Source organism: Myotis nattereri (genome assembly GCF_964212035.1).
Source record: "Myotis nattereri genome assembly, chromosome: 3".
NCBI lineage: Eukaryota > Metazoa > Chordata > Mammalia > Chiroptera > Vespertilionidae > Myotis > Myotis nattereri.
Window position 1 is genome coordinate 48,047,525 of NC_138077.1, and position 288,358 is coordinate 48,335,882.

Below are 288,358 nucleotides of genomic sequence, written 5' to 3' on the forward strand. Positions count from 1 at the left end.
ACATTTGTTTTTCTCACCCATAGAATGGGAAATAAAATATTACTCCTCAAAAGCATAAAAAGTTTTACTGTCTTCATAAGCATGGTGCAATGATAATATGAGATTATGAACATAAAAACTTTATTAGTAGTCAAGATGTAGCCATTCATTCACTCATTCATTCATCTGCATTTTTGAATTGTTGTGTTAGATCCTGTGGTAGGCCCTCTATGAGGCCTGCTGGATAAGCATAACAGAGCCAGTTTCTCCACTAGTGCAGCTCACAGACCAGGGAGGAAAGCAGCTGAAAACCTGTTATCTGTGTAAAGTTGTGGTGGCTATAGAAATGTTCTAAGGGACAGCTAATGCAGCCCTTCAAATAGTTTCTGAAATCAGACTTGGAAAGCAAGTAGGACATGAGCCCAAAGGGCAGTAGGGAAAGTGGAAGGGTACTGCAAGCTGAAGAACTATATGTGGAAAGATCTGAAATTGAGGGAGACCAAGGCTCAGTCCAGAACAGAGCACTTTTTATTTCCAGTTGGGGTTAGAGATGGCTCATTTTGAAGATGCTAGCCTTCAACTGGATACTGGACCAAGTGACCATTAGGGAGTCTTCTAATCTCATGGGCATATAATCCTATGACCAACCTTGTCTCCCTCTTTGTACCCACTCAACTATGGCCTTGGTTATTTTCTTCTCCTTCAGTACCTGGATCAGAACCTAGAAGAAAGTTTCTCTCTTGGGAGAGACTTTTAGTTTGCTTGCATTTGCTTTTGCATAATCACCCAGCTTCTAACCTCAGGTTTTCACTACCAGACAGGAGGTGACAGGAGTCATGGAAGGGGTTCAAATCCTCTGAGGATGCTAGATGATGTCAACCGCATTACCAGAGTCAGCACTGTCTTCCTGGCAATGCCCCTCAGGTATCTGCCCCTGTGTGGAATTCTTTCATGTGATATTTGGCTGGCAGAAATTTTGCTTCTTCTTGCCTCTTTTATCCCCTGCTGAAAAAGGAAGCAGAATCAACAGTGGGGCAAAGTCCCAGTTCTGCTGAATAAACACTTAAAGGCTAGGACTGATCATCTACTATTGTGCACCAGGATGGTCATTAAATAATCCCAGACTATTTATACACAGCCATTTCCCTCATCTCAGCTCCTGGACCATCCCAACTCTTGCTGCCGTAGCCACCTCAATCCCTCCTCTAGGACCCCTGGGACATTCTCACAGTCTAGCAACTGATAGGGTAAAGCTTGCCATGAAGGGCCTCCCCTGGCCACTGGCCACCAAGTGCTTTATTTGTCCTGTTTGGTTAGAATAAACCAGTTGTTCTATATTGTAAATATCACCTCTCTGGTAGAAGGAGGACAATTTATGAACTTACTTTTCCTGAGCAAATCATTTCTTTATGGGCTTCTATTAGTCAACAAAAATTAAAATTATTATCATTGGTACATGGAGTTTTGGGACTTGTTGACTTCTCAGGTCTCTTTCACCTTTAACAGTCTATGACTCTGTACACTATGATAATATTCAGATTCCTGTATCTGAGGCCAGACTAGTTCCAGTACTCATCCAGAGGGAGGAGTAGATAGTCTGTATCTAATATGAGTAGGAACTTCTCAGAATCATAGATCCATAGCATTTTAGAGCTGAGAGCAACTTAGAGTTCACCCAGCAGGCTTTTAGAAATGTTTCACAGAGTTCCTGGGAATCCACAGAGGTAGATGAAGAAGGCCAAGTGGGCAGGGCTTCAAAATCCTGACTCTGCTTCTATCCAAACATCCCTGATATGTCCTGTTTTAGACAGTGCTATTATTCCTAAGAGTTTATTCAAGAATATTTCTGTGTTTGGGGAACAAATCTTAAAATCCTGACTTGGCAATCTGCTCTTACTAGTCCCTAATGAGATTACCAATTTGAGCCTCCGTGTCCATATCTGTAAAATGGAACCAATGAAACCAGCTCCCAAGGTGTTAGAGCACAACAAAAGCTTTCACCTGCCATGAACTAGGGGTGTGGTATCTACTGGCTGGCTCTAAATCCAATGCTTGGTTACTTCCTTGAGGTGGAACATAAGTTCCCAGAGCCTTTCTGTAAAGACTGAGGGGGATGAAATACACACACACACACACACACACACACACACACACACACACACACACACCTGGAACTGCCAAAAGGGTATTTCAACAGCAACAATTGCACTTGCAACACTTGCTATTGCTGTGTTACCAAACAAGGTGACAATAGCAAATTCCATTCAACCACAACAGCAGGGGAAGATCACCCTGATAATCACTGCAACACCAGGGATTTGGTTACTGCAAGTAACTCGCTGACCTTATTGGGCTCAAGTCTGTATCTACACAGTAGCTACACAGAAGTTGAATAACCGGTCTTGTTCCTGGCACTTAGGGTGTGGCAGCTATAGCGCTTCTAACGTCTTCTTTAAATTGACTAATTCAGCTTCTCCACCATCTCCCCACATACCCTCTCCAACATGGTGTCTTCTATCCCAGACAGCATGAAATGAACAAAAAGAGGTGTGCATCTTGAATTACTTTCCTTTTCTAAAGGGATGATACTTTTCTGAATGGAACAACCTAGAACTTCCTAGAATCTCGGCTCCAGGAAACCTCTGTTTTCATATGACTAATTAGAGAATCCACCTACTCTGGAGGCCATTAAGCGGGTGTGAGGAAAGATTCCAAGCAGTGTTCTAATCACAAATTGTATCAGTCACGGCTCTGTAATCAGATGGGGGTTGGCCCGCCCTTGGTGTCATTTTCCAGGCTGTTGGGGCAATGGATCCTTGGTTTGTGTTCAATCCCAGCCCTAAAATGAATTGTCGAGTCAGCTGGGCCAGTCATCTGCTTTCTTTGCATTTCCTCATAAATGGAAATTTTATGTTTCTTAAACATATTTTTTTCCTCAATTGGAACTTAAGCTATGTCTCTCTTTCCCTTATTAATGTTTTCTTGCTTCTGAGCCCTGTCTAATGACAAATTTAGATTCTGGTTCTTATCTGTCATTGACTGGCAAACTTTGAAAACACCACTGTTTGTGACTCCGAAAAGGTCACTGAGCCCAACGCTTCATTTTACAGTTGGAGAAAATAAGAAATAGAGGGGGGAAAGTTGTTTTATCAAAATCACCCAAATCCTGAGTGGCTGAGCTAAAACTTGTGACTCAGTCAACTGTCTCTTCTACTGTGTTTGTTCACTCATTTATTTAATCACTTAGACATGCATTCAATCTATTTATCTATATTTTTTTTCTTTCATTGATTTCAGAGAGAAAGGGAAAGGGAGAGAGAGATAGAAACATCAATGATGAGAGAATCATTGATCAGCTGCCTCCTGCATGCCCCCTACTGGGTAGTGAGCCTGCAACCCAGGCTTGTGCCCTGATCAGAATCCGACAGTGACCTCCAGATTCATAGGTCAATGCTCAAACACTGAGCCATACCAGCTGGGCAATAACTATTCTTAATTTCTATTCCATACCATGTACTATTCTAAACTCCAGAAATAAAGTGATGAATAAAATTCCTACCCTAGAAACTGTATTCTGAGTAGAAGGGGACAGACAATAGACTAAGTAAATTAGATGAACTGTACATAGGAAGTTAGATGGTGTTAAGTGTTATGAAAATAAATAAAGCAGAAATGGAGAGTGGGAATGTTAGGTAGAAGAGCTCAAGTATAAAGCAAGGTCTTAGAAGACCTCCCTAAGAAGGTAAGCTTGGATCTCGACTTGATGGGCTTGATAGATGAGCCATGTGGACACCTGAGGGAAGAATAGTTCAGGCATAAACAACAGTAAATGGAAGGCCCTGAGGCAGAAGCGTGGTGGGTGTGTTGTAGGAACAATGAGGAGGCCAGTGCCACTGGAGCTGACAGGAGCTTATAGGAGGTTAGAACTGAGAGGTAACTGGCTCAGATCTGTGGGCCACTGGAATGACTCGGCCAGTGAGATGGAAAACCAGGGGAGGATTTTGAGCGGAGGAGTCACATGATCTGGAGGTGGCACAAAGACAGTTACTGTGGATCGCAGGGAAGACAGACATAAAAACTCAGTAATGAGGAGAGTGAGAAGGGTCATGGAAGGGAATGAAGGGCGGAGCTGACTGCTCAGCAGAGACACGGAACTTAGCCTGGAGCTTTATCGCTGTATCAGGTCTGGAAGGCTTCCTAGAGGAAGAAGTTTGCAAGAAATAAACAGCCACCAGATGTAGGGTGACCACCTCTCCAGATCTGCTGGAGATAATCCTGGTTTGAACACTCCTCAGTCCCCGGAAAACCAAGACAGTTGGCCACTGTACTATGAGAGTTTCCTGGTAAAGTTGGAGAGGTGGTGGGAGGTATGAAGGGGTTCTAGAGTAGAGAGGACAGGTTGTAAACATCTGAGAGGCAGGAGACGGTGATGCTGGAGGTAGGAGTATGGGGAGGAGTAGACAGGGCCCCGATGTGCACAGTTCTGTGGGCCATAATAATAAACAAGCCATGGGATTCATTATCAGAGGAAAGGTTTTAAGCAAGGAATTGTAACACTAATAACCTGTCAGTTTTATTCCTCCCCTCAGTTTCCTTATTGTAATAGAGCCATAAACAACCCCCATCATTTGTAAGTTTCTGATGAAAACTGAAAAGCAAGAAATCAATAAACAGAGTGGGGAAATAAATTTGCATCAAAACATTCCATTTGAGTGTTCAGTTGCTACTGGAAAGTCCTCATGTCCAACAAGGTCACGTTCCCTAGAAAAATAGTGTATTTTTTAATTTCTGTTTGTATTAATGATGTTATTGTTTTACTAACCTCAAAATCTCAGACATGTGATTTTTATATTCTTTCCTTGCTGATTCTGTCAGTCACTAAATCCTTATTTCTTTTTTCTTCAAAATATCTCTCCTTAGTTCTTAACTTATGTCCCATCGCTGCGAACCTGGTCAGGCTGTCCTCACCTGTGCCTGGCAGTGGTGGGCTGGCTAAGGGTCTGTGTGTGGGGGCAGAGGGAGGGAGGAGTGGGATTAGATCTCCCTGGGTGCAGGCGATAAGGGGGTGTGCTGTCTGAAGGAAATTTAAAAACAACCAATTTAAAGTCAGTTTGCTTTGTATTATTTCTTTTTAAAAAATATATTTTTATTGATTTCAGAGAGGAAAGGAGAGGGAGAGAGGAAGAGAAATAGCAATGATGAGAGAGAATCATTGACTGGCTGCCTCCTGCACGTCCCCCCACACTGGGGATCAAGCCCGAAACCCAAGCATGTGCCCTGACCAGGAATTGAACCGTGACCCCCTGGTTCATAGGTCATAGCTCAACCACTGAGCCACGCCAGCGGGGCTGCTTTGCATTATTTCTATGAACTAGCCATTAGTGGCTAGGATAAAATCTCCCACCTCAACCTCTAATCCTGTTGTTTCCTTCATTGGTCTTCCTGAATCCTGTTCTTTTTCTCCCAATCCTCATATGCCAACTTCGCTATGCAACTATAGTGAATAACCACGCATCCTTAGCTGCCTGAAACCTCAGAAGTCTTCCTGAGGTTTACAAGATCAAGCCCCAATACCACAGTTTAGCTCTCAGTCAAGCCATCAGAAACCCAAAGCCAGCCCAACAGCTGAAGCTTATCCTGTTACTCTGCATCCCAGACCCTGTTTGCTATGAGACTCTGTGCCACAAAAGCCGTGGTTTCCTGCTGCATTTGCTGGGAGGAAACTAGTTTTCAACCCCAGCACACCAGATACCACTTCTGTGCCCTTAAGCAAGTCACTTTCCCTCTAAGAAACTCGATATTCTCATTAGCCAAATTAGGTGAATACATCTCTAGACTGAAGCCACAGGATTGCAGGAAGGGCCAAATGAGACCGTGGTTAGGAAATCATCTGCCACGTGAGCCAGGATGATGATTGTAAGTGGTGGAGATAATTATTGTCAGAGTAGCGGCTGTCACCGTTCTCGTGTTGTTCATGGCAATACATGACTGTTTTTGCTGTCCATTTTTCCTTTACTCCTCCCATCTTAGCCATTCCATACCCCACTCATCATCTAGAGTAGACCAACTTCCTCAAAAATCCTTCCCTTGCTATTCAATATTTAAGCCTACCCTGAACTCTGCTCTTTTCAAAAACTTGGCTTGCTCCCTGTGCTCGCTAGTTCTCTCTCCGTAGCCATGTGGCCCTAGCAGCCTTGTGGTGGACAGCCACAGGAACTCTAAAGGCAGGCTCCACGTGGGAGCCTGGATCCCACAGCACAGCAAGGGATTGCAGCCTGGAACACAAGCTAATCTTAAGCCAGGGATGGTGAAAAGGCTGAACTGGACTAAGCTTTCCTATGGCACAGGACCTCTGGACATTGACCCTGTTTCTGGCCCTGATTTTCCATGGGGGGACAGGACAGACAGAGATGGGACACTGGAAACCCAGGAGCTGCCTTCTATTTTCACCCAAATAAATCTTACCTCCTGACCTCATCCTCCCTTGTGGGCCCTCGAAAATGCTTTTTCTCACAACACCAAGGACCCTACTTCCACCGGCAACAGAGGCACCTATTTTTTACCCCTGAAAGCAGAATATGCTGATAGTGCCCTCTGCTGCTTAGTAATGATGCTCTTTTCTACACAGTGGAAAAGCAAGTGAGAGAATGCCTAGTAAAATAAATAGGTAGGAATTGTGTCTTTCCCCTAGCCAGCGTGGCTCAGTGGCTGAAGAGGTCACGGTTCAATTCCTAGTCAGGGCACATGCCCGGGTTGTGGGCTTGATCCCCAGGGTGGGGAATGCAGGAGGCAGCTGATCAATGATGCTCTCTCATCACTGATGTTTCTCTCTTCCTCTCGCAAATCAATAAAAAGATTTTTCTTTTTTAATTGTGTCTTTCAGTGTGCTGGGATAAAGAGGACTGGGAATAGCTGCTGAAAGGCCCCAGTACAGGTGAGGCCAAAGAGTCAGATGGCCAGAGATGGTGGGTGCAGGGAAGCCAGACATCTCTTTACACTGGTGATTGACAACCTGTTTGGAATCAAAACATCCTCTTGATTTTGTATAACAAGTTTCTCTTCTTCTGTGCCCTTACCCCAGAAAAACATGTTACTTATGACCAGAGATGCTTTTTAAATCCAATTGTATGAAAGTTAACTTTGAAGGTTTCAAGATGCTTCGTGGGAGAATGCATTTTTAAAAAAAATGTCATGAGAGCTGGAAAAGGATTGCTAGAGAAATCTCAGCCTTATTTATTTTCCTTCTTGTTAGATGCGCTGATATGTAGTAAAAATAACAATAGACTTTTAATAATTGCCTGTTGTGTGTTGGCATTTTTGTTCCATTATCTCAGTTAAATCTCATGATAACTCATCAGATAGGTATTCCTAGCCCTTTACAGATGAAGACATTGAAAATAAGGGCAAGAAATATGTCCATTATTCCTGAGTTAATAAGAGGCAGCAAGGGGGGCTAAGTGTAGGTGGCACAATCCTGCCTTCTTCCCTATTCTACCCTGACTCCTCTCATGATGGAGCTCTGGAATAGCAGCCAAGCTGCCTGGGTATAAATCCAGATTCTACCAATAACTTGTAGTAAAGTCCAGTAAATAAATTTCCTTTCTGGGCCTCAGTTCCCTCCACTCTAAATGAGAGGTGTTGGACCAAATCCTCTCTAAGGCCCCTTTCACCTCACAGTCTGTTACTGGTAGTGGCAGTCATTTACTGAACTCTAAATACAAAGCCTTGTGAAGATGATTGGTTCTTGAGGGTCCACCCCAGGCTTGATCTTCCCAGTTTAATCAGCTCTGAACAGTTCAATGTTGGTTTCAGATAAGCAATGACCAAAAGCACTCTATGTTGAGCTTTGCAGGCCATTTGAATAGTTTCCTATTTAATTTGTACATCATTTTGCACATAAATGATGCACACACACCCCCTCCCCCCTACAGAGTCCAAACCATGTTGCTGATTCTGAGGGCAGGGCAGGGTGAAATTTTCAGCATGCCAGCTTGTCCCATGTGACAATAACTAGGCATTAGTTGGTGAGTGCCCTGGTGGGCAGTGTGCCCCAAGTTGATGGGCCCATCTTGATAGGGCAGTGTCCCCAGGAAAAACCTCTCTGAGTGCTGCTGAGCCTTTGAAGTGGCTCACCAGTGCTTCAACGCCAAGTTCATGGTACAAGGAGCAACATCTGATGTACTTTTTTTTACCTTTAGAGACAAAATCATTACTCAGAAGCCAAACGTCTGGAAGGAAAAGCTGTGCCCTGTGCTCAGCCCTATGGCCTGGAAGTTCAGAGAAGGCTCCCTCCAAGTGCTCCCGCGAGGAAGCCCGAGCTGCCTGAGCAGAGCTGCAATCAGACCTGGCACATCTGAGCAGGCGCAGCAACCATCTTGCTGAAGACCGTAGCCTCGTTCTGAATCTTCATGGGGTGTGGAGGAGTGTTGAGGCTTGGGGTCATATAAGTCTATGATAATTCCTCCTGCCTCCTAGCTCTTCATAAAAAGTGGTCAGTACTGCAAAGTATCTTTAGAGAGTACAATCACTTGGGTTTTTTTGTTTTGTTTTGTTTGTTTGTTTAACTTAGGAAACACATCTACTGTGATTTTGACTGTGGTCAAATTATTCATCTAGTCTGGGTTTCTTTTTCCCTATGCGTGGCTAATGGTCCAGTCTTCCCGGCTGCTGTCAAATGCTTAGTGACCACAGTGGTGGCCAGTGAAGGGAAGGGGGACATTCCTCCAGGAATCTTGACTGTCTCTAGTCAATGCCTTCATGCCTGTTCTTCACTGGGAGCTAAGGAGCTAGCTGTGTAATGAATTGAAAATGAAGACTACTCAGTGCAATTCTGCTAAAAACACACTTCTTCCTTAGACCTGGAGGGGACAAAGCGACTAAACAATTTTTATTTAGTTATCAATATTAACTTCAAGGAAGCATAATTCAAATTCATATTATTTGTGAGAAAAGCATGTCCTGAAACTCTGAACTCCAAGTGCAATAGAGATACTGGGGTCTGTTCAGTAAACATTGCTACACACTGGAAATATCATGAGAGCCCAGAATATTACTCTGGTGACCGAAGCCTTGAAGTTGGCTTCTAAGCCTCGGGAACTCTATAATTTATTCTAAATGTATAGAATTTACAGTATGATTGCCTAAGTCTTGGGCCCTAAGACCTTCAAAGGCTTTTGCAAAGTTTAGCAAACCAAAAGCAGGTACAGAGAACACACATAGTAAGTGTGTTGGACACTTATTGCATGATGTCTCATCCAGTTCTCTGGTGTTAAATGAGGCAAATGGACCCCATTAATGCCTGTGGGGGGTGATTTGCATCTAAACATTCCCAAAGCTTCTGACACCTGTTCCATTTGACACCGGAAGTGATGTCCTTACTAAAGTATTACAGTGTTCTGGTTTTACTAAAAGCTTGACTGATTTTACCAGATGCTTTAGCTTTTCAGACAACACACCTGAGCATTGTCAGCTGGCAGGAATCTCTTAATTATTTCCATTTCTGGGATGAATGCGTAAGGATTTGAGTGAGCAGACTGGGCCCAGGGCACGTGAAGCTTCTCTGACTCGCGGGCAGAAGAAAATGCCCCTGGGAGAGCTCACAGACTTCAGTCTGAGTGATGGGGTTCTCTTCAGCTTGTTTGCTTTCTGTAAGAAGCACGGTCCAGGTGGCTACACCCCAGCCACTTACATATACCTGCTCACAAGGGAACACAATAAAACTGTATTTTAAACTGGTATTAATTTGGGTTTTCACAGGATTCACGAGAGGGCTCTTCCCAGGCCAATCTATAGAAAAGATCCCAATCCACCCACCTCCAAAGAACAGTTTAATATGAACTTTCCCAACTTTCTGAAAGCTTAATATTTTTGAACCCAAGAAATCATCCAGTTCAAATTCCACACTCTTTCAGTTGAGGACACTGTGGTGAAAGGAGAGGTCATCTGGCTCATCTGCTTTTGGGTGGTGGAACAGGCACTCGACACCCAGCTTAACTGTCACCTTCTCTGTAAGCCTTCCCTGTCCCCAGCTGCTCCTCTCTCTGAACTAACATGACCTTTTGTGTACTTGCCTCTGCCCCAACTTTTCTATCACAGCACGTGCCTCACTTTATAGTTTTCATTTGTTTACATCTATGTTTTTCCACTTTACTTTGAATTCCATAAAAAAGGGTTAAAGTCTTACTCATGCTTTGACTACCTCCCTAAAACCACTACTGAGTAGCCTTTCAAAACTGTCTGAAGAATTAATTCATGAATGACCAGACCTTTGCTTTACCACCTTCCCTGCAACGGTTCCTTTTCTCTGTGTACAAAATGAAGATTGCACTGATGTGTCTCGAGATAATTGTCCACTTACGTATGGCAAGTGTTTCAAGGCCCTAAAAGAGCTCTATAAATGCCAACCATGATTACAACCCTTTGAAACAATGGGATATATGATTTACAAGTGGAAAAAGATGAGACACAGCAGGTAATGTTTCTTGCCTGGTTCACATTTCTATCCCCACCCATCATCAGATAGTGATTCAGAGGTAAAAACATCAACTTGGGAAGAGTGAGGAGGGTGTAAATAGGGTCTAGGTAGAATTTCCAGGACCCATGCCATCACATCTGATGGGGCCAAGGGCAATGGCTCTCTGGTGGAACGATAATATTCAATTCCCTTCTGAAGTGGAGACGCAGATGATCAGCCCTACCACAGCAGAAGACAACTTGGGGCCAGGACCAGAAATTTGTCCAACCCTACGGTACCCTCGACCTTCTCTGTGGTGACCTCCCAAGAACAGGGAGGGCAAGGCTTGTCTTGTTCACCTTTTCTTCCCTCTCCCCAAAGGCGTATCACATCAAGTGGCCAGAAAAGGTGACTGTCTTTTGACTGAAGGGAGCATTCAGATTTCCTCCCTAATACTGTGTCAGGAAAAGAGGGGGCAGAAACGTCCCCCTCTTGTTTGGTTATTTTTCTGTGGGCCCTTAACAAGATCGCTGAAGGAAGAGGTGACTCACTGAGCCAACTTCTCATATGGCTGAGGTCATCATCCATTGTAGAGTGGAGCCAGAATCAATGATCAGATTGTTCCAGACGTGACATCGTCTGGCCTCAGAGGTCAGCAGCGGGCACAGAGAACACTGTGATTTCCCAGGGGGAGGAGGACTAGGGGAGGCTCTGACAGTGTGAATCCGCAGCTCAGCCCAGCAGTGAGCTCAGAAGCGGTTGATGTTACTTGTCTCTCTTTGTTTGAGGAAATCAACCAGGTCCAAAACAAAACGAGCCCTGATGTCTTCTGTTGGAAACATCGAATTACCTGGGACTTAGAGGATTTGTGGGTGGGCTGTGGGATTCTGTGGGAGGTCACTTCACAACACAGGCTTCTTGGCAGGAGCTGGAGAGGGAATCATAAACGTGGGCCCAGTCTAACTGACGCATTAGGGTTTTCTGCCACATGGCTCCTGTTTCCCCCGAATTCTGGATGTGGCAAGAGTTCAAATTGTTTTCCCACTTCTCAGCCGAACCATTGTCAGTCACCTCAGAATGGTAATCCTTCGGCATAAGGAACTGGTGAGGTGGCCCCCATTACCTCCTTCCTTGACGTCAGTGAGGGGTTGTTTGCTGTGGCTCTTCTGTGAAATATTCAGCATTTGGACTGCAATTAAAATTCATAGCTATGTATTATTAAATGGTACTGACTCATTCCATGACTTCTCCTCCACTGAATAAGTGCCAAAAAGTGCCATATCCACAGGCCGCATGAAACTAAAAGTTCCTTGTCAAACAATTTACATTCAGGGCTCTGAAGACAGCACGTTACACATCCAAGAATATCACTCAGTGTTTTCTCAAGGGGAAATTTCAGTTCTGGATTCTTTCTGCTAGAGGGAGAGGAAGATGGCTCCTGAGAAGAACCTTCTTCCCTTTTGTGAGTTTCACGAAAGCAGTGCCTGGCTCACAGAATTTACTCAAAAAATGGGCTGATCTGATGGAATTGAGTACCCCATATGCACTATATCTCAGAGGAGAAGGGCAAATGTGCCTTTACACATAATTCAGCAGGAAAATAAAGGAGAAAAAGTTTAGATTTTATAAAACCAGCAAATTTTTCTTTCCCGTCATGTATTATTTAGTATTGGATATGTTTGGAAGCATGGCCGAGAGAGCAAACCACCCTCGTCCTTTTCTCCCCTCCTGTTAAAAAACACAACACTGTACTTCTGCCTCAGACAAGGACACTCCAAGCTCACCAATCACAGGTTCGCATCTCACTGTACCCCACCTCCTCATCTGCAAAATGGGCACGTGAACAAGCTGTGTGTTACAAGCAATGAAATCACGTAGGTGAAAATAAAGCTTTGTAAAACTTCAGGCTTTTTATACACATGGTAATTCCCCAAGAGGTAGAGATTAAGAGTCCTTGACATGAAGTGATAAGTTGGGTTTTATAGCCTGGCCTGCCTCAAGCACATAGAATACTGTTGAGTGAAACTAGAGAAAGGCACCCCGTCTAGACAGGCCCAGGTCTGCGGGTCCACAGAGTGGGGAGCGAGCATCATTTTTGACAACTACAAAAGGCAGCCCTTCTTCTTGTGGATGTTGCCCTTTGCCAGGATTCCTGTGTCCATAAGCCTCCTGGGCCAGGCATTCTCCCATCACTCCAATTCTGTCACCAGGTCTTTCCGATCTCTGAGCCTCGGTTTCCTCCCAGGCATGGAATTGAACTGTGACTTCTAAGCCCTCCTTCACACCTTCACTTTGTAGTTCGAAAAACTACAAAAACTCAAATGGGCTCTTCTAGCACATGGATTGTCATTTTTGAGTTCAATTTTTTAAGGTCATCCGACGACACTCCCTAACTATTTGAATGAAATCATGTATGGTTTGATGTGGAGCAGATTAAAAATATAAATGCTTTCCAGTATATATGATGTCCCAGGTGTAAAACAATATCGGTAACCTACAAAACAAGAAAAACTCCTCCGTTGTCAGCAAAGGGTGGGAGATATGGATCTACCACAAAGTAGATTTATGGAGGCCTTCACCTACTTTCTGTGGGGCTGAATGTCAGAATCCCTGCTGAAGCCCCTTGCTTGCTCAGAGCACCCAGAGCACCCAGGAAATGGGACTGCAAGGAGCCAAGGGCTGTTTTCTTTGTTGATGCCTTGTTGCCAGAAAACAGAAATCAGATCCTTGCCCAGATCTTCCTATCAGCAGATCTGAGTGCCAGCAAACACTTCTCAGAGATAGCAAACAAATAGCAATCTACCTTTTCAGAGCTCAGAAACTTTTATGGCCTTAAAATTGGGTTTAAAGTTTTAAAATCATATCCTATATAATAAAGAGCTATTATGCTAATTAGACTGAACAGCAGAATGATGATCCAGGCAACTTTCTGGACGACCGTCCAGATGACCTTCTGGACGAAGCCAGGGCTGTGAGGGCCAAGCCCCTTGCATGAATTTCATGCATGGGGCCTCTAGTGTACATATAATGAACCTAGTCACACAAGTCTCAAAATGTTAGTAGAAATAAATGCGGTTGAATTTGTGAATATTTCCAAAACCAGTTCTTGTTGTTGTTTGTTTGTTTGTTTGTTTAGAGTCAGGCTTCTGGAAACAAGTACAGCCAATTATATCACTTATAGCGAAGAAAACTGGAGCCCAGAAAGGGAAGGAGAGTAGCTCCAGGTCACACAGCAGGGCATGTGTGATCGCGCTGCGATTATAATCTAATGTTCTTTCCACTCTCCCATGATGGAAATGCAACTAGAAGGTTGGGTGGAAACAGCACGTAAATCACAATGACTCATTTGTTCAGTCTCAAGGATGAATGTTCTTATCACTCACTCAGATCATAAATGGCGGAAAGTCAATGTGAGTTTTACAAAAAAAAAATTATTTGCTGCTTTTCTGAAAGGCTACAGCCTCTAGCACTGTCCATCAGAGAGGCAGATGACCTCCCACTGTCTAGGGCAGCAGGTTCCCCTTGGCTAGAACCACCCCAGCCCCATCCCAAATAATGTCTCAGAATTGGCACCAAGGACCAGACGTTGTCTGGATGAACACCCATTTCTGTTTCTTCAAAAGCAGTGCTCCCAGCTCTTGCAACCACAGAACATCTGCCAGCAAAACTAATCATTGCCCAACGTTGCCCCTGGGTCATCTCCAAAGCTCCTGTGGGACCACAAAACCATTACCTGAAGATAAACCAAATATTTAGGAGAAGAAAAACAAATGCCAGATATTAAAATAAGGCTCCCTTTATTAAACCAACCAGTCACAAGAACAAGCCCACATGCTGGACAGTAGCAAAGAGGAGGGACCACCAAGCTATGCAGATGAAGACTAGAATCAATTAGAAATATATTTTTCTCAAGATCAACATGCTCCTTCTCACCCGTGGACTCCACTCTCAGGCGACATGCTCAGAATCAGATGGGATTCAAGATTTTCTTCTAAAAGTCACTGGGGTAAAGATCCATTCTATTTCAAACCCCTAAGCAACCTCCAGAAGAGCATGACTCCCAGGGCGTCCTTTCTGGAGCATTGTGGAGGACGGATCGAAGCTTCCAGTGTAAGTTTGTCTTCGGTGGAAATACCACCAAGGCCTTGGAAAGGTTGGGCCCCTCCATCTCGCAGTACTTATCAGAGTGGTTCTTTCTCAGAGCCTGGGGACCCTCGGCCAGTGATAGGTGAGGCAGTGCAGATGCCGCCACCACCGGGCACCTCAGGCTCAAACTCATGGCCATCAGCACCATGAGAGGAGGTGGCTGAGAGGCTCAGAGCCAGAAAGGCCTTCTGAAATGGCAACACATGCTAGCTTTAGAACTACATCACACATAGTGTACCCCAAAAGGACTTACTCTTTCTGCTTTAGCTCTTGTATCTGCAGCCAATGAAGTGCATGTGTGTGTGTGGGGGGGGGGAGGGGTGAGGGGAGATGACTGGGCATTGAGAGATGAACTGATGAAAAAACCAAGACAGACAGACAGACTGAGTGAGGCAAAGCAAACATACTTAGGAACAGAAGGGAGATCTGATGACTCGTATTAACCTGTTAATTTATACCATGGCTTTGTACAAAAATAAAAAGGTTCTCATAAGATTATTAACAATTTAAATAAATATCTAATAGAACACTCTTTCTCATTTTTATAGCTCATCTTTTGGGTTGATGTTCAGTTCATGTTTCCCTTGTTGTTCTTGATCCAGGATTGCGATCACTTCGTCAGCTTTTATCCGCTCCTGCAAAAAAGACAATTTGCACATTTTCGTTACAAGCATCATAGTCAGTCCTGGTGGCAGATGCTTTCCTAACACTTTCAGGCATCCATCTGTCCATGGAATGGAAGCTAAATCCAGTTAAGGATTGAGCCTCATCTCATCCCTGCAATGGTGCCTTCTCCTGATCTCCCTGTGTCTTAGTCAATCTACTTTCCAAAATTTCTCTCTTGCCAAGAAGTCTACTATATTCAACTGCTGACTCCCTTTTCTATGTTGTGGTCCTATAGACATCTCCAGGTCAGCTCTACAGTTCAGTATTTCAAACTGAATTCACTGTTTTCTTCTGCACAGACCTACTCTATTCCTCCTCAGTGAGCCTGCTCCTGCTCACCCATGTGCCCTAAAAGCCTGACCATGGATCCTTGGATCTCATCTACCTCCTGTGCCCACCCCTTTCTTTTCAGTGCACATTACTGTTGCCTTAGCTTAGGCCAGGTTTCTCAACCTCAGCTCTACTGACATTTTGGAACAGATCATTTTTTCCTGTGAGGGCTTTCCCCTGTGTTGTGGGGTGTTTAGCAGCATCCCTGGCCAGTAGCAGCTCTCCTCAAGTCATGACAACCAAAATTGCTTCTGGACATTGTCAAATGTGCCTTAGGAGGCAAATCAGCTCCCGTTTATGCTTTCATGATCTCTCAACTCAATTGCTATAGCAACCTCCAAATTATCTGTTCCACACCCCACACCTACATGCTTCTAACAGAACCCATGCACTTGACTCATGACCATGTCATCTTCCTGTTCACTGCACACAGCCCTGGCATGGCCTCTCAGTGCCTAAAGTTCCAGGTCCAATCTCCCTGCTGTGCTTATAAGGAGTTGTTTGATTTACATCATTCTTTCTTTTCCAGCTCACCTGTCCTCTCTCACTTCACCTTACACTCCAACCTCCTAACTCACCTCAAGGTCTCTGAACCATCACTCTCAGAAGAATTCCCCAGTTCGAGTGTCAGCTAAATGCCCCGCTCCGCCCCCCACCCCCGGATGCTTCCATCATATCCTGTGCTTTTTCTTACCATCCACATCAATCAAATAGCCGACCCAGTTGGTCTATCTTCAAATGGCATCTCAAGCCTTCCACATTTTTTCACCTTCTCTCTAACTACCTTTGCCTACAACATGCTGGCTGGACAAGCGGAGCAGCAAATGGATGTTTCTCTCAAATCAATAAATAAAAATTAAAAAAAATAAAGCTATTCTGTAACCCTTTCATACCCTTTAATTCACCAGGACTAGGGGAGGTAGAGGAGGTAGGGCACATTGCTTCTCTCCCACACCCCCAGTTAGAATACAATTCATCTTCCTTAACCAGTTGTTGAGTCTGACCCCTGCCTCCCCTGTGGCCTCTTTTCACACCACTCTCCATCTTGCTCAGCACATTCCAGTCACTGGGTTTCTTGTTTCTTGACCACTTTAAGCTCCCTCTTGTCCCTGGGCCTTTGTAACCTGTTCTCTGCATAGAATTCTCTTCCCAAGGCCATTATCAGAGTTGACTTCCTGTCATGCAGGTGGGAACTCACCTCTCATCAGTCCCAGTGGCCCTCAGGGTGCCACCCCTTCCCCATCACTCTCAAATCAGTGATCTTGTTCTCTTTTCCACACATTTCTCACTATCTGAAAATCTCTCAATTATTTATTCTTTTACATATCTGTTGTCTTTGTCCACTAGAACGGAAGCTCCATGAAAGCAGGGAATCCTGTCATTTTGCTCACCGCTGTATTTCCAGTGACCAAAAAAGCTATTGTCACTTTGCAAGGCCTCCATCCTATCTGGTACATTAATGCAAAAGTCCCATAAAAATATCTCTTCCTAAAGAAACTGTGCTCATCCTCTGAGACTCATGTCAAATGTCATCTCCTCAATAAAGCCATTCCTGGTTTCTTGTTTATATCCCTTAATAACTATTATCGAACTGCTTCTTGTGTTTTAATTACTCAGGCACATGTATTCACTGTCCACTTTGACTTGAAGCTCCTTTAAAATAGGAGTTTTGTCTGTCTTACCTATTCCGTATCCCCTGTAGATAGTCCCTAGCACAATGCCTTATACTGTATGTCATGAAAGTAACTATTTTGCAACTTGAAAACAAAGCCCCATTCATTTAAGAACTTGTAATTGAAAATGACGTCGGATATAAAACTAAAAGGCCCAACTACACTAAATAACATAAATCTAAATTGCTGTCATGATGCCTAAGTAAAATGCCTGGATGCCACTTTGTGAACATGGGAAGGACAACCTGCTTCTTAACAACAGATGTACACACCAAACCCTCTCCCAGACTGCCCGGGAGACTGCTGCATCCTCTCTCTCCTGAAAGGAAAGAAGTTCCACAGCGGGGACGCTACACACAGGAACTGAAGCCTCTGATACTGGGCGTCTTTAAGAGTTTATGATGTGAGATACTCCGTAAGAACTAAGTACCTTTAAAATAACCTGTAAGGAGCATGGGAGTTGCCAGCTCCGGTCATTTATTCACAGACAGACTTCGTCTGCTCAGGGATTCAACCTGAGAAGAGGCGCCTAATTCAGGGACTTTCAAACTTTGCTGCACATTAGAATTACCTGAGCAGCTTTGAAAACTTCCGATACCCAGGTCACACCCCATGTCAATTAAATCAGAATTTCTGAGGAGGGCAGCCTGATGTCAGGAGTTCCTAAAGTTCCCCAGTTGATTCCAATGTAGAACATGGCTTGAGGCTCTGGTCATTTTTTTCTGTGGCCACTAGATGTCGCTATTGTCCAGCGACTGGAAACATTTCCCAGTACTTGCCCTTCAGAGGAGCACCGGTGCTACTGGTTAGGAAGGAGCAAAGGGAGCTATTTTCTGTAAAAACTTTTATTTTGATAGAAAATACCTTGGAAGAGAGAGCTGAGATGCTGAATAATAAAACAGATGAACTGTTTGCTGAATTGAACACTGAGAGGAAACAGTAAGGCAATTTCCAGCAAGCTATCTTCACTGTCGGCTCGCTTATCTAGGCTCCTAGTACAGAGTGCTGTGGCGCAGGCTGGCATTTGGAGGTGGAGAAGCACAGGAAAGAAAGGAATTAATCACAGATGAGGGAGATGGCGCAGTGTCCCTTGAAGTTTTCAGAACTCTCTGTGCTCCTTTCCCTCAGTTGGGACCATTTCTTTTTCTCTTTCTGAACTTTTAATATGCTTTTCTTTTTCTTTAAAAAATATTTTAAAAAATATTTTATTGAATTTTAGAGAGAGAGAGGGAGAAGGAGAGAGAGAAACATTGATATGAGAGAGGAACGTCAATAGGCGGCCTCCTGTACTTCCCCCTGGCCCCCACCAAGGGGCATTGAGCCTGCAACCTACCCAGGCATGTGCACTGACTGGAAATCAAATCAGCAACCCCTAGGTGCATGGGACAACATCCAACCAACTGCGCCACACCAGCTAAGGCTATCTATGCCTTTCTTGATTCCCATACAACTCATACTGCTGTCTTCTCACTTTCTACTTCCTTGTCGACCTCCCCAAGCTCCTCCTGGTCAGGTACTATGTTTTGTTCCCCTTTGTCTCCACTCCCTCACCCCTCCCCAGGGCCTACCTAGCAGAGTTTCTCAGGCACAGTAGTAGCTCTTCTGTAAACATTAGTTAAATATATGAATGAATGCTTAAAATATGGGTGAGTTAGGTTTGATGGCAAAAAAGTATATGAGAAACCCAGTTAATTTTAAACAGTTTCTGATTAAATTGGATTCAATTTAGGGATCTAAAGAGGAAAATTGGATGGAATGTCTATTTATTTATTAATTTTTAAATATAGTTTTGAATTCAGAGAGGAAGGGAGAGGGAAAGAGAGAAACATCAATGACAAGAACGAACCATTGATCAGCTATCTCCTGCATGCCCCCTACTGGGGGTCAAGCCGGAATCGAACCTGGGACCTTTCAGTCCACAGGCCGATGCTCTATTCACTGAGCCAAACCAACTAGGGCAGGTGGAATGTCATTTTAAAGAATAGAATTCATCTACAGTTGGGGCCAGAGAAGACTTGGAAGCTGTCCAGTTGAAATTTCCATTTCAATTTCAGCACTCCATGCCAAGCAGCTGCTAAGGCTTTGATTGGAGCCATCCTGTGATGAGGAACTCACTACTTCCAATGCAGACGATTTCAACAAACAGTGGTGACGATTTATAAGTTATTTCTAATATGTTGAATCCAATTTTTTTTCTAGGAAATTCGACCCATTGGTCTTCATTTATTCCTCTGCAACTTCACAGATAGACCCTATAACCTCTGCCCAAGGGCATCCACAGGATAAGATCATGGTCTCTTAACCAGGCTAAGTGTCCTCAGCTGCTTCCCATATAATAAGAACAATATTTTAATATTTAGGATTTAATTTAATCATAATAAATAACAATGAACTTCCAGGTTCCCTTACCTCTTCTACATGTGTCATAAACTAGTCAGTGCTCCTTGAATGATTTGTTGAGAAAATGAATCATTCTTCCCAGTAACCAGTAGAAAGAGGTTCCTCTCTTCTGATGCTACAGTTGTTGTTGTTGTTTTTTAAATAAAGCTTAAGGACAGCCAAATATCATTGATATATCAACTTCTGCAGACATTCACTTATTAGAACGCGTGTGATTAAAAATTGCCTTCATCGGCAATGAGGTATCACCTCACACCTGTCAGAATGGCTACCATCAACAAATCAACAAATGAAAGTACTGGTGAGGATTAGAGAAAAGGGAACCTTAGTACACTGCTGGGGGGAATGTAGACTGGTGCAGGCGCCATGGAAAACAGTATGGACTTTCCTCAACTGCCATTTGACTCAGTGATGCCACTTCTAGGAATATATACTAAGAAACATCAGAAGGAATATATGCCCCCATATGTTCATAGTAGCACAATTTATAATAGCTAAGATCTGGGAACAGCCCAAGTGCCTATCAGTAGATGAGTGGATAAAAAGCTGTGGTTCATTTATATCATGGAATACTACGCAGCTATAAAGAAAGGATCTCTTACCCTTTGAGACAGCATGGAGGGACCTGGAGAGTATTATGCTAAGTGAAAAAAGCTAGTCAGGGTGGGTAGGTAGGAAGAGATTAATCAAAGAATTTATATGCATATATGCATAACCCATGAACACAGACAATAGTGTGGTAAAAGCCTGGGGCAGGGGAGGACTAGAAGGGGCCAATGGGGAGGAAGATGGGCATCTGTAATACTTTCAACAATAATGATAATTTAAAAAAAAAAACAAAAAGAATTGCCTTCATCCTCTCTCTCCTTTCCCCCTCACCCACACCACAAATATTAGATGATCAGGAAAATTTGCTCTTGCATAAAAGATGGTCTGTGTTAGAAACACGAGAGAAAGGATTCTGTAACAGCTATAAAAAAGGTTTTTGTTTGTTTCCCATGTTCTCTAAGGTTTTTGAGGGGTTATTCAAGAACTTAAAGGACTTTTCAGATAAATCAGTTTATGAAGCAGGTCTACGAGGCATCTAACTGGCTTTCTGGGTGGGACACTCACCAATTCTCTATAAATTGGGTCCAAGGTAAACCACAGAGCCACAGCACACCTCTGGCCCTTGGTGACTGCCTTCACCCCATGCGGGTTCTCCCCTCCAGATGAGAAGCTGATCATCCGTCCACACTTTGGTTTGATAGAAGCCTGGGAAAAAAAGTGAAAGTCAGACTCTCAATTCCTGTGTCACAAACATCTCTACAACCTCTGTTCTTTATTCTTCTATGACAGTATTTGGGTCAAGTGTTAAATCAAAGAATAATGGGACCCTGAAGTTGAAGAAGACACAGAGTATTTCAATTGCCTCATCTGTAAAACAAAGGTAGGTCAAAATAATACTAATTCAGAAAATAAAATTATTCAGGTGAAGGCCTCAGGTGGGGGGCAGGGGTTGGGTAGAGGAGGACAAAGGGGGACATCCGTAATACTGTCAAAAATTTTTAAAAATGTCTGAGACCGAGGGGAGTGTGTGTGTGTGTGTGTGTGTGTTCAAGGAAAGAGCAGAGAAAAGGAGTCAGTTCCAGTCTTCTTTTTTTAAAAAATTTAAATATATTTTTATTGATTTCAGAGAGGAAGGGAGAGGGAGAGAGAGATAGAAGCATCAATGATGAGAGAGAATCATTGATCAGCTGCCTCCTGCACACCTCTCACCAGGGGTCAAGCCCACAACCTAGGTACTGGCCCTTGACCCCAATCAAACCCAGGACCCTGTGATCCACAGGCTGACGCTCTAGCCCAGTGATGGCGAACCTATGACACGCGCGTCAGAGGTGACACGTGAACTCATTTTTTTTGGTTGATTTTTCTTTGTTAAATGGCATTTAAATATATAAAATAAATACCAAAAATATAAGTCTTTGTTTTACTATGGTTGCAAATATCAAAAAATGTCTATACGTGACACGGCACCAGAGTTAAGTTAGGGTTTTTCAAAATGCTGACACGCCGAGCTCAAAAGGTTCGCCATCACTGCTCTCTCCACTGAGGCAAATCAGGTAGGGCCCAGTTATTCTTCTTAATAATGAGGGGTGATTTGTCTTTGCTAGGGAAAGTTGCTTATGTTAAATAGCTTTACCAAGATAACTTTTCTGATGGCAATCTAGAGAGTTTAGTAGTTACTGGTACCCCCAGTATCTATCTGATTTCATTTTTCTGAAGAAGGAATTTATTGTACATTTCCACATAAAACCAGCAAAATAAATACTACCCAATGCATATCGCATAGGATGGTGTGAAGACCTGGTTTCAAGTTTTCTGGCTGCTCATTCCCTGGCACTGGTCAGGACTCACTCAGCACACAAGGTTGCCGTCACTTCTGTGTGACCCCACCCCATAACAAAGAAACAGAATTTCAGGAGCATGAGGCCCAGAAATCAGGATTTTAAGAAGATTCCCAGGTGATTCTAATGTGCAGCCAAGGTTGAGAACCACTGGTTTAGGAAAAGAAGCTATCAACTGCCTGAAGCAGTTGGAATTGACTACAGGTGTGTGGACTCACAAAGTCTCTGGGACTAACGTTACCATACAGACAACCTCACATCTTACATATCAGGTTCTTGGAGGAATGGACAAGCCCGACTCTGCTTCTGTAGGAAAATACGTTCTGAAGCACAGATAAGTGACTGTAAACATGCTATGGAACACAGCTCCAGAGTGATTTTAATGTTTCATGAAGCAAATGAAACTCATTAAATTTCATCTTTTGGAAACTTGCGCAGAGAAACCCAAATCCCTAAATGCCCATGTTTCACAGATAAATGCTGCTCTTGAAATAACCATGTATCTTCCAAGTATAATAAAAGCAAGCGTCTTTTGCTTTTCACCTAACGGCTGACAACATGTCAGAGAAGCCTTTGACTGGAGTAAACATAAACCTTCAGCCATCATTCAGTTCATTATATTATTTTCAATTTTTTCAAAAATAAAGACATTAACCCCTTGTTGTAGTCCCAAACTGGGTTATTTCCCTACTTTGTCTGTCCCTCCAGGGGCAAAGAAGGGGAAGTTGAAAAGGAAAACTACCCATTTCTCTTTGTTATTGGGACCAGTTACCTAGGAATTTTGATTACCTACAAAATAAGAACTCTACCATATAAATTCATCTGAAGTAGAAATAATTTGGGAAATAAAACTCCCAACTTGGAGATTTTGAATAAAAACGTTGTTTAAATCAGGTTTTTCTTTTACTTTTGAGGGGAAAGAATGGTTATAGTCAGTAATTTTAAAAATAGCTAAGTTCTTAAAGGTATAGAACCATTAAAGTGGAGTATTATCTACTTTCACATAATTAAAAAACAGGACAACGATTAATTCACTTACCAAAATGAATTAACAAACAAAGCAGACTCATAGATACAAAGAACAGACTGACAGCAATCAGAGGGAAGAAGGTTGGGGGGTTGGGTATAAAAGATAAAGGGATAAAAAAAAAAAACCCAGCACCCTCCCCCATAGGCTCAGACAACAGTATGATGATTACTAGAGTGAAAAGGGGATGGGGGGAGGTAGAAGAGGGTAAAGGAGGGATAAATGGTGATGGAAGGGGATTTAACTTTGGGTGGTGAACACACAATACAATATACAGATGATGTATGGTATACCTGAAACCTATATAATTTTATTCACCAATGTCATCCCAATAAATCAAATTAAAATTAAAAGTATATATAAAATAAAAAATAAAATAAAAGCCCTGAATACAAAAAAAAATATATTCCAGTTAGTTTGCATTCAACAATGAATGAATTACTGATTTGGACACTTTCAAACACTGAGCATTTCCAAATCTGGCCACAAGGTGGAGTAGAAGCAAAGAAATCTTTTCAACCACCAGTCTGATTTTCTTACCACCTGGGCAAGATGCATTTTTCAGCCTCAGTTTCAGTGTTAGCAGAGCTCAACAATCAAATCCTTCTGCACAGAGGTTCTTCAAAATATGAGAATTTTGTATAGTGACTTTAAAATCCAACCCAGACGCCGAAACCGGTTTGGCTCAGTGGATAGAGCGTCGGCCTGCGGACTGAAAGGTCCCAGGTTCGATTCTGGTCAAGGGCATGTACCTGGGTTGCGGGCATATCCCCAGTAGGAGATGTGCAGGAGGCAGCTGATCGATGTTTTTCTTTCATCGATGTTTCTAACTCTCTATCTCTCTCCCTTCCTCTCTGTAAAAAATCAATTAAATATATTAAAAAAAAAAATCCAATCCAGACCACCCATCTTGAATTAATTTCCCAGATAATGAAGCATCACACTACTCCCATGTTAGTATTTAGCCTTTTTACCAAAAAGTGTAGGCACCATAGCCTTTTAAATATACATTATTATATTAAATTGTATTAAATATTATTTCTTAATAAAACAATGCTCCTTGGCAATTTTAACCAGATCCTTATATTTCCTCTTTTACAGTAATATACAGTTTTTGAATACCATCGAGTCTAGCAGTATGTCATTAATGATAAATGACTGTTTCACTATTTTTAAAAAATATGTTGTTATTGATTTTAGGGAGAGAGGAAGAGAGAAAGATAGAGAGAGGAACATCAATGTGAGAGAGAAACATCAATTGGTTGCCTCCTGCACACACCCTGACCAGGGACTGTACCCTCAACCTGGGCATGTGCCCTGACTAGGAATCAACCAGCAAGTTTTCAGTGGTGCTTGAGATGACACTCAACCGAATGAGTCACATTGGCCAATGCATGGCTGTTTCACTATTAAGAAAAATATGTAAAATTTGAGGAGAAAATCATAAAACTAAGAAAATGTTGCAGAAATAGCATATATAATGCAAAATCCTTGAAGTTTGTCACATGCATGCCTCAACTATTTATATTTTGTATAGAGAAAAGAGATCTCTCATGATCTATTTATAATTCAAGGCCCAGTGCACGAAATTTGTGTATGGGTAGGGTCCCTAGGTCTGGCCGGCGATCAGGGCTGACCGGGGCCTTCCAATTGCCAGCCAGGACCTCCCTTCCCTGACTGCCAGCTGCCAGCCAGGGCATCCCTTCATTCTGTGCTGCCTGCTGGTGGTCAGCGCATGTTATAGCAAGCGATTGGTGTCCCAGTCTAACTCCCATGGGGACAATTCGCATATTACGTTTTTATATATATAGATTATCTCCTCAATTGGAAAACCTGTTTTTCTACATAAGTATCCTCTTTGCTGAAAGACCAGAGCATACTGCCCGGTGGTCTGTAAGTGCTCTCCAGTCTGCTTTTCCAAAGGCATCAGTTGGCTTAGAAAGATGACAGTTAAATTTAACTTTTGATTTTCACCTATGAAGGTATGTTTGGAATCTCATCCAAAACATGTCATGTGACCACACACACAAATGTGTGCATATGTGAATGTATATATCAATGTTCAGGCATAGGTTTATTTGCAATCATAATCATACATACTCACACATTCACACCAATATACATACATACACACACATAAATGTGCACATGTATAATAGCTCTGATAACTTGGGTCTGATGGCCAATAATCAATCCAAGTATGTACAACACAGGATTACTTGAAAGTCACTCTGTGGTATCCTTTGACTTGCCCTAAGCTTGGGTGACTTGGGAATTAGTATATTTATGCTTCCACCAGATTATAATCGGAAGGCTGAGGTTCTACTTCCAAGTCTAACTTAACTTATATGAGGATCAGGAAATCCTTAATATTTCTATTCTTTAACTTACCTATCTTTAAAATGGACAGGAAGATTTCTATTTTGAAGGTTACATTTCTAACATTTTATGATGCATAAATCGATTGGGATTCTTTGCACCTCTTGAATTCTTGATCTCAGATATATTTAAAACCCAACTGTCTCAGTCCTTGTAAAATGGCAAAACTGACATAAAAATGCTGAATAAATATGCTAGAGAATAAGTTTACTTATCATGGACACAGATAATAGCATGGGGAAGGTTTGGGGAGGGGCAGGGGTTGGGTGGAGGGGGGGAGGCAGAAAAAGGGAGACATCTGTAATATTTAAACAACAACAAAAAATAAAGAATAGGTTTACTTACAGTCACAGTCTTGGCATCCATTTCAGTGAATATGAATTCTCCTCCTTCAAAGTCGTCATTCATGTATAACAGAGCACTATACGAAGAAAGGGGAATCATTTGTACTATTAATGCTTACAACATCATTACCACAGAATACTGAAGATTGCTGATGAATTGACCATTCTGATTGGTAAGTTTCCTTTGAACTAGACATTGAAATAATTGACCCTCCTAACATCAAGAGTAAAATCAAATGTAGTTTGGATCATACCCTTGAAGTATTTATTCCACTTAGTTAATTTTTAATTATAGTTTAAAGCTCATCTCACATTTCACTTCCTTCAGAGAAAACCTAACTGGATTTAATCTAGCCCTTTGAACCTACTCATACTACTTACAACTCTCTTCTTCCCTGTCATACTAGTAACTCTACAGAAGGTATTTTTTCCCTAACTGAAGAGCTCCAAGAAGTGTAGCTTAGCTTTGCCGATAGAGGGCGCTCAATAAATATTTCTGTATAGAGCACAGAGTAATAATAATTAACACACTATTACCTATATGGTGACTACAAATCCCGACTCTTCTCTTTACACACGAAAATATCTTTCAATAAGAGAAAACATTTTTCCCTCTTGAGTGTCTGGTTTCGTATTGATAAAATGCAGACATAGATAAGTGATGTGATAAGATCCCTCTGCATAAAGAATATGTTTCAGTGAATGCTAAGGGATCATATATATATACTTTATTTTTATATTAAAACAAAATGGACATTTTGTGGAATAGAATAAGAAAAATATGCATGCATTTTTAAGATTAAAATATGAGATGAAGTCACTTCTCAATTGTGACAGCTGCTTCAAAAGATTATTTGAGACACTCTGCTTCCTAGCGATGAATGTGATGACAAGCCAAAAAGATCAGCTTTCTAGTTTCCATGGGTTTTTGATAACTGTTGGACAAAAGCTTGGCTTTGCAGCAGGTGCTGGCTCTACCTATAATCCCGGAATGTGTAAGCAGGAGGCTCCTTCCAACATTCATTGGCCTCTGGATCCAACAGGCAGTTGTCAGCATGGATGGGATGACTGAGGTCATTTCTTCTATCCTGTTGACCTGCCAGAAGAGGGAACAGGGAAGAATGAAAGGAGGGTGTTGCCAAAACCGGTTTGGCTCAGTGGAAAGAGCGTCAGCCTGCGGACTGAGAGGTCCCGGGTTCGATTCCGGTCAAGGGCATGTACCTGGGTTGTGGGCACATCCCCGGTGGGGGATGTGCAAGAGGCAGCTGATCGATATTTCTCTCTCATCGATGTTTCTAACTCTCTCTATCTCTCTCCCTTCCTCTCTGTGAAAAATCAATAAAATATATTTAAAAAAAAAAAAAAAAAAAGAAAGGAGGGTGTTAACCTCCTACAGCAAAAGTGACCATCAGACTGCCTTCTCGCATTGCTGGTGCCTTGTAAATCTGAAGATACAGAAAGCTGAACACAACAGATGAAGGAGCACTGGGCAAGCAGTCAAGAGACTCTGCTTTGGCCCTGCTTTGATATGAGCCTGATGTGAAACTGTGAACAAGTCACACCTGCTGCTACAGCTATAGAAGCTATCTGCTATAAATAGACATTCCATGCATTTCACAGGTTGTACTTCATGGGGAGCAGTAATAGGAGGAGGATGAAATACAAATGTAAAAAAAAAAAAAAAAAAAAAAGATTTGATTCAATTGAACTGTCCCAAGTGTAAAAGTCTTGCCCTGTGACATTATCCATTCCCTCCTACTCTGAAGGGGTGTAAGGGAAAGTCTAGAGAAGAAATAAAGACAGCAGGTTGTGAGGGGGTCTCTGACTTTGTAAGAATATTTATTTCAACAATCCCTTCATCTTCTACATTACCACTCAATGCTTATGGATGTCATAGGAGACTAATTTCTAGGTTCCTAGTTCCCTGAAAAGTAAAAGCGAGAACAGAAACACATTTTTCTGTGCAAACAAGAAAGTAGGAGAAGTTGATTTAAATGGGGAAAAAGGTACAGTTATGGTCTGCTGGTACTTTATGGGATAAAAAAGGAGAAAAAGAGGGAAGGGAAAATAAGAGCTATCCAGTTTCTTTTGTTTTTGGAAATTTAGAACTCTTCTAAACCATTTGTAATGGATTTTTTTTTTTTTTTTGAGCATTGCTTTCTTTCTCAGCTCTCTGTGGGTAGAAGGAACAAGTTCAGACTCTGAAATCTCACCAGACAGGGCTGTGCGGCAGACCATGTGCGTATAGGAAAAATACAGGGTTGAGTTCAGCATGAAATAGGATTCTACAATCTTTCGAGCCTTCTCGCTGATGTCATAAAACAGGCGTGCACTCTTCAGTGGGACTCGGCCTTCATAACCAAACTGAGGAGAAAGGAGAACATTAGATACCATGGGGTTGATTGGAGAGCTGGAGAAAAACAGATGCTCGGTTTCAGTCAGCCAAGGTGCAATGGTCATCTCTGCACTGGTTAGTGGAAATACTGCTACACGCTCGTGGATTTGGGTTAGGAAAATGAACCACTGAAAGGAGCCTTCCTAATCACAGAGAGAACATGAAGAGCTAATCGCTCCCTTTTCTCTCCTAACACTCTCCTCATTCCTCTCTAACAACATTTCTTGAAATATGGAACAATTACTTATTTGGGTACGCTTTCACCATTAGACCATGAGCTCCTTGAGAAAGGGGTGGCAAGGGGGGATGGGAGCTGTATGTGATTAGTCAGATACAAATTTAGAAAAGATTAAGTTTGACAAATAGATGATAAATAGATAAATGAAGAAGGATTTAATGCGATGCAGGTGCCATTTCATACTTGCTCCCTTCAAATGTCCTGATGAAACTGTATTCTAGGCTCTTTTCTTTCCTGTGTCTGCCATTCACAGAAGGTCCTGGATTAACACTTAGGAACCCACACCCCAAACAAGTTAAGACTTTACTTTGAGAGCTTTCAGGACAGTTGCGCCTTCAAACTTTTCATTGGGTGTATGAGGTGAAGTTTTCCCTCTGTATCCATCGCCAACAATCATGATTCCCTAGAAGTACAATACAAGAAGATGTTTTCTTAATGATAACTCTGAACGCATCAGGTCTTCCTTTCCGCCTTGATTTCCAGGAAGCTAAGAACCAAAGTCATCCCCATTTTGTTCCAGGATCCTGGTATCATTCATTTTTCCAAGCAAAAGGGATATGCTAGTATTTATTTTAATTTTACACTCAATTTTTATTATAAAACACCACTTTTTGTAGAGATATGTAGACTAGAAATGATTAAATGTTGGTTATTATTGATTAAAATAAAGGGATTTCTCGGTGACTTTATAGGGTAGACAGGGCCCATGCTGGATGATGTCTGTCCTGGGAATTTAGCTGCTAACTATTCCAGATCCACTAGCCATATTCAGATCTGGACAAAACTAACATCATCTCAATCCAAAGGCTATGAAAGTGCCTCTACAATCAATGTCCTTCTCCCAGAGAAAGTGACATTGCAGGCCTGGTTCTCTGGCTCCAGGTGAGACCAGACCCAAAGCACTTGCAGGCTCACAGCAGGCCAGCATAGTCAGGTCCCACCCTCCCAGGGGTCCTCACACTGGCCACGCTGTGCAGCTCCCGGCACTGATCTTCCGACAGGACGTTATCCAGGAGGACCCGCTGAGTCCCGTTCAGCTGCTCTGAGTTGTAGACGAAGGTGATGTTCTCGTAGATCAGAGGGCCACCTGAAGGGACAGAGCACATTGTCTTCTCTGTTACCTCCGTCACCAAGGGGAAGCACAGAACACCCACCAGCTAGCAATGTGCAGCTGAGGAGAGACAGTATCCTCATGAATATTTAGGACTGCTATGACAAATGACAAATTCAGAATCTGATAAACACAATGTGGATTCAAAAAAAGGGCAGCTGTGTGACTACCAGGCTTTTCCAAAATGACAGGATGATATATTATATTTGCATAGTATCTTGTATTTGATAAAATATCTTTTTATTTGTTTCCAGTGACAATCCAGCAAAGCAGACTGGGCATCTCACAGGATTCTCCTCTAGGAAGACTTTCCAGGATTCTCTCCACAACTGGACCCACCCGGCTCCACAGCCTTTGGTTCCTACCATTGTTATAACATCAGATGCAATTACTCCATGACATGCCTCGTCCCCAGGCGTGACATAAACATCAGTTTCATGGCTATGTAGAGCAATGCCTTCACCAGGAAATCCAGGTAAGGATCCAGTAAATGCACCACCAGTAAGTACAGTCACACCCACGTCACCCGACTCCTTCCAAGTCTTCTTTCCACCACTACCTGACTCTATATCAGTGGTTCTCAACCTTCCTAATGCCGCGACCCTTTAATGCAGTTCCTCATGTGGTGACCTCCAATTTCATTGTTACAAACTGAACATAATTAAAGCATAGTGATTAATCACAAAAACAATATGGAATTATATATATATATGTGTGTTCCGATGATCTTAGGCGACCCCTGTGAAAGGGTTGTTTAACCCCAAAGGGGTCGCGACCCACAGGTTGAGAACCACTGCTCTATATGGTCTTGCTTTTGGAATATTTATTGTTCTCTGCTCTATGGACATATCGTTATATCACTGCCTTTGCATCGGATGGTTTCCTGCAGGCACCTCTCTCTCCCTGGATGGGGTCCACAACTTTATGAAATTAGCCCCACACAGGCTCTTCAGAGAATGACGCATTTGGGCCATGTTTAGGTGGTGAAATGATAAAATCTAGATCTGACAAGATCTTTTCCTCACAGAAAGTAGGATTAAAGGACAAAACCTCTGACGGTGAGGAAATCTTCAAATGTAACCGTGTGTAACCATCTGGATTCGCACCAGAAAAGTGAACAGAAAAGAAAAACACTGTTTTTCTACTCTTTACAGTACTCCTAAGGGACCTGACATGTACCTGTCAATAACAAGAACTCGCCCCAGAGGGAGTGGTGGGGAGGGCACAACTCCTCCCTTCCGCCCGAGGTGACCAAGCAATGGTCTTGAGCATGCAGGTCCAAAACATGTCAGTTGAGGGGAGAAGAGACAATTGATGTCCACTATATCACTTTAAAATAGAGTAGTCAAATTAGGGAGCAGCACTGAGTGTTCATTAATCTTCTTAGGATAAAATAATGACTATAGCCTACAATTAAAGGAATTGTCTGCCATTCACAGAAGATCCTGGATTGACACTTAGGAACCCAAGTAAACCCAAAACAAATCAAGACTTTACTTTGAAATAATGAGGTAGTATTTCTTAATCTTGAGTAGTATATGGTTATCTGCTAAAACAAAAAGTTCCCTAAGTAATATGGTGCTGACAAATTATTTATACTATAATTTCATTTCCATATTTGCAGTTATAAAATGATGAAAACAGTATTTATTTTCATGGTTTTATAATACAGAAAACCAATTTACAAGATTAAGTAAAAGCAAGACCATAAACCAAATATATTAAAATGAGCTATATTAATGAAATGATCAATGTTATTTTACAGAAACAAAAAAAGCTACATTCCTCATGAATATACTACTAACTGATCTGGTCAATGTTCTTTGAGGCAACGTTCTTCTAGTACTTTTGGTGTGTAATAACTCATTTATTCTACCACAACTTTTCTCTATTGAAATTATGACAAAATCTTAGTGAACCATGATAAATTTTGTTCTTCAATTGGTCCTCATACATTATTTATAAATTTGTACTATTTTATTTCTTATTAGTCTTCAATCATTGAATATTATTAACTGCTGCAAATGTGATGATAACTGCACCCATACCATGGAGGTGTGAAATCTCATGGGAGTACTTGGCTATAAGGTGGTTATTCAGATGCCCCACTAGTTGTCCCTCTTAATATTTTTAAATTGTCCTCAAACTTTATTATTATAGAATTTCTTGTATTTCAGGAATATATGTACAAGCTCCCAGTTTCAGTACAAATCTTTTGGGTGAATAGAAAAAAATAAAAATATATATTTTTCTACAGTTCAATGTTTCTCAAACTTTTTTCTACAGAAAAGCTTTGGATGAAAAAAATAGTTTCTTTTTTTGTTTGTTTGTTTTTAATATGAAATGCTTCACAAATTTGTGTGTCATCCTTGCGCAGGGACCACACTAATCTTCTCTGTATCATTTCAATTTTAATATATGTGTTGCCGAAGCGAGCACGAAAAGTAGTTTCTTGATCAAATGTGTTTGGGAAGTAGTGAGCTAAACCAAATTTAAGAGGACTTTGTAGAGCATGCATTATGAATATCCTAAGTATTAATACAATATGTAGTAGTGCTCACCCTTAATTGAGCACAATACCCTTCCTTCCTTCCTTCCTTCCTTCCTTCCTTCCTTCCTTCCTTCCTTCCTTCCTATGGCAGAGAGACTGCAAGATGAACCCTAATGATCACTGCCTCCTGGTGTTCATAGGCCTGTGTAATTTGTTTCCCTCAAGTGTGGGTAGGGCTTGGATCTTGCTTGTAACCAATAGAATATGGAAAAAAGTGATGGGATGTCATTTCTGTGATTGCCTTACATAAGATTACAACTTCTATCTTGCTAGCTGACTCAGTCTGTTACCTTCTCAGCTTGCAATCCGATGCAGCAAGTGACTGTATTGGACAGCCTCATATGGCAAAAAATTGATGGGTTCCTCTAGCCAAAAATCAACTAGGGCCCTAACTGGTTTGGCTGAGTGGATAGAGCGTTGGCCTGCAGACTGAAGGGTCCCAGGTTCGATTTTTGTCAAGGGCCTATGCCCGGGTTGTGGGCTCAATCCCCAGTGGGGGGCATGCAGGAGACAGCCAGTCAATGATTCTTTCTTATCATTGATGTTTCTATCTCCCTCTCCCTTGCTCTCTGAAATCAATAAAAATATATTTAAACAAAACAAAACAAACAAACACAACTAGGAACTGAGAACCACAGTCAAATAAGCTTTTAAGTTCCAAATTCTGTCATCTGAACTTGGGGGAAAATAGTTCCTCAGTCAAGCCTTAGAAAAGATGCCAGCTTATAAAGGTCTTCAAGCAATAGACCCTAGCTAAGTTATCCCCAGACTCCTGACCCCAAGAAACTGAGAAATAGTAAATGTATTTTATTGGAAGCTGCTATATTTGAGCTAATATTTTTCATAGCAATAAAAATCAACAACAGTAGACTTTGTCTCCCATCATGGAACCTCTTAAAATAAAACACAGTTTGCTTGGGGAAGGTTACTCTAATCTATATAGTTGAGTGAGATTCATAGCCAAATTGAGGCTATCCCACAAATATTTGGAAAAGTCAACTGCATATTCCACTCCCATTTAGAAATATAAAAGCATTTTCTTGCAACAAGAAAGACAAGATACTCATAGGTTCACTAACTGCGTTTTCTAATTAGGAATGGGAGACAGACCAAGAGTTGAGTGAATTAGGCTGGTTTGTACTTTGCCATGTTTATCTTGTTTTCTATATTGAGAGTGTATTACTTTAAATATAATTTGACTTATTTTAAAAGTATAACTTTAAAAGTTACTAAAACTAAATAAAACACTTAGAAAAATGCCTACTATTCTTAAGCTCCATATAAGTATTTACTATTACTATGATGATTATTACTGAATTAGTAATATATGACTAGTATATTGTATTAATTCTGACTGAGTCATCTTAATAAGCATAATGGAGTATATTTAAAAGAAAGCTACTGAGCCCTGGCTGGGTGGCTCAGTTGCTCGGTGCATCGTCCCATGCACCAAAAGGTTGTGGGTTCAATTCCTGGTCAGGACTCATACAGGAGGCAACTGGTAGATGTTTCTCTCTCACATAGATGTTTTTCTCTTTCTTCCTCTCTCTCTAAAAGCCAATAAAAACGTGTAAGGATTAATAAATAGATAGATAAAAGAAAGCTACTGAGATATTGACAATTCCCCCAACAATGCTACAAGTAACAATATAGATCAAGTGAAGGAGCAGAATGCAAATGGAGTCTTAAATGCCTCAAGTCCAGTGATGGCGAACCTTTTGAGCTCGGCGTGTCAGCATTTTGAAAAACCCTAACTTAACTCTGGTGCCATGTCACATATAGAAATGTTTGGATATTTACAACCATAGTAAAACAAAGATTTATATTTTTGATAATTATTTTATATATTTAAATGCCATTTATCAAAGAAAAATCAACCAAAAAAATGAGTTCGCATGTCACCTCTGATACACGTGTCATAGGTTCGCCATCACTGGTAAACCCTACAGGTTCAGACAGAATCTGTACTAGAAAACTGCCTTATATGCAGCTGACACTGTCACCACAATGCAGTTTTATTCAGAGGTTTCTCACATATACATTTAACCAAAAAACAACTAACTACCACTCACTAACCAAAAGGGAAAAAATAAAATAAAAAAAGAAATCCTGCCATTCAAAAATGCAAGCCGGCCAGCCTACAAATGACTAGTAGCACATCAGACAGAGGAAAACATTAAAATAAAATAAAAATGTAGTCCAGTAAGTTGTGGTTCCTGGGGCCTGATTTGATAGCTTCAGCCAACTCTTAACCACAGCCCAAAGGGATTTTAACAACTGAATTCTTCTCTCATTCATAAAGTATGTGCCTGGCTCCAACTCTCCATTTGCAATAAGGAGGGATCATCCAGGAAAACACCCCTCGTGCTCAATGTCTGTGGCTCATAGTAAGAAGAATCATTTTGCCGTAAATATCTCAATGTCATAAAGGCATGGCAGGGATATGCTGACTAACAAGCCCTTATATGAGCACAACCCTTTAAATTTTACAAAAAAACTTCACATTCATCCTCTCCAACAGTGGCTATCCTTGTTGTACAGATGAGGAGCATAGGGCCCTGGGAGATTGAGTCTCTAGTTATCCATCATTTAAGAGCACATAAGACTGAAGCAATCCAGGAAACCTGGTCTCCTGATTCCAAGTCCAAAGTTAGTCCTACTATACCCCACTGGCTCTGGGATTATTATCAAGCAGGACCTTTGCAAAACTGATGGCTGAAAGGAGAATAGATAAGTGACAGATGTTTTTTAGAAGTTGACATGTATGTTCCATAGACTAGAGTCACCCTGGGCCACTCCCATCTTAATACTTGGGATCTGTCCAATATGAATATGACTAACTACTGTTAGGTAACCAGAGTAGATGACAATGTCTTTGTGGAAAATGAGAAAAGCTGAAATACATTCTACTCTGTAAAGCACGCATCCTTTCTTGTCTCCCTGACACCTGCTTTCAGCCAGGCTATGATAGGAAAGTATTTTCTGGTTGGGAACTTTGCCTCTGTCTACCACTGTTCTTAATTTAGATACTATTTAGGTCTCTAGTGACTGCACCCAAAGCTTTCAGTGGATTCCCAGAGAACATTGTAAGGTCCGTTGGCCTAATTCAACTAAGAAAATTAAGCAGAAATGATAGAATTTGGTAATCCAGCCAATCATAATCTTTTTCCATCCTGTGTTGTCTTCTATTCAACTCTTCCCATTAATCCTCCTCATCAGTTGCTGGACATCAGATTCCTGGGTAGGCAGAAAAATAATGCTTTGAAATTTGGCAACTCTTCTGGAGTTTCCCAAACCTTTACAGCAAAGTTCTGGCTTATTGTCATGTACTTCCTGGGCGACTTCTTGGCTTAAATAGCAGCATGAACTCTGGCTGACCATGAAGCACTTATGAAATAGCTTGGGCTTTGTGGCTACAAATTAAGGTCCCGGTCAGATTAGATGATCATATTATCCTGTTTACTACCTCAGACTGACTTGGAAACTAAGGAAGGAAAGGGCTGGGAAATATGAGCTGAAGAGAGCCAGTAGTTTTCAAATCAGCTAGAACCGTGGTCAGCAAACTGCGGCTCGCGAGCCACATGCGGCTCTTTGGCCCCTTGAGTGTGGCTCTTCCTAAGCCTTAGGAGTACCCTAATTAATAACAATGTACCTACCTATATAGTTTAAGTTTAAAAAAATTTGGCTCTCAAAAGAAATTTCAATCGTTGTACTGTCGATACTTGGCTCTGTTGACTAATGAGTTTGCCAACTACTGACTGCTAGAAGAATGTGCTGACAAGCTTCTTTCTGGGAAAGTAGTACTGTACTTCCTCTCCATGAGAGATTCTGCAAAATTATTTAATTTGGATTATTTTTGATATCTAGACACTTCTGTGTTCCATCCTCAGGTAAAGAAGAGAGAATGGGGTTTTGATTCAAAAGCCTGGGCTTAAATGCCTGGAACCTATTCTGAGCTGTGAGACTTTGGAGAAATCACCAAATGTCTATGAGTCTGGTTTTTCTTGTCTATGAAATAGGGATACTTTTCTCACATGAGATGCTGCCATTATTAAAAGGAATTGTGGCCCTGACCGGTTTGGCTCACTGGATAGAGCATCGGCCTGCGGGCTGAAGGGTCCCAGGTTCGATTCCGGTCAAGGGCATGTACCTTGGTTGTGGGCACATCCCCAATAGGGGGTGTGCAGGAGGCAGCTGATCGATGTTTCTCTCTCATCGATGTTTTTAACTATCCCTCTCCTTCCCTCTCTGTAAAAAATCAATAAAACAGGGGGTTTTGGAAAATGGCGGAGGTATAAGCGGACGTGTCCTGTGCCTTGTCCTGGAGCAGATAAGGGTGAGCAGCTGAAACGGGTAACATTCAGCCCGAATAGGTAGAGGATTTTCAGCTGAGAGATTGTCTGCAGCTAGGAAAGACTGAGAACCCCCCAGGGAAAAAAAAGGACGGTTGGAGACTGCGGCTGAAGCCTCTCCTGGTGCGCCAGCTAAGCAGCGGAGACTGCGCCATCTTGGGTGGTTGTTGCCAGCATCCAGAGACCAGCTACTAACCTGGAAACAAGGGATCTCAAGCAGCCTGACTGCGTGAACTCAGACGAGCACTGCTTCTTCTCACGGAAAGGTTGGACATCCCCTAAAGGTGCGGTTTGCAGTTCGGGTTGGAGGAGGACCGAGCTCGCGCGCGCGGGGCGGAATCTGCGCCCCACAGAGTCCGCAGCCGCTGGGACCAGCGTGACCCGCGAGTGGGGAAGGGGCCCCACAGGGCTGCTGGCAGAAGGGAACGCGAAAAATGAGCCCATAGCTGGACTGGATGTAAAGGAGCAGCCTTGGACTTTGCCAATCTGCTGGCTGCTTGGTGCCAGGGGCGAGTGGGCGCATGGAGACTGCGCGCGGAGACTGTGCGCAGACCTGGAAGGTGGAGACTTGCGAATTCGCACAACTATCAGGCTCTTGTTACAGTTCCCCTTAGATCCGTGCATTTGATTATTAAACCCAGCGCATGGGATTCCCCAGTTGGGGTCATTCGCAGAGCCTGTAGGGGAAAGTTCTTTTTGGGGAGCCTGGGAAACAGCGGACAGTGGCAAGGAACCAGCTCTGGGCAGTGGTCTTTCCCGAATCAGTTCCAAATACCATAGAGGACAAAACCCTACTGATAGAGAGAACTTAGAGCCTCGGAGGTAAACCCAGACACACTGCCACCCAGAGGCAGAGCCACGAACTGTCTCTTTTGCGATCACAAATAAAGGCAGTCTGGTAAAAAAATACAACCTGCCTTAAAATCAGGTCTGTGGTTTACTGCACGGAGGGACAATGTATCGCAGGGAAGTTCAACACTCCCCTGAATGCCTGGCAGGACTGAGGCGTGCCAAAAAGAAGAGTGGAAGATCTGAAGCACCTTCACTTCCGAATATTTTTATATATATATATTTTTTAATTCTTTTTTCACCATTTCATTAAGAACCTATTTTATTTATTTTTTTATTTTTTATTTTTTTCATAACCTGATTTTACCTTTTTAATTACTACATTTTTTAACCAGTATTATTGCTATCCTTTTACCATTTTTTCAAGGGTCATTTTATTTTTTATTATTTTTTTTTAATTTTTCTTTATTTTATTTTGGGATTAGTGTTCTACACTCTATTTTCATCGTTCCTTTAGCATCATTTCTCTCTATCTCACATTTACCCTTAAGCCAAAACTCTCTTCCTCACTTTTCCCCTTTTGTTGTCCTGTTTCTCTTACCCTATTCCTGCTTTGGATTTTACCTATTCCTTCTTTCTACCCACTGTCTAAATTTCACCCTACTTATATATCTAATTTCCAATCCCTCGCTCTCCCCATACAAATAGCCTCTTCCCCACCTCTATTTCATTCTCTTAATTTTTTTTTGTTTTTGTTGTTGTTGTTGTTCTTTGTTTGTTTGTTTTTGGTCTTTTTGTGTGTTTTTTTTTCTCTCCCTTTTCCCAATCTCATTTCGGCACTCCTTTTTGTTTTTTATTTTTCTCTCTAATATTTTTCTCTTTTTTCTTCTTTATCCCCTAATTCTCTTCACTCGGGGGGGGGGGGGTCACCTTTATTTGGGGTTATTAATATCGTGAATGCATTTAGTTTGGTGCCTTGTACGTTGTGCCTTGTTGTGTTGTATTTTGTGCCTTTGAATCAGCGCAACAGAGAGAGATCTACATAACCAAACACCTTGAGAAGAGAAATCATGGTGAAACAAAGAACCAACCCAAATATGAAAGAAAAACAGGCATCATCAGAAAAGGAAGTAAACGAAATAGAGGCAATGGAGGCAAGCAACCTGTCAGAGAAAGAATTCAGAGTAATGGTCATAAGGTGGATGAAAAGAATGGAAGACCAATTCAACAATATGTGTAGGAACCAAGAGGAAATGAAGAAGAACCAAGAGGAAATGAAGAGAAACCAAGAAGAAATGAAAAACGACATCACTGCCATAAAGAACTCAATAGAAAACATCAACAGTAGACTAGAAGAAGCAGAGGACCGTATCAGCGAGCTAGAAGACAAGGTAGAAAAAAATACCCAAACAGAACAGCTTCTAGAAAAAAAAATTAAAAAGCAGGAAGAGAGCCTAAGAGAACTCTGGGACAATGCTAAACGAAACAACATCCGAATAATAGGGGTGCCAGAAGGAGAGGAAACTGAGCAAGGAATAGAAAACCTGTTTGAAAAAATAGTAACAGAAAATTTCCCTGATATAGGGAGGAAAAAACTCACACAAATCCAAGAAGCTCACAGAGTCCCAAACAAAATGAACCCAAAAAGACCGACACCAAGGCACATAATAATTAAATTGGCAAACACCAACGACAAAGCAAGAATCTTAAAAGCAGCCAGAGAGAGACAGAAAGTTACCTACAAAGGATCCCCCATCAGACTAGCGACCGATTTCTCAACAGAAACACATCAGGCAAGAAGGGAATGGAATGAAATATACAAAGTCATGCAAAGGAAGGGTCTGAATCCAAGAATACTATACCCAGAGAGGCTATCAATCAAAATTGAGGGTCAAATCAGGAGCTTCACAGACAAAAATGGTCTACGGGAGTTTATTACAACCAAACCAGCAATGCAAGAAATGCTAAAGGGTCTGCTGTAAATAGAAGAAAACAGGAAACAAAGAAGGAACGCAGCGGTAAAGAACAAAAATGGCGACTAACAAGTTTCTATCAATAATAACTTTAAATGTAAATGGATTAAATTCCCCAGTCAAAAGGCATAGGGTAAATGAGTGGATAAGAAAACATGACCCATATATCTGCTGTCTACAGGAAACCCACCTCAGAAAAAAAGACGCACACAGACTGATGGTGAAGGGATGGAAAAAGGTTTTTCAGGCCAATGGAAGTGAAAAAAAAGCCGGGGTAGCAATACTTATATCTGATAAATTAGATCTCAAAGTGAAGGACATAAAAAGAGATCAAGAAGGCCACTTCATAATACTAAAGGGAGCAGTCCAACAAGAAGAAATAACTCTGGTAAATATATATGCACCCAATATAGGAGCACCCAAATACGTAAGAAATCTTCTGGAGAAGATCAAGGGAGAGATTGACAGCAATACAATCATAGTAGGGGACCTTAACACCCCATTATCGCCACTGGACAAATCCTCTAAACAGAAACTCAGCAAAGAAACATCAATCCTAAATGACTCACTAGATCAGATGGAATTAATTGACATCTTCAGAACATTTCACCCCAAAGCCACAGAATATACATTCTCCTCAGGTGCACATTTGTCATCTTCAAAGATAGACCATATATTGGGTCACGGACAAAGTCTCTTCAAATTCAAGAAAATTGAAATCATATCAAGTATCTTCTCAGACCACAAAGGCATAAAACTGGAAATCAACTACAACAAAAACAATCCAAAAAAATCAAACACATGGAGACTAAATAGCATGCTATTAAACAACGACTGGGTCACCAGTGAGATCAAAGAAGAAATAAAAAACATCATGGCAACGAATGACAATGAAAACACAACAATCCAAAACCTATGGGACACAGCAAAAGCAGTCTTGAGAGGGAAGTTCATAGCTCTACAAGCCTACTGCAAGAAACAAGAAACAATGAGAATAAATGACCTAACTCTACAACTCGAAGAATTAGAAAGAGAGCAACAAAAAAAGCCCACTGTAAGCAGAAGGAAGGAAATAACAAAGATCAGAGCGGAGATAAATGACATAGAGACCAAAAAAACAATACAAAAGATCAACAAAACCAAGAGCTGGTTCTTTGAAAGGATAAACAAGATTGATACACCTCTAGCCAGGCTCACCAAGAAACAAAGAGAGAGGACTCAAATAAACAAAATCAGAAATGAAAGAGGAGAAATAACAACAGACCCCATAGAAATACAAAGGATTGTTAGAAAATACTATGAACAACTCTACTCCAACACACTAGACAACCTGGAGGAAATGGACATATTCCTAGATAAATACAACCTTCCAAAACTTAACCAGGAAGAATCTAAAAATCTCAATAGGCCAATAACTATGGAGGAAATCGAAGCAGTAATCAAAAAGCTTCCGGCAAACAAAAGCCCGGGGCCAGATGGCTTCACAGGGGAGTTTTACCAAACATTCAAGGAAGACCTAAAACCTATCCTCCTCAGACTATGTCGAAAGATCCAAGAGGAAGGAACACTTCCCAGCTCATTCTATGAAGCCAACATCACCCTAATACCAAAACCAGATAAAGACAATACAATGAAAGAGAATTATAGGCCAATATCCCTCATGAACATAGATGCCAAAATCCTCAACAAAATCCTAGCAAATCGGATCCAGCAGTACATCAAAAAGATCATACACCATGACCAAGTAGGATTTATCCCAGGGATGCAAGGATGGTACAATATCCGCAAATCAATAAACGTGATACATCACATAAACAAATTGAGAGAGAAAAACCACATAGTCATATCAATTGATGCGGAAAAAGCATTTGACAAAATCCAACACCCTTTCTTGATAAAAACTCTCAGCAAGATAGGAATTGAGGGATCATACCTCAACATAATAAAAGCCATATATGACAAACCCACAGCCAACATCATAATCAATGGGCAAAAACTAAAACCATTCCCCCTAAAAACAGGAACAAGACAGGGATGCCCCCTCTCACCACTCCTGTTCAACATAGTACTGGAAGTACTAGCCATTGCGATCAGACACGAAGAAGAAATAAAAGGCATCCAGATTGGAAAAGAAGAAGTAAAACTGTCCTTATTTGCAGATGACATGATACTGTACATACAGAACCCTAAAGACTCCATCAAAAAATTATTAGACTTAATAAATGAATTCGGCAATGTAGCAGGATACAAAATTAATGCTAAGAAATCCATGGCATTTCTTTACACCAATAGTGAGCTTACAGAAAGTGAAACTACAGAAGCAATCCCATTTACCATTGCACCAAAAAAATTAAAATACCTAGGAATAAACTTAACTAAGGGGGTAAAAGACTTATATGCTGAAAACTACAGGACACTGAAAAAAGAGATAGAGGAAGACATAAACAGATGGAAGAATATACCGTGTTCATGGATTGGTAGAATCAACATCATCAAAATGTCCATACTACCCAAAGCAATTTATAGATTCAATGCAATCCCCATTAAATTACCAACAGCATATTTCACAAATCTAGAACGAACGTTCCAAAAATTCATCTGGAATAAAAAAAGACCCCGAATAGCTGCAGCAATCCTGAGAAAACACAAAGTAGGTGGGATCTCAATACCAGATATCAAACTGTATTACAAAGCCACTGTTCTTAAAACAGCTTGGTACTGGCACAAGAACAGACATATAGATCAATGGAATAGAATAGAGACCCCAGAAATCGACCCAAACCACTATGCCCAATTAATATTCGACAAAAGAGGCAAGAGCATACAATGGAGTCAAGACAGTCTTTTCAATAAATGGTGTTGGGAAAATTGGACAGATACATGCAAAAGGATGAAACTAGATCACCAACTCACACCATACATAAAAATAAACTCAAAATGGATAAAAGACTTAAACGTAAGACGGGAAACCATAAAAATACTAGAGGAATCCACAGGCAGCGAAATCGCAAACATATGCCGAAGAAATTTCTTCTCTGATAATGCTCCTAGGGCAATGGAAACTAAAGAGAAAATAAACAAATGGGACTACATCAAAATAAAAAGCTTTTGCACAGCAAAGGAAACCATCAAAAAAACAACAAGAAGACCCACTACATGGGAGAACATATTTACCAATGATACCACCGATAAGGGTTTAATTTCCAACATATACAGGGATCTCATGAAACTTAACAAAAGGAAGATAAACAATCCAATAAAAAAATGGGCAACGGACCTAGATAGACACTTTTCGAAAGAGGACATACAGAAGGCAGAAAGACATATGAAAACCTGCTCAAAGTCACTAATTATACGAGAGATGCAAATTAAAACGACAATGCGTTATCATCTCACAGCTGTCAGAATGGCTATCATCAACAAATCAACAAACAACAAGTGTTGGAGAGGATGTGGAGAAAAAGGAACCCTTCTGCACTGCTGGTGGGAATGCAGACTGGTGCAGCCACTGTGGAGAACAGTATGGAGCTACCTCAGAAGACTAAAAATGGAACTCCCATTTGACCCTGTGATCCCACTCCTAGGAATATATCCCAAGAAACCAGAAACGCCAATTAGAAAGGATATATGCACCCCTATGTTCATAGCAGCACAATTCACCATAGCTAAGATTTGGAAACAGCCTAAGTGCCCATCAGCAGATGAGTGGATTAGAAAACTGTGGTACATATACACAATGGAATACTATGCTGCGGTAAAAAAAAAAGGAACTCTTGCCTTTTGCAACAGCATGGATGGAACTGGAGAGCATTATGCTAAGTGAAATAAGCCAGTCAGAGAAAGATAAATACCACATGATCTCACTCATTTGTGGATTATAGAGAACAACATAGACTGATGAAAAAGGACAGACCCAAAGACTGAGAAACAGCGATCAGGCAATCAATCCCCAGAAGGAAAGTAGGGGAGGGCGGGGGTAAGGGGAAGAGATCAACAGAAGGACTTGTATACATGTATATAAGCCAAACCAATGGACATGGACAACGAGGGGATGGGAGCATGAGTTTGTGTGTGGGGGGGAGGTTGGGGGTTAAAGGGGGGGATGAGGACACATTTGTAATACCTTAACTAATAATAAAAAAAATATATATAAAAAAAATCAATAAAACATATTTAAAAATAAAAATAAATAAATAAAAATAAATAAAAGGAATTGTGGGTATTATAGGGTGTGTGATTGTCTAACCACTATGCTGTATACCTGAAACTAATACAAAATAATGTCGCATATAAAAATTTTTAAATAAATACAATAAAATGCTTTGTGCATGAATTTTCTTGAGAAATTGTTGATCTTAAGTAAGCATATGATCCTCTGCTTTCTCCTTCTCTGTGCCTTTGTTCCATTTGTTTTATCCACTAGAATGGCTCTCTCGACATCTCTGTCAATTCAACCTAAATTCTACTTCTCTCACATAGCCTTGATCTCAGATATATGTGCCTCAAACATCTTAGATGAACTAATCTAACATCCCACGAAGCTGTCTCTTCAAGTTCTTCTGATAAGAACAGATACTACACTTGATCTTAGCCAAAAGGCCGAGAAGCGATTCAAGTTCTTCTGGTACATAGTCTATTCTATACTATCCAGCACTACTCACACACTGTATGCCAAAAGTGAGCCCTGTGACCTCTCTAAGCCTCAGGTACTGAACTGAGAATGGCAATGATCACACAGCCCCTACCTGTCTCACAAGATTCTTGTAGGAAACAGAAGTCCTTTTGCTGGAAACTAAAGGTAATGATATACAAAGCTGAAACGTTCTTGTTTTTAAGCCTTGCTTTCAGAATTTCATGAATTGTAGTAGCTTAGTTCTTTTCTTCATGTTCCAGAGGAAGCACGTTTTGCCTTGATCTGAATAACAACTGGTCAAGTCCCATTCTACCCCTACCCTCCTTCTAAGAGTAAAAGTGCACAGATACTTACCCTCTCTTAGGTCTCGGTCTATCTTGGGTGATGGTTTTTTCCCTGCTGACAATCCATGAACTTCTGCTCCTTCCACGTTCACTCCTGAAGGGACCCTGCTTATTTAAAAGTGGAAATGGCAATTTCTCATTGAATAAAGATGTTCAAAAGCAAAGATATTTTACCCAGGTACTCTATGACTCCATATTTTATATGCTCATTGTACAGAAGTCTACCTATCTTTCAAGAGAAAATAAAATGTCACTACCTTCATGCAGTTCTTTTTTTTTTAATATATTGATTATAGGAAGAAAGAGAGAGAGAGAGAGAGAGAGAGAGAGAGAGAGAGAGAGAGAGAGAGAGAGAGAAAATCCTGTGTATCTGGACAACACTCCAAACAACTGAGCTACTGGAAGTTCATTTCTATTCCTTCATGGGTGTGTTCTATTTCACTTTTCTAAATTTTCTTAGCAATCTTTACCACAGTTAATTGTATCCATAACTTAGCCCCCTTAATTTAAGACTGAATCACAACCAATCTAGAAAAAAATTATCATATGCATCTATATAATGCTCAGAGTGTCACATTATATGTCTTGAACATAGAGTGTTCATCACTGAACAATAATTGAACTAAAATAAATCACGTCCTAATGTAGTGGTTCTAAACTATTTCAAGAAGGAAGACACAAATTTGTGTCAAACTTTGCAAACACACAAATAATAGCATGATGGTCTTTCAATATGTGCACACATATTGAACACAACCAAATGTGAATATGCATTCTTGGATCTCTTGCAATAATTCCAGGGTAGCCTGAGGTTGAGTCTTTGACGTCTAGGGAAAGACCACAAGATTTTGAATAAGAAGATCTGGATGTGCTGTCCCTGGTGGTGTACGACTCTAAAGGAGTCCTTTGCCTTGTCAGGCCCTCAGCTTTAAAATTTGAAAATGAATAGGCTTGTCCATGTGATCTCAGACATATAACACCAACATTCTATGATCCCTTGAACTGTTCATGACAGGTAAATTGACTTTTGACTTCTATCATTTCAAAAAATGAGTTATCTTCCAATTGAGTTAGCAACACCTAGTATTTTAGCTTGCAGTAAAGCTTTCAAGCTTTATTATACTAATAAATTTTTAAAAATCCAATTTGCTCTGCTAGAGAATTACAGAATGTTTAACCCTCAGAGATCACCTGTTTCAATTCCTTAATTTGAATAAAAACATGAGGCCCAGAGAGGAAAATAAATTACTCCAGGTTACACAGAAGTGACAGGAACAGCTGGGACCAGTTCCCAGTTTGGAATTCTTTTAATTATATCTTTTTGCCTATTCATAGAACTCAATTTCTTATAATAGGTCTGACTCTATGTATTTCTTTTAATTAAAAGTAAACAGTTAACAAACAATAGTATAATAGTTTTAGTTGTACAACATAGTGATTAGACATTTATATAACTTACGATGTTATCCTCCCAGATAAGTCTAATACCCATCTGATACCATAAATAGTTACTACAATATTATTGACTATATCCCTAGGCTGTACTTTACATCCCTGTGACTGTTTTCATAACTAGCAATTTGTACATCTTAATCCCTTCTCCCTTTCACCCATTCCCCCAAACCTCATCCCATCTGGCAACCATAATTGAAATTTCTTTAAAAGGAAAAGAAATTCTATACCTTTGAAAAATATTTTAAAATTAAACAGTTGGTGTTCTGAATAGAGAACTCACCGATTCTCATCCTGTCGTCCTCCATATCGAATCCAATAGTTCTGTTTTAAATTAAAAATGGTTTTTAATTAGTTTTGTCACTAAAACATGACTTACAGAAATAGAATACCTGTAAAACACTCCAAAGGCCTAAAATGTTATGAAACATTCATGTTATATATGATACTTTATATTTTTATTTAAAAGTAATAGAAAGAAAGGCTAAGGTTAATACAATTTTGATAAAGATAAAATAATGCACAGATTTTTTTAAAAATATCATGGAATTTCCCTAGATGGCTTGGCTCAGTTGAGAGAACGTCGGCCTGCGGACTGAATGGTCCCAGGTTCGATTCTGGTCAAGGGCACATGCCTGGGTTGTGGGCTCAATCCCCAGTGTGGGGCATGTAGGAGGCAGCCGATCAATGATTCTCTCTCAGCATTGATGTTTTTATCTCTCTCTCCCTCTCCCTTCCTCTCTGTAAAAAAATTAATAAAATATATATATTTTTTAAATCATCCAGTCTAATTCTCTTATGTTTTATGAATAAAAGAAATACAAAGTCCAGCTCAATCATCTCTACAGGACTATAAAAGTGACCAAGTGGCGTTTTCTGGGGTCTCAGAATTATGCAGTTTGAAAAAAAAAATCCTTTGTAAGACTAGATAAAACTATTAGAAATGTTACATTAGAATTGGTAAATTAAAATTAACCTAATTTTTTAAATGTGCCAATAAAACATGATATAACTAAGACAGAAATGAAAAGAATATGTTACAAATAGGATATTTTCAAATAGTGTTTTTTATAAACATATAACATGCAAACTGTATAAAGAACATATATAACAGCTAACAGGTAAATGAACAAAAAGTATGTCCAGACAATTCAAATTAGAGGAAAAATAATAATTAATAATAATATGTGAAAAGTTTGTTTTTACTGACCATCAAAGGAATACAAATTAATGCAACAATGATGTACCATTTTGTATATAATATATGATTAATACACATTATTTTAAAATGTTATTTCTCAATGCTGAGATGTTTGTAGTAAACTGGCATTTTTATGCACCCCTAGGAGCATTAAAGGTCAGAAAACACTCTTAGAAAAGCAATTTCAAGAACTTTAAAACTTCTCATATCCCCGAATGGCAGAGTAATCCCACTCCAGGAAATTGATTCAAATGGTGTAGTTCTTAATGCATTAAGTATAAGAGAAAACAAATCAAATGTTCAGCATCATGAGAAGAGTTTATTTATTGGATGTCAACTGTATATATGTAGCTAAAATAATTTTAGAAACTGTAAAAATATAGAAATTGCTTATTGTTCCTGAAATAAAAATCAAAACTGAAACATATCTATATGCCACAGTACTAGTTCTGCCAAAGATAATGTCTTCATATGAAGAATGATTAAACAAGTGAAGAAAAGTCAGCATGCTGGGTACTATAATCATGAGTGATTTGTCCTTTTTGAAGTTTTTAAAATGTTTAAAATGTTTAAGAGAAAATACAAATGCATTCATAATTCAGGAAATAAAACAAAGCTGAGGCAAATGTATCATGTACAAAGTACTTCACTTCTATTCTAATACATTTGCTTTTGACTTGGGATCTCAGTGGTATGGAAATCTATAAAAATCGTTTAAAGTTTGTTTATTACTTATCCTATATAATAAAAGCATAGTATGCAAATTGTCCCCTCAACTGGGAGTTCGTCCGGGAGTTTGACCAGGGGTCGAGGCTGGCCAAGGGAAGGGAGGGAGGCCCCGGCCAGTGGTGGCAGGAAGCCAGGGGAAGAGAGGGAGTATCCAGCTGGCAGCTGGCAGCTGCTAGGGACTCTCCCATTACATGAATTTTGTGCACTGAGCCTCTAGTCTATCTTCTATATATATAAAAGGCTAATATGCTAAGTGTCCATCCAACTGGTAACTATGACACACACTGACCACCAGGGGGCAGACACTCAATGCAGGAGCTGCCGAGCTGCAGTGACTGGGCAGCTGCAGTTCTTGGGTGACGCATCCCGAAAGCAAAGAGGAGGGAGCCCGATTCCTCTTGGGGCCACATGATTCTACCGTCGGGCATGGGTTATGTTGTTGCTGGGGCACTGTCAGTCCTGAATCTGGTTTAATGCACACTTGTGTTTGCGTTCCACACCCTGTAAGACAGTAACTTACAGAGTGCCCTCTCACACTCCGGGACCCCTCAAGGGATGTCAGACTGCTGGTTTCAGCCCAATCTAAGGCCAGGCCAAGGGACCCCGCTCACTCCACAGATGCCCATCGAGCCACGGCGCCACCCCAGTTGTGGCTGGCCAGGGAGGGACCAGAGGGACTGCGGGAGGCTGGCTCCAGGGTGTGTCCAGCCTGTCTCGCCCAGTCCCACCCCGCCAGCCACCTTCTAATTAATTTCCTTTCAATGTGCATGAATCCATGCACTGGGTCACTAGTATATAATAAAATAAAAACATGCAAATGAATGTCCCTCCTCTACTCTCAAGCCACACCCACAAGCCACACCTACCAGCAAATCAGGAGCAAGTATGCAAATTAACCCAACTAAGGTGGTGGCAGCCACGGAGCTGGAGTGAGGAGGAGGCTTGTGTTGCCCCTGGCGATGGAGGAAGCCAAGCTTCCCGCCTGCCCTGGCTCAAGGTTACAAAGTTTCAATTATAGAAGATAAATAAATCCCAGGGGAAAAAAAAAAGAAAAGAAAAAAAGGAGAGGCTGGGAGCTTGGGTTGCCGGGGGGTGTGGCCAGACTGAAAACAGCCCTCAACCCCTCACCCAGGCTGGCTAAACCCTCATGGAGTGAGGGTCCCCGCTGGGGGGCTTGGCCAGCCTGAAAAGAGCCATGAGCCCCTCACCCAGGCTGGCCAGGCACCCCAGCGGGACCCCCACCCTGATCCGGGACACCCTTCAGGGCAAACCAGCCCCCAACCCGTGCAGCAGGTCTCTATCCTATATAATAAAGGGTAATATGCAAATTGACCCTAACAGCAGAACGACTGGGAATGACTGGTCACTATGACACACATTGACTACCAGGGGGCAGATATTCAATGCAGGAGCTGTCCCCTGGAGGTCAGTGCGCTCCCACAGGGGGAGCTCTGCTCAGCCACAAGCCATGCTGATGGCTGCCAGCACAGTGGTGGTGGCGGAAGTCTCTCCCGCCTTCTCAGCAGCACTAAGGATGTCCGACCGCAGCTTAGGCCTGCTCCCCACTGGCAAGTGGACATCCCTCAAGGGCTCCCGGGCTGCCAGAGGGATGTCTGACTGCCTGCTTAGGCCCAATTCCTCAGGGAGCAGGCCTAAGCCAGCAGGTGGACATCCCCCAAGGGGTTTCAGACTGGGAGAGGGCACAGGCCGGGCTGAGGGATTCCCCTTGAGTGCACAAATTTTTGTGCACCAGGCCTCTAATATATATATATATATATATATATATATATATATATATATGCCTAATATGCTAAGTGTCCAATCATTTGATCATTCAACCAGTTGCTATGATGTGCACTGACCACCAGGGGCCAGACACTCTGGTTGGTTAGCTTGCTGCTGGAGTCCGGCCAATTGGGACTAGATGAGACAGCCAGACACACCCTGGAACCCTCCAGCAGGCCCTCCCCAGCCCTGATAATGCACCAGTGGGGTCCCTCAGACTGACCTGTGCCTTCTCACAATCCAGGACCTCTTGGGGAATGTCAGAGAGCCAGTTTTGGCCTGATCCCCACAGGCCAGGTCAAGGGACCCCACTGGTGTACAAATCCGTGCACCGGGCCTCTAGTATTGAATCATTCACACATATCCTCTTTTTGTTCAGGCAGGGGATTAGAATCTTTGACAAACAAGACTGGGTAATAAAAGTATAAAGAAAATGCCCAGTGCACAGTTCTTTTAAAAAACACTCCCCTTTTCCTTTTTGCTCTTACCGGTTCAGTGTATGAAAACCCCAGGCCCTCTGCAGCCGATTTTATTAGTTCTGATTCCAGTTTATGACGCTTCACAAACATAGCTAAATCCTAGAGGAGAAAGATATAAAAGAAAAATTTAAATTTAAATAACAGTTAAGAGATATAATAAGCATTTAAGTGGAAATAGGTTTTATTAGACAGTGACAGTAAGCAAAAAAAAAAAAAAAAAGAAAGAAACAAAAACAGCTGCAAAAATGTCGCCATCTCAACAGGTTTTTTTCAAGCTAGTACATATGAAAAAACATGCTTCTGGAATTAACAAAGTTCAAAAGAACCAAGTTCTAGAACCGTTACTAAATTTTCAGGTATATTTAAGTGCAGTATTATATTTTTTACTAACTCTCCCTGGAGCACCTAGCGGAATGCAGAATTCCTTCTGAGAACATTGATCTCACCTCTCGGGCCTCGATGGATGCCAGGTCCATGCTGTCGTCCAGCAGGCTCTCATAGTAATCCACGTTGTCTAGGACATCCTGGTCATCCGGGTGGAGAAGAAGATAGGCCTTGGCACACGCTAGGGCTTTCACATATTCACCCACTGAAAGATCAAGGAGTTGACGCATTAGAGTCAGCTGAGGTCTGTCTAAAGGAGGTTGAAGGACACTTCAACACGTATGTGAAAAGTCAGCATTATATGTCAATAAGGGAAGATAGCAATCAGAAATAGTTACAGGTAGAAGAAACACAGTTTCAGGTATTCCAAATGTACTACTTTGGTCATCTTTGGTGCTAGTTGTTTTACATAAATTATCAAAAGTTTCCATCTGAAGGTGTATGCTGACAACTTATATTATTTAATAGAGATACACAGAATGGAATTTTAGTTGTTAATTCTGATTTTTGTACTGAGTTTGACAACACGGTACCTAAGACTAATTTCAGCAATCAAAATTATATTCAGTGCTCTTAAATATAAGAAAAGATGCTCAGTCTCTTTCTTAGATAAATGGAAATTAAACTATATTGAGATATTATTTTTCACCTAATAGATTGGGACAATTTGATATCTGACAATTTGATAATATATTCTGTTGATGAGCAATAAAAAATGTACTCAATGGAGAAAAAATTGGCAACATCTATTAAAATTACAAACAAATAAACCACTTAATCATAGAATTCCATCTTATAGGTATTATGTGCAAATGTAAAATAAGATATGTAAAATGTTATTCATTTTATCATTGATTATCATAAAAATTATAAACAATACAATACCCATCAGTAAAGAATCACATGAAATAAATTATATGATATGCAGATGTAAAAAAAAATTAATGAGGAAGGTCTGTATGTATTGATACAATTAGGTTGAGTCATATAAAATTAACCAAATTTGACCTTAAGCAAATATAGGCCAAACCTACTAAAAGAGTCTGATATGTAGTTTTAGGTAAAGAAATCAATGTAGAGAACAGTGTAAATAATATGCTATCTTCATTGTGTAAGATGCAGAAATAAGTCAGGGTGTATGTGTGTCTGTGTGTGTGTGTGTGTGTGTGTGTGTGTGTGTGTGGTGTTGTGTATGTGTGTATTGTTTCCATATAAACTTTTTAGAGGGATAAATAAGAAACTATGTTGCAGGACATAACATCAGGCTGTGAGGAAAAGGAAGGGGGGAGGGGGCTCTTATGATATTTGGTCTCTGAACCTGTGAATATATTACCTTTTATAATTAAATCGAAAAAAAAATTGAAAATCACATAAAATGTCAGTCTAGTATCATTTCCAGGACATTATCACAGCATTTCCCATTTACAGTTTCACCTCCTGCTCCTCTTGTCCTGAGCTATGGTGATGTGAGAGGAGAGAGCAATTCTGTAATGAGGAGCGCCACCCCTGGCCTGCAAAGGTCTTCACGGGTAACCCACGCTTTACCTCGATAGTAGGCAAATTGTAGGTAGTCATAATGCAGGGGAAGAAAGTTCTCAATCGGGGAGAGGCGGCCAGGGCGGGTGGCAAGTTCCCTCACGCACTCATGCTGACAAACAAGCACCTGCACGTAGTGATCTGGAAGACAAGAGCCCACAGTGGGTCCCCCCAGTCAGCTCAATGTCTAGACCTCAGTTAGAGCCACAGTAACAACAGGGCATTCCTCACCTCACCACACCTGGGAAGCATATCACTATTATCCTCACTCCATGACCAGAAATCCTTTTCACCAGGGGAGTTAAGTGACTTGCCAAGGCCTCCTAGCCAGTGATCACTATAGTAATTAACAGTAGAGTCAAGCTCTAGCCAGTTTGGCTCAGTGGATAGAGCGTCAGCCTGCGGACTGAAGAGTCCCGGGTTCGATTCCAGTCAAGAGCATAGGGCCTGCAGGAAGGGGTGTGCAAGAGGCAGCCAATCAATGATTCTCTCTCATCATTGATGTTTCTCTCCTTTTCTCTCTTAAATCAATAAAAATATATATTTTTTTAAAATAGTAGATTCCAAATCTTCTGTCTTCTGGTCTTGTGTCTGTACTGCCCTCTTCCCTTCCCTGTACCCTGTACATCTCCTAAAAGTGACATAGGCCATCTCACCCCACTCACACCCAGCTGAATAGCTAACTCTCCTATTATAACAACTTCAGAGCCTCTTTTTGGATATGTTAATAGGCTGAAATAGGCCAGAGTCAAAATATGAAGTTTGGGTCCCGGTTTTGTTAAGGACTAGTTGAGAGAAAGGAACTGTCCTGTAGGTGGGGAGTTCCCTGCAGAGAAGTAAAGGAGAATGCTCTTTCTGTATATTAACATCTTCAGGCAACTTCTCCTAAAGGGGAAATAAAATCAATATTCCTTCACAGCTATAGCGTAGGAACCCATTTGGCCCAATTACAAATTAGTCCAACAACTGGACAAAATTTAGCTATACCAAATCCTAATATTGTAGGGAATCGTAAAATAAGAGAAGGATGAAAGCTAGATAACTTAAATAAGCACTTTGCCTCTCTGTGTTCCCATTTTTTTGTTCCCATTCTCCTTGCCTGCAAACAGACCAAGATCCTGAAGTATAAGGGTTTTCATGCTTCCTTTAGATGTGGGCTCTGGCTTATCTAAGCATGAGCTGAGGAAACACAAGTGGCTAATGAACCAGAGGATAAAAAAACAACACACTTGCTATATTTTGCCCCGATTTTGATTTTTACAATGAAGACGAAGGTAGTCTTTGCCAGCAAGAGAATAAATAGTTCATTCATGCTCGTGCTGAGTGAGCGGGTTCTCTTGAGAATGATGACTGTACGATTTAATTTACCACAACTGCCTTCTTTCAAAAGCTACTCAGTTAGGCAGATCTCGATGACCTTGAAGAAGAACCCCAAACCACAACAGGAAGGAAAGGTACATTTTCTGGTACATTAAAAAAAAGAGTGTGCCATCCGGCCACGGTGGCTCAGTGGTTGAGTGTCGACCCATGAACCAGGAGGTCATGGTTCGATTCCTGGTCAGAGCACATGCCTGGGCATGCAGAAGGCAGTCTATCGATGATTCTCTCTCATCATTGATGTTTCTCTCTCTCTCCCTCTCCCTTCCTCTCTGAGATCAATAAAAAATAATTTTTTTTTAAAAAAGTGTGCTATTTTTTACATAAGTTGGCCAACTCAAGCCAATGTAGCATAGCTAACAGAATCCGTGCTGTCCATTGATTCTTATCTCCAGGTGGGGGAATGTGAGGGAAAGAATGAGTTCTGTTTATTTGATTAGAATATTAGAAACAAATAGCTAGCTATTTTATTTCTTAAGAAAATAACAACAAACAACCCTTAACTGTCTTCTCTTAGTTAGCTGGTCATTTACCTTAGCTGGTCACACTCCTAATTCCAAATGACAAGCAAAAGGAAAAGGTGGGAAACACATCCACCAAGAACTCAAAACTTGAATAAAAGTATTTTTCAAAGCAAGATGTAAATAGCAGCAAAGTAAGAGTGACACAATAATATCCTTTAGGGCTTCAACAAGCATCACTAGTAATAAATAACTGTATTCAGTAAGCATTTGTAGATTTCTCCAATTTTTAATGGTGTTCTAACTCTAAAAATTCAAATATTCTGGCTTTCTAAACACATTTATGTTTTAAAAGCCAGTTTTACTCCACATTTAGGACAGTTTTGAACCAAACAAGAATTTACATAGAGTTATAATGTCACTTTTTATTAGTTGTATTCCTTGCTTCTTTTACCAAATATTATTGTGCAATTAATATGTTTCTAATAAGTTTAGATCAAAGACACTTTGTGGTAATACTTTTTAAAATTTCTTTCTCATAAAAAATTGAATATGTTTCAAATTCCCAAGACTTACCATATTACTATAATCCTATTTAATAAAAGAGAAACATGGTAATTGGCGTACGACCACTACCCTTCCCATTGGCTAATCAGGGCAATATGCAAATTAACTGCCAGCCAAGATGGCGGCCAGCAGCCAGGCAGCTTGAAACTAACATGAGGCTTGCTTGCTTCAGTGACAGAGGAAACCAACATTCCCCGCCTGCCTTGCCAGCCTCTGAGCTTGCAGCTTGAAACATTGTTACAAATATAGAAGCTAAACAAAACCCCAGAAACCAGCTTTCAGCGAGCCTGGGATCTCAGAGCTGGAGTTGATACATTGTTTCGATTATAGAACCGAAACAAACTGGATACCTTCTTTCAGCAGCAGAAGCCTCAGAGCTGGAGCCAGAGCTAAAGCTGGCGCAGAATAAAAAAAAAAGAAAAAAAGGAGCAGTTGGGAGCTTCAGTCGGCCTGAAAACAACCCTCAGCCCCTCACCCAGACTGGCCAGGCACCCCAGTGGGGACCCCCACCCTGAAGGGTGTGTGACCAGCTGCAAACAGCCATCATCCCCTCACCCAGGCTGGCCAGGCACCCCAGTGGGGACCCCCACCCTGATCCAGGACACCCTTCAGGGCAAACCAGTCAGCCCCACCCATGCACCAGGCCTCTATCCTATATAGTAAAAGGGTAATATGCCTTCCAGCACTGGGATCAGCGGAGCTGAGAGGCGTCCCGGCACTGGGATCAGCATGACAGGGGGCAGCGCCCAAACCCCCTGATCGCCCTGCGGCTCTGTGTGTGTGACAGGGTGTGGCGCCCCAACACCCGCCCCCCCGCCCCCCACGGGCCCTGCTCTGTGTGTGACGGGGTAGAGCCATAACCTCCCCATTGGCCCTGCCTTGAGTGTGAGAGTGGCGGTGCCCCAACCACCTGATCGGCCCTGCTCTGTGGGTGATAGAGGGCGGCGCCCCAACTTCCCTATCGGCCCTACTCTTTGAGTGACAGGGGAGAGCTCCTCAACCACCTGATCGGCCCTGCTCTGTGCATGACAGGGGGGAGCTCCCCAACCCCTTGATCAGCCCTGCTCTGTGCATGACAGGGGGCAGCACCCCAACCCCCTGATTGGCCCTGCTCTGTGCATGACAGGGGGTGGCGCCGCAACCTCCCCATCGACCCTGCCTTGAGTGTGACGGGGTGGTGCCCCAACCCCCCAATCGGCCCTACCCTGAGCATGACTGGGGGTGGCATCGCAACCTCCTGATCCACCCTGCTCTGTGCATGACAGGGGGCGGCACCCCAACTCCCCAATCGGCCCTTCTCTGAGCCCGACCAGGGGCTGCACCTAGGGATTGGGACTGCCCTCTGCCACCCGGGAGCAGGCCTAAGCCAGCAGGTCGTTATCTCCCAAGGAGTCCCAGACTGCGAGAGGGCACAGGCCGGGCTGAGGGACCCCCCTTCCTCCCCGAGTGCATAAATTTTTGTGCACTGGGCCTCTCGTATATAATATTTGGCTTGAACTTAAAGGACTATGACTTTTTCTTAAATCAATTTTCTTTACTGGAAGTGGGCGTCATGGTGTTGGAAGTCATGTTAAGTGTTAAGAGCCTGAGTTAGGAGATCTCTCTTCTTTTCCAGATAATAGCATGCTGTGGTGACCTTGAGGAAATTACTAAATGTTAAGCTGTGGGGAGTTGTTAGTCAATTTTCCTAAACCAGATCTAGGACATTTGCCAAGGCTGTTTTGTAACCATTGGTAGAGGAAGGCACGTGAAGAGGCAAATGTGGAAGTGGAAGGAGAACACATATCATAAAAAGCCATAAGGTAGTAAACTATAATAAAGTATTTCTCTGTAGAGAAACAAACACACAGCACTTAAAATGTAAAACACATGCAACTGGCATTTAAATGAGCAGTGCTCACAAAAATGCAGGCAAATGGTTCTGGCAGAAGCCCCATGAAACACAACTCTGGGGAAAAATTTCTCAATAATTCAAATATTGGTATTGATTTTAAGTGAATTTAGTTGATTTAGGGTAACCAAGTGTGTGGCAAATTGGTCATTTGACAGATCGATTTTCAGTCTAACTTCCTTGTCTAATGTAAAAGATATTTCCCCACGTGCCCCACTAAAGGACCTCAACAATGTATGACCTATATTTTCACTGTATAAATACAGAGCATTATTAACCCTTTTAATCTTTGCAGTATAACTGATGAATATGTCCTCTCCTTTGGTTATTCAACCCATTCATGTAACACATATTTACTAAGAATCTACTATTTGCCAGACTCTGTACTTAGGTACTGAGAACTGGGCACTGAACAAGACCGGGCATTAGCCAGTGATAGAGGAAAAGGGTATTTGGAAGGTCTGTAAGTGGAAATGAGCTTGGCATATGCAAAGAATTAAAAGAACTACAGTAGGAATGTGTCACTAAGAGGGGAGGGGAGAAAGAGGATGAAAATGTAGACAAGTATGTCCTCCTTGTTAAAGGTTTTGGGTTTTATTCCAAGTGCAATGGAAGCCATGAGGGTTTTCAGCATGTCTGTGAGTACACTTTCCCTTTTTTGAGAAGACTGCTCTGTCGGCCTACACACAGTGGTTCTCAACCTTCCTAATGCCGCGACCCTTTAATACAGTTCCTCATGTTGTGGTGACCCCCAACCATAAAATTATTTTTGTTGCTATTTCATTACTATAATTTTGCTACTGTTATGAATCGTAATGTAAATATCTGATATGCAGGATGTATTTAAAGGGGTCGCGACCCACAGGTTGAGAACCACTGGGCCCTACAGAGTAAAACCTGAAGAGGACATAAGGACCAGCAAGGAGGCTATCACAGTGGCTTAGTGAAAATATACTGTTGATTTGAAGCTGGGTGGTAGTGAAAGAGGTGAAGAGAACCAGGGAATCTTAAGTACTATTAGAAGGGGACATCTACCAAGGTTTGATAACAAATTAGAGGGGTACAGGAATTGAGGGAAATTTTGGATTGAAAGATAACTTCTTGAGGTTTGTTTTAAGCTACTACGTAAGTGGCACTTTCTATGGAAAGAGAAAACACTGGAAGTTGGGGAGAGCATACTGACTTCATGAATTTATGTTTCTATGAGTATATGTGAAGTTGAACGCTATTTTTCATCTATAATAATAAAAGCGTAATATGCAAATTGACCAAACGACTGAACAGCAGAACTACCATCCAGACGACCACACTATGACACTCACTGGCATCGGGGCAGCCAAGGAAGGTGCGATGTGATTGATCAGGGGGCCCTAATATCACTCCACAATTGCCCTGCAGAGGGAGGCCCAGGCCAGCCAAGCAATCGCACCTCATGCCTGTGCCTGTGGCCTGCAGAGGGAGACAACTGGTGTGGGGGATGGGGGAGCTGCACTGCACAGATGGCAAGCAGTGGCAGCAGCAGGGGAAACGTCAGCTGCTGGCAGTAGGGGAAAGGAAAGCCCCAATAGGCCCTGATTGCCGTCCAGGCCTAGGGACCCTACCGGAGGGATCCCGGATTGCAAGACGGCACAGGCTGGGCTGAGGGACACTCCACTCCCCGTGCATGAATTTCGTGCACCAGGCCTCTACTATTTTTATAACTTGGAACATACTACACACTCAACAATTATTTGTTAAACATTTGTCATTGAGTAAATCACCTTTTGCTCATTTTTCAACTGTGTAAACCTTTAAAACATGGGGCCCCAGAGTGAGAAATGTCTAGTCTGGATTCCAAGTTTCACTTTAATCACATTACTTAGTCTTCCTGAGGTAAAAAATTCCTCATTTTTTAAAAAAGAAGAGAGTGAATAACAATAGTATCTACACAAGAAGTTGTTTAGAGAATTAAAAGAGAGATAAAGAAGTAAAGTGCTTTGTATATTGTAACTGCAAAGTGAGAGTTTGTTATTATTATTACTACTAGTAAGTAACAAATAAATTACTACTCATAATAATTTGCATGCTCCATTTAAATATTAAGTATACTAACACTTTGCCTATAAAGTTTTTTTTTTTCAGTTTTTCCCACTTGTCCTTTGTAAATCAGCTTGACTTACTGTATCTTTTGTGTTTGTCTTATTAAGGTCTACCTTTTTCTTCATATTTCTTGTTTTTGCCTGCAAATAAGAGCTTTTCCTCTCCTACTATTACACAAATGTTCTACTGCATTTTCTTCTAACAGTTTTATTTTTACACCTACATTATTAATATAAATAGAATACATTTTTGTGTATATTTTTATATACACCAGAAAACTCACTTCCCACCACAAATGGTTAAGTAGTTAACCTCCTTACTTAATGTAGAATGTATATTACCTACTATTTTAAACACTACTTTGTAACACATTAAATTCTCACATATAATAGAATACCCTTTTAAATCATTAAAGAATACTACATAAAAGTATTCACTACTACATTGTTTATAGGAATAATAAATTGCAACCTCCTTAATATTCATCAGTAAAAAACTGTTCGAATAAATTGTGCTGTCACCATATAATGGAACATTGTGCAACCATTAAATACAATAAGGTAGATCTCCATGTACTTACATGAGAAGAAGTCCACAGTACATTGTTAAGCATAAAATAAAACAAAAAAATATGCTGGTAATTAGTATTTATAGTACTGTCCTATTTTTATAAAAAATAGAATTATCTTACATAAATATTTAGATATGCATCTGAAAATGTTTGGGAGCACAGTCACCAAAATTGAAACTACATAAATGTATCTATAAGGAGATATGAGTGTTTAGATTATGAGAATTTTTCACTTCTTAATATATATATATATATATATATATATAGTGAGGCCTTGACTTACGACTGTCCCGACTAATGAGTTTTTCGAGATATGAGCTGTCTCTAGGCCGATTTTTTGCTTTGAGTTGCGAGCTAAAATTCGGGTTACGAGCCAGCTTCAGATACCCCACCGCTAGTTGGCACAGCGAACGTCACAGTGAACGCCACAACAACAGCCCAGCATTCAATTCATTGTAATGGTGAAAATTGATTTGACATATGAGTAATTTGAGTTACGAGCTCAGTCACGGAACAAATTAACTCGTAAGTCAAGGCCCCATTGTGTGTGTGTGTGTATATATATATATATATATATATATATATATACACTTCTATCACTTCTATGTTGTTGAAATATTTTTAGAGATTACATGTAGTATTTCTATAATCATAAAATAAATAAAAGAAAAAAAGTAAAATTTACCTGCAATAGCTTCATAGAGACCAGCTTTATACCTTAAATAATCATACTCTTCAAATCTCTGAGGCCCCTCACACAGGGCTCGACACTCTGTATCTTCATTGAAATATTCTCTCAAAGCTTGTTCAAAGTACTTGATAGCTTGGTCAAAGTCATCGGCCTCGTAATGTTTGACTCCTGCACTGTAACTCTCCTACAAAGACACAGAAAAACTTTTTTTTTCAAATAGCACCCACCCACAGGGCACTTGGATAGCAGGGTTCATGCAGACTCGGGACCACTCAGGCAGGTGGGATATTGGACTCCTGCGCTGTAACAGGGTAAAAAAGGATGGCACTGGGAGGTGAAGTATGACTTCCCCAGTTTCAACTAATTGTAGATAAGAAAGGACTTAACTGGGCAACTAGTGTGGTGTCGGTCAATTTCATTTTCTTCCTGAACACACTCAAGACTATACTGTCTGCACCTGAAACCTCTATAATTCTTACAAGGAGAAGCCAACAGTAGGATTGGCAGGAGAAGCACCGCGGGCTTACGAGAGGCAGTTAAATAGGTACAGGTGCTTGGTATCTATGATCTAGCCCAGTGATGGCGTACCTTTTGAGCTCGGCGTGTCAGCATTTTGAAAAACCCTAACTTAACTCTGGTGCCGTGTCACATATAGAAATATTTTGATATTTGCAACCACAGTAAAACAAAGATTCATATTTTTGATATTTATTTTATATATTTAAATGCCATTTAACAAAGAAAAATCAACCCAAAAAAATGAGTTTGCGTGTCACCTCTGACATGCGTGTCATAGGTTCGCCATCACTGATCTAGCCCTACCTGGGCAATTAAACATACATGTAACCCAGGAGGGGATGTCATGGGGGTCTCTGGCAGCCACAGGGGAGACTCCAAATCCCAAAAGGGTTTTGGTCCCAGGTATGGAAAGGGGCTGAAAATAGGACCTTGCTGGGGAGCGGAGAATAACCTGTTGTTGCCAGCACCCGGGTTAATACGCTAGAGCTAGTGTATTAACCGGGCCCTGGGAAACTCAAGCTGGTGCCTGCTGGTGCGCTCCCCCAGCCCCATGGGGGCAGGAGGGTCTTGCCCCGGGCTTGCTCTCATAACCTACCATAACTGATAAGTGGCCAACTACTATTCCATCTGGCAGATTTGTATTCCTCCTCTCACAACTAGTATTCTTGGCTGGAGGGGATGTCACTTGTTAAAAGGTATGGTATAGAAGACCAGAAAGACCACATGAACAAGCCACTATTTTTACACAGGATAGAGCGATGGCCTGTATACTACCCACTAGTGCTCATTTGCCTCTGTTGGTACCTACTTAACATTTGTCTTATTCTCCTTAGTTCAGTGCAGGCTCACAGCTTTGCAAGATGGGCTAATGAAGTGGCTCTCAGGTCCAATGTTTCAGACTGTTAGGTCTGTTAATAAAATGTCCCTCTTTACTACTGCTGGGCTGCCTTGGAGAACAAATCCGGTCAACCTGACAGAATGGTCCAATCTTAACATAATTTAAAAATGTTCTTGGGACTGACAATCAACTTTATGTACTTTGATACGAGTACATATAAATCTATTATATATCTTTATTATTCCTTTACTATATGCTATATGACTGCTGTAAAAAAACAAATGTAATGTCTCACCCATCCTCCTCCCTCTCCAGGATATATGTGGAAAATATATGGGCAGATTGTATGGGAATGGAAAGGAAAGCATCCATGTTGGGGTGGAATGTGTGGTAAATGGGAATATGGGTCCCATCTCATGCTTCAACTCCCCCTGGAAAATATAGTGACAACCTCTGTAGATGGACTGTTATACATTGGGATAGGCAGGACTCCACCTTCCGCTCTCCTTCGGCAGTAAGATGCTTTCCATAAGAAACTAATCTCATAGATATAAGACTTAAAAGTAATGGGGAATGACAGGGAAGGGGCACTAAATAGAAATAGAATCACAGTTGTTCGATAGCTACTCACTATAAAGAGATTTTCTTACAAATCCTGGGGAACTAAAGGACATGTTATAACAAGGAGAAGAGCTCTAGCTGGTTTGCCCAGTGGATATCAGCCAGCGGACTGAAGGTTCCCAGGTTTGATTCCAGCCAAGGGCACATGCCCAGGTTGTAGGCTCAATCCCCAGTGTGAGGCGTGCAGGAGGCAGCCGATCAATGATTCTCTCTCACCATTGATGTTTCCATATCTCTCTCCCTCTCCCTTCCTCTCTGAAATCAATAAAGTAATATTAAAAAAAGAAAAAAAGAGAAAGAAGGAGAACAGGCCCTGGAGATAAGGCAGTCCAGAGCCCAGATCAAGGACAGAAGCTAGCTGAAGGGAGATAGCGTTTGGGGCTAATCTTTGAAGCACTCGTGGCTAATCTTTACAAATACAATGAAAGAGACACACCCTGGGAACTCACTAACTTTAAAATTTTTTCCCAACCACTAACCCTATATAAGAGCTTGTTTAAAATGAACTGTTAGAGCCAAAACCGGTTTGGCTCAGTGGATAGAGCGTGGGCCTGCAGACTGAAAGGTCCCAGGTTCGATTCTGGTCAAGGGCATGTACCTGGGTTGCGGGCACATCCCCAGTAGGAGATGTGCTGGAGGCAGCTGATCAATGTTTCTCTCTCTTTGATGTTTCTAACTCTCTATCTCTCTCCCTTCCTCTCTATAAAAAATCAATAAAATATATTTTTTTAAAAAAATGAACTGTTAGAGCCATCTTTTCAGTGTGTTACACTTCTGCTCCTCCCTCAGATTGCTGGCTTTCTGATTAATAAATGCACCACAAAGATTCAACCTCATCTCTACTTATTTGTAGGTAGCAGCAGACAGCTCAAACCCTTTCATGTCCTGTTTCATACTGACTGATGGAACTGTGACATACGGGGCTGAAAGATAGATAGAGGAACTGCACAATTATGAGAAAATTATGAGATCTTGTAGTTATTAGCTAGAGACCTTAGTATGCCAGGTCATATATTGGCAGAGAAGGTTACCAAGCTCCTTTAATTTTATATTATCACAAATGTGCTGTAGTTATAATATGTATTGACATATTTCTCTTCATCTTACTTAAAGAGCAATGTGATTTTGTGCTGGCTACAGTACTACATCCTGGGCTTTTTCTGACTGCATGGGACCTAGTCCTCCCTCCACCCCCAAAAAAGACGATACTTTCTAGTCCTTTTGAATGTAGGTAGGGCCATGCAACAAAATGCAGGAAGATTGATGGGGGTGGACATGACAACCATTTCCTGGCCTGGCCCAGTTGAAAAAATAAGGGGGGAGGGGAGGCTTCCATTTAAAATCTTCCTCTCTTATCATTTTATTTAATCATCATGGAGTCCACATGTTGAGAATAGAAATGTCTCTAATTGTAAAAGAAGCCCTTCCAACAATATTATCACCTTAAGTAAACAAATAATTATATAGCTTGAAACCAAAACCCCAGAATTTGAAAGTACAGGTACAAGGGGAAAACCACGGGGACGTGGAGCTAGGAAACTACAGTGTGACCTGAGCAGTTCACATGGGCTCAGGTCCCAGGTGGAAAATAATGCTGGCGGGGGAGCTGAAGCTCAGAAAGGGTTACAGATATTTATATCATATTCTACTTTTCACCGTGTCAAACTGATTTTCTAAAATAATTTTCATTGTCTCTCAATTTTTTAACCATGATAATTATAACATCTTATGTAATAACTCTAAAAGTATAAAAATGTCACTGTTTTGGAAATCAGGAACCATTCTGAGATATCCATTCACAGGAATCTGCTTTGAGGCAAATGAAACTTAGGAGCATTTAGCTCCACATGGTTGGCAGGGGTCCCCAGAGCTCACCAGGTGTGGTCTGGCCTCTCGATCTACCAGTTGGGATTCCTCGACGCCGGCCATTGCTCTGTAATTCTCAATGTTCTGCTGCATTTCCATGTGTTCAGGATTGGCCATGAAAAATGTGTGCCCTGCTTCCACTGCTTTTTCCAACTGGTTAAGCTATGGAGAAGAAAAAAGAAAAAAAAAAGGATCAAATTAAGGTAAATATTTCTAAGCCAGGCTCAGTACTAGGCTTGAAAGTGACAGTTCACATTCACGATATTAAACCTCCATCCCAAAGGGCAGGAGGCGAATCAATAGCACTACTAAAATGACATGTGGATGATTTGGCTTTAGTGAGAATGGATACATGTACTTTGTTACAAGTTCATTCTCTTCCCCTCTTTTCTAAGTCATCTGTGTTTTCTGGAAATTGAATCTTCAATTTGTTTTATAATTAATCAAAATAAAAAGCTACCAGTGCTGTGCCACTTCTAATTCATATTTTCAACATCTTTGTCTTCTATTTTCTCTTCATTTCTTTTTGTCCCTTTTGCATTAGTCCTAACAACGGGAGTATAAACACACCTATGATTTTCCAAAACATGGGATTGGATATATCATCTACTACACCAAGCGTGTTGCCAGGCTTTAGAATATGAAGAATACAAAGTTGTAAGATTAAATTATTCTAATAAGAGATGTGAAATACAGCACATACAATGTTCTACCACACTCCTTTGATTGTGGTATTTGATTTCAAATTTACAAGTTTGATTCTCATTAATTCAAAAGGAAGAACTTTTAATAACCACTATACTATAAGACACTATAAATCTTCTCCTAACCCACTTAATATACTGCTTCCCATGTAACATACAGTGATAAATTTTTAACAAAATGGAATTAAATTTACTCAATTTAAGACATGTTTCCTTATGCTTTAGTCATGAAGAATGTCTGTAGTTAGATCCATTTGCCCCATATCAGAAAACTGAATATTAGTAGCCTTTTCCATGGTAAATCCAAATAATGTTTGATGTATTTTAAAGTATAAAGGATTAAAAACTAATTGTTCCTGAACAAGTAAATGTAAAATCATGGAATAGCATAGAAGATTCAACTTAGTATACTTTTAACAGTTGGGCCACTCAACTATGAGTAACATAAAGTCCCCAGTAATTGCATCTCATGATATATAAAGAATCTTAACACTTACCTCAGAAAAGATAAACTGGCTTATTTCAAGACCTGACATCCTTAAAGTTGTCTAATAATAGTAAAATGTTCCCCATTCCCCTTTAATTTTCATATTACTACCTACCGGCATTCCTTCCATTAAATCTCATCTGAAATCAACTTTCCCTACCACTTTAATTTTGTTCTCAATTGTATGCTCCCAGAATTATTTTGACTGTCAAAATCACTAATTTTGGACCTCGTGTCTTTCTCAATATCTCACACACTAAATTTCCTCAATATCTCACACACTAACTCAAATAAATATGAATTTTGTGGACATCTACATAGCAGCAAGTATATAGGTATAGAGGAAAAAGACCAGGTTGTAAATTGGGTGATGGTGTGAACCTGGAAAATGTCATCTAAGCATTTGTGCCTCAGTTCTCCTTTAAGAAAAATGCCCATAAAACACCCATACCACCATCTACTACATAGGATTTTGGAAGAAATTAATTGTGCAATATATATGAATGTGCTTCAGAAATCAATAAAACTCAAATAAAATAAACAACATAATACAACTTATACATGATCTATCAGTTGCAAGGATGTAAATATGCTCTCCTTAATGATGGATATCCTATATAATAAAGAGCTAATATGCTAATTAGACCAGATGGCAGAATGACCTTCCAGAATGACCTTCCGGGATTACCTTCTAGAACAACCAATGGGTGGGAGGTGGGGCCACGGGGCAGCTGGGGATGCTGGGAGGGTTGAGCCCCTTGGGCAAATTTTGTGCATGGGACCTCTAGTAGTGTATAATGCTCATGGATACATAATTTGTAAGTATTGTTAAGGTTCTTGTGATTGTGAAAACTTCCTCCAGTTAAGAGTCAAACTATAAGTCATGAACAAAACAGACTTGCACTGACATACTCAGGTTCTATAGCACCATTATAAGTGATAGAACATAAATCAAGATTTGTTTTACATTTTCCTACCTTCATGTTTTGCTCAGGTTGTTCCATTGACCTAGAGATCCTTTGTCCCTTGGTCTTTTCTGGATGAAATCTAACATATCCTATGAAGCCTAACTTCCACTCTGCTTTCTCTAATAGATCCTTTCCCCACTCTGTAGCTGTAGCCAAGCATTGCAATGCAATCCCCTTTCCTCTACTGTCACTTATATGCTGCCATACATTGTGTCTACCTAAGTATGTTTGTTTTTCTGACTAGAGCTCTGAGAAAAGGGACCATATGACGTATTTATCTTTTTGTTTCCCACCTACTTCATATACAGATGTCTATGAAATGTCTACGAAAAGAGAAAAGAAACTTCTGGCAAGTAAGTGTTTTACACACAAATCAGAAGGTATATTAGTATACTATATGGGAGTGTGCTTCATTAGCTACCGTGTACTGAAACGATATAAGTTTAATAACATCTCAGAAGTCATTATTCCCAGTGAGTGCTCCCAATACTGTTGACCACTGATGACTGTGATCCAGTAGCTCCTGAAAACTGTCAGACAATGTTGATACACTGGTTCCTTTTCTTAAATTTGACCACATTGGTTTTTTGCTTATTTGGTGCTTTCCCCATTTATAACCCAGTATTGAACATAATACCATCATCTCTAAGTATAAAAAGATTCTATGACTTAAACCATAAAACTTACTCATGAACTGGCCAAGGCTTTTAAATCATTGTGAACCAGTTCAGGAAACTAGAATTAGCTGCCAGAGTCTATAAAACAGGCCATTATTTTAACTGGAAGCTTAATATTTTTGTACTTTATTTTAGAAATTAGATACACATATCTGAAGTGGTAAGGAAAGTCCAGGTGAACACTTTTAGGTTGTAAATTGGGTGTATACTCCATATAATGCCATATTATTGGCTGGGGATTATTACAATGCCTTGTAGGCACAAGGTTTCAGCTAAGGAAGGATCTACCCACTATTCTATTAAAACAAACAGAAAACCAACTACATTAAGGGCTCCAAACTGGGTTTCCTTTAAGACTAAAATAAAACAAACCACAGGAGAGGATAGCTCTAATGTGAGGGAAACTCTATGCATCAGAAAAATAAATTGCAAATAAAGAACAACTGAGGAAAGGGAAATGATTTGACAGCAAGATGGTATCACTTTTAAGGAAGCCCACTGTTCCATTGAGATATGAGAGACGGGGGTCAGGCATGCCTTCAAGAAGCACTGGCTCATTTCCCCTAGGACTCTGAAGAACTAAGCAAAATTTTTTTCCTGCCAGCCCAGAAGCACACTGTACGTGGTTGTCATGCTACGTGGAAAAGAAATGAACACTGATTAAGTCAACACCCTGTTTGCATTCAGAAGTCCCTCTGTCCACTGCTGAGGGAATGAGGCTCTTCTGAGACACACCTGATTTTCCAGGGCTAATCATAAAGGAGCATTTCATACACACTGACTACTTCAAAACCTTTAGCACCTATCCAATGACCACAAAGAGATTCCAGAAACTATGTGCCATGACCTTCAAGAACCCCAATGATTTGGCCCTCACCCTATCTTTCTAGCATAACTTCTTCCTATCTGTCATTATGCAAACTTTCCCCAAAAATGTTCTAGAAGAACTTCTAGAAGTTTTCTAATTTACCACCCTCCTGTTCAAGAAAACACACACGGGCCCAATACTCCAGTCATACCAAAATTATTTATTTAATGCATTCACTTATTTAGCTAAAATTTATTTTGCACAGAGCCTGAGCTAGACATTGTGATAGTCAATGAGAATAGAATACCCACATGACCCAAGTGGACAAAGAACCTGCTCTTTCCAGGTGTTCAGAGTCTCATCCAGGGGGACAAGTCTCAGGTAAACAAATCATTAATGAAAATTATTTCAGTTTGTGCTAAGTGCCACAAAGAAACCAATGAACAAATAATACTGTAAGAGGCTGCTGTTGGAATGAAAACAGGACTTATTTAGGTAAATTAGTTAAGGAAGGTCTCTCTGCAAAGGAATTTTGAGGTGAGACCTAAATTTTTGGGAAGTCAGTCATGATCAAAATGGGAGGAAGAGTGTTCCAGGCAAAAGAATGTCAAGTGAAATAAATGGACCTGAAGTGGAAAAGTCTGGACATTTTTAAAAAGCAGAGCAGAGACTAGGGTGAGAGATTTGAGGAGTTGGAGGACAGATCACTTGTAGGCTACAATAAAGAGTTTGAATGTCATTCTAAGTGTAGGAGAAAACTATTAAAGAATTTGGAACATTATCCGACATGCATTTTAAAAGAATTAAGTCTGCTATGTGGAGAGTAGGTCTTTGGTAGCAGGCAGGAGAAGACCAGTAATCCAGGTCAGAGATAATATGTTTACTTTGCAGAATAAGAATATCACAGGATAACTCAGTCCCCACCCTTTTTTCCCTTCTAGCTTTCATTCCTTTCTCTTTCTTTCCATATTGTCCATCCTTGCTATAGCAGTGTTTCTCAATTCAGAAGACAAACACATAGCACAAAAGAGAAGAATTCTAAAATTTCCAAGCATATTTTAGGGAAAACATACAAGTTCGCTCTTTCTGAATTAGAAGAAATATGAAGCTCACATATTTTGAATAGGAAATTTAAAACAGCTTGTAAGACACGCGCAAGGAAGGAAAAAGACATTCTGAAGCACATAAAAACATGTGAAGAACAGTGTGTACTTGTGAAATAGAATATTTAGGATCACTTTCTATCTCCTGGAGCCTTTTTTATACAATCAGGGTAAAAGGTCAAATGTGAGGTAATTTCTGTTCTACTCAAACATCAACATTTTCAATAAAAAAGGGAATTCTTTCTCTACTTGTATACTTTCATCACCTTAACTTTTGGAATTCACCCAGCATCATGCATTACATTTTGATAAAGTGCCATCATTTTTGCCTCGGCTCTTTACTTAAATTTCACAATATAGCAATTTTAGAGAATTTTTAACCCTATCTGAGGTTTCTTACCAACTGACAAGACATTCTGTTTCTAAGTCACAGCAGAATCTTTAAGTTCTACTTAGCAGCGGAAACACACTGAAGAGAAAGAAAGTCACCAGATTACAGGATGTACATTATGCTAAACACTAAAAATTTATGGGCTAACAACTTTAGTCTTCCTTTTATGGATCAGTAAGAATTTTTTTCTTAGTAAGGATAACACCAGGCATTTTTGTAGATATTTTAACACATGCTAGTATCTCCAAATTTACTTTAAATTCTTGCCAGCCCAAAGTTAATTTCCTTCACAAAACCAAGTTTATTAATTAAATAAAATTGAATTAACATATCAAAAGAATACTCTAACAATGAAGACCCAGCAAATTTTGAAACAAAAATTTGAAGTAATTTGAACTACTAGATTAAACTAAGTTCTATAAGTCAGAGTGTTTCAAATGTAAACTTTGGGGCTGGTTAATCATATTGAATGACACCTGTAATTGAAAAAGAAAAAATTAGGCATATGGAAAACAACGTTGCATTCTTATTTCACAATTTCTGGTGATGGTACCATTCTTTGTGCTGTTAATGTAACTTGCAAAAACACCTATGTATTGGATTATTTTAATAATTCAGTTATGCAAAATAACTGTTTCTTTTGACAATTTGTAAAATAACATTGAGGCCTGCATAATATGTTGTGTTGTCCTTTTTGCCTTGACCACTAGAAAGCTCAGAACTCAGCTGTATTTTTTTGAAGCTCATATATTTCCCCTTTTTAAATTTGTTGATGTTTTTGTTTCCATTTCAAAAATCTAATTATGCAAATAATTGTTTTAGAAGGGTAACTCAAAGTCCTTTGGGACACAGAAAAGATACAACTTATTTAAAAAATAAACCCCTATAGTAAGGGACACTTCTAGTAATTAAATTCTTTCCTATATTTTAACGTTGAAAATTTAGAAATTTCTAGCTTTAAAGATTACACGTTAATTACATGTGACCTTTAGGTTTTCATGCTAAATGCAGAAAGTAAACTTATCTTTGCATTTATTGAATGTTAGTCTGAAATGTAGTCATGGTTATAAGTAAATATTTACAGTTTTCAAAGTATTATTTGGTAAGAATTAGATGGGAAGTGACATTTCTAAAGAGTAACATTTTCTCTGTGGAATAAGTTGGAAAGGAAGAATGTCTTTTAAAAGACACTTTCTTTTGCCAAACTGCTCATAGTCTTTCCTTCAATTCCTTATAGTCCTAAGCCTGATTAATATCTTCCTGCTCTTTCTAAATACTCTAGTGAAGCTTTAATCTGATGTTTACAACTTAATGTTAAACACTGATGGTGAATAGCCACTGTCAAATGAGGTTACCCTTATAAGCACAGTGGAACAACAGGTTCTATCAGCTATGTTAGAAGGTTTCTTATCAATGAAAACCATCTTTCAGGTTAAGGAAAAACTAAAGTGAAGACGCAGAACTTTTAGTCATTAAAGTCTAATTTGTGATTAATATGTGATCTCAGGTTAGAGACTATTTAAAATAAAAAGTCCCTGAAGTTATTTAAAGAAAAAATACCCTCAATGTATCTGCCAAAAAATAACTGTGTGCTTAATTGGACAAAATCCCTCAAGCCATCTGTGTATTGTCTAATTTCCTAACAAGAGAATAGCCAAGACTTGAATGCCTGCTGGATAAGGAGGAGAGAATACTATCTTTGGGATGGAATGTGGGCAAGTCATATCTGCAAGGGAGCAAATTAAATTAGTGTGTATGTTGTGTTGATATATTTCTATTGCTTTTGTTCTAAACATTGGGACAGAGTAATATGGAAGAACTGGGCTGGCATCTTAACCTCTGTGGTGTTGTCCAGAAGTCTCCCTTGAGGTGCCGGAGGATGACTAATGGTTACTGAAAAGGTTTGCGCCAAGACCTGTCTGACATTTGCTTCCTGCTACTGTTTTTGGAACCACAGCTTTAATCCTCTTTAAAATTTCTTTGGAAGGTAGATGCCACTCAATTCATACTCTAGTTTTGCCAACGTCCCATGACTACTGCAATAGTCATCACTTTAACGTGTAAAAAATCTTATTCGTGTCTGAGTTTAGTAAATAAATAAATAGAATTCCAGTGTCCCTCTTTGTGAGCTCAGAACTGTAGTCCTCTCCTTTGGGACCCTCATATTGGTGACAATGATCCCGTACATGAGGTTAATAAGAAGTTACCCTTGTATGTTGTTGTGTAGTTTTCAAAGAACTTTACAATACTGATAACAAAAAAATTGTCATTTATTGTCGACTCAACTCTATTGTAAAATTTTTCAAAAAGCTGAAAAATGAACTTCTGCATCACATTGAGCCCAGGTGATCATTATGTACAAGGGCATATGATGATACAAACAATAAGCAATAGCAGCATGTAGAAGCTAGTGCTGGGACAGACTGAGCTGCCCCTAGTGAACTCCATGGTTCAAAACCAATTTTGTTGTTCTAACCATTCACTCATGCTTTGCTGCTTCCGCCTGGTTTTCATTATGATAAATGGAGATGAATGTTGTCTTTCCCTAGTGACCCATTTAAAAACATCTATCTGGACATCACTTCTCTAGAGCCAACAGCCAGCTTCCTAATTGCTCACTACTGGAATTATGTCTCTGTAGCCATCAGCAGCCAGACCACATCCTCCCTCCCTCACCACCCCCCCCCCCACTCTACAAACTTGCAAATACTTGGATTTATTTGTCAAATATGATTGCAAAATTGCAATTAACTGTGGATTTGGGTTTTCTGATTCTAAGGTAGTCTTTAAAAATTGATAGCAAAATAGCTTAATATAGACCTAGCACTGATTTTTATGCTCTTGAGAAGATGAAAATTTCAAAACTTTTTGTGTGCCTGTAGCTTTGTTTTGTGAAATAAAGCTACAGGCCCAAAATGCTTATCATATACAAGAAGGAATAGGCAGCCAGACAATCGAGAATCAAAGCGTGGGTTTCTTTCCTGTTAATCTCATGGGCACCCATCTTTCCTGCATGGTTCGCAGGTGGAGGCATGTGGACCAAGGAAAACAAAAAATAAATTGGGCCTTGCCTTGTTAAAAATGGTAAGGCTAACACTGGAGACAGTCTGGCCAAACTGATGATTTGGGCGGGGGGCGGGGGGGGGGGGGCGGGGACTTCAGGGTCTAGTGAGCATATAGAAAAATGTCATTACTATTTCTAACATCTCCCATTTTGTGCTTATAAAGCAAATTTAACATTCCACCAAATCACTCCTCTGTGAGAAATATAAGAAAAGCAAACAAGCAAATCTAAAGCTTTTCCACTTGTACCTTTTTGATATAAATATGCCACATTCCCCTGTGAAATACAAACTCTCTCTTCCTCTTGTAAGGGTGGGGAGATTACATCATAAAGTATTTCCAAACATTCGCTGGAGCTCATGTAAAGGAAGGCACCATGGCTGGAAGCCAAGGGGAGTTTCACTCTAAAGACCCCTCATGCAGGGGTTTCAAGAAGGACTAAGGTCCCTTTAGGTATAACCCATCACACTGACTAATGGGTGCTCTTAACCTGACAGGTCACATGGTCTTATTAAAGAGGTAGTTTTGATGGCAACATTCTTTCAGTTTCATAAGTTCCTCTCTATCACATCTGCTCTTTATAAGCATTCATCCACAGCAATAACCTTCAGGCTGTATTATAAATTAAATATCCCTGCCTATACACAGGTTAAATATAAATCCAAACATTCTCCTGTACCTTAGCCAACAGACTGTATTGGAAAGAAGTTCCAGGCTAGGTGAATTTGTGAAGAGTTAAAGGTTGGACAAAATCCATTTATTGAACATATCAGGTAGCATTAATGCTTATGTTATTTTTGTAGTACTTGCATTGGTCTTATGAATACTAACTTTCATTAACCATAAGTGACCAGGGCTAGAAATTCTATTTAAATCATCTAGTGTCACTGCTTCATTTACAGGTGGAAGAAGGATTTGCTCAGAAAATTAGTGGCAAGACAATGGTTACAATCTGCATCTTTTATTAAAACTTTCATAAACATACATTTGGGACTTTAATTTACTATTTCTAAGTAGAGGTGAGTTTGTGCATATCTGGTCCATAAAAGAATGGTTTGCCATCTGAAGATAAAAACTATTTTCAACATGGTTCTTGACCTTTTATTAAATATAGTCCAGTAGGGCAAGGACATATTCACAAACTACTAATATCAAGAACTAAGGTTCTGTCTCTTCCTCTGCGCTGCCTACGGAGGTGGCAGCCATTTCCTACTTGGCACCATGGCTGACCTCAGACCCGTTGTGAAACCCAAGATTGTCAAAAAGAGGACCAAGAAGTTCATCCGGCACCAGTCAGACTGATATGTCAAAATTAAGCGGAACTGGCGGAAGCCCAGAGGCATTGACAATAGGATGCATAGAAGATTCAAGGGCCAGATCTTGATGCCCAACATTGGTTATCGGAACAAGAAGAAAACAACGCACATGATGCCCAGTGGCTTTCGGAAGTTCCTGGCCCATAAGGACAAGGAGCTTGAAGTGCTGCTGACGTGCAACAGATCTCACTGTGCTGAGATTGCTCACAACGTCTCCTCAAAGAACCACAAAGCCATTGTGGAAAGAGCAGCCCAGCCATCAGAGTCACCAATCCCAATGCCAGGCTGCTCAGCGAAGAAAATGAATAGACAGATTGTGTGCACATTGTATGTGTGTTAATAAAATCGTAAAATTCTGCCATCTGGCAAAAAAAAAAAATAACTAAAGTTCTGCAGAATGAGAGGGCAGCATGAGTGGTTAACAGGCAACACAGTGCTATAAAAACTGAGATAAATTTAAAATCACAGTAACCTGTGTAGAAAAAAGACATCTACTAAGAAGGTATCCTGGTGGCTAACTGGGCTCAAATTTAAATAGCAACAAAAGAAAACAAACAAACAAAAAAAAACAACAAACGAAGCCTAGCAGCCATTTCTACACAAGGGCCTCTCACTCTCATGCTCACTCCAACCACACTTCATGGAGAAGTATGCATTGAACACTGGCCTCTGTACTGAACTGCCTGCCTGCATTGTTTCTGCCATCTGAGCCAGCTCTTTTATTTATTTACTTTTATTTATGTTTTATTGATTTCAGAGAGGAAGACAGAGAGAGAGAGAAATCTCAATGAGAGAGAAACATTGATTGGCTGCCTCCCGCATGGCCCCACACTGGGGGTCAAGCCCTCAATCCAGGCATGTGCCCTGACTGGAAATTGAACCATGACCTTCTGTTTCATAGGTTGATGCTCAACCACTGAGCCACGCCAGCTGGGCTGAGTCAGCCCTTTTAAAGGAGTTCTTGGAATCCAATTTTAACCAACAGGATTGCTATATCCCCATGAACAACTTCACTAATCAGAGCAGCTCCATTCTAACCAATCAGGAGAGTTCATTTTAGATCAACCAGTCTGCAAGGATTTGGAATCCTCATTTGCATGAGGACAGGCCAATCAGAGAATAGGGCGGGGACTTGTCTATATGAGCCAGCTCCCTCTGGGAGCTCACTTTCCCTTTCCATTGAAGACCAAAAACTGTGTTTTCCTGGTTGAGTTGAAACACCAACTATGTCTCATTGGAGCAGAGTGGAGCAGACCAGTGCAGAGCGGACCAGCAAGGAGCAGAGCAGAGCTGAGCTGTCTAGTTGGAGAGGGGCCTGGCCCCAGGGCTGCCTCACAGCCGTGCTATATCACAATAGAGCTGTTCCACAGCTGTGTTATTTTCACAGATGTGCCTTGTCACAACTGAGCTGTTTCTGCACTGAATGAAGGTTTCTTCTTCACCACACGCCAAATTAAGGATTCCTGTTGGCATTGAATGGCACCAACAAACATTGGTTGACACCGGGAAGGTTCAGAGAAAGTGGGACTGAGGCTGGGTCTTAATAACAGAAAACATGTGGATATCTCTGATGCAGAATAGCGGGGAGAAGGGGAAAATAGGAATGACTCAGATGTTTTCACAGCATAGTAATTTGACTAACCTGGCTCAGTTGGAAGGTCTAGATTGCAGAGTAATGGAAAACAAGGTTGAACAGGGCTGGATCATGGAGATCTATGAACACTAAACTGAGGTGTTTTGATTTTTGTTCTTGGGAAAAGAGAAACAGATGTATCTACGTGTTCATGTAAGAGAGTGTGGTCATGAAAATCTCCACTGTCTCACTCCAAAAAGTATTCAAAAAATAAAACTAAAATATTTGATGTTGCTATGAAAAACCTTTTAAGACTTTTTTTTTTTTTTTTTTTTTTTTTTTAGCAACTTTAGGTTCCCAGCAAAATTGAAAGGAAAGAACAGAGATTCCCAATATGCCCACTATCCACAGGCATAAGATTCTCCCATTCTCAACATCCCCAACCAGAGTGGTACATTTGTTACAATTAAGGAACTACACTGCACATCATAATCACCCAAAGTCCATAGATTTCACTCTTGCTATTGTACATTCTTGGGTGTGTAGAAATTTATAATAACAGGTATATATCATTGTAGTGTCATATAGAGCTGTTTCATGCTCTAAAAATCCTGTTCTCCAATCATTTCATTCCTTCACACCTCAACCCCTGATCTTTTTACTCTCTCCATAAATTTGCCTTTCTCAGAATACCATATATTTGAATTTAAACAATATTGTGCCTTTTCGGGTTGTCTTCTTTCACTTTGTATATGCACTTAAGGTTCTTCCATGTCTTTTCATGGTTTGATAGCTCATTAATTTTTAACATTAAGTGATATTCCATTGTCTGGAATATACCACAGTTTATCCATTCAACTACTGAAGGACGCCTTCATTGCTTCCAAGTTTGGCAATTGCAAATAAAGCTTTTATAAACATTTGTGTGCAGGTTATTGTGTGAACATAAGTTTTCAACTCTTTTGGGTAAATCATTTTGTATTCCCACCAGCAATGAATGAGAATTCTTGTTGCTCCATGTCCTTGTCAGCATTTGATGCTGTCAGTATTCTGGATTTTGGCCATCCTAATAGTGTGTAGTGGTATCTCATTGCTTTAATTTGCATTCCTTGATGATATGTGATATGGAGAATTTTTATATGCTTATTTACCAACTGTATATCTCCTCGGTGAGGTATTTGTTAAGGTCTTTTATACACTTTTTAGTTGGGTTGTTACCTTATTTTTGAGGTTTAAAAACTCTTTGTATATTTTGGATAACAATTCCTTATCTCAAATGTGTCTTTTGCAAATACTTTTTCCTAGTCTGTTGTTTGTCATCTAATTCTCTTGACATTGTTGTCTACAGAAAGTTTTTTTTTCTTTTGTTTTAAATACCGTGTCCTCACTTCTTTTAGTACACACTAGAAAAGTTATTGGTTTTTCAGTCTGTTCAGCTTTTTACTGGTACCTGTTGTTAGGATGGAATGGCAACACCAAGCTTCTTATATGCAGAACCAGGAATCAGGAGTCTGAAATACTTCTCATTTCTCAGCAGGCAAAATGGTATGAGAATGAAGATGTATTATCGACTTGATAATTCTCTCTCATGGAAAGGTTAGCCTGGTTATTGTAGGATAAACTGGAAGCAAGCTCTCGGGTGTCTCTTCTTATGAGGCATTGGTCTTATCACGAGGCCCCACCCTCATGTACTCCTCTAAACCTAATTACCTCCTAAAGGCCCATGTGCAAATGCCATCACACTGAGAGTTACGAATTCAACGTATAAACTTGAGGGGGGAGAGGGACAATTCAGCCCATAGCATTAGCCAAAGGACATGTAAAAGTTAAAGATATCCTTAAAATTCCAAAACCAATCAATTAGGAATATGATAGAAACAGCAATGTAAATCAATACTTTTTTTAGGCAACTCCAAAATTTGGTTGTGGATTGGAGAAAATAATTATTTCATTTGAACCAGTTTATATTTGATATAATAAAAAGGCATACAAAGGAATACATCTTCTTACTAGTAAAGAATATTGATTTGAGAATTGACTGGTTAAGTGTTGGGCAAGGTTTTCACTTGATGTACATCTGGGATCTTTGGCTCAGAAAAAGTAAGAGAAGACTTTCCATAATGAGGGCATGATCATTTCTATATTAACCCTACCAGACCGCTGTATCGACTTTTCCGTAATTTCCACACAAAGGTGGAATATTGGTGCTAGATGAAAGGTAGATGAAAGGTAGACCTATTTTCTACAATGTCTCCAAGTTCCATCTTATTCTAACCACTTGTTTGCATGTAACTAACATTTTTCTATATCATGTTGGTTTTTTCTCTTTAATGCTCAGGAGCCCAGGTATAGGGGACAGTTAGGTTCAGGGCCTCAGGTCTGGTAGGATTAATACAAGCGGCTCAGCACAATCTAGAAGGACAGGAAAAAATGTCTTTGGGTTTGTAATTAGCTGTTATCTTGCTAAAATGTTTATTTCCCTGGGTGGTCATAAGACATATAAAAAAAGTTTTTACAGTTAAGTATAACATAAAGCATATTAAATGTTAAGCATATTTACAATAATATTTTAGAATCTTTAATATGTTACTCTGTAGCTAATTTCCATGAATGGGTTACTGTGTTCTACATTTTTCAATTTATTTATTTATTTTTACCAAAGAGTTATCCTTTCTGCTTCAGAGTGATTCAAAGACTAATTAGCTTTCTGAGACTCTACATTATTGGTATATATGTGGCAACCTGCACTTTGGGTAAACTTCATTAATTTTGATAAAATAATGGTTTTACTTGTTAATTCATCATCTAAGTGATCCAAAAGTGCAAAGACTGATATGGTCCTTAGACATCATTTGGTGTAAGACACCTCCTCTTACTATACTTAGATGGACAAGTAAGAAATTGTTCTCAGGGCCACATGGGTCCTAATAGAAAAGCTGAATCCTACATCCTGGTCTTCTAATTCCAAAGTTAATTATTTTTCTGGTAAACTGCAATGTGTCTAAGACTAAGTAACCAATCTTCTGTATTCAGCAGGAAAATGAAGAATAGACCATTTTGGACAAGTGCATATCAAACAGTTACACCCAAATATATCTCTCCAAAAGTCATAAAGGAATACTTTTCTCCATGCCACCCAGAATAAGCCAAATTAAAGTTGCAAAGTGGCTGCTAATGAGTACAGAAGAGAATTAGGATTGTGTTCAATTGAAGAGCCTTGTTTGAACTGAACCACAGCCTAGAAAAATCATATCAAATAGACTATAAAATTATATTTAGTGGTTATAAAACTCAGGGTTTCTGATTTTGACTTTGCACATACTGTGGTTTACATTGGCTTCCTTCTCCTTGAAATGTTATATTGTGGCAGAGTTTAGTAGCTGCATGTTTGGGTGGTTTGTACTAAGAAAAGATTGCCACTATGATCCTCCATGGAATCCAATATTCCCACCTCGTCTGCATATGGTACTATAAGCTTTGTCTTTCTAGGGTCCCTGAGGCTCAGGTTACTCTACTTTGTCTTTCAATTCAACATTTAATGAAGGTCTTGTGCCAAGTATTGGATGAGTAAGATAAGTCCTGTTTTTCAGTAGCTACTCTGGGAATGGGATGAGAAGTCAGACAAATACCTATAATTCAGGATTAAGTAAGGGACTATAAGAAAAGAAAAAAAGATTACTATAAGATTCAAAGTAGCAAAAATCACTTCTAACGAGGTGGATTTGGATCCCGAGAGTCATCCTGAAGATCTTATTATGAATATGGCATTTGTAATAAACACTGAAGGATGGATGGGATTTCAATAGGCAGAGGTGCCAGGGAGAGCATTTCATCATGGGTAAGACACTGGGGACATACTATGTGTGAGAATTAGTTTGTTGGGAGTACAAATATTGAGAGTGGGGTTTAGAGTAGCTGAAAATACTTAAGAAGTAGACTGGTGCCAAAGTATTGTGGATTTGAAGCTAAGCAAATATGGTGTCATATTTGGAAGGGCACTTGAAAATTTCAGAGTAATGGAGTGACTTGAATCTTTTGAAGCTCTCTTCCAGAAACATCTCCATCTCATTGGAAAGGAGTAAGTCTAAATTACTAGGTTATACTAGCAATGTAGAATGATCTATAGTGACACAGGCAGATTAGATGAATCCCACTGAGCTCCAGGTGCCAGTACACCCTAAACCTCCAATCAGTTCTCCACCTGGCCTTGAAGCCTGAGCACTATGGAACCAGGCCACACACTTACACTCCAAAAGTACAGTATGTCATGCAGGCCAATAAAGCGCTAAAATGCCACAGTTCCCATTTCTGGAAGACTCACCTTCTGTCAATCTAAAACCTTGTATATTTTAAAGACTCCATAGCAAGTCCAATTTCAACCAGAGAGAAATCCCAGCCAAGTCATTAAAATGAACATAGCCTTCCATCTGGAAGTCGCCACCTCTACTCTTTCTACCCAGAAGAACATGTGGTCTTATTACAAAATAATATAAGCAGTGTTCATGCTTTTCATTTGAAAACACTCCCATGGGGCACTGGAGGAATTCTCACCTGCCTCTACTTGGAGAGATTCTGTTACACTTTCATTAATTATTGCCTCATGCCCCATATGAGCAGAGTCTCTATGGGAAAGGCTTTATGAATTGGTAATTATTAACGTTTGCTTTCCTATGCAGGAAGTGAGAATTCTGAGACCTATAAGAATAAAAGGGAGATAAATGAGAGCCTAAATCCTACTCTTGGAAATGGCAGCTCTAATGGAAAAGAGGCTAAGGGCAAATGCCTGGATAAAATGTGCATATTCTCAAAGGGAAGGGAGTAAATATGTATGTACACATCTGAAATTAACAACAAACTCCTACTACTTATTTTATAAATAAATTTAACATATCTCAAATCATCATCATACGCAGGCTGGGTGGATATTAATTAATTAGTTAATTAATATCTAATTTTACACTGAGAAAAATGAAGCTCAGAGAGGCTAAATAATAATAGTTGCTACTATTATTGAGCGCATAATATGTCAGAGAACTGAAATAAATGTTTTAGTTATATTACCAAATGTTATGGGCTAAACTTTATCCCCTAAAATGCATATGCTGAGGCCCTAACTCCCAGTGACTCAGAATGTGACTCTATTTGGAGACAGGGACTTTTAGAGGTAATTAAGTTAAAATGAGGCCTTTAAGGTAGGCCCTAATCCCATCTGACTGGTGTCTTTATAAGAAAAGATTAGGACACAGAAAGACCAGGGACTCTTGGCACATAGAGGAAAAGACCAGATGAGGACACAGTGAGAAGGTGACCATCTGCAAGCCAAGAAGTTGACCTCAGAATATTATAGACCCTGTGATCTTGAACCTCAGGCCTCAAAAACTGTGAGAAAATAAATGTCTGTTGTTTAAGCCACCTGTCTGCAATACTATGTTATGGAAGCCGTAGCAAGCTAACATACCACATTTTAAAAAATAATAGTGAAGTAGGAATCAATAACTTCATTTACAATTAAGAAAATTAAAAACCATGAGTATTTGAATCTGACTTTGAACCCAATGATGTCTTACACCAGATCTCAGACCCTTAATCTCTCAGCTATATTCTCAAGTAATAAACTGATCAATGACAATGCTAGCAACCAAATGAGAAAATTCTAACTTTTATTCAATGTTCTTTGTACAAAAAGTATCATGAAATTACCTTGGTAGACCCATTTAACATTAAAACAGGATGGAAAACATGTATATGAAAAAACAGAGTTCCTAATGAAAATTTAAATACCTGGTTTCACTGGAGAGCATTATGTTAAGTGAAATAAGCCAGTCAAAGAAAGAAAAATACCACATGATCTCACTCATTTATGGATAATTAAGACCATTACAAACTGATGAGCAAAAATAGATACAGACACAGAGCAACATCGAACAGACTGTCAAACTACAGCAGGAAGGCTGGGGAGGGTTGGGGGGTTGGGTAAGAGATCAACCAAAGGACTTGTATGCATGCATATGAGCATAACCAATGGACACAAGACACTGGGGGGTATGGGAGGCTAGGGGAGGGTCAAGGGGAGAAAAAAAAAAGGAGACATATATAATACTCTTTTTAATACTTTAAGCAATAAAACAATTAAAAAATAAATAAATACATAAATAATAAATAAATAGAATATGTGGTTTCCTTTATAATATCTTAGGATCAGGCTAAAAAATTCAAGGCAAATGATTCTTCTCTTATAGGCATTCTGGAGCGGTAAGTCTGTTTTTACTTATGGTACATAAACCTCCCATTTTGATTTATTCTAAAAAAGGAGTTTGATCAAGAATATTCCGCTAAGCATCTCCTTTCATTTTATTGTAAGTAAAAGGTTTTCCTAATGTAGAAAACTCCCAATGGGATGATACTTTCCAGGTATTATTTTAATTAGTAGTAAAGTTCCCCCAAAATGCTGAAAACCCATAATACCACATAATCAGACAGAGAAGTCTGCCTGGGAAATGTCATCTTAATTTTGTGGAAGAAGAATTTCTGAAACTCACATGGACTCCGGTCTGATCAAATGAAAAGTCAATTTTCTAACAACAGGGATGGACTAAATTACAGTACAATCATATGGTAGAATATTTTGTGTCCACTGAGACTAATGAGGCATGCAGACATGCTTATGATATGCTCTTGAGAACAAAGCAGACTGTATATGTATAGTATGAATCCAGTTATGTAATATAAACTCATAAGAAAAGTTTTATATGCCAAATAATAATAGTAGCTGTGGCCAAGTGGAATCAGGGAACTTAATTTAGGACTTAATAATTATTATTTTTATCTTGTCTCCTCATTTTCATAAGTAAACATATGGCATATGTGTGTTATGAAGAAACACATGGAAGTAGAGTGAGAAGTTTAGTGTGGTAGGCTATAAGTAAATATCTGATTCAATCCTATTTTTTAAAAAAATAGAAAAAATTGTGTGCTATCTAACCTTGATTCCCAGAGGAAAAATACTCCTCTGGGAATCAAGGTTTATCATGATTTTCTGAAAAAAATTATTTTTCAGGTAAGGAAGAGCTTAATCTTTGAAAATGGTCTATTAATGCCACCAGTGAATTTGATTTATGTAATTTAAATAAGACAAGTGAAATTCTGAAAAGCTGTGTATATGTGATCATGTGTACATGTATGCACACACATGTGTATGAAGGGCATCATATTCAAGCACACATTCTTGTGAACTCTTGCTCCCCTTAATCTATTTACCACACAGAAACCAGAATAATCTTTCTAAAATGTATATCTGATCTTATCCCTCCCTGATTTAAACTTTCAAAGGCTCTCCCCTAATCTGAGGCTAAAGTTCAAATTCCTTGTGACTCAACTGCTCTTTGTTGCTTTCTAAACTGCTGTCCTGTAGAATTCTGTCTCAGTTCCATTCTCTCTCCCCTCTGAGAGTCCTTTCCCTGGAAAATTCTCCTTCCCACTCTTTGCCTCATTAGTTCTTATTCATCGTTAGTAGTTTGCTTAGACATCATTTCCTCTGCTGTGTCTGCCATGAACCACCAAATCCCACATGCCTGGTTAAACTCCTGAGCTACCCCGCATAGTGCCTCCTTCAGAGTATCACAACCATCCACAGACAGGTCCTCTGTGGGCAGAGTTCTAAAGATATCATTTACTAGTATACAGAAGAAGATTGAGATTTTGCAAGCTAAAAATAAATAATAACTCATTTGTAGAAAAACAAAACAGGACTATCTTATCTTTTTAAATTTGAAATTATACTCAGTTCATAAAAAGCTGTGTTTCTATGTCTCTCTGATTGGCTGTTGTATTACCCTCTTTGGTATAATTTGGGTCTCAATAAGAACTTGATGAAAGCCTGTTCATGTACTTGTCCACTCATCAAATACTCATTGAGAATCCTTGATGTTTCTGTGGGTTAGTCACTGATTATACATGATAGGCAGCCAGGGCATGAGTGTGTCTCTCAATACATATGGATATCCATATAATAAGAGATTATAGCATTATGAAGGCTACTGCAAGTAAACAGATAATAAATAGTGAGTTAAGTGCAAAAGGGAGTGGTGTGGGAACATGCAGAAAGAACACTTAACTCAAGACAGATGCCATTTATCGCCTCATCAAGTTTAAAAATTATGGTAGCTAATTAACAATTATAGCACTCTCTTGATAGCTACTTCTCAAAGGGAGTTTGGTTAAACTGGAACTATTAAGTCATTCTTAAGCATTTTAAAAAATTAAAATAAACTAATGATAATTTTAGCCAACTTTGATTAACTGAAACACATTTCACTTAAACAGGCAGAGACTTCACCAGCTACTGGATGGTGGATCCATCCATGGAAAGACAACTGGATCTCTCTTCTTGCCACGTGGGATGACGCAAGGGTGAGGCATGTAAGAAGAGAAAAATAGACAAATAAAATCTGTAAATTCCAAAGAGAAAACAGATTTTCCTTGTAAATATTTCCCCTTAGGATTTCTGACATCCTTTAGGGAAATGATGATTTTAACAACCCTAGCTTTGAATGCTGCAAGGTTTTCAAATATCTTTTCCAGAACCAGAGGGTAAATGGAATAGTCCTGGCTGCCAAATACTGATGACTTGAAAATCCCCTATGAGAGAGAAAAAGGGGGAAAAAGTCAATTAAATCATCACCTCATCATTTTTGCATACTGCGCAGAGACCAAAAATTTAGTGTGCTGGCTATCAGTAAATATCTGATTCAATCCTATTTAAAAAATAAAATTGGAAAAAAAAATTGTGCATTATCTTTCCTTGGTATTTTTCCCCCAAGAAAAATAGCACTGATCTAGGAGTCTGATATGCACTCCCTTTTTGTGTCTTGCTCATCCCTTTTGGACCAACCTTGAACTACTCCTCAAGATGAGAATGGGTCCAACATTTCTGATCTTTCCCAAGCTGCTATCATTAGGATCTGGTTTAGTTCAGAATCATTGTACTTGCCTCTGGGAATTTATTGTCTACTAGAGGGAAAAAAATGTTTGGTTGAAAAATACAGACAATAAATAACTGATTTATGGGAAGCATTTATTACTTACAGGTGAGGAATTAGGGAGAGATTTATGAAGAACATATTTATGCTGGCCTTTGAGGAAAAGATGTGACTTGGATACGAGAAGTAGGTGCTCAGCAAAAGTTTGTTAAACTAAAAGATTAAATGAATGAATGATTGATTGAATGAATGAATGTGTACCTACATAAGGTCTTCATGAAGTCAGAGAATTTCTTGTATTTTCTTGTCACTGAAATTATTTTCTCCAAATATTTTTTATTCTTTCTGAGAGAAAAGTAGACAGATGACCAACAGGTATGGCTATGTGAGAACGCATATTATTGGGAGAGAGAAGTAAGACTCCATAAAGGAGTGACACTTGGGATCAACCATGATACATGAACAGGGTTGAACAGCTGAAGATGGATAGAGAAAGGTATTCTGGGTGAAATAAGTGTAACTGACAAAAGTACAGTGCCTGGAAAGTATAGTTTATGTACTGAGAAAGGCATTCCAATTGTCTGAGGCTGATTGGCAAGAGTGGGAAATTAGGCTGGATGAGTAATTTACATTGTGAATGTATTCTACTCAAATGAATGTGGACACCAACCCTATGCCCACATCTGTGGCTTGAGTCAAAATGAGGAGTTCGCTGTCTTGTCTGCCATTCATGGGCCTGATGTCTTTTCCACTTGGGTAATGAGGAAATGTGAGATCAGGATGCAGAAGACATAGATTCTAGTTCTGGCTCTGCTGGCAACTTGGTGAGTAACTTAAGCAAGCCAATCAATATCTCTGAATCTACTACTTCATTTTTAAAGTGAAAGGATTAGGCCAGAGGATCTTTAAGATGACTTCAAACTTGTTATTTTTATGTATTTATATCACATACATTCCAAGAATGAAAGTCTTAAATAGTATATTCAGCTTAATCCATATAAAAACCTACAGTGTGAAAAGTTTGAAAGGGTGCTTCATAAATAACAAGCCTTACTCAGAGACCCTTTGGCTCTCCCTACCTGGCTTCACTCACTGAAGAATAAATCATTCCCATCCCAGGACCTTCATTTCTTGCCAATATGAGACTATTCTACAGAAGAAACAGCACTGATCTAGGAGTCTGACATGCAGCTTGCTCATCTTCTTTTGGCCAACCCTGAACTACTCCTCAAGAAGAAATATCTACTTGAGAATGGGTTCAGCATTTCTGATCTTTCCCAAGCGGCTATCATTAGTATCTGATTTAGTTCAGCATCATTGCACTCGCCCAGGGCTCATGTTACAGAATGCAGATGGGGCTCCTTAACACTTTAACCTTTTGGGTATTCCTGGAATGAACTAGGGTTCAGCCAGTACCTTTGGAGAACTGCTTTTAACAAGATCCTAAGTGTTACATTCTTGCCTGGCCTGAAACTTTTCCCAAAGGAAAGGGCTGGAGATAAATAGAGGTTGAAGAAGTTTGTGTGCAAGCATGTGTCCTGTCTGCATCTTGCTTCTTGACTGATATTTTCCCTTAGAACTAAGGAATGATGATATGTCTCTCAATTCTCTGCCTCAATCATCAGCAATATATCTATGGTTTGCTTATCCTGAAGGGAGAAGAAATCCACAATATAAATCATTGAGAGAATTTTCTATTCTTTTGTTGCTAAGAATATGTGATAAGTCTTAATTTATCTTAATTATTTCATGTATATAATGAGAATAATAATAATACTTAATTCTTATGTTATTTTTCACTTATAGTTTACATTCAATATTATCTTGTATTAGTTTTACTTGATTTTTCAATCTGGATGTGATTTGTGGGAAGAATGACAAATTTTTAAATTAAAAATTGAACAGAAGTTTACCATATTTCCACTACTTTATCCATTGAATCTCAGAGATAAAAAAAGACCTTGAGAATACAAGCTTGGCCAAACCTCCATCCTCTCTTTTGGTACTTGAATCTTCTGAAAAGTTCTATCAATGGTCATGTTACTTCTTGAAGTAACCCCCAGTGACAGGAAATTCACCATCTTCCAAAGCAGCCCATTATAGTTTTATACAGCTTTGGCCATTCGAACATCCTGTTTTATGATGACTAGAACCTGTGTTACATTTTCACCAGATGGTTTCTAATCCACTCATCACATAGGTCTAAAGTAGCCCTTCAAATGTAGGTACACTAAACTAATGAGTCCTTTCAGTAGAAAATGTTGTTCCTTTAAAAATATTTTTATCATGGGCTATCAATTATCTTAGATCTCAACTCTCTATCATGAAACCTACCCCATCTTCTCTCTCTGTGTTCCCTTGCATTTGTTCTTTAGTCCCTTTCCAGCTGTTCTGTCAGTCACATACCCTAAAGAATTTTGTTCAAGGAAGCAGTGTATCATATGGCAATGTCATTTCTTTTTCCTTCATAAATCAGGCAGCCATAACTCAAGCAGTGAAATTCTACTTAGTAGTTTAAATTTAAGCCACCTCAGCTGCTCTCTCAGGAAAAAAAAAAAAAAAAGCACACAACCAAAAAAACACAAAAAAACTATTTTACTGTTGGTTCTCCAGTTACAGAAGTTTGGGAATCATCCCAAAAAATATTTCAAAAAGAGGTATTATTTCCAGAGGCTAAATAGCACACACATGGGGTACAAAAGATTTGTTAACTGCATGGAGCCAGCAACAGCATGGTAAATATATCTGATTCCTGACAATAACCAAAACAAGTCCAAAGACAGCTTGGATAATGGGAAATGGATTTAAAAAGAAGTTCTCTTCTGGATTTCTCCTTACCACAGTCACTGCCAGCAGTACACAGTTATGTGTTTGCCATTGAGCCACACCTCTAAGCCACAATGCATTATGCATGTGGTAAGAGATGCTGTATGCCGCTGATGCTATGGCCCTTGTTAATCTTGGATCAGGAGGCAAGCTTTGTGTGTGGATCTGCAAGCAAACAGATGAACATTATATCTCTCTACAATCTATTTCCTGAAAAATTTCTCTAATTTCAATGATCTTGTCTTTGTAATTAAAGCCAAATTCCTTTGGACATTGGAATGGTAACCATTGGTCCCAAGAGAGTAGAAAAATGCTTTAATGCCAGAGAATACTTGCTAATGCCATAGACACATACATCCTGGATATACATATTAGCCTTAAGTATAACAGATTTGAACAAGTCGGTGAAAATAAACGTGCTTAACTTATCTTTCTCACAAATTGTCATGTGAGTGGACAATTCTATAGTCCTTTAGGAACCCATCCTCTCATAATGAAAGCTTTTACATGCTGCCACTCATGAAGTACATTAACCTTTATGAAGAAGTGCTGTATTACTTAGTAAGAATAATTTCTAAGAAGAGGATGCCTACTTTAAGTTATTTTCTCAGTCATTATGGTCTATTTGGTAAACTCATTATTCATATTTCCTCACCAATTAATCATCTTGCATACAGATGCACATTTATACAAATTAATATTAATAATAACAATAATAATAATAATAATAATAATAATAATAATGGTTAACACATATTGTACTATTGTGCAAAGCACTTTAAATTAATTACCATTAATTTAATCTTCTTAGTAACACTATAAGGTGGGTGCTAATAGTCTTTATTTTACTGGTGAGAAAACCGCAGCTTAACTAAGTTAAATATTTCAGGTCTTTCTAACTCCACTACTTCATGCTGTTCGTTTATTTTTATATGGGCATAGGAGGGAATGAACTAAAAGTGGTTGTAGATAAATTTCTGCATGTACCACTTGAGAATACTGTACTCCTCTCTTTAAATTGTTTACTATTTTAAGACAGAATAACTATTTCTATATTTCCCTCTAATACAGATGTCTGCAAACTCCTTACATGGTAATGTACTAACTATTATGGAAATACACGCAGAGACCTTAGTGCCACTGTGACTGATGTAAGAAAAAAACTATTGGATGGTATACCATTCAGTCTTGTCCAAAACACACATGGAAGACATGAAACACAGTCTGACCAAGGCCTCCCTTGAGAAAGCCAAGAAAATTGCTATTCATTTCAATAAATGAAGAGAAAAACCCAAAGGGGACTGGTCCGCCTAGTGTCTGTGAACACAGACTCCTCTCAGATAATTTTCATTAATGATACTGATGTTACATTTAAGCGTGTTTTCTCCTAGAATAAATGCCTATCTTACATCCAAATACAAGACATTTCTTTCTAATCCAGAAGCACAATGCGAGAGCTCCATGTTCAGAATATGGTACTGGACAGGGTGAGCTCAGTTTCCAGAGCTGAGAAATGTTATTGACTCAGTGACTTATTTATTTATTCTTACATGAAAATGTCCCTCTAGTCCTACATCCAGTCCTAAATCCGTACCTGTCAGAATGCTCACGGTTATTTCCACTACTGTTAACTGTACCTTGTAATAGTAAGCAGGCAGATGACCCTGGGTCTGTCTTCCATTTGTGGAACCTCAGTCAAGTCGCTGCACTGCCCTCCTAGTTTTAATAACCTCATGAATAAAATAGTAATGACAATCCTGTTTGGTTTGCCTCAAGTGGTTGCTGCTAGAAGCAAATGGAAAAATCTATGTGACATTGCTTAAAACATACACACACAAATACATACACCCACAAACCCACAATTAATGTTGGTGTGATTATTTCTGTTTAAGTATGTCTTCTTTTCATTGTGACAAGAACTTGTCACATTTCTTGCTGTCTTGAGACTTTAGGAAGGGTAAACTTTCAGTGGATGTTAATGATATTGATGAGAATGAATCTTAGCAAGCCTTGCCCAGTAGACACAATTCAGTCAGTAGCCATGATCAGTGTCAGCAGGAGGTGGCACAAGCCCAAGGGCTGTGATTAGAAAGGTTTACAGTTGGTTTACTTCTGTAATAAAGTAAGAAGCTATCAAATTAGCTTCAAAGTCTCTTCCATTAGCTGTGGTGGCTGCCACCTCCAGAAAGTCTAAGGCATTCAACACCAGGTGTTTGGTAAAAACAAAGGTAGTGATTCAAGAAATGAGCATCAGATATCATGAAATCAGGGATAACTTTTAGCACACAGATATTTTTCCTTAATAATGTAAAAGTCCAAGAGACTTAGGAAAAAGTAAAATCAATTAAAAGATGCTTTTGGGGGAAGAGTGGGAAAACTTTCCTAATAGCCAGGTTTGCCTCTTCTTTTCCATCTTAATCCAACACTTTTTCCTTCCTTTCTACTTAAGCAGTTTACTGGATCCCCAAATATAGCATCAGCAGTAACTTCAAAGAAGCCACGATGAGTCCTTCAAGGACTTTCCCTCATAAGCATCCTTTTTATGGCTGAACAGGCCTGACCTCCAGGTCTCATCTTAAAAGTCAGAACTTTCCCAGTTCATGAAAGCCTCCTATGTCTGATCAGTTCCAGATACATAGCAAAATTAAATAGGGTCACAGTTAAGTGTGGGCATTTAGTGTGAAGTCCATCCAGGGGTTGGGGGATTTCTCCTGTGCTTGGTCTGGCTGGGTGGCTGCCACAGACACATGTTGATTATTTTAATTCTGCTGAAGTGCCTGGAGCCTAATTTGGCCTAAAGCTTCGTATGGCGTCATTCTCCAAGGTGGAGAGGACTCTGTCAAAAATGTGAAACAAAAGGAAGCAATGTCTACAAAATCCCACTTAAAATGATGCTGGAGTAAGGGCTGGCAGTTATGGAGCTGCAGTGAGTTTTAGGCATACTTTAGTCCCATCTCTCAATTTTATGAAAGAGAGACGGAGATCCAGAATGGGTAAATGATGTTCCCAAATTCACTTGGGAAACCTCAGTCCCCAGGACCCAAGCTAACCATCTTTGCCTTACTCCAGGCTAGAGCCTTCCAGATGTAAAGAATGCCAAATTACAAACATCTGGAAACACCCAGCATGGGATGTTTCCAAATAATCAGAAATTTGGATTTAAAAGTGAATATACGACAGAAAACATTTGGGTGGTTTCAGAGATTTCACACCATTTATGTAAATGTTTTAATATGGTGGAGAAATAAACGCAATCAAGAAATACAAAAGTGATTCCCTTTCTTAAGCATCATTGTAGCTCATTAAAGTCATGATGCTTTGCCTCTGTGTTTATTTTTTTGGCATTCCTGAAGCCTGGAAAAGTAAAATTCAATTGGCTTGTTTCACTTTGTTTTTAAAGTCTTCCTTTTTTGATTTTTTAGTTTTATAGCGATTAGATTTTCAACACTGTTAGAATGCAGCAATCCAAACCAAACACATTTTTCTTTCATAATTTCCTTTTTCCAAAGAGTAACTTTTTCTTCTCTGAAAATATTTTATTCCTAGATTATGTAAAGTCTTTCTCATCCAGCTTTTTGAAAATTAAGTCCAGACTTAAAACTTACTTACATTAACCAAATCCGTAATATTCATACCACCAGATGCTTATCCACCAGGTCGCCCATTTGCCAATTCATCCACCCATCCATCCATCCATTGACTTTCTTTCTCCTAGCCTATTTACTTAAAAATGACATTCTTGAGAATTCATACATGCCTTCCTCATAGTATTGTAACAATTAAACTGAAATGAGGAGAGCTTTGTAAACTGAACATATCAAACAAATGATATTTGTTCCAATGTCTGGGTCTGATTTTTCAATGGAAATTTTCTGGAGTATAAAGCCAAAACATTTAAAAGTTTAGGCTAGGAGAGAATATCTAAATTTTATTTCCAACATCAGCATTTTTAACAAGCCAAAAACTGATATTAGATGAGCTACAAACTTTAACTCATTAAATCTACATAACAATCTTATAAAGTAGGTATTATTGTCATGCTCATTTACATATGGGGAAACTGAGGCACTAAGAAGTACCTGTAGAAGGAACTTGCCCAAGCCAATGGGGTTAGAAATAACAAAGAACATAATTCAAACCAGGCAGTTGGTTCTGAGGCATATGATTATAAGCTATGATGCCTAAGTCCCTACCACTTAGCTCTGGAGAGAGAAACTCCCAAACACATAACTTACTATGAAGTAGAAGTGATATAAACTTACCTCAGTGTTCTATCCATAAGGGCAATCAAACTAGGATATTACAGCAAGCTAATTCCCCACTATGTAAAATACAGTAAATCCATCCTTAACCGAGAAGAGAGAGAATGGTGGGGTACATGAGAAGACAGAATAAAAGAATTCACTCTGAGGAATCATGGCCTCATAAGGAAACATCAGATTACAGGGAAGGAGGTTATTAGTTAATCTATAAATCATTGTAAATATTAGTGATATCATCACTAATGTAAAATTAATATCTCAATGAAGTAGATATAAAATGCTGTTAATATTTAGTGAATTTTAAATGCACAATAGACTTATATATACTCTTAATTTCCATTCATCATTCCCTGCTCAGGATTTTACTTTGCTGTTCTCCCCTCTCACCTCCAGGTTGGTACCTGAGGTTTACACTCAGGAGGTCCTCTGTGTTGGTTCTGAGCATCTGCCCTCCTGTCTACCTTTACAGAATAGAGTTCGACTAGGCTCATATTGTTCCCTGAGGCCTCTGAACTCTACACTTTGCTCTTTCATTTGAGTGGCTTTTTCTATTCCTCACAAAAAATCTTCCTCTATTTCCTAATATTCCCCAAAGTAAAAACATGATTGGTATTCCCTTTGACTCTTTGACTGGCAGAGTGCAAAGTCAGGGTGAAAGGCCTAAAAAACCAAGTCAGGACTTGGGAGAACAGGAAAACTCATTTTTGAGAGCTATTCCAGCCAAGCTCTGGAGTCTAGAGCTCCTCTATTCCTCTTTCCAGTTGACACACTTGAAGGGAGATATTTCTGGGCTTAACCTTTATAGTAGCCCTTCATAAAGATTGATACTCAGTAAATGCTACTGGAATTAATTGAAACTCTTCATTCTAAATTCTTCTTCTATTTGATTTTATTGTTATTTTAATTTTGTTTGGTTTCTTAGTTTGTTTACAAGGTCTATTCTTTAAAAGTCCAAACAGATCTCCGCTAAATGTAAGAGAAGAAAATGATGATAGGTCTGGACTTAGGCTAAACAAGTCTAAAGAGAGGAGAGTGAGAAAAGCCAAGGGAGAAATTCCCAGAAGCCAAGATAAAGGTAGAAAGCCTGAATTACAACCAACTCACAAAATCATTCACAGGCCTTTTTGATTTCTTTAGGCTCTTGCCTACATTTCTTGAGTAAATATAAGATTATCTCTTAAAAGCTGGAGTAGGAATGGTTAATGTTTACTGAGTATCTATTGTGAATTTGACAGCTTGCTGACAGCTCATGGACATTATCTGATTTAATGGAACTTCCAGTATCTGCATAGAAGCTGGTAATCTCAGCAACTAAAACCACTGATTCCGCTTACCATGAAATTCCTTATATCAGAGGTAGACCTCTCATTTAATCTCTTGTGGATAATTACAAAGAAGATTTAGGAGGTCACAGGCATCCAGAAAATATTAAAAACTTCATACTGTTAACTGTATTAAATCTTAAATAGCCTCGACTTGACAATTTCATTTGGGGAGAACTACATATTTACATGTCAAGCTGTGGTCAGACTCTCACAACTGATAACTCTCTAGAAATGCCCATAAGCAAAAGAAAATTAGTGACTTTCCATATTTTTTTTTCTTTTCATTAAAGCGTCTGATCTGTGCCCTACATTCAACATAATTTCTGATTCAAAATCATACTTAATGAAAAAATATTAGAGAAATCCTTATACACAGTGTTTTTAACCCTGTTTTAGAAAGTCAAGCAATCTCAAACAAACTATGACAAAAAGTATTAGAAAAGGAAGAGATAAATTTATCATTTTTGAAGAACTCAAGAAAACATATTGAATTATTATACTTATTTAGAGCTCAATTAAGTAGCTTTACAAAAAGATAATTATATAAGAATATTTAGCTTTCCTGTATTTCTTTATTAAGCAATCTTATATAATAAAGAGGTAATATGCAAATTAACCCTCATGCCCTCACAAGATGGCTGCCTATGACAAGGCTGGCAGGGTGGTTAGTGAGGGATGACCAAATGACTGAACAGCAGGCTGTGTGGGGCAACCAGGCCAGTGGGGGGGCCATGAGGGGCGACCAGGCCAGCAGGGGGACAGTTGGGGGTGACCAGGCCAGTGGGGGGCAGTTGGGGGTGACCAGGCCGACAGGGAGGGCAGTTAGGGGTGACCAGGCCAGCAGGGGGGTGCAGTTGGGACCGGACTGACAACAGGGGGCAGTTAGGGGCGATCAGGTTGGCAGGGGGGGCAGTTAAGGGCAATCAAGCCAGCATGCAGAGGCAGTGAGGGGTGATCAGGCCAGCAGGCAGGGGGCAGTTAGGGGTGACCGGGCAGGCAGGCAGGTGAGCAATTAGGAGCCAGCAGTCCAGGATTGTGAGAGGGATGTCCGACTGCTGGTTTAAGCCCTATCCCCGGGATTATGCCTAAACCAGCAGTCAGACATCCCCCCGAAGGGTCCCAGATTGGAGAGGGTGCAGGCTGGGCTGAGGGGACACCCCCCCCCCCCGCACTAATTTTGTGCATTGGGCCTCTACTTTAAGTATATAATTTTAAAAGATACATCTACAGATTAAATAGACAAAACTTTAAAACAATGACTTGTGTAAGTTATGTGCATTTATAGCTACATGAAGGAAACTATAAAATTTCACTTAAAAGATCTAAATATTAGAAAAATAATGAGAATCTCTTAGAACTATACCAAATGATTCTGCTATTCACATGGAAAAATGAGAAGGCAAAGAGATAAAATTTTGAAAAATCAAAAGTAATGGGTTAAAATTTGTTAGAGTAAAGAAACAGTAATTAACATAGTCAATTAGTGAGAGAAAATTGGACATAAAATCAATTGAACAAACCAAATAGACCATAAACAGATCGTAGGATCCAAAGAAAGAGACAATACCACTATATATGAAATCAATAAATGTTAGAGAATATTGGTTAATTATTTAGGAGACATCACATAGATCTTAGCCTAATATCATATAAATAATAAACTGCAGGTAGATTAAAATGGTATATGCACTAATATGTTTCTTTAAATTATATACATTTTAAAAAGTAGAATAAAATACATGTGAATATTTCTGATACTACCTGCATAAGGATAATTTCTTATGCTTAGAAGTGCTAAAAGTAAATTATAAATCAATTAAATTGCCCTAAGAGGATCAAACTACAAAACAACTGGATTAAATATATGTGAATAGTTCTGATTACTAGGTAAGAGAGAAGCTCTTATGTTTAAAATGATAGAAGACTTCACAAGGAAAAAGTTTATCAATGTAAACACACATAAACTAAGAAAACAAAACAAAATAAACCACCACATACTTCAAATGGTGTACTCATGATGGAAAAATATTTTAAGCAAATGTAATTTATGTCAATATTTTAATATATAAGAAACTCTTGTAACTTTTAAGCAAAATCACTAAAACTCTAATAAACACAACACAATCCAATAAGCCACAAAGGAACAAAGACATACTGGTAATAAACATTTAAAATTTCAGCTAAGATTTGTGTCAAAAATATTTCAATTACCAGTACCCACTAAAGTGCCAAGGTCATGAAATACAAGTTTTGTTTTGTTTTTTTTTGTTTTGTTTTGGTTTTTTTTTTTTTGTTTTTTTTTTTTTATTTATTGCTTAAAGTATTACAAAGGGTATTACATATGTGTCCATTTTATCCCCCCGCCCTAGACAGTCCCCTAGCCTCCCCTATCCCCCAATGTCTTATGTCCACTGGTTATGCTTATATGCATGCATACAAGTCCTTTAGTTGATCTCTTACCCCCCTACCTCCTGCCCCCCAACCCTCCCCGGCCTTCCCGCTGCAGTTTGACAGAAAGACAAGTTTTTTTTTTTTTTTTTTTTTTTTTTTTTTTTTTTTTTTTTTTTTTTAATTTTTTTATTGCTTAAAGTATTACAAAGGGTATTACATATGTGTCCATTTTATCCCCCCGCCCTAGACAGTCCCCCAGCCTCCCCTATCCCCCAGTGTCTTATGTCCATTGGTTATGCTTATACGCATGCATACAAGTCCTTTAGTTGATCTCTTACCCCCCTACCTCCTGCCCCCCAACCCTCCCCGGCCTTCCCGCTGCAGTTTGACAGAAAGACAAGTTTTTTTTTTTTTTTTTTTTTTTTTTTTTTTTTTTTTTTTTAATTTTTTTATTGCTTAAAGTATTACAAAGGGTATTACATATGTGTCCATTTTATCCCCCCGCCCTAGACAGTCCCCCAGCCTCCCCTATCCCCCAGTGTCTTATGTCCATTGGTTATGCTTATACGCATGCATACAAGTCCTTTAGTTGATCTCTTACCCCCCTACCTCCTGCCCCCCAACCCTCCCCGGCCTTCCCACTGCAGTTTGACAATCTGTTTGAGGCAGCTCTGCCTCTGAATCTATTATTGTTCAAAAGTTTATAATGGTCTCTATTATCCATGAATGAGTGAGATCATGTGGTATTTTTCCTTCATTGACTGGCTTATTTCACTTAGCATAATGCTCTCCAGTTCCATCCATGACGTTGCAAATGGTAAGAGTTCCTTCCTTTTTAGAGCAGCATAGTATTCCATCGTGTAGATGTACCACAGTTTTCTAATCCATTCATCTACTGATGGGCACTTAGGCTGTTTCCAAATCTTAGCTATGGTGAATTGTGCTGCTATGAACATAGGGGTGCATATATCTTTTCTGATTGGTGTTTCTGGTTTCTTGGGATATATTCCTAGAAGTGGGATCACAGGGTCAAATGGGAGTTCCATTTTCATTTTTTTAAGGAAACTCCATACTGTCTTCCATAGTGGCTGCACCAGTCTGCATTCCCACCAGCAGTGCACAAGTGTTCCTTTTTCTCCACATCCTCTCCAGCACTTGTCGTTTGCTGATTTGTTGATGATAGCCAGTCTGACAGGTGTGAGATGGTACCTCATTGTTGTTTTGATTTGCATCTCTCGGATGATTAGTGACTTTGAGCATGTTTTCATATGTCTCTTGGCTTTCTGAATGTCCTCTTTTGAAAGGTGTCTATTTAGGTCCTTTGCCCATTTTTTGATTGGATTGTTTATCTTCCTTTTGTTAAGTTGTATGAGTTCCCTATAGATTTTGGAGATTAGGCCCTTATCAGATATGACATTGGCAAATATGTTTTCCCACACAGTGGGTTTTCTCGTTGTTTTGTTGATGGTTTCTTTTGCTGTGCAGAAGCTTTTTATTTTGATGTAGTCCCATTTGTTCATTTTCTCTTTAGTTTCAAGTGCCCTAGGAGCTGTATCAGTGAAGAAATTGCTTCGGCATATGTCTGAGATTTTGTTGCCTTTGGATTCTTCTAGAATTTTTATGGTTTCCTGTCGTACATTTAAGTCCTTTATCCATTTTGAGTTTATTTTTGTGTATGGTGTAAGTTGGTGGTCTAGTTTCATTTTCTTGCATATATCTGTCCAATTTTCCCAACACCATTTATTGAAGAGACTATCTTGGCTCCATTGTATGTTCTTGCCTCCTTTGTCAAATATTAATTGAGCATATTGGTTCGGGCCGATTTCTGGGCTCTCTATTCTATTCCATTGATCTATATGCCTATTCTTGTGCCAGTACCAGGCAGTTTTGAGAACAGTGGCTTTGTAATACAACTTGATATCTGGTATTGAGATCCCACCTACTTTGTTCTTTTTCAGGATTGCTGCAGCTATTCGGGGTCTTTTTTTATTCCAGATGAATTTTTGGAGAGTTCGTTCTAGATCTCTGAAGTATGCCGTTGGTATTTTAATGGGAAGTGCATTGAATTTATAGATTGCTTTGGGTAGTATGGACATTTTAATGATGTTGATTCTACCAATCCATGAACACGGTATGTTCTTCCATCTGTTTATGTCTTCCTCTATATCTTTTTTCAACGTCCTGTAGTAGAAAGACAAGTTTTGACCGAGAAACTATCACAGACTTGAGGAGACCAAGGGGACACAACAACTAAACGCAGTGTGAGATCCTGGACTGGATCTTGGAACAGAAAATGGTCAAGAATGGAAATATTGGTACAATTAAAATAAGGCCTGCAGTTTTGACCATTGTACCATGGATATATAAGTTGATATAAGGGAAACTGGGTAAAGGACATCTTATTTTTGTTATATTTGGGTAATTCTAATATTTTTTCAAAATAAAATTTAATTGTCTTGTGACTAAAGGGAGGAGGAAAGTATAACAAAATTGTTGCATATTATCAAAATATTTCTTGGAAGAAAAAAGCTAGTTCAGTTATATAAGAATCAAAGAATCACAAACTATACATGAATGCCTCCGAAGTAAAATAAAAGTAAATCTACCACAAAAGTGATAAATAAGGGTTATTTGTCTTCTCACTTTTTTAAAACAGAAAGCCAATATTATTTCCACAGTTAAGGAAAAAAGTGTAAATATATATTTTAAGAGGAGGAGGAAGAAATTGCAAAATATTGGGAGAAACATTTTGTAATTTTTCAAGGTATAAAGGACAGATGCTAATTTTCAAAGCCCAAGAAGTGCTAATGCAAGCTTATATGTTTCTAATACAATGTAGGAAACTTCTGTCAATAGTGTGCCTCATTGTTGTGGTCAAGGAGAGGACACTACTTAATTGAACAGAGGAAATGCATTTAATTGAAAGGTCAAATACTTAAATGAAAGGTGGCTGGTTATAGAAAAATTTAACAAAATATAAAAAATCTCTTTTCAGATAAGAAAGCTCAGGAATTCAGTGACTATATATTCAATCTCATGGAGTTAGTCTGATCCTATAGGAACTTAAGTATCTTATGTTGACAGACTGTTATACATCATCATATAAGTTTCCCTTTCCATCTCTTGTGCTTTTTCTTTGCTGTCTTTCTTCAGTTTGTTCAAAACACTTACTGGGTGCCTATTAAATGCCAAGCCTATTTCTACACCTGGGGATATAAGAATGGTTAGGACAAATCCCCTGTCCTTGAAGAAATAACAGTGTTTAATTGACATTAGCTGATGTCCCAGAAACCTATGTCTAATGATGGAGGGTGTACTTCTTTCCCACATTTTATTCTGAAGCAGATATTTATAAATTACTTATCTCTTCAATTCCAGAAATGTTTATGGTAGAACTCTCTGGTCCACATTACTCATTCTCAAAGATAAAATAATTCTTTCAAGTCACTATAATCCTGTAGTGTGGTATCAAAATGCTGGTTCATCTGCTCGTGCACTTAATTTAACACATGGATTGCCCTGGGATTCTGGTGAGATTCTAAATTCTTTGTCCTAAAGAAACATTTGGAGACTTCAGTTCCATAATTTCTGTGATTGGGCCTCAAGAAATTTAGAACAAAAATTCAATGTTAAGGTTTTAGTAACAACAAGGAGAGGAGGAAGAGAAGGGAGGAGGCAGGAAAGAAGGAAGGGGAGGAAGGATCAAACATACAAAAGTAAATGTTGGCCACTGACTCAGAAAGCATGAGAAAAGAGTAGCATAACATTAGCATTTACATGGTACATTTGGAGCTTTGGCTTTGCCAGATCAAAATTTGAGGCGTATTTCCTTCTAGAAACATTGCCTACAATTAGATGAATTGTCATTAGATTACAGAGGGCACCTAATCACCAAGGTGGGATATTAAATTTTGGCTTTCTTAGTACCTTTGCCTTAATTTACACTAAAAGACAGCAGGGTGGGGGTATTGCACTATTGATAACACAAAATTATTCTCATTTAAAGAAAAGGCAAATTGCCAAGCACCATCTGTTGAACTTTAGGGGACTGGGGACTTGAAACAAACCCAGATTGCATGTTAGAATGTTTCACTGGATTTTCCTAAACATATGCTGTTAATTAGCAGTGAGGTTTGGAGTGGGAGCAAGAACCACGAGGTACATCAGAAATGTGCCCAGTTGGTAAGTAGTTTAGTTTAAAGCATCCACAGTAAACTGTAGTGAAGAGTTCATGGGAAGTATCTATCAGCTGAATGAGTATTTCCTACTAATCATTTATTGTATTGCAATTACCATCAGTACTGTTCTAGTTCTGAATCATTTGGATTCCCATTTTCCACACTCAGAATAAAATTTGCTTCTGAAAGTCCTAGTTTCCACCACCAGTTCCTTCCTACCTCTCTTGTTCTCTAATATTAATTAAAGTGGTAGTTTCTGCCTTGTGTATCAGTGACTAATAACACTTAAAGTGGCATATCACTTTACAGTTGACAAGCTGCAGCCCACAGATATGATTATTTCAGGCTTAACAGAATCTTATGAGATCGTTCTTTTTTATCTCCCTTTTAAAAACAGTAACACAGCATCTCAGAAAGAATATGACTTAACGATTGCATGAAAATAAGGCAGGGAGTTCAACTCAGAATTGTCAAATCACATTCATTTCTCTTTGATTTCTTCCTCAGTCTCACTCACTCAACCTATCTTTGATCTTTATTGAAAGAAAAGAAAATTCCTTTTCCCCAGTTCCCTTTGTAGAATCTGACTCAGGCCAGGAACAACATGGGATCTACTGCAGCTTGTTGGGCACCCTGCCCTGCCTCCACTATGATGTTGACCAGGCACTGGCCATGGTATATTAAATACTTACACTGACTCGTTTAAAAACAAAGGCCTCAGAGGGAGGACAGGGGAGAGCAGGAGGGTGGGAAGAGATCAACCACTGACCTTATATTCATATAAGAATAACCCATGGACACAGACAATAGGATGGTGAAGGTCTGGGGTGGGGGGTGGAGGTGGGCTAGAAGGGGTCAATGGGGGAAACTGGGGGACATATGCAATACTTTAACAATAAGGATTTTTTTTAAATAAATAAAAGAATGAAGGCCTCCAAAGACATGGAAAGTCTATGAACTGAATAATCAATCTTTGAAAAACTAAACTGACAGCATTGGCAGGATAGAAAGGACATAGTTACTTGGTAATGGGATAAAATTTTCAACTAGCAAAGGAAAATATCTTGGATTGGCAGTTTCAGAAGCCCAAACAATTTAAGACAATAGTAATAATCCCTACGTGTGCATATCTTTTATTGTTTATGTTGACCTGTAACATAGCTCATGTCATTAGACTCTCAAGAGGAAAGGGAGCATGGATCATTGTAAAGTGAAAGATATTATAGTTGAATAACTTCTCTGAGGGTGCACAGGTAAAAGGAAAAAATTAAAGACTATAATTTATGCCTTTCCATCCCAATTTTAAGATATTAGCACCAAGCAGAGTGTCTTCCCTAAAAGTAGAAGCAAATTATACGTCAAAATCTGCATTAGTAATACTTAATATTACTGGATTATTATTTTAGAATAATAACCCAGTTTTAGATTTCTCCCCAGAAAGATACTCTTATATACACAATTTTATATGCTATTTTATAGACTTCACAGATCCCCAAGCCACAACAAAAATATGGACTTCAAGGGAGAATTAGTACTCTGGATAGAGTATGCAGAGATGATAAGATACAGTGATCTCAGATTTTATTTTTATTTTATTTTTTTATTTTCTTCATTGATTAAGGTATTACATATGTGTCCTTATCCCCTCCCCCATCCCTCCACTCATGCTCTCATCCCCCTGGTGCCTGTGTCCATTGGTTGGGCTTATATGCATGCATACAAGTGCTTGGGTTGATCTCTCTCCCTTACCCCAACCTTCCCCTACCTTCCCTCTGAGGTTTGACGGTCTGATCGATGCTTCTCTGTCTCTGAATCTGTTTTTGTTCATCAATTTATGTTGTTTATTATATCCTACAAATGAGTGAGATCATGTCATATTTATCTTTCTCCAACTGACTTATTTTGCTTAGCATAATGCTCTCCAGTTCCATCCATGCTGTTGTAAATGGTAAGAGTTCCTTCCTTTTTATAGCAATGTAATATTCCATTGTGTAGATGTACCACAGTTTTCTAATCCACTCATCTGCTGATGGGCACTTAGGCTATTTCCAAATCTTAGCTATGGTAAATTGTGCTGCTGTGAATACAGGAGTGCATATATCCTTTCTGATTGGTGTTTCTAGTTTCTTGGGATATATTCCTAAAAGTGGGATCACTGGGTCAAATGGGAGTTCCATTTTTAGTTTTTTGGGGAAAATCCATACTGTTCTCCATTGTGGCTGCACCAGTCTGCATTCCCACCAGCAGTGCACGAGGGTTCTTTGTCCCCCATCCTCTCCAGCACTTGTTTGTTGATTTGTTGGTGATAGCCATTCTGACAGGTTTGAGATGGCACCTGATTATAGTTTTGATTTGCATCTCTCGGATGGTGATCTCAGATTTTAACAAAACGGCTTTTTTACTCTCTAGCAATCCTCTTCCCTAGGTCTCAATACCTTGGTCTCCTAGGCCTATGTTTCCTATTTGTATGGTACTGCTTTCTTCATGTAATTCTAAATCAGCATGCTTTTCATGGTTATTTAAAATTACTAATGTACATTTATCATTGGAAATGCACGTTCTATGGTATGGCATTTTGATAAAATCAAATTATAAGCAATTTAATTATAGATACTGTTTCTAAATTTTTTGCATCTTCTTCAGTGTCATATATTGCACACTCAATATTTGGTCAATGAAATAATGATTTTTCATAATTAAAACAATAGATTATTTCCACAGCAAGGTAAACCTCAAAATGTGGGTTCAGATAATATTATCTATGTTATAATCAACATTTATTTTCAAAACAAAGTCATTTTCCAGGCTCTGCTAAAGTTATATTTCTTCACTGATCTCAAAGACCCCTAAAATGTAAGAACACACCTGACAATAGCTCACACTGATGATAGAAACTATCCTCTCAGGAAATAACAAGAAGAAAATTGAATTAGGGTTGGTACTGAGATATATTTAAATCTGGAAACAAATTAAAACAAACCTTTGTTGACACCAACTCTGTATTATGAATTTTAAAACTTCATATTTTTTGCTGTTTCAACATCCCCACAAAGAGGCTACGAAACCCCTGCCAGGTGGCCAGGTGCAGTTGTGTGATAAGGCTGTCCTTGACACAGTTCACCTTCTTGCCCTCCTCTAATTGTAATCTAGATAGTCAAACACACCAATGAAATCCTCTCATGGCTTTTGCTTATGTACTCTACCCTGACCCCCAATAAATTTACTTGCCCATGGGTCCTCACACTTTCTTGACTCCCCAATGCTTCTCTTTGGTTGAGCAGGTTCCCTTGGTACTCCCCTCACATGGCTCTCTCATTGCCTGCGTGTTGGGTCTGAGTTTTTCTGCCAGGGACTGGACCTCCTTGGATGCCAGGCATTAGAAGATGGAGAAGACATGAGAAGTCATCTATACTAATAAAAGCCTAGGTGGCCCTCGCGCCTCACATCATCACAAGATGGCCACCCCCATGTCATCACAAGATGGCCACCCCCATGTTGTCACAAGATGGCTGGCAGGGGAGGGCAGTTGGGAGCGACCAGGTCTGTAAGGAAGGGCAGTTAGGGGCAACCAGGCCGGCGGGGGGGCGGGGGGCAGTTGGGGGTGACCCAGCCTGCATGGGAGGGCAGTTGGGGGTGATCAGGCCAGCAGGGGAGTAGTTAGGTGTCAATTAGGCCAGCAGGGGAGCAGTTAGGGGGCATCAGGCTGGCAGGTAGAAGCAATTAGGGGCAACCAGGCAGGCAGGCAGGCAGGCAGGCAAGTGGTTAGGAGCCAGCAGTCCCACAGGGATCAGGCCTAAACTGGCAGTCAGACACCCCCAAAGGGTCCCAGATTGGAGAGAGTGCAGGCTGTGCTGAGGGACACCCCCCCCCCCAGTGCACAAATTTCATGCACTGGGCCTCTAGTGGGTATATAAAAGAGTCTTTATTATAGTCCAAGTAGCCATTGCTACCAAGTAGCTATAAGACAAAGCAGCAGTCCTTGCTGATACAGGAGCTGTCCTAGTAAAAACAGCCAGCACCAGGTGATTAGTACTACATCTTCCCTACAATGCAGCCCCCAACATAGGAGCCATATAGGGGCCAGACACACTGGTTGGTCAGTAATATACTTTATACTAACTTAGACAAAAGAGGCTTCTTACCAAATAGTGACATCAATCTTTTGGGTTATAGAAGGGCATATTTATACAGTGAAACTGCTGTGTCTTTGCACTTGCCTATGGCAACCTGGCTTTGAACATCCTAATTAGGATTCCCACGCTCAGAGTGGCCTTGAACATCCGGCACACTCTAGACAGGGCCCCCACAGTGTGTGTTGTAACTCTCTCTCTCTAGGACCTGTGAATATAACAAATTTTGTTTTTCAGTGTCTCCCCTTATGGCTGCACCTGGCTAACCACATCATGAAAAAAATACAAAACATACTCAAATGGTTTCACAAGACACTCATATCCTGCACCTAAGGACCCAACTGTTCAAGATCTGGAATGAACAGGGAATCCTGATTGGTCCTGAGCCTCCTGCAGGCTGTGAGTGAGTGTATGGTAAGAGGCACAGAACCTGCTAACACTAGAGCCCTGGGCACAGCCCTGCATTATCTCAATCATATTGGATCTCCTTCTAGATAAAAGCCCACATATAAACAAAAGGAAGAGTTCATTCCAGAATGAAAAAAAGAAAACTGGGAAAGACATAAGCAGGAGTAGAAAAAAAAAGTCACCAGAAATAAAAGCTAATTTTTTTTCCAGTTCACATTCCATCTAAAACTCTAAGGATGAAATAAGGATAGAAACTGCAATTGTATCTTAAAGGAAATTGTTCCTCTAGGATGTGTTAATCACTGAAACCAAAAATAGAAATGACTGAACAGGCCATTTATTTCTTCCTCATGACAAGCCAGAAACATACCTTATAGTTTCCTTCCCAAAGTACATACAGCATTTATCGTACCCTGAATAGAACCATATGCTATGATAATTCACATTTTATGAACAAGACAGAGGTTAACAGTCTTTAAGAATAAACTAGACCTGGTATGCTTCATTAGAACATACTTCTGAATTTTTTTAACAGTTGCGCATTGTAAGAAAGAAAAATTTTATGGGACATATGATTGAGTTCTCCTCCAATAGTAAGGCCCCTCCGATACCTTCACACATCATCACCAGATGTGGTTAAATGGCAACTCATGGTTCAATGACAGCACGTATTCAGTTTTAACAGGTCTGCTTCACAGTTTGCAAAATTTAATGAATCTAATTCTGAGGTCATGACTTTATAAGATGTAACATCCCTACTTCCTCACTTACAGATGAAGAAAAAGGACCCTGAGGTACTAGATTACCAGCTAAATGTCTCATAGATTGCTAGTGGCAAAACCGTCAGATCATGCATTCATTTAAAAAACATGTTAAGCTCATAGCATGTCTTAAGAGCTATATTGGGATCTCTTTTCATTTTGTTGATTTTTTTTTTTCCTGTGCAGAAGCTTTTTATTTTGATGTAGTCCCAATTGTTTCCTTTTTTCCTTTGTTGTCCTTGCTCTGGGAGATGTATCCGCAAACAAATTTTTATGAGAGATGTCTGAGATTTTGCTGTCGATGGTTTCTTCGGGAATTTTTATGGTTTCACAGCTTACATTTAAGTATTTTATCCATTTTGAGTTTATTCTTGTGTATCACATTATCTCACTTATATATGGGATCTAATGAACAAAATACTGACAAAATAAATCCAAAGCCATGGAAGCATGGAACAGACTGATGAATCTCAGAGGGAAGGTAGGAGGGGGGCAGGAAGAGATTAATTAAATAACTTAAAGGCATATATGCATAATCCATGGACACAGACAATAGTGCGGTAGGCCTGGGGGGTGCAGTGCAGGGTGGAGGGGATTAACAGGGGAAAAAGGGAACATCTATAATACTTTCAACACTAAAGATAATTTTTCTTTAAAAGAACTATATTGGGAACCAGGGATACAGAGATGAGAAATACTTAACCTTTGCCTTATAGGGCTTCCAAGTCTACCGAGGAGCATTTAAAAAGTCTCTAAAGTAAGAGAGGCTATGGTAAATCTCTCTAAATGCTTCCAGAATGGCATGGGGCTCACAGGAGGGAGAAATCAATACAAGAAATTACTTGAGTTTATTTTCTACTGATAGTGAACTTGTCAAGGGTGAAAAATAGGCCTTATTCATTGTTTCCTCATAGAGCCTAAAACATTCTATAGGTTGGTTGGAAGGAATAAACAAAGTGAATGCATTAAGTTGTCCAGCCCCTGTATTCCCTTTACATGATATAGCTAAAACAAGCACTATTTACTCTAGAAATAAGGAACAGAACAAAAACCTACTGTACTACAAAGAAATGAGAACATTGACTACAGCTATATTAGATATTTCTTAAAGGAATATTCAGCCTTTTAATCCTTTTCCATTTGATGATTCAGCATGTAGAGGGATGGGCAGAAGTAGGTTTACAGTTGTGAGTACATGAATTGTAATTATTATTTATTACTTGTGGCCTGGTGCACGAAATTTGTGCACAGGGGGAGGGTGGTTCCCTCAGCCTGGCCTGCACCCTTTCCAATCTTGGACCCCTCAGGGGATGTCTGACTTCTGGTTTAGGCAGGATCCCACAGGGCACTCAGAGATCCCTCTCACAATCCAGGACAGCTGGCTCCTAACCACTCACCTGCCTGCCTGCCTGATCACCCTCAACCACTCTGCCTGCTGGCCTGATCGCCCCCAACTACCCCCCTGCTGGCCAGCTCGCCCCAACTAACCGCCCCCCCGGCCGGCCTGATCACCCCCAACTGCCCCCCCGCCGCCGGTCTAATTGCCCCTAAACAACTCTGCCTTGGCCCCACCACCATGGCTCTGTCCAGAAGGTCTCCCAGTCTAATTAGCATGTTACCCTTTTATTAGTATAGATTGTGTTATTTATCTGTATTATAACTGTAAACCTACTTTTGCTCACCTTATACTTTATCAGAGTGCATGCAGGAGACCGGCAACTATAAGACAACTTCATATTTAGCAGCATAGATTCCAGGGAAGATTTGAAAGGTCTGGGATGGGAATGTTTGCAGAGCACTGTCAGAACACCGAAACACTTTTTATTGGGCCTATAAATGATTGTGTTGCTCATGTAGTCCACAAACCTGTGTGCAAAAACAGGTTACTTTAGGCTCGTAAAAGAGAATGCCAACTAATGATTACTGAACCTGCCACTTACAGAATAACTTTGGAACATCATTCTATTCTGCTGAGACCCAGAGAAATGAGCTGAATTGTCTAAGGTTTACAGTGAGTTAGTGATGACACCAGTTTTCTGACTTCTAAACAGGATTCTTTTTGCTCTTTCACTATATATATACATATATATATGTAAGCTAGTTATGTGTTGGTGCAATGTTTAACAACAGGCTCTCTAGAGGGGAAAATGTCTTGATTTGTAGTATTTATTGGTTTCTACAGTATAAATACTTTTACCTCGGTGAATTTCAAGACATCTATATGAAGTCAACTGAACCAAGTCATGAAGAGTTGGTTCAAAACAGGCCCCAAATTCCATGCTTGCTACTACCTTAAAGGTTCATAGTGCTTGGAAGTCAGTCATTCAAAAAGTGGTTGTTGTCAGAACATGTTAATTTCTGGCTATGAAATCATGCAAAGAGCCATAAATAAAAATAATAGCTCCCAAAGAATAACCTGTTGAAAATATGACCAGACAACCATGTAAACAGCAAGTGCAGTTCATTGTCATGTGTTGGAACCAAAAGCCACTGATAACTTCTGCAAAGATATGTTGATGTATCAGAAATACAAGTCCCCAAAGCAGGGCCACCTCCTCTCTGTAGTTTTTTTATTTATCTCAGGGAGAAATAATTCCTCTTTTTTTAGTAGTTCCCATATATTTATATACAGCTACTTTTTTAATTTTTAGAATTGCCTACAGAACATATCCAAACTTCCTAGCTTGGCAGAGAGGTCTTCTACCAAATGAGTTTCCAAAGAAGGTGGGTGGAGACATTGGAAATTCAGGCTTTGGAGCTTGATCAGCTCTGGGTGCAACTCCTGCCCTGCTGCTTAATGCTATGAAGTCTCAGGCTGGTGTCCTGACCACTTGACTTCAGTTTTTTCATTCTTAGAGTCCTGCCTTGTAAGATTAACACAAGGATGTAACAACATAAGACATCTCAGGTGCCTAACATGTCACCTGGCACATGCTAAGGATCTAAGAAATACCTATTCCCCCTTTATACAGAAAAACATTCCCTGCCTGTTTAAATCACCTTTTAAAGACCCTGTTTGCCAATGAATGACCTTGTTTGCCAATGAATTCATTTACTCAGTCTCCTAACAAATATTTAGAGACAGGATAATGCCTCTGTGGAGTGAATCTCTGATTCCAATTTCTTTATTTTTTATTTTAATCTTTATTGTTGAAAGTATTGCATAAGTCCTCTCTTTTCCCCCATTCACCTCTTCTAGCCCGTTTAGCCCCTCACTCCAGGCCAACCTATTGTCTGTCTCTATGGGTTACGCATATATGCATACAAGTTTACTGTTTGATCTCTTCTCACCCACCCTCCCCTGCTTTCCCTCTGAGGTTCAACAGTCTGTTCCTTGCTTCTATGTCTCTGGATCTATTTTTGTTCATCAGTTTACTTTGTTCATTAGATTCCACATATAGTGAGGTCATGTGATACTTATCTTTCTCTGTCTTATTTTGCTCCATGTCCATCCATGTTGTTGCAAATGATAATTCTTACTTTTTTATAGCTGTGCAGTATTCCATTGTGCAAATGTACCACAGTTTATTGTCTTTAATATCTTTAATGTCTTTCAGAACTAGTACATGGGTAAGTTCTTGGGCTCAGGGGTTAGGTAGGCAAGGTAAGATCCCATGAAGGTTGTTCTTAAATGTGGACCAAAGTGCTAAAAGGAGGTAATGAGGGGCCTATTGATGATTAAGCCTCACCAAATGAAGGCTATAATAGTGAGTGACACTAGTACCCCCATTAAAGGCTGGGCATTTAACCCACAGTCTTAAACGTACTCCTTTAATTCTCACATTAACTTTATGAGAATAATATTATCCCCTTTTGCTGATGGAAAAATAGATATTCAGAGAAGTCTATGTTCTATAGTGTTCCCTGTACACTTACCATGTGCCAGGCACTGTTCTAGGCATTAGAGATTGAGCATGGACAGCTGCCCTCATGGAGCTGACATTTGAGGAAAGAGTGCAGGAAAAAAAATGGACACTATAGTGAAGCTGAGAAAAAATCAGAGTAGACTAAAACATAAGGAAAATGATTTTATTTTACTTTAGCCTGGAAACTTAGTCTTTTGAACTTTTCAGTTGTGTGTCAATGTCTGGAGATCTATAAATTCTGTAGATAACTTTCTGAAACACTTAGGAAAGAATGTTCATGTGTCTAGACCATGGGACATTTGGAAGATCACCATCTCAGACCAAATCAGAAGCTAAGAATGCAGGACTGATTCTTATGAAAAATGTGCTTTTTACTATAAAAACTTTCAACTCTTTTCTTCAGAACACTCTGGGTATTATCTAATAGTGTTTCCTGAGTGGAAAGTCACTTGTTTAAGAACCTTGCCCTAACAGGTTTGGCTCAGTGGATAGAGCATCGGCCTGCGGACTCAAGGCTCCCAGGTTCTATTCCGGTCAAGGGCATGTACCTTGGTTGCTGGCACATCCCCAGTGGGGAGTGTGCAGGAGGCAGCTGATCGGTGTTTCTCTCTCATCAATGTTTCTAACTCTCTATCCCTCTCCCTTCCTCTCTGTAAAAAATCAATAATATATATATATATATATATATATATATATATATATATATATATTCTTTTAAAAAAAAAAAAACCTTGAAAAAAACCTTTGTCATTTAATTCTAAAAGGAAAAAGAAAAATCAGCTTGTTCCACTAGAGCCAGACACAATGGGGACTATCTTTTCATAAGACATGGCAATAATTCTAATTTCAAAACCAATGAGTGTTTGGTGGGGAAGGTGGGGGCCAACAAGTAATGTCCGACATCAGCTGGGTGTCCTATGATTTAACTTAATTCTGACACTACCTCCCTGGAGATCCAATCAGATCCCACAGGTTAAGTCTTCAGTCCCACAAAACTCCCTTCCTGATCTCCCCTCCCCCACTGCCCACTTCCAGACACTAATCAAAATTCCAGATTGTTACCTGTGTTTCTGATCTACTGGCTAAGGATCAGGGGTTCCAATAGCCCCCTCCGCAAGTTTGATTAATGTACTAGAGCAGTTCGCAGAACTCAGAAAAAAACATTTTATTTATTAGATCACCAGCCTATTTTAAAAGAATGTAACTCAGGAACCAGCAGATGGAAGAGATGTGTAGTGTAAGGTATGGAGAAAGGGCATGAAGCATTCATGCTCTCTCTGAGCTCACCAAAACTTTTAGGGTGTCTAAAAGTTCCAATACTCTATTCATTTTTGGTTTCCCTGGAAACCAGCCCTCATCTTTAGGTGCTTTCCAGAAATCATCTTCATCAACATAAACCCAGTTTTAGTGGAAAGGGGCTTGTTATCAAAAACAAGACAGGACATTCATTTCAGCTTTATGGCTCTGAAGTGATTTCAGGAACTAAGACCAAATCTATATATATATATATATATATATATATATATATATATATATATATATAAAAGCCTAATATGCAAAGTGTCCCCTCGGTAGTTGGACCAACTGAGAGTGTGATCACTCGCCAAGATGTGCGCTGACCACCAAGGGATGGCGCGGAATGAAGGAAGGCCCCGGCCAGCAGCCAGCAGCCACCAGAGACCCTACCTGGGCAAGAATTTCATGCACTGCGCCTCTAGTTTTATAATAAAAGATGCTCCCATTGCTCTTATTACTCAGGAAATTCCAAAGGTTTGGGGAACTATGAGCCAGGAACCCTCGATGAAGACAAAATATATGAGAAATATATATTTGAATAATCTGAATGACCAAATACATATTTCTTATAAATCAAAATCTTGCACATGAAATCTAATCTATATGGTCATCTAAGGACACCATGTAAATGGGCTAAAAAAAAAAAAATCATAGCTATAGCCAAAAAATGCAATGTTTTCATCTTCATGATCATGAACATGCAAAGTAGCACTTTTTTAGGAGTGGTGATGGTTTTGACTTAAGTCATTGACATTTTTTCACTTTGTTGACCTCATATAAGTGGCCCTCACTTAGGACAAACTGAATTAATATCTGTGGGAAACTACTGGCCTTGCAGATAAGATTGTATACATTCTTATTACTCACAAAAACTGAGCTAACCAACATGATCCATGCAACAACTATTTATTGAGCATCTACTACAAAGCTAGTATGTAATAGTCATAAATTAAGCTCCATATGATGGGTTGTATGACCTTTAGGTTAGCACTAAAATCTGTGTTCAACACAAGTTCTTCATTTATTTTTTTTCATATCCTATTTCCTTTAATTTATTAAGAGTGTGTTTTCACAAAGAGGGTGGGAGTGAAGAGAAAACAACTTTACTGCCTAATCAGCAAAATGTTTAAAATTCTCAGTTCAATAAGAGGGTCTTGGGAGGCTCACAGCTGGCTTCTACTTAGTGCAATTATGAATGAAATCCAGCACTTTTGTCAGAGCTTGCTTAAAAGTTTCCATGCCTGACTTGCAAACGCTTAAAGAGAATAATAGCTATTCTGCAGCCTGAAAGGCCCCATAGACCTCGGTCAATAAGTTGAACATCTGGTCTGGTCATTGTTTGCCCTCTATTAAAATTTTAAAACTTAAATTAAATAATTTCTCCCAATTGTTTTTTTATGGTTTTATATGTCCCCAAGTACAGAGAAAGAGACAATCTGCCTTTATTGGCCACACTGACGATATTTAATTGTTAATAGGAAATACTGTAAACAGAACTTTAAAATTCATGGTCACAAGAAGTCCCACTTCTTTGAAATTTCTCAACATACAAGAAAGCAATTACTTCATTTTTCATACTAGTTTTTCACAGTTTAGAATCACATGTAGTCCCCAAAGGAAAATATCTTAATGATTAAAGTCTGTAATTGGCTCACTGTCAACTGGCAATTAGCTGCTTTAAATTTCCTAAACTGGCCCCCATTGTCTGAATGCAATGGTAGAGGATGGGATAGGGAGGAAGAAAGTGATTTATTCTGTTGACCACTTTTCTGCAGTAGGATCCTAACAGACATGAATAGGAATCTCAGATTCTGAACTGTGTTGGAGTTTACGGTGACTGGAATATTTGATGCTTTTTTTTTTAAAACTCACCCAGCCCATTAAGTTAGTTGCAAATGTCCATGAAACTGCACTGTAAACAGCAGGAAGAATACAGTGTTAGGAATTAGGTGGCATAATTCCAAAATGTTTTACTTGTTTACTCTGTGTGTCTTTAGTCAGAAAATCCTACAAATTTCATATAGAGATAGGTAGATATAGATATAGATATAGATATGGATACACCCTGGCCAAATTTCATATGGTGATAGAGAAGATATGGATACACTCATAGGAGTATTGTGGGATATATCAAAGTAGACTCTAAGCTTTAAGCACTCTTAGCAATGTCAGAGTATATTACATTTGTGAGAAAAGATTTTAAAAAATTAATGTAGCATTGCCCTAGCCGGTTTGGCTCAGTGGATAGAGCATTGGCCTGCAGAACAAAGGGTCCTGGGTTGGATTCTGGTCAAGGGCACGTACCTTGGTTGCAGGCTCCTTCCTGACCAAGGCCCTGGTCGGGGTTCATGCAGGAGGCAACCAATCGATGTGTTTCTCTCACATTGATGTTTCTCTCTGTCTTTCCCTCTCTCTTCCACTCTCCCTAAAAATCCATGGAAAATAGCCTCGGTTCAGGGTTAACAAAAAATTTAATGTAGCATCTTCTTCAGAAAAACAGTATGAATAAAACTATTGTATTTTCTATTTTATGTTATTTCTAGTCCTTATATTAAACTTTTTGGCCTGAAATCAGAGGAATGGTTCCTATTTTATATTGGCATAGTTACTCTTCTTTGTTAAGGATAAGTGGGATTCCAGCATGCTGACTATTCTTAGTAACAAGAAGCAGTGAAAATTTGTCCCTAGAGCTCCACATTCCGGAGAAATCTGGTGAACCCTGATGTTTATTTTTCATTCAAATAAAAGAATACTTTGGTAGGAAGCCAGAATAGGAAAGAAGGCCAACTGCATGTAATGAGAAAATAAAGGCAGATAGGTATTTTCATTTGAAATGTAACCATTAGAGATGGTCATTATATATATTTTTCCAAAAATACTCTCCAATAGAACAGAGCCAGATACTTGTGTGTGTGTGTATTTGTGTGTGTGTGTTTTAATGAAGCACTGCATTTATCACATTTTTAGTTAATTATAGTAAGATCTCATATGAGGCTTATTATACACGTTCATAAAAATGCAGGCAGTTTTCATCCTCTAGGAACCAAAGCAACAGATCAAAATTAGGGAATCAGTGCCTATAACATCCCTGGGTCACCCTGATGAATGGAGATGATGAGGCCACAGAGTAATGAGTGGAAAGAGTTCTGATTTGCTGAGGCTGATTCACAGCTCTCAGAATTTTCTTATTTTTCTTGAACTGGTACTTTATGCTGGTGAAAGGGAGTACGGCAGAATGCAAGTAGATTTGAGGAGCTTGGTACAATTTCATTATATAGAAATGTATCATTATTAGGAAAATATTATACCTCTATCAAGCTCTAATACCACTTTTGATACCAAGCAAGAGTTTATATATCATGATTGGAGCACTAATTAGAATAATGGTAACCAACCTTGAGAGCCAACATGTTCCACAAGTCCTGACTCATCTCCCAGCATTAAATGGAGATGCCTGGGGTGGCAGAGTGATACTGTCTGGGCTGAAAGGAAGCACGGAGGCCATCCAGTTTGACCTTCTGGGTAGACACTCTGGGGTAGAGGTGAGATGGGTGGGAGGTGTTTTCAAGGTTCCTGAGGGTCAGTAGCAGAATCAGAGCCAGAACTCAGCTTTTCTGACCCATTCTTTCCATGGTACTCATACTGTCTCTCTTAGTTCTCCAGCAACTACAGGAAGAGGAAGTCATAGATAAGGAAATCCAATTAACTGGACTACTAAGTCAGCAAGTTCATTCTGACAGAAGAGGAAAAAACAAAAATTGAAACCAACAAAATATGCTTTGAAGCCAACAAGGCCTCCCTGTGAGTCCCAGTTTTATCAACTACTGGCAGAATACTAAGCCTCTGTGACCCTTACTTGCTTATCTGAAATTTAGCTAGGAGATAGTGCATGCATACATTCTGCTCCTAGTTGCTAGGACAATATTTCGCATTTAGTAAACATTAAGTAAATGGCAGTGCTAAGGGAGATGTGAAAACTTTAAACAAATCTGGGGCCTTATAAATACTCAAGTCATTTTTCTCACTTCTGTTTGCATCACAACCCAAGCTCTCTGTGAACTCCTTCAGAAGGAGGAGCTCATTTTAGATTTGACTGTGTTGAGCTCTAACCCTGTAAAATCCTCCCATTTGTACTGGTTCACACTTTTCTAGCCATTTCTAAGAAATCCTATCTAACTCACTCCAGAACTTGAAGACAGCACTCAAATCCCCATGTCATCTTTCCTCCAAGATAAACTTTCCCATTTCTTAGAGCTAAATGAATTCCTTGACTTTATTTTTCATTGGCAACTCTGATGACTATGTTTGGTTCTCGGTGCAGGGCTAGGACATGCCACTGCTGACACAAAGCCAATTCAAAATTCCATGTAACCACTGAGCCAGGACACTTGAAGGGAAGGCAGATGACAAATTTGTATCATGTCCAAAAATGATCCAAAAATTTGTGTAAGTAACAACAGCAATTTGAATCTCCATTTGCAATATTCCTCTTATTTACCATTTTAGTTTTATAACTACTAAACCAACTTCAACTAGATAAGACATTCCTTTTACAATTTATAAACATTGACAAAGCTACTGACTATGGGTCAAGGTCAATTACATAAACAGTAAGCCGATGTAAATAAATGAATACTTTTTTTTTTCAACATATTTATCTGTCTTTATCTGTCTTTATGCTGGTAAAATTTTCCAGAAAGAAACCAAATCCAGTCAATGGAATCATTTCATAATTCAAATAATCCCCACAGTATAGCTGGTCTTGACAGACAGAAAATTGTATTCTTCCAAGAGCGTCTTCATAAAAGCAAATGGCATTTGAGGAAACTTCTCTGAAACTAGAACACTCACACCTGCAGAACAACAATCATAAATCACATCATTATCTCTTCAGAATTCTATTACACTTGGTATCCATTGCTTTTCCAGTACACACTTTTTATGACCATCAGAGTAGGAGGTGGTGAAGTTCTAGGCAGCACATGTCCAATTCAGAAATGCTTACAGAGGACATAATCACTAATTCATTACCAAAAGGGCCCTAATGACACCCTAATAATCAACATACGTTCATGTCGCTTCAACAGGAGGACAGTATAGGTGATAGAGAAAATAGAGTGCAACTCTTTTCATTAAACATCTGCTAGACATGAGATTCAAACTTTGAAATTATAATCTGCCCATAAAATGGTTCCATTATGTGAAAAACACAACTTTTTAAAACAAACAAATAGATTTTTCTAACAAGCTGCCTTAAAAGCAGATCTTTGTTATTAAAATAAGAGTTTGGAATGTTATCTGTATGAATTCTGGGAGAAAATCAAATCAAAACAAACAACAGAATATATTGCTTTTCTGGACTTCCCAGATAATAATAAACACTTTGCAAAAAGTGTAAAAGTAAAAATGACAATTGTTTATATTTTATTTCTACTTAGCATATTACACATCTGTTAAAATACATGCAGGGTCAAACAAGTGTGTTTAAATAAAAACAAAACAAAAGCACAAACAAGGGAGTGACTAAGTGCCCAACGCCACTCCTGAGATATTTTGAAAGCCATCAGCTAATGCTTATTCAGAACTAGTTAGAAGTGGAAGTTATTCCCCAGATACTCACTGCTTTCTCACCACACTTCATAATTCTAACACATTAGTTTTGGCTGAACCAGATGCCAAATGGTTGCACAGTACAGAGCAGTCAGCGTGGTGGAATGATACAAAATATTTCAGCCAAGGCACATCCCCTGGGCTCTCAGCTGTCACACCTCTTCCTAGGACGAATCACACACCAAATACTGACTTTTGCCTCCCTTGTGGTCCAAATAAGAATCCTAAGACATAGATATATTATATTCCATTCAGGACTGGAGCATGACACACCACACCAGGGACACTTGATGAATTCTGCATAAGCATAAAGTATATACAGTACATACAACTTCCAAAAGTAATATTGTAAGGTTGATTATAATAAAAATGTATATAACAGGAATACAGTGTTAGAAGGAAGGACAAGATATAATATAAAGTCATATATAAAGCTATTTATATAAAAGCCCAGCAACCAAACAGCAGAATGACCAGTTGCTATGATGTGCACTGAGGCAGCCAACTGGCCAGATCCAGGCACCAATCACCTCCCCAATCACCCGTGGCCCCTCCCCGCAGCCAACCATGCACCTGATCAGGCCCCCCACCCCAATCAGGGGCAGGGCCAGCCAGCCAACCACCCACTGCCCCTCCCCCTGGCTGGCCAACCTCCCAGGATCCTTCCCCCTGGGCCAGCCCCTCAATAGGCCTCGATCACCAGCTAGACCAAGGGACCCTACAAGTGCCCAAATTCAGGCACCAGGCCTCTATGTGTGTGTGTGTGTGTGTGTGTGTGTGTGTGTGTGTGTGTGTGTGTGTATGTGTGTATAATTAATTGTACCCAGAAAGTAAATTGTGATCTATCCTTTCATTCCACAAATAGGGAGTAAAGCCTTACTAGATGTCAGGTAAGCAATTTGTCACTGTGATTTAGTGGAGAACAAAAGGAGATTAACCGAAGAACTTATATGCATATATGCATAGCCCATGGACACAGACAACAGTGTAGAGAAAGCCTGGAGCAGAGGATGATTGCTGGCTAAAAGGGATCACTGGGGGGAAAGGAGGCATCTGTAATGCTTTCAACAATAAAGATAAATTTTTAAAAAGAGAGAGAATCTTCATCTCAAAGGTGCAGATAAATTGGGGATGTATGATAACTACAAAAACTGTTAAATCACTAAGACTATTATAGATATTTATTTTCACTACAAAAATTAAAATTGGAGCATGGATATAATAATTTGGGAGGAGGGAACTCTTAAATAGAGTGGCCAGGAAGGCCTCTCTAAGGAGGTAATATTTGAACTGAGACCTCAGTAATAAGGCCAGGAGAAAGAAGACTTGGAGGAAGGTATTCAAGGCAAAGAAAAAAGTGCAAAGTTTTTTGGCATCTTTGAGAAAAAGAAAAATATGCTAGATTATCTGGAACCTGGTAATATAAGGTAAGGCTGAATAAGCAAGCAAGGCCTAGATCATCTAAGGCATTTTAGGCCAAGGTAAGAAACTTAGACTTATTTCTAAATGATGAAAACATTAATGCAATTGAGCTTTACACTTATATCTGAGCCTTCTAGCAGCTAAGGTCTCTAAATTTGCTTCTCCTTCAACAAGGAAAAATTGGGCAGTCATTGTTATAAAGGCATCTAAAAAAAATCAACTCAAATTTTCTTCCCATTAACTTGCTTTCCTGTTTACTGAATTTTATTCTTGCCTCCCACCCCCAAATTCCTTCATAAATACTAGTTCCAATTATGGCAGAGAGAAAGAGAGAGAGATAGAAAGATAGAGAGGTAGAGAGAGAGAACCAACTACAGAATGCGATGGTCATTTTATGTGTCAGCTTAGGTACACTACAGAGCCTAAGCAAGCATTTACCTAGACATGGCTGTGAAGATATTTTGTAGATATGATTATAATCAGTTTAAGTAAAGGAGATTATTCTAGATAATCTGAGTGGGTCTGATTCAATCAGCTGCAAGATCTTAAAACAAGAATTTCATCTTCTCAAAGAAAAAATAAATTCCTTCTACAGACAACAACTTCAGCTTATGACCAAGAGTTTAATTATGCCCTTCCTTAATGGCCTGCCCTATGGATTTCAGGCTTGCTTAGTCAGCCCCCACTCCCCCCCCACCCCCCAAATGTAAGCCATTTCCTTGTAATAAATCTCTTAAAATGTATCTGGTTCTATTTTTTCTGCTTGACCTGACTGATACAAGATGTTACACTTTAAAATCATGCTTTAAAGATAACCTGTGCCAAACACTTCAGGGGTAAATATAAACAGAATTCCTTCACTTCTGCAATAGCACAATATTGATTTAATTATATGGAAGAAGAGTTAACTCAGATATCATGTGGCCAAATTCCCTTACTCAGGCCAAATGCACTCATGGTAGATGTTGACAAACACAGTATCAAAGCTCCAGAACCCTCACCAGGTTGAATGTCTGGGCTACTCCAGTCCTGGATGCTGTTGCTGGAGTAGCTCATCGTAGTGGCCAATAATAACAAATAATTAAAATCAAACTTTCCAACATGATAACCTTACACAAGAGAATTTTCTTTACAAAAATAATTAAAATATGGATACAAAAATTGATATAAAGGGTTTTCCTCAATCTTAAACAAATTTGGGTTAATTTATTTCATAAAATCCTAGGAAGTCATTCTAATCAGTGCTGCAGAAGAACACTTAAGAATATTGGAAGAATTTATGATATACTTCAGGTAGAAAATATAGGTTACAAACAGTATTAGTAAAGTATTAACCAGTTTTGAACCAAATATTCATAAGCAGAGGGGGAAAAAAGACTGGAAATATACTTCATCATGTTATCAATGATTATTCTTGGGCATTGAGATTATCTAATGATTTTTATTTTCCTCTTTTTACTTATCACTATCCTCTAATTTTTATCCTTGACAAAGAATGCATATTATTCCTAGAAGAGGAAAAGCCATTCAAATTATTTTAAGAACATAATAGTCAAAAAATATCTTAAAACAAACACTAAGCATTGTTTGAAGTTAAAAATCATTGTGGGAAAGAGTAAGTATTTATGTCCCTATTCTATCACCCAGTCATGTTCTGACACATCAGAACCATCAGACTAAGCCTGTGCCTAGCATACACTGTAACACCCACCATGTCTTCAGTATTCCTAACCTGCCACAGTTTCACCAGCTCGGTGTCAACTAAGGATCCTCATCCCAAATACATCTATTCTTCATATTATCAGACTCTTTAAACATGAATACACATCTTCCTCCCATGATGTCTACCATGGTCACATCCCATTTATGCTCCTTATTTATCAGTATACTCTGATTTCCAAGTGCACATTTCCTCCATAATGGAATTTCTGCCTGAGAACTTCAAGAAGAACCCAAACCTGACTGAGGTCATCCTTAAAAAAAGTCTTCTCTGATTCTTCTCTGACAAGGAGCTCCATCTTCCTACTCATCGGCCCCCTAACACGAATTTCCATATGTCATACTCCTTAGGTTTCCTCTATACCTATCCCCTTTGCCATGGCACAGAAATCTGTTCATATTCCAAGGAAGAACTCAATGATCACATATTCCAGGTCCCTTTAATCATGGTCATCCCCATCAAGCTCTTAGAGAATTGTGTTTTCACCCTACTATGGTACTTAAGACAGCATGTTTTAATTCTAGATCAAGTATGTCAAACTCAAAGGCTAACACGGGCCAAATAAATAAGGCATGCCGCCCACAGGCCGCGAGTTTGACATGCTTGTTCTAGATGGTTGAATTCATCTTCCTATTTAGAGCTAGATTTCCCCATACTTGTTTTTTAATCCCATACGTATTTTTCTTGTAGTAGACACTCAATATATTGACTTGAACTGAAATAATCCAGAATGTGAAAGAAAAAAATCATAGACATTAAGAATAAAATGAGAGACTAGACCTTCCATCTTCATTATCAGCATCACGCTGGCAATCGAAAGTATTGACTGTATTGGAAATAAAGATCCAGTGCCTGTAAGATTCTATTTCTTTGTGGGGTGGAAAACAAGTAACCTAGAGCAGTAATCCCTAAACCTACAGGCACAAAAGACTTTTGTGAAGTATTATTAATTATTTTAATTTTTTGGATTTAGATGCTGGAGCACAACAGAAACCTACCAATTCTGAGCCTCCAGGGTTGTGAAGCAGAACTCTGTATTTTCAAAAGCTCTAGGTGATTTTGATGTCCAGTACTGCTTGGAAAATCTGACCTAAGAATATGTTTGTATTTTTCACTGGTTTGAGATGCAATGATCTAAGAAAAACAAAATATGTACTAGGTCATATTATTCAAAAACAAGATAATTTGTGTGGTTCTTGATCTAGATTTTCCTTCTATTTTATCACAGAAAATTCATTTTATCCTTTCGAATGCATACAAGTCTCTTGACTGCCAGTGTTCCAGAGCAGTGGTTGTCTCACTGAATTCTTGGAAGGACCTCAGAGGTGCCCCAAAGACGGAAGAACACAGAAAAGCCACAGGTTCGCCAACACAACTCTCTTCATTTATTGCTATCTTTTTCTTTTTTTAAAAAAAAATCACAATTATTCTAGGCTTTAATTTGAAAAAAATGGCTTCTGCTAACTTAAGAAAACTGGTTTGAAAATAATGACATTAGATTTTGCTTCACTTTATTAGATATCCTTTTTCCTAGTAGGTTATTGATAGTTATGGACTCTGACATTAATAAGGGGAGCACTCGCTGGTTTGGGTCAGTGGATAGAGCGTTGGCCTACAGACTGAAGGGTCCTGGGTTCGATTCCAGTCAAGGGCACATGCCCGGGTTGCAGTCTCAATCCCCAGTAGGGGGCGTGCAAGAGGCAGCCAAGCAATGATTCTCTCTTATCATTGATGTTTCTATCTCTCTCTCTCCCTCTCCCTGCCTCTCTGAAATCAATAAAAATATTAATACATAAATAAATAAATAAATAAATAAATAAATAAATAAATAAAAGGGGAGCCCTACCAGTGTGGCTTAGTGGTTGAGCGTTGACCTATGAACCAGGAGATCATGGTTCAATTCCAGATCAGGGCACATGCCCTGGTTGCTGTCTTGATCCCAAGTGGGGGCTATGCAGGAGGCAGCCAATCAATGATTCTCTTTCATGTTTCTATCTCTCTCTCCCTTCCTCTCTAACAAAAATATTTTTTTTAAAAAAATAAGTAAGTGTGTGGGGGGAGAGATTGATGTAAGCTTAATGTCATATCTTTGGCTTATTTCAAAGCTATTATTTTCCATCTCTTTGGTTAACTGTACTGAGGTATGTAACATATATATATATAAAGCATTCCCACAAACATTTTCTTGGAGTAGCTTATCAGATTTGAAGACTTTTTGTGTCTGATGGGACTATAGGAACAACAGCTGGAGATCAGCTGCAACATATTCTGGAAGCAGTGTTTCTCCTCATCAGTATTATATCATTCACAAGTTTAAAAAAGTCCTGTAAGAGACAGGAAAGGGATTTTCCCTGATGTCTCCTATCTACATATCCTCTCAGCCCCAGATCCTTCCAGAGGAACAAGAAAAATAGCTTTGCAGGTGTGTGCATATGTGTGTGGATAGCATTTCAAGAGCTAAACAGCTGCCTGTCACTTATTGCAATCTGCCTCAGATTCTGGCTTCCGGTTTCAGAAGATGTGAGTGAGGGCACGTCCATGACTCAGTCCTCAACTCTTGCTAAAGTAGTAGTTTTCTAGGAGAAAAAAAAAAAAAAAAAAACTAGAGAAAAAGAAAACAAAGTCAGAAAGAGAAGAGGAAAAGAAACTGCTATACACATTCATAATTCCTGCTCATGACTAAATCCTGACAGTGTGATAAGGAGCAGAGGGTCAGTGTGTTTAGCAAAGAGAAATACACATAATAAGGCCTACCTAACATTTCAATAGACACACGGTTATTTTCAGCCACATTAATTAAGCTCTGTGCACGGTGCTTGCACATAAATAAAACCAGATGTTTAAGATGTGGTTCAGACCTGTAATCTCTCATATCTTCCTGCCCTCCCTCACCGCTTTCAAGAAATTGGCTTTTGGCCTAAATGGCAGGGGCGGAAAGGGGAGAATAAAAAATAGTTGTGGGGTTACAGTCTTACTGCTGTGTTGATGAGCAGTTGATGATGTGTGATGACTGCATTTGGCTTTCACGACCTCTCTGAGGGAAAGCTAAGAATTGTCGTTTTCTTGAGGCAGTTGATATGCTGAAAGGTTTGTTTAATCGTTAAAACTAAGTTACACACAAACACACAAAATAACATGTGAATATGTTAATAAATGCGGAGAGAGTGGTCTCATGGAACCAAAATCATCAGGTCTCCCTCCCTGAATTGCATTTCTTTTTCTTTTTTAAAAAAAAACAAACAAACTGATTTCAGAGAGGAAGGGAGAGGGAAAGATAGAAACATCAATGATGAGTGAGAATCTGATCATTGGCCTCCTGCATGCCCCCCACTGGGGGTCAAGCCTGCAACCCAGTTCATAGGTCGACACTCAACCACTGAGCCACACAGACGGGGCTGAATTGCATTTCTAAGCACACTTGCTCCACCAATATGTGGAAAATTTTTAGAATTTAAATGAATCTGAGAAATGCCGGGTCACACCAAGTTAAACATGTTTCCTTATTGTGGGATTGTCAGAGCCAATAATGTGCTGGTGCACATTGTGAATATTCATGTGAGCAGTGTACTACTCAAAGCTGGCTCACTCAGACATTTGTGGGATATTTTCTGAGGGTAGTGATCTGCAAGACATGCTGTGAGAAATGCTACTCTAAATCAACCCATGGTGTTTGTCTAGTCTCTGGCTGAATTTTCCCTGTGTGAGGAAAAGAGCCACTTTCCAAAAAAAGTCCATTCTGTCCTATACAAAATCTAAGTCTAATGTAATTTTCCTAACATTAACCATAACCAACTTCCTTCTAACTTCTACTTTTATTTAGAAAAACAAAAACAAGTATAATGTAGTCCCTTTTTCCTATGATAACTCTTCAGATATTTGAAGACAACAATTATATTCCCACACAGTCTTCTATTTTGCAGAAAAACTCCAGTTCTTAAATAAATGTGTCAAATTACAAGGTCTAATCCTCTATATCTGAATGTCTTTTTTAAGCGAAGGCACCCCAAAGTGAACACAGAAATGCAGATATCCTTGTGTAAATGTAGTCCTAGATCTCACTAGCTTCTGTCTGGCACATGTTTCTTATTATTGATTCCCATTAATTTACTAAAACTTTTGAGCGCTTCTCACAAGTTTTGTGGTGAAGTGTGTGTGTGTATACAGGAGTGTTTTGGGGGATGTTAGGAGCACATACGTCCATTAGATTCCATTTTTCTCCATCATAGAGCATGTTCTGGTTCTCTTTTCTCAGTTATCTTATAAAGTCATCTCAGTTTCATGCAAATTTTATTACTTTAAGAGCATGGGCTGATCGACCCTGAAGCTTATTACAGGCACTAGAGTCCTCCTTCCAGCTTAAAACTGACTCATTATGTGATACCACATAAATCCTTTCAAGCAGTTACAAATGGACATAATACTAACTGGAAATTTCTCTAGCTGGTCATGAATTCAGAATATAATGAAAGATACCATCAAATGCCTTCTGATATTAAACTGTAGTGATTTTCTGATCTGCAAGTCTAAGTGGCTAGTCTCATTGGTGTAGATAATGCAGTTCTTATTAATTCACCATCTATGGCATCAGTAATTGGACCATCACGTAGTGTGACACAAGTGTTGTGGGAATAGGATGGTGTTAATCACAACTGATGTAGATGCAGGTTGGAATCTGAAGGAAGTAGGCTGTCAATAGCTGAGATCACTTCAAATTACAGGAGAGGAAGCAGCTAAAGAAAAAATCACCATAGTCATGTTAATAGGCCACCAGTACACAGCAAGCCTTTTGTTTTTATTTTTTTTCTATTAAAAAAAATGGAAATGGGAAAAGAGGTGACATCAAGTTTTATGGCATTAAAATAAACAATGTCATTTCAGTCTTTGTTCAAAGAATGATTTAATTTGAAAAAGGTTAATTTGCTCAACCTTCTGTACCACTGGACTCCTCAGTTTAAAAAAACAAAAACAAACACAAATCCTGAGTAATTAGTAGCTGCAATAATAAGATTTTACTAAAAGAAGAGCTGACTTTGAAAAGTTAGAGCTTAGTCTGCTTTCTTTAAAAATAAAAAAAAATAAGAGAAGCAAAAGAAATCTTCCATTTGACAAATTCAAGTGTCTTATTGTCACTGATCTGGAAAATCCCCAAGAATTTAATTGAAACACAGATAATAATGAAAATCTGTAATACTTGTTTGTCATTTTAATGACAAATATTACTTTCAAATCACTATCCCTTCCCAAGATTTAATCTGCCAGGTTTCTGCCCACGGTGAATTCTTGCAGCTAAGAAAGGGCATTCAAGAGAGAAACGCTGAGGGAGGCACTTCAGCTGTGGAGGAGGATGGAAATTTTCTGAGCACTAGGTTTTCCCCTATCAAGCCTGGGAATGCCATTGGAAAGCCTTCTTCACCCATGTGTTCAATTCATGCTGCCACAACCATCAGATCTTGCAACCAAAAAAGAAAAAGTTATGGAGGGAATGCAATATTGTTCCTGGTAACAGACACTCTCAAAAATAAAGAAAAAACAGAGAGGCAAAGTAAACAAACCGATAAGGTATAACATGATTAGCACAGGGTAAAAATTGTAGCTAACAGTTTGTAGATCTTGCTCTGTGCTCAGCATGCTGTTCTGAGGGAATATTATATCAACATTTTACACAAATATAAAGTGAGGCAGGGAGGTCACTAACTTGACTAAGAACATTTGGCTGTGTGTGTGTAAGTGTATGTAAAGCATACATATTTGTATGTATATATGTGTATATGTGTGTGTGTGTGTGTGTGTGTGTGTGTGCGCATATACATGCATAGAGATGGCCTTTACTAAAGTCTAAGTGAAGACCAATAAACTTCACAGATTAAAGAATACAATTTGAGTTGTTCTGACATGTATTTGCCCACAAAATAATACCATGATCAAGATCATGAATACTCCCATCACCCCTAGAAGTTTCCTTGTACCCCTCTGCAATCCATCTCTTTGCCTTTGTTCATGCTGAAGCAAGCATGCATCAGTTTCTTTTAAAAAATACATTGTATTGATTTTTTACAGAGAGGAAGGGAAACATCGATGAGAGAGAAACATTGATCAGCTGCCTCCTGCACACCTCCTACTGGGGAAGTGCCCGCAACCCAGGTACATGCCCTTGACTGGAATCGAACCTGGGACCCTTCAGTCCACAGGCCGATGCTCTATCCACTGAGCCAAACCAGGTAGGACAATCAGTTTTCTTTCTATAGATTACTGTTAATTTTTAAAAGAATTTTATATAAAAAGAATTTATACAACATATACTTTTTTATCTGGCTTTTTTCACTCAGCCCCCATTTCTCTAAGGACACTCTTAACAGCTTTAAAGCTCTTCTTGCCGAAACCGGTTTGGCTCAGTGGATAGAGCGTCGGCCTGCGGACTGAAAGGTCCCAGGTTCGATTCCGGTCAAGGGCATGTACCTGGGTTGCGGGCACATCCCCAGTAGGAGATGTGCAGGAGGCAGCTGATCGATGTTTCTCTCTCATCGATGTTTCTAACTCTCTGTCTCTCTCCCTTCCTCTCTGTAGAAAATCAATAAAATATATTAAAAAAAAATAAAGCTCTTCTTCACGTTGTGCAAGTCTATGATCCTGAAACATTCACCTATTAATCCAAGTTAATCAGGCATATGAAGACACTCTCAAGTATTCCCCTAATCTTCCTTCCTGCCCAGAATTATGAGTGGGAACTAAAGGATAATATTCCCCCTTCTTCACATTATACAGTTCCATGTTCCTTCCATCTCATTCTTCATCCTGAGTAGCTCTACTTTTTCAATATTCTTTTTAAATGGTTAGCCCAAAACGAAACACAACTTTCCAAGAAGGGTATCACAAGAAGTACAGTGGGGTCCCGTTGGTGTGGCTCAGTGGTTGAGCATTGACCCATAAACCAGGAAATGATGATTTGATTCCCAGTCAGAGCACATGCCTGGGTTGTGGGCTCGATCCCCAATAGGGAGCGTGCAGGAGGCAGTTGATCAGTGATACTCTCTCATCATTGATGTTTCTCTCTCTCTCCCTCTCCTTCCTCTCAGAAATCAATAAAAAAATATATATTTTTTTTAAAAAAAGAAGTACAATGGGAAAGTCATCTGTCGTATTCTTTAGGCGTCTCTAAGCCCTTTGCATTCTGCAGCAGTCAGAGAAGGATATCTTTCTTGCTCTGTGAAGGAGAGGCCTCAGTCAATCAGAGGACTTCTGCATGTTCCCCGCATGCGTAACAAGGGCATCACATGGTAACCCTGGAACACCGACCTCTGTGCTCAGAAACAAGCTTTAACAGTGCTTTTTAGAGTTAGGAATAATAACCAGGAGCACATAATATATTGCCTCACGATCAGTAGTCTCCTTATTTATCCAAGTTTGTTTTGGTTTGGATAAAAATGAAAAAATTTTCAAGTTGATTTTTCCTCTGCCAAAGAGTGACGTTATATTTGATTTTTGTAAAACTAAGTTTAAAAGTTGGAATTCACATCAATGTGTTTTTTATTAGATCCCTTTTACTTGAATACTAATCACAATAACAAAAAGGTTTTTGATTCATGTAACAAGGATCTTTAAATGCTAAACAAAATGTAAGCAAATTCTGGGATAGGAACTTCTGCCAGATACAAAGTGTTATGTTTCCCTTTCTCGGGTTTCACTAAATACCAAAAGGCCCACTGCTTAGATATGAAAGGCATCTACTAATTACATTTCAAGAGTCAGGCAGCGGTCATAGTTATATTTCACAAAACGATCATATTCTCTAGAAGGAAGTCAAAGATTACTATGCAGGCATTGAAGCAAGTATGAATAAAATAGACTCTGGTTTTCACAAAGGGAATACAGAATACAATATCATTCTCAATTTTATCCTCCTGGCTTTACTGATTTGTATTTTTGGTGGATAATAAAACTAATTTTAAAAAGCAATTCCATTAAATAGAGCTCTAAAAAGAGCCTCTATCTTTTTTTTTTTCATTTTAGCATGTACCATACTTTGAAATTAGGTATCATTTGTGTGTTTGTTTTGTAGATTGAATGTTTGTGCCCTTCCCAAAAAATTCATATGTTGAAGCCCAAGCTGTATTTGCAGACAGGGTCTCTGAGAAAGGTTAAATTACATGCTAAGGGTGGGGCCCTGATCCATATGATTAGTGTCCTTATAAGAGAAGACATCAGAGAGTTCTCTCTCCCTCTCCCTCTCTCTCTCTCTCTCTCTCTCTCTCTCTCTCTCTCTCTCTCTCTCTCTCCACGCACTAAGGAAAGACCATATGAGAGCAGTTAGAAGGCAGCTGTTCTCACCAGAAAATCAATCAGAAGGAAACTTGATCTTGGACTTCTAGCCTCCAGAACTGTGAGAAAACAAATGTCTGTTATTAAAGCCAACCAGTCTGTGGCAGCCCCTCCTGTCCCCCCAGTGGACTAAAACACATTGTTAAGTGGCTGTTTTCTCCAGCTAGACTATAGGCATTCCCATGTGGGCAGCTACCACCTCCATTTGGTTCACAATTGTATTCCCAAGTACTCAACAGAGGGACTCCATATAGTGTTATTGGTGGGGTATCCTCTGTGTCCCCACTGGTTGCTGGTGGAAGTGGGCTTGAGAATAAGAATTCTCAGAGGCCTCCATGGGAGGATGAGATATCATGAAAACTTTTATTTCTGTGGAATTAAACCCCTTCTGGGCCACCAAGAAAAGGGTCCTATTTTGTCTTTAGCAGGAGTAGGATTAAAGCCATTGTTCAGTTTCTACTCCATATTTGCACAGTCCAGTCCAGCATCAGACTAGCTTAGCTTGTGTTCCCAGCAGCAGTCCACTGTGTCTAGGGCCTCATGGCTATGAAAGGGACATGGGTGAGTGCAAGGAAGCAGGAGAAAATCCAGAGAAACAGAGAGAGAATCCCTTTGTGGATTTTAACCTTCTAATATTTTGCATGCATGCAGTGGCTTCACCCCCTCTAAACAATTAATCTTCCCATGTTAGACTAACAGGCAAGTATTTTTCCTACATCACCCCGACTTCACTGTATATGAATCAATCTTCCCCTTTGTTGGACTCCTTCCCCCAGTGATTGGCAGGGAATGGACCTGTGGTTCTCTGGGGAGTGTGAAATTGCAGCTTCCTGGTGAAGCTGCCCAGATGACCATACTTATAATGTCTGGCCTTCCCTTTGCTCCTTTCCTATTATTAATATTAGTAACTGGCTTATTACAATGGTAACAATAGCAGGCACTCAACAAATATCTAGAAAAAATATGTAATTTTAAATAGAATTTTTTCAAATGAACTATGGGAAACCTTTATATATTCTCTTCTTATTCAGAATAGTTGATATCGGAACTCTCTGTAATTGATTCTGAGACAAATTCTGATGTGTGTGTAGTGGGCTGGTGGTGGTTTCCTCAATCAACAAGCGATTTGTTGGACATCAACTTGGGTCCTACAATTTAAACCAGTTCTGACACTATCAACCTGAATATGGCATCAGACCCCACAGGTTAAGGGCTCAGTCTTACCAATGCTAGTCAGAGGCCCAGGTTGTTACCTGTACTTCTTCTGACTGACCAACTATAAATCAAAGGTTCTCAAGACATCCTCCTTGGGTTTGATTAATTTGCTAGAGCAGCTCAAAAAAACTGGGAAAACCTGTTTACTCACTATAGTACCGAGCAGCCCAATAGAAGAGAGGCATAGGGCGAGGTATCTGGAAGGGCACAGAGCTTCCTTGCCTTCTTCAGGTGTGCCTCTCTCCGCATCTCCACAAGTTGACCCACCCAAAAGCTTTCAAAAATTTTTGGGTTTAGTGGAGGCTTCATTACATAAGCATGATTGATTAAATAACTGAACACTGACAACTGAGTTCCATTCCCAGCCACTTTCCCCTCCCCAGGGGAGAATGGGGGCTGGGACTGAAAGTTCTAACCTTTTAATCATAAGGTGGTTCCCAGGGCAACCAGCCCCCATCTTTAGGTTACCCAAGGGCTTTCCAAGAGTCACCTCATTATAAAGACACCTTTATCACTCTATCATAGGAAATTCTGAGGGTTTTTAGCAGCTGTAAACCAGGAACCATGGACAAAAATAAAATATAGGGTGTACTCCCAGAAATGTATATACACGCTTTAAATAATTATAAAGGCAGTGTTATTAAAATACATTTCATTTTCAAAAATGAGCTATCAGCTCTTAAAGTGTGTATACATTTTTGAGACACCCTATTTTTTTTTTTTTAATAAAGCACAGTATCGCACTTGAAAATCCATATTGATAGGGAACATAATTTCAAGGTGTGGATGATAACCTGAGTTAATGTATTCCTCTTAAGAGTTGTCCACTCTAATGAAGCTTCTATGTATGAAGAGAAATAACAGAGACTTTTTCTGAGGTGCAGGTCACTGAGATGCCTTAAACATGCCAGGCCAGAATCTACTTCCATAAATCCATGAGACTGGATTAGAAAAGCAGAGGCAGCTTCTCAGACCTCCCCACATCCTCTGCCTGGGGAATGTCCTCAAATCCACGCTCTGCCCACACTCTGCTCTGCCTTACACAGGCTACATACACTTCCAGGCTTAACTCTTAGACGGACCCTCCCCCTTCACCACAGACTAGAAACATGTCTTTTGGAAAATGTGACCTCATCCCAGGATAACTTGGGTTCATTTATAGCAGAGAGGACTGCTGAAGCTGCTGCCAACCTTCAGCCAAGGAGGGGTGGGAGGAGGGGAACTGGAGCAGAAAGAGGTGGAACTTGCACTATCTATAAATCAATTTTGAAAAGGTTGGAAGGTTTGACTTTAAATCTTTAAATATCTTCTTATCCTTTTACATAGTGATGGGTAGTTAAGAGTCTTGCTATTCAGCCCTAACTGGTTTGGCTCAGCGAATAGAGTGTCAGCCTACGGACTCAAGGGTCCCAGGTTCTATTCCGGTCAAGGGCATGTACCTTGGTTGCGGGCACATACCCACTGGGTGTGTGCAGGAGGCAGCTGATCAATGTTTCCAACTCTCTATCCCTCTCCCTTCCTCTCTGTAAAAACTCAATAAAATATATATATTTTAAAAAGAGTCTTGCTATTTAGAATGTGATCCTCAGACTAGAAGCAGAGGCATCATCTGGGAACTTGTCAGAAATGCTCATCTCTGGCTCCATCCCAGACCTACTGAATAGAAGCCACCTTTTAACTAAACCACAAGGGGATTTATATGCACAGAAAAGTTTGAGGAGCAGTGCTTTTAAGGGGTAGGAGTAAGATCTGGAGAAAGCTAAGTCCTGGGGGATATAGCTGAAATTGCCAGTTCTGATCCCTACTCAGGCCCTGGATGAACTCTTGGATCCCGCTCACAGCTCTCTCCTGAGGCCCCTCTTTCTCCAGGGCTATTCCCTTCTCCTGTCCCCTGGGAACAGAATCCGCATCTCTCTTCTACCTGAAGCAAGCATTTGGTCCTCTGGGGGTTTCCTAGAGGTTAATAATGTGGATGCTCAGAAGGAAGAAAGAGGCTGCCACACTTGACCTCACAGGATCTTCCTGTAGGAGAGAAAATTCAATAGTTGCTAAAGGGTGGGGCAAAAAGGGATGATGTGGTGTGAGGTCTCTGTTTTGGGATAATTTTAAATCCATCTCTCTTTCAGTAAAAAGACAAACTTTGCCTACGAAGAGCATCTTTCCATAGAAACATGGGAGTGAAGAGGAAGATGAAGGAATAGGAAAATATCCAGTGCTAGAGACCTACTTTCAACTCTGAAGGTAAGGAAGAGGGGTAGCAGAGATGGAGAAGCAGCTGGGGCAGATCAAAAGTAGGATGAATGGCTCTCATCAATTCCCCACCCCACCTGCAAAAAATAAAAAGAATACAAGGGAGAACATGGAAAGTCCCAAGATCACCTCAGCAGTTCCAGATTTAATATACTTGAGTAACGTGCATACTCTTCTACACATAGCCTTAAGGTGTCAGCACAGTGCCTTGTATGTAGAAGACTTCAATCCAGGTCTGGTAATCGCCTTGTTGAAGGCCTACTCTTTTTCCATTATGATGGTGATAAGTTATACTCTCCTGTGTAAAGGAAGGAGCATTTATCAAATTCTTAGGGGTTCATTTTTTTTTTAACTTTGTGGTGAAGTTAATGGGGTACTGGTGACTTCCCAGGAGGTAAAAGCTTGTCTTAAACAGAGGCAAAGATCACTGGGACCCACGGGAACTGTAAGAGACACACTCTTAGAGTCTGAGTCAAGGTTTCTAACATTGAATGGGAAGTAATGATCTCAGGAATGTGAGAAACAACTTAGTAACAGAGTGGGAGTGAGAGGAAGAGGGGAGTGGACCTGGAATGGAAACAATGACATGTTTATATCAACTTAAAAGAGCAAGGGAGATTCAATTGCTTTGACTTGTTCAACAATGTGGGAGAAGCTGCAGGGAGAAGGGCCCCGTGCTGTGCTGATGCAGACAGCAAGTTATAGAGGAAATGCAAAAAGGTCAGCAAAATTCAACCTTCACTTGAGCAACAGCTATTATTTTAACCCTGTGCAAAGGGTCACAGTGTCCTGTCCCTGATAACAAAAGGATGTTGGGAAAAGAGAGAATGTACCACACTTCCGATTTCCCCAAAGGCCAGATTTCATTTCAGGGAAGCAAACTGGCTTTTGTGGAGGGTCTCTAGTGGCATACTGTGTGGTTGTGTGGTTTCCTTCTTCTCCTGCTGTCCTATTAGCTTAATGGATTGGGGAAGGAGGCCATTCTTACAAAAGTTCTGCTTTCATAACCACCTGTGGACAAAAAGGGGGCACTTACTAAACCTGACAAGCTCAGGGGAGGCCTGCATGGCTAGCCTTATAAATTCAGGGGCCAAAAGTAACCACATAAAAAGCAAGTCAGGGGTCATGGCCAATAGTCTCATCGTAGGCCTTCGCTTCTTTGACAAAGGTCAATCTTTACCTTAACTGAGCCTGTCTATTTATTATTATTATTATTATTATTATTATTATTATTATTATTATTACATCTAAGAAAACATCCCTTTAAAATGTCAGAGAAGTAAAAAATAAATGTCAGAGTAACCTCCTTTTTCAGACCCCTCAGGGTACAACTTGCCATCAGAGCATGAAACTCCAGAACCCCTTGCTGTTATCTTGTTCCCCCAAATACCATCTCTATGTGCTGCAAATGTTCATTACTAACTATCCTGTACCCACCAATGTAAAAGAAGCATGTGTCTCACTCTTTTACTTTTTTTATCCAATACCAGAGATTTCCCCACTTTTCTTTCTCCCACCCCCTTAATCAACCACAAATGGATTTCATGTAACCCTCTTACATCTTTTGATTCTCATGTATAAAATAAGCTGCAAAACTGCCATTCTTTGGGGAATTTTCTCAATCTGTTGAGATTTTGTTTCCAGACAACTGTCGTCAGTTTGGCTCAAATAAACTCTTATAAGACTCTTATGCTGGACATTCTTTCATCGACACATCTTTCTGGATTGCCTCCTGGTACCCAAACCTTCTCTCAAACAAAGGCTGGGCCAGAGAGGAAGCCGGGCCAGACAGGCAGTGCCTGCTTCTTGGCAGCTGGTGAGTGCCCTGTGCTTCTGCAGCCCTGCGGGCATGCCTCTGTTATCCATCCCCCCACCTGTGCCACATAGCATCATTATCTGCCTCATGCCTGTCTTCCCCCACTGACTGTGTGTCCCGTGAGCAGCAGGTCTGTGTACTCCATACTTTCAAAAAGCTGGCGTACATAGTGCATGATTGGAAAATGTATCACGGAAAGACAGTCTCTGTGAGTAAGGGACTCCCAGCACAGCCGTGCTGGGCAGGGGTACTCCCAGCGCTTGTTGCATCAGGCAACATCAAAAGCACATCCTTGTTAACCCACACTGGAGAATGGAAAATTGGAAAGGTCACTGGTTTCAGTCATGAAGGCCCTTTCCCTCCCCTGCATCTCCAGCCATAGTGTCATCTTAAAAGAAGCGAATACCAAGGGAACGAGAAAGCATGAACTGCCAGAGTTGGAAAAAGTGACATTTTCCTGTGCATCATCACATCCTCACTTTGTTGCTCTACTCCACCTCCAGGGTCACTCCCCGCCACTGTATCTGCCACCCACACCCTTCAGAAGCTCTTGCCACTTATTTCCAATAATACTGGCCTCTCCATTCTGGTAGTAGCTTTCTAGGCTGGGAAAGAAAACCTGAATGCCAAATAAGAACCCAGGACAAATACGTTCTCGAACTTTCTTTAGGAAACTTGCAAGAACCCTAACCATGCTCTTTTCATAGCGGACTCTTGTTCACTGACTCCTTTTTCATACTGTGGAAGTGAGATCTCTGCTGATAACCTGAGGTTGTGTGAAGTCAAGGAGTGCCATCATGAGTCTATATAAATTGCACTGGCAAATCCTAACAGGTATGGTTTCATTTCTAAGAGAAAAGATAAGAAATTTTTATCACGTATGACAGGCTAATACCAGTAAATGGAAAAATTCAAAGGACTTTTGGACTGCTGAGATATTGTAAGGCTTTGGCCAAAATCAACAATATTCTTGTAAAATCTGGCTTTATCTATGTCACTTATTAGTAAATTTAAGAATTTCGAGCATTTTGCTTAAAGGCTAATCTACTGCCTGATAAATACCTGGGTTTTGTAACAAATAGCTGGGATTGTTTGCCCTGAAGCAGCTTTTGGAAGAAACAACTTTACTGAAATTCCCTAAAATGTCCTAAAGTTAATGGAAAGAAGTAGCCATTAGAAAAATACAGTATGGACTACTACTAATGATGCGCAAGGCTAAATCCTAATCTAGGACATCTATTTTTAAATCAGGTTTATGATTTATAAGGAAGTTCATTATCTAACTTGTAACTCAGTCAGCAGCCAAAGCTTCCAAGTTTCTGAAAGTTACAAGTGACCACAAAATCTTTTCAAGTTCACATATTAATTTTGTGGGAATTAGAGAGACTATGAATGCCAAATCAGACTTAGAATAATTTCTGGATATTTTTAACAGTCAGTGACTCATGGTAGTAGTTCCCTCTCACTTGCTCTAATTCCTACTGACATTTTTTTTTAGTAGTTGTTCATGCATTTGGTCTAGTCATCCCTTCTCTCTCTTCTCTCTCTCTCTCTCTCTCTCTCTCTCTCTCTCTCTCTCTCTCTCTCGTAACTGAATGTGAATGATATACTGTATCTTAGTCACAATGGGCTAATTTAAACTATGATCTCTACTTCTTGAGATGAAGTGTATCCCAAGGAACAAAGCAGAGAATTCACATCAAACTCTACTTTGGTGCTATTTTGTTCCACTATCTCATAAATGGGTGAATCTAATTATAAAGACATCACAGAAATAAGAGTGATGGTACACCATGACTCATCGATTAACATGCTAGAAAGGTAGGGATGAGGAGTACAGTAATGGCAGGGATGCTCACCCTAATGGAGCACAAGGAGCCTGCTTCATCCTGAACTCGGGGTTCTCAGTACCGCCAATGACACTGTTTCTGACCAAGGGGCATTTTTGAAGTGAGACTGAGCTGGAATCCAAAACAAAACTACAACATCTTTCCTGCTCTCTTTTCTCCTTACTTCCCCCACAATTTCTTAAGAATCTCTGCTCCAGTTTCTTTCCCCTGGGCCTCAGAACAGCAGTCACACAGTATGATGTTTGGGAATTTACTGTGTACTCATCACAACTAAGGGAGAACTGATGTCCCTTAAGAACATACATTCCATTGCAAGGTTGATGCCAGGAGCTTATGGTTGGATTTTATTTAGTGCAATTGGGTCTATGTTTTTACTTTGATAAAATTCTGGTGCTCAGGTGAAAATGAGGACAACGGTGCAAGGAAAAATCAGGAATTACAAAGACCAGCAGCAAGATGATGGGAATGAATATACGTATAACCACAAAATTCAAAGACAGAGTTAGGGACAGAAATCGAATAGTGGGGACCAGCTATAATTGTAAGGAATAGTCATCATGTTCTGTTAACCATGATTGTTTTGTTCTGAATAAAGAAAGCACATTCTAACCTGGCTGGGAGTTGCACATGGACCTGGGCGCTCACCTGAAAATGTGGACCATCCTCCCCATCTGGGAGCTGCCTATTATCAAGGAAAGATTAACAACCTGTTGTAGGAACCAGAGCCAAGCCCAGCCCTTTGAAGACCTCCCCAGCCCTTTGCATACTCACAGGCCTTTGCAAATCTCCAGCCTCCATTACCTGTAAACTGCCCATTTGGCATTCCCTTTTGCCTGCTTCCCCATGTAATCTCTGTCCTTCTACCCAATATAAGCACCTGGCTTATGGTAGGGGCAGAACAGATTTTTGTGGATGACCTGCTGCTCTCCAATACTGTTGGGAGTATTGGAATAAACATCCATATATGATTCAACCTTGTCTCTGCTGAACTGGCTCAAGTAGTGCCAGGCAGCCTGGACCCTTTGATTGTCTGGTTACAACATAACTAGGTCATCGAGTTTGTGTAACTCCTCCGTCTATACTGCTGCACAATCTAAACAATACTAAGCCTTACAGAGTTTAATTCTGTAATGTCCTCTCAACCATTTCTTATTCTCCATTCCCCTGCCAATGCCATGTTTAAGGCTACCAGTATCTTTTAGTCTTGCTTTCTCTCTACTCATTAGGCAAACTAGTGCCAATTACCATGTATTCTTCCCCAAAGAAAAATTTAAGGGTTCTTCATTAACTTCAGAAGAAACACAATATGATGGAAAGGAAAGAACACATGTTAGGATCCATGCAAGCCTGGATTAGGATCCTAGTACATTGCCAATAGGCCTCAGGCAAGTTCCTTAGTCTGCCTAGGCTTCAGTTTTTCCTTTAGTGAAATAGAGAAAACAACAACTATTTGTGAGAATCACATGAGAAAAAACATGTCAAATGCCTGGCATATATGAGGTACTCAATAAATAATGACAGATGGGCTTTCTTTCTCCTTAAGGACTGTCATGATATGCCAGTTTACCTTTCCAATCTCAGCATGCCTCTACTCTTCAATGTGCACCAATATCACCCCAATGCATTTAATAAAAAAAGGAGGAGAAAAGAGAGGGTGGCTGACAGGTCCAAACAGGGAGATGCTTTGTAACTTGATATAAATGCAAGTAATGCCAGCCTTTGTGCATTCACATATGTACTTATTTAACCTATTTTTATTAAGATTCAGGGTGTGCCAGGCACTCTGATAGGCAGAGGGTGCAGAGCAAAACCTGGCACAGCCTCAAGCTTCATTGAGGTGACCATTTGAATGTGTATAGTATTTACAAAAACAAAGATTTATTTTTTTTAATATTTTTATTGATTTTTAGAAAGTGAGAAAGGGAGAGAGAAAATAAAACAAAACATATATATGAGACGAAAATGTCAATTTGCTGTCTCCTGCATGCCCCCTGGTGGGGATCAAGCCCACAACCAGGCATGTGCCCTGACCTGGAATCAAACCAGCAACCTCTTGGTGCACGGGACAATGACCAACCAACAGAGCCACACCAGCTAGGGCATGTGTCCACATTTTAAAAACATAAAATTTGACTCATTCTGTATAGTTTTGTGAATACCCCACCACCACCACCCCAAATTAACACGGTATCTTGAGCATGTTCCTGGCTGGGGAAAGTAACAGGATGACCTGTCAGAGGACCTAAGATAAGCCTTCCAGATCTATGCTGGCCAGGCCTCAGATACAGAGCAAATTCCAATGTAATGAAGGCTCATTAGGCACGAACAGAAGACTGAGCTGTTCAGCAAATTCCATCTTCATCTGTGCTCTTGGTTTCTGGTAGACTGGCTCCCTGGGATTGGAGGAGTACGTGCCTGAAAACCCCTTATGATAGAATGCAGAATGCCCATGGACCCCACTAAGAAATCAAGTATCTCCCAGAATCAGTGCAGGCAATGTCAGTATTTCAGAGACTGCCTGGTTGTCCATTAAATCTGCTTTCACCCTGGGAACAACGCTAGAGCATATTTTTCAGCCCCTTTGCATTAACTCAGGCTGCAAGACTGAGTTAAATAATACAATATGAGTGCAGGTGATATGCCATTTCTAGGCCTGGCCCATAACAACCTCTCCTGTAATCCTGCTCTCTCTCTTTCAATCTCTCCCCTCTCCCCTCTCCCCTCTCCCCTCTCCCCTCTCCCCTTCTCTTCTCTCCTCTCCTCTCCTCTCCTCTCCTCTCCTCTCCTCTCCTCTCCTCTCCTCTCCTCTCCTCTCCTCTCCTCTCCTCTCCTCTCCTCTCCTCTTCTCTTCTCTTCTCTTCTCTCTCTCTCTCTCTCTCTCTCTCTCTCTCTCTCTCTCTCTCTCCTTGTCTGCCAATTACACTGTCAATGCCAAGGATGACTTTGGAAGCCATTTATTAAAGATGCCAGAGGAGCAATACTCCCCACCACCACTTAGGCTTTATACAAAAAATAAAATTTTATTCTTTCAAGCCACTGAGATTTAGGAATTTCTCTTTTATAACAGCCAGAGTTATATTAGTTAATAGAGAACTAATATGTTTATTTTATTTTATTATTATCTGTTCCTATGGAATTCTAACTGAAGGCTCGCTCTCACCAGCCAAATCCTTGGTCAACATAGGATTCAAAAAGAAACATTACATTTTGTTTATTTTGCCATTTCCTTAATCAATCTATCTATCTATCTATCTATCTATCTATCTATCTATCTATCTATCATCTATCCATCCCTAATATGCAAATAGACCAAATGGTGGAACAACTGAACAACCGAACAACCAGTCACTATGACATGCACTGACCACCAGGGGGTGCACACAGAACATGGCAGGCATCAGCAGCAGGTGGCAGAGCGTGGAACATGGTGGGCGCGGGTCACGGCGGGATGGCAGAGCAGGTGAGTGGGCGTGCCAGACCAAGGCTGGGCACCAGTCACTGTCATCGGGGCGAACCTCTGGTTGTTACTGAAAATTCTTTGCTCCTGCACACCACAATCCCACCTGACACTCACACCTGCTGCCAATGCCAGCCCTGCTCACACCCGCTGGCCCCGATCACCCGTCAGGGCTTCTCCACCTCCCCCTGCCCCTGAGGGGCGATCAGGGCAGAAGCCACTGCTCACACCGGCTGATGGCACCGGCCCCACTTGCACCCGCTGCTGGCACCAGCCCCAATTGCCCTGTGCCATCAGTGGGTGCAAGTGGGGCCAGTGCTGTCAGCGCGTAGTAGTGGTGGCGGTGGAAGCGGGGCTTCTGCCAGAGAGGGGACTGGAGGCAGCGGTGGGAGGGGCCAGGCGGGGGTGGAGAGACCCACCCCTGTGCCCACCTCAGCCTCGTGGCCCACAGTTCCTTTCAAGGTGCACAAATTCTTGCACTGGACCCCTAATTTTATATAAAATGCCCCAATAATATTTGGTCATCATATCTGCCTTTGTCACCAAGATCTGAGAAAGCCTTTCTGAGCTACTGCATAGCTTCCTATGTGGTATTCCATAAATATGTTCTACAATCTATAATCTATACAACTTTATGAAACAAATCTGGTAGTGAAATTCCTCTGCTCAAAATCATTCAAGACATGGTCTACAGCACAAATTTCTATTGTTCCATTCGAGCTCATGCTGGATCAGACTCCAACCTACATCTCTAGCCTTGTCTATTCAGAACCCTTCCCTGTGGTTTGTTTTGCTTACGCTGTTCCTCCTATCTAAATGTCTTCTGACTGCCTTCCCCTCCTACCATTCAAGATCCAGTTCAAAGATCACTGGCTAAACAGTAGTTCTCTCCACGTGTAGTTTACCTTTCCATTTAACTGTCGTTTGTATATTTTTGTAGATGTCTCCACTACCAGATTCTTAGCTTTTTGTAGACATGATTTGAATGGAATCTATCTCCTTATCCAGAGGAATTCCTGACATATGGCATTTAAGAATTACTTATTGAATAAAAAGAAATGAGGTGGTTGGGGGAGGAGGAGGAGGAATGTCAATTACTGTGAAATCCCCTTCTAGGATCTACACTGCAGGACCTTGCGATCGATGTTTCTTGTATAGAAGCAAAGAGACAAATCCTTAGCGTTCTTCTCTAGAGGCTTTCTTTTGGACAAGTTATAATTTTGTGTTATTCTCTAATATTTAATATGATTTTACATAGGATACTGACACGTTTACTTTCTAAACATCTTGCCTATGATTCTTCCCGCCCATAAGGACCTGGTAAAAAGTTCTTTTAATTATTTACAAAAGCTGTCTAAGATAAATTTTATGAATCACTTATAAAATATTTTCTTAGTATCTTAAAGAGAATACATTGTCACCAAATATTTTGAAAAGACCTTAAGATGAATATTAACCTGACTGGATTTCAACGAACAAAACTAAAAGTAACAGCTAAATAAAAAGAACTGGAATGAAAGTTGGCATGCTAAGCTTGCCCCATCCTCTGAAATATTACAAGACTCCAGATAGCTTCACCTCAATGGTCTCTCGGTAGATTCCTAGTGATCTGGCCACGCAGGAGTGTGCTCAGATCACAGGACACACATAGATAATGGTGAAAAGTTATTCCCCTCTCTTTTTCTCTCAAAAAAAATGCTGTTGGGTCTTAAAATGCCAGATTTGGTAAACTGGGCTTACTCCAAGTCCTAACTGATGTCGAAACTGAACAGTTTCCTATTTTTTAACATTTAAGGTCCTGGCAAAAGTCATAGAGTTATTCCATGTAGGAAATTAGTTTTCTTTGTAAAATTACTGCTTGTTCAATTTACCAACGCAGTATTCCTGGATGAAGATGCAGACAGACAAGGCAGTTTTATAAAAATCAGTTGCAGCCGAAACCGGTTTGGCTCAGTGGATAGAGCGTCAGCCTGTGGAATGAAAGGTCCCAGGTTCGAATCCGGTCAAGGGCATGTACCTTGGTTGCGCACATCCCCAGTAGGAGATGTGCAGGAGGCAGCTGATCAATGTTTCTCTCTCATCGATGTTTCTAACTCTCTATCACTCTCCCTTCCTCTCTGTAAAAAATCAATAAAATATATTTAAAAAAAAATCAGTTGCAATTTCTTGAGTGAGAAGGCTTATCAATTGAAAGGATCACCTATTTTTCTCAATGGAAAGATTGGTATATGTTGATCTACATGACACATATTTTCTTCTTTGGCAATAATTTTAAGTTCTCCTACATATTGAGGCTTTTGTATCCAAAAAGTTGAAAATAAAGTATAATTTCTAAGACTTTTTTAAAAAGTTGCAAACTTTTTTTTAAAAGACCAGATTTAAACCTCTATTATGACTCTATAAACTATTGCTATGTAGACCATCTCATGCCCAGTGGTGTCCTCAGAAACCATGGAAAAAATGTTTCAGATTAATGAGGTCAGTATTTTCATAGGTGGCACTTTAAATAGTTCCAACAGAAAATCCATTCTCTCGTATATTTATCCAAGACAGCCTCACCCATCAGTGCCTTCCACATAGTAGCAGCTCAACAAATATTTGGGGAATTAAGGAATGAATGTCAGCTTCCATGTGGTTTGGCCCCAGAACCTAGAGTACCTTTTGGAGAAAGTATACCAAGAAGAACAAGCAAGTCTATGATGACACACTTCTGGGACATTCCTAAGACTTTGGTTTCCAATAAAAGGTCATTGTTACCTTCAACATAGGGCCTAATTAGCTCACCAACCTCACTGAGTTGGCATCCTTTGAATTTTCACCGATTTCGGGACTAGAAAAAATTGTGAAATCACAATCCCTGGAAAACTTTCCTAGTTTCAAGGTAGATATTATGTTTTAGGAGGCATCTCAAGCTCCTTCTATAAGTAAATTTCCTCTTCAACTAAACACCAACCACACAGTACTTTTCTGTAAAATTTATGTGTTCACCTTCCTCCTTTTCCAGTCCCTCTCTCTTCAGCGACTGAAGTATTCCAACATTCCAGGGTCTAGTAGAAGTACAGCCAATAAAGGAGGTAGTTAAAAATGGCCAGTTAAATAAAAGGAAATCTAGCAAGAGTGAGGGAAAAGAAAACTAGAGAAGGAAAGACTCCAAGGTATAATGTCATGAGAGGGAAATACTGCTGGGAGCTCAAGAAAGCTGAAGGCAGATAACTATCCACTGGCCCTAGCAAAAAGTAGACCACTGGGGACATTTATGAGCAGCCCTTCAGTGAGTGATATAGGTGGAAATCCAATTAACATGTGTTGTGGAGAAAATGTGGGAGAAAATGGGTAGAGACAGCAAGTACAGATAAGTTTTTAAAGTTGTGATAATGGAGGAAAGTGAAGTCAAAGGCGGTTTATTTGTTTTAAAATGGATGCATTAAGGTAGGTTTGTGAGCTACTGGCAATCATCCAGTAGCTACAGAGAAATGGATGATTTAGGAGAAATAAAAAAGATAATTGCAAACATGAAATCTTTTGGAAGCCTAGGAGAGACAGGCTACATCCAGGGTATGAGTCAAAAATCTTGACATCATATTGATTTCACAAAGATTTTTTAATTTCATATTATCATTATTATCATTATTATTATCATTGAGATAGGAGGAAGAGCAGCAGTGTCTATCTACCTACAGAAGCTAATGGGTTGGTGGAATTGATGACCAGATGAGATTTTTGTCATTTGATGACAATCTCATTTTTGTAAGTCATGCATGGGTCATTAAAAGATACCAGAGGGGTCCAGCCAGTGTGGCTCAGTGGTTGAGCATCAACCTATGAACCAGAAGGTCGGGGTTCAATTCCCGACCAGGGCATAAGCCTGAGTTGCGGGATCCATTCCCAGTGTAGGGTGTGCAGGAGGCAGCCAACCAATGATTCTCTCTCATCATTGATGTTTCTATCTCTTCCTCTCCCTTCCTCTCTGAAATCAACAATATATATATATATATATATATATATATATATATATATATATATATATAAATTTTGTTTTATTTCTTAAAAAGTATTACATAGAGTATTACATGTTTCCTTTTTTCCCCCCCTTGACCTTTCCCCGGCATCCCCTAACCCCCAGTGTCTTGTGTCCATTGGTTATGCTTATATACATGCAAATAAGTCCTTCAGTTGATCTCTTACCCCACCCCCAATCCTCCTTGACCTTCCTGCTGTAGTTTGACAGTCTGTTCAATGCTGCTCTGCCTCTGTATCTATTTTTGTTCATCAGTTTATAAAGGTCTTTATTATCCATAAATGAGTGAGATCATACAGTATTTTTCTTTCATTGACTGGCTTATTTCACTTAGCATAATGCTCTCCAGTTCCATCCATGCTGTTGCAAATGGTAAGAATTTTTTTAAAAGATACAGAAGGGGTTCTAGAAAGTCTTTGTTTTGACTTTCTTGTCTTGCATTCAGGGTGACAGTTCTAGGAATGTGTTTCTGCAGTTAAAAAAAATCCAATGTGTCCTCTGAAAGACTATCCTGTGACTTCTCTTATCCAGGTTGCCTCTCCTTTTCTTCTCCTGCAAAATCAAGAGCTGTAATCAGGAGTACCCCATCCAAGGAGGGAGTGCCCCACAGTTACAGCAAAGAGAGCTTATAAGACAATAACTCTGGACTGTCTATATAACTATTTCCACTTCCAACATGAAACACTCGTGTTTCTCACAAGCCATGTTAACAGCTAGTCTTCTCAAAAAGTTATCTTTAGTAAAAACACATTGTGTGCCTGAAGCAGAAATTTCCATTACCTCAAACTTGCCTCAAATTCCCACCTCCTGCTGCAGCCTCATGTTTCACGCTTACGTGAGGCCCTCACTTCATTAACTGCTGCTAATTGAGTCCAAAATGTCCTTCTCTAAGCTGACCAGAGCAGAGCAACATAATCCTATAACACATAGACTGCTTGAGGTCTTTTTAAATGATTTAAAGGCACAATAAATTAAATCAAGGAAAATAATTATTAGAGAAATTTCAGAAAGTAAGACAGTCTTGGCTCTAATTCTGGACTCTAGCACATTTTCACTAGCTTCCAAGAGATCCATCACATCTGAAGTACCTATTTTCCCCAATAAATACCAACATATTCCATGATGATGTTTGTACTAAAATTGATGAACTAAAGCAAAGTCTTATGAGATTGGCTTTAGCTATCATGGTTTGTTTTAGACATTCAAATAGTATCCAAAAGTTTACTAGGTAAATGCTGAAATAAAGCTCCTTCAAAAGGCTTACATCATCTTTGTAATCTTCTATTGCAAACCACAATAGTTTTTTTTTCATGCCAGTCCCTAAAAGGAATATATCACCTAAAATAAACATTAAATTAAAGTTAAAATACTCAGTATGTCCTTTCCTGGAAAATTAGTTAAGTCTGTTTGCCATTTTAGGAACACAGATATTCAGTCTACTTCTATAATTACTAACTAACCCCTCATGACATTAATCAGTGAGCAAATATTGGTTGATACCTACTATAAATTTTTAATATAAAATTTTAAAAAAATAATTTTATTTATTCAAAATAATTTCAGTGAGAATTTTAAAAACACTATTGGGCTCATGTACTACTTTCCATTCCAGGAAAGATCATAGTCACTGTCTTGTATTATTCATGGGTTTTTGTAGGCATATGTAAAAAGAAATCATATATAGCAATAAAAAATAACACCTCATTAAAATGGACAAAATACATAATTAATAACACTTTAAAAGATTTTCATATTGATAACCAAAAATGCATATTAAGATGTGTTTTTTTATCCATCAAATTGTCATAGCTTCCCTTTTTTAAAATATATTTTTACTGGAGGCCCAGTGCATGAAAATTCATGCACTTAGCCGAGACTGGTTTGGCTCAGTGGATAGAGCGTCGGCCTGCGGACTGAAAGGTCCCAGGTTTGAGTCCAGTAGGGGGCATGTACCTGGGTTGCGGGCATATCCCCAGTGGGGGATGTGCAGGAGGCAGCTGGTCGATGTTTCTCTCTCATCGATGTTTCTAACTCTCTATCTCTCTCCCTTCCTCTCTGTAAAAAATCAATAAAATATATTTAAAAAAAAAAATTCATGCACTTAGGTTGGGGTGGGCGGGTCCCTCAGCTTAGGCTGTGCCCTCTCACAGACCAGGAGCCATTGGGGGATGTTCGACAGACGGCCTTTGCAAGAGACGACCCTCAGGCCAATCTGGGGACAGTGCCGGCCAGTGAGCAGCCGGCCCCAACCCCCAATTGCCCCTCCGCCACCACTGGTTGCTGCCATCCCCCACCCCCAGATCACCGACCCCTCCCTTTGCCCGCTGTCACTTGTCTTGGCTGGCTTGGCACCACCCGCTTGCTGGCCCCACCCCCCACTGACAGGTCGTTCAGCCATTTGGTCAATTTGCATATTAGACTTTTATTATATAGGACTGATTTCAGACAGAAGGGGGGGGGGAGGGAGAGAGAGAGAGAAAGAAACATCAATGGTGAGAGAAAATCATTGACTGACTGCCTTCTGCAAGCCCCACAACCAGGGCATGTGCCCTGACCAGGAATCGAACTGTGACCTCCAGGTTCATAGGTCAATGCTCAACTACTGAGCCATGCCAACCGGGCTGTCATAGCTTCCTTGATTTAAGTAAAATCTAGAATCTGGCCATGCTTCTAGGAAACAGATTCTCAGCCACTACTATTTAGTGGAGTAAGTGGTACTGACTTTCTAAAGGACAATTTGGCAATATATACCAAATATCCTAAAGTGCACATACCATTTGATCCAACAATTCTCTGCTAGGAATGTACTTTACAGAAATGATAAGCAATGATTATTTAAATATAATAATGAGCCCCAAGCAATATTTATGAGACTGCAAGACTGTACAAAGGTCAAATAACTAGAGCAGGTATTTGTTAAATAGATTATATATATTCATATACAAGCATACCTCAGAGATACTGCAAGTTTCATTCCAGACCACGACAATAAAAGTGATGATCACATTAAAGTAGCCACAGAAATTTTCTGGATTCCCAGTGATTATTAAAGTTATGTTACACTATAATGTAGTCTATTATGTGTGTAGTAGTATTATGTCTGAAAAAAACAATATACATGCCTTAATTTAAAAATACCTTATTGCTAAAAATACTAACCATCATCTGAGCCTTCAGCAAGTTGTAAACTTTTTGCTAGTGGACGGTCTTACCTTTAACTTTTTGTTTTGTTTTGTTTTGTTAATCCTCACCCAAGGATATTTTTTCCATTGATTTTTAGAGAGAGTGGAAGGGAGGGGCACACACAGAGGGAAAGAAACATTGATGTGAAAGAGACACATATTGGTTGCCTCCCACAAGTGCCCCGACCTAGGCCGGGGATGGAGCCTGCAACCCAGGTATGTGCTCTTGACCAAGAATTGAACCTGTGACCCTTTAGTCTGTGGGCCGACACTCCAAACATTGAACCAAACCAGCTAGGGCCTTACCTTTAATTTGTAAGAAATGTAATATCTGTGAAGCAAAAGGGATGCCTTTAATAATTACACTATAGCCATTTAAAAATAAAGGTGTCATTTTATATTTCTTAATTAATAAAAGCCATAAGAAAATGTGTATAATATGATTCAAATATTGCTTACATATATATATATATATATATATATATATATATATATATATATATATATGTTTATATATATATACACACACACATATGAGATATATGAGTATTTGAAATGGTTTATATTAAAGTGTTTTGAATGGTTAGGTCTGAGTGATGATGTTGAGTATTAATTACTTATTTGTCTCCTTTGTACTTTGTATTTTGTAAATTATCTACATTGAACATATATTAGTCCATAAAAAGTAAATATTATCCTTAAATCATTATTGCAACATCACATATCAGAGTTAATATCTTTCTGTATTATTTTCAAACTTCATTTATGTCACTGTGAAAATAGCAAAAACAAAATTACTTGACATATACAGAGACACTGCAAATAGTAACACTGTGAAAACACTATCAGGATTTGACACTAATGAACAGACCGATCTAATTTGGAGCTGTGAAAAGATTGCAGTTGATGGTAAACAGTTTTTGTCAAATGAGTGCAAACTGTTACTTATAAACTTGCACTATTTTTTGTGTATATTATACTTCAATCAAGATTAAAAATAACTCTGGCCATTGACCCCGGACTTGCTTTTTACAGACTGAAGGCAGAACTAGAAGGAAACCCAAGAGGTCATTAACTCCAGCGGCTCATCTCACTCCTTCAGTGCTACGGATAAGAAATTCCACAGTGGCTGGAATGTCCTTCCTGCTGGACAGCCCTGATAAAACCCTATTTCTCACAGTGAACCACAATCTGCCTCTTTTCAACTTCTGGGCAAGTCTGAGCTAATCAGCTACAAGCACACATGAGCATCAGTGGTAAGAAGATCATCAATCAGTAAGGCCTAGAATGCATTCTGTCATTTGACCTGGAAACAGTGGTTGCCCCAACAGCCCTGGTGAGCATGACTGAAGGATGATGACAGCAGTGTGTCCAGAAACTGCAGTGCGGTCTACAAAAGTAGGACAAATGCAAAAAGTAGGGCCAGGATTTCTAAGGCTCAGATGATGGCAAACTGAATTTCTTTTTCAGAGCTGGTGATAAAGTGGTGTATGGATGTCCAATACATGTGGGCTGAAAGAAGGGATGCTGGCAATAATGGAAGCAGACAGTTCAAGGGTAGCCAGAGTTTGGCTCTTTTTGACCTAAGGCCATACCGCAAATGAACTACAAGTAAGACTGGTGAAATCATGTCTGCAGCTGTATGACTTTGCCTGAATTTTTAAAATTATAAACAAGACTTATAAACAATACTTTTAAGGGCAGTTCACTTTATGCAGGTCAACTATTGAAGCAGCTCATACAGTGAATGATTTATTATTAAATTAAGAAATATTACTGCACAAACAAAAGACAAGACACTTAAACTATAAGTTAGGACACTGTGAATTTAAACTTCAGTCTTCATAACTAAATCATTCAATCTTATACTGTTACAATTTATTCATTAGTAATGTGTAATTGGATCACTTATTTTTTCACATTATAATATTTTTTCGTTTTTTTAACTAGTTTACATTGAATATTATTTTGCATTAGTTTCAGGTGTACAGCATAGTGGTTAGAGACAATCATATACTTTATATAAAGTATTCACCATGGTATTTCCAATACCCAATAGGACCACTTAATCTTTTTTTTTAAATCCTCACCCAAGGATATGTTTTTAATTTATTTATTTATTTATTTATTTATTTTTTTAGAGAAAACTCTAGATGTAAAAGAGAAACATTAACCAGTTGCCTCCCATATGAACCTAACTAGGGATTAAACACACAACCTAGGTATGTGCCCTGACCAGGGATGGAACCTGCAACTTTTTTGTGTACCGGATGGTGCTCCAAGCAATTGAGCCACCCAGCCATGGCTGGACCACTTAATCTTAAACTCGGATTAATTCCAATGAGTCTGAATCTAAATCCAAAACATTGTGATTCTAAATTTATTATCCCACCTGAAAAACTACTTTGTAATGAAAAATATGTCTCCTAACTTTTTAAAACAGCGTGTAATTCCCATATTTACAAAAGCTGTATTTGCGTGAAATTATAGAACCAATCCTACCTCATTACAGCCACAAGAGGAAGGTGAAAAGAAAGGGTATGTGCACAATGAACATAGCTTGTTGTCTCCTAAACCAAATAGTTTTTTTTGATTTTTAACCATTGATTTCATGTCTCTGTATCTCACTTCCTTATGCATCCTCTTAGACCCCTCTCATGCATTATAAAAATAAAATTAACAATGGAAAGATTTGAAGGCATTCTTCCAAGCTGCAGGGCTCAGGGAAAGCTTCCTAAAAGATACAGCACTGGAAGAGGCATTGAAAAGGGGGTAGGATTGGACATGAGGAGATGAAGGGAAAGGTACGCAAGGTATCTGAAAAGGATGATTGGAAGACCTTGCTGAAAGATAGGATGGGTCACAGAGTCGGAACCTGAAAGCCTTGAATTCCAGGCTAAAGCAGTCAGAATCTTTATACTACCCAAAAATCTTACAGATTTTATAGTAGAGGAACAGCATGACTGGATCTGTACTTTAGAATGACATAAATTTCCCAAAACTTAAGTATTTCTTCTGAAGATGTATCAACTACCTTTCAGAGAAAATCCTCCAGGGAAATTAAACATAGCTTTGTCCTGTACTGCTCATGGTAACATAAACTGTTACTCCACAAGGCATTAGATACAAATTGAGATTTTATTTCATCTATTTAGTTAATATTGCTTGGACAACTTCAGGTTTGTTTACTCTTGGCTCAATCAACTTTCTCTGTCAACAGTAGTGGCTTCCAGCCATTTTAAGTTTTAAGATGATAAAAAGGGATATATATGTTAAAACTGAAGCAGTTAAGAACAAATGTCCTTAATTTTGAGATATTTATGTTCTTTGGCAGGAGTACACTGGATCTCAAGAGCCAAGTGCTCCCTGCTTCCTGGAATCTTGACAAGAAAGAGAAAGTGTTCGACCATAAGCTCTGAAAAGCCAAAACACTCCTGAAGTAGCTTTCTGGCTCTAGGAAATGGAATGCTGGGAAATTCTTAAATAGAGTCAAGTGGTACCCTAATCACACAAAGCCCCAGCAAAAGGGAGAGCGCCTTCTTACTGATCGGCACATTCTCCCTTTCCCATTCTACCTTGGGACCCAGGTTGGTGACTCCTATCTCTATGGTCCTGGAATCATATAAAGCCAAATATTCTATAAGGCCTGATAATCCACATTTCTGGCCTTATTTTTATGAGAAAAAGGCAATTCATGGAGGAAGCATGACCTGTGCAAGGCTGCACTGGCTATTGGGTGTAAGCACAGATGTCAGTCAGTAAGGAGGTCTGTTGAGTGGAGGTAAGAATACACCTTTGTTATTAACAGTGCAAAGAGTTTTGACATTAACTCAGTAATGCTTCATTTAATCAACAATTTAGACTACCTCAAAGGAACTTGGAAGACAAGCAAGTTAAACTCTCCTTGGGCTTACTTACTTATTTTTGGAGAAAGGATTTCTCATTCTGGGTAGTGGCTTAAAATACATCACCATGTACCTCAGAGTGGCACTAAAAATTTCTATGCATCCCATGTCTACTGTTGGATCATTAATTAAGAATTTATATCTGAAATAAATAATTAATAAAAAGAGGAGAAACAAATAAGGGATAGGAAAACTTTCTTGACTGTTTTTAGCTCTGGTTGATTCTGACTCAGTCCACTGGCACGCATGATTCAACAATTTTTGTCAGACATGAATTCCAGCCCAGTGCCCTCCATTGAGCAAGTTCTCATTCCTCAGCCTGACAGCAGAACTGGTCTCCTAGCAACAGTGAGAATTTTCTCTGCCTACTCATCTGTAGCAACTGGCTCTTTTTCAGGGTTGTCTTTCTCTTATCTTCTGTCCAGACAAACCCATGTTGTCTAGCACAGGAAACATTGACTGTCACTCACCTAGTATGTGGATCAGTAAGTAGGCATTCTTTCATTGCAGGTCACCTCTGATGACCTCATCATGTGAAAGGGGATGATAAATATTCTGCTCACAGTGTTCTTGTAAGGCACAAAAGAAATAGGCTGACAGGCGTGGTTCAGTGGTTGAGCATCGACCTATGAACCAAGGGGTCACAGTTTGATTCCTGGTCAGGTCACATGCCCTATTTAGGGCTCAATCCCCAATGTGCATTTGCATGCACAGTGGTTGGAGGTGTGGGCCTTGGTGCCCAACTGCCCACCATGATCCTATTGTACCTTAGTCATGCTCTAGCTACGTGACCATGAACATGAACTTAACCTAGGGGTGGGCAAACTTTTTGACTCGAGGGCCACAATGGGTTCTTAAACTGGACCGGAGGGCCAGAACAAAAGCATGGATGGAGTGTTTGTGTGAACTAATATAAATTCAAAGTAAACATCATTACATAAAAGGGTATAGTCTTTTTTTTTTTTAGTTTTATTCATTTCAAAAGGGCCGGATCCGGCCCGCGGGACGTAGTTTGCCCACGGCTGACTTAACCTCTCTGTGTCTCAATAATCCACATTTGTAAAGTAAGGACATAATAGTGCCTACAACAAAGAAGTATTGTGAGAACTGAGTTAATGCATATAAGCACAAATGAACAACAAATAAATTTAATTTTTATTTTTAAAATAATACAATTTGGCAGCATCCCTTTGGATATATATCCATAGCATATAAAACCTTATTTCCTTAATAGCTGATCTTCTTGAGATTGAGAGCCCACTACATCCCCAAAACACAGAAAGACTGCCCAGTTTGCATCATGATTTCCACCTTCTTAACTGAGCCTCCACCAACACCATACATGGGGCTAGGAACTGGTCTACAAAAATGAATGACATTGAACCTCCTCTTTCTTAATTCACTGACTTCAGGTAGTATGTTTTAATGTTAAAAAGCCTTGGCTTTAAAGCAGATAAATCTGAATTGAAAATACTTTCTATCACTTACTAGCAACATGGCCTAGTGCCCAGTTTTCTCATCTACAGTGGGGAAGGAGGATAGTAATAGCAATTTCAGGGATTTACAGCAGACCACTCATTTAAATTATATATGGAAAGTACTTAGGATAGTGCTTAAACTATAAAAGTATTAAATAAATAACTTCACTGTTATTATAATGCAGTCAAGAAAGGCAGATTATACATTACATTTATAGTTAAGGCAGAAAAAACACGAATAGTAAGAGAATTCACCGGCAATGATGAGTTTGGAAAGTGGCTGTGCAATCTGTCAGTGAAGAGGGTGGTGTTGAAGCCTGATGGGCAAAAAGAAGAGTATGGATAAAACCACAGATCCATAATTGAGCCTGGAAAATTCAAGTGAGACCAATCCTACTTTGATTAGAGCTACAGAATAAGACTTGGGCATAAGCAGCAAGCAGTGAGGCTGCAATGTAAACAAGGCTACATTTGTGTGAAGGACCTGGGTGTCGTGGTTAAGAGTTTTAATTTTTACCTCATTGTCCTCAGATGATCTTTTTGACAAACCTGGAAAATAGTAAGTGAAATTTGATCACTTTTTCTACCCCCACTATAAATGGTCTCTACAAAACTTGAAGGGAAAATCATTAAAAAAAAAGCAACAAACACTTATCCAGAACGTGTCTGTGATGAGAAATAAGGGAGCATGAAATGAAAATAATGGCCTTCCTCCTCTCTGTTGGATTTGCATACACCTTCTAGAACCTCTTAATTAAATAAAAAGCAACATGCTGATGTTTCATTCCTACACAGATCATAATTTACTTCAAAAGAAGCTCGGGATTTAAATTACAGTGACATTTACACCCAATTACACGAATGCTTACAAGTCAATCCAAGCAAACAACGGGATGTCTGTGCCTCAGTTTCTTGAGTTTCCTCCATAACAGGAAAAGCATATACGTTCCTTTCTTTTTCATAGAGCTATGGAAATTATCAAATAGTCTAATAAATATACATCAAACTGCAAACTATAAAGCATTTATAGGTGTGTGACATCTCTTATTATTATTTTAAGTTCATGTATGTAAATCACTTTGACACATGAAAGACTAGAAATAAATAGAGATTATAGTAAGTATTGTACATTCAAATAAAAGTCTAAGATTTTATTATCTGATTTTTCTTTTTTTTAAAAAAAAATATATTTTATTGATTTTTTACAGAGAGGAAGGGAGAGAGAGATAGAGAGTTAGAAACATCGATGGGAGAGAAACATTGATCAGCCGCCTCCTGCACATCTCCTACTGGGGATGTGCCCGCAACCCAGGTACATGCCCTTGACCGGAATCGAACCTGGGACCTTTCAGTCCGCAGGCCGACGCTCTATCCACTGAGCCAAACCGGTTTTGGCTTATCTGATTTTTCTTACTTTGGATTATAACAATATGTAAAAACATAGCTTCATATTACCACTGACCCCACAATAAATGGCTTCCTACATCTAGTTGTATGTTACATGTTTAAAAACCTGACATTGAATATAAATGGAAAGAAAAAGAATGATTTGAAAAAGAAAAAAGGGCCTTCAAATTTTTTCAGGGGAATGACTCTGATTCCTAAAGTGAACTACCATCCAGTTTAACCTTTCTCTTCAGTCCTGAGAGAACCAGGGACTTTGGAATCCCATCATTCTAGTCTAGAGGAGAGGCACTCAGGTACACCCACTAGCACTGTTTCTATGCCTGCCCTGGGTATTACCACACTGCATTGCATTATGTTTACTCTAAACCAACTCTACATTAGAATTTAAACAAATTATAATATGAACTGCAAAAAAATCAAAGTGATTCAGAGTCAATGATAGGACCAGAATTATAGGAAAGACAATATTACAATACCTGGCTACTCATTCCAATAAAATGTTAATTCATGGGGTACAATATGTTCTGAATTGCTAAAGGGTTTGAGACATGAGACTCAAAGCATTCAGCTTGAAGAGGCTATACAACATAGATGGTGCTGTGGGACAAACCTGGATGCAAGTCCTGAAATTACCTTCTCCTGATCATATGAATATGCGAAAAGTAGTCTTGGTTTCCTCCTCTATAAAGAAAGAATAGCCCTAGCCAGTTTGGCGCCCTTGCTGGTTTGTTCAGTGAATAGAGAGTTGGCCGCAGACTGAAGGATCCCAGATTCGATTCCAGTCAAAGGGCACTTACCTAGGTTGCAGGCTTGATCCCCCACCCAGAACCTCTTGTGGGAGGCAACCAATCAATGTCTTTCACATCAATCTTTCTCTCTGTGTGTCTATCCCCCTCCCTTCCACATTCTCTAAAAATCAATGGAAAAAGATCCTCAGAATTCTTATGAGGAATAAATGAGTTTATGAAGCATATGGCCTTAGCAGGGTGTTTTACATAGAATAAATGCTCAAGAAGGAGTAATTACCACTACTAATATAAATAATAAGTGGAAAGGGAGAATCCCTCTCAGGAAGAGATTATCCATACACATTTTTTAAAACAAAATTTGAAATTTTATTGTTTGTGTGTGTATGGGATTCATGCATTATATCTCATAATGCATGAATCCCATAATGCAGAGAATCATGGAACGTACATGTATTCACCTAAAGTCATCAAAACCAAGAAACTAACCAAGATGTCTGGGTCTTTCCCGTATTATAAAATTGATTTTCTTAAAATCTTGAAAACCCAATTATAAAAAGAATTCACAATCTTCCTTCTTTAAGCTAATTGATCCAAGATCACATTTGGCCTGAGAAATGAAAAACATCTCATGTATTTTAAGGTACAGACAGGGAATGGGATGCTCACAGGAAAGGGCAAACAAACAGCAGGAAACACTAAAGTCATGAGAAGTGTTGGGGAGGAGGTGTGCCTCACCCACATCAAAAGAGCAAAACCCATCCCTTTCTATTTGGGGTGAGGAAAGGCCTGGACCCCGTGAGGTGTTCTTTTCCACTAAAAACTACAGTCTGCATAAATCCCCCGGAGACTGGAAAAAAAAAAATCTGCATGTGCAAAAAGGATCAAACCATGTTCAAAGGATTTTTAAATGGTAATCTTTTAAAGAGAAAATGAGGGGGTAGAAATTACATCTGTCATCAAAGAATCCTCCCTTCTAAAAATGTGTATTGCAGCATGGCCTGCCCCATCCAGGCATAAAAGCAGCTCTAAATACAAGTCCTCTCTAAAATTAACTGAGCGTACAAATCCCCCAGGGCCCATAGAAGTTCACTCCATTTTCAAATCATGTACTGTTTCGCCTTCCAGAAACACTTCAGATTAACATCAAACCTTTTTACCCCTTTGCCAACTGCACCCAAGAGCAATGTTGGGCTCCGTATAAGAGAATCTTGTTTTGTGACTCCCACTGGGCCTGTAATATGTTCAGACAAAGTAACTAACTAGCTTGTTTGAGAAGTGAACAAATAACCACAAACTTGGCCAGATTTTTAAAATGAGAATTTGAATGTTTTCATTAGAGTAACAAGTAATAGGTTAAGGGCCTATGCCATATGCCCTGTGCTCACTACTTTGGGGCGTTGGGCGGGGGGATTGTCACAAATCCAAAAGGTGTTTGTCTAAACAACTTGAGTGATCCATGAGAGGGCAGTTTGAAGAGCAGTGACTTCCCTCAGTGATTTAACCCAGATCAAACAGCGAGTAAAGGGCAGAGTCAGGATTTGTTTGAATCAACCTATGAGGTAAGGACTCCAACACGTGGACTGGGTACACTGTATATATTGTGGATACTGTGGCTACAGCTACTGCTCATGAATAATTCCTCACAACTTGCTTTCTTTATCTTGCACCAAAACCTCTTCAATGTGTTTACAACTAACAAATTTCATCTTCAAACTAACTTCATCAGAATAGGAAGATGACAAAAATAAGAGGTCTCTGCTACGAGGAAAATGAATGGCAATTAACCTAATGATTTTTTAAACCAACTTTTGCCATCATTTCAAACAGCAGTTAAATAGCATTTAACATCATTTAAAACATAAATAGCCTTGTCTAACTTATTCAGAAAATTTGTCTTCATTTTTTTCCATCTCTTGGACAGAAGACTTACCTTTTTTTTTAGTCTTAGTCCTAAAGACGTATCAAAAAGGGAGGGAAACCCAAAGGTAAAACCTCTATAAAAGCCAAATGTCAACTGAGTAAATGAATAATTATTATTCTGACCAATGGTCTTGAGGTTTTAAAAGCTCAATAAATGTTTTAAAATTAATATATAATAATATGCCAAATTTATGAAATGCCATTACTCAATTTCTTTTTCCATTAATGATCCTATATAATAAAAAGGTCATATGCAAATCGACCAAACGGCAGAATGACCGGTTGCTATGACACGCACTGACTACCAGGGGCAGACGCTCAATGCAGGAGCTGCCCCCAGCCTGATGGCTGGACAGTGAACAGGGAACTGGCAGCAGGGGGTATGGGGTGGCTGCCGGCAGCCGGGGAAGATGGCCCTGATCACAGGCCAGGCCTAGGGGCCATACTGTGCACAAATTTTGTGCTCCGGGACTCTTGTACAATATAAAATAATGCAAAATATATAAGCTGTGGGGACAGGCCTCAGTACTAATCTTTTGAATTTTTTGAGTTGCAGTCTCCTCAGTCTTGAATGGATTTAATCTCTCTCACAACTTTTATTGAGATTAAAAAAAAAAAAAAGCACTATGCAGTTTTTGAAGAAAAAATTAGGATTATGTTAATCACAAATGTTAGCGAGCATATGCAGGCTTTGTTTTTTGTTGTTGTTCTTTTAAATATATTTTATTGATTTCTTACAGAGAGGAAGGGAGAGGGATAGAGAGTTAGAAGCATCGATGAGAGAGAAACATCAATCAGCTGCCTCCTGCACACACCCCCCCCCCCATTGGGGATGTGCCCGCAACCAAGGTGCATGCCCTTGACCGGAATCGAACCCGGGGCCCTTGAGTCTGCAGGCCGATGCTCTATCCACTGAGCAAAACCGGCCAGGGCATGCAGGCTTTATTTAAGGACCTTTGGAAGATAGACTTTAGATTATTCTCTCTCTCTTTTTTTTTAATCTTTATTGTTCAAAGGATTATATATGCCCTCCTCCCCTTTATTTTAAATGCTTGTGGTGAAACTCTCTTTTCACAGCTATAACTAACAACTGAGGCCCCGGGAAGAACTGTGACTTTTCTGGGGTCACAGAATGTCCCAGGGAGGAGAGGAAGCTAGAACCCAGAGCTCTTTCTGCTGCACAGGAATTACTCAGGAATCACAGCTGTGTTATCTAATGATGCAATCATTTGTGATGTCTGCTCTTTTCATTGAGAGTTTTTAGTGTAAGCATGATGTTAACCATGAAGGCCAAAATGATGACATACAATGTTTGTTGATAAAGGCATACTTAAGGATAGCTAACCCCTGAGATGCTATAAATCTCTGGCTATATTACGGTTAAACATGCAAGCTTTTAAGTGAGGAACAGTGTTGTCAGCAGAAAAATTACTGATTTCCCAATTGCTTGACTAGTTCAGGCACAAGTTATCTAACCATTTACAGCTCCACACAGTCTAATAGATTAAGCACACTCCTTGTAAACAAATGGCTCTTTAGAATTATTACTCTTAGGGGAACTGGCTACATTTTCCCCTGTGGTAGCACATTTTTCACTGTTCAATAACAATTACTTTTAACCCTTTGTTTGAAACAGATTAGAAAACCTAAAGGGAGAAAATACTGTTTACGACCAAAATTGACTTTTAAATTATTGTTATATTTAATATTTGCAAAAGCCCCCTTCCATTCATTAACACAGATCATAAGAATCTGATGTATCTTTATTTTGTTAATAAGTTCCTCCTTAATTTAGGTCTCAAATCTAAAAATCCACAGTTTTATATATTACCAGTAATTTTACAAGATTAATATTATGTGTAGTCTGGTTTGTAAATTTTCAGGGTAATACTTTTTAATGGACAAGCAAAGAGAGATAGGAATGTTCTAGTGAGTAAAGTATACTAGAAAGATTTAGATACAATTCATTCTTCACTACTGTGGAAGACTGAATGTTTGTGTCCCCTCAAAATTCCTATGTTGAAACCTAATCTCCAATGTGGCAGTATTTGGAGGAGTGACCCTTAGAAGGTGATTAGGTCATGTGGGTGGACCCTCCTGGAATGGAATTAATCCTCTTATAAAAGAGACCCCAGAGAGCTCTCTTCACCTTCTACTACGTGCAGACACGGCAAAAGACGGGCATCCAAGATCCAGGACATGGGTTCTCACCAGGCTCAGCTGCTGTCAGTGCCTTGCTTGATCTTGGACTTGCAGTTTCCAGAACTATGAGGAATAAGTTTGTTTTTGTTTATAGGCCAGTCTATGGTATTCTGTTATAGCAGCCTGAACAGACCAAGACAATTACCAAAGCTGGCCTCACTAAATTCAACCCCAAACCTGTTACTCTATAACTGTATATTTTTATCAATGGCATCACCCAAGTAACAAATGTTGAGGTCATCTTCAACTAGTCATTCCCCAATTTCAAACTAAATCTGTTTGACTCTTAACTTTTCTAATGTGTCTTGGACCCAACTGCCTCCTATTACTCCTCAAACCCAATGTCCTATTTTAGTACCTTATTATCTCTCCATACCCACCTTCTGACCCCACTATCCAGTAGCATGGCAGCTTGTGGGAAAGGTTGGATATGTTAAGGAGCATAAGTTTTAACTTGAGTAGCAGTTAGAAATTAGTAGTAGTAAGTAAACTGCCATCCCAAATGATAGTCTGTGCACTTAACTCCATCCTGCAAATTCTCACTCATCTATCCAGACCCAGTTAGGCTCACCTCCTCTTATCAAGTCATATCCTTACAAGTGCCAGCAGGTAGAGTAAATTCCTTCCTACACATACTTTTCAGCCCTCTAATTTACCTCTATAAAAATACTTTTTAAAATTCTATCCCTGCTTTTTACACATTTGCATCATTGGTTTTAATATAAAATTATTCAGGAAAAGGTCAATGCCACCAATCTACATTACTCTTCACTTGATGAGGAATTGACTTATAATTCCAAATTCAGTTCTATAAAATTTCATAGTGATGCCAGTTTTTGTTGGTTTTTGTTAGTTTTGATGTTGATGATCCTTGAGTAGGAAATGAGTTCGGGAAAATAGTGCAAGGGAGTAAAGAAAGGAGACAAAGACAAAAATTATCTTAATTACTATAAGTTAAAGGAAGAGGTGACCACCCCACAGCTTCACAGATACCTAATCTGTAAGATGCCTTAGTATATTTCACATATTAACAAATATTAGAAATAAAAGCACTTGTCCAAGTTTTTAAAAAGCTTGTAAAAGTAATTGCCTTCTGACTCCTCAACACATGGATTGCACTGTGAAAATTTTTCTTTTCCAAAACGTATGTACTAGATTTTCAATTTGACTTAGTTCAAGGTAAATGTAACAGTGATCAAATATAAAATTCCATATGGAACACATGGAAATCATCTTTATTTCAATAGATCTAAAGTCTCACCTGATGATAAGCATAAAAGTTAAAGCCATTTTAGAAAAGGTCTTTAAAATGAATATCCCCTTTACTTTTTTTTGAATCACAAAAAATGTTATTTCCTCAGAAAATTAATACCTCTAATATTACATCTGGATAATCCTGTTGGGTAAAATCTCTTGGCAACACTGAGTGAAACATATGTACAGGACCACATGAGAAACTTCTGAGATGTCTTGGGAAAAAGGGAGAGAAAGCCAATTATTCATTAAGTTCTCAAAATTTCCATATTTCTTTGCTGACCTGAAAAGTGATACGTGCGAACTAAGTGTGTGCTTCTTTCTACACGACTGATGTGTAAGAAAAACATGTGGGTCTCCCTTGTGACTGGACTGATTATAAACAAAATGAGTCAGAGTTGGAGACGGAAAGATAAGAACTGTGTCTACTTGAGAACTGAAGTATTGGGGTGAAAATTAACACAACATATGAAGCCAATCAGAAGACTGAAAAGAAAGATCCCTGTGCCTGGAGATTTTCTTACTTTTTAAAAAATAAGAAACTGAGGGGGGAAAAGAAAGTTTATTAATGAAATTCATTTTTATTAATATGAAAAATTATAGGTAGCATTTTTGCATATACACTGCCAGGAAAACAGTCTCTGGAGTAGGTTTATTCAGGAATGAACCTGGAACATGCAGGGCTTGATCCTCACCTGTATAATCCTTCAATTTGCTACAGTTACACCATCCTGAATACTCAGAGGGTATGAGTGGTGGGGTGGGAGGTACAAGAATGAGACCTGGATTTGTTAAAAGTCTTCCCCAAGTTCCCCGGGGCTCCACAAACCATGTGCTCTAATCTAACTCTTTGTCTCCTAGGATTTCTGCCACCATCATTCAGACAAAATTACCAAAGAAGGTTCCAACCGAGTGATTCAGATGTTGAAGCTAATGAAAATTACCAAAGGAGTCTTTTGAAACAAGAGCAACACAGGATGAACCCCAAGCCCCCAGGCCAATTTTTTTCCATGGGATCTTGTGCTTCTGCTTTTCAAATCAGAGACAGGACCAGTGGATGGTCTGTCCTGACTCTAAAAGGTGCTTACATTATGCTACATCAGTAGTTCTCAACCTTCCTAATGCCGCGACCCTTTAATACAGTTCCTCATGTTGTGGTGACGCCCAACCATAAAATTATTTTTGTTGCTATTTCATAACTGTAATTTTGCTACTGTTACGAATCGTAATGTAAATATCTGATATGCAGGATGTATTTTCATTGTTACAAATTGAACATAATTAAAGCATAGTGATTAATCACAAAAACAATATGTAATGATATATGTGTTTTCCGGTGGTCTTAGGCGACCCCTGTGAAAGGGTCGTTCGACCCCCAAAGGGGTCGTGACCCACGGGTTGAGAACCACTGTGCTACATTATGCCCCATGCCCTCCCTCCCCTCTTCCTGTCTCTCGTCAGTGCAGGGCTAGAGAATTTATAGGAATAAGCCATAGAGACCTTTGAGACATGTGAGGGGAAGCACGTCAGAAGCTGGGAGACAAGTGCTGGCTGTCAGGCTGGGGTTTCCCAACCCCATGGAGTTGTAAGAATCTGGGCAGGACAAGATGGGTGTCCAATTTGTGAGGTCTGTTAAAAAAGACTCAGCTACCACAAAGCTACCACCCTAGTGCAATTGGGGTTTTCGATCCCATATTTAGCTCTAGTGTTGCCCGCTACCTCATCACATTTCAGTCACAGAGTGAAGAAATGATGAATGGGGGCCTGTGTGGGGAAGCTTTCTGGGCCTGGCAAAGTCTCAGTGGTGGGTGAAGGAAAAGGCTTGTGGTCTGGTGTCTGTGACATGAAGTGGAAAGAATATGAAGTCAATGAGTCCTCTCTGTAGGTAGGTATATCTAAGGCTTGTGGGTAAGTCTTCAGAACGGCTCCCTCCTTTGTGGCCCAACAGCACCTTTTTATTTCTGTTTGCATCAGGCCAAACGTGTGTCTTACCTTAATAAATATCACTATGACCTCAAATAGTTGGAAATTTCTTTAGAAGATGCTATTTGTTTCCTTTCCATTCATTTTTTCCTGTGGGGGGTTATCAGATAATAGGCACTGAAAGAACATGTTAAGTAAAATACTTACTGAGCCCTGGCCCAGTCACTGAATGGTCTCGGGTCCGATTCCTGATCAAGGGCAAGTACCTGGGTTGCAGATTCACGCCTGCCCCAAGTCAGGAAGCGTGCAGGAGGCAACCAATTGATGTGTCTCTCTCATATTGATTTTTTTCTCTCTCTCCCCCTCCCTCCCTCCCTTGCACTCTCTCTAAAAATCAATGGAAAAGATATCCTCAGGTGAAGATTAACAACAACAAAAAAGTACTTATTAAAAACAAAATATTAATCAGGTAAATAGACTAACATTTTATGGATATAATTTTTGCAGTTCTCACTGAGCATATAATAGATTCAAAAACACTGTACCACCTATTACCTTAGAAAATGGACTATACACTCAGAAGAATTCCTCATCAAGCTCTTAAACACCTCTGAGTCTTTACACAGGTTACTCCTCTTCTGGGGAGGGCCCAGACCTGTGTCTTCTGTCTGGGGACCTCTCACTCATTTAAAGCATAACTTCAATGTCAGCTTTCCAGAGAGGTCTTCCTTGGCTCACCCACAGTCATCTGCTATTGGTCAGTACTCTCATAGTCTTTCTCACATACTATTTTTAATACTGAAATATGTGTCTGCCTGTCCCCTCTCAAAGCTATGAACCTTCAAGATATGGATTCTGTTATGTTTACTATACTAGTATGATGCTAGTTCTATAAATGAATTACATATTAAAGCTAGTTTTCTTTTTTTAATTGAGCAAATGGAGATAAATATCAGCCACAAATAAATTAAAAGGCAGTAGGTAATTTCAAAATTAGGTGTATTGGTTTTAGTATTATTAATTCTGATTTGAGAAAACAAATCTGCCTTCTAGAAAATGCTTGCCAAGAGACAGCATGAAGCTCCCATATGCCGACTGCCCTCTTGTCTGGCATAAAGCATTCAGATTGACGGAGGTGGTTCTCAGAGTCACACTTGCCAGGTGGAAACACAAAGTGAGCACATTTGTTACCTTAACAGGAACTACTCAAGGAACCCATACTCTCAATGTCATGCTTCCCCCAAATTCATAGTTAATGAAATAATATAACAGTCCACCCCAGGCTACTTCCCAGCCTGACGAAGAAAATGAAGAAAGCACTGTTACAACAGGTGCGGAGCAAGTGACCATTTAGCTCAGGGAAAGATGCATCTCAGTGCTTATAGAGGGTGTTCAGCACTAGCCTATAAACCTATCCCAGAATGTTTTTTTTTTTTTAAATACTAACCTACAAAAGTTCAAAAGGAAATGTCACAGGAGCCAGACCTTTGACAAACAGGCTACTTGGATCACTATGGAAAGAATGACGCTGCAGGATGTTTGCAAAGAGTGCACAGTCGGGCAGAGATTCTGACAGAATGCGAGCAAAAGGATGCTGGAAAATCATCTGTTTCTCAGGTTCTGGCATTTCTGTGACGTGGGGAAGGTGGGATACAAAGAAGCTGAGATAGTAAAAAAAAACACCATGGAAAAGGGAAGAGAGCATGAAACCTGAGCTTTGTCTTAGGAACCTCCGGGAATCCAGTTTATACTGACGTGTCATTTAGGATGTGCAGCCAGGTGTTGAACTAAAAATATTTTTCCAGTAGGTCTTAGCCACGCTGTATTTCTATCAAAGAGGAAATGTCTCAGCTGAGATTGTATATGAGGGATATTTGGGGCAAGTTGCTACTAAAATAACACCCATGTTTTATGTCACTTCCTAACCATCTCTGTCAGTCTTTGACTAGCAAAACTCTTGGAGGAGACAGTGGGCTTAGCAAAATAGCTGGTGCTTAAGGCAAGACATAAAATCTACAAAATTTTCCCATTAAGCCCTGCTGCATCTCGCTTCCATGGCTATTTTTAAAACTAAGAGGAAGGACAAAGGATTGATGGCATTTTTCCAAAGGCAGAATGCTGTTCTAGTTATCTAACACTACAGCACTTCAACCTAACTTATTAAGAGGATTATTCTTTCTGGAAGCCAGGACCTAAACTCTTTAATCTTTCTGGTATGTGCCCTTTTATTATTATTGTTATTATTAATTTTATTATATTTTTAATTTTTTCTGGTATGTGCTCATTCATTTCAAGCAATAACATTTTCTCTTTTATTTAAGGTAATTAAGTACAAATAATTAGACTTTTACAAAGGGCAAAGAGGACCAGAAGTAGCCAAGGAAAATCACATCTTTCATCTCTACTTCCTTTCTCGTGTTTCTTGTTTTTATTCATACTAGTAGAATCACAATCCATCGGTTCCCCAAGCTCTAAGTCTGTGGGTCAGTTCTGATCCCCCTCCTTTACCTTTACTTTCCCCTCCATAAAAAGATACAAATGCCTGCTAATTTCACTATCTTAGTGTCTCATACATGCACTTGTCTTCTTTTTTACCAGCATGCCCCTCTAAATATTTTTCCTTATTAAAACTTGCCTTACGAGTGTAGGGGGGTAAGTCATGCAGAGAATGAAGGATTACAGATTTGAGGACTATAAATGATTCTCAACATCAACTTTGAGAAAAAAAATATGGAGCCACAACAGCAGAAAACTGCTAAAGAATACTAACATTACACACTAAGATACTATGAGCACACAGTGAAAATAAGTAGAAGACCTCAAAGGCATGGTTGTATGGCCTTTGTTTGCAGTGTTCATAGAACAAGGCTTGAGTACTGCAAAGCTTGACAAGATGGAAAGTTACAGAATAGAGTGACTGCAACCTTTAGTGCAATGCAAATGCCCATATGCCTCTATATAAGTAGATGGCTAGAGACAGGCCATGGGGTTGGTCTGGATAGAAAAGTAAATAAAGATGGGTGGGAAGGACAACATGGGAAGTTCAGAACCACAAGGTAGCTAGTAAGGGCAAAATCAGATCAAGAAATTTGAGAAGATTAGAGAAAAACTATCACAGCAGTGTTTTTCCATACTCTCAATGCCATGCTTATAAAATTCACTGAGGTTGGTAGCTGGACAAAATCAAGGACTGTGATAAAACCACAAACCAGAAGCTGAAGTCATCCAGGAAGGTGTACAGAAGAGCAAGAAGATCAGTAAATGGCTCTGGTGAGAAGGTAACAGGGCTTGGGAATTAAAATAAGTGACTGAAGAACAAGGAACATTTGTCTGCTTTGTTTTGTTTTGGTTTAATGTTATTATCATTAGGATTAACAGTAGATAACTTGGCAATACATGAAAAGCTGGTGGACTTTTTTGTAAAGTTTTGCAAAATTCATCACATGAATCTTCAATTAAAATGGGAGATTAAATGCTATAAGGTAACACTGTTCACTGAAAGATTCCAGTGAAGTTATTTAGGTTTCCTTTTATATGATTAAAAAAAAAATACACCAAGAAGAAAAATGGTATAGCAAAAACCAAGTAATTTAGATTAATTTTTCAAATTTCAGAACCATTGGTACAGAACAATGGCAACAACCTGAGATATATATATATATATATATATATATATATATATATATATATATATATATGATAATCTGGAAAGTTAATCTCTATTCTACTGTCTGTAACTGTGGAGCTACATACATTTCATTGCAAAAAATGCTAATGAGCAATCTAATACTGATGCTATTCCTTCTACCCCGGAAAGCAAAATCATGGACCATAGCCTCATGTATGGTCCATGATTCTCAACATCAACTTTGAGAAAAAAAATATTGAGCCACAACAGCAGAAAACTGCTAAAGAATACTAACATTACACACTAAGATACTATGAGCACACAGTGAAAATAAGTAGAAGACCTCAAAGGCATGGTTGTATGGCCTTTGTTTGTGAAAATAAGTAGAAGACCTCAAAGGCATGGTTGTATGTCCACATCAATATCCAAATCTGTTATCAGTTGCAAGCAGGAAATCTCAAGCCTAGAGCTTCCCATTTAGTTATCTTCAGCCCTGAAACTAGCCTTGGGATTCTTGCAAAAGGAATTACTTTGGGAAGTTATTTTTCATTTATCTTGCCTATCTGATGCCCTTCAGTTCTGTGACCCTGGTTGCTGGTGGCAACAAGAACCATTTTAGACAGATCCTAATTTATGAAACAGTGAACCAAATTTAGAAGCCAACTAAACCAGCACACTGATTCACATTTTCCCTATAACTTCCACAGTATCCAGGCACAGTTCCATAAGCACTGGGACAATGGTGGCCTTGGAAAGGCTGACTCAAGGTCAATAGCCCTGATATAACAGTTTAGTTGGGCCTCAGTACAATATACCAACAACAGTAGGGTGCTGAGTTCCTCTGATATTCTGTCCAACCCCAAATAGTAATTTTTTAAAGCTAGAAGCCACATGTATGCAGTCCTTTGCAATTTGCAAAGTATTTACACAACCAATATAAAGAAATATCCTTCAGATAATCCTGTAAAGTAAGGAGCCCACGTATAAGTATGCCACTTTTCTTCACCATAAGAACATCAGATTTAAAGATGTAAAATGATTTGCCCAAAGTCATGCACCCAGAAAGGGAATGAGCAGGACAATCATCTGGATTTCCTGACTGATCATCCACAATCATTTGCTTATATGAAGACAATGCTGCCACAGCCAAGCCAACCCTAACGACTATCACAATTTTGAAAACTTACTAAAAAAAATAGAACCAGGATTTCCCAAAGTGTGATCCATTAGCTTTAATAGGAAAGTTAATGAGTGCTTCGTGCTTATGACTTGCCAGACATACCTAAGCACTTTATATGAATTAGCTCATTTAATCCTCATCATACTTCTAGAAGTTGCTCATTTATCAAACAGGAAAACTGAGACTTATTATACTCATTTCCCAGATGACAAAACTGATTCTTAAAGACATGAAATAACTTGCCCAAAGTTACAAAGCTATACATAAGGACTTGATATTGAACTGTGTATCAAAACCAAACTCTCTCAAAGTCCATAAAACATAAAGATTTCCCCCTCAAAATGATACAGTGTTTAACATTTTGCTTATAATTTTCCAGTGTGAAAGAACAACATGTCCCATCCAAAAGTTTAAGAGCACAGATTTGGTTGAAATCTCCCTTGGGCCACATAATGAACCACAATAAGAGAAAGCATCAAGTCCATGAAAATATGTCAACTTAGGAGAAAATTAAAAAACAATTTTGATTTATGACAACTCAAGGGAAAGACATGTAAATAGTGCATAGAAGGCCAAAACAAAAACGTACCAATGCCAACAAAAAACATGGGTAATTGTGAACCATTTCTTTCAATGTGTTATCTTAGATTCTGAAAATCACGTAGTCCTTTAGTGGATCAGAGAATGAAATCCAGCAATGTCCTTCAATGTTTACAGCAAGCACAAATAGAATGTTTAGAAATGGAACACTAACATACATCGAGAACTGGACAAATAATCTAGGTCTATACAACTCTCATTTCCTTTATGTGACAGGGACAATCAGGAGTATTATGTTACCCAGAGGGCTCAAGAAAGAAAGAGGGGGCGTGCAGTCCACTGCAGATGGGACAAGCTTTTGGGTGACCCCACATTGACCTGTGCCACTGTGCTACTGCTTACTGAAAATGCTATCCTCCCACTCAGCCTTTCCCATGCTATCAGAGTCCAATGAGAACACACAGCGGGGCCAAAAGCTCCCGACTCTTAAAGAAAGGGAAAAATGACTGAATTATAATCTGTAGCTTGAAAATACCACATGTCAGAAAAGATAAAGACATAAAACAGGCCCTCGCTGGTTTGGCTTAGTGGATAGAGCGTCGGCCTGTGGACTAAAGGGTCCGGGGTTCAATTCTGGTCAAGGGCACATGCTTGGGTTGCAGGCTGGGTCCCTGGTGGGGGGGGCGTGCAGGAGGCACCCAATCAATGACTCTCATCATTGATGTTTCTATCACTCTCTCCCTCTCCCTTCTTCTCTGAAAGCAATAAAAATACCTTAAAAAAAAAAAAAAAGACATGAACAGTGGCATGATGAGGGCCTTAAAATGGAAACTTAGAATTTATAGCTTTGTGGCTACAAAGAACTCTTCAAATCTAAACAGACAGCAGCTGTGACATGTAGGCAAGAACATTGGCCTTAGAGCCAGAAAATTCTACTGCTCTGCCATTCTCTCAATGTCTGAGTGGACACACCATGAAACCTCGGCTTTCCCATAGGGCTCTCACAAGGAAGTGAGGATGTGTGTGTGAACGTACTGCACACATTTCCAAGCATGACACAAAGATGAGAGGTGATTATCTGCATGCCCATTGTAATTCTCACCACTCAAATGCAAAGAGAACCAGTTCAGGAAGCAGAGTGCTGAGACATATTATGTATGTCCTTGATGTGCTGCATGACTTAAAGGAAGATATTGATCTGATTTTAATAACACAATTATTTCCATACATTTAAATATCAGAAGTAATGGTGATGGCTTCTCATGTACAGTTCAATAAAGAAGTCAATAGAGTCTGACTCATAACACAAATAGCTATTGATTTAAAAAAAGAAAGAAAAAAGCACCGCTAAGAAGGAATAGCACTGACATAACTTCAGCCCTATGATCCATGCCTGTTATGACTTAACAAGTAACAAGACCACCCTGCTGATATGGCTTAGTGGCTGAGCATCGATCTATGAACCAGGAGGTCACAGTTGATTCCTGTTCAAGGCACATGCCTGGGCTGCAGGCTCAATCCCCAGTAGAAGGTGTGCAGGAGGCAGCCAATCAATGATTCTCTCTCAACAATGATACTTATATCTCTCTTTCCCTCTCCCTTCTTCTCTGACATCAATAAAAATATATTAAAAAAAAAAAAACACTATACTATGGGGCCAACTCAGACCTTCCACATTCACATTCTTTCATTTCTTACTACCTCATGTGCCATCTCAAGAAAATCTCTCTTGATTGTCCAATTTTTATTGCTGCTAGATTTCCCACAAATTGTCAGATAATCTTTGGAAGCTGATGTTATCATAGGAATTCAAAACAAGAAGTTGCAAATATTCTAACCATTGGCCTTATCAAACAATTCCTGTTCCAAGTGTTGTTTTAAGCAACAGCTTCCACTCCCCACTCCCTACCCCCAGGGATAAAGGTATGCAAGGGTCTGGAACTTATTAAAGGAAGCCAGAGATCTTAAAATTGTCAAGGAAAAAAAGAAACCTCGACATATGCTCTCTTGTGTCTGCATAACCCATATTTGATTTCTGTAAGCTTGAAAAGATTTGGAAAACACTTTCAGGTCATATTAATGAACTTCATGACAATATGCAATTGTCATTGTTCAGATAAAAATGAGCAATTTAATGTGGTATAAAAAGAAAAGAAAAATGTTATTAATATAGAATAAAAGTAATCTCATCAGGTACAAACTATACATATTCTTTATAAACTATACATATTCTTGTATAAATAAAAATCACTTTGCTTTTACATTACCTTTGTATAGAACTTGAACATTTTCAAAATGCTTTTGTCAATCTTATAGTAAACTTGTTCTATAGACAGAGTAAATATCAGTAGTATTCCTATTTTATAGAAAGGAAAACTAAATTTCAAACAAGTTAAATACTTTTTTAAAGATCTTTGGAATCAGTCTATTGTTTTTTAATCAGACTATGTTCCATTTTTGTTTTGTATAACACTAGCGTAGAGTTAATGTCATACTACAAAATTTAAAATTAAGAGATGAGGCCTGAAAAGAACAATTGTCACAATTCTTCTTAGTCCATATAAGCAAGATGTGAGATGGATTAATAGATAGTCCATTAGAAAAATAGTAATGACAATAATGTAATAGCAGCAACAATTACTCTTCACTGAGTGCTTATGCTATAAGCCAGGTGCTTTCCTAGGCTCCTGATATATTGAACTCCTCATAATACCCCTACGGCTTAACCCTGCTTCACAGAAACGTTAATTTGCTGAGGGGAATAAAATCCCATCTCATTTACTTCCCAGATCAGTGTTTCTGAAAAGATGTCAATCATTGGTGGCTCATTATGTGGAATGACAATAGTTTCAGACTTAAAAGTGATTTGATTCAGGTATATTATATTAATTTGAAATGTAGATTTAATCATGATTTTTGTAGAAATCTCATTTATGCTCTTAATAATCATGACATTCTTAAGGTCATAGAACCCTTTGCTGAACTTCACTGGGTGTTTCCTGTCCACCACCATTCAGTTATCAAGGTGCATTTAATCTTGCTTACTTTATATCATTCACATGTTGTTTGCTATTATTAAGTTTATGATTTTATTATCATTGTTATGTTTTGTTACAAGTCCATTTCCAAAAAAAAAAAAAAAAAAAAATGCATGGTTCCTTAGTGATTCGCTGAAGCCCATTAGTAGAGACAACACTACAACTAAAAATAATTGGTTTTAAAAAAGGGCATTTTTCAAAGTTACACTCCTTATAGCAAAAATAATCACAATAAATACTATTGGCTAGAAGTTTACAAAAGTAGTCTCAAAACGAATATCACATATTATGATTGGAAAGAAAGAATGAACTTTTGGCAAAATTCTATTTTCAAATGACTCCGCAGGATATCACATAATATATTACAACAGGGAAGAATAATTACTATCACATAGTTAGATATAATGATATTTTGATTTATAGCTGGATACACCATGAAAGAACAATATCTGGACAATTGGAGCATGTGCAAGGGAGAAGTAGAGAATCACTTCTTGTTTATTTCTCACCAGAAGCCCATGCAGACTTCAGTGTCCTGGCTTAATGCACGATATTGTGTGAATCAGAACATAGATGTGTCAGAACAAGATGTGTTGAAATCAAAATTGGTAACAGACCACTGTTTTTTTTGTTTTGGTTTTGGTCTTTCAGAAAAAAAAAAAAAGTGCATTTCAAATAAGAAGTCACAACTTTGCCAATACATGAAGTGCTTTTTATTCATAGAGAACAGCCGGTGTTAATAATTTACATCTTGGCCTTGATTTAGCATCACAGAAAATAATGAATATCTTGAATAAAATTGAATCTAAGCCATTAGCTTACATCATTTTAAAGGGGAGTCTGCAGAACTGTGTAGTAAGTTGTTTTTTGTTTTGTTTTTTGTTTTGTTTTTAACACTGAAATCAGAGAAGAGAGATACAGTTTTTGAATTAAGTGATGAGATCAACATATTTCTTCAGGCCACTGACTCTGCTACAAAAATCTATTTCTATGATTGCAAAGGGCTTACCCATTTGGCTTTCTTCTCCAATATATTCAATATTTTATATTGCCCAAGCCTATCATTCTAGCATCTCTATTTCAAATATGTTGTAGGTAAAGATTTATTAAGACTAAATTGAGGTGCAAACAATTCAATTGCTGAGAGTTTCATAGTTTAGTAAAATTTAACAACTTTGCTTATCAAAAGAAATATTATGTCAAACATGAAAATATATGAAAGCCAGTAGAGACTTTCAAGGTTATATATTCTAATTACCTCCTGTTATAAATGAAGATACTAGACCAAGAAAGGGTCATCCACCATCGTAAAGCCAGAGTGAGTGACATAGTTAGAATCTGAGCCACAGTTGCCCTGGCCAGTGTGGCTCAGTTGGTTGGAGCATTGGCCCATACACCGAAGCTGTGGGTTTGATTCCCAGTCAGGACACATACCCAGGGTGCAGGTTCATCCCCAGTCAGGATGTGTAAGGGAGGCAGTCAATTGATGTTTCTCTCTCTCTCCCTCCCTCCATTCCTCCCTCTCTCTAGAAATCAACAGAAAACATGTCCTCAGGTAAGGATTAAAAATAAGAAAGAATTATGGCCACAGTTTCCTAATTTCTTACCTAAATACTGTTTTCAATATATCCCACACAACTTAATGTTAGTATTCTTACATCTCTCTATATAAAAGGCTAAGTGACCGACCATACGTCCATCTGACCATCCGACTGATGCACTGGCAATTTGAAAATAAATGTCGACTCGCACATGTGCGATATTGGTCCCCGTCTGACACTGGCCTCCCATTTAAATTAATTCGAAGGCCGTTTCCCGTGATGCCAGCATTTGCAATGACTATTAATAAATTACAAGGACAGACAGAGTAGGAATATCCCTACCTGAACCCGTTTTCAGACATGGTCAGTTATATGTCGCTTTCTCTGGAGTTCGAAGAGTGTGTGACGTTAAAGTTGCAAATACTTCATCACAAGGGAAATTAGTCAAGCACTCTGAAAGTGTTTTTACTCTTAATGTGGTATACAGGAAGATATTAGAGTAAGTTTAATCAATTTATCAGTCATTGTTTTTATCAATGTTGTTTTTATATCATTTTTATATCATGTCTTTGTTGTTGTTATATCATGTTATTTATTAATCAATTTATACATTATTTTCATATACATTTTATTGATTTTCTTTCATCTTTGACACCTCTTTTATAGAGAAAGGGCAAATAGTGATATTAAAATATTTCTTCTAATTAATTTCCTTTCAATGTGCACGAATCCATGCATGGGGCCACTAGTTGACTTATAAACCTAGTAGCCCCATGAAAGAACTCTCTTAAAAAAATGGGGGTGGAGGAGTCAATGGGGGGATGGGGGGGCATTTGCAATACTTTTAACAATAAAGAACAATTTTCTTAAATGAATTAAAAAAAACAAAGCCAATTTACTGCTATGGACTTGTAGGGTCCAGAACTGTTTTTGGAATCACCCATGAATAGTTTTATAGGGCTACTGATTCAGAAAGCAAACATCTAAGGGTCTGTAGAATTTAAAGGGCCTTGTGTTATGAATGGTCAGTGACAGGGTAGGGTAGACAATGAAGAAGAAATAAACAAAGCTGTCATTCCAGTCCTCCTAAAAAATGTATGATCAAGTACACAGAACAGCATTTTAAATACCTAATTATGAGGAGTTTCATAGGTACAAACTTATGCTCTAGGAGCAATGACAATTCAAATTCAATTAACCTATTGAGTTAGTACCAAGAGTAGACTCAAACAGTGAAGTCAGTCAAGAATGAAGTTTAGGTCAAAGACTCACACATAATGACCTGGGACATAGGAGGTATTGATTAAGGGAATGTCATATTTGTTCTGGGACAATGGGAAAAGGAGAAGGGAATCATTAATTAGGAGCATTTTTTTTCTTATTCTAAATCCTACCTTAATTGGTTTCCCATCTATAACATAGTAGGTAAAACTGTATTAAGTATCCTATTGGGAAAATGGAACAGGATGGACAACTACTCATTTATGTGTGGCATTAAATCACGGTGTTCCAGAAGGAACTCCTCTGTGGACCTATAAACAAGTGAAAGGGCAACTGGTGGCAGCTCAGCAGAAGTGCTGGGACATTTGAACCTCTGAAGCAGGAGTAGGAAAGAATACTCTTAACAGCTTGGCATGCACCGTGGCACAGTCCAGGTGAGCTACTTAGGTTTGCATTAACGGTAGTGAAAGTTGACTAGAGATTTTTATTAGAGGTCAGAAAGGTTTTTCTGTAGCTTTGGGCAATTAAGCATTGGTATCAAAGTTAATGCAGAGCCTTGAGATCAAGTCCACTCAACTTGTATGCACCATCGTCATTATAATTTAAAGATGATTTGAAGAATCTGCATGAAGACTTCTGGACGTGAACAAGATGGTAAACTCATTTCTCCGCTACCTCCCCTTAGGTACACCTAAAAACACTGGACAAACTACCACAGGCAAACACAGGAAGACTGAAAGGTGGCAAGAAGACAGCCTGGCCAGGGACCCGGCACTTCAACATAGTGGTAAATTTCCTTCTTTTTGTCTCTTGTATATATAACAGCTTGGACTCTGGAGAAGCCTGCCACCTGGAAATGCCAATGGAAGCCAACAAAAGCATGCTTCTCTAGTTAAAGGACCAGGAAAGTTGGGCATAACAGAATAGAAATGGTTGTGATAACACGTGCCCTACCCCAGTCAAACTCCAGGGAATAAAAACATGTGCTCCCTCCACCCCAACCTTGGTCAGCCTGTATGGATTTCCACTCCTCTCCTTCCCAGGAGTAGCAGCCACTCCTACCTCTCCCAAATAGAGAGCAAAGGAGGGATTTCAGAAAGGAGGGGCCAAATAAAATGATCCCTTAAATATTCTTTAGCAATATTTAATGTTAAATATCCTTAAACATGAAGTCCTGGGAAGACTCCCTAGCAACCCAATGTGCAAATGAACACTGGCAAAAGGTTTCAGAACTGAACTATAGTGTGGAATATGGTAGTCAGGTTTTCACACTGGCCTCTGAATAGCACACAATTAATTGAAGCTAATTAGAATTGCCCTGAAAACACTCTGTAAATGAAGTTGGGTTTTCTGAGTATATTGTGATGTACTTGCTAAAAGAAGTACACCCATTTTCAATTCTTAAGCATGGATGTTCTGATAACTTATTTTACGTTTAATTTAAAACTCATTGGTACTCTGTAACCACAAGTAAATTCTTTTTAGATATTATCTCAGAGACGCTTGAGTCAGAAATCAGAAGACTGATGCAGATCATACATGTGGATATTGTTACTGCTAAATATTCTATTCCTGTGTGTTCCTGTGTGTGTTTTAAGGCCTTGGTATTTTTTTCCTCTTTCCTTTTTTGCATTATGTGAGTCACTTATAGAGAGTGTGCTGGGAACCCTGGTCTAAGATTACATTAACCAGAATTAAGAAGCAGGACAGAGAGAGAACTGTATGTTTGTTTTTTCCAATGAAAAAGTCTTTAATGATCTACCATCTGTGAACATAAGACAAATTTTCATTTTATAAGACCATGGAGTCTTATTAAGCCTGAATTGGAAAATATGTTAAATGTTATCTATTTCAACACCGCTTTAATGCTTGAACACTAAATGCAACCTCCCTGTTAAGTAAGCATTTGTCTGACTCATGCTCAAAGACTTTCTTCTGGGGTTCCTTATTGTTTCTGAACAGATGTCAGGTTAGGGAAGTCTTTGGGTTTGAACCCATATCTTGTACTCTGTAACTTCTGTTACTTGGTCCTAGCTCTTCAATTGCTTCGTGCCATTAAGATCAAGAATAACTGTCTCACCCTAGCTAGTTTGTTCAGTGGTTAGAGCATCAGGCCGCAGACTAATGGGTTGTGGGTTCAATTCTGGTCAACGGCATGTACCTCGGTTGCAGGCTCAATCCCCAGCCCCAGTTGGAGCATGTATAGGAGGTAACTAATCGATGTATCTCTCTCACACATCATTGTTTCTTTCTCTCTGTCTCTCTCTCTGTCCCCTCTCTTTCATTCTCTCTAAAAATCAATGGAAAAAATATCCTTGGTGAGGATTAACAAAACAAACAGAAAAAGAATAACTGTCTCACTGCTGGTGGGAATGCAGGCTGGTGTAGCCACTATGGAAAACAGTGTGGGTTTTCCTCAAAAAGTTAAAAATGGAACTCCCATTTGACCCAGTGACCCCAATTCTAGGAATATACCTTAAGAATCTTGAAACACCCATCAGAAAGAATTTACATATGTACCCTTATGTTCATAGCAGCACAATTTACAATAGCTAAGATCTGGAAACAGCCCAAGTGCCCATCAGTAGATGAATGGATAAAAAAAAAAACAAAAACAAAAAAAAAACTGTAGTACATTTACTCACTGGAATACTATGCAGCTGTAAAAGAGAAGGAGCAATTACCCTTTGAGACAGCATGGAAGGACCTGGAGATGATTATACTAAGCAAAATAAGCTAGTCAGAGAAAGACAAATATCATATGATCTCACTTATATCTGGAATCTAATGAACACGATATACTGATGAATAAAATAGAACCAGAGGCATGGAAACATGCAACAGACTGAGGAATCTCAGAGGGAAGGGCGGGGGGGAGGGGAACAGATTAACCAAAGAACTTATATGCATACTAGAGGCCCGGTGCACAAAATTTGTGCATGGGGGGAGGGTCCCTCAGCCTGGCCTACATCCTCTCGAAATCCAGGACCCCTCAGGGAATGTCGGGCCTAAACCAGTAATTGGACATCTCTTTTGCAATCCAGGATGCTGCATGTACCAGTGACCATACTTTTCATACAGGTGAAAGGTAGCTACATTTTTTTGTATGGGCAGCTACATTTTTTTGCCCTGATTATAAAAAGTAGTACATAACATGATCCTTCTGCGGTAGTAATACCATTTCCCCCCATCTTATGGGTGGAAAAACTGAAGCAGAGAAGTTAAGTAACTGGTTTTGTCACACAGTTGTGTCAGAATCAGAGCTGACCACAAAATGTGCAAGCCAGAATCCATGCATGTCATCACTGCATCATCCTGTTTTTTCAGTGTTAGAGTAACCTTGCCAGGTTTTAATTTTTAAATCGAAGAGACTGTTCCCAATATATAGGGTAGGGTCCCTAGGCCTGGCTGGCAATCAGGGCCATTTGTGGGGGGACCGGCAGGTGGGATGATCAGGGAGCCCCCACTGGCACCCACCTTGGCTGGCGGCCTGATGCCACCCATTGGCCAGCCACCCCCACCCCCAATTGCCTCCGCCACTGGTTGCTGGGGCAGCTCCTGTGTTGAGCATCAGCCCCGGAGTGGTCAGTGCGCATCATGGCGACCAGTCGTTCCGCTGTTTGGTTGATTTGCATATTAGGGTTTTATTATATAAGATATGCATTGCCCACGAACATAGACAATAGGGTGCTGAAGGCCTGGGGTGGGGTGGGAACTGAATTTGGGAGGGGGAGGGGGGAAAAGAGGGGGAGATATTTGTAATACTTTCAACAATAACAATTAAAAAATGAAATAAAAATAAATAAATAAATAAATACCTACTTCTGATGGAATTCCAAAATGGAAAAAAAAAGAGAATGTCTCCGATGATGCATTTTTTAAAAACCTCTTTTTTTTGTTTAGTCTATTCATCCCTATTTCAACTGTTTCTCATCATAGTTATGAGTCTTCTATCTATCTTTGTCCTTCCTGAACATGCCCTAGTTTATCTTGTACCTCTCAAAGAACCACCAAATTAGATACCAGTGTGACCATCTCGAAAGTTTTAAAGTGATTGACTGTTCAAAGATGAAAACTAGCATCAGGCACACTGGAAGCACTTGTTTTATTATCTCCTTTTAAACTCTTTTTATCTTCATTCTAGTTTGTATTCCATTATCTCATCCTTTTTTCTTTTCCATAGGTAGATTGTTGGCTCTCTGTACCAGCCCACTAAAGTATTTTAGAATCTCCAGCTGGCAGAGATAAAAAGAACTCTCATAAGCCATATGGCCCAATGTTGCCCTTTGTCCAATGCAAATGGAGACCTCCAGGCCTGAAGAGAAAAGTTAGTGACAGACTGGAGACAAAGTCTAAATTGCTTGATTCCCAGACTCATAACCCTCTACAATTTATTTTTATTTTTATTTTTTAGCTTCTCTCCCATTTGGCTGTTATACAGGAAGCAGACTCAGTTTTGGTGTTTGTGATGATGAGATGTTTGTTGATTTCCAAACCTAGACCATCTCTGATGGGTACTCAAGATCGGGGTGGGGGAAAAAGCTTACAGGGATTTAAAATTCCCAAGATGTGTTAGTCTGTGGAGAGAGATTTTATCTATTAATATGAAACAGAGAAGGTTTGGAATGTGTTTGAACAGAGTCCCATTTTTAAAAAAAGACAAAGAAGAGGCCACAATCTCATGGAAATTGTGAATTCAGAGTGTTGAGAAATGTAGTGGAGAAGAGAACAGAAGGACTTTTCTCAACACAACAAAAAAAGCAGTCTCCACTTCTCATTAGAGGAGGATTTCTGCTTTAGCCTGAAGGTGAAAGGAGGCTGGTCAGCATGTGCTCCAAGGTATAGAGAACTGAAGGTGAAGTCCGTGACGCAAACTGACCAGGTCAAGTTCTTGTTTTGTGTGTTCCCAAGTTTTCTGTACCTACTGCATGTGTTAATATCTTCTAAGTTTATCATGATGTATTGGCCTATTCTTTTGCCTTTCATCTTCCCTCACAAGTTTGTCCTCTGCCTAGAAACCATGAGGCAACGAACAAGTTCTTCTGTGTCAGTGCTGACCTACATGAGCCCACAATCTTTTTTTAAATTCTTACCAGAACCCTGTGAAATAGGTCTATCATCCTTATTTTCCAGATAAAAAAACTCAGGTCCATGTGGGTGAGCTCTTTATACCACTAATAAAAGGCAGGACTTTTATGAATATACAACTGGGTTTTGATGTTAAAACCCAATAAGTTATTCTAATAAAGTCAGAAAATTGTTTAACACATTGTAGCTGCATGAAGTGGTGAATGTTGTATACATGACTTACTAGTAGTCTTCTCTGAGGATTTTAACGCCTCCTCTTCCTCATTTCTCATCTTATCTGTTTGCTCATTCCTCACACATGACTTTGAAAAATATTTTCCCCTTTTATCTTTACATCAACCCTGTGAGTTAGGTGGTTTTAGTATTATTATTTTATTATTATCTATCTTTTCCCAGAGATAGAGATTGAGTCAGAAAGACGGTAGGGAACTTGGCACACAGTAAAAGGGCAGGTCAAACCACACCTAGGGTTTCAATAAAACCTGAAATGACATATGATGGCATTTCCCTTAGCAAGTTTAAAAAGTCACTAAAACAACAATTCACTCGGATTTAGCTTTGTTTTGAAGTGGTATGTTTTATAACTATAATTAAAGTAAAATTCCTTGATGATGTCATTTCATATAGTACCATATATCAATTTTTCAAGCCTCAGAATAGTATATATTATTTTTAAAAATATGATCAATTAGATCCATCCTGAAAACATCCTATACTCCAGATGAAATTAATTCTCCAAATTCTCCATTATGTCTACTTCAATGTTTTTTTTTTCTTTATAGTACTTTTTTTCCTATCTAAAAGTTAAAAATTACCAGTTTTTTTCTAAATGGAATTTTTCATATACCTTAAGTCTTATGTCCTTCCCATACCTAACTCCATTGCTTTGAAACAAAACATCCCTGAACTGCCACCACATAATCTGTTACAGTCTGCATGTTTGCATCCCTGCAAAAATTCGTATGTTGAAACCTAGCCTCCAAGCTGATGTTATTAGGAGACAGGGCCTTCAGGAGGTCATTAGGTCATGGAGGCAGAGCCCTCATGAATGCAATTAGTGCCCTTATAAAAGAGGCCCCAGAAAGCTTCTGGCCCCTCCCGTCATGTGTGGTTAAAGGGAAAAGATGGCTCTCTTGGAAGCATGGTTCTCAGCAGTTGGCCTTCCTGCCACTAGAAATATGAGAAATAAATGTTTGGTGTTTAAAAGCTACCCAGTCTATGAGTATTCTGTCTTAGAAGCCTCAACAGACTGAGACTTCCTCTGACTCTCTCTCTCTCTCTCTCCATCTCTATGTCATTCTCCTTTCCTCTGGCCTCTCTTACTTCCTCCACTGTCCAGATTCTACAGGTTGGCATTTCGGGTTTCAGTCAAGCTGCTTTCCCCCAATATAAGTGATACAGAGCTAACCCCAAGAAAACTAAGAGTTGCCAAAGATTACTTTTAAATGTTCGCTCTGAGTACTTCCCAAGTAGAATGAGAAATACATTAATTCTGCAGTTTGGAGCTCACGACTGAAGGTGCTAGCTTGTGTTGCTGAAGCAGTCTGTCCTGTCCTGTTCAGAGAGTAAGTAAAGGGAAGCCAGAGCCTCTGGTCTTTCCCGAAAGCTGGATGCGTGCAGCCACAGGGGAGCACCAGCTATGGGCTATGAGCCCAGTGATTTGCATCTTGGGGAAAGTGGTTCTATTTCCAATGGATTTCCCCTCATGAAAAATCTCAAGTTGTAGCCAAACTTTCTCATAAATATCATGATTCACCAGTGGGCACCTTGCCATCCAGCAAAAAAAAAAAAATGATTATGTACTTGTCTAACCTTAATGTCCAGTTAGCTTCAGGGTAGCTAAATGTCTCAATCAGTGGCTCTCTATGTAGATTGATTTTCACCCCCCAGAGACATTTTCCATGTATATGAAGACATCTTTTTTTGTTGCCACAGCTTGAAGTAGGGTGGAGTATGCTGATACTGCTGTCCTGTAGGTAATGGCCAGATGCAAACCATCCTAAAATTCTCAGAACAGTCCACCGCAACAAAGAATTATTCATCCCAAATGTCAGTAAGCCAAGCTTGAGAAACTCCAGCTTAAATGCCTACTGACCTGAGATCTGTAGACACCACTGTGTAAGAGCCCTTAGTCATCCTATAGAAATAATGACTGAATATGAAAGTCTTTGTCCCTGGTGGTTGTGTGAGAATCAAATGCTGATTGTTGATACTGGATTCAATCTGAAAAATGTTATTAAGAAATAGCTCTTGCTTCAGTGGGGGAAATTATTAGCATGGTGTTCTGGATTACTCTTTGATACTACAATTTGAGATCATTTTCAAAAACAGCCAAATTTGGTTTTAAGGTAATTTCACTGTTTCTGTAGTCCTAATTATGTGTTGATTTCTTCATGCAAGCCTATTGATATTGGCAGAGTGCAAGCTAAAAAAAAAAATCTAACATTCACGCAAGAATAAATCAAAATTGGCTCAATTAACTTTCTTATGATTCAGGGTTTGTTAACAGCTTCTCTGTTTTGTTTTGGATTTATTTATTTGATTATATCTTTTGCCTTCTTACATTGCCATCCAGAGTTCCAATATAATTACACTGCAATCTTCAGCAGGGTCCCATTACTTGCACAAAAGTTGAATCCATTATCTGCAGATAATGAATTCCAGCAGGATCATTACAATAACCCTGAACTTTTGGAAAACCTGCCATCTTGGACCTCCCTCTCTCTGGTTCTTATTCCTTCATTTCCCTTCCAAAGGAGATTCTTTTCCTCATTCATTTTCATTAGGTTTATTAGGGAACAGTACTGACCAGGTTCCCATTTCTGAGTTTTTTCCAGAAGTGGGCAGAAGAGCACTGCAAGGAATAACCTCACATAAGGAGATGGTAGCTTTTGTTTTCTAGATCTATTCCAATTAGCAAATAATGTCAGGGGCAGGCTCTGTGTTTTAATTTTGTTGAGTTTATGTGTTCAGTGTGGGTCTTCCAATAGTGGTCATCAGCAGTGTTACAGAGGTGGGACTCAGGGTTCTTGAATTCTAATCTTGGTTCTTGCATTAAATGGCTGGATAAATATGGACAACTTGATTCGTTTTGGGGCTTTATTATTCCATCTGTAAAATGGGGTGGTTGGAACACTAATGCTCCATGAATGTGGCAGAGAGCAGTTGCAGAAATATGGGGAGCTGTGAGGGAAGGGTAACAACTTCTCCAACAAATGCCTAAGTTTTACACAAGGCATATGAGGAAAAGGGACATGAAAAGTTTCAAAGAAGTAGATACCTATGTCTGTGTATCAAATTAAATAAGAAGCTCTATGCCCTTCATTGTATTATATTCAGAAACCTGACATTGCCTCTACCACTACCTGCAAGTCTCTTCCCTCTATTTGTTCCCCTCCACTCTCTCTCTCGCCATGTAGGTCACCAATAGGATAAGGGATGAGGAAGGAAAGGGAGAAAATCAGAAATAAACATAGAAACTAGGTAAAGCAGAAAGGAGTGTAGTCAAGTGAAATCGGCTTCTTCCAACAATAGTCTGTTGCCCTCAGAAGTTCTAAAAACTGTAAATCATACATAAGCACTAACTCATGCCACTCAGAAGTTTGAATCCGAAGCATTTTTTTTTTTTTTAAAGATGTGTCTGGGCCATTTGGCAAAGGAGGGCCAGGTTTCATGAAAATTACATAGCTAGAAAGTCAGAGGACAGGAAAAGAGGGATAAATGAAAGGAAAGAAAATGAATTATAGAATAAGAGCTGAATGGAAAAAAAGACAGGAGAAATTATTTTTCCCAGTGAGAAATGCAAAATTTTCCACCAGACAACGGTGACTCTTGGCTGAGTGGCCGATGCATCATGTGAATGAAAATGTACGGTGGGCGGGGCAGTGCAGGAAGATCTGTCTTGTGTCTGCCCGGTCTCCGAAGCAAAAGGTTCACTGCAGTCCCAGCTGCACCACTGGTTCACCACGCTGCCCCTTTACAGAGTCTGCCGGGGCCATTTACATAGAGGCAGCCATGACCATGACATAGAGTATGGAAAGAGCACTGGACCTTATGTTAGAATATCTGCATTCCGGACCCAGCTCTCCTTGCTGACCCGCCTTGATTTGTCATGGAACCTCTGAAGCCAGTGTTATTAGTTATTAAGTGACAGGGACAGCGTTCTTCATGATCTGAGAGTCTTTCAAGCTGTAGCATTTTTTATAGGTGCAAAAATAACCACTCCAAACCCTTGCTAGACCACATTTCTTGAGCAAATATGGTACTTATCCCTCTCTCTCACCCCTCTTTCACTGCCCAAAAGTAATTCTTTTATCTGCAGAGAGAGAGAGAGAGAGTTGAACAGATGGTCTCTTGGAGTCCCTTCCAGTCCCAAGATCTGTGATTCTAAGAAATCCACAGTTTACTGAATGCCTTAGCAATACAAAAGAACCATTATTATACCAAATCGGAGGAGTTTTCATTTTAAGTGAACCCACCCACCTTTCAGAATTTCTCAAGTCCCACCCATAAAACTGACATTTTATCAAACATCCCCAAAAGAATTCCACTGGCTATCCTTTTGGAGTTTATCAGTGAACAAATTATATTAGTGACAGAATATACCTCATTCTCAAAGATGGGATCTGTGAAGAGAGACAAGCAGTCTATTACTTTCTGTTATTAAAACCTGTAAAGGAATCCCTGATTCACCAGGCTGAGATAGGAGAAAACTAATAAGCAGTTGCTACCGTCATTTAATTGAATTTCAAACCTCTGCGGCACTATTTGTAATTGCAATGAAGAGCTGACTGGGCCTTCAAGTGGACAACCCCCATGACGGGACAACTGGGACTCTAACTCCTTAGCACACAGGACCTAAGAACTGGCTAGACAAAAAAAAAAAAAAATCACCCAGGCTTCCTTCCTAAGGAGTGGGACAGAGGATGGTGACTCGGGAATTTTGATGATTTAAGCTCCAAATAAAGCTCAATTGTGAGAAGAAGAAAAAAAAAAAAGCCTCATTCACTGAGGAAATCACCAGTAGAAAGATTTTAGAACAGGTATTTTTAAGACATAAAATTAACCTCTAATTTGAAATAATTGGGAGAATAAAAGGCACAAAGTCTACATGTAGGTAAAAAGAAATTTAACTACGGGGTTTGGGAAAGGTTTTTATCCTAAACCAACAGTATGTATATCATGCAGGTGTGGCCTAGGGTTTCCAACTTTGTTGTTGTTAAGGCTTTCATCTAGAAAGAGAAAGAAGTTCATAAAGCAGAATAAAAGTGAGAAAATTCCTTGAGCTTACTTTTTTTCCTTTTTCTAGCAACCACTCATAAGATAGATGACGGTCAATAAAAGGGGGGTTTAGAGAGATGACTCTAGGAGGGAGATAACGTTGCCTAAGTTAATTACATTTTCTTTCTGTGCCCCTTTAATTCTGAGGAAAATACAAAGGTCAAATAGCACAAAGCACCAACTCAGAAACAATGTATGCAGGAGCAGGCTTGTTTTAAGGAAAAAAATAAAAAGCACTAGGTTTGCTTGTTTTTTCTTAAATGGCTGAAATAGCAGGAGAAAAAGAGCTACCATGCAAGTTTCCAGATTATAAAGCACACCGATGAGAAATAAATACATAAATAAATGAAAGGCTCTCTCTGCATTTGTTTAAATTCAACAAATGTACATAAAGCAAGCACAATGTGTCAAGGATTTGCTGAAGCACAGTCTAAGGTAATAAGAATTAAATGAGTGGTGGGGGTGGGAGGTGGGATAGAGAGGGAAAGAAAGATTTGCAACACTAGCCAGAACCTGCAAGCAGAAGAGTGTCAAGTCAAACAATCTAGAGCCCTTCTGTAACTTTCTCCCCCAACCAGCCAGCCAGGAAACCAAGTAACTTGTTTGGGCAACCTGGGCCGCCACACTGCAATCTTTCTCAACAATATTTCATGCAGGAGGAATCAAGCTACTTTTTATTCAGCAAATATATACTGAGCATTAACTGCTTTTGCCCCTGGATTAGGTATCTGGGGGGATACAGATGCAGAGGACCCAACGCCAACCTATTGGCTCCAAATCTCTCTTTTTAAATCACATGTTTAATTCCCAGATGATTAAGAATAATCATCAGCCGAAACCGATTTGGCTCAGTGGATAGAGCGTCAGCCTGCGGACTGAAAGGTCCCAGGTTTGATTCCGGTCAAGGGCATGTACCTGGGTTGCGGGCACATCCCCAGTAGGAGATGTGAAGGAGGCAGCTGATCGGTGTTTCTCTCTCATTGATGTTTCTAACTCTCTATATCTCTCCCTTCCTCTCTGTAAAAAATCAATAAAATATATTTTTAAAAAAAGAATAATCATCTATCTAATAATCACGCGGATCTGAAAACTCCAATTTTAGGAGATATAACAATGACTAAGAGAGTTCTTAATCTCAAGGAGCTCGCGAAGTGATAGGCAAATATATGAATTTCCCAAAACATGGTTGAAAGTGAAACATGATATGCGAGGAACAAATTCTTCGCTGTGGCTGGACATTTAGAGGAGGGAGGAATGATGGATTATTGGGAGTTGCAGAAAGAGTGAAACAGGACCTCACCCAAATAGGTACATTTGTGGTAGTCGAGTTACCATTTCAACACGTAGAGAAGGAAACATCTGCTATTAGAATTAATAATAAGCAGAACATGGCTCCAGTGTTCAGAGAGAAAGAGACCTTGTCCTGGGCGCTTTACATAAGCCTCCTCTGAAACACAATCCAAACAGTCAGGTACATCCTATTGTTTCCCCATTTTGCAGACGGGGCAAGTGAAGCTCAGAAATATTATAAAATTTGCTCACTGTCACACAGCTAGAGATTGAGGAGCTGAAGTTCAATCTCAGGACTATCCCATTCCAGAGCCTACATGCCTCCCAAAGAAGAATAAACAAAGCCCAGATGTGCAAAAGTGTGAGACACATAAGCCCAGGCATCTATTGTTCCCTCTGGCTGAAGGGTGGCGGGGGCGGGGGGGGGGGGGGGGAGACAGGGCTGGTAGAGTTAAGGGGGAGCCAGACTATAGACGCTGTATTAAACGAGGTGGGCTATAAACGGTAGCAAGGGGTAACCACTGAAGGTTTCCCACAGAATACTGTGATAAAACTTTATTTTAGGGTTTAGGCTCTGAATCATGAGTTATAACATACAATCAGAAATAATAAAAATCAAAAGTTTGAATAGTCTTTCCCTGGCTAAGAACCAGGTGGAACTGTTGTCTAATAGCTGTTCAGATGAACATGCCAGGTCTTAAGGAAGATTCTACAGAGCAGGCCTTCAGATAAATGCACTGCGTGTCTGGTATCCTGCAGGACAAGGATCAGCTCATCCCTGGAGCTGTCCAAATCTGGCAGAAGGATAGCCCTGGAAACTACAGCATTCCCTGGGACCTGAAGCGGCCCCAAGGGGCAGTGGGCATAGCACAAGCATGGGCATCAGTTATTGTCAGAGCTCAGACTCCTGAATTCTAGTCCTATGCTCATTTCATCAAATCAAATCAGGTAACACTGGGCAAGCCCCTTTCACTCTCTGAATCTCCCTCTCCTTGTCAGGGAAATGTGAAATTGATCTGGAAAGGGTCTCAGATTTCACAAAATTCAATTCTTCCCTTCCAACATCCCAGCATAAAAGATCTGCTTCCATCTATGCCTCACTTCCTGGGATTTGGGGGTGGGAGGAGCAACATCTCCCAAGAGCTTCCACAGTTTGTAAAGCCCTAGCGAGAGTAACTGTACTTCCTTATCCCTAGGAAGCCCACTAGTTCTGTCTCTATTATAGATTTTCCATTCTCAAATCCTGGCTGCAGTGTCCTCACTGAAATCAATCTGGCCCAAGATTATCTTTTTTCAAGTGTAAACTGGATCACTGATCAAAAGTAATCCAACAACAACAACATGACCATATCCAAGCACATGCAGGGATCTCCTCATTGTATCATCAGGGAATGAACTTTAGGATCCATGCCTGTCAAGATATTCCATTACTATTTGAGATTTTTGTTTTGCTCTCAAAAGATTGTGTGTGTGTGTGTGTGTGTGTGTGTGTGTGAAATTCCAAATTCCTTGGAAGCCAAGCAAAGGCTTAAAACTGTGGAGGGAGGGGAGAGAACCGTGATGCATCTTATTCGACGTTCACACAAAACATTCTTGCAAATTCCAACCATCAAAAATAAATTTCCAAAGAGATGATCAATTACATGGATCCAAGAAGACTTGCCTATAGGAGAAGGGGTGAATATGGAGAAGGCACAAGATTTGTTCTGCTCTCAGAAACATTGCTGGTAATTTTTTTTTTTCATTGCTTCACATATTTTTAAAAGAACTTTTAAACATCATGGGTTCATCAGACCACATCTAGTAGTTCATCCATGGAGGTGCCTATGAATGACTAACTCCTGTAATCAATTCACTGCAACAATGTGACACATGTTCAAGCTATTGGTGTCACCTTCTTTGACCTCCAGGCATGGGACAGGAGCAGGAGAATGACATAAATGCTAACGTTTACAGTGAATCAAGCTTAATTACAGGACCGAAGAAACACACATTTTGTTACCTCATGGTTATTTATTTTTATAGGACCCGAGAAAAGAAAATCTGCCCAAGATGTGTGACAGAGCTCTCAGCAGGTCTGCCAAGCTCACATCTGTGACTCCTGGGAAGAGCATATTATAGGGGACCACCCACGCTCTGCCCTGGGAACTAGCTTATATATCTTCAGCTGTCAGGCACTCAAGGTCCCCTCTCCGCTTACCATTGACTGATTTTTGTAAGACCACCAAAACTGTTCACTTATTCAAAAGAAATCAGATTTACATGCCTTTGCAAATCTATCAGGAGGCACAAGTAAATAGAAGACAAATTCTGGAAAGGATTCAGGCTCTTTCCTTATTTCTTGTCCAAGGTCATATAGGGAAGTCCAGCATCTTAGCCATAACACTGGGAGTTAAGAGTTTGCCTTGACCGGTTTGGCTCAGTGGATAGAGCCGTCGGCCTGCGGACTGAGGGGTCCAGGGTTCGATTCCAGTCAAGGGCATGTACCTTGGTTGCAGGCACATCCCCAGTAGGGGGTGTGCAGGAAGCAACTGATTGATGTTTCTCTCTCATCGATGTTTCTAACTCTCTATCCCTCTCCCTTCCTCTCTGTAAAAAATCAATAAAATGGATTAAAAAAAAAAAGTTTGCCCATGTTGTGATTTCCTAAACTCCACCCATATCTGCAAATCTCCTGAAAGCTTGAGGGGAGAGACCTTGAGGGAAGAGCTGTTAAATGCACCCGGATATCTGCACATAATGTGTATTTCACCACCCCAGAAATGTAGCCTGGTACACTGGCGGGCATGAACTGCCACTGCAACAGCTGTAGAAGAGACATTGATATATTGACATAGAAAGGCGGAAAGTTAAGAGCAACATGAGTGAGAGTGGGAGTGAGGTTGAGGACCACAAGCTAAGTGCTCTCTGCTGAAGCATCCAGAAAGATCTTCAACATTGTGGATATGGAGGAAATGTTAATACTAGTATATATCGCATATACCTCCTGACACCAAGTTCAGGCATGTTGAATACACAAAAATAAAAACAGAACGAGAGCACTGGGCATCTGATGATGTATCACCCAGTCTAACACTTACCTCCAGAAATTGGAAGCCTTAGTGAGAGTGCCTCACAGAGATCTCACCTCTCCCAGCATTCCTTCTCTTTAACCTTTGAACTTAACTTTTGTAGATGCAGGGGAGAAGAGAGAGAAATTTATTTCAGAGCAAACCTACTTTTACCTCTACTGTTTTCAGAATGCTTTCTTCGAAACTTCAGAGAAAAGTTACAGACTAGCGTGTAGGAGGGATGAAGGAGTGGAACCAGCAGAGAAATGGGTGTGGAGCTACACCAAGAAATGAAGTGAGAGAAACCTTATGCTAGACCCAGCTCTGACAACGTCTCAATGATTAGTGCTTAGTGGGGACTTTAAACATCGTCGTATCAGCACAGTCCTTTTGGAGAGAGAGAGGCTGATTGCAGCAGAGCTAATGACTTGCCCAGCTTCATTTAGGGTTGGTTACAGAGCTCATGCCACCAGATACCTGAATCCGCAAACACATGACAGAAACATTGAAGGATGACTATGGCCTTGTAGTACAGTTTGATATCAGGTAGTGTGATTTCTCCAACTTTGTTCTTCTTTCTCAAGATTGCTGTGGCTTTTTGGGGTCCTTTGTGGTTCCATATAAAATTTTGGAATATTTCTTCTAATTCTGTGAAATATTCCATTTGGTATCTTCATAAGAATTGTGTTGAATCTATTGATTGCTTTGGGCAGTATGGACATTTTAATAATTTTAATTCTTCCTATCCATGAGCATGGTATATGTTTCCACTTATTTGTATCTTCTTGAATTTCTTTCTCTGGTGTCTTATAATTTTCTGAGTACATACATCCTGGTTTAAATTTATTCCAAGGTATTTTTTATGCAATTGTAAGTGGAATCTTTTGTTTGTTTGTTTCCCTTTCTGATAGTTGATTATTGGCATATATAAAAAAAAATGCAACTGATTTCTGGGTATGTATTTTGTTTCCTGCCACTCTACTGAATTCATTTATCAGTTCTAGTCGTTTTTTGGTGGAATCTTTAGGGTTCTCTATATAAGGCTCTGGTACATTTACACAATGGAATACTGCTCAGCCATAAAAAAGAAGGAAATCTTACCTTTTGCAACATGAATAGACATGAAGGGTATTATGATAAGTGAAATAAGCCAGTCAGAAAAAAGACAAGTACCATATGATTTCACTTATATGTGGAATGTAATGAATAAAATAACTAACAAACAAAACAGAAACTGGCTCACAGATAGAGAACAAATTGACAGCTGTCGGAAGGGAGGAGGGTTGGGAAGCTAGGTGAAAAAGGTGATGGGATTAAGCAAAACCAACAAAAAGCCTCATAGACACAGACAACAGTATAGTGATTACCAGAAGGAAAAGGAGGTGGGGGTGGTGGAAGAGGGTAAAAGGGGATAAATGGTGGCCAAAAGAGATCTGACTTTGGATGGTGAACACACACACACACACACACACACACGCGCGCGCGCGCGCGCGCGCGCGCGCACAGACGATGCATTATAAAATTGTACACCTGCACCTATATAATCTTATTAACCAACGTCACCCCAATAAATTCAATAATTTTTTTTAAAAAAAGACGAAACTTTAAAAGACACCCAATCTGGCAAGGAAACAACAGTGGGGAGGACTCAGGAGAGCACCTGGAGCCACAGGGAGCTCAGGTGTGCGTCGGGGTACCTTGATGTAGGCTCGCTGCAGGTAGTTGTAGGGCACGCGGCGCTGGAAGTCGCTGCGCACATCCTCGCTGACCTGGTGGCGGGACGCGGGGCCACCGAGGCGCTGGGTCTCGCAGCGGCTGTAGCAGCGCGCCCGCTCCAGCACCGCGCGGAAGAAGGGCAGCTCTGCCCCCGGCCCGGCGCCGGGGGGCGCGAGCGGGCGGCGCGCGGCGCAGTGGCGGGCACAACGCGCGCGGATCTGCCGCAGGCGCCGGTGGCTGCGCAGCGCCGCTTCCAAGTCGCGCACGGCCAGCTCGTAGTCCCCCGTGTAGTAGGCGGCCACGCCGCTGGCATAGAGCAGGTCGTAGGGCTGCAGAGGCCCTGGCTCGGGCTCCAGCTCCGGGCGCGGGCTCTCCGGGGGGCCGCCCCACAGCGGCGGCGGTAGCAGCGGTAGCAGCAGCAGCGGCGGCAGCAGCGGCCAGATGCGCTCCCGCATCCTCCGCCTCGGAGAGACGCGGGACCGCCGCGCTCTCCAGTCCGCTCCCGCACCTGGCGTCCGTGCCCCTTCTCCCACCGCCGAGGGCGAGAGCACCGGCCCCGCCGCGATCTGACTGCCCTGTGAGCCCAGGTGACCGGTGACCGCCGGCACTCGGAGGACTGAGAGGCGGAGGCCGGTCGGCCGGCAGCTCTTAAAGGGACGCCCACAGCTCACACGCTCCTCCTGCTGCCCGATCCTCCACCAGCCTCCCGCCGGAGCTCAGCGCGCGCCCTGCCGGCTCCGGGAGGGCTGCAGCCACAGGGATGCCAAGGGTTGCACACCCAAGCGCCAGGCAGAGAGCAGAGCCAGTGCCGCTTGAGGGCAACCTGGGCGGGTGAAGCTGTACACGTGGTTCCCCTTCTAGACTGTAGGATGGCTAGGATCACTCCTTTTTTGGAGAGGAAGAAATCCCGCTCAGGGAGGTGAAGGTTCTAATCATTTTCTGGAGTTTATACCCGACTTCACAGTTTACAGAGGCCTTCACCTTCAGAGGAAGCACGGATGCTCCATCGCAGGCTGTGTGGGAAGCACTGGAGGGCCATCTGGCCCAGCTGTGGGGGCTTGACAGGAGCGATCGGCCCTCGTTTATAGACCTGTGAAAGGGCAAAGGAAAACTTCACCCCTGGGTCTTGGGATTCAAAGCTTAGAGTCCCTTCCCTTAGGGAGGGTCCTTCCCTTGCTTCTCACCCCACTGTGTGTGGGTCTGTGTGTTGGAGCAGGAGGAGGGGCCAAGGAGGGGCAATCAAGAGTCTGCCTTTCTATGCAGAAGGTGGTATTACAGGACACAGAGAACTCGAGGAAGGAGCAGCTGCCTTCAGTTCTGCCTCTGTTTACCCACCGTGTGACCTTTGCAACTGAGCCTCAGTTCCCCCATCCCGACAGCAGACAAATGTCCCAACACGTCATAGTTTTCAGATATAAATTCTTCTAAGAGTTGAACAAAGAGTCAATTTAATAAATCCAGTACCCGCAGGACTTAAGCAATGAGTATCAATCTAGGAATGGGAAAGCTGACAGAAACGGCTGCCAGATTCCAAAGGACTAGCTGAAGGCTTTCCTGTTCCTCTGCTTCTCCTCTCACATAAATCCCTCCTGCGGCAAGCCGTTCCCCTCTTTCCTGTGCCTTGGCTCCACACTCACAAGGATTCCCGAGAGCTGATCCGCTGGACCCTTGACTCCAGCCTGCCCCCTGAAGGCATTCCTGTGGTCTCCTAGTGCCATAGCAATTTCACCAAAGTCTTCTTGGCTACCGGATAGTGAGTAAGAGGGAAGGGCAATGGTAAAGAACCTCATATATCATGCAGTTGATATGAATTTCCTTAAGAAAGCTTTCGTGAGGAATCACCTCTATGCCCCGGAGGTTGCCAGAGTTTCATGCTCATTCCTTCATTGATTTTGTTGAGTTTAACCGCTCTGATCATGATCAGCCTTGGTTCTGTTACTCAGAGGGATTCCCCCAAATCATGTTCTTATTATTTTTTACCTATCAAACTTCACTCATTTGGCTCATCCCACTGATGGAAAAACTCCAGTTTGGAGCTGAGTGTGTACTGAATGCTTTGGATATTCGATTTTCCAGAATTTGCATTTGACTAATCTGCCTAGACATTTTCTCTAGGGATTGTCTCTTTTTTTCAGATAAAGATTTTGGAGTCCAGAGTTATCAGTCAACTTGTGGGACATTTTGAAGTTTACTAGACTAGGGATTCCTGCTGTGGGGAGATGCTTAACCACAGATTACCTTTACATCCTGTGACATTTACACATCATTTAATATTTGTCGATTAAACTCATATCTTTGGATGCCTACTCTCAAAGTAGGTGTTCTAGTGGAGAGAAGAGACAAATAAGCCAGGGCCCTTATCCCTGAATCTAGCAATGTTGTATAGGAGACAAACATGAAGTACAGGGCTATGATATAAGGTAGAGTGTGGTACATGTTAGATTAGATTCAAAGTGCTATAGAGATTCAGAGCCTGCAAAGATTTCTGGTGGAAGGATCTAGGAAAACTTAGGGAAGAGTTGACATTGGCAGAGAGTAAAAAACTTATAGGCTGTAGCCATACCAAACTCTCTGCTGACCCCCAAACAGGCCATGTGCTTTCAAGACATGTGCTACATGTCTTACTACTTTATCTACCTCTGTACAAATCCTACCTGACTTTATAGAAAGTGTTCAATTAACATCTCAAATTTTCTTGAACATCAGAATCACCCAAGAAGGCAAAAATAGTGATATCTGCCTCTCACTCTGAGATACTGTGATTTGATTAATTTGAGATATGGCCTGAGCATTGAAATTTTTAAATAGTTCCCTAGGTCAGTGGTCGGCAAACTCATTAGTCAACAGAGCCAAATATCAACAGTCCAACAATTGAAATTTCTTTTGAGAGCCAAATGTTTAAAACTTAAACTATATAGGTAGGTACATTGTTATTAACTTAATTAGGGTACTCCTAAGGCCTAGGAAGAGCCACACTCAAGGGGCCAAAGAGCCACATGTGGCTCTCGAGCCGCAGTTTGCCGACCACTGCCCTAGGTGATTCTAATATGAAGCAAAAATTGAGAACCACTGATCTAGAGTCAATGTCTTAGTTCAGAAAACAACTCAGGGCTCCAGGTGCTGTGGAGGATTCATGAATCTGAGATGTAGCATCTCTCCATTTGCCTTTCCCAAGGACAATCTGGTCTGCCTTTGAAGCCTAGATTAGGACCAAAGTTCATGGCAATATGGTGATAAAAGTCATGCAGGGCCAAGAAGTTGATTTCAAGGGATGCTCTGCCCAGTGGAATCAACTCTGTGTTGAGAAAGACAAACCTCCCTGGATCTCTCGAACTCCTGCATGTCTTGCTGGGTGTGCCAAGATGGCACTTCTTTACCAGGGCCATTTCCTAGTCAGCTGACTTCCCTCTCAGAGTTTCTGACTCACTAAGTTTGGGATGGAGCCTCAAAATGTTCATTTCTAACAAGTTCCTTGGTGATGCTCCTCAAAATGTTCATTTCTAACAAGTTTCTCTTGCTGCAAGAATCATACATTGAACTCCGTCAATACAATTCCTTATGAACAATGGTTGCCAAACTTTCTTGTGTACAACAAAACAAAACAAAACAAAAAAACTAATAAAATACATAGAGGCCCTGGCTTTTGAAATAGAAGTAAATCTGGGTCTTTATGTTTTCACCTAAGTTCCCCAGGGGTTCTGATAGCCACCACTGTTTGAGAATCAGTGTTTTAGTGCTTTTTCTCCCCTGAAGACATTGTTGGTTGTCACTAGGGCAAGGGAGTACAGTTGTACTACTGGCATCTAATGTGCTAATCATCCCTAGATAAAGAGGACAGCCTCCCATGACAAGGAATTGTCCAGCCTAAAGTATCAACAATGTACAAGTTGAAGAACCCTGGGATAGACTATAATTTGAGCTCTGCAAGTCTTATTCAATTGTTTTTTGTTTTTTGGTTTTTTGTACAAATGAGGACATTTAGGCCCCTCTGGTCACATAGTTAGGTAGTAACAGGAGCAGTGTACTTGATTTTATATACCAAAATGTAAAACGTGTGTTGAATGTCATGGAGCATTGGATGATATAGCCTTGTGAATTTTTTTTTAAGAGAAAGAAAGCATGAAAAGTAAGAAAGACAGAAATGATGGTTTGAGAAAAGGAGACATTGGAAGCATCAGATGTTGAAATTCCTGCTAAGATAGGTATGAATTGGGAACTTGTGATTTCTCTATTGTTTCCCATTTTTTATAAGATCAGAGAACAGCCGAAACCCAAGAAAATCCATTCAAAAATGTTAAAAGGGATTCAACCACTTCCTTTTTTATTTTATTTGGAATGAAACTTGACAGAAGCTTGAATTTCCTTTTAACTTCTGTTTACAAGTCAATAGCATCATGGCACCAGCTTGCTTTAGGGAACCTCCAGCAGGAAGGAATTCAGAAAAGAGCTCTTCAAATTCTTATTTCCCCAAATCAGCTTTGCTTTTCAAAGATGATGCCTCTGTTTCCTGCAAAATCCTTATGGAACAATAAAAAAATGTACTCAAACTCCAGCAGGAGACTCCATTGATAGTGGACTCTTTCAATAAGCAAATCTAATATTAGGTTATTTTGATCATGTGTAACCAGGGCTCTTGCTTGCCCCAAACAGCTTTGATTCCTTTGAAATGAAAGGAATAATTCTCAATACACAACAACCCAACCCTGTTCAGCTGCTGTTGATGCTGGCGACAAGGGAGCTGTTTTGAAGACTTGTTTTTTTCCCCTTATACAAATAGGATCATCTGAAGACTTTTTTTTTCTCCAAGTAAGTTAGTGTGAAAGGCAAGCCACTAACAGTCTGTCAACATAAGAGAGGGAGAGAGAGAGAGAGAAAAAAAGGCCTCCCTAGAAGAAGAGTGTTTTTTTTAGAAAAAATTAATATTTAACTTACATTTAAAATCAAACAGGAGCTGCCACATTCCAGGACTGTCTGTTCCTTTCCAGTTTCCTTAATAGCCCTGTCGCTGTACATACCTTAATTCCTGATTGGGCTTTAAAATTCCAAATCAAACAAAACACCGCAAGCACTCTGTGCCCACACTCCTGTCGTGGAGGCATTCTAGTAGTATTCCTTGGGAGACTCACATTTTAGTTGAGTAAGAAACAAGTGAAATAAAGAATACTAATTATTCCCAAAATAATTGAAGCTAAAAACACAATTCAGATGTAAACCCAGAGAATTGGGCAGATCCTATGTGCTGGGTAGCAGGCCAGTTCTTTTCACAGACATGCAGTCATTTAACTTTTAAGGGTCTCTTTGAATAAGGCATTAGTGTTATAATTATACCATTGAGAAAGTTGAGTCTCATAAAAGAGAAATGACTTGCCAAAGCCCAGTTTGAAAATTACAAGGCCAGGACCTATTTAGTGCTTTTCCCACTCCACTATGCTGCCTCTTTCCAAGCCTAAACTGTCTTCATAGCTGCCATCAACATTCTGCTTTGGTTAAACTTAGACCACATGTTTTCTTTCGTCACCAACTTTGCTGTATGTTTCTCATTCAGCTAAAGTCACAGACTGATAAAATTGTTCTTCAGGATAAATATAAACAAGGTGTGTGTGTGTGTGTGTGAGAGAGAGAGAGAGAGAGAGAGAGAGAGAGAGAGAGAGAGAGAGAGACCGAGACCATATGTATTAGACAGAGGCTGACTATGACTGTGAACTCAACTTGATAGGTGACGTAATGCGGATAGAAACAGTCATGACCACCAGAGAACATAAACAGGTCTTCAATCATATCTACATAAGAGATGCCAGATTGCTTCAGATGCATGCAAGGAAAAACCTTACCTATTAGAAATTCTGGGAGAGAAGATTATTCTGTATGTGTATGTAATCCATCATTCTGAGATTACCCCCGTGCCCTGCCGATCTTTGAGACCCCCTTCCCATCTCCATCCCTGAATGCTTCATAGCAGAATTGGTGCTGAATTCATGTTCTGAGTCCACGTTCTGAACTCGTTCTGCATTCTCTCTTACCAGTCTGCTCTGCCTTTAAACTCTAGTTTAGAAACTAAATCCTTGTCTTAGAAACTAACCCTTTGTCCTCTCTTGTTTGGGTATATTAAGGTTTATAACTAATCATTTGTCTTTTTTTTCAACTTCAATTTTGGAACCACTTGGGTAGACCCAGAAATGGAAGTAATAAATACCCAAATATTACCATTATTGCTGAAAAGCAGGTTTGGAGGGTATGGGTTTTAATATGCAGTAAATGGCCTGTTTATTCCTTCTGCTGCCCACATCCTCAAATCAAACTTGGCCACTCTCAGGCAAGCTAGGAAACTTCTGAAATATTACTCTAGAATTTCCCTCATGAACACAGATAAGGAAAATAGGAGCTCCCCTCAAACATTCTGTTTATCTAATTAGAATAATCACTCCACAGCCTCTGAAGTGGCTCTCCTGCTATTCCTTGCTTGCTCAAAGACCATTTCTAAACCCAGCCCCTGTTTCCATCTGTAAGGCATCACTAAACCAGTAACCTGCCTGGACCAGCACCTAGTTCTTGCTGACAGAATGCTTGGGATTAGCTTCATCTCTCTGCTTTTAGACCCTTTGTCTCATCTTAGAGCCAGCCTTGATGCTGACTGCTTTGTTCTTGGACACCTGGCTGAATTTCAGCCTGCTGCTTGCTGATTCTGTAACCCTAAATCTGACCCACCAAAGTGTTTCAGATCAGTCGTCAGGAACTTCCTTCTGGAAGGTCACTCTGCTTCTGACTGGTCTGCAAGTCGACTCTGGCACCTATCTTCACTGCAGCAGAGCTATAAGTGTCTCACCTCTCTGGCCTCAGCTTCCTGAATTGTATCATGTACCCATTTCCAGGAAAACATAGGCTGCTGCAGTTTCCACATTGTCATGGGGACCTAGATAGAAGGCCAAATACAAAAAGCACAGGAAAAATATAAAGCTATTATTTGAGTGGTAGAGAATCTGTGTTGAATTCCTTCATAGCATTAAACTTTCATCTTTGTTCAGATTTAAGTAACATTAATTGAGATTTTTGAGCTGGGAACATTTTGTGATTTTATTTGATCTTTGGGGTTGGAGGATGGGGAGAAATTAAGGATATATTATTATGCAGACTTTACAAATAAAGAAATTTTGGTAGAAAATGTTTAAATGTTCACAATGCAAATGAGTTGGGGAGTCAGGACTTGAATCTGAGTCCAGAGCCCACTTACTGAAAAAGGCATACTTCTCTTAGGGTCTCCAGACAGGAATTCGTTTTAGCACCTGTCCACAGAGGATTTATTCTAGCAAACCTCTCCAGCCTTCTTCTAGTAGCTATCAGACTCATCTTCTGCTGGGATCACAGGGAAAAACACAGATGCAAATATTAAAGCAATAAAGTTTCAGCTACCGTAAGCCCCTAAATTCTAGTGCTGGTTGCCTGCCTCTCTCATTATTCTAGTCTGCTTTGCCTGCACTTAACACCATTTCCCTCTTTTGGGACTATCTCCAACAGTATTCTCATCAGGAATGGTCTGACCTGTGGTACCCTGCACACTGGCATCCCCACTTCTCTGGATAGCATCTAAATGTGCCTCTGCTGGCGCTGTTGAGACTCTTCTTCTGTTTTAAGAAATTCATTCAAATGAAAACATTGGCAGAACCCATAAAATTCACCAATGTGGCTCTGCTGGAGAACTTGTCACTCATACCTAAATACTTCAGATTCTGACTTCACCATTTATTTGGCTCCTGGAAATGGATTCTAGCCTCCTGATTACCTGACCACCTGTTCCTTGCCAACCTGGCAGGGGGTCCGCCTGTGGTTTCTTTCAATATCTGCCTCCCACACCATGCTGCTCCTGCTGTGTTCACATCTAAATTACTTTTTTCTAAAACATTTTAAAAATATATTTTTATTGATTTCAGAGAGGAAGGGAGATGGATAAAGTGATAGAAACATCAATGATGAGAGGGAAATAAGTGATTGGCTGCCTCCTACATGCTCCCTACTGGAGATCAAGGCCACAACCCGGGCATGTGCCCTGACTAGGAATCAAACAAACTGTGACCTCCTGGTTCATAGGTCCTTGCTCAATCACTAACCCACATCAACTGAGCTCTAAATTACTTTTTATTAGCAGCACCTGACAATGTGCAGATTGCCCAATAAATGAAAACTCAATTCAAAAAGATACCTAATGATCATCATCCTCTTAACCTCTTGTGAAGAAAGAGATTTAGTAGATCTCAACGTTGTGCCTATGTTACAGAAAATGCTATTTAAATGAGTGAACCAAATTAAGTTATAGAATAACCTTGAACATTAAATTAGGATGTCCTAGATCTGGTGCTTGCTCTGCCATGGGCTAATTGTGATACCTTAGGTCAAGAAACTTCTCTTTGGGTCCTCTTTTACCCCCATCAATAAAGAAAGGTCTGGAACTAGACTTTTGAGAGTCCTTCCAGCAATAAGTATTCTCTGATTCTTTCATTTTAAAAATACTGTTATCACATTCCTATTGATCCCCCCAAAGAATTACTCCTCCTCTCCCTACATCTATCTCTGGGATAAAGTTAAATTCCAGTTCCCAAACACATTTCCAAGCTCCCTCGGGGGTCATTAAAGGTCTCAGCTTACTCAGAGCTTGTTGGTTTTGCCTAGAAATGTCAGCCAGCCTCAGCCAGTAGAGCAGGAGACTGGCCTTGTTGTTTTCGGGCATCTTGCAGCATAATAACAATTCCAGGCACAGCAGAGTTGATCCACATGCCCCAGCTCCCGAGGGAACTTCCTGCTTTAGTCTGTCCAGCATATGTCTTCTCTTTCTGCATTTACCCAAAGGAACGAATCATGAAGAAAATCCAGGATTTTAAAAAAAAATAGTGAGTAGAAGGATACTGCCCAACTTTCCCAACCCATTTGATAAATGGAGAAAGTAAGACCAAATGCAGTGATGAAGTGGTTCGCCTGAAAAGAGAGAGAGAGAGAGAGAGAGAGAGAGAGAGAGAGAGAGAGAGAGAGAGAGCAATTAGCCAAACCAATATCTTAATTCCTTTATTCTATTAAATCTGATCCTCTTACCACCTTAGTCTTTGAAAACATTTAGGAACTAAGTAATAAACTTATCTGGGCCAATTTACATTTGGGGGATAGGACAATTTATATTTAAATTATTACTTTTAAGGTACTGTAAAAGTATACAAATGTATGTTTAAAAATTCTATAGACAACTCCTTCCTCTTACTTTCAAGATAAAGTAGGTTGTAAGTTGTATAAATAAAATCTTGCGTAAGTTGTAGAAATAAAATCTCCATTTCCCCCCCACTTCAGTCCCAATGTACCCACAAGAAAACAAGGGTCACTAACTTGACATTCTGCTTCTGAAAGACTGCCAGGCTTCAGATTCTACCACACAACATGTAATCAGAGGTTGATTTGTTAAAATAAACACAGAATAAACCATAAAGTCAATTTCCTTCAAAGTCAATATCATGGGAAGCCATATGCTGATCCCATTTAAAATAGCAATGCTTTGGGAGGGACTTGCAGATAAATTGTGCATATTATTTTATAATCAACACTGATTTTTTACCAAAAAAGAGTTTTTCTTACCTTATTTTCCAGAATGAACTTCAGGTGACATTGAGATTCAAAAATAACCATTCCATATGTAATAATAATCTCTATTTTAAAAAAAACTAATGTCACTTTAACATTTGTAGTACTTTATCATTTTCAAAACCCTTCATATATAAAATGATAGATGCTGTTTCTCCACCTCTCGGGGTCTCCTAGGCATTCCCTACACAAAGGCTTTGTATTACAATGCAAAACGGGAGAAATTCAAAAGCTCACTGCACTCCTAGGATTGCTTTTAGCAAACAAAGACAATCTGCTCACTCATACCCAGAGACTAGATACTCTAAATTAATCGGTCCCCTCCTCTTTTAAGCAACTCCTCTGGATCTTTCTCATTACTGAAAACTTTCTAGGATGAAAAAACTTTTAATAAAACTATATACGTAAGTTTCTGGAGATGTTGCAGCACTTTAAAAATTAAATTTAAACAAAAATGATTTTAAAACTTTGAGATATATGAAAAAATGACTGTTGAGTGTCCCTTTCCTCTACCCACCCCCCCCCCCATTTCATTCTTGATATACCCACAAGGAAACAAGGCTAACTTCCACATTCTGCACCTGAAAGACTGCCAGACCTCAGATTGTATCACACAAAATTTGAAATTCTCTAGGGATCTGTTTCTGTATTATTGCCGGATAACATAAAAGAACAGATGAGAACAGGAGCTTATACTTGTATTACATTTGCTGCCTCATTTTAATTGGCAAAACTTATAACTTTTTCCTAGGAAGATTATGTTATAATTGACTAAGGCTTTCTGACAAGTTTTAATGACATTAAAATGAGATGATTTTTTCCCATTTATTCTTTTTTCTTCAGAGATATTCATCTTAAAAGAGTCTCTCGTCTGACATTTTAAGAACAGAACAGTGAGGCTATATTATGTATTTATTCATGATCTCTGCTCTTTTTCCCATAAGCATAGATCAAAACTTCTCACATTCTCCTGATAATGAAATAGATCAGGACCCAAGAACTTGCCTTCTCCCCAGTCTCACAGTGAGCCCAGAACTAAGTCACTGAATGAAGTTCCCATAATCAGCTTTCTGATGGTGGTGAACCAAGTCACACAGCCTCCTATTAGCATTATTTTTTAAAATATATTTTATTGATTTTTTACAGAGAGGAATGGAGAGGGATAGAGAGTTAGAAACATCGATGAGAGAGAAACATTGATCAGCTGCCTCCTGCACACCTCTTACTGGGGATGTGCCCGCAGCCAAGATACATGCCCTTGACCGGAATCGAACCTGGGACCCCTCAGTCCACAGGCTCTATCCACTGAGCCAAACCAGTTAAGCCTATTAGCATTTTTATCCAAATGTTCTACTACCTTCCCTTTCCCTACAATTACACACTACCTATCATTCAAAAGAAAAGTTAAAGCAGTTATATGTGCATATATCTCCTCAATACAGACAAGCTTATGAATAGTTAAACTCACAGGACGTTCCAGGATGAAAGAAACTTTTAACATTAACTAGCATAGATTCCTGACTCAGCTGAAGACCTCTACACCTAGATTGGTAAGTGACTTGTTAACACTCGAACATACAGTGATTTGGTATCTAAACTAGCATGAAAATCACACTTTTGTGGACAAAGCTTATCAAGATTGACTTTTGAACTGTTTCTTGCTGATTTCCTGAAAGTCACTATTAGACTGTGAACTGAGATGCTAAGGAGTCCCTGAAGCCTTTTAGAACCTCTCCTCCCACTTCAGCCAGAGCTTTTGGATTTTATTTGCATACTAAAAGCCTGGTGCACAAAACTTGTGCACGGGGGATGTCCCTCAGCCCATCCTGCACCCTCGCTAATCTGGAACCCTGCAGGGGATGTCCGACTGCCGGTTTAGGCCCGATCCCTGTGGAACCTGCCTAAACCGGCAGTTGGACATCCCTCTCACAATATGGGACTGCTGGCTCCCAACCACTTGCTTGCCTGATTGTCTGATTTCCCCTAACTGCTTCTGCCTGCCAACCTGATCACCCCATAACCACTCCCCTGCCAGCCTGATCGACACCTAACTGCTCCCCTGTTGGCCCCATTGCCCCCAACCGCCCTCCCCTGCTGGACATCTTGTGGTGTCCATCTTGTGACCACATGAGGGCAGCCATCTTTGACCACATGGGGGTGGCCATCTTGTGCGAGGGCATGATGGTCAATTTGCATATCACCTATCTATTATATAGGATAATGCATGTAAAGCAAAAAAGATACTGCTGCTTTGAAACTTTGAAAAACACACTCTCATTTCAAATATGCCTTACTTCCAGCCAACACAGGTTCATAAAAGTTCAGGTAGGATCTGGGGAAAAAACATTCCTAAGAACAACTATAAGAACAAAAATACACAAAATTTCTTAAGGATCCAAAGTTAAAAACATCTGCATTGTTCAATTGCACATGACATTATAAATTGCTTTTGCTTTTACTTTCCATTGCATTTGTGGTATGCTCAGATTTCCATGGAAGATGTTAATGTAAAAACATTCAAACCTGTAAAGAATTTTGTTAGGATTGACAAAGGAGGAACACATGAGGCCAAAGTGGTAAGGGATTATAAATTTGTCAGGTCATCTGGATACCAGATGGGCTGAGCCCCAAAATGGCACTAGCACCTAAAGACGGGGAGTCCGAGTTTTTAAAGGACTCTAGGTGGGTTTTTTCTGGGTGGAGAATTCTCTGTGCAGGTATGGATTCTGGGAAAGTTTGGAGGGCAGAGATAATGGTCTAAGCAAGTGGAATGTCCATTGTGAAGTGGCCTAAAGGTTAATTCCCAGGGGAGGGGGTATCAATTCAATTATTTAATCAGACCTTACATTCCAACCTTTTTTATTTTATGGAATAGGGACAAAGGCCATGCCTCCCATAGTTACTTTCTGCTGAGAGGGGGTGTTGAGATCACAGGGGGTTGGCTTTGATTGTAGTCAGCAGGAACACTGTATAGATGCCTCATGGTTGGAGCAAGGGGTTCAGCAGCATGATTTCCCCAAGAGACTGGTTGGTTAAGGCTCAAAAGCTGTCCTATTGAGTGACTTGGGAGGTAAAAGCTGGTCCTGAGGCTGCCACAGCATCACTTGTCCTTTGCTGCTTTTCTGGGCTTAGAGCTGAAATACAAATGAGGCCTAGATGTTATATTTAGGGAGGAAAAGATCAGGGGTCTAAGTTGCCTGACTAGTGATATGAAAGAGGAGGATAGGTTACCTTGAGGTTCTTGTTTTCCCAGTTTTGCCCCTTGTTAAGCACCCAGAGCTGTCTTATAGGTCCTGCCACCACAAACATTACCCGAGGCTCTGTCCTGGTGCTGGAAGTCGGTGGGACCTTGTCAGGGCCTGAGCAGTTTCAGTCTTCAGTGGCCAGTCCCAGGAGGTCTGGGAGCTCCAAACAGGATCCAGAGGGCAGCCTTGCTGGACTGGTTGAGGTCCGACCTGGAGGGGCCAGACTACAGTCTGATCTCCAGTGGCCTTCCCTTCCGCACCTTGGGCAGGGCCCAGGTGGGGGTCTTGGGTTTGTGCAGGTATGAGACTATTGTCCTTCCTTGTTGCATTTGAAGCATGGGCCAGAGGAGGCTTAACCCCTGACTTACCCTTGTTTAGAGGATCAGTACTTATTTGGGGTTTCTGGGAGTGGTGGCCAGGAGCTGAAAGGCCGCTTTCTAGGCCTCAGCCTTGGCCTGATCTCTCCTTTGCTTTTGGATTTGGGTCTCCTCATCTCTATTATTAAAGACATTAAAAGCCAGGATAATGAGGTCTTTTTGAGGGGTTTGTGGACCTGTGTCTATTTTTTGAAGTTTGTGGCATATGTCAGGGGCTGATTGGGATATAAAATGTGTGTTCAGAAGAAGGGTTTCCTCTGGGGAGGTGGGGTCCAAGGTGGTAAATTTCTGTAAGGCTTCCGTGAGGTAGGAGAGGAAGAGAGCTGGGTTTTTGTCAGGGCCTTGAGTGATTTTATAAAGTTTGTCATAGTTGACTGCCTTATGGGCAACTTTTTTAAATTTAGCAATGAGACAGATGATTATATGGCTACAGAGCTGGAGCCTTGGAGAATTAACCTGATAGTCACATATCATGTCAATTTGGGGGATCACATCAGTGCCAACCTGGTGGCCACCTCATTCTGTCTATGGAGGGCATCAGCATGCTCCTGAGCTACTAGTCAGAGGTGCTCATTCTCCTCTGGTGTGAGAAAGGAAGACAGGATGACATAGATGTCGTGCCAGTCAGGTCATAGGGCTGGGTCAGCCACTCAAATTCCTTAGTAAAAGTGGTTGGATCAATAAAAAAAGACCCAACATGCCTCCCAATCTGTGAAAGGTCGGACATGAAAAATGAGATGTGTACCCAGACAATACACTCAGTTCCTGATACCTCTATCAGGGGTAGAATGAGCATGGGAATAGAAAAGGCTGTGAGGAAGGCAGTCTTTGGGTGACCCCAGAGCAAGTGTTAGGAGGAAAAAGTCTGTATTGGAACTCCTGTTCTTGGAATTTGGGCTCTCAGGGGCCGGGGAGAAGGTGGTTTCTGGTCAGGAGGGTCTGGGTTTTGGGAATCTACTGCAAGTGAGGGAGGGGATGTGTAAGGGAGTGGAGGTCGGTGGTCTGTTGGGTCAATAGTAGATTCAGAGTCAGAAGTGTTAGGGGTATGATGTGTGAAGGAGAAAGATCTAATGGGTAGAGCAGAACTGACAGAGAGGTCAGGACCGAAGGATGAAAAAGGCCTAGATGTAGGGACTCTCTGACCATTTTCCATTGTGGTGACAGCAAGTATCTAAATTGTGCAATGTATTAAAATGGAAAGTGCCATTTTCAGGACATTGAGACTTATTATCTAGTTTATATTGTGGCCAAACAGTGTTACAAAAGAAAATGAGGTGCTTGAGCATGATCTCCCCCATGAATGTGCAGAAGGAGTATAGCATGGCCCATGAGAGAGGAAGGGTGAGTGACAGACCTCAGATCCAAAGGTGACTGTTTAGGGCAGGTGTCCCCACTACTAAACAAATCACCATGAGAAATGAGGGGGTGATCCTCCGGACTGGGCGTTCCCAATCCAGAAGAACCCAAAGCTGAATGACTGAAGAGGCTTCTGGCCTAGCACTAAGACTTTTGAGATGAGATACTTTTGAGAAGTCAATTAGAGAGAGTGGGCAGAAGACTCAAGATCAGGGAAATTGTGAAAAGTCACTCACCGAAAAAAGATTTGCCAGAAGCTAGTCCATCCTTGCTGCTTGACACAGTCGCTGCAGGGAAGAAACATCTGCACAGCATATGTTTCAAGGGACCTGGCGTATATGGCATATTGTTCTTAATATGTTTGCTCCCCTTCTTGGCGCTATGTGTTTTAACCAAGGTCACCTCTCCGAGAAAGGTTGTTTCCCCAGGTAGGGATTTTTCCCTGAAGTTAGAGAGGGAATAAAACCCCTTAACTAAGTGCCAGGCAGGTAGTTAATCACTTTAACTACAAACCATCACGCTTAAGCTACATAATCTTTCCTCCCTGGAATGGAGATAAGAAACGCCCTAACCTTTGGAATAGAAATTGATAGGATTAAAATCAACTGGTATAAATACAGATGTAACAAGACAATAGAACATAGAACCTGGCAAGAGAACCTGGCTGGGGAACTTGGCTAGAATCTGGCTAGAGAACCTCGTTATGCTGATCAACTGAATGCTCTCTCCGTGTCCTTCCTTCTTCGCTGACTCCGTCCACACCTTTGAGAACCCCTGGACCTGCTGGGGCTGGACCCCAACAAAGATTAGGCTGTGTGGATGGAGGGTCAGCAATGGAGAAGGAGAGACTCCCCATCTGGCATCCTCCTTGGCTGATTCAGGAGGTTCCATAAGGGAGGGAAGCCTAATCAAGGCCAGTGATAGAGTAACCAGAGTAAGATTCGGAGGTAAGTCCAGGACAAACTGCTGCTACCTATGAAGTATAAATCATCTTGTTCCAGTAACCTCTATGTTGTAAAAACTACTGTTTGAAATTTTCTACTAAAATGGTCCTTTGTTCTGTGAATTAACTTTGCTATTCTTGGCTTCTGTAAACACGCTTGCTGGAATAATAGGGAAAATGAGCTCACTTATCTGGCCCTGCAAGACCTGTTTACTTAAACACTGCTCCCATTTGGGAAAGGCCATAAACCATACAACCCCCAGATTGAGTTATCAATATTGGCACCAGGCCACACCTTGAGATATAGTCTCACTGTCCCATCCCAGCACATAGGTTTTTGTTTGCAAAGCCTGTGAAAAGTCCAGAAGCCCCATTCCATATTTGGGAGACAAAGAAGCTAGGAAGGTATAAAGGGAAATTTCCTCCATGCTATTTTTCTCAGACTTTGAGAGACAACTCCTCTGAGACCTCTAGCGTAATAAAAGACTCCAAATTAATTCGGTTTACTAATTTATTGATTAAGGCATCTTCTGTTTAGCTCACTGATTTACAATATAACACCTACTGCTCTCCCAGTAGCAAACTCGGGGTGACTGAAGATGACTTCCCTTCCCTGTGGAATACCCTTAGGTTTCAGCACCAAATGTTAGAGTCCCCAAAGGAGGAACGCATGAGGCAAAGTGGTAAGGGATTATAAATTTATTAGGTCTTCTGGATGCCAGATGGGCTGAAACCCAAATTGGTGTCAGCACCCAAAGACAGGGAGGCAGAGGTTTTAAAGGACTCTAGGTGGGCTTTTTCTGGGTGGGGAATTCTCTGTGCAGGTCCAGATTCTAAGAAAGTCCAGAGGGGAGAAATAATTGTCTTAGCAAGTGTAATATGATCTAAACAAGTGGAATGCTCATTGTGAAATGGCCTAAAGGCACTGATTAAATTAGTTGATCAGAACCAACAAAATTTTTGTAAGTTTATTTAAACCAAACTGTCGACAATCGCTGGGAAGCAGAATCTCAATGTATTCGGATAATGCTCCAGAGAATGGCAGTTTTTCACCTTGTTTTATACATTACAATCAAAGGAGAAGACATAAGTGGGTAACATGAAATCCATTGGTGATGCCCTAGCCAATTTGGGTCAGTGGATAAAGCATCAGCCTGGGGACTGAAGGGTCCTGGGTTTAATTCTGGTCAAGGGCACACGCCCAGTTTGCGGGCTCGATCCCCAGTGGAGAGCATGTAGGAGGCAGCCAATCAATGATTCTCTCTCATCACTGATATCTCTCTCTCTCTCTCTCTCTCTCTCTCTCTCTCTCTCTCTCTCTCTCTCCCTTCCTCTCTGAAATCAATAAAGATATATTAAAAAAAAAAAAAAAAAGAAATCCATTGGTAATAGATTAGGAAAGTGGGAAGAAAGCAAAGTGGGGAAACCTCTGCCCATAAGATAAGAAGTAAAATGATAGATGCATACTTCTTTTACTTAGGCGGGTACAGGATAATTAATAGTCAACAATTAACATGATAACAATAACAATGAAGAAATTTATGGTCTCACATTTGATTGTGCCCTGAGGAGTCTGGAAAAAGGGAAGTTATAAGTTACCCTGACATTTCACAGGTATGTTATCTTAGATGCAAAAAGACAATAGGCTCGGTTAAGGTAAATATTGACCTTTGTCAGGGAAGATATTGGCCTATGGCATGACTACCCACTATAAACTGCTTTTAGTTAAAGTTTTAATTTCAGACCATCCTTTGTGGTTACTTTAAGTCACTGAATTTGCAAGACTGACATGCAGGCATTCCATGAGCTTGTTACGTTAGCATGTGGCCCTCTTTTTAGTCCACAAAGATATTATTTACTTATAGGCTGCAGGTCAAGATGACCCAGGAAACAATTAGAGCTATTGTAATCAGTAGATCTGAATCTGAATCTAGCAGATCTATAGAATCTGACGATGAATCTAAATGCAATGAAAATTCAACCAGAGATCAATTCTTGTGAACAAGAATTTTACATCAAACGACACATTGAAGAATTCTGGGCAAACAAAGACAGACAGGAGGTAAATCCAACCAAGTTGTTTTTGGAACACCAGAGATATGAGGAAGTGTCTCTGTCTCAAGCCTTTCCCCTCAATCTCATTTGTCCTTTTCTAATCTTTTCCATATAATTAAGTCCACCAACCACCACCTAGTGAAGGGGGCAGAAATAGAATATTGGGAGACAACTATAATTGTAGGAAATATTAATCATGCTGTGTTAACTGTGATTGGTTTGTTCTGACTAAAGAAAGCACATGGGACCTGGAAGCTCACCTGGAGATTCAGTACAGGATAGTTAACAGTCAATAATTAACAAAATTACAATAACAATGAGGGTCCAGAAAAAAGGGAAGTTACTCTGACATTCCACAGGTATGTTATCTTATATGCAAAAAGACAATAGACTCAGTAAAGATAGAAGTTGATTGTTGTCAGGGAAGATACTGCCCTTGGACATGACTGCCCACTATAAACTGCTTTTTAATTAAACAGCTTTTTTTTTTAAATTTTAATTTCAAACCATTCTTTGTGATTATTTTAGTGGGTTTTTTTTAAATATATTTTATTGATTTTTTACAGAGAGGATGAGAGAGGGATAGAAAGCCAGAAACATCAATGAGAGAGAAACATCGATCAGCCACCTCCTGCACACTCCCCACTGGGTATGTGCCCGCGACTAAGGCACACGCCCATGACCAGAATCAAACCCGGGACCCCTGAGTCTGCAGGCCGACGCTCCATCCACTGAGCCAAACCAGCCAGGGCTGTGATTATTTTAGATATCTGAGTTCGCAAGGCTGCCTCGCAGGCCTTTCCTGAGTTAGTCAGGTTAGCTGGCATGTGGCTCCTTTTCTTCCACAGATTGGTTGGGGTCAAATCATTAGAAACACAGCTGTTGCTGTCTGCTATCTGTGGGGAAGGGGATGGATTTATTTCCTTCTCAATACACCAACAGTTGACAACTAGGACTTCATGACAAAGCAGCAAAAATAAGTAAATATATAAAAGCCCAAAACACAAGCAGAGTTTACCTGCCCTGTCACAACACCACAGGCATTTGAGCAGATTTCCAAGAGAGGAAATAAGGAATTATACTAAGGCATAACATACGAGAGAGCTAGAATGCCAGGTACCGAGGAGACTATCAGAGACAACGCTTTTTCCCACTGTCCCCTCTCTATGCATATTTTTGCTCCATTCCCCTTTGTCATCCAATTTCCCAATGGCATATTCATTCTGCACATAATGAGTATGACTGTGATCCCTGTTTATACGTCATGATGTCTTAAGTCTGATCACTACCTTCAGCTGCAGCAGTCTCCAGGTTTCTTTAGATCGCAGAGACAATTAGATTGGCTCCAATTAGTGGTTCTATCCACTATCAGCTCTCTGAAAATACCACCAAGATAAAATATTGACCACTAAAGTAACCTCTTGATAAAGGAAAGCAGAGTTTATTGCTTAACACAGTAAGGGGGATTGTTACTGGACTAAAGGGGTATGTTTGCCTGTGTGCTCCAAAGCCCAATTAAACACAAGCAGGCCAAGAAAGTAAGGGTTTATTAGTTGAGGGAATGGTGTTGTGGGCAAAAAGGGCCACAGACTAACCTGACTAACTCAGGGAAGGCCTGCATGGCAGCCTTGAAAACTCAAGAGACCTAAAGTAAACACAAAAAAAATGGTCTGAAGTTAAAAACCTTTAATTAAAAATCAGTTTATAGTCATGTCCTAGGCCAGTATCTTCCTTGACAACGATCAACTTCTATCTTTACTGAGCCTATTGTCTTTTTGTATTTAAGATAATATACTGGTGGAATGTCAGGGTAACTTGTAACTTCCCTTTTTCTGGACTCCTCAAGGTACAACCAAATGTACTTGGGCCTTGGGACAGAGACCACAAATTCCTTCATTGTTATTGTTATCATGTTAATTGTTGACTGTTAACTATCCTGTACCTACCTAAGTAAAAGAAATACGTGTCTATCATTTTACTATTTATCCAATCCCAGAGTCCCCCCCCACCCTGCCACCCCCGTCTTTCCTCTGCTTTGCTTTCTCCTGCCTCCCTAATCTATCACCAATGGAGTTCATGTAACCCATTTACATCTCCTCCTTTGATTGTAATGAATAAAACAGAGTGAAAAACTGCCATTCTCCAGAGCATTATCCCAATAGGTTGAGATTTTGCTTCCTGGCAATTGCCAACAGTTTGGCTCAAACTCACAAAAATTCTGTACAGGTTTAAATTTTTTTTTTTTTTTTTTTTTTTTTTTTTTTTTTTTTTTTTTTTACATTAACAGTGCTAAGTGTGAGTCTCAGGTAAGCTTGTGTTTGAAGACCTGATTTCCCAATGGCTTCTACGGAATGGGTTATACAGGGGAAAAAACCATTAATCATGGTTGTTAGAGGAGTTGGGTCGTGGGTTCTATTGATTGGTTGGGGTCAGGGTATCAGGTCCTGATGTCAGTCATGGCTTTGTTCTGTCTGGTTTCATGAGGGTGCGGTCCATAGGGTCATTCTGCTTTCATGAGCCTGGGGCTGAAACACAACTGAAATCAATATATAATCCTTAGCTTGGCAGAATCTCTGTTTCTCAGGTCAACACATCTGAGGCTTTGTTCTTAAGAGTTTGATACTGACCAGAATCTGATGTCCTAAGGGTTTAATGATTAAGGGAAGGAGTATACCAGTGTTTCTTAACCTTGGCTGAACATTAGAATCACCTGGGAATCTTTTAAAAATCCTGATTTCTGGGCCTCATCCTCCAGAAATTCTGTTTCTTTGTTATGAGGTGGTGCCACAACATTAGTAACCAAGAAACAGAAATTAAGGAAGATGAGGCCAAGAAATCGGGATTTTAAAAAGATTCCCAGGTGATTCTAATGTGCAGCCAAAGTTGAGAACCACTAGAGTGGAAGGATAGAAAGGAGAAAACGTCATGTGAAGGAAATGGAGTTTGATCAGGTATCCATCTGTGGCGGTTGGGGATGAGGGGAGGTGGACACTTGGGCATGTAAAATATGTTTGTTCCTTCCAGGGACTATGGGTGTGGCAGGTAGCTGGAAACTTGTCTACAAAACCTATTTATCATCCCTAGGGAGTGCCTGGTCTGAGGTGATGAGCACTCCACCCACATTTTTTATCCAGTTGTTAAAAGGCCAACACCCCTGCAAGTCATAGAGGTTTAAACTGTCAGGACATGAGTGTGTCAGGAGCCTGTGTAGGCTGGATACACCAGGTGCCATGGTTGTTGTTGATGACTAGAAGTGGGTGGAAGCAGCAGAGAGAATATTGTTATTCCTGGGCCATAGCCCAGAGGCTCCAAAAAATAGACACTGAAAAGATGATGAATCAGCTAATCAGTGTGGGAATGCCAGACTACGGTCAGGAAAAGACTGTGGGAAACAGCAGGGGAATAGAGAAGTGGGAGAATGACTAGAGGCCTGTTAGGGTATGATGAGCTTTAGCAAAATTTAGATCAGTATCCCAAGGTACTCTTGGTGGGAAAGGGAAGCTGAGTAGAAACTGGTGCTAAGGCACTCGGGAGAGCATCAGAAAGAATCTGATCACATGTGAGCAGAGAAGAGAAAGGAGCCAGGGAGAGATGCTGGTGGTGCTTTGATCTCTCACTAATTGCAAAGGTAGAACTGTAAGGACTGTGTATAACAACCACCCACAGTCAGCAGGAAGTGGAGCAGCGGTTCTCAACCTGTGGGTCATGACCCCTTTGGGGGGTCAAACAACCCTTTCACAGGGGTCGCCTTAGAGACCATCGGAAAACACATATATAATTACATATTATTTTTGTGATTAATCACTATGCTTTAATTATGTTCAATTTGTAACAATGAAATTGGGGGTCACCACAACATGAGGAACTGTATTAAAGGGTCAAAGGGTCGCGGCATTAGGAAGATTGAGAACCACTGAAGTAGACAGTTAGGAGCAGAAAATGGGAAGGGATCCTTTAATGCAGTGGTTCTCAACCTTCCTAATGCCACGACCCTTTAATACAGTTCCGAATGTTGTGGTGACCCCCAATTTCATTGTTACAAATTGAACATAATTAAAGCATAGTGTTTAATCACAAAAACAATATGTAATTATATATATGTTTTCCGGTGGTCTTAGGCGACCCCTGTGAAAGGGTCGTTCAACCCCCAAAGGGGGTTTAATGTTTTCTTCCCCCCATGCTACCAAGACAAAATCCAAAAACAAAACTTGCTCAGGCCATATGAATAAAGAGTACGGCAGAGAGTCATTACTCTCAGGAAAGAATCGGATGGCATCTGTTTATGGGCCAGGAAAATTAGAAGGGAAAATAATCAGTCATAATACAAAGTATAAGAATTCACATTTATAGATAAGTAAAAAGGAAAGTCAAAAAATACATTTAATTAAAAATGGAACTCCCATTTGACCCAGTAATCCCACTTCTAGGAATATATCCCAAGAAACCAGAAACACCAATCAGAAAGGATATATGCACCCCTATGTTCATAGCAGCACAATTTACAACAGCTAAGATTTAGAAATAGCGTAAGTGTCCATCAGCAGATGAGTGGCTTAAAAAACAGTGGTAGCTTTGCACAGTGGCAGTATCATAGCCAGTGAGGTTTATCAGAGGCACGGTTATTGCTAATTTAAAAACAAACAAACAAAACACAGTGGTACATTTGCACAATGGAATATTACACTGATATAAAAAAGAAGGAACTATTACCATTTGCAACAGCATGGATGGACCTGGAGAGCATTATGCTAAACGAAATAAGCCAGTCAGAGAAAGATAAATATCACATGCTCTAACTCATTTGTGGAATATAATGAACAACATAAACTGATGAACAAAAATAGATCCAGAGACAGAGAAGCATTGAACAGACCATCAAACCTCAGAAGAAAGGCGGGGGGGGGGGGGGGAAGAGTGAGGGTCAGAGGGAGGGTAAGAGATCAACCAAAGGAATTGTATGCATGCATATAAGCATAACGAATGAACGCAGACACTAGGGGGGTGAGGGCATGTTCTGGGGGGTGGGAGTGGCCTGGGAGAGGTCAGTGCCCGGGTAGAGGTCAATGGGGGGAAAAGGAGACATATGTAATACTTTAAACAATAAAGAATTTAAAAAATAAATAAATAAAGGTGTTTGGTCAAGACAAAAAAAAGTCTATAAAAATACATTTAGTATGGTAGTATGTATATATATTTTAAAAAATAAAAAGATAAAAACAAAAATGAAATACCACTCCACACTTGTTAGAAAAGCCAAAATAAAAAGCTGAAAACACCATAAGCTGACAAGGATGTAGAGCAACAAAAACCTTCATTCATTGCTGGTGGAAATGCAAAATAGTATAGTCACTTTAGCAGACAGGTTGACAGTTTCTCACAAAATTAAATATATTCTTTCTATACAATCAAGCAATCACACCCCTTGGTATTTTTACCCAAATGAACTAAAAACTTATGTTCACACAAAAACTTGCACATAGATATTTTTATCAGCTTCATTCATAATAGCCAAAACTTGGAAACAACTAAGATGCCCTTTAGGAGGTGAATGGAGAAATAAACCATGGCACATTCAGAAAGTGGAATATTATTCAGCACTGAAAAGAAGTGATCTATCAAGCTATGAAAAGAGGAACTGTAAATGCACATTACTGGGTAAAAGAAATCAATCTGAAAAGACTACAGGTTTTAGCTATTTATGTACTTGACAATTTCTCATCAAGAAGCAGCTGTTTTGAGACAGGGAAGTCTAAGGGCTTACTAGGGCCAAAAGTAAGCTGTCATTTATGACATAAATGTATCTGTTGTATAGCTAGAATGCGTGGGACATGTTGCAGGGCTTTGAAATTGCTTTCTGTTCCTAAATTTACTTTGATCTGGTCACTTAAAAGTCTGTTAAGAACAAAAAAATAAAAAAAAATTAATAAAAACACATTGAAGAGTAATATATTTCATTTATTTATATGCATGAGTATTTAGAAAAGATATGAAAATATAGATTACATATGCACTAAATACATGGAAACATCTGCATTGGGAGAGAGAATTGAAGTTTAGAATGTTACCATAACTTGATGTGTAATACTTTGTTTTTAAATCTAAAGAATATATGATATATTATTATTAGTTAGGTTGGCCCATGGGCATTGTCTATATTTTCTGTTGTCTTTAATGATATTAAATAAAACCAATAAAAAAATATACGAACAGCTGAAAGCTCAATCACCATGGGCTTGTCACAATATTTGGTAAATTGTATTTGGTAAATGTTTTAATTAAATTTATCAAATAAAATATAGGGCATTGAGGAAGCCAAGGACAACAAGATTTAGTCTATGCTTCCAAGGAACTCACAACTATAACACACACACACACACACACACACACACTTCTAAAGAAAACAATCACATACACATAATTATAAAAGTAAATATAAACTTTTATGAAAACACATATGAAGGAGATATTAATTTTGGTTAAGGGAGGGGAGTAAAAAAATAACCCACTACAATGTGAATAGAACATTTTAGATTGGCCACTTGTAAAAGTAGCTTTTATAGCAGGGAGATGAAGAGATGGTGTTTGGAAGGTGGCACAGTATGAATGAAAAGATATAAAACATGAAGATATTTTTAATAACACTTAGTATTGTGTCATTAGAAGTATTATGTGATTAGGTCATATGACTTGTAGAGATACATGGCAGAAAGTAGACCTAGAAATTGTGGTTACTTAGTAAGGACCCTTGAATGCTATACTAAGAAGCTTGACAAGGGTGCATTTCAGTAAAATAATGCCATTGGGAATACAGATGATGGATTGAATTGGTGTGTAGCTGAAAGAAGAATTGCAAGAATGTAATAGACATTCATCATACATTACTAGATGATGAGCATCCTATATAATAAAAGCCTAATATGCAAACTGTCCCCTCAAATGGGAGTTTGACCAGCGGCCAACCTCCCGCATCCCCTCCTCCCCCTTCTCCCCTGAGCCCCATCCCCCTTGCACCAGGCATTTACTTATTTATTTATTTTTTAATATATTTTATTGATTTTTTTACAGAGAGGAAGGGAGAGGGATAGAGAGTTAGAAAGATCAATGAGAGAGAAACATCGATCAGCTGCCTCCTGCATGCTGCCTCCTTCACACTCCCTTCTGGGGATGTGCCCGCAACCAAGGTACATGCCCTTGACCGGAATCGAACCTGGGACCCTTGAGTCCGCAGGCTGACACTCTATCCACTGAGCCAAACCGGTTAGGGTGCCTTTAGTTATTTAGATAAAGTCACTTCCACATCAGCCACTACCAATAGAGACTCCAAACTTCAGAGGTAAACTGAAGGTCAAAACTGGAAGGATTAACCTGCTCATGGCAATTCCAGAGTGAAGCCAACACTGAGGTTCAAAATAACCAGAAATGTGGAGCACAGAGTTGCTCTTTACCCAGCTGAGAAAATTTTCTGTTGAATATTTCTTATTATGAAGAATATATAAATATATAATCAACACCCTAGGCAAAAGGGTTTTATTTATTTGTGAAGCAAAACCAGCTTTCTTGAATGGTTCTACTGTAAACAGGGGCCCTTTGTAACTGCACCATTAAAATTCTGGTGAACCTGCCAAAGGGTGGGTCATCTTGGTTGAAGTGGTAACACAGACTGGCTTCTCTACAGGAAAACGGAGGAGTTTCAATAAACCACCAAGCACTTGTTTGAGTGATATTGTTACTTGTTTGAATGATATTCTGGCTGAAGACAGAATTTTTTCTTTGGCCCCCACCCTACTCTCCTCACACTGTAGCAAGAACACTACTCTGGGTGTCAGAAGCTTTAGTTACATCCTTTCATCCCATGAGTCATTTATGATTTACCTCATTGGGTTCCAGGGTCCTCATCTGAAAGTAAACTTTATTTCTCTCAACTAAATGCTGGGAGCATGGAATATGGTAACTAGGCAAGGATGGGCAAAAGTAGAGTCACAGTTGTTCATATGGGGGGAAAACAACAACAGGCAGGTTATGTTTATTACAATAGCTTTATTAATGCAAAAGAATGTCACAATACAACTGCAAGCCTACTTTTGCCTTGCCCTGTATCACTCAGGAGCTTGGTTCATCTTGCTGATTCAGTTTTCTTCAAATCCCTTCCATTAATTCAAGAGAAGGGAGTGAAATGTTATTAAGGGGTCTCAGAAACTTTCCTGTGTGCCATCTAGCCTTTGAGGGGACTGATGATACAAATGTGGTCCTGATCTATAGATGATTTGGCACAGAGCAGTAGTTCAAGGCCTAAACAGATAAATATGGGCATAATTCAACTGATCCCAATGGATCTGAGAGCTTGGCACTAAGTAACTCTCCCATCAGTGTGGGGGTGGACGCTAGCATTTTCAGTCTTCCTGGAGACTTCTTCAGGGACAAATTATGTGCTTGACTGCTATCTTGGACTTTTTTTGGTACTCGTTTCTGTTTCTAACACCGGATCCATTCAGAGTCTTTCTCTCTCTTATGATGAGGTTGATATTCTTACCCATCTTCAAAGCTCAGAGTTTTGTGAGTGAAGTCTGTGCTTCTTTCTAAAGAAGGAATTTGGAACAGACAATCTAAAGGCCCTTTCAAAAACATTATTTTTATTCTTGCCAAGAGCTTTCAGCTCTGGACTTGGACGAATGGTGGGGGGTGTGCACAGCGCAGAAAAAGCTTTAATAAAGTTCTTTTATTGCTAGCTGTGAAATGTTGGGCAAATTATTTACTTTCTAAGATATTCAATTTATTTTAATTAAAGTCAATGACAAAATGCCCTCTTGTAAAAATTATTGTGATGATCATTTGGAGGAGAAGTTTCATGTAAGAGATCTGGGTGCAAAGAAGATATTCAGTACATCAGTTCATGCTGCTATAGGTACTACTCAGTTTTAAGCAACCAAGAAAAAACCGCAATTGCTTCCCAGTAGCAAGCTCAAATTTCAAAATTGCATTTTTGCAAGTCATATTTTCAGGTTCATTTTGCAGATTAGTAATACTGTTTTATGAATAGGTTACAGAAAGTTGAGAATGTGATAGAGGTGGGAAGTGAGATGGTAATTTTGCTTTGTCATTTACTGATCCTCTCCTCAACTGGCACCTCTGTTAACTTTTGTCATTCCTCAAAAATCAAAGCATTCCTCTGGAACTTCTTTATGGTATACCTCTCTCTTTCCTTTGATCTTTCTGGGTAAAAGTCACCTTCCTGATTGCTTCATGTTGGCACCTGCGTAATCAAACATGGCTGGAGATAACAGATAAGATGCCATCAACTCACTTTAGATTTACAATCTAAACCTCAGATATTACCTCAATGCAACTGAGCGAGCCAACTATATCCCAGGAGTCAATATACTTTTCTCTTGTCTTTAGACACCTATTTTACAGCTTTTCCCATTTCCTTAGTGATGCATACGACTGCTTTTCATATTCACCTGAAAAAAAAAGCCATTAAAATAAAGTTTGGCCATCCTTCCTCAAACAAACTATAACTGAGATGCATTACAATTTATATTCTGTGCCATCATTTTTGTTAAAATGATGAACTATCCATGTTCTTCTTTAAAGTCAGAATTTTCACTTGTGCATTGAATTCCATTTCCTCTCAACTTTTCAATGACTATACTCCTACATCATAAATTTCACATTTTTAACAAATTAATTAACTGGGTGACATGTGAAAAGTTAATTAATTCATGACTTCTGAAACATCATTGTGTCTTAGTTTCCTCACAGGTAAAGGGAGAAATAACAATAATAATGCCCCTACCTCATGGGGGTTATTGTGAAGATTCATGGAGTTAATACAGGTAAAAAGACCTTAAAAAACTACCTGGGATATAGCAAACACTATATATTCATCAGTTCTAATTATTAGTGGAAAGAGCACTAGTCTTCTGATCATAGCTATGTAAGTGATTATGCAGTATTCTCTGATTATGTATAATGTTGAGCAATATATATTAATCTCTCTGAGCCAGCCTCCATTTTCTCTTTTGTAAAATGTGGATATTTCTTTGTGATGTTTTAGTAAAACAATGGATACAAAAGCAATATTTAAAAAACGCTAAATTTTACATCATTTATTTAAAAAATTATTGTTTAGGGTAGAAAGAATGGGTAAAAATTATGAAGAAGACAAAGCAAAAGGTAGGGCAAACACTAATACACAAAGAGTAGTGCAAATTTAAGGGTACAGTCTGGTTTGAGATAGTTTTATCTCCCTTCCTTCCTTCCTTCCTTCCTTCCTTCCTTCCTTCTTCCTTTCCTTCCTTCCTTCTTTGATATATACAGTCATTTATCACACATTTGTTGAGTATTTATTTCCTAGCATGCCCAAAGCATTCTCCATCCTTGGAGGTATTTAAGCAGAGATAAGGCCCATTTCCTACTGAGCATCCATTGGTGGATTCAACCCTCAGATGAGTGGTTGAAATAGATTAGAGATTTCATAAACTAATGATCTAGCACAATTTGGCTAGATTTTTAAAAATAAAGATCCAGTTCTTAGACCTACTAAATAGGAGTCTTAAGAACAAGAGAAGGAAATTGCAATTAGAAGGAATCTATAATTTCTAAAAATTTCACCAAGGAATTCTGCTGCAGACAGTCCACAAGCATTGACCAACTTGCAAATGTATTAGAAGACCTTAGTCACCCTATAGAATAAAGAGGTAATATGCAAATTGACCATCACTCCAACACACAAGATGGCCACCCCCGTGTGGTCAAAGATGGCCACCACAAGATGGCCTGCAGGGGAGGGCAGTTGTGGGCGATCAGGCCAGCAGGGGAGGGAAGTTGGAAGGGACCAGGCCTGCAGGGGAGGACAGTTGGGGGCAATCAGCCTGCAGGGGAGGGCAGTTGTGGGGGGACCAGGCCTGCATGGGAGGGCAGTTGGGGGTGACCAGGCCAGCAGGGGAAGGCAGTTAGGAGGAGACCAGGCTGGCAGGGGAGGGCAGTTAGTTTGGGGTGACCAGGCTGGCAGGGGAGTGGTTAGGGGCAATCAGGCAGGCAGGTAGGCAAGCAGTTAGGAGCCAGCAGTCTTGGATTGTGAGAGGGATGTCCCAGGTTGGAGAGGGTGCAGGCTGGGCTGAGGGACACTCCCCCCCATGGATGAATTTTATGCACTGGGCCTCTAGTTCCAATATAAAAGGATAATAAACAATTTGAAAAGGACAATTAGATTTTATTATCTTGGGTTTCAAAGTTTAGAAATGATTAAAAGCAGAGTGATTAAACTATTTTTTTTTTTTGCTATTGTGTTAAACAATTGCTGGTTTCTAATGGCTGTTTATGCCTAATAAAAATGAGGATAAAATTTTTACTTTTGGAAGCAGAAAATAAGATTACTTTGGAACACATATCATTAGAAACGGGGGCATTTTTGATTTATCTGTTTAATTCCCTCATTTAACATATTGAGAGGAGTTTTTAGAGGTTAAATAGCAGGTTTAGGGAGTTTTAGAAATAAAGAGGGCCCATGGGGGAGAATTGCAAAGCTGGGGGGCTGGAGCTGCCAAAAGGCATACATTCACAGAGAGAGAAAAGAGATGTCACAGGATAAAGGGGAAAGGAAGACACCCATTTACAGAAGACAGGGGAAAGCCACAGGGAGTAGAAAAACAAAAGGGAGAAAGAAGAAAACAGATTTTCACAGGGAATAGAGGATTCTACCACAGGAGGGGGAGAAATAGAGGAGAACCCCACATGGAGTTTGAGCTCTGAAGCTGCTATAGTGACCAATCAGAGGGGCTATCAGGACACAAAGACCTGCAACCTATATAAACCTTAGGAAAGAGGGGCTTAGTGGGCTACCCCTTTAAAACCCCCTCACCATGCGGGAGTCTGTGCTCGTTTCCCAATAAATTTCCACCTTTTCCTATACCACCTTTTGTCCGTGGCTTCATTCTTCAAATCCACCTGGACAAGGACCTGGGAAAGAAATCACCTTTACATCCTGCCCAGAGGAAAACCACGCATTTCCATTTGATTTCCGCATGTCAATGTTTCCTCTGTGTCCTGAAGAAGTAAGTGATCAAGTATCACTGGCAGAAATGGAGCTCAGATTTGTTTTCCAGCCCAGTCAGTGAGGCTCAGTGGTTGAACATTGGTCGATCTATGAACCAGGAGATCACGGTTCCATTCCCAGTCAGGGCACATGCCCGGGTTACAGGCTTGATCCCACTGGGCTAGATCCCCAGTAGGGGACATGTAGAAAGCAGCCAATCAATGATTTTCTCTCAACATTGATGTTTCTATCTCTTTCTCCCTCTCCCTTCCTCTTTGAAATCAATAAAATATATATATTTTTAAAAATTTGTTTTCTAAATACCAGCCTGGTGATTTTTCTGCTAAATGATAACTATGGCAACTAGAAATCCATATACTAGTTCTGGTATTAAGATTGTTTTATATGGGTTTTAGAGCAGGTACCATAAATGCATAAATATCTTTATGTTTATTTTAATTTCTTGAAAGCTAAAGCATGTAAGCATCTTGATCTCTTAATATGTAGTCAGGAATATCTTTTCACTTTCTGCATTAAACATTAATGAGTAGATTTCTGTGGAAATTTTGCATTGCTTCCTAAACTAGAATTAAAGAAAGTTTCTCTGAAACAACTGGAAACATAGCACGTGTTCTATTCATTGCTTCGACCAAAGCCAGCGTCATAAATCTTTTTCTGATTTTGTCGGGACAAGTCCAAATTAGCTACTACATGACTAGCCCAGACAGCATTTCGTAATCAAAATTGCTTGGTAAATGGCAAGAATTTTGGCAAAATCTGTGTTTTCCTGTGCTCTTATAAATTGCTTAGTCCAGAGGGAGGTGAGAGTTGGACAATTGCTGCTTTTCTAATGAACCCTCTTGGAATCATAAAGTGGTAAAATAGGACCAAAAAAAGACTCTTTGATGATCATTTGATCCTGTGTTTCTGTCAAAAACAACAGGATTTTTGCTTCATCCTAAACACCCATGTGTTAAATATTAACACTTTTAGAAAAACAAAATTGAACTAAATTACTAAGAAAAAAGATACAAAATATAGGCCCGATGTTTTATCAGTTTTATCAGAAATAAAATTATTTTGTCAAAATGTTGTGAAATGTTTTTAAACATTTGCTCTTAAACTCTGTACTCATCTCACACCAGTAACAAACATTTTAAGAATTAGCACTAGTCTAAGGGCTATACATCTAGTGACACTAATGCAGTTCCCTCCTGAGACTCTTGGAGAAATGACTTACTCGATCACAGAGACAGTTGGTACCAGAGACAGGCTCTGATCCCCTGCCCTTTGATACATAAGGCAGTGCTCATGGTAACAGAGTGTTCTGCCTCCATTCATAACTCTTAACGAGGATATAAGGAGATTCTAGAAGACACCTGTACAATTTAGCACCTGGGCATCTCTCCATTAGACTTCAAACTGATTATAAACATGTTTCACTTTTATATATATTTCAAAGCACTTAGGAGTTGAGTTCTTTGACTCTTTCTTCAAAAACCTGTTCTGAAAGTTTAAAAATGCTATGAAAACTTTTAATGTAGCCTTTATATTTTAAAATGTAAGAGCGTTAGTTTTATTAAATAATTACATTAAATAAAATCACTTTAATGTGACTTTACCGAGGAGTTCAAAACATAGCAAGTCCATATGATTTGTGCATTTCTCTTTTCTTTTTCTTTTGTCTGGATTCAGACTGATAGTCAAACTGAGAACTTACGTTTGCTTTCTTACTTAAATCCTCCCTGGGGAATTGACTACTTAACTGACCTTAATAATTTTTATGTGTCACAATGTACTCACAGATGATTTAAAAAAAAAAAAGCCCACTCAACCCTACAGATAAGTCTGCATATTAAAAATGTTTAAACTCTTAGGTTAAATGTTAAAAATGTTTAACTCTTAGGTTATCCAGGTAAACTTTCTAATTCTTAAGTTTTATCTTGGTCTATATACTACTGATTATTAGATGAGAAAAATTAAGAAGCTAATATTGAACATATTTTAGCATAGTTCATAAAATTATACATGGTATAAATATTCAGTTAGTTTCTAACTTGTCAATGGGTTGATACTTTAATGATCCAAATGTTAATTTCTAGATAAAATATTTCTACCTTGTTTTGTAATTTCCCATAGGAAAAAATTTATAATTGATTTCAGTGTCCAAGTTAGTAAATAGACTTATTTCATATACAACATACATAGATTATAATATTTTCCTAAGAGAATATTGGAAACTTATAGTAATAGTAGAAATTGTTAATTTTTTAAATGTGCACAGAATTCCCAGAAACCAAGGATAAGCCTAACTCATCTCTAATTAAACTAAGGACTACTTTACTCCAAAGGCCACTTTACTTCCTGTTAAAGAAGAATGGATTCTCTCTTAGTTCCATAAAAATGACAAAACCTATCACTTGAAGGCTGCAGGGGGCAAAGAGATGGACATTTTAACCATAAACCCTAGGCCTTGCACTTAATTCCAATTAGCTGTAGTTATTCAACTATTGTTCAAAGGCCTGCTTGGTCCCAAAGCCTGTGTTCTTGTCACCAGAAACATCATAAAAGCATATTTTTGCATAGTGGGGTTGATACAAAATAATCTAAAATCATCTCTGTTCTCTTGATTATATTGACCACACAATGGGAAATAAGAAGCTGGGGTGAAATGTGACCCATTGGGAAGGGTTCAAATGGTGGAGAACAAGAGCTAATGATAAAGATCTTAAACACACACATACACACACACACACACACACACACACACACACACACACCCTAAATGGGGAATATAAAACATTAATGAAATTTCAGTTAAATAATATATTTTTGTTGATTCTTACAAGGGCTTCTTGTTAATGACCCATCCTCTCTATATTATTAGGGACGAAATCAACTTTTTAACCGGTCAAGGCAGATTTACCATTGAGCTAATGAAGGTAAACTTTCCATAGGCCCTTCCTGAAGCCTTGAAGGAGCCTTTGCATTATACCCCTATAGTCTTATATTGTTGTAAAGTTTACAAACTTTGCTCTGGCCAGTGTGGCTCAGTTGGATGGGTGTTGTCTTGTGCACAGAAAGGTTGATGGTTTGATTCCCAATCAGGATACATACCCTGGTTGTAGGCTCAATTCTTGGGAGGGTGCATGCAGGAGATAGCCAACTTATATTTCACTCTCACATTGATGTTTTTCTCCCTCTCCCTTTCTCTAAAGATAAATAATAATAACTAAAATCTTTATAGTTTATAAACTTTACACTCCAACATTCCTTCTGTTACACTTTTATTCATTAAGTGTGGCCTTGGAATGGCCATAGGGAAGTAGAGTTGGGGTTACGTTTAGTGTGGGTGCAGCAGAATATATTTATGTGACCTCAATTACTTAACAGTATTTTAATGCTACACACCAGTAGCAATGAGCACCTCTAGCACACAGATCTTTGTTTCTAATACCATCTCCATGAGGAGGAACTGGGGCTCCTGGAGTTATGAATGGTGCCAGTGCCAGTGCTAGAGGAGGTCCAGGTGAGCCTGCTGAAGAACTTATTTGTCCAGAAAGTAAAGTTCCCAAAAAGTATAGAGGCATGCACAAGAACACAGGAGTCAGCTTGAAGGGACTCCTAATGACCACCTATGGGACAATATAATGACCAAAATAATTGAATACAGTAATTAATTCTAAAACATGGGTAATAGTTAGGAAATAATTGGGAAAAATAGAAAGCATGAAAAATAATAGAGTAAATAGAGTAAAATATCAACAATAGGGTAATCTTGGGAATGTACATACAGTTGTTCTTTTGTCCTTTGTATTTTTTAAACTTTTCTAAGTTTTCAAACTTTAAAATTATTTGCGAAGTAAAAGCTTTTAAAAACCTACAATAATGCTAACCTCCCCTAGAAATAATCTTCAGGAATACTTCCACTGTCACCTCGCAATGTGGCTTGAAGATGCAGAGTCGGAGGGCATTTGTGCTAACAATGGGTCCTGTGACAGGCAGCACATGAAATATAAGGGAGTGGAAGACAAAACAAGGTTTTAAATGCATTGATCGATCCAGAAAACAGTGAGTAGGACATTATTTCAAACATCAGGTGTGAAAACTATAAACAGATATTATAATTTTGAACATCTGATCAGAAGGAAATCTCTCCTGATAGAAAGATATGTAATATCACAGGAAATGCAATTATAAACATTGTCCTTCTTTAAAAATTTGGTTAGGAACTGTACAAAGTAGAAGGCATCATAATATCTGTGTTTGGTGAAATAAATCTTTAGCAATACCATAACAGTGAGTAAACCTGTGAGTGAATATTCAAGTCATATAAATCCCAACAGGATCATGTCTTAGCATATCTGCTCCCCCTTGCCCTGACACGTCTGGATCATCCAGATGAAACAGCATGCGAAATTGCCCTTGAGGCAGTGAAATGGCCTGAAGAAAAAAAGTGTTCTAGTAACAAACCTCCCACACTTCCCATCAATAAGTCTGTATATGTAATACAGTAATTATTTGATCAATTATGTAACTAAATATCAAAATTTCAAAAGCATTTTAATTATTTTTGTGTATGACATATTCAATACTGAGTTGTAAAGCTGAAAGCTTTTAAAACTTAATAATGAAAACAAACTTTGCCCAGCTCAGTTGGTTGAGTGTTGAGTCATGAACCAAGAAGCCATTGGTTCGATTCCCCGTCAGGGCACGTGCGTAAGTTGCAGGCTTGATTCCCAGTAGGAGGTGTGCAGGAGGCAGCTGACCAATGATGTTTCTCTCCTCATTGATGTTTTTGGTTTTTTTTGTTTTAAATATATTTTATTGATTTTTTACAGAGAGGAAGGGAGAGGGATAGAGAATTAGAAACATCGATGAGAGAGAAACATCGATCAGCTGCTTCCTGCACACCCTCTACTGGGGATGTGCCCGCAACCAACGTACATGCCCTTGACCAGAATCGAACCTGGGACCCTTCAGTCCGCAGGCTGACGCTCTATCCAGTGAGCCAAACCAGCTAGGGCCTCATTGATGTTTTTATCTCTCTCCCTCTCCCTTCATCCTTCTCTAAAAAATCAATAAAAACATTAAAAAATTTTAAAAGAAAAAAAAAAAAAACTTTGATCAATCACGCTAGAGTAAAGATTGAATTCTGCTTCTGGCCAGTGGATTTGCAGTGTCTGAATTTACTTTTCCTCTCTATACCACACACATCTGAAATAACAAAAAATCTGGAAAAAGTGGCAAAAATGTGAAACAATGGTTTTCAGCACTAGACATCAGGCAACCAAGAGTAGCAGTCACTACAAACGGAGAAACACATGATCTCTACTATTGCCCCAGCTTACTGCCTTGAGAATTTCCAGGCTGTGACACAGGAGGAGCCCACACACCCAATGAATGAGCAGATCAAACTGAAAGTCTGTGAGGACATAGGCAGCTAGTATTCATGTGGCAGCATGCCCGGTAGCACAGCTGTACACAGATCACTCCAGAGGTCTGCAAAGTCTCCCTTAAGCATTCAGCAGATTACTGATAAATGCATGACTGCAAGAAAACTACCTGAGGACAGGGACGGAACCACCTAAAAGGACTAGCAATGAAGTACTTGGAGTTTACAAAAGGTCAAGAAGAGTGACTCCTCCCACAGAGTCAGACTAGATAGAGGGGTGGGCAAACTTTTTGACTCGAGGGTCACAATGGGTTCTTAAACTGGACTCAGAAGAAGGAGCTGCGGCCGTGTTTCCTCGACGTTGCCATGTTAACACTGCTGCTGGTGAAGGAACGGAGGGGAGAGCAAGAGAACCCTCCTCTCTTTCGGCTCCGCGGGCCGGATAGAACAGCTGAACGGGCCGGATCCTGCCCGCGGGCCAAGTCTTAATTTATGGAGCATTGAGTGGAGTGCTCAAAAAAAGGGGTCTTGTCTCAGTAGTAGAGTAAAATTAGCTCTAGAATAAATACTGCTCTACTCTCTCCTATAAAAGCTTAAAAGCAAGACTCAAAAAGATAAAACTTTCCAAGTAATTTAGCAGCATCCCAGAACAAAGCCTAAAACTCTTTATATGAATACAAAAGTAACCAGTACTGTATTCATTTCTTAAAGCTGCCATATACAGCACCCAAAACTGTATGACTTAAAACGACACAAATTTATACAACTCAATAGAAAAAACACACACAGTCTGATTTAAAAATGGGCAGAGGACCTAAATAAACATGTTTCCAAAGAAGACATATAGATGGCCAACAGGTACATAAAAGGATGTTCAACTTCACTAATCATCAGAGAAATGCAAATCAAAACTACCATGAGATATCAGCTCACACTTATTAGAATGACCATTATAAAAAAGACAAGCAATAACAAATGTTGGTGAGGATGTGGAGAAAGGGAAACACATGCACTGGTGGTGGGAATGTAAATTTGTGCAGCAACTATGGAAAACTGTATGGAGAGTCCTCACAAGATTAAAAATAGAACTACCATATAACCCAGCAATTCCATTTCTGGGTATATATCTGAAGAAAATGAAAACACCAATCTGAAAATATATATAAACTCCCATGTTCACTGCATCATTATTTACCTAAGTGTCCACCAACAGATGAATTATCAGAAGCTAATTCCAGCATGTCAGCAGGGCTGAATCATCTGAAATGGCTGAGGGCATTTCCCCTAATCTGGAAAGGATGCATAAATGATTGCTTGCTGCCAGACAGCTGAGGGCATTTCAATCTACATGTTATTGCCTCCTGCTCATCAAACACCTAAACAGCCATAGGCAGTTTCCCCAATCTGTCAATGGATTCTGTATACTAAACCTTGGTCTTTGATATGTATATCTACTTTGCTTTAGGACAATTTGTGTTAATAAAAAGCAAGGAGTCCAGAGAGACAGGAGAACTTGGTTCCTTTGGCTAAGTCTTCTCTGGCTCCACAAAATGCCTTCCAAGATTATGTTTTGTCTCTGGACTCTTTAATCATTTACAGCAGCCCTTCTCCAGATTCCTGAACCCTTCAAGATGCTGGATTAAGACTCCTGGCATTAATGAATGGATAAAGAAGATGTGATAGAATTGACATATAGCATTATTTATTAGTCTTCAAGTATTAGTTTTAGGTGAACAATGTCATGATTTAATATTGCATATACAAGGTTGGGCAAAAGTAGGTTTATAACTGTTCATATAGGAAATAATACAACAATTAATAAGTACTAATATGCCGGGGGTCCTCACATGGGGCACCATCTTGCCACGGCTGACTAGCAGCCCCTGAACAACAGATGAACAGATTACTCTGACACAGTTTCACTGTGGGGAAGAGGTCTAAGGCACAGCCGGCTGGAGAAGTCAGGCAGCCTTGATTGCCTGCTTTGTTAGGCTTTTATTGGAATTTTTATCTTTAGATACAATCAGTATTTATTGGGAGGACACATGTGTTTACATTGTCCTCTAGGCAAGATCATCCAGGTATTAAGCATAAGAATCCCAGTAAACACATGGGGGTATACATATGCACAGACTTGTTTGGAAAGGTCAAGGAATAATTAGGGGCACCACCTTCGACACTCTGCTAAGTCTCCCTTAAGTCGAAAACACAATGAAAAGGGCAGGTGGCCTTCCACACACTTCTCTTTTACCAGAATGTCCTCCTTACAAACTTTCCAACCAAGTCTCATGTGCTCCCCAACACTAATACAAGAATAAAATCTGTGTTTTGTGAACTCACAACTGTAAACCTACTTTTGCCCGACCCTGAATTGCAAAATGATCACCAAAATAATTCTAGGTAACATTATCACCATTCATAATTATAATTGCTTCATACTGATATCTCAAATTAAAATTTAGATCTACATAATTTTTACTTACTCTATTCTGCCTTACATCTTTCTTTAACATATCAGAAATCGTGGCTTTTAAGAACATCAACAATGATACAATTAGAATACACATCCATTATCATTTGATTTATTCATAAAATACATTCTATTGTCTCAGAAAGCCAAAACAACACTATCACCAATATTATGATCACTGAAAATATTTAAACATGTTAATATGTTATTCCTTTTATCTCATAGATAACTCAGTAAATGGATTATTTTTGAAAAATTAAAAACAGCCAAATTTGTCTGATCTTAAATGAAATGTAGTGTTTAGGTTAGCCTTCATGTGGTATAAGAAAGATAATCCTATATAATAAAAGAGAAACATGTAAATTGACCATCCCTCCTCTACGCTCACCAGCCAATCAGGAGTATGCAAATTAACCCTCCATCTTTGTCAGGTTAATTTGCATATGCAGGCACCGCCAAGTGGCCTGGGTCCTGGGAACATCCTCAGGACCCAGGCCTCTCCTAGCCTGTAGGCCCGCTCATAGGCCCTGAGCAGCCAGGGTCCCAGAATGCCCCGGTCACTCTGGGCCCCTGGGCACAGGCGCCAAGCAGATGTTCCCACCCCATGGCCACTTGCATGTGCACAGGTGCCAAGCGGTAGCCCGGGTCCATGCCCCCCAGCCCAGCACCCATCACGGGGCAAACAGGCCAGGCTTCCCCAATCGCTCGTGGGGCAAACAGAACAGGCCTCCCCATGATCGATTGATCGTGAAGTGAACAGAACAGGCCTCCCTGTGATCGCTCGTGGGGGCGAACAGAACAGGCCACGCCTCCCCGTGATCCCATGTGAAGAAGCCATTTTGCTGACCAGCCTGCACTATGGACCTGTTCGGGTGGGTGGCGCAGAGTCCGGGGCCTCTAGCCTGCAGCCATGGGAAGTCTCCCTCTCCCCAGAGTTAGGAGCACCAGCCCAGGTCCCCCCAGCACCAGGTCCTGACTGTGGGGTGAGTTCCTGAAGGCTGGGGTTTGATCCCTAGGCATTAGCAGTAGGAGACCAGTGCCTTTGTTATTGCTGTGTGTCCAGGTTTTAATTGGACAAATGCCCTCTGGTCCCAGGCACCAGCTTAGCAAAATCTTTTAGGAGGAGAATTCTGTCTGGGTCTCCTCAAATTCCCTCAGCCACTACTCACCCCTTTGTAAAGGCGCAGAACAAGTGAGGCCCCTGAAATAAAAATCAGAGGTCTCCAGCAATGGTGGGCCTCTCTCATCACAGTCATTTGGACTGGGTGGCATTTGAGAATTTATCTAGCCACCATGACAGGGAACACACAAGCTCAAGTCATGATCTCTGCCCTTAAGTAATTCATAATCTTATTAGAACAAGTGGATGATAAAAGCACAGTAATGACATCAGAATGTAAGGCAACAATACAGAGAGAAACAGAGGCCATTGCTAGGATGATTTTCCAACAATTAGTACAAAGAGTATGTGCTGTGAATTAAATTAAAAAAAAATGTGTGGAAGTAGCTGCTTCATGAGTATGGGATCCCTTCATATTTTAAAGGAAACTGAGTTCCATGTGAACTGTGTAGTATGCTATGATATCTGAGGCACAGGACGAGGGAGGCCCTAAGGGTACTATGCTTTGATAGTTGAGTCATTCTTTATTTTTATTGTTCAATGTGATTTATTTCTGCACGCCTTAGTTTTATAATAGTTAAATTACTAGAATAATACATCTTGCTATAAAATATTACTAGAAGAGCAAATGATCAGGTGACATTTATTGTTATTGTCTATAAATGAACACAATCTCTGGTATGTTAAAGTGATAGGTATTATAGAAATATTCAGATAGGGAGACCTACAGGCTTGATTACAAGTGAGGCTTACTATCACAACACAAATTTATTGTTTTAAAAAAAAAAGCAGGGAGTCAACTAGAAACTAAACCAAATATAAGCCCTTGAAGGGAAAATGTAAATTGGATAAGCTTTGCTATTACAAGAGCAAGAAGAAAAAATTCAGGTGCAAGAATGAGAAGCACATTGCATCCACTCTAAGTTGCTATTAAAGAAAAAGAATGATATACTATGAAAATACTTAATACAGATTGTAAAGAGATTCGTTCAAAGAGGATTTCCTAGAGTAGGTGGTATTTCAGTTAATTTTTTTAAATGTGAAGAGGTTAGCTAGATAAGAAAAAGGTGTAGGGGTCAAATTGCAGAGGGTGCAGGCAGGGCTGAGGGACTCCCCCACCCCTGTGTATGAATTTTATGCACCGAGCCTCTAGTGGATTTTATAATAAGACACATTGAACTTTAATTTCTGCACTAGCACTTCTAAATTTTTGCCTTTGAGTTAGGTGATTTGCCTCTTGGAGCTCTGCTTTCCTCAACTGTGAAACAGAGATAGTGAACACATTTTATCATTGTTGTAAGTGTTAACATCCATACACTGAAGTGCCTACCATATGGTAAACTCTTAATAAATAAAGGGCATTGCTATATTTAAAGGAAATTTAAACATATGAGTTGGTGATGCTAGGAAGCCTTTGACATGTTACTAACAAAGTTGGTCCACTTTTATTCTCTACAATATGATTACAATACCATATAGAAATTATCTAAGGAACATGGATTTTTCTGGGTAAATGTTTAAACCCATGCCTGTGCCAGACTTTCCAAGTACTTTTATATACATTTTGTCCTTAAATTCTCTTAATGCATTGGTAAGATATTACTGTTTCCTTTAACATAAGGAAATTAACTCAGCGAGTTAAAGTGCACTTGAGGCCACATACCCTGGGAATCAAGCGGTGCCTTTGGTATTACATAACTCAGTGGTTTTCTTGCCCTAGACACAAAAAGCTCTATATTACTGTGGAGCATATATCACACCAGGGCATTGTTCAGATGGGGAATTGCAGATGGTAGAAACCTGGCCAGTTTCCCTCTGGGAGTTCTAGTACTACTGTTGTCTTTCTCTTTATTCTCCCCAGAGCACACATACTGCAGCCAAGATGATGCATTTATTGACGGACTTTATTGGGGACAAGGCCAGGAACATTCACAACAGAGACATTTTATAAACTTTAGCCAAGGCACGCTGGTGCATTTTCCATGTGCTACATTTTATAACTGAAGATGTGGTTTGAGGATTTAATACCTCTCAACAGTTACTGCTTGTTAAATCACTTTATTTTCTCTATTTGAATGACATATAAAATGAAGTTGCCATCTATTTGTAGTGAAATACCAGAAAAACAAAACACTTGAAGTGGAATACAGATTGGAGAAAACACATTTTATTGTCTTAGCCAAGGATGCCATTGGCTGGAAGATGACTTGAATGAGTTACTGTCTGCCAGACCACAGCATGTGGCAGACAAACAGAAAACAATGAGGTCATGCAGAAGTAGCTCATTATCCCTAGCACAGTATCATTTTAATAGAAGCCTGATTGGTGGTTGGTACAATGTTAAAAAAAAAAAAAAACACAACTGGACTATAATTCAAGACATGTGGGCTCTAGTCCTAGTTTTACTAGTAACCAGATATATGACTTTGGTCAATCCCCACCCCCATTTTTTTTGGCCCCAGTTTCACTGTTTATCAACAAATGAGAAAGAAATAAGTTTAGATGATACCCAGGCCTTTTTCAGCTTGGCAATCAATCAATCAATATATATTTATTTAGCACCTACTATGTGCCAGAAACTTTATTATGTGTTGGAAACAGATTAATAAACAAAATAGACTTGATTCCTCCTTTTATTTCAACATGAAAAAGAGCCAAGAAGTTGGTTTATAAGCCTTCTAGGGCCTTAGATACTCCTGAGGAGTTAGAAAGTCCCAGGCGTTCCACTGCTGTGCCTGAAGGCCACTGTATATTTGTACTAATAATGTAACTTTACTGCCACTTCCCATTTTATTCACTCATTGCTTATTGCCGGAACAATAGTAATCACCTCAGCAACAGCCTCCTCGTCTTTACCTCAGTCCATTAGTCATGCAAATTACCATCAGTGATCCAAGAGATTATTAATATCTTTTCCTTTTAAAAAATCTTCTTTTCCCCATGGCAAACAAAAGCATGTACAAATTCCTTAAAAGGAGATTCAAAGCTCTTTGTGACCTGGTCTGAAGCTCTCTTTTCTATCTTTGCCCATCACATTCATTAATCTATGCTCCAGTAGAGTTGAACTGCTTATCTCAACAAACATCGTCTGCCTCACAGTCTGAGTTATCAGGGTCAGTTTCTGTCACTACACTGGGAGCTCCCAGAGAGCCGAGGTGGCTTCTTATTTATGTCTGAATCCCCTTGTGTAAGCCAGCACTTGGAGGCACATTAGGCATTCCATAGTGTTTGCAGAATTGATTGGGTACCCTTGGGCAAGATCTTTCTCTGTTGTATTTTTCACACTAAAACTCTCAATAAGTAACTGTTGATTGTTTCGTGTTTTTTTTGTTGTTGTTGTTTGTTTGTTTTTTTTTAGTAATTCTTTATTGTTGAAAGTATTACATATACTCCCCTTTGACCCCCACTCCAACCCATCTCCCCGCCTCCCACCCCCGACCCGCCTGGCCTTCAGCACTCTATTGACTGTGTCCATGGGTTATGCATATATATGTTCAAGGTCTTTAGTTGATTATTTCCCACCCACCCATCCTCCCCTACCTTCCCTATGAGATTCTGCACTCATTTCCATAGTTCCACGTCTCTGGATCCACTCCATTCATCAGTTTATTTTGAGTAACTGTTGATTGTTACCTAACCAGTGGCCTGTGATGGTTTGCGAACTGCTAGCATCTGCTTTACCTGGGAGATGTTAGAAAAGCAAATTCTTAAAAAAATTTTTATTAAATTTATTGGGATAACATTGTTTAATAAAATTATACATTTTGCAAGTGTACAATTGATACATCATCTATATATTGCATTGTGTGTTCATCACCCAAAGTCAAGTGTCCTTATGTTATTATCCCCCTTTACCCTGTTCTACCTGCCCCCACTCCCTTCCCCTCTGGTAATCACCGTACTGTTGTCTCTGTCCATGAGTTTTTGTTGTTTGTTTGTTGTTTTTTGCTTAATCCTTCATCTTTTTCACCCAGCTTCCCAACCAACCTCCTTCTGACAGATGTCAGTCAGTTCTCTGTATCTAAGAGTCTGTTTCTATTTTGTTCATTAATTTATTTTGTTTATTAGATTACACATATAAGTGAAATCATGTGGTATTTGTTGTTCTCTGATTGGCTATTTCTCTTAGAATAATACTCTTCAAGTCCATCCATGCTTTTGTAAAAGGTAAGAGTTCCTTCCTTTTATACTGCCCAGTAGTATTCCATTGTATAAATGTAGCACAGCTTTTTTATCTGCTCATCTACTGATGGGCACTTCAGCTGCTTCCAAATCTTGGCTATTGTAAATAGCTCTGCCATGAACATAGGGGTGCATATATTCTTTCTAACTAGTATTTCAAGTTTCTTCAGATGTTATTCCCAGAAGTGGAATCACTGGGTCCAAAGGCAGTCCCATTTTTAGTTTTTTTTTTTTTTTTTGAGGAAGCTCCATACTGTTTTTCACAGTGGCTGCACCAACTGCATTCCTGCCAACAGGTCACAAGAGCTTTCTTTTCTGCACATCCTCACCTGTTTGTTGATTTTTTGATGATAGTCATTCTGATAGGTGTGAGGTGATATTTCAGTGTGGTTTTAATTTGCATTTCTCTGATGATTAGTGATGTTGAACATTGTTGAACTTCTTTTCATATGTCTATTGTCATCTGTATGTATGTCCTCTTTGGAAAAATGCCTATTCAGGTCCTTTGTCTATTTTTAATTGGATTGCTTGTTTGTTTGTTTTTTGGTGTTGAATTTTATAAGTTCTTTATAAATTTTGGATATTAACCCCTTATCAGATGTATCATTGATTCCCATTCAGTGGGTTGTCTTTTCATTTTGTTGATGGTTTCCTTTGCTGTGAAAAGCCATTTTTGTTTGATGTAGTCCCATTTGCTTATCTTTTCTGTCCAAGGAGATATATCGGAAAAAATATTTCTGCAAGAAATATCCAAGATTTTATTGCCTGTTTTCTTCTAGGATTTTTATGGTTTCAAGTCTAACATTTAAGTCTTTAATCCATTTTCAGTTTATTCCTGTATGTAGTGTAAGAAGGTGGTCTAGTTTCATTTTTTTTTTTTTTTGCAAGCATCTGTCTAATTTCCCAAACACCATTTATTGAAAAGAATGTCTTTTTTTTTTTAATATATCTTTATTGATTTTTTTTTTTTTTTTATAGAAAGGAAGGGAGAGGGATAGAGTGTTAGAAACATCAATGAGAGAAAAACATCGATCAGCTGCCTCCTGCACGTCCCCTACTGGGGTATGTGCTCGCAACCAAGGTACATGCTCTTGACTGGAATCAAACCTGGGTCCTTTCAGTTTGCAGGCCGAAGCTCCACCCACTGAGCCAAACCAGTCAGGGCTAAAGAGAATGTCTTTACCCCATTGTTTGTTCTTGCCTCCTTTGTCAATATTAATTGACCATAAAGGCATGGACTTATTTCCAAAGACATGCCCCAAGTATCTTTGAGGGTGGGGACTAAGGAATCTACAGGCTTCTCCAAATTCTTATGCATGCTAAAGTTGAGAAGCACATCTCTAAACCATTGCCAGAAACTCATCTATAGACTCTGACTCATTTTTCAGTTAATAAAAATGTGGTTATTTAATCAGTGCCCAAACACTTTGGCTTGGATTTCACTGACTGATAAAATTTAGAGACAAAGTTAAAATAAAGTCTGAGTATAGGTGAAACTGAGACAAATGTCAAGAATTTTTTAAATCTGCTTTGCTTATCACAGTTTCATTGTAGTCTTTAGCCCTGCTTCCAATAAAAACACAGCCAAAATAAACATATGCAAAGGTTACATAATGTAGGCAAACTCCCCTATGCTATATTATTAATGTGTATTAGGCAAGGGCTAGGGAGGTATTAATTATCCTAAGTAATACAACTTTAATTTACAGAGACATTCATGATATCATTCTTTATTTACTAATTAGATCATTTATTCTTTCAACTAATATTTATTGAAGGCCTACCATTTGTAATCATTATGCTATTATAGAGTTACACAAATAATTAAAAGGTATAATCTTTGCACTCAAGTTGTTGATAATATGAGAGGAAACACAACAAATGTGCAATTTTAAAGCAATGCCATTTGTATTAGCTATGAGTTAACACCAGCTGTCAAACACCCCAGCACACGAGTCTTAATCCAGCTTAAAAGGCTCAAGGAAGCTTCCTAAAGGAATTGGTATGTTGGCTGAGGCTGGAAACACAAGTCGAAGTATCTAGGCTAAGAGTGCAAGGAGAAGGAATGGAGTTGGTAATAGTGTAAAAGGGTGTTCCAAGTAGAGGAAATTGTACTTAGAGGGGCTAGAAAACAGGGAGGATACAACAGCAAGGTGCCTTCATGGGACTGTAAGTTGTTCAGTCTGGGTGGGGCATAGAGTACAGGAAGGGAAAGATGAGGGTAATGAGATGCAGGGATAAATCATGAAGCCCTCCTAAGTCATAGTACGGTGATTGAACTTTATCTTAGAGAAGGGGTGAAAGAGACTAAGGTAAGTGGTGCAGGTGAGAAGAGAAAGGTCAGTCAAAAAGAAGTCAAGTGGTTTGAAGCATCCAGATAGCCACAGTCTAATGTCTATTTTAGAAGAATAGTCTGGTTTAACTATGTATATCTGACTAGAATGGGGCAAGACTGGAAGCAGGCAGACCCACTGGAAATATTGTCACAATGAGGAAGAAGAAAGCATAGCTTGAAGAAGTGAAGTGGTAAGAAAAAGAGGCCTGATGTAATATTGGATGTGGGATTGAAAATCAAATCTAAGACTACCTAAGTTGCATCTTGAGACAACCAGTGGGTATAGGTTCACTGCATTGGGATGGGGGAGACTCAGGGGTGAGGGTTGGGGAGAGGGAGACTGCAGTAGGTGAGAGGATGTTTTCTGCAAGCTGGAAGTCTGTTGCTCTTTAAAGGCGTACTGTAAGACCACCAGATTTGCTGTGAATGTTCCACAGATATTTGTGAATAAATAAACTTCACTCCCCAGGACAGAGTCTGTGGGCACTCTGGATGGAAGAGGAGTCTTAGTTATAAAACCGCTCTTTGCCATCTTATCTGGTTCAGTGAGCCAAGAAAATGATGCACGCCCAAGACTGCTCCTGAATAGCTCTATAACCTCTGTATTTTGAATTTTTGATGTGTAAAGTGGGATAAATATTATATAAACCTACTTTGAACACCCGCTCTAAGGAATTTCCACTTAAAATATGCATAACACAATGTACAAATTGAACATGACCATAAATGCATAGCAACAGACTGACAAAATGTAAAAAAGTGTGAGCCTTTTTACCAGTCAGGAACTTCTTTGATGCCACAAGTTTTATACACTGATTGTTCACTACCTCACCCCTCAGTAGAAGCTCAGGGAGAATATAATGTTTTCTCTTATGTAATTAAACACAAGTAAAATGCTAACCTTAGAAACATTTGTTTTGAGCATAAAAGCACAGAACATTTCATACACTGATGCTATGTGTCTAAGGTTTTGGCCACTAGTTCTCTGTGACTATTCTTTAACTGTTCTATCATCCCATTTAGATTTGAAGACAATATTCTGAAGGGAAAGAATCCTATGATTAATTTCAGAGGATTTGAACTCGAGTCCCAGCTTTGATGTTGCCTGCTAGGTGACCCCTGGGCAGGCCTCTTCATCTCCTACACCTCAATTACTTCACTATTCTAGGGAATGAAGGTGACATTTCTTGCTTTGCTTTCCTCATTGGCTACACTAAACAGTTACTTAGGAAGGGTTTACTTAGGACTTGCTGTATGCAGAGCAGTTCCCCTGGTTTGGCGAAGCAGAGGGAATTCATAGCATGGCAGTAGGGATGAATATTTAATTGAAAACATTACAAAACAACATGGCATTTGCTGGTCTTTGCTTCAACCACAGAGAGGCAGAGAATAGTACAACTAGCAAGCAGCCTGGGTGAATCAAGGCAGGCACAGTAAAAGAGGTGATATTCAAGCTATATCTTGAAGGAGCGAGTTGAGTAGATGGGTGGTTTAGGCCTTTGCATTTAGAATAGCACGTAATAAAGACAAAGAATCATGCTTGGGAGTTATGACAGATAATTATAATTATTAAGAGTCATTGCTGTCTATATATACAAGTACTACTGGGAAAATGATGCAAAGCTCAAGAATTCACATAATTTTACCCATCACTACCCCTTTTATACAAACTATCCAAATACGCCCTCACAACACTCATGTGAGTGTTGCACATCAACCTTGCTGTGTGAAATAAGGGCAAGGTTCAGCCCAAAAGGTATTACCCAAGGGATCCAAGAGAAATGAATTGGAAAAGCAAGTATGAGTCAAAGTCTTCAGTGTACAAAAAAGTTCAAAGCCAAGGAATCCAGGTGCCCATGCCAAGTCCAAAGGGCAGAAGGGAGGCCAGGCCACAAAATGGAAATAAAATCTAGGTTTAAGTGCAAGATAGAAAGTGTCATGGAACTATTATACTTTTCTTTTATTGGTCATTGGGCCCATAAAATGAGTTGTGTATGGCCAGTTTTATTTTTTTCCTAATTCTGTTTTTGCATTTCCTTAATTTCTCTTCTTGTATTATTAAATGTTCTGTATCTTGGTTTAAAAAATGCTCTGGTTTTTAAATACAGTTTGAACTTCCCATCTATTTTTAGCTTTACCTTATCCACCCCAGACATTAATTCATTCTTCAGATAGTTTAATTCTCTTCCTTGTTGTTTCTTGTCAGTTAATTTTCATAACTATTTATCCAATTTTTTTCATATACTTACTAATGAAATAAATTAAATTATTTTTTTCTTATAAGATTTTTTCAAAGATTTGAGGTGAATGTTGAAAAATATAATACTCAGACTGCATGAAAACAGACACTTTTGAATCACTTGCAAGGGGGTTAAGAAAGATTTGTAAATATCTTATACATGAAGATGTACATACCTACTGAATAAATTCTTTTATTCATGACATTGAGCAAAATTTTTAAGACAAAAAACATCCATTTATCTATTTTCATAGAAATACAAAATACAATAGTGAGATACTATTTATACTTTAGTGAAAGTGGTGCCGCAATGAATGTAGGTCCCTGGACTGGAAAGGTCCTTAAAATTAATTTTAAATACTTCCTGAACTCTAGGCTCTTCTTTCCTTCTCTGGTTAGGAAGAGAATCCTAAATTCTAAAAAACACGTTGTGCAAGAACTACCTACATGCTGGACATCTCTAACTCTGTTTTTTGGCTCAGCCAGTAGTGTAATGCCATCAATTCATCCTCCCCCTTTTAAAACAATGATTAAATTTTGCTTTTATTTGAGATTTATCTTACTTCAAAATCATAATTTTCTTTTAATTTTATTGGAAAAAAGTATAAGTATTTATTTATTTAAATATATTTTATTGATTTTTTACAGAGAGGAAGGGAGAGGGTAGAGAGTTAGAAACATCGATGGGAGAGAAACATCGATCAGCTGCCTCCTGCACACCCCCTACTGGCGATGAACATGCAACCAAGGTACATGCCTTTGACCAGAATCAAACCTGGGACCCTTCAGTCTGCAGGCGGACGCTCTATCCACTGAGCCAAACCGGTTAGGGCAGGTATAAGTATTTAAAATAAAATTTGGCTAGCTTAGAGACTAAAAGACCAAAGTGCTTCAAATACCACAAATATATATATATATATATATATATATATATATATATATATATATATATATTCTATCTAATAAAAGAGAAACATGGTAATTAGCCATACATCTGCTACCCTTGGCTACATTGGCTAATCAGGGCGATATGCAAATTAACTGCCAGCCAAGATGGCGTCCGGCAGCCAGGCAGCTTGAAGTGACCATGAGGCTTGCTTGCTTCAGGGACAGAGGACTCCAACGTTCCCTGCCAGTCGCTGCCGGCCTCTGACCTTGCAGTTTGAAACATTGTTACAAATATAGAAGCTTTACAAAATCCCAGAAACCTGCTTTCACCAGCCAGGATGGCAGAGCTGGAGTTGAAACAGTGTTTCGATTATAGAACCCAAACAAACCAGATATCTGCTTTCAGCAGCGGAGGCCTAAGAGCTGGAGCCAAGCCTCAGAGCTAAAGCTGGCCCAGAATAAAAAAGAAAAGAAAGAAAGGAGTGGTTGGGAGCTTCAGTCACCCACCAGCCTGAAAATAGCCCTCAGCCCCTCACCCAGACTGGCCAGCCACCCCAGTGGGGACCCCCACCCTGAAGGGTGTGTGACCTGCTGCAAACAGCCATCATCCCCTCATCCAGGCTGGCCAGGCACCCCAGTGGGGACCCCCACCCTGATCCATGACACCCTTCAGGGCAAACCAGCCGGCCCCCACCCGTGCACCAGGCCTCTATCCTATATAGTAAAAGGGTAATATGCCTCCCAGCACCGGGATCAGCAGAGCCGCGAGGCCTCCCAGCACCTGGATCAGCATGACAAGGGGCAGCGCCCAAACCCCCTGATCGCCCTGTGGCTCTGTGTGTCACAGGGGGCGGGGCCACAACCTCCCTATCTGCCCTGCTCTGTTCATGACAGGGGAAGGCGCCCCAACCCTCTGATCAGCCCTGCTCTGTGCCTGATAGGGGGGAGCTCCCCAACCCCCTGATCACCCTGCGGCTCTGTGTGTGACAGGGTGTGGCGCCCCAACCCCCTGATCGGCCCTGCTCTGTGTGTGACAGAGTAGAGCCATAACCTCCCCTATCGGCCCTACTCTGTGAGTGACAGGGGGGAGCTCCTCAACCCCCTGATCGGCCCTGCTCTGTGCATGGCAGGGGGGAGTTCCCCAACTCCCTGATCGGCCCTGCTCTGTGTGTGACAGGGTGGAGTTCCTCAACCCCCTGATCAGCCCTGCTCTGTGCCTGATAGGGGGGAGCTCCCCAACCCCCTGATCACCCTGTGGCTCTGTGAGTGACAGGGGGAGCCCCCCAACCCCCCTTATGGGCCCTGCTCTGTGAGTAACAGGGGGCAGCATCCCAACCCCCTGATTGGCCCTGCTCTGTGCGTGACAGGGGGTGGCACCGCAACCTCCCCATATACCCTGCCTTGAGTGTGACAGGGGGCTGTGCCCCAACCCCCCAATTGGCCCTACCCTGAGCATGACTGAGGGTGGCATCCGCCCTGCTCTGTGCATGACAGGGGGCGGCACCCCAACTCCCCAATCAGCCCTGCTCTGAGCCCAACCAGGAGCTGCACCTAGGGATTGGTCCTGCCTTCTGCCACCCGGGAGCGGGCCTAAGCCTGCAGGTCGTTATCTCCCAAGGGGTCCCAGACTGCGAGAGGGCACAGGCCGGGCTGAGGGAACTCCCCTCCCTCCCAAGTGCACAAATTTTTGTGCACCGGGCCTCTAGTGTGTGTGTGTGTGCATATATATATATATATATATATATATATATATATATATATATCCTATATAATAAAAGAGTAATATGCAAATTAGTCATTACACCATCACTCCGTCACAAAGATGGCAGTGCCCATAGCTACAAGATGGTGATGCCCAGTCCCCTCAGCCCCGCCGCTGAAGTGTCCAGGCTTTTTGGCCAGGCAGGTGGTGGGGGAGGCAGGGGGGCCGAGGGGTGGAGCAGGCAAATGAAGGGCCCTGGGCAGGGGTGGAACTGGAGATGGCAGTGGCCTGGGCAGGGACAGAGCTGGCAATTACAGGGGTCTGGGGGTCTCCTGCCCAGGCCTGCAGCCTTGGCCAGAGGCTGCAGTGGGGCAGGGGCAGAGCTGGCGATCAGAGTAAACTACAGAGGAAACACCTTTTCTGACCGCTCATTGGCTAAGCTCCCTATATGCCATTGGTAATATTCTTAGTAACTTGGGTAATAAGAATCCAATAAGGTGATCTAGGGTTTTTACCACACTCTTGGAGAAAAAAATGAAGGTCCGCTGCTGGAGGGCTAAGAAATGTCATATCCTGCCCTAGCTGGTTTGGTTCAGTGGATAATGCCTCGGCCTGCCGACCGCAGGGTCTGGGTTCAATTCTGACCAAGGGCATGTACCTAGGTTGTAGGCTCCTCCCTGGCCAGGGCCCAGGTCAGGGTTCATGCAGGAGGCAACCAATCAAAGTGTCCCTCTCACTTTGATGTTTCTCTCTGTCTTTCCCTTTCTCTTCCACATTCTCTAAAAATCAATGGAAACATATCCTCAGGTGAAGATAAATAATAATAAAGAAAGAAATGTCATATCCTATGAAAGACACATCTTGAAAATGATTAAAGAAAGTTGTCATTTTTTCATGGCGTAGGGACTGGAGTCCATGTTGATGAAAACACCTTGGTGGCTGCGGTGACTGGAAGTGGCTGCAGCAGCAGGGTGATGGGGCTGGTGCCTTCCCCTGATCAGCCTGGTCGCCTCCCACAAAGGGAGGCCAGACTGCAGCTTAGGCCCGCTTCCCAAGGGGAGCAGGGAGCGGGCCTAAGCCGTCAGTAGGACAACCTCTGAGGGCTCCCAGTATGTGAGAGGGGGCAGGCTGAGCTGAGGGACCCCCCTCTCCCCCGTGAATGAATTCCGTGCACCGGGCCCCTAGTATGTGTGTGTGTGTGTGTATATTTATATGCAAAAGTGGGTTAAATTACCAGCCATCATTGTCTAAAGGAAAAATTATAAGTAAGGATATGAAATAATAACAATGATATAATAACAAGACAAATAATACAAATAAATCATACAATAATTAATAAATAATAACACAAGAATAAGCTCTGTGTTTCAGGTACTCACAACTGTGAACCTGCTTTTTTCCAACCCTGTGTATATACTATCAAAAAATCAAAACAAAATTAAACATTTCCTGTTTTTAATAACATTTTTGAGTTTTCTGGTCTGTGATTTCTATTAAATGTATTATATTTTATATAATACCTGAAATAAATGGAAATATTTTTTAAAAATATATTTTTATTGATTTCAGAGAGGAAGGGAGAGGGAGAGGGAGATAGAAAGACCAATGATGAGAGAGAATCATTGATTGGCTGCCTCCTGCATGCCCCCTACTGGGGATCAAGCCCACCACTTTACACATGTGCCCTGACCTGGAATCAAACCATGACCTCCTGGTTCATAGGTTGATGCTCAACCACTGAGCAACATAGGCCTGGCTAAATTTCTATTTAAGGTATAACATTATTTGTTTTTCAGAACAATAACTTTATGAATAAGGCTCTAAGTTTATTCAGTTTGACAGATGATATAAATGAGACTCAGAGTGGTGAAGTGACTTGTAGAAGGTTCGATCTAATAGTTGCTTATTGGGCCTCAGAAGCATGTCTTCTGCCTCCAGGATCCATTTTCTTTATATAATACTAGATGCGTGTCTGTTCTTTTCAAGAAGAACTCTCAGGCCCTGCCACTGTGGCTCAGGTGGTTGGAGTGTCACCCTGTGCACTAGAATGTATCAGGTTTGATTGCTGGTCAGGGCACATGTTTAAGTTGTGGGTTCAATCCCCTAGGGTGCTTTCGGGAGGCAACCAATCATGTGATGTTTCTCCCTCTCTCTCTCCCTTCCTTCCTCTCTAAAACTGATGATGAAGAAGGAGAAGAAGAAGAAGGAGTCAAGTGGTCTTCTAGGTGGGATCCTCTGTATGTGTCTGAGACCAGAGCACTCAGGGCCTCTAGGAGTCCTATCCCCAGACACTTGATTCACAGTTGCTTTCTCAAGGTCATTTCCAGTGTTCAACTCAGGGTCTTGAGGCCCATCAGTGCAAATTCACCAAGGCCACATTCCTGGTCCTCGAATCTTTCTAGTTGTTGTGACCCTCTCCTCCCACAAGCACACACAAGCTTCTTGGCTGGACAACTACATACCATATCTGGAAAATCCTAAGATATTTCTAAATTTGGGCTAATATTTATATTTCTCTTTCTGTGTCCCAGAAATGTTATTCTAATTGTAAACAGCTTTCTGGAGCCAAACTTCAAACCAGGCATACTTGGAAATTAAGGAAATATTTAAACTGCTTCTGAATCAGTTGTGAAAATGATAACATATATATTGTTATTTATAAAGCTTCACAGACATTGTCAGATGCTATAAAGATCCCCAGAAAATACTGGCTCTTGCTCTGGTATCAAGCAATAGAAAGTGACAATCTACATGGGATAAATTGCCTATTAAATTCAATAAGCTCCTCTCTCTGGTACTTAAGACCCACCACCATATGGCTTAAAATTGTTTTTCAGTCCCTTCTTGCAATAAAATATCAAGGCTCCAGCTAATATGGATTATTTGCTTTTTCTTGAATACAACTTTTGTGTTCACATTTTATGCTGATCCTTTGACCTGGTATAATAATAATAACCCAGTTATTGGTAAGAGTATAGCATCTTCATATATGTGAATTTATGTAATATTTATAATTGCCATTTTACAAATAAAAAAAAATTGGGATGGAAATGCTTTACTGAATGCCTCTCTCCTGGAAAGTTACAGATCTGGTATTTCAATTCAGGCTTCAAAGCTCTGCCATGCCATAAGTGCCTCTTTGGGACCATTTAATTGAAATGCAGAGAGAGGTACTTTCAGTGAATACAACCACATAGTTATATAGTGTAATAAAATTAACAAACTGATATAAATATCACTGGTTTTAAAGATTAAAGAAAATAAAGGAATTTAGACTTAAGCAAGAAATTGAGAGAGGCATCCTTCACACATAATATTCCCTCAGATTAGAACATGCTTTTCCTTCCTCTTTTTTATACTTCTTACTACTCATCAGTATGATCATGGTTTAAATGCCACTTTCTGGTGGGAGCCTTCCTGATCTTCCCTTTCGAGATAAGACTGGGATAAATGGTCTTCTCACCCTGTGGCCTTGTGATTGTTTTGATAATGACAACTAACTGTTTTATTAGTCCTTGTTTAATTTCTAGCTTTGCTGTTAAAAGCTCCATAATGGAAAAGACTGTATCTATTCCTTACTTCAATGTATAAGCAGCACATGGTAGCCATTTATAGTTGATAATAAAAAAGAAAGAAGGGGGCCTGAGACAGGGGGAAAAGAATGAAAAGAGTTACAAAAAGCCTTTGACTCTAGAGTCAGACCAAACTTAGCCACTTAAGAGTTTTGTTTTTGACTTGGAACAGTTACTCAACTTCCCTCATCTAGTGTCTCATCAGTAAAAGGGTCATGCTAGCAGAATGACAACTATTTATAAGAGATCTTCTGAAGTGCCTGGAACAGAATAAACAAACTAAAAGAATTTCTTTCCGACATCCAATTCTGTGACATTCTCTCAGAGTTACAGTGTGATTCCAGCGAGTCTCTGCTTTTAGTCTTTTGGTGGCAGTTCTTCTGATAACTCTACCCATGTCCTAACCATGCAGAGAGAGCCCTTGAATATTTGAAAGTCAACACCACAAACTTGAATTCATTGTCTTTCCTCTTAAGATTACACTTCCCCTTTATTTTCTATTTCAGTTCAAGGTACTGCCATCCATACAAATGACCAAGTCAGAGCCAAAAACCTTGTCTCCTACCTTCACCATTCTCATTGATTTCCTGAGTCTTTATCAGTGCTTCTCATTCAGGTAAAATTTTGCTTTGCAGGGGACATTTGGTGATGTCTGGAGACATCTGTGTCACAATGGAGAAGCGGGGTTGGCCTCTAGTGGATAGAGGCCAAGATGCTGAAAAATATTCTACAGTGCACAGGACAACTCCTAGAACAAAGAATGATTTAACTCAAGATATCAATAGTGCTGAGGTTGAGAAAGCTTGGTCTATAGTGAGAGGTAAGTAAACTTTCAAAACTGGCTTTCTGATCATTGGTCTTTGAAACTGCTGCCAATACGGTGTAGTTTACTAGTGGGAAAAAAGGCTGACTTCCTGCAGAAAGTGCTGTAATTTCCCCAAGTTTGTTTGTTTTTTTTTCTTTATTGATTAAGATAGTACATATGTGTCATTCCCCCCCCATTGCCCCCCCCCCAACTCCCCTGCTCATGCCCTCACAGCCCTGGTGTCTGTGTCCATTGGTTAGGCTTATGTGCATGCATACAAGTCCTTTGGTTGATCGCTCCCCTTTACCCCCACCCTCACCTAGCTTCCCCCTGAGTTTTGAGGGTCTGATCAATGCTTCTCTGTCTCTGGATCTGTTTTTGTTCATCAGTTTATCTTGTTTAATATATTCCACAAATGAGTGGATCATGTGATATTTATCTTTCTCTGACTGGCTTATTTCACTTAGCATAATGCTTTCCACTTCCAACCATGCTGTTGCAAATGGTAAGAATTCCTTCTTTTTTACTGCAGTGTAATATTTCTTTGGGTAGATGTACCACCGTTTTTTAATCTACTCATCTGCTGATGGGCACTTAGGCTATTTCCAAATCTTAGCTATGGTAAATTGCGCTATGAACATAGGGGTGCATATATCCTTTCTGACTGATGTTTCTAGTTTCTTGGGATATATTCCTAGAAGTGGGGTTACTGGGTCAAATGGGAGTTCCATTTTTAGTTTTTTGAGGGAACTCCATACTGTTCTCCACAGTGGTTGCACCAGTCTGCATTCCCACCAGCAGTGCATGAGTGTTCCTTTTTCTCCGCCATCACTTGTCATTTGTTGATGATAGCCATTCTGGCAGGTGTGAGATGGTACCTCATTGTTGTTTTGATTTGCATCTCTCGGATAATTAATGACTTTGTGCATGTTTTCATACATTTCTTGGCCTTCCTTATATCCTCTTTCGAAAAGTATCTATTTAGGTCCATTGTCCATTTTTTTGATTGGGTTGTTTATCTTCCTTTTGTTAAGTTGTATGAGTTCCCTGTAAATGTTGAAGATTAAATGTTGGTGTTAACATTGGCAAATATGTTCTCCCATGCAGTGGGCTTTCTTGTTGTTTTGTTGATGGTTTCTTTTGCTGTATAGTAGTTTTTTATTTTGATGCAGTCCAATTTGTTTATTTTCTGTTTAGTTTCCATTGCCCTAGGAGCTGTATAGGTGAAGATATTGCTTCAACATATGTCTGAGATTTTGCTGCCTGTGGATTCCTCTAATATTTTTATAGTTTCCCTTCTTATGTTTAAGTCCTTTATCCATTTTGAGTTTATTTTTGTGTATGGTGTAAGTTGGTGGTCTAGTTTCATTTTTTGCATTTATCTGTCCAATTTTCTCAACACCATTTATTGAAGAGACTGTCTTGACTCCATTAGTAGAATTGTGTCAGGCTTGCTGGTGAGATATGCAGTTGAAGGATTTGGAAGGAGTTACATGGAGCGTCTAGATTCTCTCCAGAACAGCAGTCTCAAAGTGTGGTCCTGGGACCCCTGGTGGTCCCTGGGGCATTTGCAGGGAGTATTCAAGGTTAAAACCACTTTAAAAATAATATTAACTGGTGATTTGCTTTTTTGTGTGCATTATCTTATGAGAGTAGAGTGGAGTTTTCCAGAAACTACATGATGTACAATATTACAACATATTAAATTCAGAAGCAAGTATGAGTACCCAGCTGCTTTCTATTAAACCAAACATTAAGATTTTAAAAAATGTATAACAATGTCACCCCTTATAATTTTTTGTTTTAAAAAATTTGGTTATTCTCAATGAAAATATTAGTGCTAACATCTCGTGGGTTTGTTATTGTTATTTAAAACTAAGTAATAAATGATTTGAAGGTCCTCAGTTTTCATTTCTAACATAGGAAATGGAAATCGGCATAACCCATGTACACAAAAGTACTTTGGGGGTCCTCAAAACATTTTTTTTAATTTTACCAATCTTCACTCAAGGATATTTTTCCATTGATTTTTAGAGAGAGTAGAAGGGAGGGGGAGAGAGAAACATCAATTGTTGCCTCCTGCATGAGCCATGACCAGGGCCAGGGATCAATCCTACAACTGAGTTACGTGTCCTTGACCAGAATCAAACCTGGGACCCTTCAGTCCAAGGGCTATACTCTATCCACTGAGCTAAACCAGCCAGGCTCTCAAAATTTTTTAAGAGTGTAAAGGGGTCAACAAACCAAAAATTTTGAGAATTGTTATTATACTGCATTGCTCTCACAGTGTAATTTGTGGATGAAGTGTGTACATATGTATAACATGTCAACATACATATTCTGATTCAGTAGATATAAGAGTTAATTTTATGTGTCCACTTGACTGGGTCACTGGGCGTCCAGGCATTTGGTCAAGTATCATCCTGGGTATGACTGTGAGATTGGTTGGGTATGAGATTAGCATCTAAATTGGTAGACTGAGTAAAGCAGATGGCCCTTCCTAGTGTGCGTGGGACCCATCCATTCACTTGAAGGCCTGAATGAAACAAAAAAAAAATGCCCCTCCTGAGAGTAAGAGGGAATTCCTTCTGCCTAACTGCCTTGAGCTGGGACATTGGCTTTGTCCTGCCTTTGGACTAGAAGTGAAACAGTATCTCTTCCAGAGTCTCAAGCCTGCTAACACTCAGACAAGAACATTAGAACCAGATCTCTTGGTTTTCAGGCCTTCAGAGTTAGACTGACACTGTACCCTGGCTCTTCCAGTCTCCAGCTTCCCCATTGCATATCTTGGGACTTGTCAGCCTTCATAATCACATGAGCCAATTCTTTTTAATAAATCTCCTTATATGTACATAGCTTTTCGTGGTTCTGTTTCTCTGGAGAACCTTGACTAATACAGCAGGTCAGGATGAGGGCTGAGTTTCTACATTCTAACAACCTCTCAAGAGATGCAGATATTTCTGGTCCATGGATCACACTTCTAATGGCCGAGGGTCAGAGCATCAAATTACCAGGGAGTTTATTAGAAATATAGAGTTTCAGACCCTGCCTCTGACCTATAGAATCAGAGTCTTTATTTGAACAAGATCCCTAGGTAATTTATTTTCACATTAAGATTTAAGAGACAACGCTCTAGGGTAGTACAGTAGTTCCCAATCCTGGCTACAGAATGGATAGCTTTGAAAAACTGGGCATGGACTCCACACCTATTAAATCAGAATTTTGAAGAATGGGATCTGGACAGCCTTATGTTTTAAAAGCTGCACAGATGATATAATGTGTAGTCATAAATGAAAACCATTGGTCTAAAAAAAAGTATGGAAATCAGCAATTATAGTCTTTGAGACTTTAAATAAAAATGAAAGGGTAAGAGTAAAAGATGTCAACTAGTCAGTCAGTGTTTCTGGATATGGAGTCAATAGTCAACAAAGTAAGCCAAATTTTCAAATAAGACACCAAAGGCAATCATGGCACCACTGTCCGTAAGAAGAGACTATACAACTTGTGTTTTTGACGTCATTCTTCTGAGAATGGGGGACTGAGCTTTGAGTATTTAACTGAAAATTCTTTCTAAGTCTAGGGCCCTGTTATGTGCTACATGGTAGGAATGGGCTCACAAAACTGGAGGTGATCTTATGTGTTATCTAGTCTACTTCATTTATAGATGGAAAAGTGAGGCTCAGAGAGGGCAATTCATTTGTCATTGGAGATAAAGTAGTACAGTGGAGGCAACAGACATGAGTTCAACTCACAGCCCTCACATGTTCTCTAGAGTTATTCTCGCTTTCCAAAAGCAAGTCTCACACTTCCACCAGCACTACCAGAGGTCTGTAAGTACAATTATCAGAGGGCATCCACTGAAATTTTGATTGCTGGTTACTGAGTATTTTATATCTATATATATAAAAGCCTGTGACTGTTATGACAGAACAACCAGAACGACTGGTTGCTATGATGCGCACTGACCACCAAGGGGCAGATGCGCAACGCAGGAGCTGCCCCCAGCCCATAGGCCCCAGTCGCCAATGGGGCCTGCGGGTCAACCTCCTGGTCCCTCCTCCTCGCTGGCAGGCACCAATCAGCTGGTTGTATCTGGGCCCCTGGGCTGGGATGAGGAACCAGGGGTGGGTGGCAGCAGATGCAGCCCCTTTCTCAGGGGACTGAGGGCCAGCTCCCTCTTCAGGGCCAGCATCCAACCTCCTGGGTCCCTCCCTCCATCCCCCAATCGGCCCTCCACTGACCTGCCACAATGGTGCTTAGCCCCTCCCCCTGCCCAGCAGGCCCTGATCGCTTGATAAGGACTGGGCCCCAGACCTGGGCTGAGACAGGGAACCAGTGGCAGGGAGGGTGGAGGCGTGTGGGCGGCAAGGGAAGGAGGAGGCAGGAAAGCGAGGAGGCGGGAAGGTGGGGAACCACATGGTGGCTGCTCATGAGGCGGTGAGGGAAGGAGGAAGTGGGGAGGTGAGGAGGTGGGGAACCATGTGGTGGCAGTGTGCAGGGTGGCGAGGAAAGGAGAAGGTGGGAAGGCATAGAACCTGATTGGCCCTGATCGTCAGCCAGGCCTAGGGACCCCACCCATGCATTAATTTCGTACACTGGGCCTCTAGTCCTATATAATAAAAGCCTAAAATGCAAATCGACCAAAGGACGGAATGACTGGTTGCTATGACGTGCACTGACCACCAGGGGGCAGATACTTAATGCAGGAGCTGCCCCTAGCCCACAGTCCCCAGGCCAGCCAAGGAGGGTGCCAGCGGGGCCCCCTGATTGCCCCACTGGTCGCCCCACAGAGGGAGGTGACCTGTGGTGCTGTGGTGGCCGTCCCCCCATCCTCCGCTCACCCCGCCAGTCCCAGGGGATGGTGCCAGGCCTGCCAAGGCAGGTGCCAGTGGGGGCCTGAATTGCCTAGCCGGTTGCCCCACAGATCGACCCTTATCGCTGGCCAGGCCTAGGGACCCTTCCCAAGCACAAATTTCGTGCTTTGGGCCTCTAGTATATATACAAACATATGTATATAATCTATAATAATAGAAGCATAATATGCTAATTAGACCAGACAGTCAAACGACCTTCTGGGCATCCTTTCAGACGTCCTTCTGGAAGACCTTTTGGATGAAGTTGTCATGGCAGGAGCTGAGGCAGAGGCAGTTAGGGGCAATCAGGCAGTCAGAAGAGCAGTTAGGAGTGATCGGGAAGGCAGGTGGGTGGTTAGGGGCTATCAGGCAGGCAGGTGAGTGGTTAGGGGAGATCAGGCAGGCAGGCAGGCAGGCGAGCGGTTAGGAGCCAGGGGTCCCGGATTGCAAGAGGGATGTCCGACTGCCGGTTTAGGCTTGATACCTGCAGACATCCCCTGAGGGGTTCCAAATTGTGAGAGGATGCAGGCTGGGCTGAGGGACACCCTGCCCCCACCCCATTCCATGTATGAATTTTGTGCACTTGGCCTCTAGTATATACTTATTTATGTTATGTTATTTGCATATTTCTAATATGTAATATATTTATATATTTTGTCATTCAACAACTATTTACTGAGCCTTGCCAAGTAGTGTCAGGGGTTAGTAGACATCATTAAAAGCAATTATTTTGTTGCACAACAATTATTTGTAGAATTATCTGAAGAGCCCAGATCTCCTGATTTCTACTTCATTATTTACTTAACTCTATGTCATACTGCCCTCCTTGGTCGATGAAGATGGTTGAAAAATTGAACTATTCACCCAGCTGGAAAAATGGGACCTTGATTCTGAATTCATTACACAGCCTTCTCTGAAAAAAGACAAGGGCCTTACGAGCAGAAATGGGCTTTGGAAATCATTAGTAATTGAAAGTTCCCTCCCAACTTTTTCCTCCTTTCTCTGAAAATAGGACTGCTGAAAGAGAGAGAGAGAGAGAGAGAGAGAGAGAGAGAGAGAGAGAGAGAGAGAGAAATGAAAGAAAAGGCACACTGTTTGATGTACTGTATGTTGGAGGGTTCTGGAAAAACTTATAATGTGTTCTGTGCTCAGAGACAAGATTTTCCAAAAAGACATTTATACTATTTTCTTCCAAGAGTCTGCTTCCTGTTATACTTTGGAAGAAGTGACCTCATGGTGTTTGTATTTGTCTCTCTCACAAAACCTCTTTTATAGTATTAATGCATGTGCAGATCTTAGACTATGTCATACACGAGGCTCTGAGTTGGGCAGGTCATTCAAAGAACATGCTGCTAGTTTTATAATGGCGTCATCTTGTTTTATAGCAGCAGAGACGATGGGAGGGGGAGAAATGGATAGGAGAAAGCTTTATGCCAACTTACTTGGAAAATACATGCCACAGCCATAGAAGGAACCTAATAAAAGTGGAAGAATATTAAGTAGTGATACAGGTTATTAGTCTCAGAGGAACTGACAGTAATTACTGTAATCCCTTACAGTCTATTAGAATTATAAGGTGATTGCTTACTCATTACCTCATTGTTATATTACTTTACAGTTTATAAAATACTTCCTTATAGATCATCTTGGTTGTTTCTCCCAACATCCATGTGAGTTATGCAAGACCAGAATTATCCCAAATTTATAGGTAATCAAAACAAGGCTTTGAAAAAAATAATAATATGTAAAGTCTTTTAATGGAATTTGGCAACATCAAAAACTTTTTTATATGCATGAGCTCATTAGATCTCCACAACAAATATCTGTAGTAAACAAAATTATTATTAATCTCATTTTTTTCATGTAAGGAAACCAAGAGACATAATAAATGACAATCTAGATTTTGCAGCAAATCAAGTTGCACAATGAGAACTTAGATGAAGATTGACTCCTTAAAAGGTGCTCTTTCCACTACATTAAATTTGCGTCTTTATAGAGCGTGGGCTCTGACATTGGCCAGACCTGGGTATAAACCTTGGCTCTTACACAGGTGACTGTAGGGTGAGGTCTGAGAAACCACTTAACCTCAATAAACACAGCTTTCTAATCGGTAAAATAGGAAAAGTAATTCCTACTTCATGGGATGACTGAGAGGAAAAAATGAGCTAATGTTTGTAAAATGTTTAGTATAGCATTTGACACACAAAAAGGGCCCAATGACAGTTATTGTAATACATTTTATTTCTGGCCCCTATTGGTACACAACCCCATCCTACCCAACTTTAGTCCCACAGTGCTGCGCAAATGTTTTAGAAAATGTCATGTATTTTCTTTCCAAATAAAGCCGTGGACTCCTCTCAGAGCAGTGAGGGAGGATCTGCACAAATCTCTGCTCAGAAGCCATGGGTTGATTTCATATCGCTGAGAACCCAGACAAGCCCTCTCCTTCCCAGCCTCTGTTTCCACCTGTGGTTCTGAGTGAACAAGGTACGTGAGAACTGCACTCAGAAGGAAAACAAGCTGGGCTCTGTCATACCATCTGGTTAAAATTTCAGAGCCCAGGACCCCACGCTGAGAAGCTCCTGCTCGCTGGAAGGGGCATCTCGTCTACCCAAGCTGGTTCTACTACACCTCTAAGAAATCAACCATCCAATGCTCAAGGTGGGATTGAGGCAAGCAGCCTAATAAAGGCTTTAAATCAGGGAATAATGCAGGTATGTAGAGATCAGCCCTTATTTGTTAAACATGCTGCTTATTCTCATGGGAGACAGATACTTCTCAAGGCTTGTCCCCTCTATCACAAACTGGGCATTATTTTGGGGCAAAGTGAACACTATTGGGCATCTGCCTTCCTTTCTAGCCTCCACCTCTGACACTTGCTCACGTAAACCTTGCAGCCCACTTGTTCTGAAACGCATTGTGTTCTCCAAGTATACCTTTTAGATTTTATTTTTAGAGCTTTTGCACAAGTCATTCTTTTTATAAATTGCTCTTTTAAAACATATATACATTTTTGGGACAATAATATCCATATATATTATTGATTTTTTAGAGAGATAGGGAGAGGGATAGAGAGGTAGAAATATCAGAGAACATCGATTGGCTGCCTCCTGCACCTCCCCTCCACACACTGGGAATGGACCCTGCAAGCCAGGCATGTGCTCTAACCAGGAATCGAACCCGTGACCTCCTGGTTCATGGATTGACTCTCAACCACTGAGCCACTTTGGCTGGGCTACAAATGTGTTTATTTCCTGAACTGTTCTAGCAAGATGAGTCCTATTCTTGAACAGATATCTCCTGGTTGCCTCTATTCCTGAGGGGCTATCTGGGGTAAAGATGGTGATTTTATCTTTTGTCTTACTACCTCTATTATGGCCTTTAGATGTTATACATAGATTCAATGTACACACATCTATCTATTTCCTTCACTCATTTCTGAGCTCACTAGGGATAATTTTTTTTCTGTTGATTTATGAAACATAGTGCTGGGCACATGGTAGGAATTTAATGACTTTTGAGAGGCAGTATGGAAGTTTTTGAATCTTAACCTTTTTTATATGCTGGATGCCTTTGGCTGCCTTAGGATTCCAACACTACTGTGTGTGTTTTGTTTTGTTTTTGTCACCATTCATAGCTGAAAAAAGTGTTAAAGTTTAGTATGAAATGATAATTTTTTTGAATTCTATCCCTACATTCCTGATTAAGGACCCCTGAAAAGTAAGGGATTTAGAATCAAGCAGAGATTCAAATTTCAACATCTCTCTGCACCAAGTAAATACGAATTTTCTGAGAGTCTGTTTCTAATTGGTATATTACTAACCTGTATGTGAGAAAAACAGAAAGTATCTGTAATGATGTCTAGTACTTGAGCACTGCTAAATAAATGCTAAATGTTATTAGTTTATTGAGACTTCATGGGATAATGAAAGAAGCCCCAATATCCTGGATTTGAATTCAGCCTTTCCTCTTAGTAGCTATGTGACTTGGGCTTCTTTAAATATCAGTTTACTCATCTGGACTATGGGGCTGATAATGCCTACTTGAAATACCACTTATTGTAATACCATAAGAAATGTACTATCATGGGCCTGAAAATAGAAATGTTCAATTAATTGAAAGAATGAATGGCTGACATTTAAAAATGTAATTAATTCCACTTCTTTGGGTCTGACAAATTTCAATTCTTAATGACAGTAAAAGTCCTCAAAAATATGGTGTTGATTTTATGTAAATACTTATGAAAAATCAATTCAAGTAATGGTAACTTATTTATTATTTTTAAATAGGAAAGTTAAAATTTAAAAATAATGTCAAATCTCTCTCTCTCTCTCTCTCTCTCTCTCTCTCTCTCTCTATATATATATATATATATATATATATATATATATATATATATAATTTAGCCAGCACCTTTTTACCAAATGCTGATGTATTTCTGAAACAATCTGAAGAAGTTAACTGGTTAAATATACAAAACTTATTTCAATTAAAAGAACAATGCAATTATAAGAAATTAAAACTTCAAATGAACAGAAATAGTTACTAATTGTTTTGCAAAGTCTATTTTTATGTATAAAAACATATTTTTAACATTTTTAGGAACACAGTTAAAATAATGAACATTAAAACAAGTAAATATAAAATACTTAAAAATAGCTGATGAAATATCTAAATACTTAACAAATGCAAGAATTAAGTATTTATTAAACATAGGGTACCAGTGATATATGAAGTGGGGCCAGATAGATTCCATAATCTAATTGTTCAGAAGAGAGGCCCAATTTCTCATCCCCATCTTGGATTTGCCGTTTGATTAACTGCTGACTATTACATTTCCCCCTGGCTGCTCATTAGTGTTCCAGAGTAGTAAAGGCCTGGGTGGATGCACCACTCTGGCCACCCCAGAGAGCTCTTCCTTAGTCTCTAGCTGATGTTTAGCATGAGAATAAAACATTAACAGATGCAGTCTGTGTCTTAACTTTGCCTGCTGTCTTACTGTCTTCTCTGGTGGAACCCTCTTGGCCAAACATCATCTGACTAAGTTTGGAAAGCTGCCTAGTAGAGAAAAGGGAAGAAGGAGGTGAGGGGCGGGGGGAGAGAGAGAGAGAGAAAGAGAGAGAGAGAGAGAGAGAGAGAGAGAGAGAGAGAGAGAGAGAGAGAGAGAGAGAGAGAGAGAGAGAGAGAGAGAGAGAGAGAAGAGAGAGAGAGAGAGAGAGAGAGAGAGAGAGAGAGAGAGAGAGAGAAAGGAAACAGGGAAGAAGAGGAAGGGAAGAGAGAAAGAAAACTATCTTGAGTTGTGCTGGGAATTGAGATATCTCAGAATATCTTGAGAATATCAGGGAAAAATATAATTTAAATTTTTCAAACTCATGACATTTGAGAAAATAGACCACCAAGTCATTTTAGAGTACCTTCCAAAAATTTTTGCTCTGACTCTTCCCATTTTACATTGAAAACATCAACTTTATAATGAGGAATAATGAATTTTGTTAATCACATCTCTACAAACATAAAGCATGCATCTCTCTCTCTCTTATAAATGGCAAATATAAATATTTAAGGAACATAATATTGAAAGATCAGTTAGATAACTAAAATGAATAATTAGAAAATATTAAGATAACAGACACACCCTATTATTGAGTGAATTCAATGTACTAGACATTAGCTAGGAACTGTGGAGGATAAAAATCAACCCTCAAAAGAATCCAGATCATATCAAAGTGAATGAAGTATTATTTAGGTTCTCTTGTTTTTTCAAGTATGTTGCTGCTAGAACAACATCTACTGCTACCATTAAAAACAAGAATTCACATTTATTGTGTTAACTATTTGCCAGTGAAGTGCTTTGAAAGTGTTGCAGCATTAATCTTCTCAATGACCCCATAAGGTAGCCATTATCATCATTTCCATTTCACAGATGAAGAAGTCTGAGAATTAGCAATGCTCAATAACAGCTCTGGCTGGGTGGCTCAGTTGGTTAGAATCCTCCCCATATGCCAAGGTTGCATGTTTGATTTCCCCTCAGGGCACATACAAGAAGCAACCAATGAATGCATCAATAAGTGGAACAACAGATCTCTCTCCCTCCTCCCCTCTCTTGCTCTCTAAAAAGAGAGAAAGAGAGAGAGAGAGAGAGAGAGAGAGAGAGAGAGAGAGAGAGAGAGAGAGAGAAATGCTAAATAACATATAAAGACACAGAAAAACAGTGGGATAGCTGATATTAAAAGGCCAATTATTCCAAGTCCAAAGCTAATGCTTTTAACACCTAATCTAACAATCATTTTAAGATATCAAGACTAAGTAATTAAGAGATTGATGAAATTGTTCATGTCATAAAAATCAATATATGAACTGATTTGAAGCAAAGAAAACGAGCGAGAATTCAAATGGGTTCACTTTTAAATGACAGTAAGACACGTAAGTGGATGTCCAATGGGATTTCAGAATGAATACGTTTTAGACCTGCTCTTGCAAAAAAGTCAGCCAAGGATATAGTCTATAGTAGACCCAGAGGAGAGCATAAAGGAACTCTGAAGCTAATTATGGTGGGGGAGATGGGAGAACTTGAAACACCTGAACATCCATCAAAAACCAAACTGCATGCTGAGTAAAACAAAGCAGAAGGATGAGTTCATTGCAAGGTTTTCAACCACCAAATAAGGAAACTCCAGTATACCGGACAGTGAGCTCCAAGTTGCTGAGAGACCAAGGAATTTTTATGGGAAAAATACAGAAGTCATAAAAGCTGTTTCAGCTGATTCATTGCCTAGTGGCCTTCATTCTTATTTGGATCAGGATTGCTAAGTCAGGGGAACAAGAAAGTCCAGAGATGGCATGAACAGTCTTTGCATTTGGAGATTAATTGGCTGATGTCCTTGGGTAATTTTTGAGAAGAGCTGTAAATTCCTGTAATGGTAGGTTAAGTTTACTATACATGCACCTGCACTGTCTGTCTCCATTTTTTTTTTTTTCACCCAGCCAGTCCCCCTTCTCCCCACCGCCCCCCCGCCCCCATCTCCATTTTGGATGTACACATTTCTGGAGAGGCTAGGGCATACAAGACTTTAAGAAAAATTCTAGGTAGATTTCTTGAACCTAGAGGCATAGAGTAGGAGTTTAATATTTGTACTAAGACCGAGGGACTATTGTATGAAATGACCTGGTGCATTTCAGAAAGTGGAGCCTTGGGATCCTCCACAATACTTGATAAAATGGAGTCTGAGAGATTCTACTAGAATTTTTTTCCATTAATTTTTCTTGACTATTAAAAAAACAGTAATTTTTTTTCTCAAAACCAGGACACATATTATATAGATGCACATATTTAGCTGATATTAATATCATATAGAAGGAATATTTGTCTTTACTATAGGCATTACACTGTGGTATTTTTTATTACATTATATTTTAGTTTTTATATTGCTGGGTGCAATGAGCTAAGTTGATTTCACAACCCACTAATGGTATACAGTTTGTTGCATGCAAAGTATTGGTCAAGAGATCACTGGGAGAAGTACATGCTAGCAACCTATGTGCCCTAGAGGAAGACAAGGATTTAAGTAGCTTATGGAACATGTCAGTCCACTATTAAAAAAACATGAGACTTGAGGATGAAAGTGAGTTCAGAGTTATGAGTGCAGTTTGGGGGTGCTGGGCACAGAGATGATGGTTGAAACCTTGCATTAGATAAGTTATTCAGAGAGAATAAAACACAATGAGCAGAGCAAGGCACAAGATAAAAAATAAACTCTACAGAATACCACAGTTCTGCAGTAGAGTAAGGAGGAAGAAATAGCGAAAGAGTTCACAAACATGTTTATATGATAATTGAATATAATTTATGATAATTTTTTTGAGTCAGGAATCATTGATCTATTTTATTGACTTTTTAAAGATCAATATTATTGCCAGTGTATGCTGGTTTATTGTGGACTATAAAATAATTTATTTTTCTCAGTGGGGCTATGACCAAAGGTTTTAAAATTATTTTTCAATTACAGTTGACATTCAATATTATATTAGTTTCAGATGTATACCGTAGTAGTTAGATATTTACATAACTTACAAATTATCGCCCACCCACCTAAATCTTGCCTTGCATTTGTTGTATAAAATGTTTATGGTTATACAGTCCAGAAAAGATGGCTTATTCTGCCACCTAGTGGACGGTTTTATCATGCTGGAAAAATGCAACCAAAATTTATCCAGACACATTTCATTAAGGTATCTGTTATGTGAATATTGGAGGCCAGTCAATACAGTCACAGATATCAAAATCTGAGGCAGGCCCTCTTCTTAAAGTTGAGATTTGGCATCCTTTCACAATATTTTCCTTATAAAATTCTAGGAAAAACCATAAATTAGCTAGGAATTAACATAACATGGCATGAAAAAGACAATTATGAAGAAAATGACAGAACCCTACCAAGGAACACAGAATAATGAAGGTATACCATGTTTATTGAAGTAATGTTAATTATTATAAATTTTCATAGTCTTCCTAAATTTAACTATAAATCCAATAACATCATAGGGGAAATCACAAAAGATTTTAAGAGTGAGCAGACTGTTGAACCTCAGAGGGAAAGCAGGGGAGGGTGGGTGGGAAGAGATCAACCAATGAACTTGAATGCATATATTCATAACTCATGGACACAGACAATTGAGTGTGGGAGGGCCTGTGGGGGGGACGGGAATGGGCTGCAAGAAATTAATGGGGGGTGGGGCGAAGGACCTATGTACTACTTTCAACAATAATGATTAAAAAAAAAAAAGAAACAAAAGATTTTTGTTTGTTTGTATATTGGGACATTATGAATTGTTTCTAACATTTAAATGAAAGACAAAATGTGAAATAATAACACCCGCCCCCCAAAAGGACAAAGTAAAGAAAGAACATGCTTAAGATATTTAAATAACAGTCATTAAAAATTATGCAGAAATAAGTAAACCAATCGAATAGCACAAAGAATCCAGAAACAGAATCATGGAAAATATTGAAATTTAGTTGATGATTAGAGTGGCATTTCAAATAAGTGGGGAAAAAAGCAAGTATTCAGTATATGGTATTGTGAAAATAAGTTATACATTTGCAAAAATAATATTTATTTTCAGCTATACCATATACCAGTATAAATTTTTTATGGCTTAGAGAGCTAAATGCAAAAAAAGCAAAGCTATGAAAGTGTTAAAAAGGAAATGCAGAATAATTTTTATAACCATATGGTGGGGAAAATCCGAGCAAAACACAGATCCAGAGCCATAAAGAAAAAGTTTGACACACCTGATTACATAAAGATTTTCAATTTTTTGGACAAAAGACACCATAAAGAATTTAAAAAAAAAATTATTGATTTCAGAGAGGAAGGGAGAGGGCAAGAGAGATAGAAACATCAGTGATGAGAGAGAATCTTTGATTGGCTGCCTACTGCATGCCCCCTACTGGGGACCAAGCCAGATACCTGGGCATGTGCCCGGACTGGAATCTAACCATGACCTCCTGGTTCATAGGTGGATGTTCAACAACTGAGCCACATGGGCCGAGCAAAAAAGTTAAACAGCAAGCGACAGACTGGAAATTACATTCAGAATATAAAAGTGTTTCCACATATACACATTGATAAGGAAATAAGTAAAAAGAAAATGGGCAAGTGATTTGGATCAAGATTCACTGAAGAAATACAAATGGCCAATACACTGATAAAAAGATCCTCAAACTTAACACTATTTATATAAATGCAAATTAAAATGAGATATTTTTATTTATTTTTAAAGTTTAGTAATATCAAGAATATGTGATAATGTGGGAAAATAGGCTCTCTCAAACACTCTCAAAAGGTGATTAATGAAGCAGTTTTGGAAGACAGTTTGGCAGAATCTATAAAATTTTAAAATTCACATATTTTTGACCTAGCAATTATACTTCTGGAATCAATCCTCAGAAAATAGTCACATATGCTCACACAATGTGTTCATTGTTTTATTTTTAAAAATAATAGTGAAAAATGGAAAACACGCTAAAGTAAAATAATTTTCTTCACTTGTTTTCCAAAACACCACAGGCTCCTGGCGTTCTCCCTCACTGGCCACTCAGACTAGATCTCCTTTCTTGGTTCCTTCTAACTCCACCTCCTCATGTTACAGTTCCCCAGGACTCAGTCCTAAGGTCTCTTCAACTATATTCACTTCCTTGCTGACCTTATCTGGTTTCTTTTTATTTTATGTTAATTTTTAAATTGATTTTAGAGAGAGAAGGAGGGAGAGAGAGAGAAACATCGATGTGAGAGGGAAACATCCCTTGGTTGCTTCCTGCAAACCCCTACCAGGAGGACTGAGCCCACAACTGGGGCATGTGCCCTGACCAGAATCAAACTGGCAACCTTCCAGTTCATGGGACAATGCCCAACTAACTGAGCCACACCGGCCAGGGCTTTTAGTTCACTGATTTTTTTAAAAAATATATTTTATTGATTTTTTACAGAGAGAAAGGGAGAGAGATAGAGAGTTAGAAACATCAATGAGAGAGAAACATCGATCAGCTGCCTCCTGCACATCTCCCACTGGGGATGTGCCCGCAACCCAGGTACATGCCCTTGACCGGAATCGAACCTGGGACCCTTCAGTCCTCAGGCCGACGCTCTATCCACTGAGCCAAACCGGCTTTGGCTAGTTCACTGATTTGACATACACTACTTTCCACTTGACAATTTACATTTCCAGCTCAGATTCTCCCTCTGACCTCTAGATTCACACATCCTTCTGCCTGTTGACTTCTCCTTTTCAGTGTCTAGTGTGCATCTTACATGTAATTTGAGAAACAAACTCTTGATCTTCTCTTCAAACCTGATCTCACCTTAATTGTTTAGACCTCAGTAAATGAAAACTTTATCTTTTTAGTAGCTCAGGCCAAAATCTAGGAGTTCTATTTGAAACTATGTTTCCTCATCTCCTCCATCCAATTTGTCAGCAATTTATACAGCCCTGTTATTGGCTGAGCTTTAAAGATATATGAAGAATCTAATCATCTCTCATGCTCCCCATTCTCAGTACTCTGGTCTGAGTCCCCATCGTCTCCTACCTGAATGAGTAAAACAGCCTTGGAACTAGTCTCCCAACTTCCACCTTAACAGAGGAGGGAAAGAGTGATTCTTTTAAAAATGAAAGTCAGATCTGGTCTCTGTTGCTTAGAATTCTTCACTGGTTTCCCATCTAAAACAGAGTAAAAAAAAAGACCTTTTATAATAACTTTTACATCTTAGCATAATTTTTATTCCTCACTCTCTTCTCCTAAAACTCCCTCTCCTCAACATTTCTCACCTTACCTACCAACACTCTCCCCAGCTCCTCTACTCAAGTTACTCTGCTCTCCCTTGAAATCTTCAAACCCCTGAGACATAACCTTGACATAGGGCTCATCCGCTTACTGTTCCCTCTTCCTATATTTTCTCACTTATTCCTTCACTGTCAACTTCTTGAACCCTTTTTAAAAATCCTCAGCTGAGGATATGTTTTTTTATTGTTTTTAGAGAGAGAGGCAGGGAGAGAGAGAGAGAAACATTGATGTGAGAGAGAAACATCCACCGGTTGCCTCTCATATGTGCCCCAACTGGGAATGGAACCCGAAACCTAGGTATATACCCAGACCAGGAATGGAACCTGCAACCTTTTGCTGTACAGGACAAAACTACAACTAACTAAGCAACCCAGCCAAGGCTCATTGAACCTTTCTTGACCAGCCTATTTAAAATTGCACACTTTCTTCATTATCATCTGATATAGTGTGTATTTCCTGCTTTATGAAATCATATATTTATTTTATGCTTCCTGTAACTGGATTATTTTTACTGCTTTTTTTATTTGGTTAGTTGGATGATTTTGTTTATTATTATTTACTATTGTACATTCAGCTCTTACAATAGTTTGACACACTGAAGGTGCTCAGTAATTGCTGAGTGAAAAATATAACGAAAGTTCATCAATAGGAGAGGGTCATAAAGCAGTGATCTTTAAACATTTTTGTTCAAATATTCCCCAAAAGAGTGTAGAGAAACTATGACATTAACTTTATTTTAATCATAATGTTTTATTGCAAAAATATGGTTTCTAATGCTTTTAATATTGTGTACATGCCTTAAATACATTTTCATACAAATTTAAGTGTTATAAATTTGCTCATTCAATTTATGCATCATATCTGCCATATAATCCAAATGGCAATGACAGTTCTTACATTTCTGTCAAAAAATACTTAACTTCATTTCCAATTCAAATAGACAAATATCTGTCCCAGGACAACCATCTCACTTTTGAAATTCAATTCTAAGTTATTCCGGTTGCCTGAATGAAATCAATGTTACCCCCTCAATGTTTTGGTCCCTTACCCCAGAAGCTATTCATTCTCTATTTGTCCTTTGATTTGCACCCCCAAATATTTTCTCTCTGAAGGCTATTATTTACTATTTTTATTTATTATTATTCCATAGTGAATAATATGAATTGGTGAGAGGTATGTTTTCTTTTACTGTTAAGTAGGATAATAATAATTGACTGATTATGAAAATGAACTGAGGAAAGGAGACCTCTCAGATCACATGCGAATTCTCAGGCTAATCAATTTTAGGAAAAACTGTACTTGAAAGTTGAAGATCTGGAAATTTAATTTTTCTCCATTTACATATATTTTTAGAAAGTCTTTGTACTCAGACACTCATACCCAAATCTAAAGATAAATTTTACTGTAGAATTCTATGCAATAGTAATTTTTTAAAAAAGGTGTATAGGTATGAAATGCAGAAATTTCTAAGAAATAATTTTAATTAACAACAGCAAATTGCATAACAATGTTTCCCATTTATCTTTGAAATAGGTATTTAATTTACTTGAGTTTGCATGTCCACTTATAAAAGAGAATGTAAGAATGCATACAGAGCCCCTAATGGTGGGTGCCTTTAAGGAGGGATGGAGGTGTGGTAGTTAGGGGACATGAGAAAAAGAGATTCATATTTTGCTCTGCTAACTTTGCATAATAAAATAAATTTGTAAAAATTCCATGTCAGTTAAGAAAAATTAATTAAAATAAATTAAAATTGATTTAAAAAATACTAACAGACTCATTTTATAGTGCAGGTATAATCTTTAAAACTTTTGCTTATAGAACAGTTTGTAAATATTATAGAATATTACAAATAACTTAATAAAATAAAACAAACTCTTACTTCCCACTTCCCTTCTTATGTTGATCTTTTCCTATTCGAAACCCCTGATAGTCACTTTTAGCCTTTATCATTTCATGTGTTTTATTGCAGCTCTTTGTGCCTGTATCTGTTTTCCTTACTATGTTCCTTATGGGACTATACCATTTTCATCTTTGCAATTCACATATCTTACACAATGGCTAGGATATAGTAGGCTTTCAATGACATTCATGAATAATAAATGGAAGTGAACGGTCTGTCCCCTTGCTCTCCCCTTTGTCTCCTTGGTTTAAAAACAAAATTTTTGTTATATATTGCATGTTTAATGATCTTCTTTATACTTATTGGAAAGTAAATTCCAGCCATTTAATATATTTACAGACATTATCTCATTTTTCTTCCTTATTTTGTGGTGAAGAGCCATGGGCAGAATATAGATTTAGCTTACACATAGAGAAGTAGAATCCCACAGACAGACAACAACTTCCTAAATGCACAGCCATAGGCACTGTGACCAGTAGGCTACACGCTGACCTAGCAGCATGAAGACCCACGGATAATTTATACACTTAACCAACGGCTCTTCTACTAGCATATGCAATACTTGAGAGTTAAAAGGCATTTTTTTAAGTTTGAAACTAGGCACTCCACAGATATAACTTAGATATAATGTATTTAATCAGATTTTAGAAGGTTTTTTAAAGATCATTTAGAGCAGCCCTTTATTAGTTCTTAAGTTAAAAAAAATCAGAGAAAGGCAAATCAACAGACATCAAAGGAAAAAGAAAAAGGGTTATTTTTATGACATGAACCTGTGCTTATGTGTCCACATTTATTGAAGTGAAAGCAAAGTGGAAATTTACAAGAACAGAGACATTTTTATTTGCAATTAAGTTCTGTTGTGCTTTTTGGGTACTGGATATTTTTAGCAGCAGCAGTTAAACCAATATCAACAAAGCAAAATAACAAAGTGAAGCAGGCAAGTGGTAAGAGATTTCAATACCCTTCTATATGCCTTCCTCAGAGATATGGAACTTTTGAATAGAAGCAATAAAGCCATTTCTGGGTTGTAAAGAAATTACTGCAAAGCTTTATGAGGGTTAGGACAATGTTCTAGGTTCCTCATGAGTACTGTGCTTTCCATATTCATTTCAGGTCTATACATGTGAAAATGTAATGTTTTCAGAGACAGAAGTAAATAGAAGGTGGGCCCTTATACACCTTTTGCCGCACTAATGGTCCATTTAAAAAATGATAACATAGATTTTCTTTTTGAAAAAGAAAGCATTACTCAGTTAAAACATAATAATCAGTTCCATATTTTTTAGGAACATATTTCCCTACACAAAAATAAGAAAAAAAAATCTTAACAGAAGAAGACAGAAAATTTAGGGAAAAGGTTCACTTGATAAATGTCAACTTCTAGAAATTTAACGAAATATTTTGCATATCAACCAGATCTTCAGATTAAGGTGTGAGTAGAATATTAAAGTCAGAGAAATATTCTTCTAGTAATCAGTTGGAGATAAAAATAGATCTAGGGAAATCCACTCATAGTATATAAATTCTGATACTAAATTTAAAATGGATTAAACTTCTAAAAAATTATGAGGAAGCAGAAAACAAAACAACAAAAAATAAGAAACACCCATAGAAACCATGAAAATATTCTTCAACATAAAGCAGACAAACAGCTAGAGGTGCTCATACTTTTCTTTGAAGATCACTGTTACAATATATCACATCAATACAGAAAGGATATGTATTAAATATAATTCTTATTTCTAAAACCTTTTAGAAAACTAAGGAATATAAATGAACCTTTTCAAGTTCAAGATGACAGATAGGAAATAGGATAAAACATCTTCCCTTGGCACAAAATATATTAAATGAGCAAATTTTGGGTCACATTCAAAAACAAGGATGATAACTCTAGGAACCAGAATTGGAGAGACATTCCTAAAAGAGAAAAGCAAACTGAACACCATCTCAGAGTCTGCTGCTTTACTGGCATGAAGTTGGAACTAGGGCTGTATTGCTCAGAAGAAAATTCGAAGGCTTCTCTGCCCATTAGACAAGTGTAAAGCTAAGCTATCTTCAAGGTTAGTATCTGTACATGTGTGAAGCCACTTCACAGAAAGAAATTCTCACTATGGGATGTGAAAAGAATTCCTCTGTGAATACCCAAGAATCACAAAATGCTAAATTAACTTCAGTATCTTTACAGAGAGACAATAAATTCAACCCCCAAAAGAACTTATAACAAAGTAAGTAGAGATAATAATGCAGTCTAAAATGTTTTTCAAAGTAGTATGTTTTATAATTTCAAAGAACCAAAGGAAGTGACTCCTTCCAAAAACTTGTTTCCAAAAGCAAGAACCAAATGTTATGATAAAGAACACGTGCATATGAAGAAGAACAAATTAAGAATGCTAGAAATTAGAAAAAAAAAAGTACTTTAACTAAACAAAAATGCGTTAAGGACTAAAACATGCTGGGCAAAAACTGAGCTGGGAAATTCCCCAAACACGTCCCAAACATTGAAATTATTTAAAAAAAAATACGTAAAGACAAGAATAGGTCTGGTATCCTAATATTCAGGTTAAAAAAAAATGTTTTCGAAGGAAAGAATAGAGAGAATGGAGAGGAGAAAATATTTCAAGAAATCTGGCAAGAATTTTCCAAAAGTGAAGAAAAACATGACTCCTAAGATTAAAAGGGCCCGCTAATTGCCAAGCAAGATTAAAAAATAAACACAAGAACACTCTCATAACTAGAAACAACAAAATGAAACCTAACAATAAAATGAAAAGAAATTAACTTCTAAAGATAAACTTTATGCAGAGAAGAAAAATAAATTACAAAGGAATGAGAAATAGACTAGCATCAGTAATACTGAATTAAACAAGATGAAGTAGTAATATCTTCATATTATTATGATAAAATAACTTTTAATATAAAAAAAATTTGGAGATGAGCAAATTGAAAGCTGAGAGACCAGTTAGGAGAATATAACCTTTGTCCAGCCAGAAGACAGTGGTGTGCTGGACCGAGATTATGGTAGTTGAAACAGAAGCAGATGGATTTGGAGATAAGAACTAGCAGGACTTGATGATTCATCAGAAGAAAAAAACCAAAAAAAAAAAACAGAACAAGGGGAAAAGAGGATCTTTTAGATTTTAGAACTGAGTAATTGAGTCAGTCTATGGTGATGTAATTTACTATGATAGGAATAAAGGAGGAAAATATGTTTGGGGCATGGGGAATCAAAGACTTATCTTTGGGAACTATTTTTTTTAAAAAATCTTGATTTTGAAAGTATTATATATGTCCCCCTTTTCTCTCCATTGACCTCTTCTAGCCCACCCCTGCCCTCACCCAAGGTCTTCATTACCCTATTGTCTGGTTGGTCGCTTCCCACCCATCCACCTTCCCCTGTCTTCCGTCTGAGATTTCACAGTCTGTTCCATGCTTCTATGTCTCTGGATATATTTTGTTCATCAGTTTATTTTATTCATTAGATTCCACATATGAGTGAGATCATGTGATGCTTGTCTTTATTTGACTGGCTAATTTGGCTTAGTATTTTGGGGACCCTTTAACATGAAGATACTGATTAGATACCAAAAGGAAATATTTTGACTCGTTATGTTGATTCAAGACTAAACAGACTGCCACCACACTACTGACTCACTCAAGGGTAGAGAGCAGTTTCTTTTTTAAGACTTTATTTCTTAGAGCAGTTGTAGGTTTACAACGAAATAATGGGGTCATGTTGTGCAATGCTTAAGCCGAAGAATGTGCTTACTGGCTCAGAGCCTTCACATCCAGGCTCAAATCTGACCTAATCTTTGAATAAACCTAACTTCTGTCACACCTTCACATTTTTTCCTTTAGCACTGAGTTCTACTTTGTTTGTACAATATTGCTTTATGTTTCTTTGGCCTAAGTTTTCTTGAAAGAGTCTTAAATTGTTTTGCATTTGAACTTTAATGAAACTGTTCCTTCATGAGTTTATTTATTTGCTCATCAGCAGGTATTAATTCATCATCCAAAACACTTTTTTGGGATTTTACAATGCACTGCTGAAAATCAGGGAAATGTGATGAAAAAAGTGTAGTTTATTGGAGCCTTCAGGTATCATCATAATTTTCAGAAGCAGAAATGAGAGAAAAACCTTTCCGGCATTCTCATGCAACTCCAAGGAGATTGATTCTAGAACATCAGATTCTTCCATGAAGTACCTAAATCTCAGTCACTAATTTTCACTCATATGAGTAGAATAGTCTCTATTTGTGTCATGGTTTTGTCATTTATCCATTTGAAAAGATTGCAATGTTTTTTGTTTGTTTGTTTTAAATTTTATTGATTTTTTACAGAGAGGAAGGGAGAGGGATAGAGAGTTAGAAACATCGATGAGAGAGAAACATTGATCAGCTGCCTCCTGCACACCCCCTACTGGAGATGTACCCACAACCAAGGTACATGCCCTTGACTGGAATCGAACCTGAGACCTTTCAGTCTGCAGGTGAACGCTCTATCCACTGAGCCAAACCGGTTAGGGCAGATTGCAATGTTTTAATTCTGCCTTATTTTGAGGATTAAGTAATAAAAAATGTCTTCAGAAAATCATTATTCTATAAAAGGCATAATTTTGTTGTAAATATTCATGGTTATTGGTTATTTTCAGCACAACTGAAAATAGACTCTGAAGAAATCATAGCAGAAATTGTATTTTAAAATGCACTTGACAGTGTGTGGCCTTGTTAAATTTTTATTATTGTCTCAATAATACAAGTTCCTTTAATGCAGCTCTTACACATAAAATCAATAGTGATCTACAGATCTCTAATATTTATAAGCTAAGTAGTTCATCTCATTATTCAGGATGGATAGGAACACATTTTCCTGGAAGAATGTAACCCTTTCAGCTCTGCTCTAAGTCTTAACCAACTGCCACTGGAAAGGCCTCAATGAAGATCTAAAAGGCAATCTTTCTGCCTGTAGGTGGAGCCACATGAATGCAATTCTAAAAATTAATTAATTAATCGATTAATTCAACCTTAAATCATTCTCAAGCAGATTCATCTCTTTCTTTCTCTCTCTCTTTACTCTCTTCAGCAGAGAAGCCTCTTTACCATTCTTCGGATATTTCTTTCTCCTTCATTTTTTTTGTTTCTTTGTTTCTTTCTCCATATGATTCTTGCTTCTTCTTTCTCTCTCTTTTTCTTCCTTCATAATTAAAAGAAAAATTATAGAAATATATACGTTTTTAGTACCAAACTATCAGAGTAAGAATTTTATATTTGAAGGGTGATGTTGTAGTCTCCAATCCCTTTTGCTTGGGATTCTAGGACCAAAGTCTTAGGGATTTCAAGATTCATCAGAAATCTTGCTTTCCCATTTGACCAGGGATGTAGCAGGAGTCTTGAGAAAGAGTAGTTATCTTTTTACCTTTTCTAAAAATATGTCTACTGCTTTCTGCCCCGTCAAGAAGGTGTTTTTTCCTCTTTGCAATCAATACACTGCATATAGCTTTTCTTGTCAATGCCATTTCACAAGACTCTCCCCTTTTCTCAAAGAAAAAATAATAATTTCTGGCTGAAGTGGTGGTGATGGTAATTCAATTCTCTGCTTACCAAATATTTCTTAAGCACCTTCAAGTACTATCATTTTATGTTAGCTCTTTTTCTCTGCTAACAGCTATTAAATCGGTGGGGAGCAAAAGAAAGGAACAAAGGGTGGCTAACATAATACGAGAGAATTAAAAACAAATATCCCCATTTAAAGTAAAAGGAAGGGTAAAGTCAGAAAATGTCCTTTCTCATATAACCCTTAATTATATGAAATTCATCACTTTGTTTTCCTAGAGAAGTCATAGAATTCTCCTGATCTCCAAACAAGAAAAAAAAAATTCAGAATTTTCATATCTTCAGGGCTGACATTGCATTTGACTGTGTGGCACGTTATTAAGGAAGTGGAAAGCATCATCTTGGTTCCTGAGGAACTTAAAACTGAAGTGAAGGTGGAACCGACTCCTTTGGGAAAGCAAGGAACACAAAGGGTATCACAGAAACATTGCACACATCCTTAAACAACTGTGATTGTGCAGAGATAGACTCAACCCACAGAAACAGTCATTAGCAAGTCCAGGACAAAAGTGGTTTGACTTATTGGACAGGAAAGTGGGCAGCATGCCATGCGATAGGGAGGGCTCAACTGCATCATGGACATAGAAAGGTAAGCAATTTGGTCCTAATAGAGAATATGAGTTGGGACAAAGCAAGATATTTTGGAGATAGTAGGAGGTAGGAGGAAGGAAAAAAACAATTATACTTTTAGAGTGATTCAAGTGGCAATTTGGAAGTCTGCAGAAGAAAAATCTTTCTTTTACATTTTACTAGGAAAATGTTTAAACTTGCATCAAAATAGAACCTCTATGTGCCTATTATGTACCTGCTAATAAATATCATTTTGCCAAATATTTGAATGGGTGTTATTGCTACTGAATGCATGAGTTATTTTATCTCTTCTGAGTGGTGGTATGTATTTGAATAGATTATCAGAAAAGAATCATGGAGTTTCATGCCAGAAAGGGCTTAGATATTCAGGGTTAAGACAAATCAGTTCCGCTTTTAAACCAACTTCCCACACATCAGAAACAGGAACAACCTGGGAAGTCCCCCAGGAGTCAGGTTTTTTTATATGAAGCTCTTGCCACAGGAGCTGACATGAGGTACGGAAGAGGCAAGCCTTCACGCAGACAGTGCTTCTCACTGAGCACAGATACAAATGAAGTTTGTACCTAAAGAAGCCAAGTATTCTTGGAGAATAGAACCAGCAATAAGACTCAGACAGTAACTATATTTCAAACACTGCAAGTGGAAATAACATTTTATAAGAATGTTACACTATACTGAATATGCTATAATGGCTGTGTTACATATATTATCCCATTTAAATCTCACCAAAAAAACCCCCAAACACACCACTTTTTTATTGTTTCCTCATTTTAGTAGTAAGTTGACTGGGGCATAGAACTCTTAAGTCAATTATTCATAGCACACAGCCAGATTTAGGATGGCAAACCAGTTTAGTCTGATTCCCAACTGTGTTTGTCCCCCATACAACCAAGAAAGCAGAGAGAGAAAACCGGGTCTTTCTCACTATCATGAGGCCCAGGAACCCAAAGCCAGAATGACCTCTACGGGTCTGATGGACCATGCTGAGCAGTGAAGAATGTTGTGTATTCAGAACAATATGCAGGCTAGACAAGAATGTACCTTCTTCACCAAGAAGACTGTGGACTGGGGATGTTATGTCACTACTTCATGTGCATTTTTTTGGTCTTTAATGTGTTTGGTGGTGAAAGGGAATTTTTCCACAAATAAGACAGAAAAAGACTCAGATAGGTGAGGCTGGGTAGTGGTAGAGTTCCAGGATGCAGTAGATGCACAGACCCGTTGTTGAGGAAAAAAACTAAGAGGTAGCGAGTAAAGGCAGAAAATAGTGCTCTGTTGTGAGGACAGATTTCCTTGTGGACTCCAAATAGCCTTTGGAAAATGTGAGTTGCCAAAGTGTGATTTTATTACAATTGATGATATTCAAGATTTTGAGTGTAGGGATAACCATTTTTTTTTTAAAGTTATGCACTGAATTGCAGGAGTATTAGAGAAATAATTGCCTTTCAAACTTGTGAATTCATGGGTATGGTTAGAATAAGGCTAACATTTTGCAAATTATTTTAAAGAAGAATATTAAGGTTAAATAGCGTGGGTATTATTTTGGTAGACAAAATAAAGCTTACCTAAGCAAGATATTAATTGACAATTAAGGCTAGATTACAGAAAAGAAATGATGGGGATTTGGTGTGAAAAGGTAGGGGATAAAAGCTAGACAAACTAATGTCACAGTACTGTAGGTCATATGTAAGTGACAGAACTTCCCCATGTCATAAATGGGAAATCTGAGGCCTATAGGAGGAGAGAATCGCCCACTACCACCAAGAATGTTAGTTATAGAGTAACAACTGGAACTTGGGGTTTTGCTTCATAATCTAGTAAATTTTACCCCCACTAAATCAGTTCCTTCTTAAAAAAATAAATTTTGGTTTCATATGAATGTTACTAGTCAATTTATTATGTTGTACATTCTTATGTAAACCCTTATTTATATATTATCTGTTGTTTTCAATTTAATTCAAAAAGTATTTGTCTGGAGGATGTTAAATATTTTTTATTGTCATTTGAATGATGTCTATGGGTAAATTCAAATGATTAAAAACATTTAAAAATAGTTCACATAATTAAAGTAAAATATTTTTGAAAGAATAAGGGGGGGGGAGCTTTGGGCAGTGCTGCTGCTGATTGATAAGAGTAGGGGCAAAGCACCACAGGGACCCAGTTTGACTTCTGGCCCTACCTGATCCACAGAAGGACTGTAGGCAATGCACTTAAGATTCTTGGGCCTTGGTTTCTATAACAGGAGCAATGAAAACCTTCTTGCAAGATATATTTGAAGATCATAGATCATGACGATCACCAACATAGCTCCTGACACCTAATAGGTATTAAATATGTGTGTGACAGGGGTAACAGAGAGGAGAGGAAGTGCTATGGAATGGTCTCCAGGTCAGAAACAGGAAGTACTTTGATGTGGTGCCAACAGAAAGTGGAAAGTAGGAAGGGAAGGTGGGGTTTGGGTTTTTAGAACCACTTTCAGAGAAGCCCGTAGATATGTGTATTCTGCTTAAGTTAGCATCCCCATTCTAGAGAGTGAATCACTTTTCTCTCCTTAGAGTCTTTGGTAGTTATGCCACTTCACTTCATATTTCCACAGAAATACTGAGAATTTAAAGGGAATTTCCTAGTGTCTCGGCTTCATGAAACCACAGTGTTGAACTGTTTGGCATCTGGATTATATCAGCTTTCCTTGAATCATAGATCATCTTTCAAATTAATAATATTGTTTCCATGTGGTTATATTTCTCTGCAAAGCAGGACATAGAAATGTAAAGTGCTTGGAGAGGAAGCAAATACATTGTTATGATTCAAGTTTATCAGCAAATTCCTTCCATTTCATGTACATATTCTTAAAGTGCAAATACATTGTTTACATTTGTACAGCTCTTGTGAGTTTGCAAAGTACTTTCACACATATTATTGCATTTACTTTTTGTGGCAATAGTATGAGACAGGTATTCACAGTCTCACTTTCCAGATGAGAGAAGAAAAACTCAGAGTTTCAGTGTCTTGTTCAGGGTCGCATAGCTAGTGAGCAGTTGATCCAGATTATCTGACTCCAATTTCAATATAGTCTTCACTCTGTACCTCCATTTTTTATTTCCATTATTCAATATAAGATAAAAACAAGTCTGACTCTGCCCTCAAAGAATTCCCAATTTCATCTGGGAAGAAAGACACACACACACACACACACACACACACACACACACAGGCACATATCCCAGAGTGAAACACCACTACGGGCAAAATATCAGTGTAAGATGCCAAGTGCCTTACAAGTGTTATTCATAGTTAATATGAACAGGAAAGAGATTAAAATCACTACGAGTTGGAGTGGTCAGGGACATATCATAGAGAAGGTAAGAAAAATATTTTTAGAGAGTAGAAAACGAGGCACCCATTTGGGATGACTGTAATAATCAAGTTGTCCTCCACCCACAGGCTCCAACTCTCATCTGTAAACATTCCAAAAGGAATAGGACATTGCATTCTTGGCTAGAAGTGAAACAGTCAAATGAATCATCTGAAAATTCAGGGTTGGAATAGGTTTTCATCTGATTAGTATGAGAGATATTCACATTCATGGGATCCTTGCTGATGGTGTGCCCACAGTAACCAAATCAGTGATTTTGAATACTTTTCACATTCTGGTACCTGGAGCCATACCAGGGTTTGACAAACCAAACTATAACTTTTTCTGAGTCAGTATGGTAAGCAGTGTAGACAGGGAGCCAAAGGAAAGAGCTTGAATTAGGAATCAGAAGAGCTAGATTATGTCTTTGTGTTGTAGCAACTGTAGGAATATGACCTTGAGCAGCTCACTTCATCTCTCTGTGTCCAGTTTCGTCATCTATGAAATGGGCTTAAATGATATCTGTTCATCCTACCTTTTCATGAAGAATAAATGAGACCACATATATTATACAAATGTACACATTATACAATTATATCTACTTATTTCCAAGAGATCCTTTCATAAATTCTCCTCCAACTCTCTTTTTAAAAAAATATGTTTTTATTGATTTCAGAGAGAGGAAGGGAGAGAGATAGAGATGGGAGAGAGAGAGAGAGAGAGAGAGAGAGAGAGAGAGAGAGAGAGAGAGAGACATCAATGAGGAGAAAGAATCATTGATCAGCTGCCTCCTGCATGCCCCCTGCCCCCGGGGAATTGAACCTGAAACCCCAGGCATGTGCCCTAATCAAGAATCAAACCATGACTTCCTGATTCATTGGTCAATACTCAACTACTGAGCCACTTTGGCTGGGCCTCCAACTCTCTCTTGCAACTTATCAAGCATTTTTTTAAAAAAATGTTTTTGCCTCATCCTAATTCCTGTATATCTGATGTACATAAAGATAACTTTGAAATAATTGTAAGTAAAAACCTAGAGAAAAAATTATTTTCCCTTAATCCTACACATCAATGAAAGTGTGGATTGTCATTTTTGAGCAGGATTCTGTATATTAAGTAAGCAGTTGTATAATTTTTAGATGTGTAGGTTGATGAAGAGGGTTGGGGTAGGAGTTGGTGAAAGAAGGGAACAATTAAAATGTAAAGACTAAAAAATATACTTCCCTGAAAACTTGTTAAAATAGATCCATAATAGTCAATGACTGGCTGACACTTTCTATTACCATTCTGTTCAAAATGTGCTATATGGACTGGCCCCATGGAACATCACATGAGAGCTTGTTAGAAATGCGAAGTCCCCAGCTTCACCTCAGGCCTACTGAGTCTGCACTTTAACAAGAGCCCAGGGTGATTTTTATGCATATTCAAGTTTGAGGCTCACTAGCCTATGAGTCAGTTTCAGCTACATATGTCATCTGATTCTTGAGGCTATTCTGTTGTAAACAGTATTAATACCTTGCCTGCCCCATACCCCATTTTCCAGTGAAACTCAGAGAGGTTCAGGGACATGGTGAGGTTTGGCCTCTGAAAGATTTAAACTTTAACTTTCTAATTCTAAAGTCTGTGTTTCCCCCACAACACCCTTCTTGTGTTCCATTTCTCTCACTCAAATTTTGTATATGAGGACCTATTCTGGAACCAGAGCTGACTGCCCCCACCCCCACCTGCAGCAATTCTGACTTAAAGATCCACTAATTTATCTAAGGTATTCCACTCTCATAACTTTGACTCACAATTCACGAAACATCACAGGAGTAGAGGAAGAACTGGTTCCTTTGGTGGCACATTTAGCCTTTTCAGTCTGTGCCAAGGAGATGACAGAAGAAATTCCCATTTCACATTCTTCCTTTTTTGCTTTGATAAGTGAGGTCTTCATGACATCAGACTTTCTGAGATCTTGCCGGAAGTTTATTCTTGGTTGATCACATCATCAGAATACTACTATTATAGAATGACACACCTGGAATTGCTCACAGCCAGGTGGCTGACTAGGCTTCTTTTGGGTGCCTCAAGGTGGCTGCTTGGAGCACAGACTCTGCTTACGTTGTAAGGTAAAGGCCTGATCCAATCACTTATGAGAAGTGCTTGGAATATGTTGCTGGATGTCCTCCAACTTTCTCTTTCTTAATAGATTCTCACCCTTGTCACAGAAATCATGCTTGGGATAGCAGTCAACAGACAGTGGTTTGAAAAGTTTCATTACCAGTGACTTATTTACAGTTGAGAACTGCAGAATTAAAATCACATTCTGCTTAACATAATACCAATACATGACAAAAAATGATTAAAAAACAAACCAAAAGTGAAAACTTTAAGAAAAAAAAATAAAGGTACTGAGATTGTGCTTTGAAGCTTCCGGTATACCAAGTGTGCCAACTGGAACCCTACCCAGATATGAGGCTTTCATGTTCCTTAAGAATGAGCTCAAGTGTATTTCCAGGGTGAAGAGACCTACACCTACAACATATCACCCTCTTCCTGTCTACCCTTGGGATGAAGCACAGAAGATGCCAACAGGCTCTAGAGAGCTTTAGGTGAAGATACATATGGAAATCTTCAGGATATAGCTAGACTTAAGAGTCATTTTAAAATGAGAACTAATGTCCATATAACTGTTTCTGTTAGGTTCCCATCAATGAGAAATTCCATTGTATTCCCCACTAAGTGTTTCTGTCCATCAAGGGACCCCCAGCAGCCCTACAAGATGTAGATAACTGTTGCACTATTGTTCTACAGGTGCCCAAAGATCTTTGCTTATAGTATTCTTTCAGCCTGAAATGTTCTTTTTTTAAAAAAAAAAATATGTTTTTTGTTGATTTGAGAGAGGAAGGGAAAGGGAGAGAGAAATAGAAACATCAATGATGAAAGAGAATCATTGATCAGCTGCCTCCTGAACACTTTCTAGTGGGGATCCATCCTGTAACCCAGGCATGTGCCCTGACTGGGAATTGAACCGTGATCTCCTGGTTCTTTACCAACTTTGGCTTTTCATATCCCACACAACATTCAAAGCTTTTTCTTTCTGAATTCTTCTCTGATTAGTCAAATCAAATATAACCATAGGTCAGAGCCTATGTCTCTACTGGAGTGCTTGGGTTTTCTGCCTGCTTGAGAGTTATTTGTGTAACCGTCACTCTCCTACTGGGCACATGCTAATCTATTTTACTAGATTATGTTTTTCCGGTTTGTGTGATTTTTCAAGTTCTTATAATAACTATTCCTTGCTCATTCTGAAACACATGGGTGCAATAATAAATCACCATTTGAGTGGGAACAATTCTCTAAAGGTTAAGAAAGAAATCTCAGGCCTTGTTTATACAGTTTGGAGCAGGCAAGCCATGATTATAGCCCTCAAACCCTGTGTACTCTGAGGTTGCCCGTACACCCCAGAGGCTGTATCCAAACCTGTAGGACTTGTTCTCCAGCCTCTATGAAAAGAGCTCTTCACTCCAAAAAAAGGTGCCTCCCTTTCTCGTTTCATAAAACCTAATATCCTGCTCTCACACAATATAGATAGGTGCATTAGACTTTAAGAAGATTATTTTTATCTTTAAGAAATTAGTATTGTGATATAAGAAAAAAATCATGAAAATTAAAATAATAAATTTAAATTCTATTATAAATTCTATTATTGTCTCTAAATAATTATTTTTTTATTCTCATACTGCTATACAGATGAAAGCATCTGAACAGTTTCAAAAATACACACCAAAAACTAGTCGTTTTTCCATGACTGAGACTCACAAAAAAGCTGGCTTGCCAAGTTAGGTACTTAAAAAACAAAACTCCTAACATTTAAAAATTCTGTAAGGGATTCTAATGAGAGAGAAATAGAGGAGTGATCTTTGAAGTATCCTGATATTTAAAAGGTAAATGAAAACATTGGAAGGAGGAGGTTAAGATGACAAAATATTGCTGTACAGGAAGGAGGTATATGGGAATTCTCTACCTTCAATTCAATTTTTCTATGTATCTGAAACTTCTCCAAAAACATTACTAAAGTCTTAAAGCCTTTCTGGATACTGCCAAATGTCCCCTGGGAGGCAAAATTTCCCTGGCTAAGAACCACTGCCTTATACTTGTTAGAAATGCAAGTTGTGGGCTCCACCCCAAACCTACTGAATCAGAAACTCTGTGGGTGAGGCTTAGCCATCTGTGTTTTAACAAGCCTTGTAGTTCATTCTGACACAGCTTGCTGTTTAAGCTTAAGAGCAACTAGTCTTATCTACTCCTTAAAGCAAGTGTATCCCATAGGATATAGACTAGTATTCCTTAGTGGGATCATGGATTTTTTATGCCAGAATCACTTTTGCTGTTTATTAAAATATCATCTAGAACCTCACCTTCGAGTTTTGAATCAGGATCTTAAAGAAGATGTGAAGATGAAACTGGCGTGGAAAGCAGGGATCCAGCATTTTTGTTGTTGTTATTACTACCATTTTTTAATTAAGCATATCCCACCGACTCTTATGTTCACAGATGTTTGAACATCACTGACTGGTATTGCCCCTTTGGACTTTATTCATATTACTAAGATCCCAAGTTCTGACTCTCTTGTTTCCAAAACAACTTTCTGATGACAAGTTGGCTTCTTGTTTATATCTACCTACAGCAGTGTTTCTTAGCCCTGGTAGCATTTTTGAAGCACCTGGGAACTTTTAAAATATACCAATGCCAAGTCCCCACCCAAGACCAATTAAATCAGAATCTACGGGGGTGGTATTTTTTAAAGAGTCCCAGAGGATTCTAATATGCAGCTAGGCTTGGAAACCACTGTCTATGGGAGGAAACTACACTACTCTTACCCAATGGTAACATTCCAGTAGGTTGAATGCTTACATATCTCATTACAAATTATTAAGGTAATATACATGTTTGTATTTCATGCTCTTTTTACGTTTCTTTAAAAGCATTCAAGTTCTGCCCTAGCTGGTTTTGCTCAGTAGACAGAGTGTTGGCTTGCGGACCGAAGAGTCCCAGGTTTGATTCCAGCCAAGGGCACATGCCCAGTGTGGGGCATGCAAGAGGCAGCCAATCCATGATTCTCTCTCATCATTGATGTTTCTATCTCTCTCTCCCTCTCCCTTCCTCTCTGAACTCAATAAACATATATTTTTAAAAAAGCATTCAAGTTCTGAGGACCATGGATAAATACCAGATCCCAGAATGCAGTGTTATAAGTGGGATAGTCTCCTTTTTCCCACACACCTGCTGGCCTTTTCTGTATTCTCCCTAATATTCTTTTAAGGCTATTTTCCAGAATTTGTTCAGTTAATTAAGATAGAAAAATGGCTGCAAATTTCTATATTCAAAAATAAAAGCACTTTGATATTAATTTAATAATTGGAAGATCTTACTTCCAATTCATAGAAAATCTGAATAGGAAATAGGATAGAAAGACAAACCAAGCACCAATAGAGAAAAATTTAGACTAACCAAAAGGATGGACAGGTTATAGAATAACTGCCTGTCTCTTCAACAAGTCAATATTATAAAAAACAAAATAATAAAATAATATGACATTAAAAGGGAGAATGTTTTCAATTTAAAAAGACTTAGAAGATATAACAATCAGAGGCAATGCCTTGATTGAATCCCAGTTAGACAAACCAACTATAAATGAAATTATTGCAGCACTTGGAAGAAGTTGAATATGATTTTGGTATTAGGTGATGTTAAGGAATTACTTGTAATTTGTTGTGTGGTAATGATATTGTGGTTATATAGAGAAGTATTCATATTTTTTTTAGAAATGTATAACAGGGGGAAAATGCTGTGCTATCTATGGGTAATTTACACTACTTCAGTCAAAACAAAAGAAATCAATGATGCACATACAGCAAAGTATTAACAATGATCTAACCTAGATTATGGACCTAAAAGTACTCATTACAGTGTTCTCTTTCTGTTTTTCATTTGCTTGGAATTTTTCTTAGTAAAAAATGAGGTGGCAAAAAGAAAAATAGACATAAAAGCAGTTTAGGAAGTGGAGAAACCTCTGGAGTGGGAATAAAACCACCTGATGTGTTGGATATGGCAAGTGAGGGCAGGAGAGGAATCATGGATGACTCCTAGAATATTGGCCTGAGCATCTGGGTAGATGATGGTATCATTTACTAAGATAAAGAGGACTTGGGAGTATATAGCTTTGGAAAAAAGAATTCTATAGTTTTATTTTAGCTATGTTAAGGTTGAGTTGGTTGTTAGACATCAGAGTCTAGTTTTTGAGTTTAGGCCAAGTCAAGTTGGTTTATTCTAGCTAGAGAGAAAAATAAAATTTTGATAAGCTTACTTTCTTCTGAAATAAATTCAGTCTGGGCAGTAGAAAGAGATATATGTGGCAAAAAACGTATTACTCTAAATCAAAAGTCGTAAACAGGTGACCCAAGGACATGTTTTGTTTGGAATTCAAAATGTTTTTAAAAATTAGGATCTCACATGAAAATACTTCTCTTAAAAAACAGGAAGGCTAGGAAATATTGGCCTGATGTCTCTACAACTGAACCTCCCTACGTTTTCACAGACTTCACTATTCCCTGTTGTATTGCTCTCGCCCAGTCTTTATAGGATTTTGAGTTCATGGCACTTGACCTAAATTCTGTTCTTCACTCTGCCACTTATGATTATTGACATTTTGCAGTTATTTCCATTTCTGAGCCTCAGGTATGCAATAATAAAATGTGTGCTGTGACTAGCTCACAGGATTCTTTTGAAAATCATATACAATCATGGATATAGAAGCATCTTGCATTGATAATGTACTCAAAAGCTATAAACTATTACTTCCTTTGAAAAATCAAGAATTGAGATTATTGATTTATAATTGCACAATGAGAGCTGAAAATACTTAAATTTAATTATTTAGGTATTTGAAAAGGTTCAAATTTCTCTTGGAATAAAGTCAATTTAAAATAAAATGGAAATGGGGAGTAAGTGGCACCTTAAGTTGAGAAGAGGAAATTCTTTGAAGGAAAACATATCCACAAAATACTGAGAATTCAAAGCATTTGAGTGGGAGAAAGATTAAATGTGAAAAGAAAAACTGGAAGAGCAGAGGAATGGGAATCAGAAACCATAGATTCTTTGGGAAAAAAAAAATGTCTTCATTGATTTTAGAGAGAGAGGAAGAGAGAAACATTCATTGGTTGTGATAGAAGTTGCAAACTGGGTATGTGCCCTGACCAGGAATTAAACCTGCAACTCCTTGGTGCACAGAACAACACTCAACCAACTGAGCCATATCAGCCAGGGCAGAAACTGTAGATTCTTGTCCTAGCTTCACAACTTCTCCTCTGTGTGAACTTACAAGTGGTGATAAAAGGAATTAATGCTTACTAAGTGCTTCACACACATCATTTCACTTAGCACAAGATTCTTATGAGATCGATAGAGCTAATCTCCCTATTTACACACAAGGATGTTGAATTAAATAATCTACCCATAGTTACACAGATAGCAAGTGTGAGAACTGATGAATCATTTTACATCTCAGTTTTTTGGAATAGAATATGAAAAAATAAAACTTTATTGTATAAAGATTTTTCCAAAGTGCTATAGAGATGTAGAGAAGCTATTATTAACACCAAAAAGGAACCGCAATTTTGTATAATTCATGTAGACTACCCGTAATATGTGATTTAGCAAACTAAGGCATCAGGTTTAGCAGTTTAAGAAAATACTAGAGGCCCGATGCACAAAATTCGTGCAAAGGGCTTGGCCCTCGCAGCCCCGGCTTTGCCCCAGAATGTTGTTCGGACGGTCATTCTGCTGTCAGTCTAATTAGCATATTAGCTCTTTATTATATAGGATATGCATTGATATTAAGCTATTTAATATTTTATCTTAACCTGGTTAATATATGCATCTACTGAAAATGTATATTCCAAACATTATTTTACAACTATCTTTAGCTAATGCAACCTGCAATTTCTCTGCCCATCACCAAGACACACAGTTAGGCACTCCGCGTGTTTTTGCTGTTGTTGCTGAGGCCCCACATATGTTGTACAGATGGGATATAATCGCCTCTATCTCCACAGCACCTTTTTCATGCTAATATGTCCATTATTTTGGCACTCCATACATTTTACAAATTGCTATCCTGCTAGCCCATGGAGTGAACTTTGAAAAGCCAGTATTCCTCTTGTGGTCTTAGTTCATCCATCTATAAAATGCGAGGGTTGGGCCAAGTGATCTCTAAGTTCCCTTGCTTCTCTGACATTCTGGAACTTTTGAAATGTAGGTGTAAAATAAAATTGTGCTCTCTCATTGTTATAAGTAGAGTATGAGTTGAATTCCTCATTAAAAATAAACAAGTCTCAGAGTTTCCAACAGGACTAGAAGGACAAAGACAAACCACAGGTTCCTCATTCTTATTTCTGAAGTCAATAGCTAATGCCTGAATGCGGGCCTTGTATGTTTTACCAGCCCCCAAATGCTTTACCTGAATGGATGGACTGAATGCTAACCAGGAAATCCAGCTGTGCAGAGTGAACCCTGTCTGATTATATCAGCAGGGTGGGCTGGGATGCTCGATTCAGTTCAGAGTAGTCATTCAACAGTTCAGTGACACATAGAGGTCATGGACTTCAAAGAGAACACTGAATGCAGAGATGAAGGCCTGTGCAGAATGGCCCAGTTAATGAACACACTTCATAATCTCATGGTGCGCTGATTCTCCCAGACATGGAGCCTTCACCTAAGGTCCCTCCCTGATTCCTCAGCATGTTTAACTGAGTATTTTCCTTTGCGTAATTATTTTATGATTAGAGAACTTAGCAAGAGACTAATCCTCATTATGTTGAGGCACTTTGCTCCATTATTTGCAAAGCCCTTTTCACATCCATTACTTCATTTGTCATCTCACTGCACCTGTGAGGTACGCAGGGCATATACAATGACCTACACCTTAGAGACAGGGAAACAGAGTCAGAAAGGAATAAACTGCCCCAAATTACATGGCTAGTAAGTGGCATATTCATTCCTGCCCAGTGCTCTTTCTTCACCCTGACAGTGGGTGTGTTTTTAAGCCTATGTATCTTTTGTGCACTCTAGAGGAAGGGGTATAATTTCTGCTTTTATATGATGCATTTCATAACATTTGATAATGGCCATTTCTTGCTCTCTTGTGCTTTGGCTAATGTAAGTGCTATGTTAGTGTCCATGTAGCTTCTTTTTATATGCAGTGGATTTCAAGCAATGTTCTGTGTAACAGGGGATTTCAGAGGCTTTTGGAGGATCAACACAGTGTGGTGATGGGGAGAGGGATAAATAGGTTAGAGTCCCAGGGTTGGAAAACTGCGGCTCGTGAGCCACATGCGGCTCTTTGGCCCCTTAAGTGTGGCTCTTCCTAAGCCTTAGGAGTGCCCTAATTAAGTTAATAACATTGTACCTACCTATATAGTTTAAGTTTAAAAAATTTGGCTCTCAAAAGAAATTTCAATCGTTGTACTGTTGATATTTGGCTCTGTTGACTAATGAGTTTGCTGACCACTGGTAGACCATAGGCTTCACCTCTGCTCCAACTGGAACATTCCTTTTTTCATCTGTTTTACATAGTGAGCAAAAAGGCTTTAGCAAACATGTTTGAAAACTACAGTTATCATGTTCTTTTCTAAAGGGGTCATATTTATTCCAGCAACAAGCTCTAAGCAGGTGGCAGGAAAAAGCATCAAGCAGATCTGTGTTAAAGCCTAACTCTCTGGCTTTGAATGAGACTGAGTGACCTCTTCAAGCCTTGGTTTCTTGTAGGCAATGGTAATAACAGCACCTTCTAAATTACTTTGCTAGAGCTATAGAAACAGAGCTTAAACAACAGAGTCACTGTCTCACAGAGATGTCAGCAGGGTTGGTTCCTTCTGAAGCTATGACGGCAGAACCTGTTCCAGGTTTTGAAATGAAGAGTCCTTATGACTCTGATTCAACTTAGTTTTAAAGCCTAGAAATCATTCTCTTTCTCCCCCATCCCACCAGACACTTAGCCTCTCCCTCTGATGATCAGCAGTTCCTCTGAGGCAGCAGAAGAGAGTAGTTTGAGCCTGATTAATGGTCACAGGGTCTTGCAGGCTAAAGACATCTTGACCTAAGTTATGTTTCAGTTTCTGAGCCCTAAGGCGAAACAGTGCACTGGCTGCTTACCCATGAAACCAGACAGACCCCACAGTTGTCCTCAAGACCTGAAGAAATGATTCATTACCCTTACCTCACCTCTGACTAATCAGCTCCCAGCATGACCTTGAACTCCTAACCCAGGGTGCCTTGTGATTTTGCCCTGTATAATCTGTAAGCTACACACCATTGGGGTGTGGGGATTTTAGAAACATTAGCTCCCACCTCCAAATTGGCCAATTCAATAGTAAACGAATTTTTTCTTTCTGTACTGCAAACTCCTGTTTGTGCATCTATTTGGGCCAGTGATGTAGGGAGGCAGACTCAAGGAAAAATGTGGGAGTCCTGGTAACAGTGTAGATGGTTGTATTTTCCTTATGTCATTTCATATTGTCTTCCATCTAAGGGTGACTGTCTGTGTCTAAATTTCCCCCTCCTTTTTAAAAATCTTCACCTCAGGATATGTTCTCATTTATTTTTTAGAGTGAAAGGAAGGGAGAGAGAGAGAGAGAAACATCAATCAGTTGCCTCCTGTATGTGCCCTGGCCAGGGATTGAACCTGCAACCTTTTGGTGCACAAGGCGATGCTCCAACCAACTGAACCACCCAGCTAGGGCACAAATTTCTCCTTTTTAATAAGGAAACCAGTCATGATGGATTAGTATCCAAGCAAATAGCCTCATCTTAACTACTGTATTTTTCCGTGTATAAGACACTGTTGTTTTTTTTTTTTCTTTTTTTTTTCTAAAATCATTATACTGAACATTGAGGGGTGTCTTATACACTGAAGTCAGCTGAGGAGGAGCTGTGCCAGTGCCTAGCTGCCCATGCCTTGTCAAACAGGCTTCCTCTAATCATGAGCCTTGTTGTTACTAACGTCAGCTGATACCATAATTGGAGGTGGAGGTGGAGAGTGCGCAGATGCAACAGGGACCCTAGCATTCTGAGCCCATAAAGATGTCAAAAAATAAAAAATATAAATACTGGTAAGTGATTGTTTTACTCTGCAAAATTCAATCTGAATGTAATCAGCTATGCAAAAGAGCATAGAAATAGAGCTGCAGAGAGACAATTTAGACTTCCTCCCACTGAGTATATGATCAGACAATGGAGAAAACAGGAAGAACAACTCCTTAAGATGTCAAAAAAGAAGAAGGCCTTAAGAGGAAAACCAGCAAAATGTTTAAAATTGATTTCTTAATTTTGGGTTGGAAAATGGGGGGCGTCTTATACATAGAAAAATACAGTATAATTACACCTGCCACAACGCTATTTCCAAATAAAGTCACATTCTGAGGGACTAGGGGTTATGATGTCAACATAAATTTTAGGTAGACACAATTCAATCTTTTGATGATAATTAGATAAGGTTATGTATTTAAAGTGCTTTAGAGAGGATCTAAGATATAATAGTTATTTAACAGCATCTGCTTCCTGCCTTTTGTGTGATATAAGCTGTACTGATAATGTTTTTCCCCAAAACATTTCCTCTGTTCCTCTTTGCTATGTTTCTATTTGTACCTTCCCCAGTAGCCTCATACTATGACCTCTTGAGGCTACTTACCACCTCTTCACATTTCCAGGGGAATTTCGGAAACACAGGATGAGGTTATGTAAGTAACAAACTGTACTGTTCTTGAGAGATTATCCTATGAATGAGCACCAGACTGATTTCTCAGGATCATTGAGTTCCCCCAGCTCTCTTTTACAAAGCAGGGATTGGCCACCTTGAACTCAATCACTGCAGTGTGTGAGGAGACCCTGGGCATCTAGAAAAGTAGTTGTAAATTTATCAAAATGTCTCAGAGAAGCAACATCAGAACTTTTTGAGAAAAATTCGTAAACATGTCTGAACATGAGGGAGTGGTTTGAGCTGCAAATGCCAGATTGGGAAGAAAGAACATTTCTAATGGAACAAAAGTTCACTGGAACAAACAAAGGAGGGGAAAACACAATTGCATTTTTTTTCAATCCAAGTTTGTCTAAAACCAACATGTCAGAAGTACCTCCACCAGTCTTTGGTTAGTTATTCTTCAATTGGGACGTTGAAATATGGCAAATCCCCTGGGAACTGAGCAACGTTATTTGCCAGAGGATTGCTTTAAAGTCATGACACACTTTGAAAGGTCTATGAGTAGTTATTGGTAGAAGTTCTCTTTAAAAAGCTGCACAGATAATAGGCTGAACTATGAGAATTAGGGTCCAGAGGCTGGGCAGATCCAGTCTTCCTCTGATTTGCTGAATATACCTGACACATGTTAAATAGCCAGACAGAAGCATATCATTATGAGCAGTAGAATTGTTGTTTTGCTCCAACTGCATACAGGGAGCCCCAGGACAGAGAGGCAGAAGTAGATTCTGGGGTAGATGAATTTTCATGATAAGAGACATATTGAGAAATGTAAATTCCCTGACCCTATGCCCAGGCTGCAGTTGAGATAACTGGTTCACTGAATTGGGGTTCCTTCTGTAAACTTGTCCCAGGGGTCTTGAAATCTGCATGCCTATATGTCTAGATATCTCTGATGAGAGTGGGGGCCTTGGAAAGACAAGAGAGCTCTTTTTTGATGAAGGGATTGAGTGGGTGAGGTTGAAGCTGGAAGCTAATCTCTTTATGCAGGTGTGTGTGTGTGTGTGTGTGTGTGTGTGTGTGTGTGTGTGTTCATGTGCTGACCTGGACTTGGCTAGCTCAGCTGTTGTTTTGGAAAGCAAAACAACAGTTCCTAATTCCCTAGAGCACCATCAGCCAGGGTTCCAGCCCCACGATGGTGGTGGTCTTGGGAATGGCAGCAGACCACCCACACAGAAAAGAAAGAAAAACAATATCTAGCCCCTCAAGCAAGTTTTGAACTTTTAATCTCAAAACATTCAGAAGCAAGAAATCTTTTATAGTTTGTTATCATGCTGTCCTTGAAATAAGCATCAGCATTTTAGAAGGAGCAAACCAAGTCAACATGAGGCCTAATAATATCCAATAGTGTACAGCAGTAACAATGGTAATTTACATTTTTTATCCCTCTTTGAAGCTTTTTTCCCCCCTTGTGGAGGTTTCTTATGAGGAAAATGTCATCAGTTTGGAGTGACTTAAATTACTATTTTGAATCTGGCATTAGCACTATTATTTTGTGCATCTACCTTTACTTCTATGAGCCATGTTTTCTCATCAGTAGAAATGAGGCAAATACTGCCTGAGACAAATATTGCCCTCAGGACTGTCTAATCATTTACATATATAATCTATAAATATACATACATATAACTATAAATGTAAATATAATAAACTAAAAATTAGAAAAAAATTAATTGTACTATTACTATGCTTCTGATGTGTACTGGAGTCTAAAGCTTTTCCACACTCTCACCTCACTCTTACCAAAGTGTTTGTGAGGGAGGATAGCAGAGTGCAGTGGTTCTCAAACCTCAGTGTTCCGAACTAAAACATCCCAAATTAAGATGCCTAAGCCATAGCTCCTGAAATTCCCATTCTGTAGCCTTGGGGAAGGTCCAAAAAACAGATTAATTGATGAATACCTTAGGTAATGTAATACAAGTGGCCTGGATATCACCATTTAAGAAATACTAACACAGAATATTTAAGTTCAGGATTTCAAATTAGAAAAGTCTACGCTGAAATGCCAAAGTCTGAAGTTCCTTGCCATTCACCATTGGGTGAGTTGTTCAATCTCTTTAAGCTTCAGTTTTCTCAGCTATAAAGTGGGAATAATGACACTTAATTTAGAGTGGTTGTTACCTCAGCTTGAAGGGAGGTGATGTGCACAGGAAACTTGGCTCACTGGCTGCCACATAGTAAATGCTAAATCAACAAATGACTATCCTATATAATAAAAGCCTAATATGTTAAGTGTCTGGTTGTCAGTTGGCTGTTCAACCAGTCAAAGCATAATCCTATCTAATAAAAGAGAAACATGGTAATTAGCCGTACCTCCGCTACCCTTCCCATTGGCTAATCAAGGTGATATGCAAATTAGCTGCCAGCCAAGATGGCGGCCAGCAGCCAGACAGCTTGAAGCGAACATGAGGCTAGCTTGCTTCAGTGACGGAGGACTCCAACGTTCCCTGCCGGCCTCTGAGCTTGCAGTTTGAAACATTGTTACAAATAGAGAAGCTAAACAAAACCCCAGAAACCTGCTTTCAGCCAGCCGGGATCTCAGAGCTGGAGTTGAAATAGTGTTTAGATTATAGAACTCAAACAAACCAGATACCTACTTTCAGCAGCGGAGGCCTAAGAGCTGGAGCCAAGCCTCAGAGCTAAAGCTGGACCAGAATAAAAAAGAAAAAAAGAAAAAAAGGAGCAGTTGGGAGCTTCAGTCACCCGCCAGCCTGAAAACAGCTCTCAGCCCCTCACCCAGACTGGCCAGACACCCCAGTGGGGACCCCAACCCTGAAGGGTGTGTGACCAGCTGCAAACAGCCATCATCCCCTCACCCAGGCTGGCCAGGCACCCCAGTGGGGACCTCCACCCTGATCCAGGACACCTTTAAGGGCAAACCAGCCGGCCCCCACCCGTGCACCAGGCCTCTATCCTATATAGTAAAAGGGTAATATGCCTCCCGGCACCAGGATCAGCATGACAGGGTGCAGCGCCCAAACCCCCTGATTGCCCTGCGGCTCTGTGTGTGACAGGGGGTGGGGCCACAACCTCCCTATCTGCCCTGCTCTGTTCATGACAGGGGAAGGCACCCCAACCCACTGACCAGCCCTGCTCTATGCCTGATAGGGGGAGCTCCCCAACCCCCTGATCGCCCTGCGGCTCTGTGTGTGACAGGATGCCGTACCCCACCCCCACCCCCCATGGGCCCTGCTCTATGTGTGATAGGGTAGAGCCATAACCTCCCCATCGGCCCTGCCCTAAGTGTGACAGGGTGCGGCGCCCCAACCCCCTGATCTGCCCTACTCTGTGAGTGACAGGGGGGAGCTCCTCAGCCCCCTGATCGGCCCTGCTCTGTGCATAACAGGGGGGAGCTCCCCAACCCCCTGATCAGCCGTGCTGACAGGGTACGGAGCCCCAACCCCCCTGATGGGCCCTGCTCTGTGAGTGACAGGGGGCAGCACCCCAACCCCTTGATTGGCCCTGCTCTGTGCGTGACAGTGGGTGGTGCCGCAACCTCCCCATCGACCCTGCCTTGAGTGTGACAGGGGACGGTGCCCCAACCCCCCAATCGGCCCTACCCTGAGCGTGACTGAAGGTGGCATCACAACCTCCCAATCCACCCTTCTCTGTGCATGACAGGGGGCGGTGCCCCAACTCCCCAATCAGCCCTTCTCTGAGCCCGACCAGGGGCTGTACCTAGGGATTGGGCCTGCCCTCTGCCACCCGGGAGCAGGCCTAAGCCAGCAGGTCATTATCTCCCATGGGGTCCCAGACTGCAAGAGGGCACAGGCTGGGCTGAGGGACCCCTCTCCCCCCCGAGTGCACAAATTTTTGTGCACCGGGCCTTTAGTATACTAATAATATGCTAAGGCTGCTCAACCGCTTGCTATGGCATGCACTGACCACCAGGGGGCAGACAGTTGACTGGTTGACCAGTTGCTATGACATGCACTGACCACCAGGGGAAAGACACTCCAACCAGTAGGTGAGCTTGCTGCTGGGGTCTGGCTGATTGGGACTGAGTGAGATGTGCCAGACATTCCCTGGAGATCTCCCGTAGTCCCTCCCCAGCTGGCCAACCTCCTGTGTCCCTCCCCGGTCCCGATCGTGCACTGGTGGTGTCCCTCAGCCTGGCCTACACCCTCCCACAATCTAGGCTGAGGGAACCCCCACAAGTGCACAAATTTTGTGCACTAGGCTTCTAGTTGTTTTATAAATCCGAAGCCTAAATTCTGGCAATCTTTTAAAAGATTTGCCATCTTCAAAGAAACTAAATTTATTCCCAAGTGGAAGAATTAATAGGACTATTTTACTTACAATATTGAAGCACAATAGTATAATCAGTTTATATATATATTTTACATTCAACTCCATACAATTACAATGAAGAATAACAAGTTAATTTGAACATTAGGGCATGACACATTTGTCCTTGAGGAATCTGCAATATTGTAAGTAGAGTGCTGATAAAGGTCTTTGAGACAGTCATGTGGGAGTGGTGGAAAAAAAAAATTGACAGTCATCATGTATGAGGCAGTAAATATAACCCAGGACTAGGGATCTGGGTGGCTGTGCTCCTGGTGAAAACAGTTCTGTTTTCTTCACAGCAATGTAAGAATCATATGAGAAAATGCAAGTGAAAGCAATTTGAAAATTGTGCAATACTGGGATAATAAGATTGTTATGATGAGGCTTCTGTTCTGAATCCCAGGGAAGATAACACAAAAATAACTAATAGGCCATTTTATAAAGAAAGCCCAGGTTTACGGACTGATCATAGCATAGTCATATGCCACCCACTGTTGAGTGACTGCAAAGCTAGTGTCCACACGGTGAGAATGATAAAGAGCTGATTCAAGAATCAGATAGGAAGCCCAGATTAGGTCATTTTTGAGGTTTGCTCTTATGAAGGTATTAGAAGATTCTAAGACATACCACATCTAATTAGACATTAAAATAATAGCAAAGGAAATTTATTACAATTTTTGCAATTAATCTGGCACACTTTCTAGAAATACATTTAAAGTATAATATGTATTTTTAAAAGCTTGTATTTTTCAGTAACTGCTCAATCAAGTAAGAAAACAGAACCAAAATTACAGGCCAGGTTGTTTACCTAATGAAAATTCTAGTCCTCATTATGGCTGTGGGATTTGGATCTCCCAGAGCTATCACACCTGGCTGTTTGAGCAATAAATGCCTGTGGCACTATGAGTCAGGTGGAGCATTAACTGCCAAGTCAAGAGAATCAGGAACACAGTCTTAAAATGACGTCTTTCCACCTGTATAGGATCAAAACTTGCTCCCTACAAACTAATACAGCTTAATGTGGGTAGAAAAGGAGAAAGAGGAGGCAGCAAGAGGCCCAGAACTGGGAACTACTCTAAGGAAATATTATTTCTCTAAGCCAATCAGAGAAAGACAAGTATCACATGATCTCACTTATATGTGGAATCTAATGAACAAAATAAACTGATGGACAGAGTGGACCCAGGGACATGGAAACATGGAACAGACTGAGGAATCTCAGAGGGAAGGTGTGGGAGGTTGGGTGGATGGGAAGTGATCAAACAAAGAACTTGTATGCATATATGTGTAACCCATTCAGGGGCAGGCTAGAAGGAATCAATGGGGGAGAAAAGGGGATATATGCAATACTCTCAACAATAAAGATTTTAAAAAAATACCACTTCTTTTAACATATCTTCAGACAATTAGGCTTTTCCTTCTGTGTTCTCTCAATACTTTGTATTTATCTGCACAACTCATTGGATACTGTGTACCTTTCCCCCGTGAGGCAGGGAATATGCCTCATATAATTCTGTATTTCCAGTTATCTCCAGTGGCACACCACAATGGCATTGGCTCCAATACACAGAGCTCAGCATAGGCCTATTGATCTATAATAATAAAAGGGTAATATGCTAATTAAACTGTACATCATTCTGGACTCCTTCTTGATGAAGCTGGGTGCCCGCCGAAAGCTGGAAGAGGGAAGCCCAGGTTCTGGGTGCAGGAGGGAAGCTGGTGCTGGCAGCTGGGGGAAGGAAGTCCTACTCTTGCATGAATTTTTGTGCATCAGGCCTCTAGTTGAGTATGAAAGCATAGATGAAGTATTCCAGGTCCAATAAATACTGCCAGTTGGTGATAGAAAATATGTATCCAGTTGGAAACCTCCAGGAAAAAGAACACACATTAACTTCACCCACAATAATCAGGACTCTTTGAAAATAAAACGGTAGTACAATAAAAAGGCAGAGATCAGAGCAGCATCAAGCTCTGTAAAATCTGTAGCTCTCCCCTTGAGCTAAAGTGGAGTCATTCCATGGTGGCATAAGGTCAAGGGTACTAGTCCAGTCTTCCCAGTTACCCTATTCCCCCAAATAAATAATAGCATTTGGTAATATGAAAAGCAAGTCTCAATCCCCATTTTAGCACCTTGGATTCTGGCTTCTGCAGTTACTACTCTTCTGAAACTAATTCTTTCAAATTTTCTTAGGGACCTCATTTGGTCAACTCTTGGTGAATAATTTCCTTGACTAACCCAGATGATGGAAATTTGCTGACCGTTCTTTTCTGTTTAAAACCCCCATATGTGATGTTGTATGACGATGTTCTCTTCCAGTTTTCTTCTATCGTACAGGTAAAATTTTTTCTACTTTGTTAGTTTCTCTTTCTTCTCATACTAAGCCATGATTATTTTCCACAGGATTTGGCCTTCGGCTCTCATCTCTTCTCTCCAAACAATTACCCTGTAGAGATTTAATCCATTGGCAGGACCACAACTACATCAGAGCCCAAGAGATGTCTTCATAATCTCCATAACTGGCCCTGACCTGTACTCCAGTTGTAGATTTCCAAATGTTTGTAAGACAGCTTTTTGTAGATGCTCCATTGTCAACTCATCACCCCTCCTTCCTCCTGCATGCCACCTCCACAGATACAGGCTAGTTCCTTCTTTGGTCTTGGTTTCAATTTTCTCACAAGTTAACTTAGATGGTAGAAGAAATTATTCCAGGTATTAAACGCAGCTTCCAAATTCATGGTGAAAGTTTCTTATAATTTTTAAAAAATCCTTGGCAATTATACATATTTTATCACTTTTATAAGCATATGTGTAAAAGCTCCAAGCTAAAAACTACCATGTATATTCTTGCCAATATTTAAATTCTCTGACAAACTCTGTTAACTTTACTTATTCCAAGATTTGAATGGCCATTATGGAAATGAACCAAGACCAAGAGTCTCAAAAGGGAAAAAACTAGCAGCCTATTGATATTAAAAATGACTTTATGCTCTGCCCTACATTTTATATATGCAAACATGAGTCTGTTTTTCAAACTGGATTTGAGTTCCCAGAAGTAAAGATTGATATTTGATTTATTTTTAGTCTCATCTTCCAACTCAGTGCCTGATATTTGGTATATGCTCAGTATTTTTTGAATGACTTCAATTATCAAATGTTAGTCTTTTTTACATATATTATTTCCAAATAGTGCAGCAGGGAATTGCTTAATCGAGACAAAAATATGGAAATCTGTACTTTTCATAGGGTTGTGATAATGAATAGAGGATAAAATCCAGTGTCCAAAAATCTTGCAAAGGGAAAAGGAAAGAAGCAGATCCTCTTCTGCCTCTTGGCAGAATAAAGGAAATAGGGCTGCAGTATTGATGAAAGGGCAGAGGCCTTTTGCTGACTGCCTTGGTTTTATGATTCTGACTGAGAATACCTGGGCAGTGAGTCACAGTTATTTGCAAGAAGGTAGAGAAAAGTTGAGGCAGAGAATAAATCTTACCTGGAAGTCCTGAAACATTCCACAAAATGTCTTTTTGAGCTCCTTGCTATTGGAATTGTACAAGCAGAGGCCAGACAACTGCAGGGCAAGGAAGCTATAGGGGGAGTTGTAGATACTGAATCTTAGATGGAATAGAATTAAGTGGACTTTAAGGCCACACCTATTGTACTTTTAAAAACCAGTTATATTTTAAAAAATACAAGTCATATTATTTATTGAGTATTGTGTTAGGGTACTGAGCAAGGTACTCTATATATGTAATTATAGCCAACACTTACATAGCATTTACTATGCACTGAATGGAGATCTTTGGGTGTATATATTTCATAAACCTTTGCACAAGCCTATGGAGTAGGTATCACCTTAAGTTTCATTCTACAGTTGGAGAAACTGAGGCATGGAGTGCTCAGCAACTTGTACAAGGATATTCAGCTAGCAAGGAGCAGAGCTGGGATTTTAACCCACAAAGTCTGGATATAATCATAGTTCACTGCTGCTTTGAGCTTTGCAATGGGTATGGGACAATAGGATTACTAACTCTTCCTTTATAGATGAGAAACCGAGGTGTAGAGTTATATGGTATATGCCTTTGAGGAAACTCTCCAAGTTCCCTGTTGTCCCCACCTGATTCTAGTGCTGCTCACCCCATGCCTGATATCTTGCAAACTTATCTGTACCTCAAACCTTTTTCCTTCCCACACATCCTTCAAATTGCAGCATGATGTCATTCAAAAATCTCCATTGGCTCCTTCTTGTCTGTGATATCATTTTCAAATATGACAAACCTGTGTGGATTTTCATAATCTG

The 288,358-nt window shown here is 39.6% G+C and overlaps 1 protein-coding gene and 1 pseudogene across 3 annotated transcripts; one reads left to right on the plus strand and one right to left on the minus strand.

Annotated features, from left to right (window-relative positions):
• Positions 1-14,213: 14,213 nt before the first annotated feature.
• P3H2 (prolyl 3-hydroxylase 2) lies at positions 14,214-186,695 on the minus strand (the record flags this gene model as incomplete). Of its 2 annotated transcripts, none has more annotated exons than XM_081087028.1 (15): positions 14,214-15,213; positions 20,761-20,901; positions 25,786-25,861; positions 26,763-26,880; positions 27,998-28,148; positions 28,725-28,820; positions 29,377-29,504; positions 44,181-44,275; positions 45,906-45,946; positions 49,826-49,915; positions 50,263-50,405; positions 51,746-51,877; positions 59,368-59,557; positions 63,227-63,379; positions 185,976-186,695. In XM_081087028.1, 15 exons carry the CDS (start codon positions 186,447-186,449, stop codon positions 15,121-15,123), a joined length of 2,121 nt encoding a protein of 706 aa, XP_080943154.1. In that variant the 3' UTR covers positions 14,214-15,120. The 2 variants fall into 2 exon arrangements, with proteins under 2 accessions (XP_080943154.1, XP_080943153.1); XM_081087027.1 differs by having other exon boundaries at positions 44,181-44,278; positions 185,976-186,449.
• Positions 72,576-73,043, plus strand: LOC308516906 (large ribosomal subunit protein eL32-like; annotated as a pseudogene). The gene has a single exon. The product of its transcript is annotated as a large ribosomal subunit protein eL32-like (transcript).
• Positions 186,696-288,358: the final 101,663 nt, after the last annotated feature.